The 237,323-nt window shown below is 39.7% G+C and overlaps 2 protein-coding genes across 5 annotated transcripts; both read left to right on the forward strand.

Moving 5' to 3' along the window:
- The first annotated feature begins 672 nt into the window (after positions 1-672).
- On the forward strand, positions 673-204,210 carry LOC308678210 (LIM zinc-binding domain-containing Nebulette). 4 transcript variants are annotated; one of them, XM_081345217.1, is made up of 9 exons: positions 673-943; positions 2,740-2,834; positions 84,785-84,869; positions 90,800-90,907; positions 175,973-176,144; positions 194,419-194,534; positions 194,991-195,102; positions 200,315-200,460; positions 202,807-204,210. In XM_081345217.1, the coding sequence occupies exons 1-9, from the start codon at positions 875-877 to the stop codon at positions 202,957-202,959; spliced, it is 1,056 nt and encodes a 351-aa protein (XP_081201343.1). In that variant the 5' UTR covers positions 673-874; the 3' UTR covers positions 202,960-204,210. The 4 variants fall into 4 exon arrangements, with proteins under 4 accessions (XP_081201343.1, XP_081201342.1, XP_081201344.1 ...); XM_081345216.1 differs by lacking the exon at positions 673-943 and adding an exon at positions 1,420-1,529; XM_081345218.1 differs by lacking the exons at positions 673-943; positions 200,315-200,460 and adding an exon at positions 1,420-1,529.
- On the forward strand, positions 115,862-174,215 carry LOC308677804 (uncharacterized protein; the record flags this gene model as incomplete). The annotated part of the gene is made up of 20 exons (XM_081344499.1): positions 115,862-115,933; positions 116,018-116,089; positions 120,793-120,897; positions 122,225-122,335; positions 131,607-131,717; positions 145,004-145,105; positions 146,337-146,438; positions 148,096-148,203; positions 148,532-148,639; positions 150,605-150,709; positions 154,682-154,789; positions 155,972-156,082; positions 157,149-157,259; positions 157,407-157,517; positions 168,012-168,122; positions 168,846-168,956; positions 169,216-169,326; positions 169,651-169,755; positions 173,023-173,115; positions 173,869-174,215. The coding sequence occupies 20 exons, from the start codon at positions 115,862-115,864 to the stop codon at positions 173,989-173,991; spliced, it is 2,091 nt and encodes a 696-aa protein (XP_081200625.1). The 3' UTR covers positions 173,992-174,215.
- Positions 204,211-237,323: the final 33,113 nt, after the last annotated feature.

Consider the following 237,323-nt stretch of genomic DNA (forward strand, 5'->3'; position numbering starts at 1 on the left):
ATTGCTCATTCTGATGCCTCTGTACTTTTGGCTAGATTTATATCCAACCTTTCAAATGCTCAAGACGGCATTTGTAGTCCTCCCATTTTTCTTCACACCACTGCTCTCTGAAGTGGGTTAAGCTGAGAGCGAACTTGCCCCAAATCATCATAGACTTCCATGCCTGAAGGAGCTCTTAAAGCTGATTTCTCTGGCCCAATCCAATCCCTTCACTGCTACATATTTGTTTTTTTACTCTCCTGTACTATACAATGCCTTATTTGGGACTTATGTCTATTGACTCATGATTATGTCCAATGTAAGCAGTTTATCCCAATACTTTTAATGCTTCTAGTATGAAGTGCGGACTGATGATTATATTTTTATAAAGAGTGAATGGCTTACTTTGCCTTTTGAGCCTTTCACAATATAATTGTTTGGCCCCCTCCCCCCCCAAGAACAAAACTTTATCTAAAAAAGCATATCCTTCTCTTGCTGGCACCTCGGAAAGGTGGACCTCCAGCGCCTTCTCCTCGCTTACCTGCCAGGTTAGGCCCCGTGACTCCTCACTTAGAGGCCTGGAGAAGGGAGGCGCCCGACTTGAGCGCCGACCCTTCAGTGCGGAACTCACTTTGCGGGGGAACCGAGCGCGCAGGCACGAGGCGGAGGTTGGCGCAGGCGGCTCCAGGCAGAAGTTCCCCTCCCACTCGCTTGCACATGCTGCCGAGCCGCCACCGCCGCCGCCAGCTGGAAGAGCCGCGCATTCTCGGCGCTGACCTTCCACTTAGTCTGCAGGCTGCCCCCGGCAAGTCACCTTCGCTTGCGGCGGGCAAGGCATGCCCCTGACCTCCTTGGCGGCCCCTTTCCGCCTGGACGCTTAGCGGGGAGGCTGACCATGAACCCTCAATGCGCCCGCTGTGGCAAAGTCGTCTACCCGACCGAGAAAGTCAACTGCCTGGATAAGGTGCGCGCGCGCCAGGTGGCCGAGCCAGCTGCTGCTTGGGGCGAGGGGCGGCCGGTAAAGGTAGAAGGGGACCAGCGAGCATGCGGGGGGGGGGAGGGATGGGCGAGGAACTGCTTCGCGATGGCTTCATTCCTTTCCGTCTGTCTCCGGCATCGTCTCAGATTTTACGTGTGCAGAAGTAGAAGGACTCCAAACTGGGACATTTTAGAGGCCCTCGTTTCCTTTTGCGGGGGAGCATTCGGGATTCTTTGCGGTGGGCGAGATTGAACTCAAAGGGAATGTCATTTGCTATTATGTGCGGAGGCTAGGAAGAGCCTTTCCTACCGGACACCTGTCACCTGTCTTGGATGGCAGCTCCCGCCTCTGCCATTTCATCTCTTCCCCTCCCTTCCCCCTCCCCCCTCTCCCGATTTTAGCCGTGCAATTTACGCGCGGGCAAAAGTATTGGTTTCGAGCTCCACAAGAAAACCGGAGAGTAGGGAAGGAAGAGATGGTTCAGTCTCGTGGTTGCACGGCGGTTCCGGGAAGGGCAGATGGAAAGAGAGAAAAGCCTGCGCGCCTTGCGGGCCAGGCATCTCGAGAGGAGGTCCGTGCTGAACAGCACCGCGCGGGCTTGTTTTTCCCCTCTGTTTTTGGGAACTGGGCTGCGGCGGGAGCGGGGATGAGCGGAAGCGCTGAAGGAGGCAAAGCAAGCCGACGAGCAAGTCGCCTGAGCAGCCCCTGCGCCTCCCCCCTTCCCCCCAGTATCGCAGTGGCGCTGGTTTCAGTAATGAACTTGTCACCCTGCATGCAGCTGACGCATTGCTCGCCCTGCCTGCGGGAGGAGGCGAAGGACTGTAGCGAGCTTCCAAAGGGTCTCCTTCAGGCCCCTCACCCCCCCCCCCCACAACCTGCTTGTCTGGATAGGCTTCAGAAGGAACGAAGAGACTAGGCCTCCTCCCTTTCTTCCATGTGAATGCTGAGGGACTGCTCCCTTTCGACCTCCCCAAATCCTAAAGGTGAGTCCCTCATCTGGGACTCGAACTGCCCTCTCGCCTCCAGCGCTGCAATGCAGAAGGGGGCTTCTTCGGCGGCGGCTGTTACGTAACGCCACCCCCCCCCCCCGCCGGCTTCTGTGGGCAAAGCTTCGCGAGGGGACAAGGAGTACCTTGCCGCCCGAGCCTGCCCTTCTCGGGGAAATGATTTCTTTCTAGCCCGCTGGGGATCACAAAAGTGCGATTGTATGAAAGAAACCGCAAATAGTGAGGCTGTGACAAAAATGCCTCTGCGCCCCCCCCCAAAAAAAAAAAGAAAAAAAAAGGAATAAACAAATTTTTGGTCGACATTAGGTGGTTGTGGGTGGTGTTGATGTTTTCTGTTTGGGGATCTGCCTTGACAAATTATTTATTTTAATCTCATGTCCTTCTGTTACTCAAATAACAGGAACCATTATCACAAGCTATTTCAATAGCAGCATGAATGAAAATGCTCCTGGAGAATGAGTGGCATTTGTAAATTGTAAATCAGCAGTTTTTGATTTAAGCAATGAAGTAAATTCTCTATAGCCAAGAATACTTTTAGGACCCTGTCCAAGCAGAATGAGCGGGTGACCCATTAAATGAAATAGGATGTTTGCCACATTTCGGTATCATATACATTTAAAGGCCGTACTTTGTAAGTCCATTAAATTTAGAGTCCAAAATAACTCATTTGTAGTCCTGAAAGCTAACAGATCTTAAAAGGACCATCTCCACTCATTGCATAAATACTTTATGTTGGCAATGATACCACTTGTAACCATACATATTTTTTTTCAGTACTGGCACAAGGGATGTTTTCATTGTGAGGTCTGCAAAATGGCTCTAAATATGAACAACTATAAAGGATATGAAAAGAAGCCTTACTGCAATGCGTAAGTGTTAAAATGTTAACTTAAAAAAATGTATTCATTTGTATTCATAAATGTATTCATTCATACATTAGCTCAGGTGGCAAAACCTAGGTATTTGGACGATCTTGGAAAAAAGAGAAGTAAGGTAAAGCCTGATTACTTCTTGGATGAGATGTAATCAGAAATCTCAGGACTACAGACTAGATGGGAAAGTAAAAAAAATATTCCAGAAAATGGGCATGGCAAACCACTTCCATATTGTTGCCAAGATCTCTGCGTGTATTAATGAAGTCATTAGCAGGCAAACTTGATTTGATGAAGATTTTACCTTACATGTACTGACAGGATGGATATTAGCTTCAACAGATATATTACCAAAAGGCAACTTCTCAAATTAGTACGTTCAATCTCTGTGAAGTTCTTTAGTGTGAAGTCTTTATAGTGTACAGAAAAGCCTATTTTTCATTTAAGCAGAAAGCTATCTTTTAGAATGATGACCTCCAAACTCAGAAGGATTGACTGTAGTTTGTATAAAATTTATAGGAGATCATTCTCAAGAGTTTTTATGGCCCTATTAGAATGAAATTGTATAAAATTTCTTAATCAGTGAAGAGTACCAATATAATTTCTACATATGGTTTTGGAGCCAACACCATGAAAGGATTAGTAGATACGTTTTATGAAATTTGCAGATGATACAACAGTAGTGGGCCTTATTCATGATGACAAGGTGGAAGCTTACCCCAAGGAGGTTGAGGGTTTGGTGAACTGGTATAAGGAAAACAGCCTAGTTTTAAATAGGAAAAACCAAAGATGATAGTCGATTTCAGAAAAGGGAGGCACAGCCACACTCCTCTGTGCATTAATGATTCACCTGTGGAGATGGTTACCAGCATCAAATTTCTGGGTGTGCAGCTAACGAGTAGGCCGGCTTGGTCGCTCAACAGTGAGAAACTGGTGAAGCGGGCACAGCAGCCCTGCATTTTCTGCATCGCATGAGAAAAGCTCATCTTCCTTCCCCTGTCCTGACCACTTTCTACAGGGGGACGATCGAGAGCATGCTGTCATACAGCATCACAGTCTGATTTGGAAGCATCACTGCTTCAGACAGGAAGGCGGTGCAGAGAGTGGTGAGGATGGCCGAAAAGATCATTGGCACTTCCCTCCCCTCCATACAGGACATAGCACAGAAGTGTTGCTTGAGCATGGTCCATAAAAATATCTGGGACATTACATATCCTCTTTACGACCTGTTTTCCTTGTTACCTTCTGGGAGGAGGCTTCGTGATATCCGCAGCAGAACATCCAGTTTCAGCCATAGTTTCATTCCATACAGCATTAACCATGTGAACTCTCAAGCTTCCTCCTTCTGTTATATATTCAAGATGGACAGTATTTAATATTTATTTGTTATGAATATGTAGGGGTGTGGGTCTATACCAGGGGTTGGCAACCTGAAACAGTGAAAGAGCCACTTGGAACCGGTTCCCTCACAAAAGGAAAAACTGGGAGCTGCAAAAAATGGGTGTGCATGCATGCGCATGCGCAAAACAAGAGGCTTGACAGAAGAGTGGAGCCTAAGGCGAGACATGCACCTGCCCTGCCCCCTCCGCTCTAATTCACTCGCCTTTGCTTGGAAAAGCTTCTCTCTCGCTCTCTCATTCACTCACATTTTGCTCTAAAAAGCATCTTTCATACTCTTATTCACTCACACTTTGCTCAAAAATGCTTCTCTCTCACTCTCATTCACTCACCAACTTGAAAGGCCAGCCACGGCGCCTCCATTGACTTCCATGGGGACGCTTGGCAATGAAGGGGCTGATTGAAACCACTCCCGGTAGTGCTGCTACTGCTAACTTTTCCTCTTGCTGCTTGGTTCCAATGAAACCAGAGAATCCCCGGATGCCACTGCTGGGGGTGGAAGAGGCTGCCCGGGTTTGGCCGTAGCGGAAGCCAACGACAGTAGTGGTGGAGGCGGCGGCGAGAGAAACGCTGGAGGTCTGCTGCATATCCGTCAGCCTCCACCTCCCCCACAGAAACAAATCCCTGTGCCGGCCCCCATGGCAGCAGCGAGCCACAAGGACCGGGCAATCGCTCCGCTAGCGGCTTCTGTTGTTGGGGTGGCCTAGTGCGCTTGCCAAAACGCTGGAGTGTCTTTGGCGGCTGTGGCGGCAGGAACAGCACTGCCTGCCTGCTGGGCGGAAAAAACAGGGCGGTGGCAGCAGCAGTTGCTGTTGCGGCAGCTTAGTGCCCTTGCAGAGACACTGGAGGTGCTCCAGGCCCGGCGTGGGAACCGCCGCGCTCCCCGTCTTTGGCGGCTGTGGTGGCAGGAGTAGCACTGCCTGCCTGCTGGGCGGAAGAAATAGGAAGGCAGTGGCGGCGGCTGTTGGGGCAGCCTAGTGCCTGGCATGCAGAACTCGGCAAGCAGGCATGGGCGATGCACCAGCAGCTCCTGCCCCTCCAAGTACCAGGCAGTGCTGCCCAGACACACCGCTGCTCCTGCCGCCACAGCCGCCAAAGACAGGGAGCACGGGGCCTGGAGCATCTCCAGTGTCTTGGCAAGGGCACTAAGCTGCCCCAACAGCAGCCACCGCTGCCTTTCTGTTTCTTCCTGCCGCCACAGCTGCCAAAGACAGGGAGTGTGGCAGCTCCCACACCGGGCCTGGAGCACCTCCAGTGTCTCAGCAAGGGCACTAAGCTGCAGCAACAGCAGCTGCCGCTGCTGCCGCTGCCTTTCTGTTTCTTCCGCCCAGCAGGCAGGGGGTGCTGCTCCTGCCGCCACAGCTGCCAAAGACGCTCCAGCGTCTCGGCGAGCGCACTAGGCCACCCCAACAGCAGCCGCCACCAGTGGAGTGATTGCCCGGTCCTTGGGGCTCGCTGCTGCCATGGGGGCCAGCATGGGAATTTGTTTCTGTGGGGGAGGCAGAGGCTGATGGAGATGCGGCAGACCTCCAGTGTCTGTCTCGCTGTCGCTTCCACCGCTACTGTCATTGGCTTCCGCTACGGCCGAACCCGGGCAGCCTCCTCCACTCCCAGCAGTGGCATCTGGGGATTCTCCAGTTTCATCAGAACCAAGCAGCAAGTGACAAAGTTAGCAGTAGCAGCACTACCGGGAGTGGTTTTAATCAGCCCCTTCATTGCCAAGCGTCCCCATGGAAGTCAGTGGATGCACCGCAGCTGGCCTTTCGAATTGGTGACTGAATGAGAGCAAGAGAGAAGCATGGGTTTGACTTGAAGACATCTAAGGTACTTTAAATCCTATGATTCTATATGACTGTGAATTGCAATAATTTTTAGGCACTGTATATACAATAAAATGTCCAATCATTAAGATAACTTAAACTCCACAAAAATTAATCATAATTGGATTCAATGCAATATATCTGTATTCAATGCAAAATATCTATTCTATGCAATCAAATTAGGAGCAATTCTAATATATTGCCCACATAGATTAAAAATAAGCACTCTCCAGGAATAAATTGTGGATTTTTCCAGTGAATGTTTTATTTCTTTCCGTATAACATAAATGCTTTCAGTTCAATAATAGACTCCTTAATTGGATGCTGGTTATTTTTTAAATCCACTTTTGAATACTAGTAATGGAACACTTTCATTTAAATCTATTCCTTGTGGTTCCCCAAAGCTCCTTTTGGAACACATGGAATATTAAAATGTTTGACTTGGGATGTGTGCCCAATATGTCTAATTTAGTATGCATAGTGTTTATTTCCCTTTCAGAAAATGGAATTCTCTTTTGATTCCTGAGAAGGGCAAGTTGCCTTTTTGCTGCTTATAATTTATTTACCTGCTTTTGTTTTTCATCTAGTTGGTCAAACAAAAGTAGGTTGCTTTCCATAGTTTTATTTTTTTTTAAAAAAATATTCCTTTTAATGTTAGCAGGATACTAGAACTCCTATTGAGGCAAAAGGCAGCTGAGTTATTAGGAATGAATGTTGAATAGCAGAATAACAGGAGAAACCTTGCTCAAGCAGGAAACCATGCACCATTTCAAACAAATGGTTGCCAATCTCTTCTTAAAAACCTTCAGTGTTCAGACCCACAACCGGCCTGCTCTTTGGTAAAATAATATTAATAAAAAATCTGCAAGAAATTTCATTTTCCTGCAAGCAAATGACCATAAAATAAAGAAAGCAAAGAATGAAAAGAACTAAATTGCTCTGGGACTTTAGAATTCAAACAAACAGGCACCTGCCACATAATACCCCAGACTTAACATAGAATCAAAATCACATGAAGTATTAGTACTGCTTTATAAATCCTTAGTAAGACCACATCTGGAATACTGCATCCACTTTTGGTCATCACATTACAAAAAAGATGTTGAGACTTTGGAAAAAGTGTAAAGAAGAGCAGCTAAGATTATTAAGGGCCTGAAGACAAAAACATATGAAGAACGGTTGCAAAAATTGGGTGTGGCCAGTCTAGAGAAAAGAAGGACTAGGGATGACATGATAGGAGTATTCTAGTATTTGAGGGGCTGCCACAAAGAGGAAGGGATCAACTTATTTTCCAAAGCACCAGAAGGCAAGACAAGAAACATTGGATGGTAACTAATAAAGGAGAGAAGCAATCTGGAATTAAAGAGAAACTTCCTAACAGTGAGGACAATTAACTAGTGGAAGAGTTTGCCTTCAGAAGTTGTAGGTGCTTCATCACTGGAGGTTTTTAAGAAAAGACTGGACAACCACCTATCTGAAATGATATAGGGTTTCCTGCTTGAGCAGGGGGTTGGACTAGAAGACCTCCAAGGTCCCTTCCAGCTCTGATTAAACATTAAAGACATCTGGCTGTGTGACAAATCAATCTGGCTGTGATTGACAAAATCATCATCAGTTGTAAAAGATAACTACTTGGAACAGCTTACATTCTGCGACAATACCTTTAATACCATCAAATATCAACATCTGTCTTGGAACAACATCAACATCTCAGATCCTTGGGAAGGACTCAGTAGGTCAGACATGTCAAACTTGCGACGTCATGTGATGTTGCGAGATGTATCGGGACTGTTTTGCTATTGCCGGCAATGGGGTGGGCGCGGCTTCCGTATGATGAAACCGGCCCGCGGGCTGGCAGTTTGACACCCCTGTAATAGGTGGATAAAAATGCCAAATCCAGTCTGAACATTTGGCTGACTGTATGATGAACTATAATAACAACAGACGCATCTTTAGACATTGAAATATTAACTACCGTAGTTTCCGGCGTATAAGACTACTTTTTAACCCATGAAAATCTTCTCAAAAGTCAGGTCTTATACACCGGGTGCTGAAAATTTAGGGACAGGGCTGGCTAGAAAACCTGGAGCGGATCTCCCATTTAGTCTGCGCAGGGAAAGCGGGACCAATTAGAGAAGAAGCTGCAGTCTGTGATTTTTTACAGGCTGGGGTCTGGGCATCTTTCCTTCTAAAGTTGAAGAGCAGCTGTAGTATATCCCAACTTGACAGGCAGGTGGGGAAGGCAGCAGCCAGAGCAGCGGCTTAGCTCTAAGGACACATTTGACTCAGGAACTGGGTGGGCTGGCTGGAAAACCTGGAGCGGATCTCCCATTTGGTCTTTTTTTAAAAAAATCCCATTTATATCCTGCCCTTCTCCGAAGACTCAGGGTGGCTTACAATTTAAAGCACAAATCAATGTGCTTAGCAATAGCCTTCATTCTGTGTATATGCCTGTTTATTAGGGCTTTCACCCCCCCCCCCCAAGCAGCATTATTACAAAGTCAGCTTATTGCCCCCAACAATCTGGGTCCTCATTTTACCTACCGTGGAAGGATGGAAAGCTGAGTCAACCTTGAGACTGGTGGGATGCGAACCTGCACTAATTGCAGGCAGCTGGTGTTATTTAAGGCTCTGCGCAGGGAAAGCTTTAGAGTCAATTAGGAAAAGTGAAAAAGTTAATTAGGAAAATAGGGAACGGTTGCTGGAATTTGGTATGTGTAGCTTAACGAAGAGAAGGGTGAGGGGTGACATGATAGCAGTGATCCAATATCTCAGGGGCTGCCACAAAGCAGAGGGAGCCAAGCTATTCTCCAAAGCACCTGAAAGCAGGACAAGAAGCAATAGATGGAAACTAGTCAAAGAGAGAAGCAACCTAGAACTAAGGAGAAACTTCCTGACAGTTAGAACAATTAACCAGTGGAACAACCTGCCTCCAGAAGTGGTGAATGCTCCAACACTGGAAGTTTTGAAGAAGAGACTGGACAGCCATTTGTCTGAAATGGTATAGGGTTTCCTGCCTTAGCAGGGGGTTGGACTAGATGACCTCCAAGGTCCCCTCCAACTACTTCTTCTTCTTCTTCTTCTTCTTCTTCTTCTTCTTCTTCTTCTTCTTCTTCTTCTTCTTCTTCTTCTTCTTCTTCTTCTTCTTCTTCTTCTTTTTCTTCTTCTTCTTCTTCTTCTTCTTCTTCTTCTTCTTATTATTATTATTATTATTATTATTATTATTATTATTATTATAGTTTAATCCACTTGCACTGTTTTATGTTTACATGTTTGATGACAAACAGCCTTATGTTTATAAGTGACAGTTTTCCTACTAAGCACCTGCATGTCATAAGCATTTGAATTAAAATTACCATATTAAAATCAAATCTGATGTTTTTTAATTTTTATTTGGTGTGCGTTGGAAGAGGGGTAGTCTTATACGGTGAGTATAGCCCAAACCCTATAATTTAACAGGAAATGTAGGGGGTCGTCTTATACGCCCAGTCATCTTATACGCCGGAAAATACGGTACTATTTGAGAAAGTTTTACAATTCTTTACCAAAGCAAAGGCTAAATGATTATTTTTTATCTAGCAACTTGAATTTCTTACTCTTAATTGGAGTTGATTTTAATATTCTTTATACTTTAAAATTTTAAGACTTTAATTATTGCAGAGAGCAAAAGATCCCTTTGCTTGAAGAGTGATTTTAATACATATGTTACTTACATATTTAATACTGAATGCTTTACTTATTCATATGGCTGATATGAGTCTCTTAGAAAATTGCTGTTTCAAATACAAGCATTTTCAGAAATGTGTCTATAGAATCTGAATTACCCAGGGGATGTTCGCTGTCCTGTTCCTGTGAGTAAATGAGACTGTAGAACTTGTATTGTTATTCACTGTTTGCTCTATTAAGGGTATCCTTAAGGCTCTTCTCCTGGTGAGTGTGTGTATGCACATTGATATTACCTATGTTAGAAAAAGGTGAATGGTATTTCTGAATGCTTAAATATCACCACCTTGAATAGCATGATCATCAAATAGGAAACTAAAATTCAGTCAATACCTCTTCTGAACATAATCCTCATTAAAAACTAGTCCTTATCCTGCACTGAGGTGTGATTCAGGAAGAGGAACAATATGGAAAAGAATGTTTTCACCATTTCATTTCATTTCATCCCATGGAGTGCAGCTTTTGTGAACTTCAACTTCTGCTAACTTTGTCAATACACCTTGTAAATACACCTTCATAAGTTTAATTGCATTTTTGGCACTTACTCTAGGCTATTGCAAATCAACAATAGAGTTGTATATTAAAATTTGAAATTGATCATAAACATAACAAATTTCTGCAAAGGGTTATGTAGAGAAGTCTCATTTAGTTCAAAAGTAAGTAATTTAATAGTTCATGTACTTAATCTACATGTACTTAATCTAAATTAAATCTTGTAGACATTATATAGATCTGATTCTAGTACATTACATTAGCTTTTAAACTAATATATTAACCAAAATGTACCAGATAACAAGAGAGAAACAATTTACTGATTAAGATTGAATGAGTGAAACCAGTCCCAAAACATCATCAGCATGGCATAACCTTTAAAATGAATTGTTATGGCAAAGCTGTTAACAGTGATATGTTAGCCCAGCAATCTATGTTTGCTGCACTTTAGCCAAAACTATTTTCATTTCCCCTTTTGAATTCAATTTATGTGATTTATTCATATCTTTATTATCCTTTATATGATTTTTAATACTTTTAAATCAATTTTTAATACCTGGTTCAGATCTGATTTCTAGGTGCAAAACTCCAGTTTTTTTTAAAAATCTCTCTATGTGCTGGTCACTTGGAATTTTGCAACCGGATATGGTGAGCCTAACTCAAGATTATTCTCCCATTTCTATTAATGTAATAGGATAAAATGCTGCAAAAAGATGTAAAAATACAAACACATTAACATCTAGATATGGCTTTAAATTAAATGGAACTTAAGGTTGGATAGATAAGGTTATAAACAAAGTCCTAAATTAATTTTGAAAACTTTAAAGCAGCAGAAGTAAAATGATTTAATGAAGCATGGGAATAAGGACAGCTTTTTAGACACATTAATTAGGAATGCAGCAAAATAGTATGAAGCGTCACAAAAATCCCAACCTGCTGTGGTATGGGGGAGATTTTTGTTGTGCTTGTTCTGTGAAGTAAAATAAGAAATTTGTTCATTTCAAAAAGCCCCACAAATGTGTTTCTCGGTGCTTAGAAAATTCCTGGGAGTTGAAGTCCACACATTTTAAAGTTGCCAATGCTGAGAAACACTGAGCTAAATAACACTACAACAAAAATACATAATTTCTTCCTATAAGTTATGTGATGAGATGTAATTTGTTTTTTTCTGTATATGTGAGGCCAGGGAAACATACTGGTGCACATGAAGGCTGCACTTACTGTAAAGAGGAGATACAATATAAAGAACATAGGCCCACTAATTTCATACTTGCATACTCTCATTGCCAGGACTGATGATCTTTAATTCTCGGACCCATGCCATTTAGGGCTTTATAGGTAATCACCAGCACCTTGAATCTCACCCTTCAGCTTCCCAGTCCTGTTTACAACTTGGCTGTTCGCTTACATCAGGGGTGTCAAACTGCCATCATCAGGAAACCGTGCCCTCCCATTGCTGGCAGTGGAGAAAAAGCTCCGATACATTGTGCGACGTCACATGACGTTGCGAGTTTGACATGTCTGCCTTACATGATCTCCCATCTAATTGTTAACCAAACCTTTCTTCCATATATACAACTAGGTACTATCAACTGCTGAGTCATATATAATGTAACAGTATAACAGCACTGTATTGCAATGCAGTGATATGGTTGTGATAGTGAATGTCACCCCCAGTTTCATTTGATTGCAGGAAGTTCCCCACTTAATGGCTCTCATTGGTACCAGCAATTCTGTTGCTAAGCAATATCATGTGAAATGTCATGTGACTGCTCTGCTTTGTGATGGCAGTTCTGGCAATCCAAGTCAGTGTTGTGCAAATCCCCCACTTTTATTATGTGAGGGCCCAGTTGGATCCAATTCATTCTTGGAAGAGGTAAGGGACTAAGTCACTTCAGTTCTCCCTATCTTCCTATTTCCCGCCATCTTTTTTCCCCCCCTGCCTACTTGCCATCACCAGCTGTGCCTCCTGGCTTGGCCCAGTCTCTCTCTTGCCCATTGTAGCATGCAGCACTGCTGGCCAAGATCTTCTTTCATACTGGCCTTCTTTTGCATATTGGCTGGGGCATCCTTTTGCTCTAATACAGCCAGTATCTTCTTTCTCATTGGCCTTCTTTCACCTGTCGGCCAGGTCTTTCTTTTGTGAAAGGAAGCTTCAGCTGGCGCATGAAACAATTCCCTGGCTGGTGCAAAAAAGAAGGACCTGGCTAAGAGTGGTGCACAGGGCAGTACACATCCGTCTATCTGTACCATTCATTTGTCAGCTCTGGGACATTTCCATGATACTTCCCTCACAAATGGTCAGGCTAGTGAATCCTGTGGAGAGTTGACAACAAAAATCAGTTGAGAGAGGCAGCATTGAGGTGTTTGTAAATGCTGATAGGCCAAGAGTTGTTCACATGATTGTGGGGGCACTTCAAGAGCTAGAACTTGTAAATTTCTTTATTCAATGCTATCTTAATTTTGAACAGTCCCTGAATGAATGGTTATTAAGTGAGGATTACCTGTATGTATTTAATAAATAATGAATAAATGAATAAATAAATATTTAATCCCACCTCCTCTTTCCAATATAGTTACTCCTTCTTTTTACTCCTTTTCTTCTTGTTTTTGGCTCTTTCTGAAAGGAGATACTAGGTGTATCTGTAAATACCTGTGGGTTTTTGTATGTACAGTATACAGGTGTTTATCTATGTTATACAAAGCTCTTTTGCATGACTTTCCCAACTTGTTCTGGCAAGCAAAGTCAGTGGGGGAAGTTTTGCTTAACAATCACATGGTAAAAAAGGTTATAAAATCAGGTTCAACGGACTTAGCAAATGCTTTGCTTAGCAACAGAAATTCTGATCCCAATTATGGTTGTAAGTTGAGGACTAACATAAAACATTTGTCAAAAGTTATGAAATGTTCAGGATTTCATTCTATAAAAGTGCTTTGGAGCATGCAGAATGCAAAGATAGCACTTGTTTGCAATTCTATAAAGAAGGCTCAGAAAGTAGGACAAGAAGAATTGATCTCTCTGCTGAAGTCAGTAACTTAGTAAATAGAATGCCTTGGGCTCCTGGAGCTCTGAAGGGACTGTTGTTCCTAGAAATACATTCTAACTGACAAGTATTATTACCTTGAAAAGAATCTACTGAATATTTCAAATACTGAAATGTAATAGAGTTCATTACTGCTACTGATGTACTTCTTTATTGAAGGCATGAAGCAAATGTTCCCTTTGCCCCGTTGGACATGGCCCGAGAGGCCTTGAGCATCAGGACTGTGAATTGAATCTGAGTCTCTTTGATTTAAGTTCATTTCTGTATTTCATGAAGCTTTATATTCTCTCTGTCTCAGTTGCTACTCTGCCCATCTTTCAATACCCTTTTGTTCTTCAAAAGCTTGCAGATTCATAATTGCTTTGCTATGCTTGGTTGCTATGCGCCGTAACATTAAGTATGGATGTTAGTAGCTGTGTGTTGAAAAACTAAGTCCTGGCTACTAGCCTGGAAATTTCTTAGTATTTTCAATCAAGTGCTGTTTTGTTTTATAATTCAGAGACAGGAGGAGGAACAGAGTCTAATTTGTTGGATGATTGGTACTGGATAAGCACAGTATCTTGACCAATAAAACATTAGTCTGTTAATTCTGACTCCATTGTGCTCCATTGCAATGAGTCTTAGGCTAGCATTTCAAAAGAATGGAAGAGGAGTGTTTAATTTTCTGTTCTTTTTCCAAATCCTTCAGAGAAGCAGTATCTGTGGGAGTGGTAATGCTGGTGGTGGTCTAATTGATAGGTCATTCCAATAACAATACTGTTGTATTATTGTGCCAATAGAACTTCCCATTTCTTATAAGCATTCTGACATTGCACATATTCCAAATAGAGTGGGCCTGTGGCATGATTTTTTTTGTCAGTTTGATAAAAAACAGCCAGAGGCTATAAATGACAATGCCTCAGACTAATAGAGAGTTCCACATTTTGGATTAGAAAGGAAGACATCAAATTGTCAAATAGAAACATATACAGTATTTCTATTCCCATGAAGTAAAAAAAAATAGAGTGCCAGAGACAGATTTCAAAGCGTTTCATGACAGCTTAAAACCTAACATATGTTTTATGACATAAACCTTCATGGATAATTTCATTCTCAACAATACGTTTATCTCTTAATATATTTGTTAGTGCACTGTTTTGTTCCAATAGGGTAACATATCCAACCTGTGGAAAAAAAATTAATTATCTATTCTTGAGAAATGTGTATGTTATGAGAAGGTAACTGTAATAAAGAATTAAGTCCATTTTTATTTTTAGTTGAATAATTGATAAAAGGCTATCGATAGACGTCTGAACATATTGCAGCCAGTGCTTTTTTTGTAAAAGAAAAAGGTGCCGGAACTCACACACGTCATACAACCCGCCTTGCCTACCCTACAAGGTTCCTTCCAAAAAAGGTGCCGGAACTCCGTTCTGAGCGTTCTATGAGAAAAAAAGCCCTGATTGCAGCAATAAAAATGAAAGTTTTACCAAAAAATAATTTTTTGTTTTGGATGATCCCAATTAAATTTTTGGATCAAGAATTAAAGGAAATACAGAGATTGCTGGAGGTGTATTGTAATGGAGGTAAGAGAACAAGAATAAGTAAAGCATTATGGTATGTGTTATATACTGGGTTTGTTGCTTGATTGACGAGACGAGGTGAGTGAGTTCAGCAAGAATCATTCTTTATTTGCTTACAGGAACTGAACTGAGAAACAGGGCTGCGAATGCAGCTATTTATACCCTGACCTCTAGGTGGCGGCCAATAGGTTTAAAGCAAGCTATTGCCGCCCTAGAAGCAGCCAATGGCGACGCTGGAGACGGGTTGTCTGAGGAGCTGGGAGCCGTTAGCCAGCTTCCCTGCTTAAACAACCTTCCAGCAATTAACCCCATGTGATAGTTTTTAGTAAGACAAAACCCAATACATTACACCCCTCCCCCCTAGAATGGACACACATTATAACAACAAAAGGAATGATTACAGCAATTAAAAGTTTTACAGAGATACAAAGAGAAGTATGCAAAAGTACACCTTTTTCCGTTTGCTAATACAGAGGCTGTCCTGGCTAGCAGCAATTCGATGACACATACAACATTATAGCTCAGTTATTTTGGAACAAAATCTTGTAAATACACAGGAGGCTTGTGAACCCTTGTGGAACGCCTGGGAGAGCCGGGCACTCCCCGGTCTACCAACTTGCCCGCTGGCCTGGGTAGACCAGGGTCCTTAGGTTCAAGTGAATCTGGTTGACTCGGAATTCTCTGGCTGGCCATTCCAGGTCGGCCCACCCCAGAGTCTAATCCTTCCACAGAGTTAGCACAGCGGCTGTAGTGTTCTGGTTGACTTTCTCCATCAGGGGCCCCATGTTGCACTCCTGGGCTTTGCCCCTCTATGACCACCTTCCCGTTGCTCTGACTGCTTGGGACCTCAGAGCATGTGGATTGTTTGGCCTGGCTGCCGGTTTGAGGTCCATGGATGGAACCTAGGATGAAGTCCTTGCTTTGTGGCCATTCTGGAAAACGCTTCCTAAGCTGATCGATATAGCAATGAACGACTCGCCCGCCCTCTAGGCCCACTTCGTATGAGAGAGGGCCCGACATTTTGGTGATTTTTCCTGGCACCCACAAGTTCCCATGCCCATAGTTCTGGGCCCACACCCCGTCACCCACTTGCAACCCCCGCGGGGGTCTTGGGCAAGAAGCCTCTGCTGTCACCCTGTCTGGGTGCAACCTGTCCAGTTTCGTGATTATTCACCTCCCCAAGCGCAGCTCTGCTGGGCTTTTGCCGGTTGCCATGCACGGTGTGGAATGTTGGCAGAGCAAAAAGTCGGCCAGTGATTTTTTCGTGGTGCACACCATTCATTTGACTTTCCCATTACTAGATGGGTGAAATGGAGCCGATGTCGCATGCCTAATGAGGTTTGCCCTCAGGAAAACCTGAAATTCTGCCACAGTGAATTGGGCTCCATTGTCGGACACTATGACGTCTGGTAGCCCATGCGTTGCAAAGAGTTTCCTAAGCACCTGGATGGTCTTAGCAGTATTTATTTATTTATTTATTTATTTATTCATTTTTATATACCGCCCTTCTCCCGAGGGACTCGGGGCGGTGTACAGAGTAAGGTAGGTATACAGATGAACAATAGTAAAAACAATAGTAAAAAACAACTGAGACCCCAAGAACTATCAGGCCAGGCCGGACTGCTGGAACAGGTAAGTTTTTAAGTCGCACCGGAAGGTGCGGAGGAGGGGGCCATCTGGATTTCGGTAGGCAAGCAGTTCCAGAGGGTTGGCGCGCCCACTGAGAATGCCCTCCCCCTGGGGGCCACCAGCCGACATTCCTTGAGCGGTGGCACCCTGAGGAGGCCCTCTCTGTGGGAGCGCACAGGACGGAGGGGTGTTGACGTTGGCAGAAGGTGTTCCCGTAGGTAGTCCGGACCCATGCCATGCAGGGCTTTGTATGTCATTGTTAGCACCTTGAATTTCACTCGGAAGGCAACCGGAAGCCAGTGCAGCTCACGGAGGAGAGGTGTGATATGGGAGTATCGGGAGGCCCCCAAAAGTGTCCGTGCAGCTGCACTTTGCACCAGTTGAAGCTTCCGAGTGGCTCTCAAGGGCAGCCCCATGTAGAGAGCGTTACAGTAGTCAAGGCGAGAGGTCACAAGTGCATGGGTGACTGTACGTAAGGCATCCAGGTCCAGATAAGGTCATAGTTGGCGCACCAGTCGAACCCGGGAGAAGGCCCCCTTGGTCACAGCTCCTATGTGATCTTCCAAGGATAGCTGTGAGTCTAGGAGGACACCCAGGTTGCGGGCCCTATCAACAGGGGGTAATAACTCGTCCCCGATGTTAAGGGATGGAATGTTCTGAGTATCCTGGCTTGCCGGTATGTACAGCCATTCAGTCTTGTCCGGGTTGAGTTGAAGCCTGTTCCTCCCCATCCATTCCCGGACCGCCTTCAGGCAACGGGACATCACGTCGAGGACATCACTGATGCTGTTTGGAGTTGAGATGAAAAGCTGGGTGTCATCAGCATACTGATGGTACCCTACTCCAAAACCACGAATGATCTCACCCAGCGGTTTCATGTAGATGTTGAACAGGAGAGGCGAGAGAACCGACCCTTGAGGGACTCCGCAAACAAGAGGCCTCGGAGTCGTATTTGCGACTGGTATAACTTCCAGTGGCTGTCAACCACTATGAGAAATAACTGTCCCTGAAAGGGCCCAGTGAAGTCTATATGAATCCTTGACCAGGGTGTGTGTGTCTCCTCCCATCTATGGACAGGAGCATGCGGCATTTCAGGCCTAGACTGCTGACACGTGTAACACCCGTGTACTTGAGCTTCAATGGCTTTATCTAATCCTGGCCACCATAAATAGCTTTGTGCCAAAGCTTTCATGTGAACAATACCTAGATGGCCTTCATGAAGCGATTGCAATACCCTGTCCCTTAATGAGGTGGGAACAATGACCCTGTTCCCCCATAGAATACAGCACTTCTGAGCTGAGAGCTTGTGTTTTCTTGTGATGTACCTCTGGAACTCAGGACCCGTGCTTTTCTCTAGCCACCCCATGTGGCTAGAGAAAAGATAGCACTCTGCTTAGAGTCTTGTCTGCCGCCGTTTCTGAGGCTCTGTCCCCTGCGTGGAGGGGAAACTCCGGAAAGTCCTGAATGGACAAAACGTGGGCTGCTGGGGCTGGATCTGGCTCGATTTGAGGCAGTGGAAGCCTGCTCAGGCCATCTGCATGGCCCATATCTTTGCCAGGTTTGTGAATTAGTTTAAAGCTGTATACTGATAAAAAATGGACCATCTTAACATTGTAGGCTAGGGGATAATATGTGGGGTGTCTGTCTGTCTGTAGTGAATAACACCAATAGCAGTTTATGGTCTGTGAAGACTCTGAAGTCCGTGCCATACAAGTAGTCATGGATTTTTTTTACTCCAGCTACAATGGCCAATGCCTCCTTATCAATTTGTGCATAATTACGTTCTGTGGAGGACAGTGTCCTGGAATAAAAAGCAATCGGGACTTGGTACCCATCGCTCTCCAAGTGACTTAGGACAGCCCCCACCCCATATGGGGATGCGTCACACGCAAGGCATACCGGCATTGATTCCTTAAAGTGAGTGATTGTGGAACTGACGGACAGTAGAGCCTTCAATTCCTGAAAGCTTCTTTTGTGAACACTAGTCCACTTCCACGCAGTATTTTTGTCCAAGAGCCAGTGTAACGGCTCTGCCACTGCGGCCTTGTTAGGAAGGAACGCATGGTAAAAAATTATCTCACTCAGCATCTATCTTGTGTTTAAGAGCAAATGGCACTCTACGAGGTTTAATCCTGACTGGCTCTATAGTAGGATCTAGTTTAAATGTTATTGGCAGGCCCGTGTACATCCCCAGACCTGAGTCAAACACATGTTTTACTTTAAACGCCCCCCTGTGGGTTACAATTGTCTGTGCCATGGCTGTGGCCTCATCAACAGGAAGCTGTTGGTAGGCCTGAGCCAAATCTAATTTTGCAAAACTTTTACCACCTTGCAAGGACGCCAGGATGTGGCTTACTACTTGTACCGGGTACGCATGCTGTTTGAGTGCACGATTAATTGTGCATTTGTAATTGGCACAGATTCTGACCTCCCCGTTGGCTTTTAGTGGTGTGACGATTGGGGTCTCCCATTCACCCCATCTATGGGCTGTTCTACGAGTTTATCTAACTCAGCATCTATCTTGTGTTTAAGAGCAAATGGCACTCTACGAGGTTTAATCCTGACTGGCTCTATAGTAGGATCTAGTTTAAATGTTATTGGCAGGCCCGTGTACATCCCCAGACCTGAGTAAAACACATCTGCGAATTCCTTGCATACTGTCACTAGACTCGTGACTTGCGTCCAGTTGATTCCAGTTACTTGGATGCCTAGTGCATCAAACCAATCGAGCCCAATCAGGCTTGTTCGCTGACCCCCTACTACAACAACATCCAGGTGTCCAGAAAACCCCTTAAATTTGATGGTCAGTGTGGCCTCCCCCTTGACTGCGACTGGCATTCTGGAAGTCGGTCAGTACAATGTCAGATGGCCTCAGCTTGGCCCATCTCTTGCTGCAATTGCAGACGAAGTTAAATGTCCCAAGTGATATAATGGATACGGCTGAACCCGTGTCCAGCTCCATCTTGCAAGGGACCTCTTGCAGCTCAGATGCATTCAGATGCTGTTTTACCTTGTTGCTGAACCCTCTGTTCGAATGTGTGGTGCCAAGTGATTACCGACAGCTTGGGCTGGAAATGGTCACCGCTGTGTTTTTTCAAGTCTGCGAACGTTACGGACTCCAATGGCATTGGCACGAACAAGTTCTCCGTGATGTTGAACATGGCTGGGCTGCACACAGGAGCGTAGCGGCCTTCAGGCCGTCCTTGGCAACTTGATTCGTGCATAGATAATTCTCAACCCTGGATAGATACGAAGACCATCTTTCCGGGTGAGCTATATCAAATTCTTCCAGCTTTCCGACCTTTGCCATTTCTGCTGGTCTTTGCAGCTGGGGCTCGTCGTCTTCTTATCCTGCTCCTCCGTATGCCCAGGGACTGGTCCTCTGGGCGCTTGGTCGCTAGCGTGGTTGTGCTAGGCCAACCATAGGGGGGGAAGAATTGCTTTTCCCACTAGGCATGTTCAACCTCTCCCCTAGTGACTCTCAGCTCTGTTGGAGAAGCAGGATCCCACCCTCGTCGCCAGTGTTATATACTGGGTTCGTTGCTTGATTGACAAGACGAGGTGAGTGAGTTCAGCAAGAATTGTATATTGTTAGTTGGTATACGAGAAGAAATATAGGTAATAAAAATGGTGTCCAGGGGAGTTGTTTTTTATTTAGATTTATATGTGTTATGTTTGTATTTGAATTTTTTTTAAAAAGATAGATGTCTGAACATTTTACTAATAGATTCATTTCATCATTCAGTCAACTGCAGTTTTTTCATGTGTTTAAATAAAAACACAAGAAAAAAAATTACCTTTTTTAAAATAATTGCCAAATTCTTATCAACTTTGCCTTAATGGAGATAATATCTAAGAACAGGATGTTATGCTTTTAAGCTTTCAGTGATTCCATTTTCCTCATAACTGTGCTGGTTTGATACCAGTTCTGCAGAGCAGTTTTAATACTTGTCTGGATTAAATTGTAAAGTTACAGCTATCTGTTGTTTGAAAATAGAAACATTAGTAGAAATAAAACTAATAAAACAAGAGTAAACTGGATGTGTATTGCCCTAGCGCTGACAATTATTGAAATATAAATAGAAACATTTGCAAGTAATATTTTCTGCCTCTTTTTGTAAGCAGAAAACACTGTCAAACATTTTCTCCTTCTCAAAATAAAATTTGGACAGTCCTTTATAAACTTGGAAATACAAGCTGCTACATGAATACTGGCCTTTATTACATTTAAAAGCAAGGTTAATAGAACAATTAAATGTCAGACCATGCCAAGGATATGTTTTAATGGAATTACTGCCAACAACATTTTGCAAGATACACAGATTTCTTTCATATCTGTATTCCTTATCTAATATTCATGTGAAGCTGAGTGGGAAATAAATTTTTGTGAAGAAATAGTGTTTTTTCTTCTAAAGATTTTTTCTTATTTTGTCCCTCTAAACATTTTCATACATAATTACTGTCAATTACTGAGAATTATTGCCTTAGAGCAGTGTTTCTCAGTATTAGCAACTTTGAGGTATATGAACTTTAATATATGGAGTTCAAATCCATACATCTTAAAGTTGCGAAGATTGAAAAACACTTGGTTAGGGTATAAAGATTTGGGTTAGGATGAAAAAATGGTTGCTGATAAAATTTGTACATTAGTCTCTAGAGATTGCCAACTTTTTTTTCTAATGGAAGACTTCCTTATGGCTATTCCTTGGAAGTTTGCTTTTTGAGAATATGCTCTGGCCTCTCTAAAGAAGATTAAACCCTTTGTAGATATTGCTGAGGGTAGAGATAATTCTGTTCCTTTTCAAATTGTAATTTGATAACTCTTATATTAGAAAGTCTGAAAAAATCTACTTGCCCAGTTTTTGGATTCCCACAAATGGTATTGCCAATTATCATTTACAATTCCTAAGGAAATATATAAAACAAGGACATGGTAAAATACATTCATAATATTTTTAATAACATTTAACTCTAAGAAAACTACCACAGATTTTGGGATTCAGGAATGCAGTATCTCTGTGCTGTTACATCAGCTATAAAAATATTATGCAGTGCATAGTTGGTTAATATTCCTCTAGGGATTATCTTATTGTGCTGCCATCATCTGGTCGTTTGAGAACTACAATATGATCTGTTCAGTCAATCCCTCCCATTTTGTGATGTATTTCCTCCTTCTTGTTAATCTTGAATATTATCACTTCCTGGACACCATTACATGTGGTCTGCTCTCACGGTAGGACCATTACTGTCTTTGACCTTGAAATACTGTCCATTTCATCATCTGCCACATCCTGTTGTCTGCTGTAAACCTCCTGCATGGAATAAAGATCTTCGTGGATGAGAAAAGGTATTTTGTGAGTTCAGCTATCTGATAAAGACTGTCAGCGGTGATTATATCTACTTATACAGGCCAGGCACAGGGGTCTCAGTAAGGGGATATATCACTATACAACAGTTGGAGTCAGAATAGTCAAAGACAGTAGAATTTCTACAGCCTGCAATCCATATGTTTTTGTCATATCTGTAATCAAGCTCAGTGCCATCCACCATCTTGTGAAAGCACATGGTCGCACAAGCTTATTGCACATCTCCTGTGTATGCTGAAAACTGTTTCTGTACATCGGACTGTGTTATAAACCCTGTCTAAGCTACAATTCATCTTCTTAAAGAGACAGTACCCATTTTTTACAAAACGTGAAAAATGTCTAGACAAAGCTCAACACTCTTATCGCTGAATCATCGCAGATACATCATGCTTCTGACCACACAGATGTACAGGGAGCTGATTCTGCTGAGCAGAGTGTAAAACCCAAACGCACAATAAGGCCAACACAGAAATTCAGAGAAAACTATGAGACAACTAGAGATGAATTCTCCAATAATCTGTCAGACCTATGGGACAGAACTACACACTGCATGTCAGTTTTGCCGCGCTTTAATGATAATCCTGCTGAATTAAGAGACTCTATAGATCGCCTATCTGCAGCCTATGAATGTTACTAGCAGCTGTCTGCAAAGTACACAGCTTTCTTAAAGGACTCTAATATAGATGACTCTTCAGCAGAACTAACCAAGACTGATGCACTAAACCACCAAAGAGATCTCATAGTGCAAGATGCAAAGGATAAGGCAGAACTCTGCATTGCTCAACTGCAGGAGACCAGATCTCATAAATCCACATCAACTAAACTCACAGCACATTCTTCCTCTCGCTGCAGGAGTTCAACATTAAGTGATAAGCTGATAGAGGCCCGTGCACATCTAGAAGCAAAGAAAGTGCAAGTTTCCTTTGCCAGAAAGGAAGCTGAAATAGAAGCTCGGAACAAAGCCCACCAAGCAGAGATGGCAGCCCGCCAAGCAGAGGTGGAAGCTCAGAACAAGGCCTGCCAAGCAGAGGCGGAATCCCAAATAAAGATTCTGCAAATAGAAAAGGAAGAAGCAGCTGCTCTAGCAAGGCTGAAGATCTTTGAACAAGCAAGAAGAAAAAGTACTAATTCAGATTGTTTTATCCCAACAGAAATGGAAGGTCCAGTTGAACGCACCAGTAAATATGTACTAAAGCATAACATTTGCAATAATACAGAGCCATCTTCTGTACCTCCTACGAACAACACTGTTCTGACTCTCAACACAGAGTTTAATCAACAGCCAGCACAGCCGAAAGCTCTTGCAACGTTATTCTATCCTGGTACACTTCACCTTTATTTACCAGAGAACTTTCACACCCAAGGGGTCCCACAAGTTTCTTTGGCACCAAAGAGTGAGAGATCAGACCTCTCTGACTTCGCCAGATACATGATTCACCTAGAGCTCATCAACATTAGCCTCTCAAGGTTTGATGACTGTCAGAACTACAGATCCTGGAGATCAACCTTCAAAGCTGCTATTGCTGATCTCAACCTTACCACCAAGGAGGAACTTGATTTACTCATAAAGTGGCTGGGGCCAGAATCTGCAGATCGTGTTAAAAGACTGAGAACAGTACATGTTGACTCTCCAGATGCAGGTCTTGCTGCTGCATGGGCAAGACTTGAGCAAACCTATGGTGGCTCTGAAGCAATAGAAAATGCTCTATTCAAGAGACTGCAAAACTTTCCAAAAATAGGTAACAAAGATCATCACAAGCTTCAAGAACTAAGTGATCTCCTCATGGAGATAGAATTGACAAAAACAGACCCATGTCTACCTAGTCTAAGCTACCTGGACACCTCCCCTGGTGTGAATCCAGTGGTGTTAAAACTGCCAGACAACCTGCAGGAGAAATGGACACAACAAAGCTCAAAATACAAAAGAGTCTATTCTCATATTTTTGCAGGTTCATCAGCGAACAAGCCTGGACAAGAAATGATCCCAGCTTCAGTGAATCCAGTGTGCCTGCTTCTTCTTCTTCATCATCATCATCAAGGTATGATAACACAGCAGCTAAACACAGAGACTTATGTAGAGCTGTGTCTACAAAAAAGACAGACATCTCACCTCCTGTACCATCTCCTGCTCAACGGAGTGGTTTGGGTGATAAAGATCCTAATCATCAGTGCCCTATTCACAAAAAACCTCACCCTCTTAAGAAATGTTGTGGGCTTAGGGCAAAGACTATACAAGAGCAGAAAGAGGTTCTCCAAAAACTTGGAATATGCTACAGGTGCTGTGCTTCTTATGATCATTTTGTTAAAGACTGTAAAGCCTTTGTCAACTGCACAGAATGCAGTAGTGACAAGCATGTTACAGCTATGCATCCTGCTCCACTTCCAGGCAATCCACAGCAACCACCAAATCATGGCAGGGAGCAACAAAGTCATGCTCCAGTCACAACAAATGTCTCATCTTCATGTACTGAAGTGTGTGGGAAAGGTTTCAGTCACAAATGCTGTGTCAAAGTAAGTCTAGTCAAGATATATCCAGAGGGTCAGCCTCAAAAAGCTACCAGAATGTATGCCATAATAGATGAACAGAGCAACAGATCTCTGATCAAACCGAAATTCTTTGATATCTTTGGCATTCAGGGACATGCAACACCATATACTCTCAACACCTGTTCTGGTCGTGTAGAGACCTCTGGCAGAAGACCTAATGGGTTCATGATCTCTCATATCAAAGCAAAGAAGGGCATACCATTGCCATCATTGGTTGAGTGCGACCAAATACCAGACAACAGGTAAACCTCCTGCATGCAATAAAGATCTTCGTGGATGAGAAAAGGTATTTTGTGAGTTCAGCTATCTGATAAAGACTGTCAGTGGTGATTATATCTACTTATACAGGGCAGGCACAGGGGTCTCAGCAAGGGGATATATCACTATACAACAGGTGGAGTCAGAATAATCTCTATTTTCGAAACTTTAACTGACAATGCTGGAAATTGGTGCTGGGAGGAAATATTATTCCTTTTTCTTACTTCCCCCCCCCCATGCCTGTTGGTTCTCAGTTGCTTCAAAAACAGTTTCCCTTATTTAAAAATGGGGAACAATGATTTCATTCATACTTATTAAAATTCAAAATGTGCCCTAATAATGCTGGCACAGGGGCCTCTTAGATCTTCATGTCTCTGCTTAGAAAGTGATGACCATGTCTCATGAGGTTTTTCCCCATCTAGAGACAACATACTAATTTCATTATACATTTGTGATGTCATTTATTTATTTATTTATTTATTTTTGGGACTTATATGCCGCCCTATCTCCCGAAGGACTCAGGGCAGCTAAAAACAATAAAAACAACAATACAAAAGTTAAAAGAGATTAAATAAACAGCCCCAAAATAAATTAATTAAACAATTTAAAAATTAAAACATTTAAAAAACCCGTCATCAATCCAGGTCAGCCTGATGAAAAAGGAAAGTTTTGAGGTCGCGGCGAAAGGACCGGAGATCCGGGGCCATCATTTAGGGTTATTATAACAAGGTAGTTATTATAATAATGGTTCAGTTATAATATTACAACTTAAATTTATATTTTGGGTAATATTGGTGTTTAAAGTTGAATGTGAATTGTAATGGAAATAAGTAAACTTTGTTTATTGAACTTTGAACTCTGTTGACACAGTTGTAGTAATGAGTTGCAAATATTATTTTAGGATCAGGAGCTATCTATACCTACAGTTAAGATAGAATAATGAATATTCTGTATCTAAAGATTTCCTGACATACAGTATACAGTATCTTCTCTTTTTAACTAACCTAATTGGATCAACAATGATCAGATATAATTTAGCTTTCATTAAAATCATTAAATCTAATGTTTGGATAATATTATTTTGGGGTTTTAATTTCAATTACAGGAGCTCTTGGAAACAGTTGCTTGGTAACTCATACACCTTTTTTTGAAGCAAGTTAATTTATGATGATAAAGTATGTCACCAAAGTGTTACTGTTAGAGCTCCGAGATAAGCAAATTTTGAAAGGTAAACTGTAAATGGAGTCCATCACTTTTCCTTTTAAGATGGAGCTGTTGTAATGTTCCATGCTATCTTGGTACAGGCATATTGTACATGTAGCCATCAGGATGAAATTTAATCAAGGCATCCATCTTTCTCCCTCTGCTTGATTTATATGCATATAGTGCTATATAACCAAGTACAGCCTTTTCTTTCTCCCAGGGGAATTTAATTGAACCTGTGAACATCAATATGAATATTTTGCAGTAAATCTAAGGGGTATAGATGCTTTAGCTATCCACTAGAACAAGTAAAGAAAAGGGGCTAGGGCTTTCATCACATAATTGTGGCCTTCATCTTGATTTTTATGACTCTTCTGCAGACACTCCTGTTATCTAACTCCTTCCTCCTCCTCCTCCTCCTCCTCCTCCTCCTTCTCCTCCTCCTCCTCCTAAATTGTTTCCTGCCTTTTATCTAAGAGTTTAAAGCAGTTTATATGGTAATGCTGCCAGGTAGATTAGATTAAAAGACAATGGCTGACCCAAGACCACTCAGTAAGCTTCTGTGGCTGTGAAGGGATTTCAACATGGATTTCCCCGCTGTTAATCTCTTAACCACCATATCGCATAGGCTCTTATTGCTTTCGTTGTTTCCTACTACTCACAATGGTTTTAACCTATGGTATTATATTGATATTTTGTTTTTTAGCTTGTTGTATCCTTCTTTGGGATTATCTACTAATAAAAAGCAATAGAGTAATGGATTTAGTAAAAGAAAAAAAAAGAATTAAAATATGGGAGTCCTGTTTATAGGTAGTCCATGACTTACAGCCATTCATTTAGTAGTCATTCAAAGTTACCACAACACTGAAAAAAGGTGACTTATGACCAGTCCTTGCACTTTAAAGTGTCGCAGCATTCCTAGGATCATATGGTCAGAATTGGCACTTGGAAACTGGCATGTATTTAAAATGGTTGCAGGATCCTGAGGTCATGTGGCTTTGCCAACTGGCTTCTGATGAGCAAAGTCAATGTGGGAGCCAGATATGCTTAATGATTGCGTTATTCATTTAACAACTGCAGTGATTCACTTAATAGTGACAAAGAAGGTTGTAAAATCAGGTGTGACTTACTTTAATAATCACCTTGTTTAGCAATGGAAATTCTAGTCCCAACTGTGCTAATATTGTAGACTTTCTAGTTCTAATTACAGCCAAGCATATTATGTATATACAGTACATTAAAGAGGGGGAAAAATCATCCAACCAAATGATCTCAGTAGGATTCCTGAAATGCAGTTACCGTGTGTGAATGATAAGAATTTATGATTACAGTTTGCATGGCTGTTTTTATTGTAATAAAGTATATTAAAATAGATTTTGTCCACTTATTTGAACACTTTTATTCAAAGGTTCAAGTAGACCCCCAACTGACTAAAAGGTTTGAGTACTGAAATTCTTTCAAAAACTTGCTGTGAAATTAAAATTTTAATAGCACTATTACCTGCATGTAATTTAAATAAAATTAAATGAGATTTAGATTATATCCTACCTTCTTGTTTTAAGGCTCACAGTCTCTAGCAAGTTGCTCAGACTCAATGCAGCATTTAGTTAATTTGTTGGTAAGCAACACATCCCACATGTAAGTTAGAAATTGAAGGAACAATGAAAGAAGATATTTGAATCTCTTTCTAAGGTTTAGAAAATTCCTAACTTTTAGGCTTGCAGTGAAAATAATTTCACTTTCTCTTAGTTATCATCATCAATTGCCCAGGGTATTTTTCAAAACATTTTATATCCAAGATTTAATGTTCTGAGAACTTCCTGAAAAGTACTGAAATACTCCTGAACAACTCAATCAGTGTTGCCAGGAGGAAGAGGACAATATTCTGGAATTTTCTGGGGACTTTTGGTTTTGCACGTATACATTCCTGAAGAGAGAGGTGGAAGAGCAAGCAATAACAATTTGTATTTATATATTTTTTATTTTGTTTGTAAGTTGTTTTGACAGGATTTTAATCCTGAAAGTGAGTTATACATAATTGCAATAAGTAAATAATAACTTGAAGAGTTTAAGAAAAAAAATCCAGTGATTCCTTCTATTCCACAGCTAGCTAGCTATCGTACTGAGGTATTTTTTAATAATTTTAATTTTATCCCATGGGTAGTTCAATTCCATCTTTCATTTTTGTTTAAATCCTGCTTTGTTCTTTTAAGCTTACTTTTGCTTTGAAGTGAAAGATTGAATGCACCATGGGAAGTTGGCACTTACACTTTTGGAAAAGCAAGAAACACAAACAGTTATTGTCTATTTAGAATTGCTCTTTGCTTGGGGCAACAATGAATAATAGCTTCAGAAAACTGGATAACTGCCATTTTTAGGTAGAATATGTTTGATGCATTTATTTCATGTTTGGGAAGTGAGGATCTTGAAGTTGCCTAAAGCAATGAAGGTTCCCTGTGGATTAGTCTCCCCCACCCCTTTTTTTTTTTTAAAAAAAAAAAAACCTCTCCTAGGAAATGAATAACTTAACAAGAGAAGGGCAGGAGATCTGTGCCTGTATTTTTGTTTCTGAGATTAGTGTTCAGTTAATTACTTGCCAAGCTCACCACTGGATTCAAAACATTAAAAGACTGTTTCTACTAGAAGTAGGTAGGAAATATAGGCGTTTCCAGGACTGCATGCTCTGTTGCTTCACTGCAGTTTTTTTAAAAAATAAAATTGTTATGTCAGTAGCTTTAGTGCAAAGAAGGTTCCTTTGAAGCGGGAAGCTGGGGTGCAATTATTGGCTAACGTTGTAACGGCGGGAAACCCGGGGTTTGGATTGGATACAGTTCAAACGGCTCGAGTATAAAAGCCGGAGTTATTTTGACAGTTGACAGTTGACCATTGTGTATTAATAAACCTTGTTGCTGTTAAACCTCACTGAGTCATTCGTCTGTCTGAACCTAACAAGTGGCGACGAAGGTGGGATTGACGGCGACTAGTGAAGGATCGGCGTCAACCAGCTGAGCGTAAGGCGGTAAATTTAAAATACACAGTCAATCGCAAGCGGCCGCGGCGGAATCAACAAACCTCCAAATGGCGCAACTTGGCTCTTTAAAAGAATTTGATCCAAACTACCCAGAGGACTGGGAAGAATATGTTGGACAGGTCGAAGCTTTTTTGCTCATGAACGGCGTAACTGACGACCGTAGGAAGGCGGCTGCCTTATTAACTATTAGCAGCACACCCGTGTACCGGGTTGCCGTGGGACTCTGTCAACCATTGCCAGTAGCAAGCGTTCCGTACGCTGACTTACTGGCCAAATTAAAAGTACATTTTACGCCGAAAAGATCAGAACTCTTTTGGCGGCGCATTTTTGAAAAACGCAATCAGAAACCGGGCGAGTCAATCCAAAAATTCGTTGCTGCGGTCAGAGAAGCAGAGTTACGATGTAAATATGACAATCTAGAAATAAGGATTCGCGATAGAGTGGTGCTGGGCTTGCGAGACGAACAGTTACAAAATCGTATCATCGCTAAGCCCACCGGCGATTTGCAAGAAGTCCTTGACGAACTTTTGACGTACGAATCCACTGGAAACCGCGACCCCCCCCGCAATAGCACGGCTACTTCATCCGAAATAAACTTAGAAAGCCGTGTGGACAGTGGGGAGGTGGATCAACAATGGGAAGCCGACATAGCCGAAGTCACCAGAAGGTTTGGAAAAATGGCGGCAAAACCATTCCGCAGTGAAGGACCAGAACCGAGTCGCCGATTCCAAACAACAGCACCGCAACGTCAACCGAGAGACATTCCAACAAGACCGCGCGACAGCGACATCAGATGTGGAAGCTGTGGGGGCAACCACCCCAGAGCAACATGCAGATTCCGTTCGGCTAAGTGCAGATTGTGCGGAAAGACCGGCCACATTCAAGCCATTTGCCGGGGTCGTTCACGCGACAATCGTCTACACGAAATCGACGTTTGGGCCGAAGGTAAGGTAACCCCTTATTATAGTGGCATTGAGAACCCTAAACCTTTGGCACAGGACCCCAACCGCGAGGAGGTGGCGCGAGTCAACCACATAGGAAAGCCTAAAATAAATCATATTCTAAGACCAAAATTAAAAATCTTAGTCCAATTGCAAGGAATTCCTTGCAAAATGGAAGTTGATTCTGGGGCCTCGGTATCAATAATTTCCTACGAGACCCTTAAAATTATCGAGCGTAAGAGTGGCCAAAGAATTCCAATTAGTCCAACAACAATTCAATTAGCTGACTTCCAAAACCCCCCAATAAATATTAAAGGGAAGGTCAGTTTAAAAGTTAAGTATAAAGGATTTAGTGGCTTCTTAGACTTATTAGTCACCGAAGGCCATAGAACCAGTTTAATCGGACTTAATTGGTTCCCAGCTCTGGGAATGTGGGTTGGAGGAATAAATACCATCAATACTAATAAAAAGACCCTCAAATCTGTCTGCGATGAATTCGCAGACGTATTTGATGGATCTTTGGGGAAATATAAGGGCCCCCCAATTAACTTTAACTTAGACCCGTCAGTAAAGCCCATCAGGCTTAAGGCCCGTAGGGTGCCTTTTGCCTTGAAGCAAAAAATCGAGGCCGAGCTCGATAAGCTTGTAGGCCAAGGCGTATTAGAACCGGTTGAGGGTGGCTTGTGGGAAACACCAATCGTCACACCCCTTAAACCTAATGGGGATGTGAGGATTTGTGCTGATTACAAAGCCACCCTGAACCTCGGAATGAAAAAGCATGCTTACCCGGTCCCGACGGTGAAACAGGTCCTCGCCACGATACAGGACGGCGCCATATTTGCCAAGCTCGACTTGGTGCAGGCGTATTATATTCAGAAATAAACTTTTCTAAAGAACAAACTCATTTTTATAGCTGATGAAAGCAGCACAGCCTACATTTTGTTTGATTTATAAATTTAGTATAAGGGGAGAAAAAAGATACAAAGTTCGAATTTCAGATTTTAAGTATATTTCTCATGTTGTGTGATTTTATATGCATTAGAAAAGAGATTAATCTCAGTAAGGAAGCATTTCCTATTTTTATGTCTTCATGCATTTCATTGTGTTCTGTTTACTAGAACTTGCTCAAGGCAAGCCTAATTAATTTCCTTCAAATTTTGGATGGGAACTCTCTGTAATGAATACTGTTTAGTATTTAGTATTTATTGAAAAATATTCAGATTAAAATTATTTTTAATATGTAAATATGGACTATCCTAGTTGTGACAGAAGTATTTCACTCTTGGGCTGGACTCCTTTATTGTATTTTTCAATAATAACATTTTTAAATAGAACTACTGACTTTCCAGGTACTTTTATATATATACTGTTTCTTAATATAATGCAATGTTTATTTTAGACCTGCACTGAAGCTTTTGTTTACTTATAACATCCCAAACATGTTCTCAGTATAAACATTCCTAAATTAATTTACATTAAATTTTGAACCAGAATAAAATCCCACCTTTTTCTCCACAACAGCTAAATCCTTATAAATGTTATGAAATTCATCTCTGAATTTGTTATGAATTGTTTAATAAGTACCAAAAACTCAGAACATCTAACACTGAGTAGCCCAATGTCCAAGCTACTCAACTTTGGTGAGTGATGACCCTCAGTGTGCAGTGTGAAAATGAGTCAAGAGTGTTTTTTGCTCTTTCTGTCTGTTCAGAAATGTAAATACTGAGAGCAAGTAGTGATATTTACTACTCTGCTGTGAGCTGCCACAGATCCCTCAATCACTAAAATTATCTTGCTTTCTCTACACAGAAGTGAATTGAAAGAAATATTTAAAGAATGAGTTGCATGAACTTAGTTTCCCTTTTCTTCAGCAGAATATAACAGAATGTTGCCAGTTTCAATCTTGGCTTACTTACGATTTCTGAAGAAGATTGATGAGGCTTGCTCTCTTTTCAATGGGAAAATGGCTTGCATCCAAACACCATAGGAACTTAACAATATGAACTGAAGGGTGCTTCCTGTTGCAAGGAGCTGTCTTGTCTGGAGGGGGGGATTCTTTTGATTGGGATGGAGGTTTGGGGCATAGAGAGAGTTAGCTGCTCCCAGAAGGTGGGGCTCAAACTTTCATCTCTGGAGTATTTGGCCAGGGGAGATATGGCAGGGAGTGCTAAGTAAGTCATCCCAGGGGGAAAAACCCCTCCAATTTGTTGGACATAGCCACTTCTGGATTGCTAAGCCTATTCTAGGAGTTCATGTTCTCCATGACCACTATAAGCTTGTCACAGTTACCTCAGATCCAGTGCAGGTGAATGGTTATATTTTGGGTGTTGTTTTGTCTCCGAGAAGTTGTTGAATATTCTTGAGATGGAGGACATTTCCATCATCCTGTTGTGATGGTCAGATCATCCCTGAACAGCCCTGAAAGAAGCTTTGGTGCATCTCTTGTGAAGAATCCATCTTTGAATCCAGTAGTGTTAGGCAAATATCAGGTGGTCTCCAGCCTTTCTCTTTTAGGGAAGTTGTTAAAATGCAGTGGTAGACTAACTTCACAGCAGCCTAGAAAAGTTGATTATTTGGTCCCTTTTCAGTCAGAATTCAGGCCTAGTTTGGGAATAGAGGGAACACTGGTTTTTCTCCTGGACAACTTGCATCATGGATAGGGAATCATGACCCTTTGCATTAATTAAATCTCTTGATATCTTTTGATACCATCAGCCTGTGTTCTTTTGGATTACTGGTGAAGATTGGGGGTTGGAAGTTTTATTTTGCAGTGGTTATACCTCTTTTTAGAGGATGGTTGTAATATGTGTTGATGAGAGAGGATATGGCATGGTGGTCACTGACCTGTGGGGTACTGCAGACGTCAGTTTTGCCTCTCATCTAAATGAAGCCACTGGGAGAGGTCATTAGATGGTTTGGGATGTGGTGTCATCAATATTTTACATTGCCAGGATGCTATCAACTCCCTTTCTTGATGCCTGGGGGCTTGCAGGGTCTGTCTGCTTGCAGGCTCCCGGGCGGGAAAGTGGACTCGAGGCGGCCAGAGAAACAGCCGCGGCTGGCTCCTGACCTCACGGTGCACGGAGCTGTGCAGCCTGTGCTCCCTGGGGAGACTGCACCGCAGACTCACCTTGGAGATGATGAGGGGCTCGACGTGCTCCAGCCTGCCCCACGTGGTGAAGCCCCAGGGCGCGCCGCCGGCCAGCTTCACGTGCAGGTACTGGAAGAAGACCAGCAGTTGGCCCGGCAGCTTGGCCTGTGGTGGCGGCTCAGGCTGGAGTTGACCCGGCGGCCACTCCATGGTACCATTCCCTATCCTGAGTGTGACCCGCGGCGGCGCTGGGCATAGACGGGACGCGGTGTAACGCTAAGCTCTGCCTGCTGGAGTGTGGACCGGCAGGAGCCCCTGGTAGGCGTGTCGTGGGTGAGCAGAGGCGCCTGGCTGGGCCGGGCCAGATCCTGCGACGCCCCGGCCGAGGTGTGCCCCCAGCAGCGGAGCCACTCCAGCTCCTCTGCCGGCTCCTCTGGTGCACAGGCTTCTGGGCCGGGTGCTGCCGAGGGCGAGAAAGTAGGTGAGCGGAGGTGCCCGGCCGGCCCGGCCCTGATCCTGTGACCCCCCGGCCGAGGCGCGCCCCCAGCAGTGGAGCCGCTCCGGCTCCTGTGCCAGGCTGCTCTGGTGCGCAGGCTCCTGGGCCGGGTGCTGCCGAGGGCGAGAAAGTGGGTGAGCAGAGGCGCCCGGCCGGCCCGGATCCTGCAAGAGGTAACTTGCATAGATTTGAAGAGTAGATCCCAGTATAGAGACTTCTGTGATGGTTGAACAACCCATGAGATAGTCCAAACGTGACCTACTTTTATGCATCTGGGTTTTTTTCTGTGTAAAACTGAAGTTATTTTGCCAATATAGGTAGTCTTTGACTTATGACCACAATTGAGCCCAAAATTTCTGTTGCTAAGTGAGACCATTGTTAAGTGAGTTTTGCCCCATTTTACAACCTTTTTCCCCACAATTGTTAAAGTGGTTAAATTAGTAACACAGTTGTTAAGTGAATCTGGCTTCCCCATTGAGTTTGCCTGTCAGAAGGTTGCAAAAGGTGATTATGTGACCCTGGGATGCTGCAACTCTCCTAAATATGAGCCGGTTGCCACCTATCTGAATTTTGATCATATGGGTATGGGGATACTCTGATGGTCATAAGCGTGAAAAACATTCATAAGTTTTTCAGTGCCATTGCAACTTTGAACGGTCACAAAATGAAATGGTGTATGTCGAGGACTATCTGCAATTGACAAAGTCACCACCTTAACTTAGAATTAAAGGCCCACTTTTAAGGTTTATTGTGGGACGCTAGAGGAAGGATCTGTATAATGAGTTTAGACATAATGATATTTCTTAGTCTTTAATCATTCGGATTTTTGAACCATGATTTATGAAGTAGCCTGATGGTCTACATGCAGCTAATTGCTCATTTGGTACTTCATGTTTTAAATAATCTATCACTTCCCAGAGTGTATGAATCCAGACAGTATTTTATTCATGAAAATTAAATTAAAAGCAAAACTTTGCTGGTATGATGCTACAAAACATTAAGTTAGCAAACATGGAAGCCAAGAGTCAGCTGCGCTGAGTGAGCAGCATTGAGCTGGCCATGCCTACCTGGCCACGCCCACCCGGCCCCCCAAGGGCAACCATAATGCTGATGTGGCCCTCAATGAAATTGAGTTTGACACCCCTGTGTTACGCAGAAGCCGCACCCACCCCTTTGCCAGCAATGGCAAAACAGTCCTGATACGTTGTGCGACATCATGTGACATCGCGAGTTTGACATCTCTGCTGTAGACTTATTGGAAGGTCACCATTATTGAACATTTCATTTTCTGGTGGAAAAAAATGATTTTTATTTTTGCTTTTGTTTTTAATGGTACATATTAAATTGCTCTGGGATGTGCATCAGGCTGTTTACTGTGTGTGTTCTGAGTCATAGTACAGTCAGTGGCATTTATAATAAAGCATAAGGGGATCAAATAAAATGTGTATCATGTTATAATCAGGCAAATGCCATCCATGCTTACTTGTAGCCTGACATCATCAGGGTATTTGCATGAGACAACAACAAATCTTTCAAAATGTTATGATTCTGAAGAGAGATATCAATGTGCTATAACAGTTGATCCTAAGGAGAGCAAGCTAATAGGGTTAAATTTGGTCTGGAGGAATCCAGTTTCCAGTTGATTCTTATCCATGGGATTTAATGACTTTGGGACTGCTGCTGTTTATCAGCCTGATCTATCTCACAAGTGCATTTGGGAAACATGAAAAAAGATTAGTATAAGTCAGAGGTAGGCAACCTTGGCTCTTTTATGACGCGTGGACTTCAACTCTCAGAATTCCTGAGCCAGCCAGCTCAGGAATTCTGGGAGTTGAAGTCGATGAGTCATAAAAGAGCCAAGTTTGCCTACCACTGGTATAGGTAGTACTTGACTTGTGACGCCAACCGAGTCCAAAATTTTCATTGTTAAGCAAGACAGTTGTGAATTTTACTCCATTTTACGATCTTTCTTGTTAAGTGAATCACTGCAGTTGTTAAGTTAGTAACATGGTTGTTAATCTGGCTTATCCATCAACTTTGCTTATCAGAAGATCACATGACCCCAGGACATTGCAGCTGTTATTAATACATGCCAGTTGCCAAGCATCTGAATTTTTGATCATATGACCAGGATGATATTGCAACAGTCATAAGTATAAAAAACAGAAGTCACTTATTTCGGTGCTGATATAACTTTGAACAGTCATTAAATGAATGTTTGTAAGTCGAACACTACCTATATGTACACTCCCTTGATCTCCTGGAGGAAGAGCAGAATATAAACCTTCCCAATCTATAATAAAATACTTAATCCCAGTCCCCCAGTTTACTTGTCACAGCAATCACATTCTGAACATTTACCAGATTTGAAGGGTTACATTTTTGGGGTTATTCATATTGTTTTAATGATTTCTGTCTTTGGACAATTTGGTTAACTATTGGTTAACTTGGATGATTGACTCTGAAACTATACAGGTTTGGGTCTAGTTTACACTTGAATGGAGTATCTCCAGGAAATCTAGAATGGGAGAAGCCTTCAAAAGTTATAAAAAACCCAAATCTATCCTGACGTCTAACATTTACCTCAAGAATTACTTCTGTACTACTGTACTACTGCCTCAAAAATTCCATGTTCATGAAATCTCCAAGGGTCTCCATGCTTGATTTTGTCTAGTACTGAAAGTATTTTTATATGCCTGTAACTAGGCACACTATAGCATAATAAAATGTAACATTAGGAAATTAATACAGTAGCACACTATAACTCAATTTAAGATTACTCAATAATTAAAATATAGAGCCTATAACCTGAATGGCCTATAACATTTATAACGGTAATTATTAGTTTTATTCTGGTGGTAGTTGGATCTATATTGTTAAATGGAAAAAAGCTCTCAGCTGTGTGATGGCTTCTTAAGGATAACAAGGTTCCATCAGCCTTGGCTAGACAATTGAGTCAAATACATAGACATGGACTACAAGCAGATTGTCCAAATATCCAGGTTTGTCCATGTGAGCTCAGTTCATTGAGCTTGCACAAGATATTTAGAGTGAAAAATGGGGCACTTCAATAAGAAATAAATACATAAAATCATAGCTGATACAGTCCACATCTTCCTTTCAGTATATATTATATATATATATATTTGTCGGGTTAGGGAGGGGGGCAGAAAAAAACTATGGTTGCTCGGGAAAGGCAGGCCTTCCAGCTACCATAACGCAGGCCAGGCCTACGACCATTCACGATGGTGAAAAACGAGGACCAGTCGCCGACAAAACCCAGTGGCGAACTGACGAACAGCCTATTCCCAGGATGGTGGGGAACGGCAGAAGGTGCACAAACAGAGGGCCGTATCGTCACCGGGAGTGTCATCTCCGCTCTGTGCAAGCGGTGAGACGCTCCGACCCTCTGTACTTCCCCGGAGGACCCGGGAGCGAAGGTGTGCAGCCTCCTATGCTAAGGCTGGTCTACCTGAATGCCAGGTCCATAGCTAACAAGGCTCACCTCGTGCGTGACCTAGTGGAGAGCGAGCACGCGGACCTGGCTTGTATCGCGGAAACCTGGCCCAGAGGGTGGTGTCCCTCTGGTTGACCTCTGCCCGCCAGGTTTCCAGGTGCTGCACCAGCCTCGGACCCATGGGAGGGGCGGGGGAGTGGCAGTTATCATCAGGGAGTCCCTTAGCCTGCGAGAGACCACCGTCCCTCAGATGGTCGGGTGTGAGTCTCTCCTTCTGAGATATGGCCCGAGGGCGCAGTTGGGCCTGCTGCTGGCGTACCTACCACCTAATCGTGCAGCGGCAGCCCTGCCCGAGCTACTCAATGTCCTCTCAGGGTTGGTGGTTGAATTCCCAAAACTCATGGTCTTGGGCGACTTTAACCTACCGTCCCTGGGAGGATCGTCCGAACTGGCTCGGGAGTTCATGGCTTCCATGGCGGCCATGGACCTGTCGCAAATAATTTCTGGACCGACTCATGAGGGAGGCCACACCCCAGACTTGGTATTCTTGTCTGGACGGTGGCGTGATGATATCGGTGGGGGTGCCACGACTGTTACGCCCCTGTCATGGACCGATCATCACCTCCTACGGCTAGACTTCCCCTTTGCCACCCCCCGCCGTGGATGCACGGTGCCAACCAGATGGTACCGCCCTAGGCGCCTAATGGACCCTGATAGGTTCCAGGCAGCGCTTGGGGACGCACATGCACTCCCTGCTCACAGCTCGGCGGATGCCTTAGTGGAAGCCTGGGAAAAGGCAGCCACGGAGGCTCTGGACCGAGTTGTACCCATGCGGCCCCTGACCCGGCGCAGATCCCAGCGAGCCCCATGGTTCACCGCGGAGCTCCGGGAGATGAAGCGTCGGAGACGGGGCCTAGAGAGCCGTTGGAGAACCAGTCGATCCGAATCCGACCGATTGCGATTAAGAATCCTCACCAGGTCTTATCTCGCTGTGATAAGGGTGGCAAAATCCAACTACTTTTCCACCCTCATCGCGTCCGCAGATAATCGCCCGGCTGCCTTGTTCAGGGTGACTCGCTCCCTACTGAACCAAGAGGTGAGGGAGGAACCCTTGCAGGGTCGAGCCGAGGAATTCGGTCAATATCTGCTGGATAAAATTGCTCGGATTCGAACCGGCCTGGACTCCAACTGGGCTGAGTTGGAAGAACAAGACATGGACAGTCTTGTCGACGTCATCTGGGAGGAATTTGATCCTGTGACTCCTAAGGAAGTGGACAGGATTATGAGGAGGTTGAGCTCCTCCACATGCTTACTGGACCCGTGCCCTTCCTGGCTGGCTTATGCGGCTCGAGAGGGGACACGAGGCTGGTTCCTGGCGGTCATCTCTGCTTCTCTGAGTGAAGGTCACTTCCCCACCGCCTTGAAGGAGGCGGTGGTGAGACCTCTCCTCAAGAAGCCCACCTTGGACCCATCCTCATTGAATAACTTTCGTCCAGTCTCCAATCTTCGCTTCCTTGCGAAGGTTGTTGAGAGCGTGGTGGCGCACCAACTTCCTCAGGTCCTGGATGAAGCGGTTTATCTAGACCCATGCCAATCGGGCTTCAGGCCGGGCTACAGCACGGAGACGGCATTGGTCGCTCTGATGAATGATCTCTGGAGAGCCCGGGACAGGGGCCATTCCTCTGTCCTAGTCTTATTAGACCTTTCGGCGGCTTTCGATACCATCGACCATGGTATCTTGCTGCGGCGCCTCAGGGCACTGGGAGTGGGAGGCACGGTTCTGCGTTGGTTCTCCTCCTTTCTCCAGGGTCGCTCGCAGTCGGTGCTGGCAGGGGGACAGAGGTCGACTCCGAGGCCTCTCGTTTGCGGAGTCCCTCAGGGGTCGGTCCTCTCGCCTCTCCTGTTCAACATCTACATGAAACCGCTGGGTGAGATCATTCGTAGCTTTGGAGTAGGGTACCATCAGTATGCTGATGACACCCAGCTTTTCATCTCAACTCCAAACAGCATCAGTGATGCCCTCGACGTAATGTCCCGCTGCCTGAAAGCGGTCCGGGAATGGATGGGGAGGAACAGGCTTCAACTGAACCCGGACAAGACTGAATGGCTGTACGTACCGGCAAGCCAGGTTACTCAAAGCATCCCATCCCTTAACATCGGGGATGAGTTACTACCCCCTGTTGATAGGGCCCGCAACCTGGGTGTCCTCCTAGACTCACAGCTCTCCCTGGAAGATCACATAGGAGCTGTGACCAAGGGGGCCTTCTCCCGGGTTCGACTAGTGCGCCAACTACGGCCTTATCTGGACCTGGATGCCTTACGTACAGTCACCCATGCCCTTGTGACCTCTCGCCTAGACTACTGTAACGCTCTCTACATGGGGCTGCCCTTGAGATCCACTCGGAAGCTTCAACTGGTGCAAAGTGCAGCGGCATGGACACTTTTGGGAGCCTCCCGATACTCCCATATCACACCTCTCCTCTGTGCGCTGCACTGGCTTCCAGTTGCCTTCTGGGTGAAGTTCAAGGTGCTAACAATGACATACAAAGCCCTACATGGCATGGGTCCGGACTACCTACGGGAACACCTTCTGCCAATGTCAACACCCCACCGCCCTGTGCGCTCCCACAGAGAGGGCCTCCTCAGGGTGCCACCGCTCAAGGAATGTTGGCTGGTGGCCCCCAGGGGGAGGGCATTCTCAGTGGGTGCGCCAGCCCTCTGGAACTGCTTACCAACTGAAATCCGGATGGCCCCCGACCTCCGCACCTTCCGGCGCGACTTGAAGACTTACCTATTCCAGCAGTCCGGCCTGGCCTGATAGCTCTAATTGGGGTCCCAGTTTGTTTTGTTTATTGTTTTTTCAGTACTGTTTCATTATGTTTGCCTACCTTACTCTGTACACCGCCCCGAGTCCCTCGGGAGAAGGGCGGTTTATAAAAACAAATAAACAAACAAATAAATAAATAAATAAATTAATGCTCAGATTCAGGATATCAACAAGATGAGCTTCAGATTTTTTGTTTAGAAGGGCAAAGATGATCTAGCATGCAGCTAATAGAGGTGACACTCAGTATTAAAACAGAAACTGAAGGATACCATTTATTCAAAAGAAGAGCAGTAGAAAGACAGGAGGAGTTGCATTGTATATAAATAATAAACATTTCTGCTTGAAAATCCAAATTAATGGACTTGGCGGTGCTGTGATGAGCAACTGGATTAAAATAAATAGAAGAGCTCTTAAAAGTAATACTGATATTGTTGTTTTTTATTACTTCTTCAATCAAGGAGAAATGAGGATCAGGCTTATTGAAACCAAGATACAGATCTATCAAATAAGCAAATAGCTAGAGTAATGGAATGTTTTAATTACATCACTGTTGGTAGACAAATAGACTCTGCCAAGAATAGTCCTTCTTGATTTGTCTTGCTGACAGTTTATCTTTTTCACAATTGCTAACGGAAGGGACACAAGAAAATTGGCTATCCTTGACTAAACAATAGCAGTGTCAACTAATGGAAGACTTAGTTGAGGAAGAGGTAGCATGAATTTTGAGGGAAAATGTATATATTAAGGAAAGCACTAAAGCCATGTGCAATTGAATGTACATTTTTGACTTGATTTTAATAGAGGAGGAATAGAGGGGATGGAAATTCCTAAGAAATAGATATTACAAAATATAATCAGTTTACATATAGTATATAGATCATTTATAGCCAATAATTCCTTCAATGTAGAATTAATTATCAAACTCCTGTAAAAATATAAGATACATTGGATGGCAGACTGGTCTATAAATCTATCATCCCAAAGGATATGCTGAGATCAACATTTAGATGGGATGATCTGATCTTGTAACTTTATAATGAGAAAAACATTGTGTGTAGCCATCTACACACACAATTTGTGAGGAGATTGATAGATTCACTGTTTGCTATAAAGAGATATCAAAGGATAAAGGCATTTCTCAGGGATGTTGATTGCATAGAATGCAGTAATTGATTGATGCGACTCAGTCAACTTATAGATAGTGGCTTTGTATGATCAAAAGATATAAAAGTAAATTCTTGTATGACAGTTCCCTCAGGCCAAGGAGGAATTTCCATGCTGGCTGTTGCACTTAAATATCCAGTCAAAGCTATAAGTGATGGTGGGTGGGGGCAGCACTACAAGTTGAATTTTATCTGTGGCTCTTTGTGAACTATCTAAGAAGCAAGCATGGTGTTATCCAGGGCAAAGTTTACACGGTATGATAAATGGAAGGCAGACAGGTTGTGCTGGTTTTTCTTTCAAAACTAAACAGAATAAATAGAAGCCCAAAAGAAATCCCTTGCTTCTCTTGTCAATAGAACTTTGCTGTGATGGCATAAGAAGGTTGGATGCTACTTAATTCAATATGTCAGGTTGTTGCGTCAGAGAAGACATGTTCTTTTTTTATGCATTAGATGCTAACTGCTTAGCAACTAATTCTGCCTGCTTTAATTATTGCCTTAACTCTGTGAAACTGATAAAGAGAACTGACTTTTGAAGATAATTTTTTGAAGTGGCATTTTCCTATAGTACTAAGAGTAAGAAACAGCACAAAGCTGTCTGGATTTGCTTCATAATAAGATAGCAGTGAAAACATTTCAAAATCTATGTTGGGCAATATCATTATTAAGCCATTCAAAATGAAAGAATAGTATGCATGATTTTGAATTTTTTAGAAACTTTTGTCCATATTTCATGTTTGTTTCTTTATTTCAGCATCATCTGGATAAGTGAAAGTAAAAGTTTAGTTTAGTTTAGTTTAGTTTAGTTTTATTTGATTTCTATACCGCCCTTCTCCCAAGGGACTCAGGGCGGTTCACAGGGCATATATAAATAGCAGTACAAAAAATTAAAAGAAAATTAAACCAATGCCCAATTAAAATACAACAATGATAGAATAATAAAACCAATTAAAAAACCCAAATACCCCCATCAGGCCAGACCAGCTAATTCAAATAAATGGGTCTTCAGCCCACGACGGAAGGATCGAAGGTCCGATGCCATCCGGAGCTCAACCGGCAGTTGGTTCCATAATGCCGGAGCACCCACAGAGAAGGCCCTCCCCCTGGGGGCCACCAGTCGACATTCCCTGACCGGAGGCACCCTGAGGAGGCCCTCTCTGTGGGCACGCACAGGGTGGAGGGGAGTTGACGCCGGCAGCAGGTGGTCCTCGAGGTATCCCGGACCCATGCCATGTAAGGACTTAAAGATCATAACCAAGACCTTGAACCTCACCCGGAAGACAACTGGTAACCAATGTAGCTCACGGAGCAAAGGTGTAACATGGGAGTACCGGGAAACTCCCAAGACAACTCTCGCGGCCGCATTCTGTACCAGTTGGAGCCTCCGAGTGGTCTTCAAGGGAAGCCCCATGTAGAGAGCATTACAATAGTCTAGGCGAGAGGTCACGAGCGCATGAGTGACCGTGCACAGGGCATCCCGGTCCAGATAGGGCCGCAACTGGCGCACCAGGCGAACCTGGGCGAAAGACCCCCTAGTCACGGCCACTATATGATCTTCCAGAGTAAGTCGTGAATCTAGGAGGACTCCCAAGTTGCGAGCCCTATCCACGGGGGGTAAAAGCTCACCCCCCATAGAAAGCGATGGAACATTTTGAATGTCCCGGGATGCCGGAATGTACAGCCACTCAGTCTTGTCAGGGTTGAGCTGAAGTCTGTTCCTCCCCATCCAGACCCGAACCGCCTCCAGGCAACGGGACATCACAGCGAGGGCATCACTGGGGTGGTTTGGGGTCGAAATGAAAAGTTGGGTATCATCGGCGTATTGATGATACCCAACTCCAAAACCATGAATGATCTCACCCAGCGGTTTCATGTAGATGTTGAACAGGAGAGGCGAGAGGACCGACCCCTGAGGAACTCCACAAACAAGAGACCTAGGGGCGGATCTCTGCCCTCCTGCCAACACCGACTGCGAGCGTCCCAGGAGATAGGAGGAGAACCACTAAAGAACTGTGCCTCCCACTCCCAATCCCCTGAGACACCGCAGCAAGATACCATGGTCGATGGTATCGAAAGCCGCCGAGAGGTCTAATAGGACTAGGACAGAGGAATATCCTCTATCCCGAGCCCTCCAGAGATCATTCACTGTTCTGAACCAGCCTGCTACCGGCCTTGCAATAAGGCAAACCCCTGTTCAAACAGTAGAGACTGGAGAGCGTCTAAGGCTGGAAAGCGTCTGCCAAGATTTATTACTCAAATAACAGAACAAGAAACAAAAACACTGGAACTTGAATCCTCAAACGGAAGGGTTGCTTTCAGCAACCAGCCCTTCCCCAAACACTCCTTTTATTTAGAGATCAGGGCGTGGCCTCCCTGTGCCTCCTCCCGAGGAGTCCCACAGCCTTTCTCTGTTTGGTCCTGCTCGACTGCCTCCTGCGTCGGGCGTCCTTGAACAGGGCCAGCTGTGGGTCATCATCCTCCGCACTATCGGGCTCACGCAGCTGAGAAGAGGGCCCCGGCTGGGGGCTCTGCGAAGCCTCCAAACCATCATCAGCCGGTTCGTCTTCCACACACTCCTCCTCCCCCTCATCTGAGTCATCCGACACATCTGAGCCGGCTGCCGGACCCACAGGCTGGCCCTGAGTCACAACATTCACCAGAGCGACCAATGCCGTCTCCGTGCTGTACCCGGGCCTGAAACCTGATTGGTAAGGGTCCAAATAATCCACTTCATCCAGGACCAGAGGGAGCTGATGCGCCACCACACTCTCAACAACCTTCGCAAGAAAGCGAAGGTTGGAGACTGGACGAAAGTTGTTCAATACAGCTGGGTCCAAGGCAGGCTTCTTGAGGAGAGGTCTCACCACCGCCTCCTTCAAGACGGTGGGGAAATAACCCTCACTCAAAGAAGCAGATATAACCGCCTGGAGCCAGCCTCGTGTCCTCTCCCTAGCTGCATAAACCAGCCAGGAAGGGCACGGATCCAATAAACGTGGTGGAGCTCAGCCTCCCCATAATCCTGTCCACTTCATCAGGGGTCACAGAATCAAACTCCTCCCAGATAACATTGACAAGACCGCCCGTGTCCTGATCGCCAGACTCTGCCCAGCTGGAATCCAAACCGGTCCGTATCCGAGCGATTTTATCCGACAGATGTTGACTAAATTCCTCGGCACGACCCTGCAAGGGATCCTCCCTCACCTCCTGATTAAGAAGGGAGCGAGTCACCCTAAACAGGGCGGCCGGGCGATTATCTGCGGACGCGATGAGGGTAGAGAAGTAATTACACCTCGCCGCCCTCATCGCTGCGAGATAAGACCTAATATAGGTTCTTAACCGCAACCGGTCGGATTCAGATCGGCTGGACCTCCAGCAGCTCTCTAGGCCCCGTTTCCGACGCTTCATCTCCCGGAGCTCCGCGGAGAACCATGGAGCTCGCTGGGATCTGCACCGGGTCAGGGGCCGCAAGGGTACAACCCGGTCAAGTGCCTCAGTGGCTGCCCTTTCCCAGGCTTCCACTAAGGCATCCGCCGAGTTGTGAGCAATGGAGGCAGGTGGGGGCCCCAGCGCCGCTTGGAATCTATCAGGATCCATTAAGCGTCTGGGGCGGTACCATCTAATTGGCTCCGTACCCCCACGGCGGGGGGTGGCAAAATGGAAGACCAGCCGCAGGAGGTGATGATCGGTCCATGACAGGGGCATAATAAATGGAGAGCCCCCACCAAGATCATCCAACCACCGTCCAGATAAGAAAATCAGGTCAAGGGTGTGGTTTCCCTCATGAGTTCGTTCAGAAATTACTTGCGTCAGGTCCATGGCCGTCATGGAAGCCATGAACTCCCGAGCTAGCTCAGATGAGCCTCCCAGGGATGGTAGATTGAAGTCTCCCAAAACTATAAGTTTGGGGAACTCAACCACCAACCCCGAGAGGATATCGAGCAGCCCGGGCAGGGCTGCCGCTGCGTGACTAGGCGAAATGTACACCAGCAGCAAGCCCAACTGCGCCCCAGAACCAAATCTCACAAAGAGAGACTCACACCCGACTATCTGAAGAACGGTGGTCTCCCGCGGACATAAGGTCTCCCTGATAGTCACCGCCACACCCCCACCCCTACCTTGAGCTCGTGGCCGGTGTAGCACCCGGAAACCTGGTGGGCAAAGGTCAACCAAAGGGACCCCACCCTCTGGGCCCAACCAAGTCTCTGTGATGCAAGCCAGGTCCGCGTGCTCACCCTCAACTAAATCCCTAATGAGGGGAGCTTTGTTAACCATGGACCTGGCATTCAGGTACACCAGCCGGAGCTCAGGAGGCTGCACATCCTCGCTCCCGGAACCTCGGGGAAGAAGCAGAGGGTCGGAGCGCCTCACCGCTTGCAAATAGCGGAGACGGCCCTCCCGGTAACGATACGGCCCTCTGTCTATCCACCTGCTGCCATTCCCCGTCGTGGGAATCGGTAGTCCCACGATCCGCTCATGAGCCCCGGAGACAACCATACCCTGTTCTCCCCCCGCGCGGTCAGACCCAAGTCTGGCCTGAGCCATGGTTGATTGGCCACCCCCCATAGCCAGACAACCCCCATCTCCCACCCCTCTCCCTAACCCCATAAAAAATTTCGATAAAAAAGTAATCAGGGGCCTCCTATTAAATTTGTGTTGACGGCCCCTGCTCCTGCCCAGCCATCTCTCAGCGTCCCAGGACTCGGGCCCTTCATTGAGGTTAAGAGTATTTAAAGAGGCGGGTCGCACCCAGGAGAGGGGGGCACCCCTGAGGGCGAGCAAATCCGTGCTGGTGTATTGTCGCATATAGGTCCAGGAAGTCCAGGATAGGCATCCCATAATTGGTTATATCCATGGGAGGATCGAAACATGGAAACAAATATCTGGATCCCCACCCAACTTCACTGCCACTCAGTTGGGTGCCCCCAGAGACAGGCCGCCCCCCGCCCTCTCACGACGGGTTGCAACTCTGTTCCTGGGAGTGGTCCAGATATACTCTGGGTAGGCATACCCCATAGAGCTCCCACCTCTATGGGGCTGCAGATGAAAAAGCCAAGCCACTCTCCCACCATGAAAAAGTGTTTATGACATGAAATTCTTATTTTATCTTGTACTCAGAAATACATTTTTCACATTTCTTGTTATCACAGCAAAACTTTAGCTGGGTAGGGTAACGGAGGTTGTTAAGATATGAGCATCCAATCCAAGTAATCTAGCCATACGTTGCATATTTGCAATTTAATCAGAATAGAGCTGGAAGAGACCTTGGAGGTCTTCTAGTGCAGCCCCCTGCTCAAGCCGGACAAGTGGCTGTCCAGTCTCTTCTTAAAAAACCCACAACTGAAGGCAAGCTGTTCCAGTAATTAACTGTCCTCGCTGTTAGGAAGTTTCTCTCCTTGATTAGTTTCCATCCATTCTTTCTTGTCTTGCCTTCTAGTACTTTGGAAAATAAGTTGACCTGCTCTTCTTTGTGGCAGCCCCTCAAATACTGGAATACTGCTATCATGTCACCCCTAGTCCTTCTTTTCTTTAGACTAGCCATACCCAATTCTTGCAACTGTTCTTCATATGTTTTTATCTCCAGGCCTTTAATCATCTTAGTTGCTCTTCTTTGCACTTTTTCCAAAGTCTCAACATCTTTTTTGTAATGTGATGACCAAAAGTGGATGCAGTATTCCAGGTGTGGTCTTACTAAGGATTTATAAGGCAGTACTAATACTTCAGGGACGCGGTGGCTCAGTGGGTTAGGACGCTGAGTTTGTCGGTCAGAAGGTCGGCAGTTTGGTGGGTCGAATCCCGAGTGCCGCATAACAGAGTGAGTGCCTGTTACTCGTCCCAGCTTCTGCCAACCTAGCAGTTCGAAAGCATGTAAAAATGCAAGTAGAAAAATAGGGACCACTACGGTGGGAAGGTAACAGCGTTCTGTGCGCCTTTGGCGTCTAGTCATGCCGGCCACATGACCACGGAGATGTCCTCGGACAAGCGCTGGCTCTTTGGCTTTGAAACGGAGATGAGCACCAGCCCCTGGAGTCGGAAACGACTAGCACGCATGTGCGGGGGAACCTTTACCTTTACTAATACTTAACATGATTTTGATTCTATACCTCTGTTTATACAACCAAGGATTGTATTAGCTTTTTTGGCTACTGTTGCACACTGCTGACTCATGTTTAAGTGATCGTCCACTAGGAATCCAAGGTCCCTCCCACAGTTACTGTTTTTGAGCTAGTTTTCGCCTAAAAACCTTTGGTTTTTCCTGCCCAGGTGTAAAACCTTGCTTTTCTCCACATTAAATATAATTTTGTTGAATAAGGCCCGTTGTTCAAGTCTGTCAAGATCTTTTTGGATTCTGAGCTTGAGCTTGTTTTCTGGGATGTTGGCTGTTCCTGCCAGCTTAGTGTCACTTGCAAATTTGAAGAGTTCCTCTTCTATTCCCTCAACTAAGTCATTTTTGAAGATATTGAAGAGTACTGGGCCTAAGACAGAGCCTTGTGGTACTCCACTGCTTACTTCCCTCTATATAGATGTAGTACCATTAAGGACTACTAATTGAGTACGGTTTGTCAGCCTGTTACAAATCCATCTAGTGGTGTTGCTGTCTCCCACATTTTTCTAGCTTACCAAGAAGTAGGTTGTGGTCTACTTTGTCAAATGCCTTGCTGAATTCTAAATACTATACTATGTCCACAGCATTTTTCTGGTCTACTAATTTAGTCACTTTGTCAAAGAATAAAATAAGATTGGTTGCATTTTTATCATGGACATAAGGTGGCTTCCTAATAACTCTCTTTCAATGACATAGGTCAGTAAGTAAATAGAGGTTTTACTGTATTTAAAAGAAGAACCAGAAAAAAGTGAATTGACCCAGTCAAATAATATGAAGTGCAACCCCAAACAGAGATAGCCATATACAGTGCTAAACTTACTTCATTCTGTCAGTCACCTCAAGGAAATGTGTAAGTAAATTTTGCTGTGGTCTATCTTCTGGCTTCCAGTGGCTTCTGGGGCAAACTTGAGAAATTTCAGTCTGGATTGCAATGGATTGGTCATGTGGTTGGGCTGGTGCTCAATCTGAACTATGGAACTCCAGGATTGGTTGTCTTCATGCTTCTTGCCCATCCCAAACGTGCAGGGAACACAAGATCACTCACTGGCTCTGATGTGTTTTGGTCTGCTTCCTTTTTAAGTCTTTTCCTTCATTCCTTTCTTTATTGGCCCAGAGGTTTGCATATGTAGGAGTTCTCACCTCCCTTTCCCACATTATTCTATATCCTTTGTAGTAATCCAGACCTTTTTGTTCTGACTTCCTAGTACGTCTTTAGAAACTTTATATAGGAAGACAGATAGTTAAGCTTCATTGAAGCAAAATAGAATATTCTTACACTGCAGCTCAAAGATGTTTAAAAAACACTTTTGTGAGCAGTGTGGGTGGGAAAGCAGTCTGGAAAGCCCATTGTTGCAAGGAGTCAGTTTGGTCTAGTGGTTAATGTGTGGGCTAAACCATGAGTTCTGTTCCCCCCCTCCCACTTAAGCACAGAAGCCAGATAGATAAATAATCTCTCTTTCTCCCTCCCTCCCTGTCTCTTTCTCTCTCTCTTTCTCTCTCTCTTTATATACTTAATATAATTCTATCCTGCTACAATCCAGAACAGATTCTTGCTATCCAAATCTAATTAACTTGTTTCCAAGTCCTCCAAGAAAAAGAGCTGTCAAGAAAGAATGGCTGAAAAAGTTGGCCTTCTCATTATAAAGCTCACTGTCAAGGCAGAACAGACCGCCCAAGCGGATGGACTCCAAGCCACCTTTCCTGCAGCCGTCCTGGCCAATAGGGAAATAGTGAAATAGTGAATTGTTTCCAGTAGTCTTCTAAGGGTTCATGGATTGTTAGACACTTTCTAGAAAAAGTGGGTAGGGAGTTTGTATTCTTGAAACCCTCATTTTTGTGGAAATAATGATCTCATTGATAAGGAGATTTAGTAGGATAGTACCTAAGTGTCATAAGCTTGGTACATAAGCATGGATTTCATGTATTAATATCAGAAACAATAACATCAAAATATTTAAAATGGTATTTTCAGTTCAGAATGATATAAATTTGAAATTTAGTATACTACTTAAAATTGATTATCTAAATAGTATTAGGCAGCTAACAATAGACTGGTAATTGGAGAACCAAATCTTGTAGAGGGAGTCCTCGACTTACAACAATTTGTTTAGTGACTGTTATAAGTTACAATATCATTGAAAAAGTGACTTATAACTGGTTCTTGCACTTACAACTACCAGCATTCCCAGTTACATGATTGAAATTCAGGTGCTTGGCAACTGACATGAATTTGCAGCATCCAGATTCACTTAACAATTGTACAATTCACTTAACTGCAATGATTTCTTAACAATTATGACAAAAATGATGAGTATTGATGTACCCCTATATAAGTTGCATATAAACACATTGCAGTAGTCATTTGATCAAGGTGAGTTTTATGTGAGCAGATCCAATCCAAGAATAAGGACAACGGGCACAGAACATGAAGTTGTGTAATACACAACCTCAAAAACAAGCTAAAGTAGCTTTGTTGCTAATCTGCCATCCAAATAACAGATAGCAATCAAACATTCCCAGTTTCTGCAATTTTGCATTTAGTACATGAATCATCTGTTAAACAATGTGTTTAAATCTTTATTTGAATTATAATAGGTGAGGGAGTCCAACAGTCTTTATTTGGGGAAGAATATGTTGCTCCTTTAAATAGAAATGGGAAGTCTTTGCAGGAAAACAAATACTTGTCAATACACTTCCCTTTTTGATTATCCGAGCTATAAAATGCAAGTTATGTATTATAAATTCATCATACCTCAAATTGTAGGAGTTTTCATTCAAGCATCAAAAAGATGTCGAGACTCTAGAAAGAGTAAGAGAAGAGCAACAAAGATGATTGGGGGACTGGAGGCTAAAACATATAGGGAACGGTTGCTGGAATTGGGTATGTGTAGTTTAATGAAGAGAAGGGTGAGGGGTGACATGATAGCAGTGTTCCAATATCTCAGGGGCTGCCACAAAGAAGAGGGAGCCAAGCTATTCTCCAAAGCACCTGAAAGCAGGACAAGAAGCAATGGATGGAAACTAGTCAAGGAGAGAAGCAACCTAGAACTAAGGAGAAACTTCCTGACAAGTTAGAACAACTAACCAGTGGAACAACCTGCCTCCAGAAGTGGTGAATGTTCCAACACTGGAAGTTTTTAAGAAGAGACTGGACAGCCATTTGTCTGAAATGGTATAGGGTTTCCTGCCTTAGCAGGGGGTTGGACTAGATGACCTCCAAGGTCCCTTCCAACTACTTCTTCTTCTTCTTCTTCTTCTTCTTCTTCTTCTTCTTCTTCTTCTTCTTCTTCTTCTTCTTCTTCTTCTTCTTATTATTATTATTATTATTATTATTATTATTATTATTATTATTATTATTATTATTATTATTATTATTATTATTATGCATTTTAATTTGTTTGGAAACAGACAAAATTATGTTCACCTATGACTAAGTAGTTGACTAGAGCTTGAAAATGCTTTCTTTAAAAGCCATTGTCTTAATTTTCAAATATCCTGATAATCCTATCTTCGCCAAGTTTTTCAAAATTATAAACTGACCATTATCATTAAGATTAAACACCACAATGCGCAGAGTTGGAGAACAAAATCAAATTAAATTGTTTCCTGTTAATTGAGGAAAAGGATATCAATAACTCTTGTGTTCAATTAACAGATTATATAATTTTTTTAACAACTGTACAATTCTGAATCATTACATGTAGTTGCTTCATATAATACTATATAAATACTAGGGTATTTATACATTTAGAAATGTACAAGCACTTCATGGATTTCCAAAATTTGGATGTCATATCTCAGAGGTGACAGTGAAGGATAGATAGTAGAAGAAAGGGAATGAGATATCTCAAATGGATTGGTTAGTTTTAGTTCAGATCACCTTTTAATCAGAGGGTGCCAGTTTCCCCCCCCCAAGGAATAATCATCTTCAGAGATGAAGAAGAATACACGGCCCCATTCACGTGCTTATTTTAACTGGCTTATGAGATCTGTTCCAAAATTTTCTTTCTTGAGCATGACTTTTTCAAATGAAACTGCTGGAATCTCTTTAATGCAGTAGTTGTCTCTTTTAAAATTATGTTTTCTGAAATGGCAGCGGCTCAGTGATATAAGGAAGGTATGTGTGAATCAGCATTGCACTCACAGCAAGAAATCCCATCTCAGGTCTGATAACAGGCTGTAAAGGGAGGGAGGAAAACCATCTGGTTCTCGTGAAACTCTGAAAATCCCTGAAAAAGGAAGGTATTCTGTTCATTTCCCCACACTCCCAGTCCACCCCTCCCCAATATCCACAGCAGTCTTTGGCGTTGCCAATTGACACTTGCAGAGAAACATAAGGCTTCATTTCCTAATCCAATGAGAAAATGGAGAAAATGACCTGGAGGTTAGGAAGAAAATGAGTCTCTTTAGTAGTTGCCCTTGCTGAAAACATGTCTTCTACTTAAAGAATTATAGCCCTAAAGAATTTTGAAGCAGGGAGTGCTGAAATTCTTAGTCTCCTTGCAATTCCTAGCAAGCCATTAAGTTAGTACATTTATAACAATGAAGGCTCAAAGCTGTCTTGCTTAAAAGAAAAGCAGTAGGAATGTAACTTTCATTCTCCTTAACTACAGGGAGGATCTTACAAAATAATGATTCAATTTTATTTTAGAAGTAATTACTTTTGGGAAGAACAAAAAAGGAAAACCTTGTTCTTAAAATAAATACATTGAGTTAAATGCTATTATTGCAGTCTGAAATCTAAATTGTTTTGCTGAGGAAGAAACACCTTTCCAGCAGGAAAGGTTACAGCTGCTTATCAAACTGCACTTGACCATCTCCTTACAAAATAAGGAATCAATACTTCTTTTCAAAAGGGCTTAAGTGGAGAAGAAACAATGTTTTTAGTATAGCATAGATTTTTTTGTATCCAGAATGTGGTAGTATTTTAATAATAAGTATGATGATGATGGTAACATTCAGGCATAAATTTAGATATTTATTTAAGAAGATAGATTTGTCACTATCTTCTGAAGTAAATATTAGAAGAAAACTTTCTAGTGTTAAATAGATTGTAGTTCACAATTTTTTATTGTGCAATAGGAAGGTCTTTGAGTATCCATCACTGGTTTAGACAATTTTGGAAAACAACTGAATAGTTTTGGAACTAAAAACATATTGTGTTTTCTATCTCAAAAATACTGCATCTGGGAGTGTAGCTAAAAACAATACATAGTTTATCAGGAAGCAAACTATTTAGGAAATTCTCTGCAATCATGGGATATTTTACCATCCAGTTTTTGCCTTTCTTTCCTAAGCAGGTGGACTCCCTTCTAAACAAAGCTTTGGTCTAGAACAGGGGTTGGCAACCCGAAACATTGAAAGAGCCACTCAGAACCAGTTCCCTCACAAAAGAAAAAATTGGGAGCCGCTAAAAGCGTGCACACATGTGCACGCGCATGCATGGAACAGGGGAATTGATGAATGGAGCCTAAGGCGAGACATGCACCGGCCCTGCCCCCCACTCTCATTCACTTGCCTTTGCTTGGAAAAGCTTCTCTCTCGCACTCATTCACTCATATTTTGTTCGAAAAAGCTTCCCTCTCCCACACTTTGCTCGAAAATGCTCTCTCTCACTCTCATTCACTCACAGACTCGAAAGGCCAGCCGTGGCGCCTCCATTGACTTCCATGGGGACGCTTGGCAATGAAGGGGCTGATTGAAACCGCTCCCGGTAGTAGTGCTACTACTAGCACTTTCCCATTTGCTGCCTGGTTCCGTTGAAACCGGAGAACCCCTGAATGACACTGCTGGGGGTGGAGGAGGCTGCCTGGGTTTGGCTGTAGTGGAAGCCGCTGACAGTAGCAGTGGAGGCAGTGGTGAGAGAGACACTGGAGGTCCACTGCATCTCTGCCAGCCTCCGCCTCCGCCGCAGAACCAAATTCCCATGCCGGCCCCCACGGCAGCAGTGGCCCCCAAGGGTTGGGCAATCGTTCTGGCGGCTGCGGCTCCTGGACAACAGCACTAGGCCGCCCCAACAGCAGCTGCCATTGCTGCCTTCCTGTTGCTAGTGCCCGGCAGGCAGGTGGTGCTGCCCGGACACACCGCTGCTCCTGCAGCCAAAGGTCCCAAAGACGGCAAGCCCTTGTTTTCCTTAATATCCCCTCCCCTTCCAACTTTTCCGACAAACAGCTCCCCACCACACTCTAAAAACAAGCTCCACGCCTAGGTTCTGGCGATTTGACGTTTCCGAACATCCCCCCTCTTCAGTCTCCAGATTCTTCCGTGACGTCACCTCCGCCTCCCATTTCTCCTCTCCGCTGCCTGGCCCGAAGGAAGAGGAGCTGCTGCCGCAGCTCCACTATCCTCCACCTCCCCCTTCTCTCCGCTGTCTGGACCGAAGGAAGAGGAGCTGCCACCACAGCTCTGCCAGCCTCCTCCTCCCCCTTCTCTCCAGTGCCTGGCCTAAAGGAAGAGGAGCCGCCGCAGCAGCTCCATCAGCCTCTGCCTCCCCCACAGAATCAAATTCGTATGCTGGCCCCCATGGTGGCAGCAGCCCCCAAGGGCCGGGTAATCGTTCTGGTGGCTGTGGCTCCCAGACAACAGCAACAGGAAGGTGGCGGCTGCTGTTGGGGCAGCCTAGTCCCCTCGCCGTGCCTAGCAGGCAGTACTCAACAAGCGGGTGGAGGCTGGCGGAGCTGCGGTGGTGGGTCCTCGTCCTTTGGGCCAGGAAGCAGAGAGAAAGGGGAGGTGGAGGCTGGCGTTGCGGTGGCAGCTCCTTTTTCTTCGGGCCAGGCAGTGGAGAGAAGGTGGAGGATGGTGGAACTGCTGCAGCAGCTCCTCTTCCTTCAGGCCAGGCAGTGGAGAGAAGGGCTGGCTACAGCCGCTTGGGAAGGGGTAAACGGTGCCCCCTCTGACCGGTCCAGGCCTGCTCGCATTTAGACGGGAGGGTGAGGTGAGTGAAGGGTGCATGGAGAGGAACCCCCGCCCCTGCTGCCGCCAAGCCCCAGGCAGGTGGATCACCATGCGGTGGCGGGGACGCTTCCAGTTCCCTGGAGAAAGAGCGACGGGGGGTGCCAATGCTGCCAGCAGGAGTACTGGCTACAGCCACTTGGGGAGGGGTAAACAGTGCCCCCTCTAAACCGGTCCAGGCCCGCTCACGTTTAGATGGGAGGATGAGGTGAGTGCAGGGTGCAACGAGAGGAACCGCTGCCTCTGCTGTTGCCGAGACCCGGGCAGGCGGATCCACATCCACATCCACTACCACCCCTCGGGCTAGCAGAGGCGGCGGCAGAGCAGGGCAAGGGGACACCTGCCGGGCAGGGAAGAGGCGGGCCTGGGGCACCCCGAGACTGGCTGCCCCCACCCATGCAGTAAGTAGAAAAAGGGCCCACTCACCTTTCCAGTCCTCCCATCTCTTCCTCCGCTGCTGCCACGTGCAGTCCAAAGAAGCAAAGAGGTTTGTGGGCAGTCCCACAAACGGCTTGTGGGCAGTTCCACAAATGAAAGAAGTTCAACCAATCAATTCAAACTTTGCGAGGATTTTTTTTTTGTGAGAAGTTTGAATTGATTGGTTGAACTTTTTTAGTCCAACTTTTTTTGGGGGGACTGCACATGGCGGTGAAAGACTGGGAGCTGCAGGAGATGGCTTAAAGAGCTGCATGTGGCTTCTGAGCCGTGGGTTGCCGACCGTGGTCTAGAACCATACTTGAAGAATTTTTCCAAAGTCTACACAGGTATCCTTGTAATTAAAGCTAGAGCTGGCACAGTGCTTTGTGTCATGCCAGTTTTTGTGTGTTTTTTAAAAAAATAAAAATTTTAAGTTAGATAAGGCAGAGGACCTCAGGTGTTCTACAGGTGCTACATTCCTTGTTCCTAGTTTATAACATTTGCCCTTTTAGTATTCCTATGTAGAAAACAGGAATAGTCAAAATCAAGGAGTGCTTATGAAATGCGTGGTGAAATGGTCACCATATGGATGGCTTTTATGGTTTTTTTTCCTATTCCTTAATATCATGTTTTTGTTTGTTAACTGGTCAATTGAAGAAGGCATGATAAAAACAAATAAAAAATCATGAGACAACAGATTAATATTAAATCTTGAAGAAAAATCTTAAAGATGGATCTACAGTACTCAGAATAATTTTAGCACTTTAATATTGGGATTACTTTGGAAGGAACAGAAAGAATTAACAGGTAGAAATGACTGATACTCTAGAAGAAGACTCAGCCTGTTTATTGGCTAATTATGGAGAATAATGGCCTGGATTTCCTATTTTTGGATTTACAGAGACCTTCCAACTGCCTGGAAGAAATTGATCAGATTTCTTCTTCACTGTTTAACAGAAGCATGAACTATTCTTAGATTTGTAAAAGGCTTTCATGCAAAGTATTTTCCCCCCAATATTTCTAGAACATTTAATTGCATAAATGCTATGTAGGCAGTAGGATCTTTTGGAACTCTACCTATTTGTCATAATCACTATCAAAGATTTTTACCTTACACTTATACTAAAATCATTGAAATGTAATTACTATGGAAACAAAATACTTATCAGAGCTGATGACATTTTTGAAGTGTATAGGTTGGAGTTTCTGTGGATGATTTCTTAGTCATTTCTGTAGGATTTTTAATAGGCCAGAGTAAAGTGAAAGGTATGGTATGTTTAGGTAATTGTAGCTTTGAAAATGATTGGCTCTCTAAAGCAAGGGTGTAAAACTGCCGGCCTGTGGGCCAGTTGCATTATGTGGAGGCTGCACCAAACCCCAGCTCCGGCAATGCGAAAAAAGTCATGATATGTTTTGACACATCATGTGATGCAGTGAGTTTGGCACCTGTGCTCTAAAGCATATTTTAGCATATAGATTTAAATTATCAGTTAAACAACAACAACAACAACAATAACAATAATAGAGTTGGAAGGGATCTTGGAGGTCTTCTAGTCCAACCCCATGTTCATACAGGAAACCCTATACCATTTCAAACAAATCGTTGTCCAGTCTCTCTTTATAATACATAGTAAAAATTGATTAGTTCTCAAAATAACTATGTTATGACTGCATAACTGGATGGGGAGAAACAGGCTTCGTCTCAATCCTGCCAAGACTGAGTGGCTGTGCATACCGGCATCTCAGGTCAACCAGACTATTCCATCTCTAACGATGGGGGGTGAGGTGTTACCCCCCGTTGATAGGGCTTGCAACTTGGGCGTCCTCCTGGATTCGCGGCTCACTTTTGAAGATCATATAGGAGCCCTGACCAGGGGGGCTTTTGCCCAGGTTCGCCTGGTGCGCCAGTTGCGACCCTACCTGGACCGAGATGCCCTACGCACAGTCATTCATGCGCTCGTGACCTCTCGTTTAGACTACTGCAACGCTCTCTACATGGGGCTGCCCTTGAGGACCACCCGGAGGCTTCAGCTGGTGCAGAATGCAGCCGCGCGAGTCGTGATGGGGGTCTCCTGATACTCCCATGTAACACCTCTACTCCGCGAGCTGCATTGGCTTCCGGTTGCCCTTCGGGTGAGATTCAAGGTGCTGGTGATGACCTATAAAGCCCTAAATGGCGAGGGTCCGGGATATTTGAGGGAACACCTGCTGCCAGCATCAAGCTCCCTTCGTCCAGTGCGCTCCCACAGGGAGGGTCTTCTCAGGGTGCCGTCGGTTAAAGATTGCCGGCGGGTAACACCCAGGTGTAGGGCCTACTCAGTGGGTGTGCCTGCCCTGTGGAACCAGCTGCCTGCGGAGCTTAGGACTGCTCCCGACCTCCGTTCATTCCGCCGGGACCTGAAGACCTGGCTCTTCGAGCTCTCTGGCCCAGGCTGAGAATTTTTTAATTTTTAATTTTAACTGTTTTTTTATTTTTTCTCAGGGTTTTATTTAATCTTTTTAAATTTGTTTTAACGTTTGTATTGATTTTGTTTTAAATACCCTGTAAACCGCCCTGAGTCCTTCGGGAAAGGGCGGTATATAAATCTAAATAAATAAATAAATAAATAAAAAATAAATAAATAAAAAATAATAAATAAATAAATAAATAAATAAATAAATAAATAAATAAATAAATAAATAAATAAATAAATAAATAAATAAATAAATAAATAAATAAATAAATAAATAAATAAATAAATGATTGTTTGCCAAAAAGTTTTACAAAATGGAATTATTCCAGGACAAATCTGATTACATTGGTTTCAATAACTAAACATAGAAGGATCCAACATTTCTCAAAAAAATTCTTCTCTGCCCTCTCATATATAAGGACCTCATTTTACAGAAAACCATATGTCTTTTTTAACCCTTATTCATTGAATAAATTACAATTAGCTAGGCTAGATACAATATATTTAGGCATGGACATTGGTTTACAAAGAGCATTGGGCTGATACAACATAGGAAGCCAAAGCTAAGCAAGTAGGTTATGAGTCAGCACAATGGATCATTGGAGTCTGTGGAAACAGATGCTATTGCTGAAAGCAAAATTCATAGATTAGATTTAGGTTTAGTACCCATATGTTGGACTACCTTGCATTTTCTTGCTTGCTTAGATAAATTCTATTTTAAAAGCTTAACAAATTTTATTGGCATTGTGAAAAGTTTTTGTCATTGCAAACTGGAATTTCCTATACTAAAACAGCTAACAGCATTTTTAATAGTAAAACCAATGGTCATCTGTTCTGCTACATTCCTTGTGTTTTTTAGGAAATTAAATATGATATTGTATTTTTTAAAAAGGATTTTATTGGATTTTATAGGATTAGGGATAAAATAGGATCGGGTTAGGGATTATGGTTTAGGGTGAGGTTAGGATCAGGATTAGGGTTGGGATTAGGACACAGTTAGGATCAACATTGGGGTTATCCCCCAATAAACACTTTCATTCTTTAGCAAACAGGCTATTGTCCAGGTACATATGTTCAATTAACAATAGTTAATATAGTAATAGATAACTGTAGAAAATGTAATAAACGATAATCAAAAACAGTATCAATTAATCAATACATATCATTCTTCCTAATATATATTCAAAATAACATATCACATTCATTTCTCACTAGTTCGCTTTCCTAACCATTGGTAAAAATTATCCCATGTTCTATAGTAAATTGAATCTTCTTTCTCTTTAATCTCTAACATCAGTCTATCCATTTCTGCACATTCTAAAATTTTCTTAATTAAAATCTCTTCAGTTGGTAAGTTTTCATTTTTCCAGTACTGGGCAAATGCTATTCTCGCTGCTGTTAGTACATGCAATATTAAATATTGATTCTCCTTCTCATAATTAGATCCTAATATTCCTAACAAGAACAATTCTGGCTTAAATTCTATCTGTCTTTTAGTCATCTTTTCCAACCATATACGTATCTTAATCCTAAACTTTTTTGCTTTAGGGCATGTCCACCAGATATGATAGTAAGTACCTGGCCTTTGCTTACATTTCCAGCAATTATTCAAAGTATTTTTAAACATTTTCGCTAATCTTACTGGTGTCATATGTCATCTATAAACATATTATACAAGTTTTCTTTACATGAGACTACTTTAGTCAATCTGATATTTCTATCCCATAGTTTCTTCCAGTCTTCCAAATCTATAGAATATCCAAAGTTTTTTGCCCATGTTATCATTGTTTCTACTTGTTCTTCTTCCATCTTCAAATTTAGCAGAAATCTATAGTTTCCTAATGAAATTTTCATCTGTTTTTAACAATGTCTGATCAAATTCTGTCTGTTCTTTATAGAATCCTGTTGTCTTTAGATCTTTTTCATATCTCGTTTAAATTTGCAAATATGGCTACCATGCTAAATCAATATCTTGTCATTGTAAAACTTGTCTATCTTTTCTTTCAATTTCCCTTCATTGTCCAAGATGTCTTTATAAGTCATGACTTTGTCATAGTTAATTAAATTTGGGTAAGCAAAAGCTTCCATTATTGAAAGCCATTCAGGTAGCTTAATATAAATTTTCTTCTTTATTCTTTCCCATTCTAGAAGAAGTACATTCCTTATAAAATGGCTTTGTAAATATCTGTGTGTTTTATTCTTCCCATACCATAGGAAGGCATGCCAATCAATTTGTAAGTCATGTCCCTCAAGGTACAATAGTCTTTTATTTCTCAGCATTATCCATTCTTTAAGCCAGGGCTTTTCAACCTTTTCACCCATTGTACCACTTTTAAGATATGGCAACATTTGAGTACCACCAGTCGCCTAGCAAGGTGTCAAAAACTTGATGACAAAAAAAGGAAAAAAGTGATGAAGTACAGGTAGTCCTCGACTTACAACAGTTCACTTAGTGACTGAAGATACAGTGGCACTGAGAAAAGTGCCCCCCAAGCCACAGCCAAGCAAGATACCTGCCTGCCCACCTAGCGGTGCTCTTCCTCCTGTCCAAGGTTTTCATTGTTGTGAGCATTTCTGTTGAGGATTGGCAGTGGGGGTGGGGTGGGGGGGTGTTTGGTTTTTATTTCCCCCCCCCATCTGCTGGGTGGTTGCAAAAGGTTTTGGTCAGTTCACATGACCCTGGGGCACTATGACTGTCATAAATATGAATCAGTTGCCAAGCATCTGAATGTAAATCACAAGACCCTTGAGATGATGCAACATTCCAGCTGATCGGTGCTTCTTCTGGGCTCAGAAGCGCCAGGATCAGCGCCGAACTCCAGCTGGAGCCTGGTGCTGATCCTGGCACTTCTGCTGAGCTCTGACAGCCCCGAAGAAGCGCTGATCCTGGTGCTTCCGCTCCAGTCATCTCTCGTTCAGGCTTTTGCGGTACTGCGGTTCAGCTCATTCCCCTCCCCCGCTACCACTTTTCTAGGAAGGTCGTGTACCATCTGCCAGGTGCCAATGTACCACAGGTGGTACCCGTACCACTGGTTGAAAAGCCCTGCTTTAAGCCATGGTAGAATAGCTGCTTGATAATACAGTCTCCAATCCGGGAGTCCAAATCCACCACTTGTAGCTTCTTGTAGCATTTTCACTTTAATTCGTGGTTTTTTCCCTTGCCAAATGTTTCTTAGTACTATTGTGTTTAGCTCATCAAAAAAGACCTTTCCCAATTTTGCAGGAATCGTTTGAGATAAGAAGAGTATTTTTGGTAAAATATTCATTTTCACTGTAGCTATTCTTCCTAACAATGACAGTTGAAGATTTTTCCACTTTTCCAAATTCCATTTTATTTGTTTTAGCAGTCTTTCATAGTTGTCTTCTTTTAATGTTACACATCTTGCTGTTAAGTAGATTCCTAGGTACTTAACTTTTTTAATTATTTGAAAATTTGTCTGTTTTGTTTGTCTGTTAAATTCTTTGTTAATACTTTGGTCTTTTCTCTATTTATTTTTAAGTCTGCCACTTCTCCAAACTTTTCTATTTTCTCCAACAATTTGGTAGTTGTTTCAAGTGGCTCCTCCAAGATAAAAACCAAATCATCCGCAAAAGTTTGTAATTTATATTCTTGATCTTTTATCTTCAATCCTTTGATTTCTATATCTTGTCTAATATTTCTAGTCAATACTTCCAATGTTAGTATAAATAACAGTGGGGATAATGGACATCCCTGTCTTGTGCCCTTTTTAATATTGAAGTTTTCTGTAAGATCTCCATTTAAAATTATTCTAGCCATTTGTTTATGGTAGATTGTTTGAATTGCATTTATAAAGTTTTTTCCAAGTCCTTTTCCACCAATTGCTGGAACATAAATTGCCAGTTTAGATTATCAAAGGCTTTTTGCGCATCAAGAAATATTAATGCCATCTGTTTCCCTGTGTGGTTTTCATAATACTCTAAAACATCCAAACTAATTCTTAAGTTATTTTTTATCTGTCTTTTAAGTAGAAAGCCATTTTGATCTGTGTGTATAAATTAAGTCAAAAATTTCTTAATTCTTTCTGCCATTATTGAAGCAAAGATTTTATAATCCACATTTAATAGTGATATTGATCTATAGTTTTGTATTTGTGTAAGGTTAGTATCTTCTTTAGATATTAAAGTAATATTAGCTTCCATCCACGACTTTGGTATTTTAGTCTCCAGCAGTATTTCATTACACAGTTCTTTCAAAGACGGCTTAATACATCTTGTAATGCTATATAAAATTCTGCGGGAAGTCCATCTGGGCCCGGAGTCTTATCTCTTTTTTTTTGTCTTTTTATAGCTTCTGTTGTCTCCATCATTGATATTTTTCCATTTAATATATTTTAGATATTCTCCGGGATTTTTGGCAAACCTGCTTTTTTAAAATACAACTGTATTTTTTCTTTAGGAACTTCCTCTGCCTTATCAAGTGTCTTGCAATAATCTCTGATAATTTTTTTCATTGCATCATTTTGGAAGTGTAATTCTCCTTTTAAATCTTGTAGCTTGTTTATCATTCTTTTTTCCTTTTCTTTCTTCAGTCTATATGCTAATCATCTCCCCAGCTTATTAGTGTTTTCAAAAAAGTTATGTTTAGTCCGTTTAATCTGTTGGGCCATTATTTCCATCTCAACCAAATTTAATTTATGCTTTATTATGTCCATTTGTTTCTTAAGGACTTTCTTTTGTGGATCTGTTTGTAGCTCTATTTCCAATTTTTAAAATTCTTCTCTCAGCTTTAACTGTAGTCGCTTCTTTTCTTTATTCTTCTTAGAAACATAACCCTCTGAAGTATGCTTTGGCCATGTCCCATACATTTTGAAGAGATGTTTCTTCTTTCTTGTTTATTTTAAAGAAGAATTCCATTTCCTTTGTCACTAGTTTCAAGAACTCTTTTTCTTTCAATATAGATTTATTCAGAGACCATCTTAGTTTTTTCTTAGTTCCTTTCCAGGTCATTTTTATTGGGTTGTGGTCTGCCCAAACATTAGTTTCTATCTCCACATCTTGTATTATCATTTTCAAGTCAAAAGATGTCCATATCATATCAGTTCTAGACCATGATTTATGTCTATTTGAATAAAATGTATATTGTAGTTTTTCTGGGTTTCTGTCTCTCCATATGTCTTGGATGCACAATTCTTCTGTCATTTTTAAGAACGCTTTAGGCAGTATATTTCCTCCTTTTCTCCCTTGCTTATGGCTTTTGTAATCCAGAGTCTCATCTGCTATTGCATTAAAATCTCTCATTGTAGAAAGATTGTGGTAATTTAAGTCCAGTATTTTCTTGTGTAGTTGTTGATAAAATTGCTTTTGCTTATCATTAGGTGCATATATTGCTACCATCAGTATCTGTTTTTGATCCACCATAATTTCCACTGTTAGTATTCTCCCCTTTTCATCTGTGTAAATTTGTTTGGGGTTCACCTTTTCTTTAGAGGGCTGTTCTTTTTTTCTTTGGAGATGCAAGTGTAAAATAAAGTTTGCCAATTTTCAGTTGTTCTAAAATTTTAAAATGTTGTCTCTGAATGTGTGTCTCTTGGAGGCAGATTATGTCCATGTTTAATTTTTGTAATATTGTAAAAAAATTGTCCTTTTTAAAGGAGAATTTAGTCCATTTATATTTATTGATAAAATCCCAGTCTCCTCCATCTTTTTCAATTATATCTAGGTCTCAATCTTCTAGTCGATCTTATCTGTCTCTGGTCTCTCGGTCTTGCTCCTTCTTCTAAGTCTGTATTTTTTACTTCTTCCTGCTCTGTCTGTTTACCATTTCTTCTTGTTTCTTAGGTTCAGGATCACCTTTTTCCAAAAATGCTTTATGGTTGTCAAAAAAAATCCAATGCTTTAAGCGGTGTGTCCAGTCTGTATCTTTTTGTATCCCAGTAAATTAAGATCCCTTCTGGAATCAACCATCTAAAGTTGACTCCTTTTTCAACCAATTTCCTGGTTAAAAACTCATAGTCTTTTCGGGCCTCTCTTATCATTCTAGGAATTTGTTTGAGAACAGAGGAGCCACTACTATTTCTTTTTCTTTATATTTTAACAGTTGATCTCTTAGTTTTGTCAGAATCTCATCTCGTATGGATCTTTTGAGAAATGGGCACTTTATTTCTTCTAGCGTAATTTGAGTTGACTCTATAAACCTGATCCAATTCTCCTTCCATCTGGATCTTCCCCATTCCTAGAACATCTACCAATATCTCAGTTGTTAAATCTAAGAGATCCTCTTCCTTGTCCTCTATTATATTTTGGAATCTTAGAAAATATGAGGCTTTTTCCATTTCTGTAACTGCCAATAAGTCTTCCAGTTCTCCATTTATTTGTGCCAGTTTCTCATTTTCATCTTTTAAGGCTTCTAATTTCTGGTCAACTTCAACTGATTTGTCTTCCATTTTTTGAATTCTTTGCTAATTATCTGTAAACGTCTGCTTAAAATTTTCAATTTGGGAGTCTATATTGATACCTTTTTGGTTCACTTTTTCAAGATCATTTTTCAAGTCTTCATAATTTTTCATCGAAGTTGCCGCCTGAGCTGCAATTGCTTGCAAGATTGCCCGAGTATCTTTTTGATGAACATCCATCTTTTCTTGCTGTAACATTGTCGTAATCAATCTCTGATATACTGGACTTGCAGAAGTCAAGGCAGGGGCAGAAGATCCTTTCCCCAAGTTTAGATAGATTTGGAGCGCTCATTGTTATTATACAGTAATACAGCAGGTGGCCAAATGACCAGCTTTTATAATCCAATAAGCTCCTATTAATTAGGAGGGGAAATCCATAAAAATAGTTCAAAATAAGAAGAAAAAGGCAAAATAAAAATAGCAACCGGGGAAAAAAGAAGGGAAAAAGAGGGGGGGGGGAAAAGAAAAAAAAATACTCCCAAAAATAGGAAGGAAAAAAAAAGAAAGGACAAAAAGAAAAAAGAAAAAATGTCAAAATTATAAAATCCACCAAAATTCTATTCTGGAAAGTTTCTTAATTTTCAATTCTTCTAGGACAGTTTATTGTAGTTCCAAAGTATACAGTGTTGATAATGAGGGAAGCAGGTGGCTCCAAGTACTATTTATTTATAAATATACCGTATATACTTGAGTATAAGCCGACTCGAGTATAAGCCGAGACCCCCAATTTCACCCCCCAAAACTGGAAAAAGTTATTGACTCGAGTATAAGCCGATCCGCCGTTCTGCAAGCCTGAATACACAGGAATACCCTGTGTGGCCGCGGCTCGTCGGCAGGTCTCCGTTCCTCCTGCCGACCTTTGGGGAGGTTTGGGCGCCTCCCCAAACCTCCCCAAACCTCGGCAGGTCTCCGTTCCTCCTGCCGACCTTTGGGGAGGTTTGGGCGCCTCCCCAAACCTCCCCAAACCTCGGCAGGTCTCCGTTCCTCCTGCCGACCTTTGGGGAGGTTTGGGCGCCTCCCCAAACCTCCCCAAACCTCGGCAAGTCTCCGTTCCTCCTGCTGACCTTTGGGGAGGTTTGGGCGCCTCCCCAAACCTCGGCAGGTCTCCGTTCCTCCGCGCAGACCTGCCGACCTTTGGGGAGGTTTGGGCGCCTCCCCAAACGTCCCCAAACCTCGGCAGGTCTCCGTTCCTGTTTGGGGAGGTTTGGGCGCCTCCCCAAACCTCCCCAAACCTCGGCAGGTCTCCGTTCCTCCGCGCAGACCTGCCGACCTTTGGGGAGGTTTGGGCGCCTCCCCAAACGTCCCCAAACCTCGGCAGGTCTCCGTTCCTGTTTGGGGAGGTTTGGGCGCCTCCCCAAACCTCCCCAAACCTCGGCAGGTCTCCGTTCCTCCGCGCAGACCTGCCGACCTTTGGGGAGGTTTGGGCGCCTCCCCAAACGTCCCCAAACCTCGGCAGGTCTCCGTTCCTGTTTGGGGAGGTTTGGGCGCCTCCCCAAACCTCCCCAAACCTCGGCAGGTCTCCGTTCCTCCGCGCAGACCTGCCGACCTTTGGGGAGGTTTGGGCGCCTCCCCAAACGTCCCCAAACCTCGGCAGGTCTCCGTTCCTGTTTGGGGAGGTTTGGGCGCCTCCCCAAACCTCCCCAAACCTCGGCAGGTCTCCGTTCCTCCGCGCAGACCTGCCGACCTTTGGGGAGGTTTGGGCGCCTCCCCAAACGTCCCCAAACCTCGGCAGGTCTCCGTTCCTGTTTGGGGAGGTTTGGGCGCCTCCCCAAACCTCCCCAAACCTCGGCAGGTCTCCGTTCCTCCGCGCAGACCTGCCGACCTTTGGGGAGGTTTGGGCGCCTCCCCAAACGTCCCCAAACCTCGGCAGGTCTCCGTTCCTGTTTGGGGAGGTTTGGGCGCCTCCCCAAACCTCCCCAAACCTCGGCAGGTCTCCGTTCCTCCGCGCAGACCTGCCGACCTTTGGGGAGGTTTGGGCGCCTCCCCAAACGTCCCCAAACCTCGGCAGGTCTCCGTTCCTGTTTGGGGAGGTTTGGGCGCCTCCCCAAACCTCCCCAAACCTCGGCAGGTCTCCGTTCCTCCGCGCAGACCTGCCGACGTTTGGGGAGGTTTGGGGAGGCGCCCAAACCTCCCCAAAGGTCGGCAGGAAGAACGGAGACCTGCCGAGGTTTGGGGAGGTTTGGGGAGGCGCCCAAACCTCCCCAAAGGTCGGCAGGTCTGCGCGGAGGAACGGAGACCTGCCGAGGTTTGGGGACGTTTGGGGAGGCGCCCAAACCTCCCCAAACAGGAACGGAGACCTGCCGAGGTTTGGGGACGTTTGGGGAGGCGCCCAAACCTCCCCAAAGGTCGGCAGGTCTGCGCGGAGGAACGGAGACCTGCCGAGGTTTGGGGAGGTTTGGGGAGGCGCCCAAACCTCCCCAAACAGGAACGGAGACCTGCCGAGGTTTGGGGACGTTTGGGGAGGCGCCCAAACCTCCCCAAAGGTCGGCAGGTCTGCGCGGAGGAACGGAGACCTGCCGAGGTTTGGGGAGGTTTGGGGAGGCGCCCAAACCTCCCCAAACAGGAACGGAGACCTGCCGAGGTTTGGGGAGGTTTGGGGAGGCGCCCAAACCTCCCCAAAGGTCGGCAGGTCTGCGCGGAGGAACGGAGACCTGCCGAGGTTTGGGGACGTTTGGGGAGGCGCCCAAACCTCCCCAAACAGGAACGGAGACCTGCCGAGGTTTGGGGACGTTTGGGGAGGCGCCCAAACCTCCCCAAAGGTCGGCAGGTCTGCGCGGAGGAACGGAGACCTGCCGAGGTTTGGGGAGGTTTGGGGAGGCGCCCAAACCTCCCCAAACAGGAACGGAGACCTGCCGAGGTTTGGGGACGTTTGGGGAGGCGCCCAAACCTCCCCAAAGGTCGGCAGGTCTGCGCGGAGGAACGGAGACCTGCCGAGGTTTGGGGAGGTTTGGGGAGGCGCCCAAACCTCCCCAAACAGGAACGGAGACCTGCCGAGGTTTGGGGAGGTTTGGGGAGGCGCCCAAACCTCCCCAAAGGTCGGCAGGTCTGCGCGGAGGAACGGAGACCTGCCGAGGTTTGGGGATGTTTGGGGAGGCGCCCAAACCTCCCCAAACAGGAACGGAGACCTGCCGAGGTTTGGGGACGTTTGGGGAGGCGCCCAAACCTCCCCAAAGGTCGGCAGGTCTGCGCGGAGGAACGGAGACCTGCCGAGGTTTGGGGAGGTTTGGGGAGGCGCCCAAACCTCCCCAAACAGGAACGGAGACCTGCCGAGGTTTGGGGAGGCGCCCAAACCTCCCCAAAGGTCGGCAGGAGGAACGGAGACCTGCCGAGGTTTGGGGAGGCGCCCAAACCTCCCCAAAGGTCGGCAGGAGGAACGGAGACCTGGGGAGGTTTGGGGAGGCGCCCAAACCTCCCCAAAGGTCGGCAGGAGGAACGGAGACCTGCCGAGGTTTGGGGAGGCGCCCAAACCTCCCCAAAGGTCGGCAGGAGGAACGGAGACCTGCCGAGGTTTGGGGAGGCGCCCAAACCTCCCCAAAGGTCGGCAGGAGGAACGGAGACCTGCCGAGGTTTGGGGAGGCGCCCAAACCTCCCCAAAGGTCGGCAGGAGGAACGGAGACCTGCCGAGGTTTGGGGAGGTTTGGGGAGGCGCCCAAACCTCCCCAAAGGTCGGCAGGAGGAACGGAGACCTGCCGAGGTTTGGGGAGGTTTGGGGAGGCGCCCAAACCTCCCCAAACGTCGGCAGGTCTGCGCGGAGGAACGGAGACCTGCCGAGGTTTGGGGAGGCGCCCAAACCTCCCCAAACGTCGGCAAGTCTCCGTTCCTCCGCGCCCTGCCTGCCTGCTTCTTTCCGCTGCGGAAAGAAGCAGGCAGGCAAGGCGCGGAGTTTGGGGAGGTGCGCGCGCACCTCCCCAAACCTCCCCAAACTTCGGCAGGTCTCGGACGGCGGTGGCTTGGGAGAGGTGCGGGCGATCCCGGAAGCACCAAAGCCTCGGCCGCGCACAAGTCCTCGGTAAGTTTTTTTTGTTGACTGGAGTATAAGCCGAAGTGGAATTTTTCAGCCCAAAAAGTGGGCTGAAAAATTCGGCTTATACTCAAGTATATACGGTAGTCTATCTTATAAAGCCAAGTAAACCAAAAAGAAGAGAAAAAAAATCTTGTCTTCAGCAAAGTTTAAAGGACTTTGAAGTAAGGAATGTCTGGGCATACAGCCAAAGTTCTAATCTGAGTAGGCTCCAGTCAAGGGAAAATAAACATAGTTCTCAATGTAGCCACAAGATGATGCTAAGTAGCTACAAAGTATCCACTCAGGACATTTAAAGAAAAGAAAGAAATGGTCAAAAGTAAATATAAAAATTTAAGTTTAAAAAATAAAGATTGCAGTAGTTTTTCAACAAGAAACAAAGTAAAAAAATCTCTGTAAAAGCAGGAGCTTCCCAAATTTATCTTGAGCCTCAGACAGCTTTAAAATATAGAAAGTATTTAATTTGCCAGACAGCTTAAACCATCGCTTGAATTCAGGAGGGGGGGAAGGGTAGGAAAGTTCCACCACCTCCCTAAAAGTAAAAGGCTTCTCTCTTAAGCTGTGGAAGAGCTATTTGCCAAACAAAGATCCACTTCTAGTGAGAAAAGAAAAAGTATTCTCACCCAGCTCAGCTGTTTGCTGTAACTCTAAGCTTTTTCTTTGTCTCCGACGATCAGCTGGTAATGGCGGATCGCATAAATGCAGTCCGCCTTTCTTCTGCCAATTCCAAGGCTCCTTTGTCTCCAGCGAGCCAGCTATGGCCAACCTGCGGTCCCCAAAGCTTCACTCCTTGGTAGCCTTGGTGGAGCAGTGGGCTAATGCCTCCTTAAGTAACACCAGCTGCCTGCAATTAGTGCAGGTTCGCATCCCACCAGGCTCAAGGTTGACTCAGCCTTCCATCTTTCCGAGGTAGGTAAAATGAGGACCCAGATTGTTGGGGGCAATTAAGCTGACTTTGTAATAATGCCGCTTGGGGGGTGTATGAAAGCCCTAATAAGCAGGCATATACATAGAATGAAGGCTACTGCTAAGCTTGTAAGCCGCCCTGAGTCTTCGGAGAAGGGCGGGATATAAATGGAATTAAAATAAAAATAAAAATAAATTTTAGTTTGAATGGACCCACCGGCAGGTGAAAATTGGACCCAGGGAGAGGAGAATCTTTCCCCCGGGTCTATCCTTCAGCTATGTCACTGGAAACCAAATATGATATTGTATTTTACATGATAAAATTGGAAATAAACTGTATGTCCACTTATTATTTATAATGCAGCTTTTGTTTTATAAATAGTAGCACATTCCATATAATGCAGGTTTCAATATAATTAAATTTTTAAAAAGATCTTCTCATTTAAATTACCAGTTTCTTTACTTTCTTTATAATCAATTAATGGTACATAGTTTAAATTTAGGAGAGTTAGCAAACAAATGTTATTGGTTTTCAGCAGGAAAGATAGCTAGTAATACAGGTAGTCCTTGAGTTACAACAGTTCATTTAGTGTCCATTCAAAGTTACAATGGCAGTGAAAAAAATTACTTATGACCATTTTTCATATTTAGAACTGTTGCAGCATCCTTATGGTCATATGATCAAAATTCATTTGCTTCGCAACTGATTCATATTTATGACTGTTGCACTATCCCAGGATCATGTGATAATCTTTTGCAATCATCTGACAAGCAAAGTCAATGGGAAAGGCAGATTCACTTAGCAACCATGTTGCCAACTTAACAACTGCAGTGATTCACTTAACAACTGTGGTAAAAAGGGTCATATTACATTCATACTATACGGTACATTGTACTGGACTTTGAAACACATAATCTATGGTTTCTATGATAATTATATTTTTGTTTTATTTTCCTTGAGGAATATTTTGCTGTCTTAATCAGAGTAAGAAATAGTACATCTTTACATAACTGAACATGGATATTATCCAAGTCTGGTCAAGATATTTTAGCAGTTGAAGCAAAAAATTGTACAAATTTGTTTTCTATGACAGAAAAATAAAGGAATTAACAGTTTACGGCTTGTTTACAACACAAAAACCATTTCTATGATTCATTTGTAGTTTTACTTTGCATCATGACAGAGCCAATTTTGCATTCATTCTGTTATAAGGAAAGTTGTAGGGAAATGTCTTTCAAATGAACTCCTGTAGATACTGACTAAATTTAGTCAGGGTTCCCATTCCTCCGCAATCTACAAATGACTACAAACTTCAGATCATCTGGATTACAACATCCTGAAGACTATATATTTATTATGTTTTGGAAAGCTGCTGATAGGTGTTGATATATTTGTGGCAGATTGATTTCTAACTGGTTTTTAAATAAATTTCAATTGAAACAGTAACAGATATGACAATGTAAGACTTATTAACTAAATAAAATTTGATTTGGGTTGTGTTGACTTTGTTATCTGACATGAATCTCTAATGTGGAGGAAAGGTGTGATAGAAATTAAAAATTAATTTGTGTGCTAGTTGCAAATAATAAAATTGTTTTGTGCAATGATGTTTGTTAACAGGAAACATAAAACAAGGTTACTGCTTCAAAAGCAAAGAGGGTAATGTGTAAAATTCACTAATTGTTCCAATTTCAATGAATGTTGCAAATCCCTAATAGAAAGATTTTGTCCATTAATTTTGAGGTGAAGTGGCAATTTCTAGATTGATTTTAACATATAGCAAGAATCTTTTAAATTTTATTTCTAATCACTGTGCACATTTATTAAGTGAAATTGCGACTGTGTTTTTGATCTTATTTCACCTTTTCTTTGCTCTACAGACCTGCAAAGATTGTAAATGTAAGTATTGGTTGTATAGTTATGTTTGCATCACTGTTGCAACTACAAATGGTCACTAATGAGACAATCACTAAATGAGGACTATATGTATCTGACTTGAACTTTAGTGGATTTGTCCAAGATGATGACCATATGAATTGTGACTAGTCATGTGCTGGAGCCAGCTTGTACCTGCTCACAGGAGCAGATTGTTACATTTCCTAGAATTTTGCAAGCCAATTGAGAGCAGAGCTGAACCATAATGCCTAGCATACCAGCCAGTTGTTTAACAGCTAACACTGTGATGTGGTGGAAGTAATGGACCCAGATAAACTGGTTGTTAAACATTTGGCAGCCTACCACTGGCTGTGATCCTTTAATTTTCATGGAAAAATTCAAGATGATTAAACCTGGCATCTATTTGATTTTACTTATGAGATAGATTTGGAGACATTTTACTGTAGTCATTCATGAAAGTTCTGATTAAGATCTAAAAGTTGATGATGGGGAGGACTAATTTTATTTTCTTTCCCTGGTAACCTATAATTTTGTATGGTTTAGCCTTGTTTACCCTTTGACTAGAGTACAGGTAGTCTTCCACTTACAACCATTCATTTAGTGACTGTCCAAAGTTACAATAGTGACCATTTTTCACACTTAGGACTGTTGCGGCATCCCAGTGATCACATGATCAAAATTCAGACTGTATATATTTATGATGTTTGCAGTGTCCTGAGGTCATGTGATCACCTTTTGCGATCATTTTCTGATAAGCAAAGTCAATGGGGAAGTCAGATTCACTTAACAGCTGTGTTACTAATTTGACAGCTGCTGAGATTGTGGCAAGAAAGGTTGTAAAATGGAGCAAAACTCACTTAATAACTGTCTTGATTAACAATGGAAATTTGGGCTCAATTGTAGTCATAAATTGCAGATTATCTGTAGTCACTGAAGCAAATCTATTTGGCTATAAGAATTATCCATATAAGTATATATTTCTGCATGTGTATCCATGTGGGAAGAGGAAATCTAGTTAGGTTTTTAAGCATTGGCCTGCAGGATTATCAATATTCTCTTGACCCCAGGTTCTGTCTCCTATTTTCATTGGAGTTTAAGTGGCAAAATGCAGTTATCAGCTGCAAAAGATTGTGTTAGAGAAAAAAAAGAATTCCTTCAAGCTTATTAGTGCTAGTATTTTTTATCAACTGCCAGTTATATTGTTTAAAGTGGTGTCCTCAACAGTTTGTTCGTTGAAGTCTCTTATGTGAGTTATAGTTGCAATGTTGTGACTTGCTGAAGTATGATATATCTAACTCTTTTCAATTCAAGTGAGAAGGTTTATAGATGTGTTTCTTTCATAAAGCACTATTCAAGAATTAGCTTCCTTTTTTTACCTCCTACTATCACATATCCATCAGTCATTGCCAAACTAGCACACTTTTGGTATTACATCTTACAGGTTTTCCACCTACCAGATTTTTTTTAAAGTGAAGGCTTTTTGTGCCTTATTTATGAAATTTTATGGAATTTTTAATGCCATTTCCATCTGCTTTTTCTGTCTTTTTTTACCATGGAAAATCTATCAATGGGGAAAGATGTTTGGTAGTCTAAGAAGCAATCATATTAAAAAAAAATCCTTGTTCCTAGGAGGTCTGTATCCTTCATGTACCGTACGTTCTTGGCCAAGCTAGACTGAGATCCTACTGACAGAAAGGCTATGCAGTAATGTGAATTTCTTTTGAATATAAAAAATGAGTTCTTTTGAATGTCTTACAGATAAATGATTCCAGCAAGATTCTTTCCACTTGCTTGCCAATTTAGAATTTTCTAATACTGCATTTGAGTACTAGTTATGCTATACCCTCTTTCCAAAAGATTCCCCTGCTGAATCTTCCCCAACAGTACTGTGATTTATAACTGAGCTAGAGGACCTAGATTGTAGTCCTTGAAACTTCTAAAATAGTTACAAAATAATAATTGTTAATAAGATGAGGGAAATCATTAGTTACTGATCAATCCATAATTAAACAGGCATGTCAGCAGGCAGATGATACTGTCGGGTTTTGTAAAAAACATCAGATGGCTGTTGAATTTTGATGGAAAACTGGGAGGATTGTGGTATTGCTAGAACCCTTTTGAAGTGCCTGATATGCACTGCTTCTCATTCATATACATGAGAGTATCAGGTTGTTAACATCTGCTTCAGAAATACTAGTGTACTAGTATATTCTTTCTTTTTAACGGTTTGCCTCTTAGAAGCCAGACTATTAGTTCATAACAACTGGAACATTTGTCTTGCTGTATCGTCAGAAAGAGAAATGCTAGAATGAAGTACCATTAAGAAGAAATGTCTGATAAAATTGAATTGTAACCTATGTAAAAAGCTTAAAAACATATGCAAGTCAAAAACTTAAATATCAAAACTGTAGCCTTAAATTGGTCTTCTTATGTTGCATAAATTGGTAAAAAGACTTATGTTTACTGTTGCCCATTCTGAAATGGGTGATTATATTATATTACATTATATTACATTATATTATATTTTATATATTATATTATTATATTATATTATATTATATTATATTATATTATATTATATTATATTATATTATATTATATTATATTATTATATTATATTATATTATATTATTATATTATATTATATTATATTATATTATATTAGATGTAATTAACTGGTTTTTAGGCATAGCATACCAAATAATGGTTTTGTGCAGAATAGAGGTTGATGCTTCATTGTGTAATAATTGACATTTAGAAGTAATTGCAACCTAACAAAATAATCTGTTCTTTTTTAAAAAATGTGTCAGGATACAGCATATCATTATATAATACCAGGTATTTAGATAAAGAAGATGCCATGCTGTTTTTTTTTCCATTGAATTAATGTTTTGCCCTTTGATTATTTTATTATTTATAGCAGTTACACATGACAAATTTATCTTGTTTAACCAATTTGGAATACTGATCTTATCTCCAAGCCTCTTCAATTCCTCCAAGTAGAATGAGATGCAGTGAAAATATAAAAACAGCCTACTTTAGAAAAGGAATGGAGTCAGAGAGAGCCATGAATAGCAAAATGAGTTATAAGACTGCCAAGTTTGACAAGGTCACACTTCTTCACATTCCATCATTGTCAGATTTCCAAGCTCATGGTGCTGAGAATAGCAACAAGCAAAACAGATATTTTTCTCTCCAGAGAACTACCCCAAACATCTAAATTAAGGAAACATGGTGGAAATTGGTGAAAACTGTGATCTACTTGATATTCTGTGTTGAAAGAAAAAGAGTTATCTTTTTTTTTTCCTAATAATCATGTATGTCTTGTTGATCCTAATTCTGGCAGTATATTAAGCAAAGCTTTTCTCTACCTAAGAATACAGCTCCAAAATAATCAGCCAAATAATTAGAGAAGATTTTAAATAGAAGTAGATTGTTTACTAAATCCCAAGCAGTAATAACTGCTTCAAGAGCTCATCAAATTGACCTCATATAATAAACATTCTTCTGTTTTTGGCTGCAACAGACTTGCTCTGCCATTTTAAACCAATGTTTTTGAAGTATCTTAATATTTGGAGCCCAGCAAGTGGCAACTATTTATCTGACTAATTTTGAGAAGCTAAACAGGGTGAGACCGTGTTAGTATTTAGATAGAAAACATCCTGGGAGAAGGCAGCAACAAGTCACTTACGAATTATGCCAAAAATATCTTCAAGGAGGTGTCTATGTAGTCATTACTGTTGAGCTTGACTCCAGGAGTCTTTATCTTAATATTTGGAATTTCAAGCTGGCTCTTCTTGATCTGCAAAGAGGCCTGTGAAGTTTCATGGTTAGGTGATTGATGGTCTGGGTGTTCCTGCCTCTCCCTTTCCTTTCATATTCCTTTTTTTCATTTCATTTCCCGTGTGGGTGACTTCCTTTGTAGAATAAATAAAAGCTTCACTTAGTGAAATGTGAAGCAGTCAAGTTACTAACTGGTACACCAGGATGTTCTTATTCTATACTGCAAATTCTGAACTTTTCCCCAGTATGTTTTCTGGGTTCTGTTCAGAACATTGTTTCTAACACAGAATGAGGCAACTATTTTGATCCATGAGACTATTTGGGCTTGAAAAGTCAAATAAAAAAATCAGCCATGGAGTTGGATGATCTCATGAATCAGCCTTTCATAAAGCACCTACTTACTGGAAGACAAGATAGTGAGGCTTGCTTTCAGCCTTGCCCATAAGCCTCAGGGATGTTTTCTTCAATTAATCTTTCTTTTATCTTTTTCTTTTAAGCTGATGAGTGTACTTTTAAACAAAGCTGTAGTCACTTGTTACTTTTTATTTTTTGAGAGCACTTCCACACAGCATCTTCATACCAGGTCAGAATCAGCTCTGAAATGGATAGATCTTGTAATGTCATTTACGTTTGAAACCTGACTTGCTGTTTTGCTACAGTGTGTTGAAGTCAAAACAATGCTGGTGTTCAAGTACACAGTTCTGCAGGTCTCATGAGTACCCCATTCTGTCATTGGTAGAAACTTATCTCTTTCCACTTCTTGGCTTATTTCTCTGCCATCTGCCCATGGAAGGTAAGCTGCCAGGGTTGGCAGTATTTTGAGGATGGTGAAAATAAAAACGACAGCAGATTTTTTTTCAAAAAAATGCCTTTTCCAGGAAGTGGAAATTGTGATGTGTAGAAATAGAATTCCTATGAATGCCTTTAGCATTGGTGGAGCAGTGGGCTAATGCCTCCTTAAGTAACACCAGCTGCCTGCAATTAGTGCAGGTTCACATCTCACCAGGCTCAAGGTTGACTCAGCCTTCCATCCTTCCGAGGTAGGTAAAATGAGGACCCAGATTGTTGGGGACAATTAAGCTGACTTTGTAATAATGCTGCTTGGGGTGTGTGTGAAAGCCCTAATAAGCAGGCATATACATAGAATGAAGGCTACTGCTAAGCTTGTAAGCCGCACTGAGTCTTCGGAGAAGGGCAGGATATAAATGGAATTAAAATAAAAAATAAAATAAATAGCTGAATTGGACCTAGAAGTACTCTTGAAAATAAAGATGATACTAGACATTTATTACCTTGCAGGATCCTATATTTCTAGGAAGGATCTCTGCAGATCTTAGGGAAATGATTACATCGCCTGCTATATTCTTCAAAGCTCTGCATGGTTGTTGTTTTGCTATAAGCATGTATTGATTCAACATCTGCAGGAAAAGTCATTCTCTCAGCTTGAGCATCTGCTTGAGAAAATATATGAAATGCCAGTAAAATGTAACCAATTGTCTATAACTGTGGTACTAACTGGATATTGGGATGGAGCACAATATCACATTGGTCTGGTGCATTTATAGTACTAAGCCATAAGTAGGTTTATTTATATTAGTTCAGCATTGTTGGTAAATCCATTCAATATGGTTTAGAGTTATGTCTGATCCAAATCTGTTATGACTTTTCAACCCCATGGTTTTTAAAAAATGTGATTTGGAAGAAAGGGAAATCAGGTGTCCATAAATCAGGAGCTGCATTGGAAAGTAGGAAATTCATTCTGTCTTTTTTGCCATTTCCCAGCACAACGCTTGGTTTACAGTTAGTGGTATGGAAAGTACAATAAATCATCTTTAATAAATTATCTTTTCAAATCACCAGCTAATAAATCCACTCTACTCTATTTTGTGGGCACCTACTTTGATATATATAACCAATAAATTAATTTTTCACATTTCTTTGTCTGTAAATACACTTTTTAATGATTGTAATAAAAACAAAGGAAAACAACCGTATAGCTTGCCACAAATCCATATGTTTCACAGTGCAATTTTTAATGTAATTCAATCTCTTATTTCTAAAAACATTTCATAACTTTATATTGTTACTCTTCTGGGAACTGAAGAGGTGCCATAGTGAGTGGGTGGGCTATTGTAAGCCATTCTGAGACCACATGATGAAGTGGAATATAGGTAAAATAAACATCATTGCTGGAATGTGTGAACTCTCCAAGAAACCACTATTGAAATTTAGAGGTTCTTAATATAAAAGAGTAACAGAGTGAGCGCCTGTCACTCGTCCCAGCTTCTGCCCACCTAGCAGTTCGAAAGCACGTAAAAATGCAAGTAGAAAAATAGCGACCACTACGGTGGGAAGGTAACAGCGTTCCGTGCGCCTTTGGCGTCTAGTCATGCCGGCCACATGACCACGGAGACGTCCTCGGACAAACGCTGGCTCTTCGGCTATGAAACGGAGATGAGCACCGGCCCCTAGAGTTGGAAACGACTAGCACGCATGTGCGGGGGAACCTTTACCTTTACCTTTAATATAAAAGAAAATCTATATTTTTCTGACAGCCATGTCTTGAAAGTAGGAAGCTGTAAGATGACCTTTTGAAAGGTCTTATGAGAATAGAATACTGTTTAATGGAATGTTGAGATTAATTCCATTCTGGGTTGTGAAGTTTCAAAAAGTTGATCCTTTCTTGAAAAGGCTATGGCTAGGCTAGAGTGTGAGTGTGCACCACTCTAATGTAACTGTGCTGCTATTTTTATAAACTCTTTCTGTGCCTGTGGGCAGGAAAACTGGTTCAGAACAACAGTGCTATTTTCAAAAACTAAGTCACAGTCTACAATAAATGTTGAGTGGAGGATGACTTTGTCTAAACTTTGAAATAATCTAATGGTTAACATGTGCTGCTTCTCTAAAGCTAGGGTTTCACTCTCTCTTTTCTATAAAGCCTTTGGCATAGCCCTTTAATTCTAACTCTTTCTTAAACCTTAGGCCTATGTTACATGTGATGTCAAGTTCTTTATTAGAAAGCACATCAGCATATTTGTTGTTTATAAAATTCTTTTTAAGGCTAATAGCAATGAGGGAAAAGCAGATTTCATGAAGCACATGACTGGAAAAAGAACAATTAAGCTAATATTCCTGGAAGGCAGGGGTCCCCAACTTCTGGGCTGTGGCCCACTAGTGGGCCATGAGCTGTTTGCAACTGGGCTGTAGAAATGGTGGACGCATGCACCTGTGTGAATGCACATGTGCATCCCCACTTGCACGAGCAGCAGCCTGGCTGGTTGGCTGGCTGGGCGCATGTGTGTATATATATGTGTGTGAGTGTGTGTATGTCTATGTACATATGTATGTCCTAAATCTGATACGTTCCTGATGTGTCAATTTATAACACCTGGAAATTCCTTTTGATCAACTCCACTTAATTTTTAACTCTTTGGGTTGTGGATTTCTGTGAAGTTTATGGGATAACATCATTCTATCATGGCTTTTAAAATCTTGTCTCCTTCAATTGACTGGTATAGACATTGTTGCATCAATATAGAATTAAGTTCTGCAATGTGTGTTCCGGTTCTCAGAATGCATAAAGCAGAAATTTTGGAAAAATTGTACCTAAGGTCACATGTTGCAGTCAGGCTTATTATGGGTTTATTTTGAGTTTGCCTTACAGTTTTTGTGTTAGAACAGTTATTAAATTTATGAATCATGATTTATGGCTTACAAAGACATATTGCAACGTACGAACTTAGACTATATATCAGAGCCAAATCTGCATTGTTCTGTTTTTATTCTGTAAACTATCATATTATTGCTCTTTATTGTTATTTGCAGGCTAATAAATTAGATAGAACAAAGTTAGGGATTTCCCCCTCCCACCATTTTTGGGAGAGTAATCTGTTAGTGACTGCCTGCTAGGCAGGGTTGAAACAAGCCATATTGGTTGGCAGAGGGAGGAAGCAGAACACACTTCTTTCCCCCCCCTCTTTTTAACACCCTTTTGTTTACTTTCCACCAGCAGCCAGTAGGAATAATTTTCTTCTTATACTGCTGAAGATTGCATGAAATTAGCTGCAAGTCCACAGACTTCCTTCCCCTTCATTAAAAGGAGATATTTTTTCTAGCATGCCATAAGAATATGGGAACAGTCTCCATTTTGTTGTGCAGCAAAATGAACAGGATTAGGTCGTGCTGTCCTCAAAAAGCTAATGCACATAAAAAAGCATTATTGGAAAGGAATGAAACATCTTTCATGAACCCTTACAAGTGCTGTTGATACCTTCCCTTCTGCATTTTTGCATTTTTGTTTGTGTGTATAGCAGCAATGATATGAAACACTGGTGCTTTTATACCTAAGGTAGAATCTAGTTTTTGCTGGAAAATTATCATTATGATTCTTAATTTGTGAATAAATCAATGATTCAAGATGTGCCTAAAATGAAGTAAAAGCGCTGCAAGGCATGGGGGAGGGGGAATGAAAAGATTTTTCCCAATCTCATCAATGGCAACTTTTCATATACATGGAACAGCAGCACAGATCACAATGTTTCAATGTTGGTTTATACTTGAAATAGAGTAGAAACTATCACTGAAATATTAGGATCTGTGCTGCTGTTCCATGTATATGAAAAGTTGCTATTGATGAGATTGGGAAAAATCTTTTAATCTCCCCTCCCCCCAATGTTCTTGCAACCCTCTTACTTCACTTTATATCAATTTTCCATGCATTTTTTTTGCTTTTCTCTTTTTTATGAAGCTTTAAGTAATTATTTTCTTCCTTAGCCAGATCTTTTTTTGTAGTGCAGCCAGTTCTTTCATCTTTTTCAGAATTGAGCTCACTCTTTTAATTAACTAAAGGGAAACTGCTATCCTAGTGCAGTGTTTGAATTTTCACTTTAGTTAAAAAGCCACACTTGCTTATTTAATTTTACAGAATTGTGCCTTCCTCATTGGTTTTCTAGGATCTGAATTAAATGTTTATTTTATGATCCATTGTTTTTACAACTTTAGCATTATGCACAAAGCATCATATATATTTTTGACCTGTTTCCAAACTAATTTTACAGATTTTCTGCTATCTGATATACTCTGATGATGAGCTTCAAAGTACAGGAGAAAGATAATCTCAAGCTGGAACTTCAAAGTGAAATTCTGACTTTAAAAACACTTTATGTCCAGTACCAGGCAATATCAATTTTCATCAAGCTTTTCTTTTTTTTAGATTTACATCTCATAAATGTTTAACATCCAGGTCAAAATTGTGTGATTCTCTCAAATGATCAGGAACCAAACCTCTGTGCTTCAGATTCTAAAAGCCATAGGGTTATATTAAGATTCTATTGAAAAAGATTTGGATTGCAAATGTTTGTTTTATTAAACCTACAGTACACATCAAATTCAACAATTATAAGATTTAGAGAAGAATTCTGAATTAACTCAAGTTGTGTAGAGTCAAAGTGCTACTTTGTCAATTATAAATCAGTCAAATGTTCAGCAGAAGATACTGAAACTCAGTGAACTACAAAGTGCTCTACAACAAGGTCAGTTCCAGTTTTTTGACCTTATAGAGCAATCAGTGCATGCAATACAGTCACATCATTTCTAGGTTTTGGTGGGGAAAACGCAGTTGCATATGATTTATTTAATAAATGTTAATTAGTCAAATCCAAGTTGGTTATTGTGTGAACATCATCAGAAAATTAATGAAGGCTACTGCTAAGCTTTTAAGCCACCCTGAGTCTTCAGAGAAGGGCGGGATATAAATGGAATTAAAATAAATAAAATAAAAATAAATAAAAATTATTTCTCATCCTCTTCTAACCTATTCAATTCATGCTGGGTTGACACATTATAATAATCAACTTCTCAGTAGATTGCACCAAACTTTTCCGCTTCCAAACTTCTCTTTTAATCATGAATCTGTTCTTATAGGAGTAGTTCATAGGTACTTTAATGGCCCTCTTTGGCGATATAGCGATACCTAGCCACTGCTTGCTTGATACCACAGAAGAATTGCTTATGCCATAGAGTTGCCTGTGAGTGAAAATCTTCCCCAACTACTTCTCTTCTTCCTGCCTACAGTATTTCTTCTCTTATTGCTACATCTTTCTCCTTGATACTTTCTGGCCACTATAAAAATTGTTATGCCCTCCAGATGGAAATTATAGCCACATGAATGCCCATGTTTATCCAAACTGTGAGGTGCTAATTGGTTTGGTTCATAATTTACATAATTTATCTAACTTAATCCCGAGAAAGTGGAAAGCGTGAAAAAGAAGCTCCAAATAACACCATCTCAATTTTGCTTGGCACAAGAGGGAGAAATTTCAAATTTCAGTTATTATATGTTAAGTTATTACATTTGGGTTATTATAATCTACATAAATAACATTGTACTCCTGAACTCTCTGCTCAGGCTACTATTTTATCTCACCTGATTTAAAGGGCTTACAGAGGCAGTCTGTTGCTGCTAGTTGAGAGGAAGCAAGATTTTGTGCTTTCCTAAATTGAGAACTAATCTTGGCATTGGCTGTTCTGAGTAGATGTATGGTGGTTATAAATGTAAATTAATCAACGCTTCAACCCAAATGCATTGTTTCACTATACAGGTAGTCCTCAATTTACAACCACAATTAAGTCCAAAATTTCTGTTCTTAAGTGAGACATTTATTAATTGAGTTTCCCCCCATTTTATGACCTTTCTTGCCTCAATTGGTAAATGAATCACTGCAGTTGATAAGTTAATAACCCAGTTGTTAAGTGAACCTGGCTTCCCCATTGACTTTGCTTGTCAGAAGGTTGCAAAAGGGGGTCACATGACCTTAGGACACAGCAACGGTCATAAATATGAACCAGATGCCAAGCCTCTGAATTTTGATGACATGATCATGGGGATGCTTTAAAGGTCATAACTGAAAAATGCTCATAAGTTGCTTTTTTAGGTGCCATTGTAACTTTACTTAATACTTGGAATACATTACAAAGAAGAAACCCTTTGGAATGTGGACTATTTATGTTGCTTAGATTTATTTTTGACGCACATAGAAAACTCTCAAATCATACTATTAGAGTTAAATACTATGATTTTTGTCACTAACGTATCAAAATAATTTCATTAAGTCTCTGTGATAATTAACAAAATTTTAAATCTTAAAAATACTTAATGTTGCCCAGAAGTGCCTGACCGCAGAAACAATGTCCAACCTTCTATTAAACAGAGTGATTTTTGTGGTAAATAATTCTATTATTAGTCTGTATAGAGGGTGCATTTCTCTTGTGTTAATATGGTATAGAATAGATGGAGTTATTTCCTTGCAAGAAATATGTGATGATTAATTGAGAAAGCTTGGAGACAAAAATGAAAAAAAGAGTTATCGTATACACGTCCCATAGAGTTACACCAGCAAATTGCAGTTGCTATAAGATATAATACCCTTAGAAGATTTATTAAATTTCCTTTAGTCTTCTCATCAGCAAACAGGCCTGACAACAGATAATGGTAATTCTGGATATTTTTAAGTAAAAACAAATCATAGTATTTTGATTTCTACACAGCATTGAATTATATAAAAGTGGAAGGAAACTTGTGTTCCATAAATTATATCTCAGCCTAAGGAACCTATATGAGGTTGCTTTTGAAAACTACTTGGAAGGTATGGTTAGTTCAAAATCCAGCAGCTTGCTTGTTGGCAGGTGAAAGCCACTTTCTCCAGATCATGTAACTCTAGTACTTTGGGCTTTCTATCTGTTCTTTAAAACCTTATGAAACTTGGGCCCTGGGATCCTTAAGGGCCATCTACTTCAATTAGATCCTACCTATCCAGTACACATGTGTCTGGTTTGCTGATGGTTCCTAGGGGAAACAAAATCATCCTGATCTTAGCATTGGCACCAATGCTATACCCTTATGGAATAGCTTTCCATCAGATATTTGGATAGTTGCATTTCATAAGTTGATGTGAAATGAGCTGGAATGTAAATAAAGGTAATCACTCTCCTCTGTTTGAAAAAAGAGAGGAAACTCATAAAAACGCATGCATAGCCCCACATATTTTGGGGCTATTGATTTAATTTTATTTTAATTTTTATATTGTATTGTTTTAATTTTGCCCTGTAAACCGCCCTGAGTCCTTCGGGAAATGGGCGGTATATAAATTGAATTAAAATAAATAAATAAAATTTCTCTGTCTCAATTTGAGTTATATCACTAGGAATATTAACCTGAGGATTTTTTAGGCATCTGGTATGAATATATTCATTAGGATTAATTTCCCATGTTTTTATCTCCTTTAAAATTAGGGAAATTGACTAAATGCACTTGAATAACTGCTCATTGTATGAATGTGTGTGTGTGTGCATGTGCGTGCATGTGTGTGTCTAATAGAATTGTTGAATATAAGTCCTAGGAAATAAGCAACAGTAAATGTCAGAATAAGTAGAAATAAGCAAACCACATTGTGGCTTAGCATTACAGTGGACTTATACTATTACCTAAATGGTAACTCTTTCTAAACATATTTTTAATATAGATATAGATACCTTATAAAATAAAATTTCCTGATTACAAGTTTTGTGAAAGTAAAGATCTGTGTGGCATCCCTTGGTTATTAAATTAAATGTAGTAATATTAAATAGTATTTGAGAGGAAATTAGTATTTCAGATTAATATTCTAAATGTGTGATTTCTTTTATTGTGCATTATTGTTAAGCACATTTTTATTGATGTAAGGGAAAGGTGCTAACCTTATTAACATTAAAAGGATGACCTTTGAAAAGGTGGAATATGAACCAACCCTTTGTGCACAGCTCATAAGGGGGCTGAGTTAGCATTTAAAAGAAGACAGCTATCAAGATAGTAAAAGGTAGAACTGTATACACTCAATCAGACACTGAAAATCACTTGATGGAGACTTTTTTCCAGGCTGTATTACATATTCTATTTAGCAGCAATACTGATTATTGAAGGCAAGTTGCTTCTTAGATTTTCATGTTTATGTACATATAATTCTCTCTCTCTCTGTCTCTCCCTACCTATCTACCTCCCCACCTTTTGGTTTGAGAACTAATTTGTTGAAATGGTTAAAGCATTAGGCTAGAAATCATGAGATCATGGATTCTAATCCTGCCTTAGGCACAAAGCCAGCTAAATAACCTTGGGAGAGTCACTTTTTCTAGGAAGGAAAATCACTTCTGAAAAAAAACCTTGCCAGGAAAACTGCAGGGACTTGTCCAGGCAGTCTCAAAGAACTGGAAACAATTGAATGGGAAAAAACCCACCTTGGTTTTGTTTCTCATTAATTTTGCTTTTGATTATTTATCTTCCATTTTAATGATGTTTTTGTTTTCTTCCTCTTTCTCTTATACTTTCAAGCTTAATGCATGTGTAATGTTTTGCTCATTACTATCTAAGAACATTGTGTGAGCCAATATTTTATTTACTTACTTTAATTCTTCTGCTTCTAAATGCCATAGGCTTGAAGTAGCTTACCGAATGTCACAGAAAAGATTGAAATAAAAATAAAATAAAAACAACCATAGACATAAACTTTCTACAAACTATGATTATACCATCCAGTGGGGATAAGCTAAACGTCTTCTGAAAGCATAAGTCTTTGCCTGGTAAGACACAGGATTGTGGTACTCTGTTGTTTAAAAAAGTCTAGAACAAGCACTGGGGGTCTACTGAACTGGTCTGTTTCAGTTTGAAGAATACAGGGACTTCAACCTAGGCTATGTTTGCAACACAGATCATGGCCACTATTTATGTTGCTCCCCAGGGACATATATATTTAGAAAAATGGGAGAATGGGTGTTAGAGTGGGGGCCAAAGTGTCAAACTAATCCCTGTCATTGGGACTGAGTTCCCTGCACTTACCTAAAAGTAAAAGCTTAATTTTAAAATAATAAAATAAAAGCCATAATATCACCTGTTTTTTTGATGCAACATATAGGTTAGCCATTAGCAAATGAACTCACAAGATAAAATAGTTTGAGTGCATACTACAGTGCAACAGTTATTTGATATTTTAAAGTGATTTAAATGAATAATATAATTGTTTTCAAAAATTGCTCATTTATAAAGCTGAGTGATGACGGTATCTTAAAAAGTTATAGTCTGCTTGTGGACTACCATGTGTAAGAGACTGAGAGTTCTTTGGATATTTGTTCCTAAAAATTGATTGTTAATTGATTAGTCAAGAGTTTTTAGATATAATGGTACCTCAGTACTCATCATTATTTGGCTTTGGGAAATGTGATGAGTACCAGAATTTTTTATCCTGTAAGGAATAATGTAGTGAGTCATAAGCCAGCTGACACGGACAACTTCTAGCTTGTGCTTCGAGTAACAAACAAAGGATGAGTACTGGAATGAAATTTTCACATTAAAATGTATTGAGTACCAAAATTGATGAGTTTCAAAGCAGTTATATACCAAGGTATCACTGTAATTGGTAAAAATGCTATATATGAAATTATTCCATCCACAAAAATCGTGCAAGATGCTTATATTTCAGGAAGCTCTTATGAACAGGTCAAACATATGTGTTTTGGAATAACTTTGAGAAGAAAAAGTACCTAAAAAGAATTTAAACAAAAATAGGGTGATAAGAGGAATTTAGAAATAAAGAAGAGAAAACTAATAGTATCACAAACTCTTTCTAACTCAGAAACATCTCTGCTTTCATTTTTTTTTATTTTTTGGTTTGAAAGAAGAATTTATTAAAGAAAAAGAATAATACAACTGTGAATAAATAAGGGTGTTTTGGTTGTGAAGATGCTAGGCTTTAGAATTTGAAAATAAGTACAATGACTAATCCCGTTAAATTATTGTAATGAGCCAGAACTAGGCTAGTAACAAATAAGTTACCAGTCAGTTATATTATTATTATTATTATTATTATTATTATTATTATTATTATTATTATTATTATTATTATTATTATTATTATTATTATTATTTTCAGACACTACCCAAAGCAGTCCTTTACTACAGTGGCAGATACACCTGAAAATATTCGACTAAAACAGCAAAGTGAATTGCAAAGTCAGGTAATCTTTACATTACTTTTTTGTACATCAAGGCTAATCAAGGATCATTTTTAAAATGATCCCTGATTACTTATTTAATTAATAATTAAATGATTACTGATTATTAATTGCCATTGGCATGAAGGGTTATTTGAAGATGATGGGTTTTTTTAAAAAAAATCTCAAATACAAGCTTTCTTTGTTCCTATTTTGTTATCTTAACATGTCCCCTAACAACTCGATGATACGATCACCTCTATATTTTGTTTGTTATATTTTGTTTATTATTTATTAATAAGAATACCTATTGAATTCCTGGTTCTCATTACTGACTGCAAATAGAACTCCCTTGACCAAGACTTAAGAATTTAAATCAGCTGACAGCTAATTCCAGGAAACATTAATCTTCCTCATCAGTAAGGCTGATAACATCTTGAATTGCTGAAATTACCATTTTTTTGTTTCCATATGTTAACTAAAGCTATTGGATCAAAGAAAAAAAGAAATCTTCAATAACTTATCTAAATATTTAATTTTCTTCTCAGATGTTCTAGCTAATTGTGGGGATACCACACTCATTCCAATCACTCATCAAACACAATTTTCATATGAAAGGTTTAGAATCTCAGAATTTATGGGAGACAATAACATATCCTTTAGATGTCCCAATCCCTTTCTTGGGGATTGCAAAATGTTGACCTTTTCTTATATTGTTTGAAAATAAATGGTTCAACAATTGTTAGCTATGTTGATGATTGCATAGTTTATATACGTAATGTATATTACATTTGAATAGGTGGCCAAGATAATAATTTGCCACAGCTTATTTACACAATCAATTTAATAGATTGCAACTGGTTAGTCTATTATTTACAAGCCATTTTCAAATTTATTGTTATCTTGGTATTAGTTATCCTACCAAATTTGTATGACGACCAGTTTTGATAATCATTTCCTTCTTCTCTCCATCCATGTAATGAATGAAATTACTAAAGAGAAAAGCAGAATTGCTTTTGGATTATTTTTTAAATTAATTTGAATATTATTTAAATTTTGTTCTTTTGTTATCTTATTTATTTAGTTCATGTAATTATTTTTGTTTACACTCCAAAACAATGGGATTCTTTAGAGGAGGAAGAATAGCTATATAATTTCCTCCCTACTTTATTCTATTAAGTTGTATGAATATATACAGGCATTCACATAGTATAGAATAAAGTAAGGTAAATGATTACGGTAAATGGTCAGCCTGGTTACATATATTCACTAAAGGCAACAAGAGAAGTTTGGATGAATATATGAGTCAAATTTGCTTTGTTCTTTTTCTTACTCATAATGTATCTTTTTTAAAAAAATAGCTTATACTAAATAATCTTTTACTCCTGTAAAAATACAAAGTATACATTTGTTTATTCAAAATCAAAACTGAATGATTTTTTTGGGTTTTTTTAAATCAATGTTTAATTTCCCCTTCTTTAGAAGGGATTTTTCTATATTTTGCAAAATTTCAGACAAACACTTAATAGCATAGAAAGGATACAGAAAGCTCCAACTCTTTGTTGCTGTATATTGATCATCTGGGTTTTTGCAGCCCAGATAGAGTAGTCATAGTGTATTATGAAATTGATGCTTTCATGCACTTCTGATTTAGCATTTAGATTTCAGGGTTGTAAATGATAAGTCACTTGTCCACTGAAAGTCAGATGATTAATGAAAAGACCACAGCATTTAATCTACACATTCACTGGTGTGAAAATATTCAGGTGTTATGTGAAATCCTGATATGAAAATAGAAATTTGAAAACAGTGAAGTGTGAATCAAGGTGGTGTTTTTGACATCAAAAACTCTAAAGAGGCAAAATATATAAAAGGGTACAAAAGATGATGTAATTGAACTGGAAAAATAAGAAAATTCACTATTAAAGAAATAAGGATTACTTCTTCTAAATATTATTTCCACATGTTCTATATATTTTATAGAACATATTCCTTTTTTAAATTTTGGTACCTGTGTATGATTATAATGACTTATGAGGTATAATGACCTTATGAGGTAATCACTTATATGGTTCAGTGACCATATGTGGTTTTCCATATTCAGAGCTGTATATGAGAACTCTATATTTTAAAAAAATTGATTGTAGAAATGTAGGCTAGAGTCTAGACTATATTTTAATTCTTATAGATGTACATCACGTGAAGTATTAATACCACTTTACAATGCCTTGGTAAGGCCACACCTGGAATACTGCATCCAGTTTTGGTCACCACGATGTAAGAAAGATGTCGAGACTCTAGAAAGAGTACAGAGAAGAGCAACAAAGATGATTGGGGGACTGGAGGCTAAAACATATAGGGAAAGGTTGCTGGAATTGAGTATGTGTAGTTTAAAGAAGAGAAGGGTGAGGGGTGACATGATAGCAGTGTTCCAATATCTCAGGGGCTGCCACAAAGAAGAAGGAGTCAAGCTATTCTCCAAAGCACCTGAAAGCAGGACAAGAAGCAACGGATGGAAACTAATCAAGGAGGGAAGCAACCTAGAACTAAGGAGAAATTTCGTAATAGAAAAATTAATCAGTGGAACAACCTGCCTCCAGAAGTTGCAAATGCGCCAACACTATAAGTTTTTAAGAAGAGACTGGCCAGCCATTTGTCTGAAATGGTATAGGGTTTCCTGCCTGAGCAGGGGGTTGGACTAGATGACCTCCAAGGTCCCTTCCAACTTCTTCTTCTTCTTCTTCTTCTTCTTCTTCTTCTTCTTCTTCTTCTTCTTCTTCTTCTTCTTCTTCTTCTTCTTCTTCTTCTTCTTCTTCTTATTATTATTATTATTATTATTATTATTATTATTATTTACATTTTTCAGGACCCTCTCCTGATTATGAACTGGTAGAGATAATACTTACATTTCTCATATTTTCTTCATTCCAAATGGTGTCCAATCTGTTTATGCATAACTTTTCACTGATAGTTGACATCTAGGTTTGAATATGGACAATATTATAATTATTACCATTTTGCCCAAGCTATTTCAGATAGCATTTGTTACAGTATAGTAGTACCTACTACATCCTGTAATTAAAAATCTAGTAATTTATTTTAAGTTAAACAGGAGAGAAAGTAATTTTCTATTTGGGTGTGTTATGAGGATATTTACAAATAATTATTATATTTTAACATTCTAATGTAATAAAAATTTGGATTTGGGTTTAGGGGACATCTACACATATTTGCACTACTGTCATACAACTAACTATCGTTAGTATTATTAGTAACTGTTATAAGCTATAGCTTCAGAAAGGCCATTAAGACCTAACATTTTCTCTGGATGTCAGGGAACGGATGTCAGGGGACTTGATGTCTGTGTGTGTTCTGTAAATTTGTTATGTGCTGTCTCAGTTTTCTTTTTTGGGTTTATTTTAACTATGTTTATGGAGATCTATCTATCTATCTATCTATCTATCTATCTATCTATCTATCTATCTATCTATTATCTATCTATCTATCTATCTATCTATCTATCTATCTATCTATCTATCTATCTATTAAATAGATTGCTAGATGCCTAGAATTATGTATTAATATTGGTGGCTACGTAAAATCTTTAAATAAATAAATTGGATGCTTCATATATGGGTGCATGATGTCACCATGGAAGTGTTATGATTAAGTTGTGTCAATTGTGTCAAATACATAAATCTTATCATTTCTTTTATTTTGGTATTACTATTTCTTTAAGAGAATGAATGTTTGATTTAAAATGGGTTATTTTTTTCTTTTTAGTTGCAAAAACCAAGCAAATTTCTTTATATCTAAAATTTAAATTTTATTAAATTATGAACTAAAGTTCTGTCATTTCAGTCTCATAAATATAAAAAACATCATTCCCTTTCCTTTTAATGTCTGTCAATCTCTGTCGTTTCATGTTTCTTTTCATCTTGATGATTGCATTTTCTTTTTGCCTTTTTAAAAACAAAATAATGGAGTTTTGGTGCCTTTTAGATTCAGTGCTCCTCACCAGGAGTTCACTGACACCAGATGGTTGATAAAAATCGATAGCACTTAGTGTAAATCTAACACCAAATGTGTTCTTCTAACTATCAGTCTGTGAGAAGAGAGGAAGAACTGATAAAAAGTCAATCTGTTTGTAAATAGTATCCAAATAATATTGGAATGCAGAAAAAAAGAACTTACATTAAATTTCTCCAAAATTTCCTTTCTGCTCTTACCATGGATTATTTCATTTACTAAACTTGTTTATTCTTGCTCAGACAAGCATTGATATTAATATGGATGCATATATGTATTATAGATCTCCCTTGATTTATTTCATTGACATCATTTTGCTCAACAACACAGTACTCTCAGACATTTATTTCTTTTTGCATTTAGCTGGATAAGGGTTGGCCTAATACAGTAATTGACAACCTTTTCTAGCCTGAGCACCATTGGGAAACAAGAGAGCAAGAGACTGTGCAAGTCCTATTTGGGGAGGGAAAAAAGGACAGAATCAGCCTAGAGGCAAAACAATTTTCTTCAGTTGGGATTATTATGAGAAAAATATAAGAAAGTTTTCTTCGTAAGCAGAAGGATTAAACTTTATTTTCCTTATTTCTAGAAATTCTCTAATTTCTATTTTTCTCTATCTTATATTATATTTTATCTAATTTATAATATTACTTTGTAGATCTCCATTCCATATACACACTTTTTACCCCTTTTTATACAATACTTTGCTTTAGTTAGTTTTTGTTTAACCTTGTCCTTCTCCAGATTTTCAGGCTAATGCCAACCCTCCTCCAACTCACCTTGCCTTACCATTGCTTGTCAGCCTAGGTCATCTGAGTTGCTCACTTGATGGAAGGCTTTTACTAATATGAGGTACTTTAGAGGTACTTTCCATAAAGCTCTATTAGCACCCATGTTTTGGACTATTTTTTTCTTTGGCACCTAAGCCTTTCCAATGTTAATGTCCAAGCCCTTTTGGAAAAGATTTAGCAGTGCTGCTGGACTTTTCTCAACTTTCCTGTCTTCTCTTGGTTGTTGATGACCAATTGTGCAAATTCCTGAGAAACACTTGGGATTCCCTTCTGCTGCCAGTGCCTGGGCCTCACTCAAGATGTTGGATGGTATTGGCTAAACTCAGTGGCGTAGCGTGGGTTGTCAGCACCCGGGGCAAGGCAAGTAATTTGCGCCCCCTAACCGCACCGCACGCCTGGCACCCCCCCTCCACAGTGGGCGGCAACCCGGTGGCTCGGATCGGATTCGCACAGCCAGCACTGCAGTGAGAGAGAGTGAGTGAGCCAGGCAGGGGCAGAGAGCTGCGAGTGCGAGCATGCCCCCCAGATGTTGCGCCCGGTGCGGCCGGCCCCCCCTGCACCCCCCACGCTACGCCACTGGCTAAACTGTTCTGGTCTGGCGGACATATCAGTTGCTCCCCTTGTCATACAAAGCCTTTGGTATTCAGGTTTTATACTTTAGATCTTTTGGGACTTCTTCATTTTCTATTTTCCTCTTCTCCATTACTGCCATTATGCTTCCTCTTCAGTCAGTTCTCCAAAATTGTGAATATGGGACATTTAAAAATAAATAAGAAGAGTGGAAAATACTGACAGGAGTTATTTCCACTTATTTTATGCAATATAATCTCTTTGGCAGATTTTTAAAAAAATTGATGTCAATTTTTAGCAATCTAATAGATCAATTTTCTTGAAGATGAAGAAATGTGATCTTTCAGGCCTTCCATTGGTGTACTCATTGCTACTGTAATTGAAACCATGCACCTTGCTGTTGGTTATAATTTTGAAATAACTAACTCTGCATGATGAAAATTGAAGGTGTTTGTGGATTAAAACTCTTCCAATTCTTTCACTGTATTCATACTTAAAATTACCTTCAAGCAAAGAAGTTAGTTTTATAATGTCTTGCCCTGTCTCTCTTTTTCTTATTTATAGGTCAAGTACAAGCGAGATTTTGAAGAAAGCAAAGGAAGAGGTTTCAGCATTGTTACTGACACACCCGAATTGCAAAGACTGAAAAGAACTCAGGAGCAAATCAGTAATGTATGTGACAAGGATCAGAGATAAAAAAAATGTTATGGCAGTGACAGTGAGTTGGGTGATTGTTTCTAGAACTGAGTTTGTATGGCTTCAGAAATTGGATTACTTGATACTTTGTGTGCTTGTGCTCTCAAAATTTTGTTTTACTTAATAGCACATTGGTGGTGTGTGTTTTCCTCTCCAAGTAAATTAAAGGTGGAATTACCAATCAAATTTATTTAAGAATGGCAAATTAGTTTATTTATGATAAGCTTCAGTGCAATGCAGTCAAACATTTTTCTCTTGTGAATTAGATAAGCTAAACATTACAGAACTACTTTCCAAATAACTCTAGCTTGCAGAATTACTTTATTTAATAGGAACACTGGCTTGGATGGAAAGGATTGCCACTGGGGGAAGAAAAAGTACTAAGAATTTGGCAGAGGAATTAATAGAAGACTTCTTACCATGGAATACCACAATGCATTGGGATTTATGACAGTATAAATACTTTTGCATAAAGAAAATGCTGTATCTCTTAAAGAAGTTGTGTAACAGAACACAGCTTTGATACTGCTGTCATGCAATGTTCTTTTGTTATAAATTGGAAAAAGTCTTACAGTGAGTGGGAATGCTTTTTGATAGCAATACTAGTTCTAGTCCATTGTAAATAATATTTTTTAAAGAAGTTCACTGTAAGATATAATCTGCAAAATAAAAATGATATAAAAGAAACATGAAAATCAAAAGGGTTATAGAAATTTGGTAGTTTGAAATATGAAAAATAGTATATTCAAATAGATGGTAGTTTCTTATTCACTCTGTTGGGGCTTATATCAGAACAACTTTTGACTAACCAAAGGCAGGAAGACATTTCGATTTACTTATTTAAGGATGTGATTGGAAGAGATAAATCTGTGCTGAAAGCTGGTACTGGATTATGAGGGACTGCTGAGATTCATAAAATGTTTAGAGTGATATTAAAAAAAGATATAGAAAGATTGTTGATAGCCTTTGGTAACACCAAGAAATAGGAAAGACAAAAAAGGAGTGTATTATACATTATAAACCTTAGAGCTGCTGTGTGATAATCCCAACTGTTATTCAGGAGATGTGGAGTGTTTTTCTGCTCTCTTTTCTGAGGTAATGGAGGTAAGTTTTCAGAATACTTTGAGAGGATATTAAAAAGATATGTGAGGAACAGTGATGCTATTAGCAACATTTAAACTACACTGTTGGATTTAAGAACAGCTTCAGTTTCAAAAGTCCAAACTCTTTGCTTGGTGCAGTGTACAGTGATTTACAGATACCATATTAACAATGTTTAATAATTGAATAATGTTAAATTTGCACTAATGTATTTTGCTATTAAAAATACTGAGGAAATTTAAGAAAAGGCTACAGAATAATGTATCAAGATGGAAATTTGTTATTAAATGATCAGCAAAATCTGAATATCAAATATGTAATTTTATAATGAGGCAAAGTAGTGGTTCTGGAATTCAGCAGGACAATGGTCATTTGAAGAAGAAATTCCTAGCAGCAGGATCAGAGTCTTGATAATGTTATCATAGTAAAAAAACTCAATGTCTTGTATAGATTGCTCAAGAGTATTAAATAAATTAACTGCTTTTACTAATGACCAGTTTTGGACATTTTCATGGTTGAATGAACATTTTAAATTGCCTATACATTTTCCAATTTGTGTAGTGTAGTTTGAAATGCTCATAAATTATTGTATTTTCAATATTTCAGGTCAAAATATTATTTTTTTCCTGGAGAAAGCTTTGGCTTTCAAGGAGTCTGCCTATGATGTTCATTCAGGAATACAGCAAATTATATTTATAATCAGAAACATTATTTTTTTCCTTGTTACTTATAATTTTGGCTATGCTGGATATATTCACCATAAAAATAATTCACTAGTTAGCTTTTTTTAGTGTTTCATAAAAAAGGTTATAATGAGCACCAAAAGGGAATAATAGTATGAGAAAATGAATATAATTATATTTTAAATACAGTATGAAATCAAATCCTGGGAAAGAATTCATTTTTGACCTCAGTAAGAGATTTTAAATTATATTTAAAAAACATGTGATTGGTATTTTCATATGTTTCCATGACTATAATTCTGTTGGTTTAATACCATGTAGTGCTATTAGCCAAGAATCTCTAAAGAAGCCAACGTTTTGCTTAAATTTTCCGATTGGAGGAAGTAGCTGAACTAAATGGAAAATATTGTCGTTCTGCACTTAGTGAGGTGAGTTTTCTCCTTGACAATTATAAAAGTTATCAAGAAATGCAATTCAGAAAGTTAATATACCTGCTTTCATTTTATGAATATTTTCAAGCCCAGTTGTTGGACGTTTCTTAGAATTAATGCTCAATAAATCGTGTGTTAGTGGATATTTTTTCTGGTCATTAATTATACCCAAATGTATTTGTATTAATGCTGTCCATTGCAGAAATGTATTTATTCAAGGCTTTACATTAACATAAGTTTATTATGAAATGCATACTGATAAGAAGATATATTGCTCTAAAAATAAGTTTGATAAATGATAAAATATTGAGATAGCCATGTTTATCTGTAATAATAAGAATAATACATTTTAATGTATAGCTAAGTCATGATTAATGGTATAGTATAGGAAGGAATTTAGCTTCATTCTGGGCTTGTAAACTTCTCCATAGTTTTGCTTCTGCCATGTGGCTAAGAACATTTTGGAAATGTTTGATTTCATTTTGAGTTTACCACAATTTATTTTTGGCACTAATTGAGAATTAGTTGGTAGCAGTCTATGGGGAAAGCAAGAGCCAAACAATACAGTAACTTTATTTCGACTAAGTTAGCACACACTGATATTTTTGCTATATGCCCTTTATTTGAACAACTGTAGGACAATTGTGGCAATCGGGTATTTTTTCCTTTAGCCTCTCACAGAGATTTCATCCCTCCCCCAATCTCTTTGGAGGTTTCTTTTTTTCCTAAGAAAAGTTTTAAAAGAATTTAAAAAATTCTCTGCATATAGAGCTCAGAAAAAAAATTGCAACACATTAAACTCCTCATTCCTATCATAATTGCTTGGATTGTAGGATTTTGTTTTCTAGGATGTAGCAAAAGGGGTGCAGCTAGTCAGCTGACATTCAGAAATTCTATCCTCTTGATCAGGTATTCCAGGACTTTGTTTTTAACACAGCCTGAAAATTTGAAACATCTGCCTTAGTAGATAATGAAGAACTATATATTAAAAACTGTAGAAAAATATTTTTTATGGATTGTGGTTTAATTTTTGGCCTGCAGATTTATTTTATGTATGCATAGTTTACCTACATATTTATTATATAATTATATATACGTTTTATTTAGTACGAATCAGACCATTTTTGTTCAAGTAAATACTTAAGGCAACTAGCGGTTATTAAAATATAAGACAAAAAAGGTTAACAAACCAAATCTATTTATTAATTAGATTTATTGTTAGCCACCCCTCCAAATGATTCAGCAGTTTATTTTAGGAAATAAAATTAATTTCTTAGATTTAAAAGTTTGGTGAAATAAATGTATTTCTGTAGCTTTTCTTGAGGCCAAGAGAGCACTGTTTCCCTCCATCTGCTCTTTTCTGCCAAGTGCAGGAATTCAATCCAGAACCCTCTTCCAAGCAGCAGTTAGTTGAATCTCTGACAGTGGGTGTTACTTTAGAAAGGCCTTACCTAAGGTAAACTAGGTATCTGAATAGAAAAGAAGTACACAGATAAGTTGAAAAGAGGACATGCAATTAAGAAAAATAAAAATTTGAAAATCTTATGTAGTCATGTTAAGAATTCTGTTAATATCTGGACAACAGTTCAGGAATAATTCAGAAAAGTTGCTTCATAGCATAAGTGGAAGCAAATATATTACTGTCTACAACTCTTTGAAATAGCTACATCTTTCTCCAGAGCTACATGGTTGCAGGCAAGTACTATACGTCTGCCTTCTGAATGCTCCAAGTCCCTGAATATTATCCTAATTTCATCAAATAAAAGTTCATGTCTGCTAGTTTTGCATTAGAACAAATTTTCATACTGGATGTGTAAAATTGAAAACATTTTTAACTTGGAACAAAATATAGCTTTCTGAAAGTTCTACTAAATTACCGGTATTTTAGTTTTTCTTCCCTCCTTGATTTCTGCTGCCACAGTGTATTATGTATGCCCCTCTTCTATACTGCAATGAAATCAGCACTAAGAAATAGATTTCTGGTGCAACATACCCTACTAATATCGTACCTCCCATCCCTAATATATCTTTCCAGCCTGTCATCCCTCAATTTTCTTAATGCCTTCCTAGTCGTGACTTCTTTCTTCCCCTCCCTCCCAATAAATCATTCCAGATCAGTCACATTTTAGCCCACCTGGTACAAGGTAGTCATGTTTCATTATGTGTATATGGATCAAAAGATCTGCAATATTTTGGGTTAGGCATGGACTAGTTCAGGACTCTATTTTTACGTTTCTCATTCAGTGTTTTAATTGGCAAATTAATGAAGTCTAACCTCTGTTTTTCCCTCTGATACAGTATTTCCCAACCTTTCCCAGTTGGCAGCCCAGTGCGGGGGAGAGGGAAAAAAAAGGGATGGTTTTGTGTGAGGGGCAGGTACATACACGTTTCACCACTCATACAAGTGAGGCTGTGAGCATTGGTGTATGTTGCCTGTGTAAGTGAGGTTGTGAGCTCTGGCACATGCTGGTCTGCCATTCACATCACCCAGTTGTGAAGAGGCCACGGCCTGGTAGTGAGCCGCAGTTCACAAATTGGGGACCTCTGCTCTAATAGAATGCTGTAAAAGATTAACTAAAAGATTTTTATTATTATAAAATTTAAGTGATAGGCTTGTTTACTGGGTTACATCTGTATGAATGTTTTCGGCCATTTTTAAATTAATAATTGTAGTATTCTTTAGCTAGCAGTGCTAACCAAATAACATTATACCGTCTACTTTGAAAGGAAAGGAAAATGTTTGCACCTGAACAAGGAATGAAATAGAAATGGATTGCTTTCTCTGCCACTTGTGAAGGTAGTCATAGTGAAAAAAGATTAGTGTGTATTGCCACTGCATTTTTTAGTTTTTTGTCAGTATTTATGTATGTATGTATGTATGTATGTATGTATGTATGTATTTATTTAATTTTTCTACCGCCCTTCTCCCGAAGGACTCAGGGCGGTGTACAGGGCAATAAAAATACAATAAAAATACAATATACAAAAGTTAAAAATAAGATTAAATAGAACTAGCCCATTACAATAAATAATTACAAATTACAAATTAAAATACCCCAAACCCATTAGACCAGGCCGGCTTGTTCAAATAGGTGAGTTTTCAGATCACGGCGGAAAGAGCGAAGGTCAGGAGCCATCCGGAGCTCAACCGGTAATTGATTCCAAAGGGCTGGCTCGCCCACAGAGAATGCTCTCCCCCTGGGGGCCGCCAGCCGGCACTCTTTGACCGGCGGCACCCTGAGGAGGCCCTCTCTGTGGGAGCGCACAGGACGAAGGGAAGTTGACGCCGGCAGCAGGTGCTCCCGTAAGTAATCCGGACCCATGCCATTTAGGGCTTTATAGGTAATCACCAGCACCTTGAATCTCACCCGGAGGGCAACTGGAAGCCAATGCAGCTTGCGGAGTAGAGGTGTTACATGGGAGTATCGGAAGACCCCCATCATAACTCACGCGGCCGCATTCTGCACCAGCTGAAGCCTCCGAGTGGTCCTCAAGGGCAGCCCCATGTACAGAGCATTGCAGTAGTCTAAACGAGAGGTCACGAGCGCATGAGTGACTGTACGCAGGGCATCCCGGTCCAGATAGGGTTGCAACTGGCGCACCAGGCGAACCTGGGCAAAGGCCCCCCTGGTCACAGCTCCTATATGATCTTCCAGACTGAGCTGTGAATCCAGGTGGACACCCAAGTTGTGAGCCCTATCTACGGGGGGGTGTTAACACCTCACCCCCCATGGTTAAAGATGGAATAACCTGAGTTTCCTGAGATGCCGGCACGTACAACCACTCAGTCTTGTCGGGATTGAGCCGAAGCCTGTTCCTTCCCATCCAGACCCGAACCGCCTCCAGGCAACGAGACATCACATCGAGGGCATCACTGGGGTGGTTTGGGGTGGAGATGAAGAGCTGGGTATCATCAGCATACAGATGATACCCGACCCCCAAACCACGAATGATCTCACCCAGTGGCTTCATATAGATGTTGAACAGGAGAGGTGAGAGGACCGACCCCTGAGGAATTCCACAAATGAGAGGCCTCGAGGCCGACCTCTGCCCTCCTGCCAGCACCGACTGCGAACGTCCCAGGAGGTAGGAGGAGAACCACTGAAGAACAGTGCCTCCCACTCCCAACCCCCTGAGATGCCGCAGTAAGATACCATGGTCGATGGTATTGAAAGCCGCTGAGAGGTCTAATAGAACTAGGACAGAGGAACAACCCCTGTCCCGAGCCTGCCAGAGATCATTCACCAGCACGACCAATGCCGTCTCCGTGCTGTACCCGGGCCTAAAGCCCGATTGGTATGGGTCCAGATAATCAGCTTCCTCCAGGAACAGAGGGAGCTGATGTGCCACCACGCTCTCAACAACCTTTGCAAGAAAGCGAAGGTTGGAGACCGGACGATAGTTGTTCAAAATAGCCGGGTCCAGGGCAGGCTTCTTGAGGAGGGGCCTCACCACCGCCTCCTTCAAGGCGGCGGGAAAGCTACCCTCGCTCAAAGAAGCAGTTATCACTGCCTGGAGCCAGCCTCGTGTCTCCTCCCGAGCCGCATAAACCAGTCAGGAGGGGCACAGGTCCAATAAACACGTGGTGGAGCTCAGCCTTCCCATGATCCTGTCTACATCTTCCGGAGTCACAGGGTCGAACTCTTCCCAGATAACATCACCAAGACCGCTCGTGTCACCTCCATCAGACTCTGCCCAGTCGGGGTCCAGACAGGTCCGAATCTGAGCGATTTTGTCCGACAGATGTTGGCTAAACTCCTCGGCACGACCCTGCAAGGGCTTCTCCCTCACCTGATTGAGGAGGGAGCGGGTCACCCTAAACAGGGCGGCCGGGCGGTTATCTGCGGATGCGATGAGGGTAGCAAAGCAGTTAGACCTTGCCGCCCTCATCGCCACGAGATAAGACCTCGTAGAGGACCTTTGTCATAATCGGTCGGATTCAGACCGGCTGGATCCCCAACAGCTCTCTAGGCCCCGTCTCCGACGCTTCATCTCCCGGAGCTCCACGGAAAACCATGGAGCCCATTGGGATCTGCGCCGAGTAAGGGGCCGCATGGGTACAACGCGGTCGAGTGTTTCTGTGGCTGCCTTTTCCCATGCTTCCACCAAGGCATCGGCTGTGAGCGAAGGCGGCAGGCGGGGACCCGAGCGCCATCTGAAACCACTCAGGGTCCATTAAGCGCCTGGGACGGAACCATTTTGTTGGTTCCGTAACCCTGCGACAGGGAGTGGCGAAATGGAAGGCCAGCTGCAGGAGATGATGATCGGTCCATGACAGGGGCATAATAATTGGAGAACCCCCACCCAGATCATCTAACCACCGTCCAGATAAAAAAACAAAATCAAGCGTGTGACCCCCCCATGAGTCGGGTCCTGAATTACTTGCATCAGGTCCATGGCCGTCATGGAAGCCATGAACTCCCGAGCCAACTCTGATGATCCCCCCAGGGATGGCAGATTGAAGTCCCCCAAAATCATAAGTTTGGGGAACTCAATCACCAACCCCGAGAAGATATTGAGAAGTTCAGGCAGGGCTGCTGCTACGCGACTAGGTGGAAGGTATACCAGCAGCAAGCCCAACTGAGCCCTAGGGCCACATCTCAGGAGGAGTGACTCACACCTGGATATCTGGACAACGGTGGCCTCCCGCGGACATAAGGTCTCCCTCACTACCACCGCCACACCCCTGCCCCTACCCTGAGCCCAAGGCTGGTGAAGCACCCGAAAACCTGGTGGGCAGAGTTCAGTCAGAGGGACACCACCCTCTGGGCCCAACCAGGTCTCCGTAATGCAAGCCAGGTCCGCACGTTCCTCCTCAACCAAATCACGGATGAGAGGAGCCTTATTAACTACGGACCTGGCGTTAAAATACACAAGCCTGAGCTCAGGTGGCTCCTCACCCTTGTTCCCGGAACCACGGGTCGAAACCAGAGAGTCGGAGCACATCACTGCTTGAAGACAGCGGGGACGCGCTACCGGATGTTGATACGGCCCTCTGTTCAATCGCCTGCTGCCATTCCCAAACAGCTCGTTGCAGTCTGTTTCTTTGCAAGTTGAATTGTTATTGTAACCATGGTGAGTGTCACATGTATTTTGTTTGGTTTTATATTTATTACTGTGTGCACATGTCCAAAACAAAACTTACTTTCTTTTTCCTTTCCTTTGTGCTCTCTGGTGAGATAGACATGTAGTCATGAGTCTTTCTGTGTTTTTACAAGTTTCTTTTTAATTAAAAAATTAATAGTAGAATATATACTTTGGGTTTTCTTTCTTTTACCTGTTGTTTATCATGCATCAAATGAACCACGGTTCATCGCTCTCTGATAGAGTTTTGTTTGATTTACCCTTCTGACCTGGTAGCAGAGGATGGTTTGGGGTTTTTTGATGCTGATAAGCGTTTAGTTAGTTAAGTTCAGTGACTGAGGAACGCTGTGCTCAATTTACTGAAAATGCCAAAGAAAGACAGAAAGGAGTCTGACGAACAGACTTTACTTGCTTCTGCCATGCGTCTTGGAGAAGATGATTTAAGGTCAGTTACACTGTCTTCTGATTTCACTAGCTTTCATGCAGCCGTCTCAGAAAGATTTCACATTGAAGGAGCTCATGATGAATATGAGTGGTTCGGTGCCAGACCAGTGCAACTTGGGCAGGATGTAATTTATTATTCTCCTCATACCCCTGAACAAACTTTGCCTGAGAAGGCTGTTTAAAGTTATTTTGAACAAATTCAGGTTTTTGAGCAGAGGCTGTAATAGGCAAAAGCATATGCCTTAATGATTAAGCAGCATGAGAGGGACTCTGCTGTTATTCAAAGCCCAGATTCGGCCATATTGCCTTCTTCTTCCAAGCCAAAGCCACTCCCACCAGTGGATGTTACGTTAGACCAAGGGGAACAGAAAGATCAAATGGCACACAAGGCTACAGTGATGCCTGAGTCTAATGTTATAACACCATCTGCTGATGAATCTGTTTTACAAGATAGAAATGAATTACTATATGGAATACAGGAGCAAATACAAAGAATGCAATCAGTGTTTACACATATGTCTATTCATCAATCATTGCTCCAAGCTGATGGTGCTAGAATTCCTATTAATACTGCTACTATTCAGGTTCCTGTCCCAGATAGAGCACAGCAACAGTCAGCCCAAGTGCAGTTACCACTGGGTTCTCAAATACAAAGGCCAGTGCCAACTGCAGGCCGACTTAATGTAGCAGCTCAAGCGCCAGTGCCTCCTCCTGGCCAGGGTGGAATTGCGGCTCAAGTGCACCCACAGCCAGCACCGGTGCCAGCGGCCGTCCCAATGCATCTGCCCCAATTCTTGGCACAGGTGCCACCGGTGCCTCCTGCAGGTCAAGTCCGGATTGCACAACCTGCACAGCTAGAACCTCAAATGTATGTTCCTCAACAGGCATCTTCTATTGTACCACTGGTTGGCGACTTGAAATTGAAGCGATCAGGACAAAATTACAGGGCATGGGTCAGTGAAGTTGGACTTTTGCTTCGCAGAGAAGGTACTCATTGCATGGTATTTAATCCTCCTAACCATCCATGAACTCCTGATATATGGGACTTGAATAATAAAGCATACACAACATTATTGATGTCAATGGACACTGAATTGCAGCTTACGTTTTCACAAGATGCAACTACTCAACAAATTTGGACTCAATTAGAAGCATGTTATCGGCCTACGTCAATTGAGTCTACATGTTTGCTTTTGTCCGAGTTCCATGGCTCTAGATTAAAACCTGGTGAACATATTGGAGAACACTTAACTAAAATGAAAGGAATAAGAAGAGAACTGGGTGAAAAAGGCTATCCTATTGATGACTTTCAAATGATCAGCATTATTATTAACTCATTGAACTATGAATGGAAAGATGCTATTGCCAAGATTAATCAAGTGCCCGTTGCTCAACGCACAGTGGATCATGTATGCAGAATTGTAACTGAAGAAGAGGCACTTATGCAAGCCGCACCACATTTGAGAGGACCACCTGCATCAAGAGCTCCAGCGAGGCGTCCTTTCCGTGAAAGAGCCTACGTTCCAAGGATGTCAAGATGTTACATCTGCAATCGTGTGGGACATGCCACCCGGGATTGTCCCCAACAATTTCCAGTGCCCACCACGTACCAGCCCAGAGGAACAGATTCCAGAGGAGGCAGAGGTAGAGGCGGACGACAAGGTCGTGGTCATGGTCCCAGGCGTGATCCGCAAGCTCCACTTGCCACATTGGCTTTAACCAACGATCCACAACCTCAACCAGAGTATGACAGACGACTTCTTTGGACTTTGGACAGTGGAGCAGCATTACATGTTACCTATAGAAAAGAGCTTTATACAGAGATGCACGAGCCTGAACCTGAACTTCGTGAGCTTTACTCTTTTTCAAATCATTCTGTTCAGGTCATGGGAAAAGGAACTCTTTATCTTGAAGAGTTTGATGCATTTATTCCTGATGTTTATTATGTACCATCAGCTAATAGTAATTTGCTTAGTCAGAGTTACTTGTCTAGCGTATCAAAATTCCAGGTTCATCATCTTGAAAAAGCAAGTTATGTAGTTAAAGACGGAGATATTGTTGCTGAAACCATATTGATTGGTGGTGTTTATTACTTAAAGCCAATGTCTAAGCAGCAAGAGCAGGCAAGTATACAAGATGCAAAAAGAGGGAGTGCAGGCCCAGTGAGAGATGTCCCAGTGAGAGATCCTGTTACTATTTCAAAGGCTCCTAAAGCTAACAGGAAGTCAAATAAGACACAGGTTGCTCATGGCAAGCCTGAGGTTCCTAATAAACATGCTAATGTTGAGAATTCACTAACTGGTAAACCTTTGCATTACAGGTGTATTCATAAGTGGCATAGAAGATTGGGTCACGCCAGTTTCCGTGTTCTGAAGAAGATGCCAGAGTTCGCAAGAGGTTTGGATCTAAAGGGGTGTAAGGTGTTCTTGGATTGTGCTGTCTGCAAAAAATCCAAATCCAATGCAGCAGCAATTCCAAAGCATGCTACACGCCTGTCAACACGCATTTTTGATTTGGTACACACTGACACCAACAATTGGTGGTAAAAGATATTTCTTGACAATTGTTGATAATTACTCTAGATATGGATATGTATTTCCTATGAGAGAAAAATCTGAGACCTTTCAGATCTTTAAAGACTTTGCTGCTCTTGTATATACCCAACACGAAGTCAGCATCGCCAGAATTCAGAGTGATCGCGGTGCTGAATTCATGTCTCAGCGTTTTCAGGACTGGATGAGTAAGAATGGCATACTACACCAGACCTCAGCTCCTTACACTCCGGCTGAGAATGGAGTGGCAGAATGCAGAAACGGGGTTCTGCAAACAATGATGCGTTGCCTACTTGAAGATGCTAACCTCAGTCTCCCATACTGGGGTGAGGCTATTAAATATGCTAATCATATCATCAACCATACTTGGAGTAGTGTAATAAATCAGACCTCTTATTTCATATTATATGGACACAAGCCTGATCTCACGCATCTCCATATTTTTGGTGAAAATATGGTGAATATTCCTTTAGCTCAAAGAAAGAAAGGAGGTCCTGCAGCAAAAAGAATGAGATTTATGGGTATTGATGATAATTCAAAATGGAGCAAATACATCGACTCTTCTCATCTAATAGTGATTTCACAATCCGCTACTTTTGAGGAAGATGCTGACTGGTCCAGGATTCATTCTAACGATCCTGGAGTTTATTTTCCTAGAGATGCTGCTGCTAATGCCATGCAGCCTGATGATCAAGATTCACAGGTGAATGTTCCTTCCATGAGTTCTCAACCTACTGTTCCATCTTTGCAAGCCGCCGATGCTGCTGCTGGCAATGATGATGAAGACGAGGACGAAACGGAAGAAGAATGGACGGTTGTTCCGAGATGTTCCAAGAAGACCACAAAGGGAATCCCTCCAAAACGGTATTCGTAGCAAGTAACGAAAACACCTTTACCTTTGATTTGTAATGTTACAATTCCTCCTGATAAGTTCACACAAATCAAACATCTTCCTGAATCAGAGCAAGATAAATGGTATGAGGCAATGCAGGCTGAAATAGACAGTCTAAAGAAACTTCAAGTGTTTACGCCTACAAGCCCTCCAGCAAACAAGAAAGTTATTGGCACTCGATGGGTGTACAGAATTAAAAAGAAGCCAAATGGTGAGTCCTTCTATAAGGCCAGACATGTAGCCCAGGGTTTCTTTCAACGTTATCCTGAGAACTATAGAAATACTTATTCACCCACAGTGTGGACTGAGAGTGTGAAAATCACCTTAGCCACTGCGACTATCCTTGGTTTAGAGGTTTTCCAGTTTGATGTTGAAACAGCTTATCTACACGCTAATCTAGATGAAGAAATCTATGTGAAAGGTCCTCCAGGTTTCCGGCAACAGGAAGGGGATACTTGGTTTCTACACAAAAGTCTTTATGGTCTGAAACAGTCGGTTTAATGTGGTACTTATGTCTTTCTGACAAACTAAATTCAATGGGCTTTATTAAGTCCGAAACAGACGAATGCGTGTTTACTAAAAGATCTGATAATAGGTATGAGATAGTTCTTGTTTATGTTGATGATATTGTTTATATTGGTCCAAATAAGCAGATGAGTGAGATTTTTGCTAAAGCTTTACAAACGTTTTTCACATTGAAGTCTTTAGGTTATATTAACACTTATTTGGGTGTTCAAGTTGTCAAAATTCAGAAGGGGTTCAGTCTCACACAAGAAGATAAAATTGAACAACTATTGCATCACTGCAACATGAAGGATGCTAAAACAGTGAGTATACCCATGCAAACCGATTTTCACAACTTGGCACATGAACCAAGTCCTGAGTTTGAAGATCAAACACTTTATTGCTCAGTCATTGGGTCGCTGCTGTATATTAGTAGTTGAACTAGACCCGACATTGCACTTAGTGTTAATCTCCTGACACATAGGCAAGGCAAAACAGTTTCATTGGACATGTGTTAAAAATTATTGAGATACTTAAAGCACACTAAAAACATGAAGTTATTATTAGAACCGACACATACTGACTATGCAGAGTTATGTTGTTATGCAGATTCCGATTGGGCGAGCAATAAGAAATCACGTAAAAGTACTTCAGGCTATATGCTGCTTTTAAATGGATGTCCTGTTTACTGGCATGTGTGTAAACAGAATTGTTTCTTGTTCATCTACTGAAGCTGAATATGCTTGTGTGTCAGATGCATGTAATTCTCTAATGTGGTTTGATGCTTTAGTCACAGAGATCTGGACACAGCCGATTCGTCTGATCACTGTGATGGAAGACAACAAATCTGTGGTTTATATATCTGAGACATGCTTTACAGGTTCTAGGTGTAGGCACATTGACATCCGTTATCAAAATATAAGACAAGTAGTCAAACAAGGTTTTGTTAAATTGCAGTATGTGCCTACACATGATCAGATTGCTGATATGCTGAACAAGCCACTTCCTGCAGCCCAGCACGAGTATCTGCATAAGAAAATGTGTCTTATCTGAGTTCTGCCTTACTGACAAAAGAAGGGGATGTCACTGCATTTTTTTTAGTTTTTTGTCAGTAAGCTCGTTGCAGTCTGTTTCTTTGCAAGTTGAATTGTTATCATTGTAACCATGGTGAGTGTCACATGTTCAGCCATGTATTTTGTTTGGTTTTATATTTATTACTGTGTGCACATGTCCAAAACAAAACTTACTTTCTTTTTCCTTTCCTTTGTGCTCTCTGGTGAGATAGACATGTAGTCATGAGTCTTTCTGTGTTTTTACAAGTTTCTTTGTAATTAAAAGGTTAATAGTAGAATATATGCTTCGGGTTTTCTTTCTTTTACCTGTTGTTTATCATGCATTAAATGAACCACGGTTCATCACCCTCTGATAGAGTTTTGTTTGATTTACTCTTCTGACATGTATTACCTGCTTAAAATTTCTGAGATCATTGATCTATCAGAATTCTTGCTGAAATCAATTTTAAAATGAAAAGAAAAGAGGTGGCGTTTGTAAAATATTGCTCTGCTTAAGAATTGTTCATTTGCAGACTGAATTGTCTCTGACCTACTTGTTAATTATCATTATCCCCCTATTTTCCTCTACAAGGTCAGAAAAGTTTATATATGAGGAACATACAGTAATGGATCAAAGGGAGATGAGGATAAAGAGGGTAAAATTATTTTTCATCAGCTACTGACTAGTTACATTTGCCTTGACCTTGGAGTTATTTATTTCATTTTTATGATTCATCATCTGCCTAGTGATTAGAAAAGTATATCTGTTTTGTTAAAACATTGAAATAGAGATGAGTAATATTTGATATCTTGTCATTTTACTTCAAATAGAAGTTGATTGTGCTGTTTTTGTTTGTTCATTTATTTATTCACCCAGTGCTACTCTTGATTCCTGACACATTTTTGAAGCAGGACTGAATTATTTTATCATCGTGACAGTAGTGAGATTTAAGGCTGGTGCAAGATGTAATATAATACAGTGCCATGTACATTAATCAATGAGAATGTAGTTAAAGAGAAAATAGTTTCTTTAAAGGAGAATTGCTCCTAATATATACCTATTACATCAAAATAAAATTGAGAGGTTCTGTTTTCTTGTGAAGAAATTGTATTTTTTGCAGTCTTGATATTCAAATATTAGTTTCAGAGATAAGTTGAATGAGGCATATCTATACTAACAACAAAGATGCAATCAATCTACTCTTACCCTATTTTCTTCTGTGAAACAGAGCTATCAAAAAGACCTCCTTAGTCTGTTATGCACTCTCTAGCCAGATTAGCACCCTCTTTTGTGGATTTTATGTACTCAGCTATATTCCTGTTGAAGCCTAAGATGAAGTGAAATCAAGAAAAATGATTATTTTCTTTTGAAAACCTCCCTCATTTCCTCCCTAAGTTCATTTGATAGTGTAGTAAGTTAATTTTTGACTTACATTCGAATTCAGTTCTATTTGTAGAGGCCCTGTCCTCCCCTTTTTTAAAGAGCTCTATATTTTTGTTAACTGGATTTCTTGAAAAATTGAGCCAGGTGCGTCAACAATTCTGTATTCTTAAGATTAGGGATTAACTGCAAATCCTATTCTTAATTTTTAAAATAAAAACCGATTAAAATACAAAGAGCTGCCTTAAATTGTCCTTACTCCTAATATAGCCCAGCTTCCTTCCTTTACTGCCTTCCACATTTGTTGACTGTACTTCCCTTCCAGCCAATATGAAATTCACTTTTTGAAGAAATTATGCTTAGGAAATGCTGATATAGACAGTATTCTGCTCAGCTAAAGCTTCTCATGGATTTGTGGCTCATATTTACCTCTTAGCCTTGTTAATATTGTTTAAGCTTAAGATCCAACTACTTGAATTTTGGATATAAAGTATGAATTCTGTCATGAAATCAAAAGTTACATTTTAAAAACATTTAGAAAAATAGAGAATTTAATAAACAAATGCTTTGTGTATTGAATCAGTCTTGACTCCTAGATGCCATATGAAAAATCCCTGTGGTTTTCTACCCAACATTTTTAGAATGTTGCCTTTGTTTTCTCCTTAGGACTAAGACTGGTCCAAAAATATCCAATGGCTTTGTGCATAAAGTAGTAATAGAACACTCTCCCAATTTCTACTTTAAAAAGCTTTTCCTATTATTGTTGGGTTTTTTCCCCTGAATTTTAATTTCTTATGGAACAACATGGCTGTGTAAACATTTAATCTGTATTTAAAAAACCTTTTTTTCACTTTCGAAAGTCTGCCTTATAGCTGAGACTTTATTTTGCATAAATGGATGATTTTCCATTGATGTATGTATTTGGATTTATATATTCATTAATTTTGCCAAAGTGGCTTAGAAATCTGTAGTCATTATACAAGGAACAACAATTTGCTGAATTAGCACAATATATGATTGCAATCTGAATGTCCTTGTAATGTAGACCAGGGCTTTTCAACTGGTGGTATGCGTACTACCGGTGGTAATTTGGCACTTGGCAGGTGGTATGTGACTGTCCTAGATAAGTGGTATCAGGGTAGAGAGGAATGAGCTGAAGCAGCGGCAGCACCACACAAGCCTAAGGAAGAGACAGCTGGAGCTGCAGGGCTATCGGGGCTCAGCAGACGCACCGGGATCAGCGCTGGGTTCTAGCTGATAGGCACTTCTGGAAGCTGGAGGTGCTCGGAAGAGAAAAGGAGGAGGTGGGGAGAGAGGAGAGGATATAAAAGGTTTTGGCAGGAAAGAGCCAGTGAGGGCCTGCCCCTTCCCCGCCCCCTGGGCGCATGAAGAGGAGGCAGTGAGCACCTGGCATCCCTGCTGACCGTCTCTGCTGACCACTGAGGAAGAAAAAAGGTAAGAGAAGCGCTTCCCCTTCCCCCAGGATGCCAGCGCACATGTGCTCGCCGCCTTCTCCATGCATCTCCAGGGAGTGGGGCAGAAATGGCAGGGGGGGGCTTGCTGGCTCCAGGGCTGCCCCATGGATCTAAGGCTAAGCGCGTTCTGGCTTTGATGGCCTCAACTGGTAGATCAGCACCACACCCGCTTGCTGACCTAGCCCCGCAGCCACCAGGCTTCCCTTTTACCGGGACTGCCCCTGCCTGTATGGGATAGCTATGGCCAGCGGCAGCATGGCCACTGGCAGCGCTGGCAATCTGTCCCCTCCCATCATCCTTCCTGATCATGGAGGAAGGAAAGAGAAGCAAGGAGGAAGGAATAAATGGAGGAAGGAAGGAAGGATCTGGGAAAGAGACTGCCTTCTGAGCGCTTCACAGGTTCATTTTTTAAAGCTGCCTGAAGCTCCGGGCAGAGGCTTCCCATTTTGAGCCCTCCCCTTTCCCCCTGTTGTTGTCTCTGTGCCTGAAGGGCCTTTGCGTGGCTCTCAGCTTGCCTCTCCCAGACCTGGGCATGTGTGTGTGTGTGTGTGTGTGTACGTGTGTGTGCACGCATGTGTGCGTGCATGGGGAGGTCTCACTCCTTGCAGCCTCACTCTGTAAAATGCTGTGACATTGGGGAGGAAAAGAACGAGAGAGAAGATAGAGCTTCTTGCAGCCTTCCACAGGGCTGGGAGTGGGAGCTGCGGGGTGGGGGGCAGGGCATGATGCGATTGGCAGCATGTTGAGAAAGAGAAACAAGGACTCCAAAAAAACAGCTTTCATTAGTTTGCAGCCTGCCATTGCAGAAGGTCTGTGTTGAGGGTGCGGGGCTGCAAGGGGTGAAACCCGCTCCTGTGTACGCACACACACACACATACATTATATTTATATATTTATTTAAGTATACATTATACACTTTTATAACAATTTTCCCTTATATTATAGCCTAGGTTAAATTTTATTTATTTTTTTCATAATTTTTCCCAATTTGAAAATTTATTTTTTATTTATTTATTTATTTTATTTTAATTCCATTTATATCCCGCCCTTCTCCGAAGACTCAGGGCGGCTTACAAGCTTAGCAGTAGCCTTCATTCTATGTATATGCCTGCTTATTAGGGCTTTCATAAACCCCCCCAAGCGGCATTATTACAAAGTCAGCTTAATTGCCCCCAACAATCTGGGTCCTCATTTTACCTACCTCGGAAGGATGGAAGGCTGAGTCAACCTTGAGCCTGGTGGGACGCGAACCTGCACTAATTGCAGGCAGCTGGTGTTACTTAAGGAGGCATTAGCCCACTGCTCCACCAAGGCATTAAGTTAAAAGCTTGACAAAAAGAAGTGAATAATTCCTGAATCCTAAATAAATCTGACTTTCCAGATTTTAATACAGCCATTATATATTTCACTTAATATATAACATATGATAAATATCAGTGATACAAATATGTTTTCTGATTGATCACATTTTTGTAACATTGTAAACAGTATATTATGCTGTACATTATTAGTGGAAATTTTTTCACATCCCTCCCATAAACTGTAACAAAACAAGAACTGCTGTTATGTGAGTCTAATTTTAGGATCATAAGGTGCTCCAAAGATATGGTAAAGATAGGAATTGGCAAAGAGCTGCAAAAAAATGGAAAGTAATTTGTTTTTAAGAAGAGTAGCTTCCTACTAAGGCAAATGACCTTCATTTAATCTAATGAGAACTATAATATATCTTCAACTCAAACACATTTCTCTGTTTCAAGATAGGCAGAGTCAAGAAGTGAGTGGAAAGGCTAGCATGAATCATCTAACAGTACCGAACCAGCCATTACCCTATTGTTACCCTGATGATATATTTCATGATATCATAATTGAGATTGTGTATTGCTTCAGCTAGGTTATGAAGCAAAGTTGTCTTCAATTTTGTGTACTTAAAGAAAGATCTCATAATTATGCCTTCCAGAAAATACAGGTTAGGGTCTGTAATTGGGGTCTTGTGGGTGTTATGAAAATAATACAGAATTACTCTACTTTGAAACTGTGCAGTGTGTTACATAAAGCTTTCATGTTCATAATCATTTTGAATTATTATAAGATCTTAATAAAACCTTTTACATGTAAGACATGATTTCTATGTGAGGTACAATCACTGATGTTTCTCATTAAAAAAGCAAGTAGTTGTCAATGGAAAGCCTATATCTGAGATTCATGGAGTCATTGCTAAAGCAGATAATATAATAACAAATGTATAAGGTAACTTCATATGCATAGCTGCCCTTGCATATGTAGTATGCCCCACATCTAACTACAGAAACTTCTTTGTTTCACAGTAGGACTTTTTTCAACACTGGCAATGGAATAGTTCTCTTCTACTATACTGAAGAAGTGGTACAGAATAGCTTAGAAACATAAAATCTTTTCTGCTGCTTATTATCCTCATGCATCTGTTTACCTGGCTAGTGGAAATCCAGCCCAGTTCTTTATGTATTACATAAATTTGATTTAGATTGTAAATTGGAACTTGGCTCTTTTCTTGTTTCCTCCTTCACTACCCCCAAATATTTTAATACAACTATATCATAAAATAAGTACATATCTAAAATGCTGGTTCTAAAGAATCATAATAAGTGCCACAAGATTATATTACTGATTATTGATTTTTAGCTTCTGCACACTCATTGGAACAGTGAATGGAGAATAGAATTTATTAAAACACAAGTTAATCCAAAATTCTAAAGAAGCTTATAAAAGTATTCTTGAGCAACATTTTGGGTATACATATTCATAACAATAACAAATATAATAATAATAATAATAATGACCATTTGTCTGAAATGATATAGGGTTTCCTGCCTGTACTGCCTAGGGTTTCCTTCCCTGTACTAGCTATTTCTATAGCAACAAACTATCTAATCAGCAAAATCCAAAGTCAAAGTGTCATTTTTTTTCAGCTCAAGCACAAAAACCAGCAATGGTTACCAAACAGAAACAAAATTCGAAAGCTCTTTTCTCTGATTAGAGCAGTGTCTTTCCATCTTTGTGCAGAAACCATTCTTGCTTCAATCAACATATATAACAGCAATGTTCCATATTTTTTTCAAGTTCTTTGTCCATTAACACTGAAATGAAAGTCTCTGGTTTGATTTTTATATTCACTTTAAGAATCTTCTGTATAAAAATATGAACTGAAGGTGGATAAAGCACCAGGCACGGATGGCTTGACTGCGGCCTATTATAAAAACTTACAATTAGAGATGATAAAACCGTTAAAGGAACTGTTCCAGACAATCCAGAGGGGGGGAAAGGTGCCCCCGTCTTGGAGAACAGCTTTTATCTCTTTGATTCCGAAGGAAGACCAGGATGCTACTTTAGTTAAAAATTACAGACCGATATCGCTTTTAAATACAGATTATAAGATATTTGCTAAGGTTTTGGCTAATAGACTGATGAGGGTTCTGCAACAGGTGATTCATGGGGACCAAACGGGGTTTATTAGTGGAAGACAAATGAAAACTAATGGGAGACATATAGTTGATGTGTTAGAGTTTTTGGAAAGGCACAACCAGATCTCTGCTGCGCTAATCTTTTTAGATGCTGAAAAGGCTTTTGATCAATTGAACTGGCAATTTTTGTTGAAAGTTTTAGACAAAATGGATTTTGGGGAAAAATTTTTACAACCGATTAGGGCATTATACCAAAAACAAACTGCCCGAATTATAGTTAACAATAGTTTGACAACAGTATGTAATATTGAGAAGGGCACAAGGCAAGGCTGTCCGCTATCGCCCTTGTTATTTATATTAACATTAGAGATATTATTGGTTAAGATTCGGAATTCGGAAAAAATTAAGGGGATACAAGTTGGAGATCAGGATTACAGATTGAGAGCATTTGCAGATGATCTGGTTGTTACAGTGACCCAGCCAGAGAACTCTGTTGTGGACCTGATGGAGATAATAACACAATATGGGAAGGTTTCTGGATTTAAAGTAAATATACAGAAAACTAAAATTTTGGCTAGAAATATGACAGTTTCGCAGAAGGCTCTCCTAGAAGGATTAACTGGATTTGAGATTGTTAAAAGGGTTAAATATTTGGGGGTGATTTTGTCGCCCTCTAATACAAAGCTATATAAAAATAATTATGAAAAGTTATGGGGGAAAATTCAAAAAGAACTGGAGAGTTGGGAAAAATTGCAATTGTCTTTGTTGGGACGGATTGCAGCAGTGAAAATGAATGTCCTGCCCAAATTTTTATTCTTATTTCAAATGATACCGATTCTTAAGAAAGACTCTAACTTGGAGGAATGGCAGCGTGGTATCAATAAATTTGTGTGGGCAGGGAAAAAGCCACGAGTTAAACTTAAGATTATGCAGGATACTCGTGAGAGAGGTGGCCTTAAAATGCCTAATTTTAAATTATATTATGAAGCTGCTGCACTAGTAGGAATAAGTGATTGGATTAATTTGACACAATCGAGGTTATTAAATCTTGAGGGCCATGATCTGTTGTTTGGCTGGCATGCATATTTGTTGTATGATAAGAAGGTAGATACTGTGTTTAGGATGCATATTTTAAGACAGGCATTGCTGAGAGTTTGGAAGAAGTATAGACATAAGTTAAGCAGCAAGATACCATTGTGGGCAATCCCAAAACACGCAATAGAAAATATACATGCTGGTTTCAAACATGATGAGACTACTTACAAGGAAATTTTAAGTTTGGAAAGGAATATTTGGTGCTTGAAATCATATAGTTTCTTGCGAGAAGAGAAGGTTGTTCAGACTTGGTTTCAATATATTCAGTTACAGGCCAGGTGGAAAGAAGACCAAAAAAATGGATTTGCAACGACTGATGAAAATTTGATAAAGCAAATTAGAAATCAAGGACCAGCACATATTAAACGGATATATCTTGCATTGATAGAGATCGATTCAGAAACAGAGCTTGTTAAGGATTGTATGATAAAATGGGCCCAAAACATTCAGGAAGTTATTACAATGGACACGTGGGAAAAGATCTGGGTGAGGAATGTAAAATTCACTCAAGCTCAAAGTTTAAGAGAGAACTTTTACAAAATGTTTTATAGATGGCATCTAGATCCTAAAAAGCTTGCAAGTATGTATCCGAATTATCAGCCTAAATGTTGGAGGTGTGGTGATGAAGAGGCAACATATTTTCACATATGGTGGACATGTAAAAAGGTCAAGGCTTTTTGGATAAAAGTCTGGTGGAATATGCAGAAGATTTTTAAACGGAGGATAAAGTTTTGTCCGCAATTTTTTTTGTTGGGAATAATTGTTGACGCTACAGTTGTGGACTCTAAGTTGATGTTGAATTTAGTTACGGCAGCAAGACTTTTGATAGGTCAATATTGGAAGAAAGAGGAACTGCCGACTATACAAGAGTGGATTTTAAAGGTTTCCGACTTGGCAGAGATGGCGAAGATTTCGGCCTATTTGAAAGATTACTCGCAAGAACATTATATTATGGAATGGAGAAAATGGATTGAGTTTATCCAGAATAAGTATAGGGTCAAGAAGTTTTATCTAGCATTTGAATAAGTCTTCTTTCGTTTTCTTTTTTCTTTTTTTATTTTGTCTTCTATATATATTTAATAATGCTAAGTTTTGTTTGATCCTATATAAGTTAGAGAGTGATGGATTTTAGAATTTATAGTTGTTAGTATATGGTTGTTTATGATTGCTTTTTTATATATATATACCTTGTATTTAGCTCTGGGAAGTCCGGGGGGGGGGGGAGGGGGGTTAGGGGGAGGTGGGGGGGGAGGAGGGAGGGGGAAGGGGGTTTTTTAAAGGAAAACTGTATTTTTAAAACTTTTCAATAAAAAAAAAATATGAATCTTACCCAATACTGTTTTATTACAACTCCACCAAAGATGATAAAAAAGTTCTTTCTTTACATTTACATTTCCAATATACATTTGAAATTTATGAAATTTATGTATCCTTGATAATTTATCAGGCGTTAAATACCAACAGTACATGATTTTCAGTTACAATTTAATATAAATTTTAAACCCTTTGTCCACAAGTTCATCGTTACCACACAGTATAATTTCAAGAGTCAAAGTAAACCCATACATTTTTAAATCTAATTTAAACCTTTCTTTCAGTTTTAATTATGTAAACCAGTGACAGCCATACTCTTGTGATTTTAACTCTTCTTTGGATTTCAGGGTGGGTGCCCACCATTTTGAACCCCTTGCCCCCTCATTGAAAATGCCTCTTCTACACATCCCTGCTATAAAGTTTCATGAGACATTGGAATAGAATTCTGAAAGGAAAATGGTTCATTAAAAAAGAGGGGTTAAATTCCCTTCAGCTTTAATCTTTTTAGGAATTTTGGAGCACCATTTTGAGAAAAAAAATCTGCTCAGTTAGAATACTTTTGGTGTTTATAATATCTTAAGCCAATGCCAAATATATTCCTGAACAGATGTTTGTCAGCTGTGAAATATAATGTTTCATGCACTTTGATTAACGACTTTCAAAACAAAACATGCTAAGTGGGAGATGAAAAACAAAAAGTTACACAAATAGTTTTTAGGCTGTACATTTAATACCTTAACTGTATGTTAGAGTTGCAGCAGTGTTTTTCTTTTGGAATGTCATATTGACATTATAAAATAGATATTTGATAAGGCATAGATAGGGTTATGTTTTTCAGGAGACTGAAGAAAAGAGCCATATTTATCATCTTGTCCCAGTTGTCAAGGTAACCATGTTTATTTATTGAAAATTATTCTTAGTAGGGAGCCTAAATTCTTGCCTAATTATTGCTAGCTATTACATTTTTCAGTTCATTGTATATCACATTACTTCAATAAGATCCAATGCTTCCATGAATTAATGAAACAACTAACTTATGAACATGCAAACTGTACTGAATTTATCATGAGGCGAGAGGAAGAATGTATAAGATGGATAGAAAAAAGTTACTGCACTGTTAACACTAATATATACTGAATCTTTTCTGGAATAATATCTTCATTCTGAAGGCCAGTCTCAAAGAAAAATAAATATAAGCAGACTTAAGCAGTTTCATCTGAATGAGAGAGAGCAGTGGAGCTGGTATTTTAATTATGATAACAATGCAGGATACTCTAGCATTTTTAACAGGTATCCCAGTTGCAGAACCAAAGTTATTCTGAAAAACTTGCATTCTATGAATTATTATAATATATTTAAGAAGAATTTAGGTTTCCTTTTGTAGAATCAGTTTGCTTGTTAAGATGATCAAATTGACTTAATTAAAAATGAATAAGTTATATTTTCACAGGAAAATAAAGTCATGATGTAAGTAAGCTTTTGCTACAATAATCTTTGATATTGAACAATTCAAGTACACTTATAGAAATATTTGTAAAGTAATGCTTGTTTATATGTTTGCAACTCTTCTCTGTAATGGAAAAAAAGTTGGCAGAGCATTAATAAACTTATCTAATGATTTAGCTCTGATTACAGGTAGTCCTTGACTTACAGCAGTTCATTTAGTGACAATTTGAAGTTACAACATCACTGAAAAAGTAACTGATGAACTTTTTTCACATTTACAAACATTGTAGTATCCCCATGGTCAGATGTTTGGCAACTGACTCATATTTATGATGGTTGCAGTGTCCCAGGGTTAGGTTATCACCTTTTATGACCTTCTGACAATCAAAGTCAATGGGGAACCCGTATTCACTTAACAACTGTGTTACAAACATAACAACTGCAGTGATTTACTTAACAACTGTGGCAAGAAAGGTTATAAAATGGGGCAAAATTCACTTAACTGTTTCGCTTAGCAACAGACATTTTGAGCTAAATATGTTCGTAACTTGAAGACCACCTGTACCAACTTTAGCAAATTGCCAATGATTTGTGAACCATCTTATTTGAATAATTCATTTTTATTCAAGTTTGATAATTTATGTAACTCATATCCTCATTAAACAGATCTTCAGTCATTTAAACTAATTGCAAAACAATATTTATTGTTTTAAAGAGGTCACTTCCTATGTCATGCCAAAAATGATCTTTGGCTCTACTTATTTGGAATTATAGGAAGTTCAAGAGTCAATAAATTTCAAGGGCATCAAGCTAGGGAAGGCTGTTTTTCAAGAATGTTTACCCGAAGGACATCTGATGCTTTTCACTTCATGCAACATTGTTCAGATAAGACTTTCAAGTATTGCCTAAATAAGGAAGAAACCTCAGTGAGATGAAGCTAGCCATGAGACCAGAGTGACACAAGGAATTCAAATGGAAAAGGGTATAAGCTGCTTCATTACTGAACCTTGCCATCTTTCTAAAAGAACAAAAAATGAGAATGATTTTTCAGGAATCTTCAAAGAATGAAGATGAGGAAGTGGTGGAGGATGAAGAAGAGGAGGATGCAACAGTAGGTGGATGTGATCTATTCATTAAAGTGTGAAAAGATTTATTTTCTGATTTGCACTTACTTTTGCAAATACTTTCCCCCTAGGTATTCTTTAAACCTGTCATTGAGGATAAAAACATGGAACTTGCAAGAAAATGCACAGAGATAATAAGTAATGTAAGTAAGTTTTTCAGTACTAGTTAAATTAATTAGATAACATTACTACCCTTTCTGAGATTTAGATATGTAAATATTGCTTCAGGTATATTTGTTGCTCTAACAAGAAATGAAAATTGATACTGAAAATGTTTTATGTATTTTATTTTATTTATTTGTCAATGAAAATTACAAATTCAGACAAGCAAAATGAATTTTTTTTAAAATGTGACAGGGACAATAGACAATAGACAACATGTTAGTGAACTTAAAAATGTCTATTTAGGAAACCCTTAAATATGGGGTAAGATATGTATACTTTGAATGTATTATTCAAAGCATATGTATTTTTCCATAATATTGTGGAATTGGGCTTATACCCTTTCCCTCTATCCTATCCTATCCTATCCTATCCTATCCTATCCTATCCTATCCTATCCTGGATTATTTAGAACACATTGGCATATTGGGATCTTTTTGGCTGAAGAGAAAGATATTTAAAATACTTCTAGGTGTTTTAAGAATTCTAACTTTCAGATCTTTGCAATATTATCTCCTTTTGGCCAGTTGTATTTCTAATTTAATTGTTTATTATGATTATACCATTAAAAAAATCTAAAATTTTAAATTTATATACTTAATTTAGACATAGTTAAGAAAACCATTGTTCATGTCAGTTTAAAAAGTTTTAGTAAACTACGGTATTTGGATTAGTTTTAAAATAATTCAAAATTCTTTCGTAATTTTCCTCAAATGAATATTGCAGAATCAAGAGATTCATGCATTCCTCCCATTTTTTGTCTAACCTATTTAATTTAAATTTAATTTTATTATGTTTTATTGAGTGGTTATTACTTGATTAATTGGGAATACTTTAGCAAACGGAAAATATGATTGTCAATTATCCTTGTTTGGTTTATGCAATGTTGCTTTGGGTTTTTGCTGTTTTGAGTTGTTTGTAATTTATCTTTGTTAGAAAGAGAATAGTTTTGTACCGACTCCAGCTTTGTGTAGCCAGAGTTTCACAAGTAATCCTTGATTTATGATCATTCATTTAATGTTGGTTTGAAATTATGACTGTTACACAATCCTTGTGGTTATGTGATTACAATTTGGGTGCTTAGCAACTGGCTCACATTACAGTGTTCTTGTGGTCATGTGAATCTGTGGCCTTCCTAACTGGCTTCCAATAAGCAAAGTCGATTGGGGAAACTGGATTCACTTAATAACCATGGTGATTCACTTAACAACCATGGTAAAAGTGGTCATAAAATTGGGTTTGGTCCATTATGATTGTACCAACATGGCAGAAATTTGAGTCCATTTGTGATCATCCATTGAAGACTACTTATAGGTGTATGCAAGAGGAGAGTGAGGGTGACAAGTGATAAAATATGCATACAATGTCATATCACAGCTATGAAAAGACAGAGCTTGCAAGTGTGACATTGTAACACATCAATGTGGCATCACTGTGGATAGGAAGGCATACCTTTGACCTTAGTCTGAATTGCAGAGCTGCTAATAGTTATAGAGGAACAATACTGCAAACCTTTCTTGATAAGCAACTTAATGGGGAAACGATGGGTTTGGCCGAGAACATTTGGGAAGAGTTTGATCCTGTGACTCCTGATGAAGTGGACAGGATCATGGGGAAATTAAGTGCCACCACGTGTTTGTTGGACCTGTGTCCCTCCTGGCTGGTTTATGCGGCTCGGGAGGTTACACGAGGCTGGCTCCTAGCAGTTATTAATGCTTCCTTGAGTGAGGGGTGCTTCCCTGCCGCCTTGAAAGAGGCGGTGGTAAGGCCCCTCCTCAAGAAACCTGCCTTGGATCCAGCTATTTTAAATAACTTTCGTCCTGTCTCCAACCTTCACTTTCTTGTGAAGGTTGTTAAGAGCGTGGTGGCACGGCAGCTCCCTTTGGTCCTGGAGGAAACTGAGTATCTGGATCCATACCAATCGGGTTTCAGGCCCAGGTACAGCATGGAGACGGCATTGTTTGCGCTGGTGGATGATCTCTGGCGGGCCTGAGATAGGGGTTATTCCTTTGTCCTGGTCCTATTAGATCTCTCAGTGGCTTTTGATACCATCGACCATGGTATCTTGCTGCGATGTCTTGAGGGGTTGGGAGTGGGAGGCACCGTTTTATGGTGGTTCTCCTCCTACCTCTTGGGCCGTTCGCAGACGGTGTTGGCAGGGGGGCAGAGGTCAACCCCTAGGCCCCTTAGTTGTGGGGTGCCTCGGGTCGGTACTCTCGCCCCTCCTGTTCAACATCTATATGAAGCCGCTGGGTGAGATCATCCGTGGTTTCGGGGTGAGGTATCATCAATATTCTGATGATACCCAGCTTTTCATCTCCACCCCGAACCAACCCAGCGATGTCCTCGACGTGATGTCCCGTTGCCTGGAAGCAGTACGGATTTGGATGGGGAAGAACAGGCTCTGGCTCAATCCGGCCAAGACTGAGTGGCTTTACGTACCGGCATCTCGTTTAGTCCAAGAGGTTCCATCTTTGGTTATGGGAGGAGAGGTGTTACCTCCTGTTGATAGGGCACGCAATTTAGGCATCCTCCTGGATTCACGACTCAGTTTTGAAGATCATATTGGAGTCGTGGCCAGGGGGGCATTTGCTCAGGTTCTCCTGGTGCACCAGTTGTCTGGACCGAGATGCCCTACGTATGGTCACTCATGCACTCGTTACCTCCCGTATAGATTACTGCAATGCTCTCTACATGGGGCTGCCCTTGAAGACCACCCGGAGGCTCCAGCTGGTGCAGAATGCGGCCGCGCGGGTAGTGATGGGAGCATCCCGATACTCCCATATTACACCCCTCCTGCATGAGCTGCATTGGTTACTGGTTGTCCTCCAGGTGAGATTTAAGGTGCTGGTACTTACCTTTAAAGCCCTACATGGCTTAGGCCCGGGATATTTGCAGGACCGTCTGCTGCCGGGAACGATCTCCCATCGCCCAGTACGCTCACACAGAGAGGGCCTCCTCAGGGTACCGTCGGCTAGACAATGTTGGCTGGCGACCCCCAGGGGGAGGGCCTTCTCTGTGGGAGCACCAGCCCTATGGAACTAACTTCCCCTTGAGCTCCGGATGGCCCCGGATCGCTGGTCCTTTCGCTGCGGCCTTAAAACACTTCTTTTCCTTCAGGCTGACCTGGACTGATGACAGGGATTTTAAAATGTTTTTTTAATTTTTAACTCCAATTTTAATTTATTCTATTGGGGCTGTTAATTTAATTCTTTTTAACTTTTGTATTGTTGTATTTCATTGTTAGCCACCCTGAGTCCTTCGGGAGATAGGGCGGCATATAAGTCCCAATAATAAATAAATAAGTCCCAATAATAAATAATACCTGTAGCATTTACTTTCTTCCTTCCCTTTTTTCATGTTCCATTAATTTCAATGGCAATTGCTTCACATAATTCTGTACTTTAGTGAGCCTGATAGGATAGTGATTGTTGTTCTTGCATTTATTGCTTATAAAGAATTGGAAGCTTGTCAGGACTAGTATGAATAATATGAAACAAATAATCACCGTTCATGAAGAGCTTTCTGCCCATAGGCCATTGATTTTTCCAAAGCTCTTTGCTCTGGCTTAATGGATCTTTGTTGGATTTCAGCCAGCACAATCTTAGTGGCGATCACAAAAATGTTAATATGTCCTTGCTTACCCTCTCTTTTTCTAGCATTGACTTTTGCATCTTATTCTCTGAAGGGGGTAGATTTCAGCTACAGGGCAAAATATGTTTCTTTAAAGTTCACCACTAATCTAGAGGTGAATTTAAAATATGCCTTGATTTTCTTCCCCCACCGTGGGAGCACTGCAATTAATATATTGTCACTGAATAGTAAAACTAATGCATTGTACCTCAAGGACAAATGTCACATTTGCAGCATTTTGCTACTTATGTCAAAATGATGAAATCAGTGTGGTAGCACAAGCTTTGCCTCTTTTGTATGTATAAACAACATGCTAATGAATATATTGAAAGGATGGGGCTTGAGTTGTGGTGTTGCAATATTGTCTTCCAGTTTGAACCCTCCTGTTATTTGTTACAGGCAGTGCTGCAGAGGAAACAGAAAGTTTGAGTGAGGATTTATTTTTTACATTGAAAAAAGAGAAATGCTCATCAGTCCATACCCAGTTACCATTGCAGTAGCAAGCATCTAATGGCTTTAAAGTCATGTCAGTTGCAGTGGAAGATTAATTCCTTCAATAATTATTCCATCTGTTAGTGCACCGCTTTATTTGATACAAATCATATTTTTATTCTAGATTTGTGACATTCAGTTTGCTAACAGAATGGTAAACAAAGAAAGAGAATCCCATGAAGTTAGGTTTCCTTCTTTCAAGGGACACATTATAGTAATTATATGCATGATTTAATATTAGGGTAATCCCCTTACAGCAATTCCACTCCAGCAAAATGCTTCAGTGACACAGATAAAATGGGCATAATTATGAATACTTCACGGCTTGTATCTATATGAGTTTTCCTGTCATTTAAAATCTGTTAGCTGTCCTAAACTTGGGTGGTCTTGTAGTTACGGAAAAATGTTAAAATTTAATTATATTAAAAATTCATCTCTTTCATTTTAATAAGGAATTATTAATCAAGGTTATATTCCTTTTTTCTTCTTTAGTCCTGTCATAATAAAATTCCTTTTATTCTCTATTCCCTCTTTTAACCCACTTTTTTATCCTCTTTAGGTCCATTATAAAGAAGAATATGAAAAATCAAAAGGCACGTGCACATTTGTGCCTGATACTCCACAGCTGACACATGTGAAAAATATATCTGCTATTATTTCTGATGTAAGGCAGAACGTTTGCAATCTTCGTTTGTTATGTTGATGGTTCTATGATTTACAGAGTAGCACTTATCACAAGAACAGAGTCACTTTTTCTCTTTTCTCGTATTTCTTTCATTATGCCTCCTCCTGATTAAGTCCCAGCTTGTCAGGGGTCACACAGTTCATGGAATTACATTATGATACTATTTAGTCAATTTACTTTTATGACATGATGCCATCATTGAGACCAAAGTTAATATGGAATTAAAAATTGTGTTCAGGGCATGACCTGATAAGGTTTGAAAGAATGACAGTATTAGAATATTTAGTCATCTGTGATTTCCCCCCCCTTATATTTAATTTAACTGTGGCATAGTGTTTTTTTTAATTTAAAGTATTTTCATTTCTATTTAACAACCCAAGTTCCCTAGCTGGATTGCATCATTGTTTAATACATTTAAAGAATAAAAAGAATAAGAATGTAATTCATTTACTCTGAATTTTTTTTGAAAAAGCTTTTCAAAGAAATGGGGCAGGTAATTAATATTATTTTGTTTTTAAGTGCATTAAAATTGTTAAGCTTAAAGATTTTATATCTGCTAATCTAAAAATTAGCTGTTGTGCAACACAATTATAGTACATTCAGCTGAAACTCAAACAACTTAAATGGACCTTATAGAGCTGAGGTTTTAATATACGGTATTGATTGATTAGATAGGCAACTGGATTTAAGAAAAGCTCATGTTATGAGGGCTGGTTGAAATAATTAAATTGTTCTCAAAGGTAGTTTTAGAAATTAGAAGACAAATTAGTTTCATTTTATTCATTATCATTGTGAAAATGGTAGCTTTTAAAAACAGAAACGGGCCCAATTTGGTCTATTTTTCTAAACCAGGTGTGTCAAACTGCCAGCCCGTGGGCTGGTTTCATCATACTGAAACTGGGCCCAACCCATTGCTGGCAATGCAAAAAGAGTCGCGATACGTCGCGACATATCACGTGACGTGGCGAGTTTGACACCAGTGTTCTAAACCATTGTTTTTTAGCCTTGGCAACTTTAAGATGTCTGAACTCAACTCCCAGAATTCCCCAGTCAGCATGGTTAGCTAGGCAACTCTTGTAATTGAAATCCGGAATCTTAACAAGGCTGAAAAATACTTATCTAAACAGATAACTCTAATAGTGGAATGGAAACTGCAGAATCAAAACTGCATTTAGTCTAGGTCCTAGCTAGGTAAACATCTACTTTTATATCTAATTTTTGAAAGATTTAATGTGAAACTTTCTTAATGAGTATCATCTTAATCTGTAAAAAATAATTGTTACTTTATTTTTCTCTTGCCCTCCAGGCAAAGTACAAAGCAAAGGCTAAGAAAGAACTTTCTAACTCATTCTATCAGCAAATGCCTGCTACAATTGATAGTGTGTTTGCAAAACAAATCATGAATCTTCAGAGCAAGGTAATTTCACAAACATGCACAATAATATATTTCTTGGTGAGATATGTTATCTTTTTAATCTTTTTCTAAAAAAAATACTAATCATAGCATTAACTGATGAGCCCCAAATGCATTTTAATAATGGAAGCTGCCTTGGTGATTTCCACAAAGAAAAATTGGGCAAATTACCATCTTGAATGCTTGGAGGAAAAGGAGAATATATCTCTAAAATAAATAAATGTGAAGGACCTAAAATAAAAATAAATGTATAGTGATTTTTGTTTCTGTGTTTGCAGCAATATTAGTACTAGGTAGAATTAACCAAGGGGATGTAGTGGCTCAGTGGGTTAGGACGCTGAGCTTGTTGATCAGGTTGGCAGTTTGGCGGGTCGAATCCCAAGTGCCGCGTAACAGAGTGAGCGCCTGTTACTTGTCCCAGCTTCTGCCAACCTAGCAGTTCGAAAGCACGTAAAAATGCAAGTAGAAAAATAGGTATCACTACAGTGGGAAGGCAACAGCGTTCCGTGTGCCTTTGGTGTCTAGTCATGCCGGCCACATGACCACGGAGATGTCCTCGGACCAACGCTGGCTCTTCGGCTTTGAAACGGAGATGAGCACCGGCCCCTAGAGTTGGAAACGACTAGCACGCATGTGCGGGGGAACCTTTACCTTTACCTTTTTAGAATTAATCAGGATTCTACTTAGAGTTTGCAAACATATTGCTTATAGTTCAGTGAGAGACCTATTTGAGCAATGCCCTGACATCTAAGGAACAATTAAGGAAGTCTATGAACAACCCTGAAATTGAATAGTTTAACACAGATATTAGTAAACCCATATAATTAGAATAATTAGTAAAATGATCCAACACCATCTATTGCCAGTACTTACCTTGTTTCTGGATTGAAGTTGAGTTACGTTTGACTCCATCATAAATCTCAGCATCTGTATAACATGCTAATCTAAATAATAACTTGGAATTGTTGGATAACTGAGAATATTGACAAGAGACTGAATCTGAGTGCTTTTAGACACAAGTCATGTGTTATGGCACTAAGCTTTAGAATACTGACCACTATACCTGGAATAAATAAGAAGGGCAAATGTGCTTAGTAACTTAATTCTCCTAGTGCATGGGTAGGGAACCTTGGCTCTTTTATGACTTGTGGAGTTCAACTCCAAGAATTCCTGAGCATTGCTGGTTCAGGAAATCTGGGTATTGAAATCCACAAGTCATAAAAGAGCAAGGTTCCCTATTCCTGTCCTAGAGCATATGATTTCCACAATGCTTTTCTGTAATATTTAAATTTTAAAAAACTGTTCTTCTAAATCCCAACCCAAACAGGAGCTCTTGAAGGTTTTGAAACTGAAAACTAAGAAACTAAGAAAGTTACATTTTTATTAAGTCTAAGGCAGGAAATACAAAAGATTCTATCCTATGCCTGTTTTCAGACGTCAAATAAATAATTAGCATTGTCAAAAAAAATCTCTATCTCTGATTTTATTTGGGCATTTTGCCCAGAGTTGAAAGATTTCGACAAAATAGGAGGAAAGAATATTATATATCTTCACTGCTTTTATTTATTTATAAAAATAATAAAGGTAGGATATAAGAACAAACAAACAAATTTAGATTTTTAGGTAGTCATATACTACGGTATGGATGAAGAATTTTATAAATAGCATTGCAAAAAAAGTTCAATTTATGACAGATTGTTTTAAATGATTAGCTTAGGAAGCAAATTGCTTAGTTAAGAGTTAAGGTCTTTATTGAGAAAATGTCACAATATTTTAAAAGAATTCTGTTAGGTAAATTTTACCTTGTATACTTTCTCTTCTGAGCCAGTGTCAACATTTTGAGACATGGCTTTAGTATGGTGTAGAAACTGAACTGGCCTTTCCTTTCCCATAGCCAATCAGTTATTCCTTGAGAGGATTTAAAACCTTGCCTGGAATATTCATAGAATACAGGTTTTTTTGCAGCTATTCTCTCCATCTATGGTACCACAGATATGGTAGCACAGGACAGAGCTGGCTGTGATATTCAGTTTTCAGACATTCTAATCTCCTATATATTTTGCTCTCTTTATAAAAGTATTAATGCAAAACTACTATTTAAGATTTACTCTGGAACACACATCTGCTTTAAGAGGACATACACAATATATTCTAAATGTAGCATAAAATGTAAAAAGTGCAGACACATTTATTTCCCATCTGTAGCATAAATCATGGCATTCTGTTTCAGATGTTAGGAAAGTGGAATAATTTCTACTCACTGAGTTTTCTAAACGTTATGCCTGTAAGGAAAATGAAAGAGGAGATGTTGGCTTTTATAACAGAGCTGGGACTTGCCCTTTCCCCAAAAAACTTGTCTAGACCTTTGTATTCCAAATGCACAACATTCACGTGCAGACAGATTTTGACATATGCTGGAGGGAGGAAAATGATAATATTTATATTCTACTCCCCATTGTTTTTTTAGCCTGTTCTTCAGTATTTATAGAGGTTCTAATGCCGTTTTTGATTTACGGTAAAGCCATGGAAAATGCAAATAAACTTGTAATTCTCAATGCTTAATTTGCTTTAGTAATTGTGGAAAATGAAGGTAATTTGTGACCAGTTGATTGTAATACTTATATTTATACTATATTGATATTGGGAGAAGAAACAAGCTGGTCAAAAGTATTTTACTAAAAAAAATGAATTAGAATCCACATTTTCTGCTGATTATGTTTGAAATTCTTAAAGAGTTTATGATTTATAAAGTCTTTTTGGTGAGTATCTTGCTATCCTATAGTGGACATATCGGGATGGCTGTTTATAGTGAGAGTGATTTTTTAATGAAATAATGAATGGCAGTGTTTCATATACTAAGCAGCTGTCTTGCATCCCTCTTCCTTAGTCTATGTTCTGCCTTCAGGAATAGATAAGGGTAATATGGTATTTGCAACACTGAAGCATTTAGTTTTCAACCCAAATGCTATTTGTAGACAGGAGCACCTCTTTTGTAAGAGTAGCATTTTGTGCTATTCTTAAGAAAATATTATTATCAGCCAACTCTGATGCTGAGGAATGGTCTAATATCTAGTCTAAAATTAATTACATAGCACATATTGGCACAAAGAAGATGATAGAGTCAATGGAAAACATGTCTTGGCAACAGAGAGATAAAAAATCATCCTATGCTAACATTTTGTGATCATCTGGAATTTTGCAATCCAGGTTTAGGAAAAGTTCATCATGAGAGGCAACCAGGAAAAATATTTAATGATAGAAAATCTTTCTATGGTTAATATTAGTTGAGCAAACCTAGCAAACACCTATGTTGGGCTATAAGAATATAGAAATGGAAGGTAGAGAGCTTTGAATATATGGATGGTGAGTCTGTGTTATGTATAGCAGAGGACAGAAAAGCGATTCTAGAGTTATAGAACAGAGAATCAACACTAATGGGAAATTTCTACCTCCAGAAATCAGCAACCAAGGAATGATACTATTAATTATGGAAGTAGAGGAGATTTAAATTTAAATTTAAATCCTGCCTCTTGAAAATTACAAGTTCTTAATGGCTGGTATTTACATTTAAATGCTCTTAGATTTTTTAAAATGTTAATTTCTAATGGATGTTTCAAGTTTTACTAACAAAAAAGTTACTAAAAGTGCATTCTGATTATGTGTTGCTTTTAACTATCATGTTTTGTATTGTCAACATTTTTTATTTTTCTTGAAAATTTAATTATCCAGAAAAAAATCTTGATAGATTGTCATAATCACTGCAATAAATCAATACAAATCAAGGATGCATGTTACATGTAAAAAATAATTATTTTGCATCTTTTCTGATTTGGAGCTAAAAGGAATATTATAGAAAGAGTGTGTGTATGTGTGTGTGTGTGTGTGTGTGTGTGTGTGTGTGTGTATAATAAACCCAAAAATAATTCTAGAAACAAAACATAATATCTTCCTGCAGAAACAATGGATGCATTATTATATTGGCAGAAATTAAACCAGCTGAAAGGCAGTTTTGTAGGCAGGAGAAAGTAATCTACTATCAAAGCAAAAAGAAAAATCAAGGAAACTGTAGAATTTCAAAATGAAGAAATTAATTTATGATCAGGATAACTGTGATTATTTATTCTAAATCACCAGACAACTAATAATTATTTTTGGAAATTATATGTAGGATAATTCTATGCCGTTTCATACAAGAAAATCTTATGATTTAGGATTGTTATGATGTTAAACAAAACAACCTTTCTTTAACTTACTTACTGATTGGAAGCAAAATCCTAAATGTTTTACACAATAATACCAGGATACAGTTTTTATCCTTATGGTGTTTTCAGGTTGTGGGAATTTTGGATACTGTAGGCTCGGTACAATTGGAGACAACAGGCTGCAGGAAGCAACAAACCATTGCCACAATCATCACCTTTTCTTTGCTTCATTTTGCTTCGCTTTCCTCCCTCCCCTTTCTCCCTCCCTTCCTTTTAATAATACTAATAAAGTTGGAAGGGACCTCGGAGGTCATCTAGTCCAACTCCCTGCTCAGGCAGGAAACCCTATACCATTTCAGACAAATGGCTGTCCAGTCTCTTCTTAAAAACTTCCAGTGTTGGAGCATTCAACACTTCTGGAGGCAGGTTGTTCCACTGGTTAGTTGTTCTAACTGTCAGGAAGTTTCTCCTTAGTTCTAGGTTGCTTCTCTCCTTGACTAGTTTCCATCCATTGCTTCTTGTCCTGCCTTCAAAGGCTTTGGAGAATAGCTTGACTCCCTCTTCTTTGTGGCAGCCCCTGAGATATTGGAACACTGCTATTATGTCACCCCTCACCCTTCTCTTCATTAAACTACACATACCCAATTCCAGCAACCGTTCCTTATATGTTTTAGCCTCCAGTCCCCTAATAATCTTTGTTGCTCTTCACTGTACTCTGTCTAGAGTCTCTACATCTTTTTTACATCTTGCTGACCAAAACTGGATGCAGTATTTCAAGTGTGGCCTTACCAAGGCATTGTAAAGTGGTATTAATACTTCACGTGATCTTGATTCTATCCCTCTGTTAATGCAGCCTAGCACTGTGTTGGCTTTTTTGGCAGCTGCAGCATACTGCTGGCTCATATTTAAGTGATTGTCCACTAGGACTCTGAGATCCCTCTCACAGTTACTACTATTGAGCAAGGTACCCCCTATATTATACCTGTACATTTGGTTTTTCTTGCCTAAATGTAGAACCTTACTTTTTTCACCATTGAATTTCATTTTGTTAGATAGCACCCGGTGTTCAAGTCTGTCCAGATCCTCCTGTATCTTAAGCCTATCTTCTGGAGTATTGGCTATTCCTGCCAACTTGGTGTCATCTGCAAATTTGATGAGTTCCCCATCTCTCCCCTCATCCAAATCATTGATGAAGATGTTGAAGAGCACTGGGCCCAGAACAGAGCCCTGGGGCACCCCACTACACACTTCCTTCCATGTAGATGCAGTTTCATTGAGGACCACGCACTGAGTACGGCCGGTCAGCCAGCTATGAATCCATCTGGTGGTGATGCTGTCTAACCCACATTTTTCTATCTTATCAAGTAGTAGGTTGTGATCTACCGTATTTTCCGGCGTATAAGACGACTTTTTAACCCATGAAAATCTTCTCAAAAGTCGGGGGTCGTCTTATACGCCGGGTGTTAGGGTTAGGGGCAGTTTTATTGTCCGATGTTACAGGAAAAACCAGAGGCAACACCCCTCCACACATACACACACGCGGGCAACCTCGGCAGCTCATTGATAAGGGGGGAGGCAGGGGAAGGGAATCACAAAATTGCTGTCCGTTGTCGAGCCCTGCGGGCCTGACACTACGCAGAGGGTCTCATTCCAAAAACAAGCCCTGCTTCACCTACTCACCCCCCCCACTGCACATGGCTCGCTCCATGACCCGGTGCTTCGACAAACAAGGGAGGAGGTCGCCCGTAATCAGTAAGCCTGACTATCAGCTGATCGTCGGTTCCTGGCTCTGCAAACCCGATGACCAGCTGCTTCACGGTGTTTGCACGCACCTGCATCGCAGGGCTTTGCTGAGGACCCCGCAGGCACTCAGGAGGACAGCCCAGTCTGCCTTGCCATACAGGGAGCCTGGGCACTACAAAACATGCTAGCTGTTCCCTTGCCTGCCGACGGACCTGTGCCGGGACTGCATGCTATAGCCTGCGCGCTGGAGGCAAGGGCTGGCTGTTTTCCGTTGGTGTCAGATGGACCGGAGCCGGGGACTGCTGGAGGGCAGCCCTGGGACGTGTGGACGAGCCCGCTGGAGCCAGATACGGATGAGGGGGGGCAGTTGGTTGGAGAGGGATAGGCACACACTGGGAGCACGTTAGCGTTTTCACCCGGGTTGGGGTAGAGGGGGTTTGGAGAAGAGTCACCCAGGATACTAACAGCAGCAAGGTTTACAACACTGAAGTTGTCGAGAGTCAGAAGCATGTGGAGGTTAAAGAAACACAGGCAGGCTCTGGATGCCGGAAGTGTACTTTGTACATTGCTAGGCACATTGATTTGTGCTTTATATTGTAAGCTGCCCTGAGTCTTCGGAGAAGGGCAGGATATAAATGGGATTTTTTTTAAAAAAATTGCGTACTACCGCTCAGATCGTCTTGGAGACAGGGAGGGCTGGGCAGGCAGGGAGGTAGAGCTGACCCACCCAATCCAAGCAGACTTTGTATGCAGTGGGGTAGTCTTATACGGCGAGTATAGCCCAAACCCTATAATTTAACAGGAAAAGTAGGGGGTCGTCTTATACGCCCAGTCGTCTTATACGCCGGAAAATACGGTACTTTATCAAATGCCTTACTGAAGTCCAAGTAAATTATATCCACAGCATTCCTCTGATCCACTAATTTTGTCACTTAGTCAAAGAAGCAATAAGATTTGTCTGGCATGATCTGTTTTGGACAAACCCATGTTGGCTTTTAGTAATGACTTTGTTTGCACCTTTGTTTGATTATCTTTTCCAGAATCTTCCCAAGCATTGAGGTCAGGCTGATAGGTCTGTAGTTTCCTGGATCTATTTTTCCCCTTTTTTGAAGATGGGAACTACATCAGTTCTTTTCCAGTCCTCTGATAGTTCCCCAGTGCTCCAGGATCTTTGAAAAATATAGTTCAGTGGTTCTGAGATCACATCTGCCAGTTCCTTGAGAACCTTGGGGTGTAATCCATCTGGTCCTGGTGATTTGAACTCATCTAGGCTGGATGCCTATCTTAACTTGTGTTTCTATTCTAGTTTTTATGGTACTGTTTTTGATAGGTTGGACTGATAGGTTGGACTGTAAAGACAGATGCAAAAAATGAGTTAAATAGTTCTGCTTTCTCCCTGTTGCTTGTCACCTTCTTGCCACTTTCACCCACTAATGGACCAATCATTTCCTTAACTTTTTTCTTGTTTTTTGAAAGAAGCCTTTTTTGTTATTTTTGACTTTGGTCGCAAGCCTTAGTTCATTTTGAGCCTTAGCTTTCCTCATTTCATCTCTGCAGGCATGGGCTATTTGCTGATATTCTGCCTTAGTTATGTGCCCCTCTTTCCACTTTTTATACTTGTCCTTTTTATCTTTCAGTTTATCAGAGAATTCTTTATGCAGCCATGCTGGTTTCTTTTGAGAGCTGTTATTTTTCTTCTTTGATGGCATTGTGCTAGACTGGGCTTTTATTATCTTAATTTTCAAAATTTCCCAAGCTTCTTGAGTTGTTTTCTCCTTTAGGATCCTCATCCATGGAATCCTTCCCAAGCTCTCTCTAACTTTATTGAAATTAGCTCTTTTAAAGTCCAAGATTCTAGTTTGACTGTGTTCTATTGCTTGTGCTTCCAGAATGTTGAATTCCAATATTGCATGATCACTTCCCCCCCCAGAGGTTCCTGTGACTTCAACACCTTCTATCATTTCATCTCTGTTTTGAGTATTAGATCCAATATGGCTAATCCCCTAGTTCCCTTCTCTACTTTTTGGGAGACAAAGTTGTCTGCTAGATTTGTCAGGAATCTGTTTGATCTTCCACTTGGTGCAGAGTCTGTCTCCCAGTTGATGTCAGGGTAATTAAAGTCTCCAATTACTATTGTGATGCGCTTCCTACATACCTTAGTTAGCTGACTAGCAAAAAGTTCATCTATTTCCTCTGTTTGGTTGGGCAGCCTATAGTATACACTTATGGCAATGTCATTCCCCCCCTTTTATATTGACCCAAATGCATTCAAGACAGTTTTCATCATAATAAGACAGTTTTCATAATAATAAACTATAAATAAAAAAATCCAAAACATGAGAAAAAGGAAAGGGAAAACCCCCAGAATATATTATCTTATAAAAAATGGCCCACTTTAAATAAAGCATTAAATATTTATTATACAAGTAATATTTTCCAGTTCTTCCATTATGTTGAAGATAACAGCTGGTAGGTAAGTCAGCTGAGTTGAAGGATGCAGGCTGGGAAGGTTTTCAGAAGACTTGAGTGGGTAGGAAGGTAGCTTTCTGGGAGATATACAATGAGAGAATACCTACTAAAATTCATGATGCTGGAAAGATTTATTGGGTTAGTAAACACTTTGTTGAATATATTGTGACACCTTCTCCTACGCAGATTCTGCCTCAGTCAGTTCTTCCCAATTGATAGAACAGTTTGAAAAAAAGATCCTTCAGTAGTCTTATGATGACTGTTATAGGACTGTCTTATAATTAGCCTCTGGAAAGGGACCGAACAATAGAAAGGATTTTTAGATTTAATGGAAATTTCTTTCATCCAAATGGTTCATTAAAATTCAGATTTTCTTATAATTCAATATCACATTGACATAATATCTTTATATTCCATTGCTTTTCCCAAAACCATGTTAATAAAGGTATATAGCTTAAACCAAAATGAGGTATTAGTGGCAAATCTCATATAATAGGTATAATAGATGTTCTCCCCTCATTTTAAATTTCTAACATAGCATGCTTACTTTAGTGTAGGCTACAGCAGAATTTGTTTCTAACAAGCATGCATAGCTCAGTTACATGGACCTCTCAGTTTTGATCATCATAGATTGTCAGGATTAAAGTTTAAAACTATTGTTTATATAAGTTTGTATAAAGTAATTTGTACTCTGAGTTTATGAAATTTATAAAGCAGCTTGGGGTTTGAAAGAAAAACCCTAGAGATTTATAAAATGAATGTATGAAAGTTTCCCCCCTTATCTCAATAATAAAGAGAAAATCTGGGCTGTAATCTACCTTGATTTCTGCATGCATATTAATAATATTTATCATTTTTAGGTTCTTTACAAGAAAAAATTTGATGCTGAGAAAGGAACATCGAATTATGTACAGATGAAGGAACTTCCAGATGTTAAGCATGCCATGGAAGTTAATAAACACCAGAGTAATGTGAGTATTTTCTCAGCTTAAATAATTAGGTTCTTGTGTGTATTTTAAATGAAATATTTTAGTATTTGACAGGTTGGTGAGTAAATAATTGTCTTTTGTGTGATTATTTACATTGTGATTTAGCAGTGTCTTTACATTGGAAAAACATGTGGATGACTTAAACACAAACTAATAATTAACAACTTGTACATAGATGTGGAAGACATGATAAGATACATTCAAGATAATGCATACTTTATCTGTTTGAAACATTTACAACCATTTATTTGGTGTGAGTTCTTGTACCAGCTTTACATATCGTAAAGTTACCAGATTTATAATTTGCTAAATTATGTGAGAAAGAAAGAAAGAAAGAAAGAAAGAAAGAAAGAAAGAAAGAAAGAAAGAAAGAAAGTGAAAGAAAGATCAGAAGATGCTTAGAAAGATGCTATAGAAATCCCTCTTTGTCAAACTTTTTTACTCATAGGATGGTTTTCCTACTATTGTGTCACAATTTGTTTTGTTGTAACTTAAGAGCAGCATGTTGTATCTTATGCTCTGGCATAGGATAGGTCTTCACTTCCTGTTCAATATCTGTTCAGGGGCTTGAAAATTGCTATCATATTTTTCTCTCAGTCATCTTTTCTCAACATACTTTGTTTCTGTAATTTCTCTTCAAATTTTCAGTCCCTTCATCATTCTTATTGCCCTTCTTTGCATCTATTCTAAACTTTCTCTGAATCTCTTTTTAACGTAACCAAGGATTAGACATATCACACTTAGGCTAAGTATGGCAAACATAGATAATATGATTTATTTATTTATTTTTATTTTAATTCCATTTATATCCCGCCCTTCTCCGAAGACTCAGGGCGGCTTACAAGCTTAGCAGTAGCCTTCATTCTATGTATATGCCTGCTTATTAGGGCTTTCACACACACCCCAAGCGGCATTACTACAAAGTCAGCTTAATTGCCCCCAACAATCTGGGTCCTCATTTTACCTACCTCGGAAGGATGGAAGGCTGAGTCAACCTTGAGCCTGGTGGGATGCGAACCTGAACTAATTGCAGGCAGCTGGTGTTACTTATTATTATTATTTCTATGATAATCTGAAACTATGTTTTGATAATCCAATATCAAATATGAGAAGGCAAAATTATGGTGTTGTTGGATATGTTGCAATTCTAGTCAACATTCCAAATTCAGAGCTATACAACACAGTAAAATTTAACAGATAGGAATTTTATTGTTTTTTTTAAATGGCCATATCTAAATCTGCATCATTTTTTTTGAAATTTCATGATGTCAGTCATTTTGTCATGTATCACAGAAATAGTTCAAAACTATTGTATATTGGAATGTAAGTAAGTTCTAGTGAGTCATGAGACTTTTTTTATTAATGTAGTTAATTATACTGCATATGTTTAGTCTGAAAGACTCCTGGAGTAATTTACAAATCATTAATAAAAAATAGCATTTATTCCCCAGGATCCCAATCTAAAAAATAGTATGCAAGATGAAAAATAATTGGTGGGAAAACAAAAAGAAAAACTTTCAGATATCAATTTTAATTGTATGTACATTGTAGAATGATAAAATAAAATTAAAATGCAATGCTATATAATACAATGAATTGAATCAGTCTACTGAAAACAAAAGGACAAGTTAAATACAGAAGAATCAATAAGTCATATTGATTCCAGTGGGCCTATTCTTTGAAGATTGGATTTAACACATTTAATAAAAATGCATTGGGTTGGGGAAGTAGGATAACTTTTTTGTCTTATTCATCAGTAGAACAGAATGGCTACATGATGTGAATCATAACATAATGTGAATCATTTAATATCCTGCTAAATCAATTCAGCATAAGTCAGTGCTGAACCTATGTGTAATGAGATTATTGAACTATTTCTTCATTATTAAAATAACTTATATTTTATAATCAAATATTTGGAGTTGAAAAATCCTTTCCCCCAAAGGATGTGTCATTTTATGAAAATATGTTTGTATTCCTACTTTTTATTTCTGAAGTACATCATGATTTATTGTCAGATTTATGAAGAATACCACATGGTATAAAAATTTGTTACAAATAAATAGTGTATAATGTCTAAGTGTTATAACTTAGTGATGAACTATAACAGAGATCTCAGATTAGTCAAATATAGTTTTGACTGCTAGGAGTAGAAGATTATTTTAATCAATATACTATATTCACTTGAAAAGCCATTTGTCACTATTAAATTAACATTCTCAAATCTATATTAGCAATAGCAATAGCACTTAGACTTATATTCTGCTTCATAGTGCTTTACAGCCCTCTCTAAGCAGTTTACAGAATCAGCATATTGTTTCCAACAATACGGGTCCTCATTTTACCGATCTCAGAAGGATGGACATCTGAGTCAACCTTGAGCCAGTGAGGAAAAAATTCCTGGCAGTGATCTGAATTAGCCTGCAATACTGCATTCTGACCACTGTGCTACCACGGCTCCTAAATTATACCATGTTTCCCCAAAAATAAGACCACCCTGAAAATAGCCTGATTTTGTGGAGTGATTTTGTCGGGTGGGCCTACCCCAAAAATAAGCCCAGGGGGGTTGGGCATGGCCAGCACAAGAGGCGGCGAATGTGCAGAGGCCGATGGTATCCAACAACAGCTGCATCCCACCAGCCTGTTGGCACAGTGAAGGTAAATCCGAGGGCAGAGGCAGAGGCAGAGGGAGGCAGGCAATCTGGACATGCTGCGTGGCTCTTGGCTTATGGGAGGGTTTTGGGGGGCTTGTGTGGTGGCACTGACAGCAGGCAGAGTCACGGGGAGGAGGCAGGCAATTTTGGTGCAGCCACAGGCAAGTCAAGAGGCAGTGGGACGGAATGGGTGGCATGTTGGAAACGCCTGCCTCCCCTTGTGCCTCTGCCTCTGTCTCCGCCTGCTGCTGATGCTGCCACGCAAGCCTCCCACGAGCCAGGTGGCCACACAACATGTCCAGATCGCCTGCTTCCCCATGTGCCTCTGACTCCGCAGCACACTTTTTGTTCAGAGGGAGACTGGAAGCTTCATCTGCTTGTAAATGGGGCAATTTGTTTGGGCACATATGGAGTGCTTGGAAACAGAGCCATTAGTTTCAAAGAGCCCATTTGCAAGCAGATGAAACTTCCAGTCTGCCTCTGGGCAAAAAGTGTTTGGGCGCCTGTGGGGCGCTTGGGAATGGAGGAAATCGCTCCGTTTCCAAGTGCCCCATAGGCTCCCAAACAGTTTTTGCGCAGACGGACAAATGACAGAGACTGGAAGCTTTGTCTGCTTGCAAATGAGGCTCTTTGAAACGGAGCTAATTGCTCCGTTTCAAAGTGTTCCCTTTGCAAGTAGACAAGGCTTCCATTCTCCATCATTTCTCCATCCAGGCGAAAAGTGCATCTGCCCTGGGAAGCCCTGTAAGGCGTTGCAGCCATGGGCAAGAAGATGGTGGGAGGGAGTGGGTGGGTGGACGCAAAATAAGACATTCCCGAAAATAAGACCTAATGGGTCTTTTGGTCCAAAGAAAAATATAATACCCAGTCTTATTTTCAGGAAATATGGTATATACTTTCCTGGGAGAAAGCTTCATGAAGTGAACTCAGTATTTCTCCTTCTGAATAGACCCATAGAATACTATGTTGCTCATATTGACACTCTAAAGAATTGCTTAGCTATTTTCAAGTTCCTGAAAAGCATTCTAATCATATATTTATTGAATGTGTGGAAAACCAGTATTGAGCAAGAGTTTTTAAACAGAGCAGTCTGAAGTTTGAAGAAATAAAACCAATGGCTGACAAAACTGTAGATACTTTTTAAGCAACATGACCAGCAATAGCCTCAAATATACGGATTATAGATTATACTCTAGGCTTGAGTTAAGAAATCTGCCACCCTCCAGATATCAGATTTCAAATCTCATCATATCCTATTTTGACAAATAGCCAAAAATGAAAAGGGTTGTAGTTCAGTGACATCTGAAGAGCAAGTCTTGCTTTAGCTAGTGTCTCTAAATAAGAGTTGTAGATGAAGAGTGGGAGATAAAACAAGGATGTGAGGATTTCAAAAGGCAGGAGAAAATAAAGGGAAAGAAAAGAGAAAAGAGAAAAGAAGGTAGTCAAGCATTATCTACGTCTGGAATATAGGAGATAATTAAAGAGACAGAGCTGGAAGGAGAAGTGGGGAGTAAGTTAAATCCCTACAGAGAATCGAAGTACTGTATATGAAGAAGTAGCACTAATACCCTAAAAAAGCTAGAATGAAAGCTGCCTGGCTTCAGAGGAACCATATCAAACAAAGCTTCCCTTAGTTTAGCTGCCGTCTTGTTGAAAGAACTCATATAAAGAAGTTTAAGACTTAAGAATTCAACACACCCTTCCTGTTTTCTTCACTGTGCAATTCTAATCAAGGGGATGAAAGAAGAAGCCTGGTCAGAAAAGCATTATATAGGAGCTTTCTTTACCTGCTTGAAATAGTGCCTTCAGAAGAAATTAGGGAGTGTCCAGGGAGAGTCTCTATTACCTATGTGAACAACTGATCATTGTCATTGTCTAGTGATTACATAGATTTTCTTCATGATGATCTGTCCCTAATCTGGTCTTCATGTCTTCCAAAGGTGCATCCATTGCCACTATAATTTAGTGCATTCCTCTTGCTGCTAGTCATCATTTTCTTCTCTTTCCTTTCAGTTTTCCCATCATTAAAGCCTTCTCCAGAGAGCTGGGTCCTCACTTAATGTGGCTAATATGAGAATGGTCATTCATGCCCTAAAAGAAAACTCTAAATTGATTTCTTTAATAATCCATTCTTGAGTGTCCATATTATTCTCAGAATCTTCTCCATCCTCAAATTTAAAAGCTCTCTTTTTGTCTTGCTTCAACATATTCCAAATTTCACTTCCATAGAGTGTCATTGGGAATATCATTGCCTGTTTTGTTCTGATCTTTGTAGGTATAGATACATTACAGCACCTGAGTACCTTTTCCAAGGTCTTGATGTGGCCATGAAGTGTTAGTCAGTAACATATTTATTGACTGTCTGTTGATGGCTAATCCTAAAAGGTAAAAGTTATCCATTTCGTCAATATCTTCAGTGTAAGTTCTAAGGCTGCTTATTGTACCTCTTCACTGTGCTCCTTTACTGTTTTACTAGATCTTGCAAATCCTTTGCATTTTCAGTTAGCAAGGTAAGGTTATTAATGTTTCTTCTCCAGATTTAAGTCTACACTCATTTTCTTCTAATCCAGTTTCCTTTAATATATACTCAGCATCTAGGTTGAATAAATGAGGGAAGAGTACGCAGCTTTGCCTCTCCGCTTTGCCAACTGGGAACCAGTCTGTTTCACCATGTTCTATCGGCGATGTGGCTTTCTTTATGTGGCTATATAGAGGTTTCTCTTGAGGACAATAAGATGTTCTGAGATCCCTATTTCTCTAAGCACGTTCCACAACCCAACATGATCTACATGATCAAAGGCCTTTCCATAACCATATAGTAGCTTCTCTTTGGCTTTTTCAGTTATCTAGTCTTTATCAGCAATAATGTCTTGTGTTCTTTGACATTTTCTAAAGCTATCTTGGACACGTGTTATCTTTTTTTCCATGTAGGGCTATAATCTATGTTGTATCATCCTAAATATTATTTTGTTAGCATGAGCTGTTAAGGCTATTGTATGATAGTCTGCACACCTATTTTGCACCTACAAGGTAATTCAGTAAAGTACCTGGCATGCCACCATAGACTTTTTAAAAAATATTTAAATGTGTGTTAAATTTCAATTAGAAATGAAAAAAATGACTATTCCATTAAGAAACCACTCATATCTCATAGACAGGCAGTGTAATATAGTAATCAACGTATTGGACTTAGATACAAATAGTTAGTGATTTATGGCCAGAATTGAGCCCAACATGTCTATTACTAAATGAGACAGTTGTTAAGTGAATTTTGCCCCATTTGACAAACTTTTTCCCCACAGTTAAGTGAATTACTGTAGTTAAGTTAGTAACATGGTTGTTAAGTAAATCTTTTTTTTTTAAATTCCATTTATATCCCGCCCTTCTCCGAAGACTCAGGGCGGCTTACAAGCTTAGCAGTAGCCTTCATTCTATGTATATGCCTGCTTATTAGGGCTTCTCCATTGACTTTGCTTGTCTGAAGGTCACAAAGGTGATCAGATGACCCCAGGCACAGTAACTGTCATAAATATGAATCAGTTGCTAAGCATCTGAATTTTGATCACCACCATGAGGGTGTTGCAATGGTTGTAAGTGTGTAAAAAGATCATAAGTCACTTTTTAGTGCCATTGTAACTTCAAATGGTCACTAAACGAACTGTTGTATGTCAAGGACTACTTGTAATTCATAGGTGATATTGAGCTAGTTATTCTTTCATCTGAGAGAATCTTGCAGGATTATTATAGAATAAACTTAGGGAAGACTTCTATGAAGATACCTTTTTAGAGAAAATCTGGGAAATTGATATAATAAAACATTTCATCCTTATTTGTTAGCTTTTGAAGTATTATTTACCTCTTCGTCTTTCAGTGATTCCAGAAGGAGCCAGAATTGCTGATGGTGATTCTGAAGCTGCATTACCTTCACACTGAATGGATGGATCAATGAATGTTTTTTAAAGCCTAGTTTTAGTCATGCCATGCACTGCAACTCATGGCAAGCAATAAAATGCACAGCATGATATTAACAAAGAATATGAGCTTGATTACTTAGCAAGAGATACATCTTTTAGATCTTGGCAGTTTCTTCTATACAATATGCTAACATTTTTGTACCATGTTTTAAGTGATCAAGAGGATGGCACTTTTCACAGTGGGCCAAAATATTTGATAACAGCATGTTGTTGTTCTGACCTAAACCTTGTGATATTTACTGAAGGACTGAAAAATCCATACTCTTTGTCAATCTTTATTTTGTTCCATGTTTTCCTTATTTTCTTTTTTTAAACAAGTTTTATTGATTTTTTAATATTTACATATACATGTATTTGTGAAACAATATGATGGTTGGGTAGTTAAAATAAGAAATAACCAGTTGTAAATAGTTCAGGTTACATCAACAGAGATGCCTTCTCTACTTCCCTTAGTTATTACATAGTCAAAATAGGCAAGTTAGTACATTTCTAGTGGTAACCTAGTCAATCAACACAACTTAAAATATATTTTCAGTAATACATATCAATATCCTGTTTTTAAATTTTATCTAATTGCAATAGAATATTCTAGAATGGCCTATAGTACATAGGAAAAAGCTTGATTTTTGGGTAACCCACAATTCCCTATTTCAATAAAGAATCATTCTTTTGACTACAAAACTTATATAGTTCATTACAAAGCATTCTTATGTTTTACCATTAAAGTCTAATTTTCATCTTAACAAATCACCAGTTATTAGAAGTATGTTTTTTGCCTTAACCATTCAACAATTATTAAAATACTCTTTTATATATAAAATTCTATACGATGGTTCAAAAGTAACCACTTAATATTCTATAAGTCATCTTAATTGTACATCAATTATTAAAATACTATCTTTTGATATGTCATTCCAGGTTCTAAAATATAGTTGGGAGTTATATTCTAAAAGCTTACATTTGTTTTCCTTTACAGATCTAAAAGCTAAATGTAAAATCAGTTATATTTTTTTAGTGATTCCCCTTAATCCATAAAAAAGATATTTTTATAGTCTATCTTTAGGAATTCCAAAAGCGAAACAAGTTCAGTTTTTTTTAAAAATCTAACTCTTGCCTTCCTTTTGTGCCAATCGTGCTTCCCTTTTGGCATCTTTAAAATCTCAAATGTATCTTCCTTTCTTCCTATACCCCTTATTTGAATCCAGGGAGTGTATCCAAATGTCAGTTTTGCAAGGAAGATGTTCCCTTTGTAACCATTGTATTTTTGCTTTGATAGTTCAGTTTTTGATGGTTGATATAATATAGTTGTCATTAAATCAGTCAGATCTTTTTGTTCTTCCAATTCTATCTGGGTTAGGTAGAAAGTAGTAGCTGGTATTATGATTGTCCTTTGATTAATTAAATTCTTAATATATTGCATTTGAAGGCCTTTAGTGTCTTCAGTCTTGGTGTTGTTTTCTTCAGGTGCTGCTGCTTTTTGGATTGTAAGTTTTGTAGTTGCCATTGAAGTTTGGACTTTAAGGTCTGCTGTAGGTTGCTTTTGTTGTTCTTTGAGATCTCCTATTTTAGTGTTAGTTTCCACTTCTTCTATTTGATTTTGGGTTAACTTTTCCTCATTTAAAGTCAAAATTTGATTTGGTGACTTTAAGTTGTCAGATTTTTCTTGCAATTTGTCTTTAATTTGCTCTGTCATTGCCAAAATTGTGTCCAGTATCAGTTTATAATCAAGTGGTTTTCCTTATTTTCAATGAGGTATAGCAATGTTCAAACTGTATGAAAGACATTTTTAAAAATACATGTCTTTCTCCAACATAAATATATCTTCACCCAAGGGCCAGAAGAGTAATAATTCACAGGTAGAAAATATTGAAATAGACTGTACATTAACTCTGATGAAATAACAACTGCATGACTTTTTTACCATCTCATCTCTATGAAATTAACCACACTACCTTATTTCAATTGTTGTTGTTAGTTGCGAAGTCGTGTCCAACCCATTGCGACCCCATGGACAACGTTCCTCCAGGCCTTCCTGTCCTCTACCATCTTTTGGAGTCCATTTAGGCTCATGCCTACTGCTTCAGTGCCTCCATCCAGCCACCTCATTCTCTGTCGTCCCCTTCTTCTATTGCCCTCAATCTTTCCCAGCATTAGGCTCCTCTCCAGTGAGTCCTTCCTTCTCATTAGGTGGCCAAAGTATTTGAGTTTCAACTTCAGGATCTGGCCTTCTAAAGAGCAGTCAGGGTTGATCTCTTCTAGGACTGACCGGTTTGATCGCCTTGCAGTCCAAGGGACTTGCAGGAGTCTTCTCCAGCATCATAGTTCAAAGGCCTCAATTCTTTGGCGTTCAGTCTTTCTTATGGTCCAGCTTTCACTGCCATGCATTGCAACTGGGAAGACTATAGCCTTGACTATACACACTTTTGTTGACAGGGTGATGTGTCTGCTTTTTAGTGTGCTGTCTAGATTTGCCATTGCTTTCCTCCCGAGGAGCAAGTGTCTTTTAATTTCTTGGCTACAGTCCCCATCTGCAGTGATCTTGGAGCCCAGGAAAATAAAATCTGTCACTACCTCCATTTCTTCCCCATCTATTTGCCAGGAATTGAGAGGGCCAGATGCCATGATCGGCTTTCTTAATGTTAAGTTTCAATTATTTCAATTACTTAATAGTAATTTATAATAAATAAATAGTAATCCTACAGTTTTATTTTATTTACATTACAGATAAATAATAATCTGTCATGGTAGTACCATAAGATAAATATTTGCTGTAGATTTCACTATAAGATTGGCATTTTTCTCTGGTTCTGCACCTGATTATTTCAGTCTTAATTGAAGTCCAGATATTGAGTTTTAATTTACAATTTATATGGAAGATGAGTACCTTTCAAGAACTCTGTTCCTGCTTCCCTTATAGCACTGATTTCATCTCATCAAATTTTATGCACTATTATTAATTTCTAGGGCCTTAGACCTACTTTTGGATTCATTCTAGGAAATTACTTCAGTAGTTTGTACTCCTGTAGTGAATGGGACACCATTTAATACATAATACTTGTTATTTTAATCTTATTTCATCTTAATTTTTTTAAATATTAGAAATTCATGAAGATGGCAATTGCTTCCACCACTTAAAGTCTACACTGGACACTGTAATGCTCTACTTTTCTTTGGAAAAAGCTTTATTTATGAGATTTTCTTAACAGAGATGATACATTATTGTTAATATTTAATTTTATACTGAGCTAGTTCATTAAAGTAGTCACATTTTTCCCCAGAACTTGTGCAGAAGTGGAATGAATAGCAAAAATTTTTTTGTCCTGGTGGTTTCATGAAATCTAAGTAATTTCCTCAAAATCATTTATTGAAATATGCACAGCCCTAATACAAATTAATATAGTTCAGAAACAAATATCCTTGTTGAAGCAGTTGCCTTTGCGTCTAATAACACAGTTGTTTCTATGTGTGAGAGCAGATTAAAGAAAACAGGAAAAAATAGAAAATGCATTCACCATGGTTATTAAATTAATTAAATAAAATAATATTAAATAAATAAATAAAACTGGTGACTCGCTCACTTCTTAATCAGGAGGTGAGGGAGGATCCCTTGCAGGGTCGTGCCGAGGAATTTAGTCAACATCTGTCGGATAAAATCGCTCGGATTCGGACCGGTTTGGACTCCAGCTGGGCAGAGTCTGGCGATCAGGACACGGGCGGTCTTGTCAATGTTATCTGGGAGGAGTTTGATTCTGTGACCCCTGATGAAGTGGACAGGATTATGGGGAGGCTGAGCTCCACCACATGTTTATTGGATCCGTGCCCTTCCTGGCTGGTTTATGCAGCTAGGGAGAGGACACGAGGCTGGCTCCAGGCGGTTATATCTGCTTCTTTGAGTGAGGGTTATTTCCCCACCGTCTTGAAGGAGGCGGTGGTGAGACCTCTCCTCAAGAAGCCTGCCCTGGACCCAGCTGTATTGAACAACTTTCGTCCGGTCTCCAACCTTCGCTTTCTTGCGAAGGTTGTTGAGAGTGTGGTGGCGCATCAGCTCCCTCTGGTCCTGGATGAAGCGGATTATTTGGACCCCTACCAATCGGGTTTCAGGCCCGGGTACAGCACGGAGACGGCATTGGTTGCTCTGGTGAATGATCTCTGGAGGGCTCGGGATAGGGGATATTCCTCTGTCCTAGTCCTATTAGACCTCTCGGCGGCTTTCGATACCATCGACCATGGTATCTTGCTGCGGCGTCTCAGGGGATTGGGAGTGGGAGGCACAGTTCTTCAGTGGTTCTCCTCCTATCTCCTGGGACGCTCGCAGTCGGTGTTGGCAGGGGGGAAGAGGTCGACCCCAAGGGCTCTTGCTTGTGGAGTTCCTCAGGGATCGGTCCTCTTGCCCCTCCTGTTTAACATCTACATGAAACCGCTGGGTGAGATCATTCGTGGTTTTGGAGTTGGGTATCATCAATATGCTGATGATACCCAACTTTTCATTTCGACCCCAAACCACCCCAGTGATGCCCTCGCTGTGATGTCCCGTTGCCTGGAGGTGGTACGGGTCTGGATGGGGAGGAACAGACTTCAACTCAACCCTGACAAGACTGAGTGGCTGTACATTCCGGCATCCCGGGACATTCAAAATGTTCCATCACTTTCTATGGGGGGTGAGCTCTTACCCCCCGTGGATAGGGCTCGCAACTTGGGAGTCCTCCTAGACTCATGACTTACCCTCGAAGACCATATAGTAGCCGTGACTAGGGGGGCTTTTGCCCAGGTTCGCCTGGTGCGCCAGTTGCGGCCCTATCTGGACCGGGATGCCCTGTGTACGGTCACTCATGCGCTCGTGACCTCTCGCCTAGACTATTGTAATGCTCTCTACATGGGCTTCCCTTGAAGACCACTCGGAGGCTCCAACTGGTACAGAATGCGGCCGCGAGAGTTGTCTTGGGAGTTTCCCGGTACTCCCATGTTACACCTTTGCTCCGCGAGCTGCATTGGTTACCAGTTGTCTTCCGGGTGAGGTTCAAGGTCTTGGTTATGATCTTTAAGTCCTTACATGGCATGGGTCCGGGATACCTCGAGGACCACCTGCTGCCGGCGTCAACTCCCCTCCGCCCTGTGCGTGCCCACAGAGAGGGCCTCCTCAGGGTGCCTCCAGTCAGGAAATGTCGACTGGTGGCCCCCAGGGGGAGGGCCTTCTCTGTGGGTGCCCCGGCACTATGGAACCAACTGCCGGTTGAGCTCCGGATGGCATCGGACCTCCGATCCTTCCGTCGCGGGTTGAAGACCCACTTGTTCGAGTTAGCTGGTCTGGCCTGAAGGGGAATATGGGTTTTTTAATTGGCTTTATTATCTTACTTTTGCTGTATTTTAATTGGGCATGGTTTAATTTTCTTTTAATTTTTGTATACCTATTTATATATGCCCTGTGAACTGCCCTGAGTCCCTAGGGAGAAGGGCGGTATAGAAATCCAATAAAATATAAAAATATATAAATATAAAACTAACAGAAATATAGACTAAATAAGAAAAGAGAGAATCTGTCTTTCCTGAAAATGTTGGGAAGCACCCAGCCTAGTAGAGAAGGAAGATGAAGCATGGAGTTAGTCTAGAGTTACTGTGTAACTGTAAGAGGGCCAGAACTGGTCCTCCCTGAATTCATTGGAGCCTTATTTAATTGTTACCAAGGGAGAGCTGGCAGACTGGGGAGATTCCTGTATTATAGATGGAACATAATAAAGTAGTTCCGCACTACTCCAGCCATAAGGGTCTAGTTGTTTGCACTTGACAGAAAAGTATCCATCCTTTTCTACTGCTGAAATGGCAGTGGTAATGAAGTGGCAGGTAATTCTAGAGTCTTGTTCTTACTAGGGCTTGTTTAATTTAATTTGTTTAATTACTAAGTTATTACAGAGTGAAGAGGTTTGAAACTGAATATTTTAAAACTTTTACATGCAACATACGCACAGTATTAAGATAACACTCTCACCTTGAAGTATGCCTAGAAATATTAAGCTAAGCCAATTTAGCTGTTTCAGAATTATCAAAAAATGATATTTGCTATCATCTCAAACAATGCATTTTAATATTTTTAATATACAACATTTTCATCTTGTTTTTAACATAGATCAGTGATGGCGAACCTTTTAGAGACCGAGTGCCCAAACTGCAACCCAAAACCCACTAATGTATCATCGGGTATGGGGTGGGCATGGCCTATTGGATGGGCATGGTTGCAGTGGTAACGGCAGACTGGATGGGACTAAAAAGTTCACTCAATCAATTTCAACTTTGTGAGAACTTTTTTTCCCCCACGAGAAGTTGAAATTGATTGATTGTTTTAACTTTTTTTTTGTACATGGCGTGGAGGCCTAAAGCAAAAAGGTTTTATAAAACCCAGCTGAAGGCCTAGGACTGGGGCAAAAGCACATGTGCCCACAGAGAGGGCTCTGGGTGCCACCTGTGGCACCCGTGCCATAGGTTTGCCACCACGGACATAGATGTATTATTTTATAATATGCATCCACATTTATTTGTCTTACCAGTGCATAATATAATGTTAATAAACAGCATTTTATGTTAGTATATTATTATGTTTCTAACAGAGCTGGTTATCATAAGGCATTCATAATATTTTATTTTACAGGTGTCATATAAAAAAGATCTCCAGGATCTTCACAAATATACTGAAGTTTCCAATAGACCAGATATAATGATGGCAACAAAGCTAACAAAGATAATAAGCAATGTATGACATTTCTTACAATTTTTTTTGAAAAAACACAGTTATCAGATTTACATTTTGGTACAGATTAACGATAGTTAAACTTAGTAAATGAAACTCTAGACTTGCATTCAGATTGATGATGATAATGTGAAAGTGGACTAATATCAGTAATGTATTCCATTTTAGATACTATTGTTCCAACATATCTTTCCTTCTTGCTAATACTTCTAAAATATTTGTATAATCTTTTGGACAGTTACATGTCTGGGAATAAAACATTTATTAATACAGAACATTGAATATTGCTTCCTAACTTCCTTTAATACATTTGTTTAATTGGCCCTTTTAAAAAAAAGTGTTTATAATTTATGAAATTTTCTTACAGTTTCATTCATTGACTCACCTAATCTTAGGTTTTAAAAATATATGTGTATATAAATATACAACTGATTAACATAGCATTAAACAGTCATTAATTCTGCTAGATCTTGTTTGTGTTTTTAATATTGTACTAGAATTTGTAATGCAATTTATTAGAAATGTTTTTTCTTCCACTAAAGATATTTCTTTTTGTATTACTTTATTCTTAAATTTGAGAATTGCTTTCTAATTTCAGTTGGTGGTATTACTTTATTCTTGAAAGTGTCATTGGGGTTGCTATTTTCTGTTACACATATTTCCTTCATAATAGAGTCTCCTTGACTAACTGCTGTTCTCATTCTGAAAAAGCTCCATAGAACAACTTTTACATTGCCTTCTGCTGGCTTGTTTTTGATATTACTTTCTCCAAAGAGTGAATAGTCTAGTGGAGAGGGAATTATATAGTTAAAAGATCATTCAGTGCTTAGATCTTTTCATAACTTTCCATGACAAAATAGAAGAATGTGGGATATTCTGCATGTGGATTGCACTGTTTCATTTACTCTGAAAGAAATTTCAAAAGCAAATTTTTATTTTTATCAGATTGAGTGAAAATTGATAAGAAATTGTTCAATAAACATTTTTTAGTAAGGCACTACATTTTTGCCAATATATAAATTATATGTAAAAAATAGAAGGTGACAAATGTGTGGTCAGCAGCCCACATTTGAGGAGAGATTTATTTTGTTGCTATGGTTAAACAAGATAAAAATCTTGTTTTTTCTTGTCTATCTTTACTATTCATATAGAATTCTATGTCAATCCTGTTTTGTCTTTTTCCCAGCAAGTTAAATGATGACTAGTATTAATATATCTACATTTTGTTTTGAAGGCTGAATATACAAAAGGAAAACAAGAAATGAGCAAAGAGCCAAATGTACTTGGAAGACTAGACTTTAACCATGCTCAGAAAGTATCCAAGTTGTTAAGTCAAGTAAGGTTTTGATGGATTTTTGTTCAGCAGAAATATATTTTTCCCAAGCATAAAATCAATGTTTTCTTTTTAAACTGTATCTTTTTTTTTAAAAAAGCATGAAAATAAGGCTTCAGTAACTTTAAAATTTTGTTGTGAAAAAAATGCATTTAACTGACACTATTGAGAAAACAATAGCAGCTCAGAAAGATAATAAATCTCAGTTTTGTTACAGAAGGTGATCGGATTATAATATTTCATGTGCTCCACATAGTATGTGGTATGCTGGGTTGTGTTTATGGTGCTGAATTTTGTTATTGCAAATATTTTTAAAAAATTGTATTGAAAACGTAATAATTTCAGTAGAGATGAAAGCTCAATATGGCCATTAACCTAAAAAGAATGACTTGACTTTATATCATGATATATGACACCAAATAATACTAATCCAATATGAAGAATTCTTCAAATCAGAAAATTGACATAGAATAATCTTTTATAATTAAACTCAAGACGGTTTTCTGGAAAGGCAAACTAAATTCATTAAGTCAAAACATCTCAGGGGTATCAGGTTGCTTGTAGCTGACATAATTCTCTAGATCTCTAGAATTTTTTTTTTCCTCAGAGAAAAAGCAGTGTGATGGAGGTGTTTTTTTTTTTGAAAATAATGTAATTAAAAGTGGTGACTATGGGACAGATATTAGATTGTTTAAATGTTATGCACAGTTACTATTTCTTACTGAATCTTGATCAGCCAGAAATCTTGGCCCAAATTTAGTAAAATGACAAACTGATTATATCCTATACTACAAGGATGTCAAACTGGCGGCCCGTGGGCCAAATGTGTTATGCGCAGGCCACGCCTACCAGCTCTGCAAAGGCAAAAAACGTTGTGATGCTTCATGATACATTGCATGATGTAATCGAGTTTGACACCCATGCTTTAGTAGAGAGATTATACTTAGGACAGTTAGCAAGAAGTTAGCTCAGTTCTCATCTTGTAAATTGACAATTAAACAAATTAAACAGATAGTTCTAATTTGAAACCTGCAGATAATTATTTGTTTTGAATTCAATAATAGGGGTATTAATACATTTAAGATGATTATTGCCAATCAAGTTTTAAGTAATCTGAATCACTGCAACAGCAACAATATATACAATTAAAAACATAATTTGATTTCATAATTCAGACCAGACACTTTAGCAGCTTCTGAATCTTGAAAATTATTTTCAGCACTGAAGTGTGTTTCTGATTCAACAACAGTTTCTTTCATGGACATCTTGGATAACATATAAAAGTGGTTCATTGTCAATGTCATACTGAAAATGAAAAATAATGGAGCTGACATTTAAATATCCACCTATGTTTTAGGAAGGATAATATGGCTTAAATATATTTATCATGAATGGGACATTTTAAAAATATTATTCTTTTATAGTGTCACCCCTGATATACAACGTGACCCCTTTCTTTGTACAGTAGAACAAGCTTTTTAGTGATATAATCAAAAGATTGATCAATATTATTCTATGTAATCAAACCTTAACACTACCCATTTTTCCTTTTGATAACCTTTTATTCCTTTCAGTATGCTAAAGTAATATAAATAAAATAATAATAAATATCTGAATTCTTCAGAAATATATTATTTATAGCGATATATTTATTTCTTAGGTTAAATATAAAGAACAGCTTCTTAAAGAAATGAAGAATAATTGCTTCAATCCTCTTGAAAGTGCTTTTTTCAAGCAAGCTCAACTGGCTTCTGTATTGGCAAGTGATGTAAGTGGATTTTTTGGGGGGAACATTTCACTACATTTTCTGTATTGAATGCTATAGGGAGTTCCTTGGTTTGCATTTAAAATTCCCTAGAATAATTTCCTTAAATTTTAATTGGAAATGTCTATCGATGTTAAATGTTTTATTTTGCTCCTAGATGGAATGTTTTCTGATTACGTTTTGGCACTCTACAGTAAATGAGTGCCACCTTATGGCCACTATTAATATGAAATAAATACATTCTGATTTTTTTTGCAAGAAAATTGGAAATGTCTTATTTCTGTTCTTTCTTTTGGTACTTTCACCAAAGAAACTTGTTTCCTTTTTAAAGGTAAAATACAAAAAAGAAAGTCTGGACAGTCTTCATGAACCAACATCTTCATTTCCAAACCTATTACAATTAGAGCATGCATTGAATGCCAGCAAGATCCATAGTAATGTAAGCTGAACTTTTTGTAGTTATTTTGATAAATGGCAGGATAGCTAAATTGGATTTTTATTTCTATAGCTTGATATCAGAATCAGCTGTTAGGAAGACCTTTTTTTGTGACCTCTGAGCAATACTTGGTTCTTTCAAACATTTTGTCAGCGTTGGAATATTGTAAACTAGCCTTCTTAATGCAGACATTTTCCAGAAGGGTCAGTCTTAGATGTAAGAATATTCAGTTAGCATGACATTTATAAGAATTCTGGGAGTTGAAATCCACATTTTGAGGGAGTACCAGTTTGGGGAAGGCTGTTGTAAGCACTGGTTGAGAAGCTACCTCTAATGAACATCTGGTAGCATTTCCACACCACTACAATTTCTACTTGATTTCTCCAGATTAAAAGCAAACTAAGGCAGCTTAAAGAAACTTGTCTGTTTTCTTCAGAGGTGTTGACGTTGACTTCAGAGATGCTGGTCTTGAAATGCTGATTGAATACAGTAAAGAGTAATCAATGTTCCTGCTAATTGAACAGTGTCTTGTCTTTAGATTTAACTAGTATTAAAAGAAGAACAACATAGATACCCTCATCCCATCAGGACAAAAGAAATAAATTACCAGGCCTGATTTTTCCCTACACAATGCATACATTTGTGTGGTGATCTGTAATAAATAAATGCAGGTCTCACCAGTGGAGAAGGTTCCTTGCCTCAAGGCCATCATTTCTTTTGCATTTCAAAGCATGTGGTAAATGCTTTTGCAATAGCTGTAACTGTGATTGCATTAACTAGGTGGCCAGAGTGAGGAAGAGACAGAGTTTGTCTAATCTTAGTGTAGCCCTCAGCCACTCAAAAATTACTTTTTGATTTCCTAAAACACAGTTCTTTATTATTTATTTATTTACTTATTTTTATATATATCCCACCTTTATTACTTTTGCAAATAACTCAATGTGGCAAACATATCCATATTCCCTCCTTTTTCCCCCACAAGAACAACTTTGTGAGCTTTGGTTGGGCTGAGAGAGTGACTCACTCAAATCACCCAGCTGGTTTTCATGGTTAAGGTGGGACTCTCCTGCTTTCTAGCCTGTTGCCTTAATCTCTAGACCAAACTAGCGTCTTGTATCATGCAAAATGTAATTCTTCAATTTAATAGAAATCTGTCAATGGAGATATTTGGGGTATATTTTGATTCTGTTTTGTTGAATGATATGGGCTTCAGAATGCTTAGCAAGTCTCAGCATCTGCTTTTCTTTTCTAGACTTGTTAAATTCATTATGAAGGTGCTAAATTTCTGACTGACAGAAGAGACAGATACTTCTAAAAGTTACTTTCTTTCCATCTTTCTCAATCATCATAGCAAAAGTACTTTTTTCACTTTTAAAACAGATAGAGATGAAATAATATTTAATTGATTCTAATAGGTCACTGAAGACAGATATTTGTTCCTACAGTTCAGAAAACATTAATATTTAAATACATAGAAGTTGCTACTGACATAGATTGAGTCTTGAAGGATTGCATGTGATCTTCCATATTGACGGGCTTTTCAGGCTTCTGCCTTGTCCAATAGTCAAAAGATATTTTGTAGCTCTGTTGTCTCAAATAGCTTCTATTACAAAACCCCTGGATCACACCTGATATTCAGTGTATTCAGTATCAATATCAGTATTCAATATCAGTATTCAGAATACTGATATTGAGTAATTGAAACACCAATTTTCAGTGGCACAATTCTCACGGAACTGCCTCAAAGATCCCTCCCCCTATAGTTTTCATATGCATTTAAGTAATCATTGTACAAACAACTGACAGTTGCAGACTCCTTTGTGAAAAAAGAGATCTCTCTCCTTTCTAGGGCATCATAACATGGTGAAATATATATGTATAAAGTCCCTACCCTAATGTACTGAAAGATATACTGGCTCTAAATTCAAAATATACTTTGAAATTTAAAGATATATTTACTTTTTTCAGTATGAATATAAGAAAGTATTTGAGAAAAGTAAGGGACTTTATCATTTTGAAGTGGATACTGCTGAACAGCTGCACCACAAAGAAAATGCAGTCCTGCAAAGTCAGGTATGCCCATGTACTCTATAAACTTGGAAATGCATACTTAATATATTAACACTTATATTGCTGGATTATATAAAATGAAAGGTGAAAGATATTGAACACACATAAAAGAAAGGAAATATATTTCCTCCTTTTCTCCCTTGTTTGGCGCGTTTGTAGTCCAAAGTTCCATCTGTTATTACATTAAAGTCTCCCATTATACAAAGATTTTGATAGTTTAATATTTTTTTATATAGTTTTTGGTAAAATTGTTCTTGTTTATAATTTGGTGCAACTTGGGGAAAATAAAGACAAAAAGAAAAGCAAGGCTGTAGTTCTCAGTTTTGCCACTAGATGTGATTAGATGTCCATTCCCACCATACTTTTAAAAAGTTTAAGAAGTTAAAAAAACAATGGTTTCCAAACAAGAAATAAACAAAAAAAGATTTATAAAACCAAAAGTTTTCCAAGTTATCCTTCTTTTATGCCCCAGTCATCTTCATAATATTGTTATAAGTCAGTTTTAATTTCCCCAAAGCTTAAACTACCACTTATAGTTCAGGAGGGAGGGGTAAAGAAAAAATCCTCCCCTTCCTGGAGCTTGGGGATTTCTTGCTTTTGAATGATGTTTCCCAGAACTGGTATTTCCACTTGTAGAGAGATAAGGAAAGTAGTCACAGTCAGATCAGCTGTTTTGCCTTCCACTTTAAAATTTATTGTCTCTGATGATCAGCTGCTTTGGAAAACCACATGGGTGTGGTCAGCCTTTCTTCCTGCGGTCCCGAATGCTCCTTTGGATCAAGCAGGCCAGCTACCGCTGGCCGTGCTCTGCAGAGTTTGACCCTTTGGCCAGTCACCTCTATGGGGGGACCTTCGGTCCTATTGGACTCCCCAGCTGGTGGAAATTGGGCTTGGGGAAGGGAGATTCATTCCCTAGTGCCCAGCTTGCAGTGACATCACCGGAAACTCTAAAGCATTTTTAAAAGTGACAGAAGAACTCTGTATCCAGATGGCTTTAATATTCCTTGATGCACAGAAAGTGTTTGACAATGTAAACTGGCAATTTATGTTTCAGCAATTTGCAGAAATGTACTTTATAAATGTATTACATTTATAAAGTTTTGGAAAAAACTTTATAAATGTGATCAAAACAATTTATTGTAAACAAACAGCTAAAATAATTGTAAATGGAGATTTTACAGAAAACTTCAATATTAAAAAGGGCACAAGACAGGGATGCCCACTATCTCTATTACTATTTATACTAACATTGGAAGTATTGAATAGAAACATTAGACAAGATATAGAAATTAAAGAACTGGAGATAAAAGATGAAAAATATAAACTACAAGCATTTGCAGATGATTTGGTTTTCATATTGGAAAATCCATTGGGAACAAGCACCAAACTTCTGGAGAAAATAGAAAAATTTGGAGAAGTGGCAGGGCTGACAATAAACAGAAAAGACTAAAGTGCTAACAAAGAATCTAACAGAAAAACAAAAAAAATCAACTAACAAAAAAAAATCTTGAAATAGTTAAAAAAGTTAAATATTTGGGAATTTATCTAACAGCAAGATGTGTAACAGTAAAAGAAGATAACTATGTAAGACTGCTAAAACAAATAAAATTGGATTTGGAAAAGTGGAAAAACCTTCAACTTTCAATGTTGGGGAGAATAGCAACAGTGAAAATGAATATCTTACCAAAAATACTCTTTTTATTTCAAACAATTCCTGTAAGGCTGCGAAAAGAAGAATAAAATAAATAGATACTTTCAAAACCATTTTATAAGGAATGCACTTCTTTCAGATTGGGAAAAAATAAAAGAAAAAATTTATATTAAGATATCTGAATGGCTTTCAACAATGGAAGCTTTTGCTTACCCAAATTTAATTAACTGTGATAAAGTTGTGACTTATAAAGATATTTTGGACAATGAAGGAAAATTGAAAGACAGACAAGATTTACAAGAACAAGGTATTGATCTAGCATGGTGGCCATATCTGCAAATTCAAACGAGATATGAAAAAGATGTCAAACAATGGGATTTTATAAAGAACAGACAGAATTTGATCAGATACTGCTAAAAACAGATAAAAAGTTGATTAAGAAACACTATAGATTTCTGTTAGACTTAAAGATGGAGGAAGAACAAGTAAAAGAAACAATGATAACATGGGCAAAGAACTTTGGATATAATATAGAATTAGAAGATTGGCAAAAGTTATGGGAAAGAAATATTAAATTAACTAGAGCAGTGGCATATAAAGAAAATAAAAATACTTCAAACAGCTGTTGGAAATGCAAACAAAGACCAGGTACTTATTATCATATCTGGTGGACATGCCCTAAAGCAAAAAGATTTTGGGTTAAAATACATTTATGGTTGGAGAAAATGACTAAAAAACAAACAGATTTTAAACCAGAATTATTTTTATTAGGAATAATAAGAGCTAATTATGAGAAAGATTGCAGATATTTAATACTACACGTACTAACGGCAGCAAGAATTGTATTTGCCCAAGATTGGAAAAAATGAAAATTTACCAGCTGAAGAAGTACTAATTAAGAAAATTCTAGAGTGTGCAGAAATGGATAGAGTGACTTTAAAGATAAAAGAGAAAGAAGACTCAGTGTATTTTAGAACATGGGATAATTTCTATTAATGGCTAGAAAAACGAGTTAGAGAGAAAGAAATGTGATATGTAGTTTTGAATATATATTAGCAAGAAGAAGGCTATTGAGTGATTAATTAATTAATTAAACCCGTAGATAGGGCTCGCAACTTGGGAGTTCTCCTAGATTCACAACTTTCTTTAGAAGATCATACAGTAACTGTGACTAGGGGGGCCTTCGCCCAGGTGCGCCTGGTGCGCCAGTTACGGCCCTATCTAGACCGTGATGCCTTGCGTACAGTCACTCATTCGCTCGTGACCTCTCGGTTAGACTACTGCAACGCCCTCTACATGGGGCTGCCCTTGAGGACCACTCGGAGGCTCCAACTGGTGCAGAATGCAGCCACGCGAGTTGTGTTGGGGGTCTCCCGATACTCCCATATTACACCTCTGCTCCGTGAACTGCATTGGCTTCCGGTTGCCTTCCGGGTGAGATTCAAGGTACTGGTTATGACCTACAAAGCCCTACATGGCATGGGTCCGGAGTACCTTAGGGAGCACCTGCGGCTGGCATCAACTTCCCTCTGCCCAGTGCGCTCCCACAGAGAGGGCCTTCTCAGGGTGCCGCCGTTCGGAGAATGCCATCTGGTGACCCCCAGGGGGAGGGCATTCTCTGTGGGTGCGCCTGACCTGTGGAACCGTTTACCGGTTGAGCTCCGGATGGCTCCCGAACTTCGCTCCTTCCGACGCGACCTAAAAACCTATTTGTTTGAACAATCTGGCCTGGTCTGATGGGTTTTGTTTTAATTACTGTTTTAATGTAATTTATTTTCTGCATTTGGGCACTAGGGTTTAATTTGTTTTTAATTTCTTTATTTTGGGTATTTATGGTATTTATGTCCCTGTTCACTGCCCTGAGTCCTTCGGGAGAAGGGCGGTATACAAATAAAATAAAATAAAATAAAATAAAATAAAATAAAATAAAATAAAATAAAATAAAATAAAATAAAATAATTAACATATTGTTTATGATAATTAACGATTATCTATTATTGTTTATTAAACACATGAACCCAGACATTCTGCTGTTTGCTAAATATTGAGAATGTTATTTGGAAAAAAACCAACCCCAACCCTAACCCTAATCCTAACCCTAACCCAAATCCCAACCCCAACCCCACCTTATTCCTAACCCTATAACACTAATAAAATCTTTACCAAAAAAAGAAAAGAAAGGAAATATGCATGAAATGATTCACTTTCGTAGGGATAAAAAGAGAATTACTTTTCATGTGGAAGCTTTGATTCTAATTGGTATGTAGATGAAATAAGGCGCTATTGATTTTTAATTTGATTATGATGTCTGATGTTTTTATTAGGTTAAGTATAAGGAGATGTATGAAAAATCAAAAGGCAAGTCTATGCTAGAATTTATGGACACACCAACATACAAAGTTTCAAAGGAAGCACAAAAGTTTCAAAGTGAGGTAAGTGAAATCTTTTTAGAAATTATTATTATAGGTAGTCCTTGACTTACAACCACAATTGAACCCAAAATTTCTGTGGCTAAGTGAGACATTTGTGAGTTTTGCTACATTTAACGACCTTTCTTGCCATAACAGTTAAATTAATCACTGTAGTTGTTAAGTTAGTAACGTGAATCTGGCTTCCTCATTCACTTTGCTTGTCAGAAGTTTGCAAAAGGTGATCACATGACCCTGGGACATTGCAACTGTCATAAATATGAATCAGTTGCCAAGTGTCTAAATTTTGATCACATTACCATGCAGATGTTGCAGTGGTCATAAATGTGAATCACTGTTATAAGTAATTTTTTTCAGTGCCATTGTAACTTTGAGTGATCACTAAATGAATGGTTGTAAGTCAAGGACTACCTGTATAGTGTAGTAACTAAAGTGTTGTGCTGAAGCAGCATCTAAATGAGAGGTTTGTATATCTGTGTGATTTATTGTGAAATAGAGTAACTGACAACAATCCAATATTTGAATCCAGTCCTTGGTTTAGGTTCACTCAGTAGAAGATTGGACTTGTTGAGCAGCAAATCAGCTTGATGTAGTATAAAATACTTTTTTTCAAATATCTTCACATTTTTGCAATACTGTGAGATACCTTTCAGGAAACAGAAATTCAAAGCATTTTTAGACACGTGGAATGAGTAAAGCAGACATGTTAAACACAAGGCCCGAGGGCCGGATCCGGCCCACGAAGTGGTTTCATGTGGCCCACGAAACCATCCTGGAAACAGTGAGGGAACGGCCCCCTCTGCCTTGGCCCTGGCCCAGAGACCCTCCTTCTGCCAGAGACCCTCAGATCTGTCCCACTCCTGCCCAGGCCCCCATAGGCACCCTTGATGCGAACAATGTAGAGCTGGCCATGCCCACCCAGTAGGCCATACGCACTCTAGCCACGCCTACCCAGTAGGCCACGCCCACCCTGGCCATACCCACCCGGCCCCCTGAGGGCAACCGCAATGCTGATGCGGCCCTCAATGAAATTGAGTTTGACACCCCTGGAGTAAAGCAATATTTTGGATCTTGTGCTTCCCCACATTACAGTAATTATTTTAGAGCCACACTTTGATATTTTGCAAATGTTTAATTATACTTTGTAAAGTATGTACTTGATAATCAACAATGTTTTGGACACAGAAAATGTATAGAAAAGAATTTGAAGAAAAAGTCAGAGGGAAAGCAGCCTTGGACTTAGACAAGACTTTAGAATTCTTGCATGTGAAACACGTAACAGATCTACTAAAAGAGGTAACATTTACAAACAGAAGATAAATAGTCTTTTTATATCATAATATTATTTAAATTCTATCATGTTTCTCTTCCTTTTCCTCTCAGTTTTTTTCTTTTGTTGTAGCAATATATAGCAGATAATTGAAAAATGAGGTTGCTGAATCATTACATAAAAATGATATTTGCAATTTTGGTCACATATTAAATATCAGTTCAAATATTTCCTCACATCACAATTTGTGTATGGTATACATTAGAGCCAAAGCATAGTTTGAATTTACAAACAAACAGTATGGAAACAAATGTTTAGGGCAACGTCAAATGTTATTGTTTATCTAGATTTAAATATATAAATTTACTCCAATTTCCATTGTGTTAACAGCTTTTATAGGGTTATGATTGTTTATTCAATTTATCTATACCTCTTTATCATAGTAAAATTCCATTAACTGTGATTTATGTGATTGACTGATTTCGGCTTAGAATTTGAAGATGCCCAATGATAAAACTGAAATGGTACCACTTGGTTTGACAATTAGAGAGAAAAGTATAAGTTGTCTATTTCCTCTTCTGGATAAAGTGTGACAAGACTGAAATAATTAAGACCTGCCTTTTCTGCCAAGTTTAGTATAATATCCATCTATGTGCTCATTTCAATCACAAGAGCTCATTGTGCTACGTAACTCTGATTTATGGATAAGTGCCTTTTGTGTTGCATTTAGTGATCCTTTGTGAATAATGATAGCATTAACAGAATTTGAGTGACAGGGTCATTTACTTGTCTATAATCTTGAAAGCCATCCAGAATAGAAGCTCTTACGATTTTATAAAATAACCATGTAACGGTACCACTGGTGTATAAGTAAAAGAATGTTTTCTTTTTTGAGGAACAAGTTAAAGATTTATCTTACAATATTTGTGCTTTTTTGATTTCTCAGTTCTGTTTTAACTATGATAAATATACACTCCCTAACACACATTTTATAGAACATTTCAGCTATGCTTTAAAATATTTACTGTAAACTATTTTTTTTCTTTTAAGCATCTTGCTCACTATTTAAAGCTGACTTTTTTATTACTTCAGAAAGAGTATAGAAAAGATTTGGAAGAAGGAATAAAAGGAAAAGGACTGGCAGTACTTGAAGATACTCCAGATTTGATCAGAGTGAAAAATGCAGCTCAGATATTAAATGAGGTAGGTACTGTTTGTAAAGCTTAGTAAATGCCATGGAAAGTTTGCCCACACAAAGTATGCAAATGAAATAAATTGTTAGTTTTGTAGTAAGTGGGAAATGTGTGTTACAGTATTTGAATATGCTTGTATCTTTTGTTTAAATAACAGAAAGAATACAGAAAAGATCTGGAACAGGAAATAAAGGGAAAAGGAGTGAAACTTATTTCAGAAACCCCTGACATCCAAAGAGCAAAGAGAGCATCTGAAATTGTTAGTGAGGTCAGTAAAAGAGGACGTCTCTTTTTAAATAATGGTAGAAATGAAATGCATGCAACTATTTTTCCCACATCCTAACAGTATGCTTCATTCAGTTCTATGCCACCATGAATCAATTTATTCTGTGAAGTGACTTAAGGTAAGTTGGGACTGACCCAAGGCTTGGTACAAAGTTCTGCATTTCTGAGCACTGCAGAAAGATACATATTTTATTCCTGCTCTGTTTCTCCATAAAAAGTCAGGATGAGAAGAAGGCAAGCAGAGGAACTGATCAAACCATTCAAATCGAATATTTATTACAGTCAAAAACCAGCTGGGTATATAATATAATCCTTGGGATTCTCTCCAGATCTTCCACTCAGCAAAGGATATGATGGGCCAAAACACCCATTAAACAATGTGTTGCAGACACAGAGCAACAATTAGACCTAGCCAGGCCTCCAAATGTTATTGCTAGTGACTCTTAACAGACATATTGCCTCTCCTATGGCATAACTAAGTAATCTTGAAGTACCTAACCATCAGCCTTTATTCTAGCATGATGTCATGCCCTCCTGTCAATCTGTCCTTTAAAGGTCAACACAGGAGGTTTCCCTACCTGGAGAAACAATGTCCTTGTGGCTCTGGATAGAGTGTATACTTTTCTGGGGCCTCTGCACAGGGCCTCATCTTACTGCATAAATACCCAAGGCTCACAGGATAATTCTATATTTCCCTGGTGCTTTCAGATATTAATGCTGCTATAATGTTTTATTTATTCATTCATTCATTCAATTTCTACAACTGCCCTTCTCAGTCAATGACTCTGGGCGGCTTACAATTCAAAAAATAAATATTATAATTGAAGATACCAAAAATATATTATAACAATAAAAACACCAAAACCATCCAGATTAAATACCCATATGAGCAAGATTTTATAATGCCAGGTTCAGCACAGTAGTGCTGAAAATCCTTTAAATGATGATCAGTGACATAATGAGACGCTCTTAATGAGCATCTAGATCATTATTATAGAGTACTGTGATAGATTTAGTCTGCCCAGCTATTGCATTTATGTTCCCTACACCCATCAAATGCTCCGACCCCTCCCTTTAAAATCCTTTTCCTGTTTTATATACCCAGCTGGTTTTTGACTGTAATAAATATTTGATTTGAATGGTTTGATCAAGTCAGCTCCTCTGCTTGCCTTCTTCTCATCCTGACTTTTTATGGAGAAACAGAGCAGAAATACAATATGTATCTATCTGCAGTGCTCAGAAGTGCAGAACTTTGCACCAAGCCTTGGGTCAGAAATTGAAGAAGAGTGGGACATTGATTGACACTTTTTTCAGTTCCAATGGCACTGGTGAGATGACCCTGGGTGTTGCACATTGAATGAGGTCCCTTCATGAAGCACATATATTAGAAGAAGTAAACATTACTGAATTGGACTTCCGGTTTTGTGCAGTAGCGACTGGTTACAGGCTTGCGGATTCTTCACATCCCTGTCGCTAATTTTGCTCTACCTGGGGACCCTAAATGGGTCTAAGTCACCCGGAGAGGTGACGAAGAAAGAAGAGTGCTCCAGTGATTCTGAAGCAGCGGCGGCTGTTCTGTTCGACTTGGGGAAAGCCTTCTAACCTGACAGGAGCAAGGCTGCCCATATTGCATTGACCAGCCCAAGCTACTAGCAACTGAAGTCCAAAAGCAATAACCAGCACAACTGTGAACAGTGTGTTTAAAACTGGGCGAGGAATTCAATCTTCTCTTTCCTATTCTACATTTAATTCCTGGAAAAGATCACCAAGAAGCAAAATACCTCCGAAAGGGAAGGAGGGGGATTTATGCCCCACCCTTATACTAACGAAAGTGACGAATTAATCTTTTAATGGAGGATCAAAATATATGGAAGTGAAAAACAAATAGTTGCTGACACCTAGTGGGGGATGAAAACTATGACAGCTATGACTTTAATATAAGACTTGGCAAAACCTGGGAAAAGCTAATCTGTGTTTATAACCTTCAAAGTTTTAACAACAAAGAACAGCTGTGACAAAAAAGACAATAATCTGGGTTGTAGACAAATAGAGAATTATAAATTTCAGAAAAAAAATCTTTTTTGAACTCTTTGGATTACAAATATCTATTTAATTAGGACTCTAAAGCTATTTGCAGACAAAAGAAAGGAAGAGAAAACTCAAATTTTTGGCCATCATGGATCAGAGACATGTAGAAAGAACATATCAAGAAAACATAAATATTTCACAGAAGGAGATATATAGTATACTGCAACTAATTCAAACAACAATGACTTTAAACCACAAAGAAATCCAAAAGAACTTTGAAAATATAAATCAATCTATTTCTAAGTTAACTCTACAACAAAAAAATTCCCAGAAAACAACAACAGAGAAGGAGCAGATAAAATAGATATAGATATAGAATTGAGAATAGAGACTTAAAGATGGAATTTAACAAAACAAGGAAACATGATTTAATCCTAGTGGAAAAAAGTTCACAAGAATTGGAAAAACAACTTATCTCTTAAGACTAAAAAATAAATCTGAGGACAAGAAAACAGATTGGATAATATGGACTGTAGAGATGTCAGGAACATCAGAGAGAAAGGAAATGATAAGCAAAGAGAAAGAAAAAGAAAAAGAATTCAACAAACCTGGAAAGGCAGAAGTCCCGTACAAAGACACTTCACCTGATTTACTTTTTATATCTACAGCAACATTTACAAACATACAGAAAAACTTTTTGATTCAGCAAAATACATTCATTAGGAAAGATACTGGGCAAAGGAAAAAGACTAACGTGGAAACCAAGAAAATAGATGATGGGACTTACCAGAGAGAATACTTTAAAAAGAAACATTTGTTTGAATATGGTTAAAGAAATAGAAAAGTTTTGGAATGTATATGTCATTCTAAGAGGGATGATAATATAGTATGCTTTTTTCCTTTTTTGTTATCTTTCTTGATAAGAGTAATATAAAAAAGTTGAAATGTCTTTTAGATACTTAAATGTGATTGAATTTAAGAAAATTATAATGGATAAAAATGTTTTGAATAAGAGTTAAAGGACTAGATGATTAGGTGTATTAAATGGAATGTTTAAAGATTAAACATATTTTTAATTATGGTTAAAAAGAATAAAAATTTAGGAAACATATTAGCTTAGGAGGGATATATATTTTAAGTAGTGTGTTATTTTTATGTTTCTTTACTCTTGCTCTCCTTTTTTTCATTGTTCTATCTATTCCTTAAGAAATGTAAAAGTGTGAGATGGTTCATATGGAAAAATAGTTAAATTTTTAAATGTAATTAATTTTTGAGAAAATCTTAACCAGTGAAAATACTTAGAACCTGATGGGAGAAACAAATTAAAATAAGGACTGTAACAGGATTTATGATAAGCGGTGCTTTTTTTCTTAAAAAAAAAAAGGTGCCGGAACTCTCATCTTGTTAATCTTTTATTTATATAATTTTATTTATATATTTATTTATATAATTAAAAATTATATATTTACTGATCATCTGGATTTTTGTCACTCAGCCTTAGCTGCACAATCACTGGGAAGCGGGATGTATTAAAATATGACACAAATTCCACCCCTTACAACACGACACCAGTACAAAAGGGGAAAGCTTGTACTGTGGTAGTTTTATTGTATTATTACTGTATTCTGGAACTGAATACTGTAGATTATTTTTGAAAATAGGCAAATCCTTGCCTGAAATAATGCTGGGGTTTTTTGCAGTTGCCATTAAGTAAACACCACAGTTGTTAAGTGAATGCTGTAGTTATTAAGTGAATGTCACGGTCATTAAGCAAATCAATATATTCCTAAACCAAGCGAAAAAGACAGAAATTAGCAAAATAATGTCATGAATCACAGTTACTTGACTGCAAAATGCTGCAAGTGGCTGTAAAGGTGAGCCAGTTGCCAAGTTGCTGAAATGTGATCATGTGACTGCAGGGGTGTGTGCAGCTGTTGGAACTGGGTTGTAAGTAGCTTGGGGGGGTCCATTGCAACATTGAATGGTCACTAAGTGACCAGTCATAAGTTGAAGAAAACCAGGTTTAATGTCCATTATTTGGTTTGTATTTTTCTTCAGTGTTTTTATCAGTCAATTTTAGTCCTAAATTGGATTGACAGCAGAAAGAGGTCAGACACAACGTAACTGCACACAATTTGCAAGTACAAGTACAAGTACAAGTTCATGATGTGATCATAGTGTTGGCTTAAATAGCTTCAAAAGGAATTGGATCAATAAACAAGAAAGGAGATATCTATTTGTGGCTGTTAGCAATGATGAATAATTGGAATTGAATAATTGGAACATCCTTGTTCAGAGTATGTCTGTCTGACAAATAATGGAGGGATAGTGCAATAAAAGGAACTTTGGATTAGCATATCTAATGAGTTTATGTAAGAAAGAGCATGTTATTACTCTCTCCTATTCTGTAAATTAATCCATGTTTGTGTCAATAGCCTGTTTTGTCAGATGTTAAGTTTGGTATGTTTTCAGCCAGCTGTAAATAAACACTTGATTGATAAACCTGAAACCACCACCACTTAATCTAACCGTGTCTACTTCTGCAAGAATATTGAGGTGGGACCTACACTTTACCATATTGAGGATCTTCATTGTTGGTTTAAATTTCCTCAGGACTATCTTAAATAGGAGATGATTATTCAGGATACTAAAGCTTGTAGTACTGATAAGATGATCAGACCTGTTCAAACCTGTTCAAAATGAGCAGAGGGCTACAGCAACTCTCTTAAAGGAAAAAAGTGTAATCATTGCGATGTTTCTAGTTTGGATCTTAGGTAAGGGGAGATAAAGATTAAATAATGCATGGCCTGGAATATGGGATTAATTAAGCATTTTTGCCTACATTTCATATTAAGATCATCCACTAAATTGAATGGTAGATTTGGGACTAACAGGATCTATTTCTTTGCACAAAATAGAATTAAACTGTAGAACCCTCTGCCATATTGCCAAAGGGTATCAATTTAAATGATTAGACTAGACAAATTAATCCAGCAGGGTGGTCTGTATGACAATTAGTTTTGATAGCTGCTTCTTGGCAAGCTGCATCCCTTGAATACCAACTGCCAGGGAGCAACAGTGGGAGAGGGCTGTTACATCTCCCTTTTAGGTGGCCCCAAATGCTGGAGGCCCAAGCCTGGTCAGACAGGACACTTTGTATGTTTAAGTGCCTAGGGACCCTTGAATTTAAAGTTTAGTTTAGCTGCAAAGCATGCTACAGGATTCAGGCCATTCACATTCCAACCTCGTGTGGAGGGGCAAATTCCTCAGTTAAGGGCCGAGGAACATAATTAAATTCACAATGGAAGATACAAGTTTCTAATTCTCATAAATGAGAAGGAGATTCTAGTATCAAAAGGAAACTGCAGTGGCCACATTCCCTTCCCCCAAGGAGCCCCATGCTTTTAAGCTGTTCCATTGATGCGAGTCCAAGTTAACCCTTCTTTCAAATTGCCCATTTTGGAAAGCGCCACCGTGCATTCTTCCCCCTCTGCTGGGAGAGAGGGTCCACACGAAAGAAAGGAGGGAGATTGAGCTTTGCAAAGATCAAAATGGGGTGCTGCAGAATCCCTCCGTTTGCAACACGGGCGGACCTTGGTGGCAGCAAAGAGAAACTGGTGGGCTGCTGGCCGGTAGTTTCCCATTGACTGGGAGTGAGTTGGCCGGGGCACGATGTCCGATCTGAGCTGCTAGAAAACTTTGGTGGGCACCCTCTTCCAGTGCTCCAAGGAGGTAGGGAGAGAAAAGAAAGAAGGGAAGTGCGCGCAACAATAGCGTTGGTATTCCCCCCCCCACAGCAAAACTTGCTTTCCATGTGCAATTACACATCGAGCAGGGCTGTCTTGGAGAGGGAAGTAGCCAGACTTTGAAGGACGGGTGTTGTGTGAAGCGGGGTGTTTGGTTTCGGGACTGGGGAGCAGCAAATTAAGCCAGGGTGGTTTGGGGGAAGGCTCTTTTGATCTGCGCCACTCTTTTGAGAGTTGCCAGGGCACCATGACTGCACCCACACCACTTTTCTGTTTCATGGAAGGATTGGTCAGGAGAGGAACTTCTCTATCTCCCCTCCCCCTCCCTCATCTTTTGTTGCTGCTGATGGGGATGTCCAGATTAGGACATGAGTTGCAGACCATATTCAGTGGCTGTGATGCACCTTCCACTCCTTTTCCTCTTACTTACCTAGTTAAGAGGGGTGCAAGGTTCCTTCACTGCAGACAACTTGCCTGCGTACGTTTGCCGGCTGGGTCTTTGGTGCACTCAGCAGCAATTCCTATTGGCGTTCAAAAGCCAATAGAGAGAATAGCACAGCTTGTGCAAAAGCTTTCTTTTTTGTGTGCAAAAAAAAGGTGCCGGAACGCTGTTCTGAGCGTTCTATGAGAAAAAAAGCCCTTATGATAAGGCAACCAGAATGATTGGATAGAAAAGAAATATTATATTGATGTGACTATTATTTTCAGGAATATTGGGGAAAAATTATGTATTTAATTGTTATCTATCAAAACAATAAGAATTGTATTAAATCAATATTTGCAAAAGAGGATATTTTGGGACAAGAGGAAATCAACTAAAACCATTATGTGGATTATGGATTATAGAAATCAGTTGTTAATGATAGTTTTACAAATGCAATCCAGACAACACACTATTCACCAATTATTGTGATTTATGTTTTTAAAAAATCAATAAAACATATCACAAAAAAGGAACATTACTGAATCTAGGAGGCCTCCAGTTTTTCCCATAATTTAACTTGGGATATGGAATAAAAGCTGCTGTGAAGTCTATGAAGGGATTTTATGTTGTGGGAAGAGTATCAATGGTGGCTCAGCCTTTCTTAAATCTGGCTTGTTCTTCTATAAGTATTTTTCTTGTACTGACCAGTCCTGAAATTTCCATTGTAGATGTTGCATAGAGTTTGCTAATTGTGCTGAAAAGGGTGATCAATCTATAATTAGTAGGGCCACAGCCATCCTTTTTCTCCTTTTGATATATAGGAATAATGATGTTGATACAGGTAAAAAGGGAAGCCAAAATGAAGCCCAGAAGCCTAAATTGTTTTTAAAAGATCTCTGGAGGGATTAGAATTTCCTGGTTTTAATTAAGCCACAAGATTCTTAATTATGTTATTGTCACAGGTGCCCTCATTGGCACATTTTCTATACTTTTGGTAAGGCATTCACTTCCAACAGACGTGTCTATGTAGAGTTCCTGAAAGTATATCTCCCAGGTCCCTGAGGGGATATAACAGTCTACCATGAGTGCGCTCTTGCTGTGAGAACGTGACGAGATGTATCAGAAAAAAGGGTGTTTTTCCTTTAGGTAAATGAATTATAATTTTGATCATATATCTTTGAACAGAAATGCATATTTAGGCTACCATATTACCTGGTTGTCAAAGTGGATTTGCTTTCATCATTGCCTGCATCAACTTCCAGCTTGCAGTTTGCCAAACAGTAACAAGAGGGTGGTGGTGGTAAATGCCTAGGGAGGAGGGAGGGATTAGGAATGAGGGGAGCCTTCTGCTGCTGGAGAGGAGATATCCACCAAGGCCTAGTACTTGGAGCTTCTAGCCAGTGCAGACTGTTTTCCCAAAACAAAAGTACTGAGTCTAATTGGCAGACAATGAACTGTGGGTGGCCCAGGGGTAAAAAGGGGTTTTACCTATGTGGGTTTTCGCGGGAAAACTTCAGAGCTGACTTTGCTTCTGCTGTGCATAAATGGATCTGTCAATAAAGTTTTACTCTTGGTAATTCATACATGCCAGTAGTTTCTTTTTTTTGGGGGGGATGTGCCAAATGGGACAGTTGACACTGGTGTGTGTTGTAACGAGGTACCTTGTTGTTGTTAGCTGCGAAGTTGTGTCCGACCCATCGCGACCCTATGGACAATGTTCCTCCAGGACTTCCTGTCCTCTACCATCTTCTGGAGTCCATTTAAGCTCACACCTACTGCTTCAGTGACTCCATCCAGCCACCTCATTCTCTGTCGTCCCTTTCTTCTCTTGCCCTCAATCTTTCCCAGCATTAGGCTCTTCTCCAGTGAGTCCTTCCTTCTTATTAGGTGGCCAAAGTATTTGAGTTTCAACTTCAGGATCTGGCCTTCTAAAGAGCAGTCAGGGTTGATCTCTTCTAGGACTGACCGGTTTGATTGCCTGCAGTCCAAGGGACGCGTAGAAGTCTTCTCCAGCACCATAGCTCAAAGGCCTCAATTCTTTGGCGCTCGGCCTTTCTTATGGTCCAACTTTCACTGCCATGCATTGCAACTGGGAAGACCATGGCCTTGACTATACGCACTTTTGTTGACAGGGTGATGTCTCTGCTTTTTAGTATGCTGTCTAGATTTGTCATGGCTTTCCTCCTGAGGAGCAAGCGTCTTTTAATTTCTTGGCTACAGTCCCTATCTGCAGTGATCTTGGAGCCCAGGAAAATAAAATCTGTCACTACCTCCATTTCTTCCCCATCTACTGTATTTGCCAGGAACTGAGAGGGCCGGATGCCATGATCTTAGTTTTCTTAATGTTTAGTTTCAACCCAACTTTTGCACTCTCCTTCTTCACCCGCAACAAGAGGCTCTTTAGTTCTTCTTCACTTTCTGCCATTAGAGTGGTATCATCTGCATATCTTAGGTTGTTGATATTTCTTCTGGCAATCTTAATTCCAACTTTTGATTCATCTAGCCCTGCCTTTCTCATGATGTGCTCTGCATATAAGTTAAATAGGCAGGGCGACAGTATACAGCCTTGCCGGACTCCTTTCCCAATTTTGAACCAGTCAGTGGTTCCGTGTCCAGTTCTCACTGTTGCTTCTTGACCTGCATATAGGTTTCTGAGGAGACAAATAGGATGGTCTGGTACGCCCATCTCTTTAAGAACTTGCCACAGTTTTTTATGATCACGGTCTGAGCCACCAGTCAGCTCCTGGTCTTGTTTTTGCTGACTGTATAGAGGTTCTCCATCTCTGGCTGCAGAGCACATAGTCAATCTGATTTCTGTGTTGACCGTCTGGTGATGTCCATGTGTAGAGCCATTTCTTGGGTTGTTGGAAAAGAGTGTTTGCTATGACCATTGTATTCTTTTGACAAAATTCTATCAACCTGTGCCCTGCTTCATTTTTTACTCCAAGGCCAAACTTGCCTGTTATTCCGGTTATCTTTTGGCTTCCTACTTTAGCATTCCAATCCCCCATGATGATAAGGACATCATTTTTTGGTGTTAGTTCTATAAGGTGCTGTAGTGTTTCATAGAACCGGTCAATTTTATCCTCTTCCACACTGGTGGTTGGGGCATAGACTTGGACTACTGTGATATGGAATGGTTTGCCTTGGATTCGAACTGAGTTCATTCTGTCATTTTGAGGATTGTATCCCAGTATTGCTTTTCCTACTCTTTTATTGACTATGAAGGCTACTCCATTTCTTCTGAGGGATTCTTGCCCGCAGTAGTATACCTGATGGTCATCTGAATTAAATTCACCCATTCCTGTCCATTTTAGTTCGCTGATACCTAAGATGTCGATGTTCAGTCTTGTCATCTCTTGTTTGACCACGTCCAGCTTTCCTTGATTCATGGATCTTACATTCCAGGTTCCTATGGAGAAAAAATCTTTACAGCATCGGACTTTCCTTTCACCACCAGACACATCCACAGCTGAGCGTCCTTTTGGCTTTGGCCCAGTCGCTTCATTCTTTCTGGCGCTACTAGTACTAGCCCTTTTCTCTTCCCCAGTAGCATATTGGACACCTTCCGACCTGAGGGGCTCATCTTCCAGCGTCATATCATTTTGCCTTTTGGTACTGTCCATAGGGTTTTCATGGCAAAGATACTGGAGTGGGTTGCCAATTCCTTCTCCAGTGGATCACGTTTTGTCAGAACTCTCTGCTATGACCTGTCCGTCTTGGGTGGCCCTGCACGGCATAGCTCATAGCTTCATTGAATTACGCAAGCCCCTTCGCCACGACAAGGCAGTAATCCATGAAGGGGAATGAGGTACCTACAGTAAGAATAGATATGTATATGAGAATATTATTACATGCATTCATCTTGTATTAATTATTTATACTTAAACAAGTAAATAATACTTGAGGTAATATAAAATCTCATTCAAAGTAATGAAGCATTCCTTATATGTTTAAAAATATTGGTAGACAAATATACCAAAATTGAGTATCTTATTAGAAATTAATAGTATATTATAGCCCAAAGTTACAAGTGTGTGTGTGTGTGTGTGTGAGAGAGAGAGAGAGAGAGACAGAGGGGAGGAAAATCACACAATGACTTTTTAAATAGGCAATTCTCATTTACAATTTTGAAACAGCCTATTTCAGAGAATAAACCCTTAATTCTGCTTATACAGGTCATAAGACTATCCATATATGTGTATTTTAAAATCTTCTCCCCCTCCCATCCCTAAACTTGATGCTTGTGAGTTTATAGTATATATTCTTATATTCACAGAGAGAATATAGAAAAGATCTGGAAACCAAAATTAAAGGAAAAGGAATGCAAGTTGGCACTGATACTCTTGAAATACAACGAGCAAAGAGAGCATCTGAAATTGCAAGCCAGGTTTGCTCAAGATATTTTCAAAGCATAATTCTATACATTAGTATATGATATTACTACATTATGTTGCTATTAGTTAACTGATTGGGGAGCCTTTCATACAGTCATTGAGGCCCTGGCCAACTCATAACTTGACTACATGGGGCTGTGCTTGAAGACTGCCCAGAAGGCTCAGCTGGTCCAGAATATAGCAATGCAGGAGGTTATGGGCCTGCTTCATTATGCCGTGTTATGACCATGTAACAACTCAGCTAGCAAGCTATACTGGTTGCTAGTTTGCTTTCGAATGCAATTCAGGGTGCTAGTTACCTGGCAAATTTAATAAATTATTGTTATTGTTATTATTATTTAATCATAACAATATGAAATCACAGCTGCTGGTTCTTTATCTAGTGTTCGCCTTCATATGCTTGAAGAACTAGGATGGCAAATCAAGTCCCAAGATGGAATAGGATACTGTAGACCTTTTATAATTACTATTTTTAGATAGTAACAGTAAAAAATGAACCCAGACATGTTGTTTACTAAGCACCTATGATTTGTAAAAATAGAAAATCAATAAAATTCTCTATATAAAAAAGAATGTTACAGTCCATTTGTTCTGAATGTATAAAATATTTTATCTTCTAGCGTATCACTTAATAAAAGCACCATAGATTAAAAAAAGTTCTGTATAAAAGCTGAAGCTGCTGTAGATCTGATTATTTCCTTTTCTGTTCTTTATAGACAGAATACAAAAAACATCTAGAAATGGAAATTAAAGGAAAGGGAATGCAAGTGGGCATGGATACTCCTGATATACAACGAGCAAAGAAAGCTTATGAACTTGCAAGCCAGGTTAGTTTGGAACAGAGGTTTCAGTGGCATCCGTAATAAAGTATAATGGTCCTTTAAAATGTGTTTTGGTAAAATTCTTTTTTTTTTTGAGAATAGAAAACATACAAAAATAATAAAATTAAATCCCATGGAAGTGCAGCCAGACATCAGAAATCTAGTTGGTGTAACAATAAAATCTTTGAAATTCCATACAAGTTTGGATACAAATGATTAAAGGTTGCACATATTTCAGAATTCTTTATTGTGCTATGACTTGCAGAAAGAATATATGAAAGACTTGGAGACTGAAATCAAAGGGAAAGGAATGCTAATAGGCCCAGATATTCCAGACATACAACGAGCAAGGAAGGCATCTGAAATAGCTAGTCAGGTGAGTAAAGAATGAGCAATAATTACGGTAAGAATCATTCATAGAACAGGGATATTTTCCAGTGTAGTCGTGCCTATTCTGATAGCAGTCTTATTTTTAAGAAGTACACATATAGTTTTTGGAACTTGGGGTAACTGAACAGTCTGGAATTAATTATCTAGATTTTAATGCCCAGTTTACAATGGCCCAATTTATTTAAACCTGACAGTGGGAATGAATTTTTTAATAGTAATCAAATTTATGTAAACAAATTTAACCCAATTTCAACTGCCAATTAATGTTGGTATATTAAGTGTGTATATAAATGGTGGGATATTTTTCCAGAAGAAGTATAAAGATGAAGCAATGAAGATGCTATGTACTTATTCTGCTGTGCCAAATACCCCTGAAATTGAGAGGATTAAAAATGCACAGAGAAATATCAGTGCTGTAAGTAGCAGTAATTATAATAGACATATTTTGCAATATGTAGTATTGAATTAACTCTTTCTCTCTCTCTCCCCCTCCCTCTCCCCCTCCCTCCCTCCCTCTCCTGCATCCCCTTCTCAGACCTGTTTTCTATTATTCAGCTGCATTTTTTGTATCTGGAAAGTCTGTATGTACCGATATACTTCTAAAAATATTCACTATAGTTGATTTTGAATATTTAAAGTAAAGTTGGTAGGATTTTGCCCAAGCAGACTAAGTGTATTAAGGTACGACAACTTTTTAATAGGAGATCTGCTTTAAAATCATTTACATCTGACCAGGCAGGCAAGAACTAAAGAATGCATGAATGTCATGTCATAGTATTTATTTATTTAAAAACTTAATAGGGAAGGAAATAGTATTTTTAGTTACTAATTAATACTTTTTAGTACTTTTAGTTACTAATAATTAAGTCCAGTACTCTTCAACATCTTCATCAATGATTTAGATGAGGGGATAGATGGGGAACTCATCAGATATGCAGACGACACCAAGGTGGCAGGAATAGCCAACACTCCAGAACAGGGGTCCCCAAGCTACGGAAATGGCTGGTGGGTGCATGCATGCGCACACACTGCCTGCCACTTGCGCTAATGCCTGCGGTCCCATTTGCACATGCATGTGGGTGCAAACGGGGCTGCTAGCGCTGGATGGGTGTGCACAGCCCATTTGCATATGTGCAAATGGGGCAGCTAGTGCCACATGAGTGCACATGGTGCCATTTTCATGCATCCGTGCATGCACACCAATTTGGAACCTGCTCTCCTTCCCTCCAGGCTATGAGCTCGGAAAGTTTGGAGACCTCTGCTCTAGAAGATAGGCTTAAGATACAGAAGGATCTTCAGACTTGAACATTGGCGCTATCTAACAAAATGAAATTCAGTGGTGAGGTGAAAAAAGTACATTTAGGCAAGACAAAACAAATGCACAGGTATAGTGTAGGTGGTACTTGGCTTAATAGGAGTAACTGTTAGAAGGACCTAGTTAATATCAGCCAGCAATGAACTGTCACTGCCAAAAAAACCAACACAGTTCCAGGCTACATTAACAGAGTTCACATGAAGTGTTAGTAACCCCTTGCCTTGGTAAGACCACACCTGGAATACTGCATCTAGTTTTGATTGCTACAGTGTAAAAAAGATGTTGGACTCTAGAAAGAGTGCAGAGTAGAGCAACAAAGATGATTAGGGACTGGAGGCTAAAACACATAAATAATGGTTGCTGGAATTGGGTATGATTAGTTTAATGAAAAGAAGGACTATGGGTGACATGATAGTAGTGTTTCAATATCTAAGGGGTTGCGACAAAGAAAAGGGAGTCAATTTATTTTCCAAAGCACTTGAAGGCAGGACAAGAAGCAATGGATGGAAATAAATCAAGCAGAGAAGCAACCAAGAACTAAGGAGAAATTTCTTGACAGTTAGAACAATTAATCAGTGGAACAACTTGCCTCCAGAAATTGTGGATGCTCCAACACTAGAAGTTTTTAAAGAGATTGGACAACCATTTGTCTGAAATGGTATAGGGTTTCCTACCTAAGCAGGAGGATGGATTATAAGACCTCTAAGCTCCCTTCCAACTCTGTAATTCTGTTGTTTTGATGTAAGGTTCTGTATCCAAATTTGCCAAGTAGCTTAAGTATTATAAGCTACTATAAACTCAAAAGTTTATAGTACCACTGAGTGAATGGAGTTAGTTACAGTTTCATGAATCAAATGAGGACTGTAAAAACCACTAGACTGAAATGATTCATAAGAGTTTTATGAGATTTTCAATTATTTATTTAATAAATTATTTAGTATTCCTCCCACTCAGTGGCGTAGCGTGGGGGGTGCAGGGGGGGCCGGCCGCACCGGGCGCAACATCTGGGGGGGCGCGACCGGCGGGCTAGGGCAAGGCTGCTCGCGAGCGAGGGGTATCTGTGCCTGCGCCGACACAGAAACGCTTCTCTCTCCGGGTGGGGGAAGGCTCGGCGGCTCTCTGGGTCTATATATGCCTCTGTATGCGCACGCCGCCGCGCGCTCCCGCGAACGAGAGAACGGCAGCGGCAGTGTCTGCGAGCCTCGCCAGCGGCAGCATTCCTCGGTGTGGGCGTGCCTGCGTCTTTGGGTGTGAGGCTTTCGGAGAGGCTGCCTTTGGCTCCTGGTACTTGCAGCCGGTGTAAAAGAACAAGTCTGTGAAAGCGGGCGAGAATTTCAGGGGGGTGGGGGGGACGGGAGATCGCGGGAGGCTCGATTCTTCTTACGCCAGGGGGGTGCCAGGCGTGCGGTGCGAGAGCGAGGGGGCGCAAATTACTTGCCTTGCCCCGGGTGCTGACAACCCACGCTACGCCACTGCTCCCACTGGTATTTTCTATAACCTAAAAGGTGAAACATTTTATCCAATAGGATATAATTACTACATGGTTGCTGATTAGGAGCCCCATATGCATTTTTTCCTCTCTGTGCCTTCTACCATATACTCCACACTATCACATTAGGTGTCCTTATGTTCACCATGATGGTATCACTCATCAGAGAGATTATACAATGATGGATATGTAATGTATTGGGCTTGTTAATACCATGTGGTAACTGCTGGAAGGCTGTTTAAGCTGGGAACTTGCTAACGGCTCCCAGCAACTCAGACAACCCGTCTCCAGCGCTGCTATTGGCTGCCCCTAGGCGGCAATGGGTTGCTTCAAACCTATTGGCTGCTGCCTAGGGGCCAGGGGTATAAATTACTGCATCTGCAGCCCAGTTCTCCAGTTCAGATCCTGCAAACAGTAAACCATGATCTTTGCTGAACTCACTTTCCTAGTCTTCATTCCTGCACAACGAACCCAGTACACAACACTGGCGACGAAGGTGGGATCCTGCTTCTCTGTCGGAGCTGAAAGTCACTAGGGGAGAGGCAGCATACGCCTGGCGGGAAAAAGATTGAGTTTCAATCTTCAGCTTTCCTGGCTCTGTTTTGAAATGAGTTGTATTGGACTCACACATACCCTATTAAGTAAGCATTTTAATTAGTGCTGTACCCTAAAGGAATGCTCTTTTAATGCAAGATTTTATCTACTATGAATTCCAGTGGATAAGAGTTGAAAAAATGAAGAGTTTCTCTGCTGGTGTAGTTATCTCATGGAAAACTAAAATATCTCCACATTTTCAAATAATAGAATAGTTCCTTCCCCACTTATCCAAAAGTTTCTTAGAAATGTTGTATTTATTTTATTTTGTTTGTTTAATGAAGGTACTATACAAGAAAAGGCTAGGTGCTGGCATAACAGTAGCAGAGACCCCTGTGACTGAACATGTGAAAAAAAATCAGAAAAATATTAGCACAGTAAGTTTAACTGGTCTTATATATTGTGCTTTATATAAATAGTAAAAATTGTAGTAGTGATGTTATTATTGTTATATGCTGTGAAATAAAATAGTGTAATAGAAACATATATCCCAAATACAAGTATTTTGGTATAACCATATTTGAAATCCTGTAATCTTGCAGAGAAATCTTTCTTCTCAGTACTGTTATTCTGAAACTACTTTTCTAAATTTTCTAAAATCTTTATAAGTATGAGCAGCACTACTTTCTTTTAACTGCTTTTATTATCTTTCTCCTGATTTCAAACATCTTTTGATCATTTTGCAACTTCTAATAATAATGTTCTGATTTTTACCTGTTAGCCTTTGTCATGAATGATGAAATTATCCATTCAATCATTATGCATTCACCATGTTCTAAATACTTTAGAAAGAAATTATTTTTGTATATATTTTTCTTCTAGGAACTTTTACTTTGAATAGTGTAAATCCCCACTGAGCTGGAGTTACTTGAAGTTTCATTACAATGCTTTCACCTTTAAGTAAATTAAATTTATGTTAGCAATATTTATGTATATTCATATTTTTATTCCCTCCCAAAGAGTGAACCAGAGAGAAAGCAATCTTTTTAGCCTCTAATATGCAGTATTAATAATCTTGAAACAAACTGGTAAAAGGGAATTTAACTATCAAATGTTGTTTAATGCAATGCACTACTTACCGTAATATGGTTCAATCACAGGTTATATGTGTTTTAATTATTAATTGTCAGGTTTGCTATAAAGAGCAGCTTGGTAAAGGTACTTCAGTGAGTGTCACTCCTGAAATGGAAAGAGTCAAGAAGAATCAAGAAAATATCAGCTCGGCAAGTCCTTTGTCTCTTTTTTTCTTTTAATTGTTTTGCATTAATAAATTTATGTTTTTGATCAAGAATGGATCTTCCTTTTTGAAATTTTAAAATGACTACAGAAAGGTATGCTCATCCATATGGCCTAATGACTGTCATTAATTAGGTGAAAATGTGTGCATTTTTTATATCATTTTTGTGTAATACTACCATTAGTTCTTTGAAGTTTAAATAATCTTTCTTTGTAACATCCATTAGCCATTCAAATATTATAAACGGTAAGTTATTGGGTCACTGATATTCATGTTTTGAATGACATATTATTGCAGTACTGCTGCTGATAATAATATTGTTAGTAGTTTCAAAGGTTAACTGTGGTCAAAATATTTCTATGTAATGATGATGATGTATTTTACAGGTCAAGTACAGCAGAGATCAGCAGCAAATGAAAGGTAGACCTAGCGTGATTCTAGACACACCCGAGTTAAGGCATGTCAAAGAAACACAAAACATCATCTCAATGGTAGGGTAGATTCTTCACATAAGCAGTATGTTCTAAGGAGCAATATTGTGTTGTACACTGAATTAACAGACAAGACTTTGCACACACAACTGAAGTGAGAATTGATTTCTTCTTACACCATGGTTGATGGAATGGAGTTGCTAACAATGTAATTTCCCCCCTACAATACTAATTAAACAATTTATCTAATAATTCACTGAGTGGCTTTTTAAACACATGTCATATGATGCTTTTCTTTCCACATTCCAAAACTTAATAGGAGAGGATGACACACACTGCCTTGTGCCTGTGCATGTTAGTGGTTCATGTGTGCAAGTGAGTTCTGAATGTGGTTGTTGAGATTATTTTGCAAAGTTATGTATATGGATTGTGCAAGATACATTATGATCTTTGAGAAGGGTTAAAAAAGTAGAGGTGGGTCTCCTTATCTGTGGGTTCTATTTCAGTATATAAAACCAGTAAATACAAAGTCATAAGAAATAAGGCCTTCACTCCACAGGAATTGGGGATTGGGTTTGGGAGACTATGTTCATTCTCTTTTCCTTTCACAAGCTTTATCACTTTTCCTCCCCTATTATTCTATGACAATGCACCTACTGTACATGTGCTCCTCTTTCTCCTCATTTGGTTGTGGCAAATCTTGTTGGTTCACTACTGTTGTAAACTTTCACACCGCGACTGGTCTGTGTTAGCGTCGTATAATATTGTGAGGGAGACAGATTTTGCTGGTGCAAAGAAGCCATATGAATACTTGTGACTATACTGCCTAAGTACCGTAGGATTCAGGACGAGCAAACAGGAATACTGAATAGATCATCTAACTCTTATAAATATTCTTTATGCATGCACAAAAACTCTTTTGTCATGTTTTTCCATCTGCAAAGTAATAAAAAATAAGGTCCAAATTGCAATAAGCTGAAACTTTTTACATGGTTATCAAAAACTGATCTCAATGGTTCAGTCATAGATATGCATAATTGCAGATATCAAAAGCTACCTGTATACAGACTGCAATATCTGGATTAGCTTTAGTAATTTGTGGATTAATATGAAGCACTATTTGAAATTAAGCCAGTTTAATATCAACACTTGCATAAGAATGTAATTGGTTGTGACTAATGATGCAATTACTTAAAATATTCTTAAAGTTCATCACGGAAACTGACGTATGCTATAGACATAAAGGCATATACTGGCAATGAAAAATTGCATGTTGATGATTAAGCACTTATGTAATATGCGCACAAAATGTGATATTATCATTTGCTGATGGAATAATATCTGCCAGGTGAATCAGTTATCCCTTACTTTTGTACTCTCTGTGGTCTCCATTAGTGACCTGCTGGAGCCAATTTGAAGAGAATTCAGGGAGGAAAAACATGAAGAACATCCTTCTGCACGATAGTAATTCTGTATATTGTTGAATACAAGCCAATGGCAATGCCCAATAATTTTTTACTGTTCTTAATACTTGAATCTCAGAAAAATATACATATTTTTCTCCAGGTCAAATATCATGAAGATTTTGAGAAGACAAAAGGCAGAGGATTCACTCCAGTAGTGGATGACCCTGTAACTGAACGGGTGAGAAGGAATACCCAAGTGGTTAGTGATGCTGCATACAAAGGCGTTCACCCACATATAGTTGAAATGGACAGGAGACCTGGAATAATTGTAGGTAAGTCAATTCTCTAAATTTACTGAATCAGAAACACTTGTGTGGCCATCCCTGATTATTCACATATACATATACATGTACATACCATATCTGATCGATCTATCTATCTATCTATCTATCTATCTATCTATCTATCTATCTATGCAAAAGATAGTGAAGTTTAGGTAGTTTGAGTGGGAGGAAAATTGCCAGAACAGCTCCTACTTAGGAGTTCTATGAGTCTATGTTTAATGGTGTAAGTAATTTGCTTTAGTTTGCAAAGGTTTCTATCTATGGGTGAGGAACAATAAAGGAAATTACTTAGAAGAATCTTTATGTCTGTTTTGATTTTTTGAGCCTGACATCAGATAATTATTAGTATAACTGAAACTCTAATGACATTTGAAGTTGTGTACTTTTGTGTCATATCAAATTTCTTTATCATATTAGAATGCTAGGTCATTTTGGATTATCAGACAATAATTGTTTCCCAGCAAAAATGTTAATTGCAATGCCCTCTAAAGTAATGAGAATATTAATTAACCCAATAATGAAAGAAATTTTAACCTATCATTAAATTACTTGACAATAGCTTATTTTTTTAAAGACAATACAAGTATTTAAATTGTTAATATGAAAGCCCAATATTAACACTTTTAACTATTTTAATAATAAAAGTAATCACAGAACAAATTGCTATTTGACATTTTTTATAGATCAGTACAAAAGGAATTAAGTTCTACCATTTCAATGTCATGTAAGACAAGTGTTTTATTGTTATAAAATATTATTTTACTTGGTAAGTATAATAGTTCATCTGTATACTAAGATGAAAATAAAATGTATTCATTCTTTTGCATGTCACTAGTTTAAAACTCTCCTCAGAATATTTGAACAGTGTCAGATTCTGTTTAGCTAACACTGAATTGGCAAGTAGTGAATGGCTAAAGATAATAGTCAGATCTTTCTATAGGATACTGGATTAAGAAAAACTGCTTTAGAGACTAGTGAATTAGATGCAAACTTTTTTCAATATATGTATATTGTCATATTCAATATCTATGCTTTTACTGTATGAATTTTTCATACACACATGTATGGTGGGGGGAAAATTATTTGATCCCTGCTGATTTTGTACTGACAAAGAAATGATCAGTCTATAATTTTAATAGTAGGCTTATTTTAACAATGAGAGATGGAATAACAACAAAAACGCATTTCAAAAAAGTTATAATTTGATTTACATTTTAATGAGTGAAATAAGAATTTGATCCCTAATCAATCAGCAAGATTTCTGGCTCCCAGGTGTCTTTTATACAGGTAACAAGCTGAGATTAGGAGCACTCTCTTAAAGTGCCCCAGGGGTCGGTCCTCTCTCCCCTCCTGTTCAACATCTATATGAAGCCACTGGCTGAGATCATCCGTGGTTTTGGGGTGAGGTATCATCAATATGCTGATGATACCCAGGTTTTCATCTCCACCCCAAACCAACCCAGTGATGCCCTCGACGTGATGTCCCGCTGCCTGGAAGCGGTATGAATCTGGATGGGGAGGAACAGGCTCCAGCTCAACCTGGCCAAGACTGAGTGGCTCTACGTACCGGCATCTCATTTAGTCCAAGAGGTTCCATCTTTGGTTATGGGAGGAGAGGTGTTACCTCCCGTTGATAGGGCGCGCAACTTAGGCGTCCTCCTGGATACACGACTCAGTTTTGAAGATCATATAGGAGTTGTGGACAGGGGGGCTTTTGCCCAGGTTCGCCTGGTGTGCCAGTTGTGCCCCTATCTGGACCGAGATGCTCTATGTACAGTCACTCATGCGCTCGTTACCTCCCGTATAGATTACTGCAATGCTCTCTACATAGGGCTGCCCTTGAAGACCACCCGGAGGCTCCAGCTGGTGCAGAATGCGGCCGTGCAGGTTTTGATGGGAGTATCCCGATACTCCCATATTACACCCCTCCTGCGTGAGCTGCATTGGTTACCGGTTGCCCTCTGGGTGAGATTTAAGGTGCTGGTTCTTACCTATAAAGCCCTACATGGCTTAGGCCTGGGAAATTTGCAGGACCGTCTGCTGCCAGGAACGACTTCCCATCGCCCGGTGCGCTGACACAGGGAGGGCCTCCTCAAGGTGCCATCGGCTAGACAATGTTGGCTGGTGACCCCCAGGGGGAGGGTCTTCCCTGTGGAATCAGCTTCCCCTTGAGCTCCGGATGGCCCTGGATCTCCGGTCCTTTCGTTGCGACCTCAAAACATTTCTTTTCCATCAGGCTGACCTGGACTGATGATACGGGTTTTTTAAAAGAAAATGTTTTTAATATTTTATCACTGGGGCTTGTTAGTTTAATCTTTTTAAACATTTGTATTATTGTGTTTTATTGTTGTTAGCCGCCCTGAGTCCTTCGGGAGATAGGGCGGCATATAAGTCCCAATAATTAATAATTAAATGAATGAATGAATGAATGAATGAATGAATGAATGAATGAATGAATGAATGGAGTGCTCCTAATCTCAGTTTGTTACCTGTATAAAAGACACCTGTACATAGAAGCAATCAATCAGATTCCAAACTGTCCACTATGGCCAAGACCAAAGAGCTATCCAAGGATGTCAGTGACAAGATTGTAGATCTACACAAGGCTGCAATAGGCTACAAGACCATCATCAAGCAGCTTGGTGAGAAGGTGACAACAGTTGGTGTGATTATTTGCAAATGGAAGAAACACAAAATAACTGTCCATCTCTCTTGGTCTGGGGCTCAATGCAAGATCTCACTTTGCGGAGTTTCAATGATCATGAGAACGGTGAGGATTCAGGCCAGAACTACATGGGAGGATTTGTGAATGATCTCAAGGAAGCTGGGACCATAGTCACCAAGAGAACAATTGGTAACACACTACACCGTGAAGGACTGAAATCCTGCAGTGCCCGCAAGGTCCCCCTACTCAAGAAAGCACATGTACAGGCCCATCTGAAGTTTGCCAATGAACATCTGAATGACTCAGAAGAGAACTGGGTGAAAATGTTGTGGTCAGATGAAAGCAAAGTCAAGCTCTTTGGCATCAATTCAACTCCCCTGTTTGGAGGAGGAGGAATGCTGCCTATGACCCCAAGAACACCATCACCACCATCAAACATGGAGGTGGAAACATTATGCTTTGGGGATGTTTTCTGCTAGGGGGACAGGACAATTTTACCGCATCAAAGGGACAATGGACAGGCCATGTACCGTCAGATCTTGGGTGAGAACCTCCTTCCCTCAGCCAGGGCATTGAAAATGGGTCATGGATGGGTATTCCAGGATGACAGTAACCCAAAACACATGGCCAAGGCAACAAAGGAGTGGCTCAGGAAGAAGCACATTAAGGTCCTGGAGTGGCCTAGCCAGTCTCCAGACCTTAATCCCATAGAAAATCTGTGGAGGGAGCTGAAGGTTCAAGCTGCCAAATGTCATCCTTGAAACCTTAATGTCTTGGAGAGGATCTGCAAAGAGGAGTGGAACAACCTGAGATGTATGCAAACCTGGTGGCCAACTACAAGAAACGTCTGACCTATGTGATTGCCAATAAGGATTTTGCCAACAAGTACTAAGACATGTTTTGCAAAGTGGTCAAATACCTATTTCACTTTCTAAAAGGCAAATCAATTTATAACTTTTTTGAAATGCGTTTTTCTGGATTTTTGTTGTTGTTATTCTGTCTCTCACTGTTAAAATCTACCATTAAAATTATAGACCGATCATTTCATTGTCAGTAGGCAAATGTACAAAATCAGCAGGGGATCAAATATTTTTTTCCCTTACTGTAAGCATCTTACAGGTTTTATTTTTGGGGCCTTGTCTCGTTTGCCAGTGAAAATCAGTGTGACATAGTGTTTTGTGAAACATTTAAAATCATTTGTAACAAACTCTTATAAAACAGCAAATTAAATTGATAAATTGCAATAAAACACTTCTTATAGATTAGAGGCTCCCAACCTTTTGGGCACCAGGGACCGGTTCTGTGGAGAAAGATTTTTCTGCGGACCAGAGGGGCATGGTTTCGTGTGCTACCTGCATCCAACAGATGGGGCTTGTTTGGCCCTGTGCTGATCCATGTTATAGATAAAATGTGAAATAGTGGTTTGCAACATGTCTTTTATGACTGGGGTACCATCATGGAGACAACACTATTCTCAGATACCCTTGTCAATTGGCATTTAGGAAAAAGGTAGTTTTGGGGCTTGCAAGTTATTAATGCTACTTGGCAGTCAACAGAGATGGCTTCATATTATCATACCACTCATTAGAATAATGCTTCACTGAGTACCATTGACAAAGTAAGAAAATGAAGACCTGGACGTACTTATGGCCAAGCATTGTTTTACATTGTAGTTTCTGAATATGAATTGCAGAACATAAACAAAGTTTTTTATAAGAATTTGGAAGTTTCATAATATTTTTTTTCCAGACAATATGAATTAATTCCCAAAAACAATAGAGGTGGAAATTTGTACACTTTACATATATTTGGTTATCATTTGCATACAGCATAATTTTTTTTAGATATAGGACAGGATATATATATAGATTGTAAGTTTAGATACACTTTTATGTTTTTAATGTTACAGAATTATACCAACATGGCTAAAGTTCTGAATATTATTTTAAAAAGATGGTTGCTTATGAAACAGCTTCTAGACTGTTCTAGAAAACTTGCTACTATTTTGACTACAAACAAAAATATGAATCTACTCCTATGGGTAGAGTAATGTAAATAAACCAGTGTTTCGTACAAAGAAGTAGATAAAATCAATATAAACAGGAAATTTGATACCATAGATTGTTTCCCAGCTCTATTTGAAAATAACTTCACAAATTCAGACTGTGTTGGCTGCTATAATAATGTCTTTTAGTAATTAGAAAGTATATGTTTCAGTTGCAGCAGGATAGCCTCTGTCTTGCTAATAATAGAGCAGCTGAATTTTCTCCTTGATTTTTTTCACCTACTGTCCTGTCGTTTCTTTTTGGGGGAAAGATCTCAAAGTTTGGCGCACAGATCCTGGCTCCATCTTCGACCTTGATCCTTTGGAAGATAATATTCAGTCTAAGAGTCTACATGTGCTTTTGGGTATTGTTTGATTATGGTTTTCTGCATTGGTTTGTTATGGTCCTGGAAGTAAAATGGACCTAGTAAATTGCACTTGTGTGAAAATAACAGCATACTATTATTTTGTTTACTAGTGCTGCATGAATACGTATATGGTTATTGTAAATGAAATTTCACTTAGTGATAACTATTTCACTTAAATTCACTTAGTGAGACTGATTGGAGATGATGTCAGATATAGAGCAACTCATTAGGTAGGCGCCAGATTGTACAAAAATGGCTTTTGGGGATTTTAATCAGCTGCCCAGCTTCTGTAGCAATATGAAACTACAGAATGTATGATTCCAGATCACTCTGCTTGATTCACAAAGGTTTATTGGGATTCACATGGATGTTTTCTGTTTACTATATGTTTTCTATTTTCACGTTTCCCATTGCTACTTTCATCTTTTTTATGGCCAGAGAAAAGCCATCTGAGAGAAAAAGAAGAGCTGTAGTATTTTTTGACTAATAGCACTAAGTGACAAAGTTTCACTTTAATGTTTAAGTATCTGTGTGTTTTGTTCCTAAGTGAATGGAAGCTAATAAACCTCTTGTTGCCGCAGAGTTAAACCCAACTTTCTGTAAGTTTGAAATCAATACTTATTTTTTACCAGCAGTTGTTTATAGTGTAAAAGTAAGTGAATATGGCATATTAAATACTGTAAAATTATTAATAAGGCCACAAAAGATAATTCCACAGGCGAACAAAAGGAACAGCGCTCCCATTTGTACAGCTCCAACCTTACTTGATTTAAATGAACTAGGATAGCATGTGGTTGGATGGCTTTAACTTAGAGGATTTTTTCTTTCTTTTTTAAAAAAAATTGCTCTTCCTGGTGACTGCTGTCCCTTATAATCAACTGCACAAGGCCATAATACCCGCTTTTCTACTTAATGCATTAGTGTGTCTGTGTGTTTGTGTGTGTGTGTGTGTGTGTGTGTGTGTGTGAGACAGACAGACAGACAGACAGAGGGAGAAAATATGGTTGCTTTATACAAAATGATGCTTGATTATGTTTATTTATATTTTAGTATTTTTAAAATAAAAAGTCCCCTTTAATTTTATTTAGAAATTTGCAATACTATTTATTGCAGTATCGTGTTTTCCTTATAGAAAAAGCAAGACGTGGCCAATACCATTTGCATTCTACCAGTACTTCTGGCGTTGGAGATGATAAATCAGATGATTCTATATTTTCTTACTCCAGTGAGGCAACAAGGCTATCTAATGAAGGAGGAGGTATACAGAAGTATCCACCATTAACTGTCACTGTGTGCTCATTCTTTGCACATCTTAAGAATTAACTCAGCAACCTTCACTTACCCAATGAACCAACAACTGCATTAGATGAAGCCTTTTTTGTTAATCTTAGACCTTGGTCATTAAGGATGATATCTATGTACTGTATTTACACATACTTCTTAAACCTTTATGGCTTTCAAGTATAGTTATAAATTGTTCACCACTGATTTGGATTCTCTACTTTATATTATTTAACTACCTATGTCAATCAGCAGAATTATCAATTGAATTTGAAATTGTTTACAGAATAATGGAGTTTGCCATGTGACATTTTTACCATTACCAAGTTTACCAAGTTAATTTACGATACAAACACACTTACTTGAACACATTTACTTAAATATTTCTGCATACTTTCAAGAAACCTTTGTAGCCATAGAATCTAGAAAGGAAACAGATAAGAACCCAAGTAAATTACCTTCTGCATGTACTACAATATTCTATGTTTGTATGTAACTTTGAGATAAAACGTTATCAAATTTCTACATATGCAGGAAGCTCTTGACTTATGACAGCCATTAAGACCAGAATTTCCATTGTTAAGCAAAATGGTTTTTAAGTGAATCATTCCTGATTTGATGACCTTTTTTGCCATGGTTGTTAAGGAAATCATTGTACTTGTTAAGAGAATCACATAATTGTTAAGTGAATTGTCAGAAGTTGATTGGAAGGCCACAGAGAGTGATCACAGAGTTACCCTATAGTAAGCTGGGCAGCCAATAAATTTTATAAATAATAAATAAATAAATAATATCTAGAGAAATTAAAGCTCAGCAAAATCAGCCCAAAGTGATAGAGATTTTGCTTTTTAAATGTGCTCCTCTGCATCAACAGGTTACAAGTGCATGCTGAGAAGGCATGCACAGAGCAAAATTCAACAAAGCTACAAAATAACCAAGTAGCCTGTACATTTAACTATTTTATCAATGTTTCTATAGAAAGCATAATATTGCATGCAAACACACCCTTCCTTTATTTGTAAGTTGGGCACACAGCCCAACCTACATGCAACATACACAAGAACTCTTAGTAACGAATTTTGTAAAAAGTAATAACTAAGTGGCTAATCTGGAAGCAGTCTTTGTATTTTATTGCTGATTTCTTCTCATCTCTCCTTTCCCATATCATCCTATCTACTCTAAACTAGCAGCAGTGAGTTCCTATACTGGCTAGGCTGGGGAAAGTAAAACAAAAACAAAAAAAAGCCAACAGACCACTAAAACCCAAACAAAAATGCTGTACTTGAAACAGTCAGAAACAACTGAAGTAACTATTCCAAGGTGCTACTTTATTCAGATCTCCAGGATAGGGGTACTTCAAGATCAGAACAATTTGAGATTAAAATACAGGTAGTCCTCGAGTTTCAAATGAAATGGAGCCTGCCAATTGCACTTGTAACCTGAGGATTCGAAGGAGTGAATCACGTAACTTGAACGAGATCACTCTCTGCTTTCGCCCACACATTCACTAATTGAATGTGTAGATCGTTAAGTGCACAAGGTATCTCAGGGAAGGGAAGGCCATGGTCGCTAATTCTTCTGATCATCCAAGGCATCTCCTGATCCACTGAGATATCTTATATTTTCCCATCTTCCCTATCCTGCTCGACTAGGTCACTTACCTTACATAGATCTCAATGATCAAGGGAGCTCTCCAGCCTCTCTGTCATGGTTTTGCTTTGAGAAAAGACTTACTAAGGCCTGTCATTATGAGAGATTGCGTCTCTATAGGTTCCGGTCATCTTTGCAAAAAGGCTTTGCCAAAGACTGGGAGGGGTGTGTGCATCCCTCTAGCCTACATTTACAGTGGCAAAGGCCTTGAGGAAAGGCTTTTGCCGAGTATGGAGCCCAGGAGGCCAAGAAAATGAAGACTCCTAGATCTTCACAAAGTGAAGGAAAAACCAAATGCACAGCTATAGGTGGTACCTTGCTCAATAGTAGTAACTGTGAGAGGGATCTCGGAGTCCTAGTGGTGGTTGTTGTTGTTAGTTGCGAAGTCATGTTCGACCCATCGCAACCCCATGGACAACATTCCTCCAGGCTTTCCTGTCCTCTACCATCTTCTGGAGTCCATTTAAGCTCACACCTACTGCTTCAGTTACTCCATCCAGCCACCTCATTCTCTGTCGTCCCCTTCTTCTATTGCCCTCGATCTTTCCCAGCATGAGGCTCGTCTCCAGTGAGTCCTTCCTTCTCATTAGGTGGCCAAAGTATTTGAGTTTCAACTTTGGGATCTAGCCTTCTAAAGAGCAGTCAGGGTTGATCTCCTCTAGGACTGACCAGTTTGATCACCTTGCAGTCCAAGGGACTCGCAGGAGTCTTCTCCAGCACCATAGTTCAAAGGCCTCAATTCTTTGGCGCTCAGCCTTTCTTATGGTCCAACTTTCACTGCCATACATTGCAACTGGGAAGACCATAGCCTTGACTATACGCACTTTTGTTGACAGGGTGATGTCTCTGCTTTTTAGTGTGCTGTCTAGATTTGCCATGGCTTTCCTCCCCAGGAGCAAGCGTCTTTTAATTTCTTGGCTACAGTCCCCATCTGCAGTGATCTTGGAGCCCAGGAAAATAAAATCTGTCACTACCTCCATTTCTTCCCCATCTATTTGCCAGGAATTGAGAGGGCCAGATGCCATGATCTTGGTTTTCTTAATGTTAAGTTTCAACCCAACTTTTGCACTCTCCTTCTTCACCCGCAACAAGAGGCTCTTTAGTTCTTCTTCACTTTCTGCCATTAGAGTGGTATCATCGGCGTATCTTAGGTTGTTGATATTTCTTCTGGCAATCTTAATTCCAACTTTTGATTCATCTAGCCCTGCCTTTCTCATGATGTGCTCTGCATATAAGTTAAATAGGCAGGGTGACAGTACACAGCCTTGCCAGACTCCTTTCCCAATTTTGAACCAATCAGTGGTTCCATGTCCAGTTCTCACTGTTGCTTCTTGACCCGCATATAGGTTTCTCAAGAGACAAATAAGATGGTCTGGTACTCCCATCTCTTTAAGAACTTGCCACAGTTTGTTATGATCCACACAATCAAAGGCTTTAGCATAGTCAATGAAGCAGAAATAGATGTTTTTCTGGAACTCCCTAGCTTTCTCCATGATCCAGCGTATGTTGGCAATTTGATCTCTAGTTCCTCTGCCTCTTCAAAATCCTGCCTGTACTTCTGGTAGTTCTCGATCCACATACTGCTGAAGTCTAGCTTGTAGGATTTTAAGCATGACTTTACTAGCATGAGAAATGAGTGCAATGGTGTGATAGTTTGAACATTCTTTGGCACTGCCTTTCTTTGGAATTGGAATGTAAACTGATCTTTTCCAATCCTGTGGCCACTGTTGAGTTTTCCAAATTTGCTGGCAAATTGAGTGTAGCACTTTTACTGCACTGTCTTTTAAGATTTTGAATAGCTCAGCTGGAATACTGTCACCTCCACTAGCTTTGTTGTTGTTCAGCTTTTCTAAAGCCCACTTCACTTCACATTCTAGGATGTGTGGCTCGAGGTCAGTGACCACCTCATTGTGATTATCAGGGACGTTAAGCTCATTCTTGTATAGTTCTTCTGTGTAATTTTGCCACCTCTTCTTAATCTCTTCTGCCTCTGTTAGGTCCCTGCCATTTTGGTCCTTTATCATGCCCATTTTTGCATTAAACGTTCCCTTCATCTCTCCAATTTTCTTGAAAAGATCTCTGGTCCTCCCTATTCTATTGTTTTCTTCTATTTCTTTGCACTGTTCATTTAAGAAGGCATTATTATCTCTTCTAGCTATTCTCTGGAATTCTGCATTCAATTGGGCATATCTATGTTTTTCTCCCTTGCCTTTCGCTTCCCTCCTTTCCTCAGCTATTTGCAAAGCTTCCTCAGACAGCTATTTTGCTTTCTTGCATTTCTTTTTCTTTGGGATGGTTTTGGTTGCTACCTGTTGTACAATGTCGCGAACCTCTGTCCATAGTTCTTCAGGCACTCTGTCTATCAGATCTAATTCCTTAAATCTATTTGTCACCTCTACTGTATATTCAACAGGGATATGATTTAATTTATACCTGAGTGGCCTAGTGCTTTTCCCTACTTTCTTCATTTTAAGCCTAAACTTTGCAAGGAGAAGCTCATGGTCTGAGCCACAGTCAGCTCCTGGTCTTGTTTTTACTGACTGTATAGAGCTTCTCCATCTTTGGCTGCAGAGCATATAGTCAATCTGACTTCTGTGTTGACCGTCTGGTGATGTCCATGTGTAGAGCCGTCTCTTGGGTTGTTGGAAAAGAGTGTTTGCTATGACCATCGTATTCTCTTGACAAAATTCTATCAGCCTGTGCCCTGCTTCATTTTGTGCTCCAAGGCCAAAGTTGCCTGTTATTCCAGTTATCTTTTGGCTTCCTACTTTAGCATTCCAATCCCCCATGATGATAAGGACATCATTTTTTGGTGTTAGTTCTATAAGGTGCTGTAGGGCTTCATAGAACCGGTCAATTTCATCCTCTTCAGCACTGGTGGTTGGGGCATAGATTTGGACTACTGTGATATTGAATGGTTTGCCTTGGATTTGAACTGAGATCATTCTGTCATTTTGAGGATTGTATCCCAGTATTGCTTTTCCTACTCTTTTATTGACTATGAAGGCTACTCCATTTCTTCTGAGGGATTCTTGCCCGCAGTAGTATACCTGATGGTCATCTGAATTAAATTCACCCATTCCTGTCCATTTTAGTTCGCTGATACCTAAGATGTCGATGTTCAGTCTTGTCATCTCTTGTTTGACCACGTCCAGCTTTCCTTGATTCATGGATCTTACATTCCAGGTTCCTATGGAGAAAAAATCTTTACAGCATCGGACTTTCCTTTCACCACCAGACACATCCACAGCTGAGCGTCCTTTCGGCTTTGGCCCAGTCGCTTCATTCTTTCTGGCGCTATTAGTACTAGCCCTCTGCTCTTCCCCAGTAGCATATTGGACGCCTTCCGACCTGAGGGGCTCGTCTTCCAGCGTCATATCATTTTGCCTTTTGGTACTGTCCATAGGGTTTTCATGGCAAAGATACTGGAGTGGGTTGCCATTTCCTTCTCCAGTGGATCACGTTTTGTCAGCTACCATACCTGTTAGCAATTTGAAAGTTGTTGGTAAGCAAGTAATTGGCCTGTAGTTGCCTGGTGTTGCCCCTTTTTCTGGATTTTTCATTATTAGGTAGTTTTTCCCAGTTGTTAGCCACTTTTCAATTTCTCCTCCTTGTGGTATATTGTTGAACTGCTTGGCAATGAGTGGGTATATAACAGTTAGATGTTTCAATCTAAACCTGTGCAGTTCATTTTCACCTGGTGCTGATCAATTTTTGATCTTCCTTGCTCTTTTTTCTACAATTTTTGTTGTTATTACTAGTTCTTTCATTTCAACTTCTGTTTTATTTGCATCCACCTCTTTTAACCAAGCCGCATCCTTGTTGTGTTTCTTTGGGTCATCCCATATCTGCTTCCAGAACTGCACTGTTTCTTCCTTGTCAGGTACTGACTGATTCATTGCAGTTTCTCCATTGATAGATTGGTAGAAACATTTCTGATTGGATTGAAATTGGAGGTTCTGCCTATAATTTGCAACTTGAGCTTCATATCTACTGATTTTCCTGGCTATAGCTGTTATTTGCTGCTTTATTATTTCCAGTGCTTCCTTGATCTTCCTTGTTTCTAAGTAGTATTTCTTGATTAAGTATTCTTTGGTCTTCTTGTTCTTTAGCTTCTTTTCTTTCATCTGTTCTAGCTTGCTTGCATGTGATCTTAACTTTCTGATCTTATTTTTAGTCTAACCGTCCATTTTGTGGTGCACTGTTTGTTTGTTTTTCTTGTTTGTTGATTTTGCATCCCAGGTATTCAGTTATAACTGCAGCTGTACTGTACATTAGTTGGTTTGTTTCTTGCAGTGAATTGGTGCTTATACTTGATATTGCAGTATTTGCATCTTTTAATGCTTGTGCTAGCTGTTTCTTTGGAACAAGCTTCAATGCAGACAGCCTTATTCTGTTGTTTTTGTGCTGTTCTAGATGCTCAGTTATTCTTTGTTTCAATTATTTTATTTCTTTAGTTAGAGGGCTTTGTTCTTCCTGAGGAAGAGGTGCCTGGTTTCCAAATGAGAACAGTTGTATATCTCTGCTGGATTCTTTCACTGCCAACTCCCCCCGGCTTGCCTCTACATTCTGAATTACTTCTGGCAAGGCTTTGATTTCCTTGTCCTGGGTAAACCTTTGCAGTTCATCCAGTTCTGTTTCTGTGAATACTTTATTTCGTATTATAAATCGGCATTGATCTGCCAGTCTGTGTTCTATTTTTTCTGATTCTGAATGTTGTTCTTTCCAGAACTGGTGTATTCATTTTAGATATCCTCTTCTTGTTGGACTTGATCTGTAATAACAGATCATTATTTCTTTGTTTTCAATCACTGTGTATTTGCAACGGGTAAACACCTTTTCTTCCAGTATTTCTGCAGCTGCTGGCCCTGGTTGCTCAGCCAACAGTCCTGAGTCCTGTAACCCAGTTTTCACCAGATATGCAGGAACTCTAACATTTAGCACAGACCTAGTTAACCCGGGCGACATCCGAGCCGGTATGGCATTCTGAAATGTACGTCTCACCATATTTTTTATGGGAGAGATACTCTTTGTCTGACTCCTCTGATGAGACCTGTCCAGTATGGTTGAACCTCTGGCATAGCTCTCATCTTCCTCAGAGTACACAAGCCCCACAACCACGTCAAGGTAGTGCCTCACTGTGGGTTGTTATTATTATTGTTGTTGTTGTCTTAGAATGATAGAGCTCTTGGATTTTTATTTTTACATTTCTGTGTCACTGAAGAACCATTATTCTCAATGCTCCCCCCATCAGACTTTTGAATACTCTTCCATAGGCAAAGCTGCTGCCTCAGGCTCTCTTTAATTCTTTGTATAGCCTTAAGCACAGAAGTATTGTAAAGTGTCTGTTTTGAAAGAAGCCTATTGCAAAAGTGAAGCATGTTTTTCAGACACGAAGCTGTTGTTTGAAGTCAAAATAGGACATGTCAAATTCTAAATTCCTCCCCTTGAAACCTGAGATATTATTTAATTATATTTATCTCCTGTCTTTCCCTCAAGAGGTAATGGTATTAGCCATAATGCTTCCTCTTTTTTCCTCCCTGAATAACTCTATAAAGTAGAGAAGGTGACTGACCCATGGTCACCCAATGAAATTCTCTGATTGAGGGAGGATCAAAAGCCGTTTTCCTTGATGTATGGCATTTTAACCAATACATCACACTATATCTCTTAAGTCTGGCCCACATACATCACATGGTTCCTCCTAAGATAGGTAGTCCTCAGTTTATAACTATAACAGACCCTGCGCATCATGGTCATAAGTCCTGATGTTCATAAAATGGTCATGTGAATGCCACCTTTTTGTGGCAGTCATTAAGTAAATCTGTGGTCATTAAATAAACCACACGCACAGTTGTTAAGTGAACCAATGGTTTGCTATGGACAGCATTTTGCTGAAAATCTGGGATGGACTCACTGGCTAAAGGACAGGAATGGGTGAAAGGCATTCCATAATGGAGTCGATCTGTGAGAGGAAATTAGAAATTGGACTCTGGTTGCATTTATCTGATCAACTGCTTTATGATGGTCCTATGACCATGGGACAGTGCAAATGACCTTAAATGCATTTGTATTGCTGAATCCTTGAAATTTGTTCATGTGATTATGTGGTGGGGAACTTGACTGCCAGAACTTTGAATCCAGGTCGTAAATAGCCCCAAAGTAGGTAGGTTGTAATTTCACTAAGCGACCAGTCATAACTCAAGGATTACCCGTATGCTTGTCTATGCTGTTAACTACAGGTCTAGTCCTCCCAGTTCTGCCCTGAAGAGGCAACTGAGACATTTCAACCCATTAACCAAGATAATAAAAATAAAAGATTGATAATAGTAAAATCAACTTCAAGTTGACTTGTCTTGACATCAAAGTGGCTTGTTCTTGCTTTCTTCTGCTATGTTCTTTTGGAGTTTACTGAGATTTTTCTGGTCTTCCATCCAGGTAGTAACTAGATCTGGCCCTGCTTCTTTTCCTAGATGCTGCTACCTGTTTGCCAGCTGATTATTACCCCAAACTTAGATTGAAAAGTGGAATAAAAATTCTCAGATAGATCTTATGAGACTATATATTTACATATTCTGTACTTATAGTTTGTCTTTTCTGTTAATGTGTTTTTGGGATTAGTGATATGTATGAACAGAAAAGTGAGAAGCCAGCTCAGTGAATCAAGCCCTCCAGTGTTCAAAATGAAGCTATATTTCCATAAATGAATATACATGGAACACTAATAAGTATGCATATTGTTGTTTGTCTGAGCTTTAAAGTGGGTTTTGCATTATCTTTAAATATGTCTATGAAATATTCATTACAATGTTCTGTTCTGCTTGATTGTATTTCCAGATCATTTAAACGATGCTTTGCCATCTCCATTTTCAGATTTAGAATGGAATAACTTTAATGCCCCTATTAGTAGCAGACAGCTGTGGTTTTTTATGTGTAATGTATTTTTTTTAAATGTTTGGGTTTGTGAGTTTTTTCCTACAGTATTTTTCTTTGTAAAAAAACTGAAGTGTTAAAATAAATGTGTTAGGCTGAAAAGAACTTTTCTTGCTTAGTAAATTTCCTTTTATACTGCAGTTGGCAAGAATAGTCAAATCGCAGCAGTTCCAAAGTATTAAATCAGATGTTAGATTAATTTACCATATTTCCTAACATAGATTTCCACAATTTTTCCAATGTACAGTCCAAGCTTACACATTATTTCCATTCAGAATTGCTTTTTATAAAGCACTCAGTTATCTACACTGTAAATACAAAGCACATGGAAGGCAAGGTTTTTGAGAAGCATCTCTTACTACAAACAAATACAAAAAAGCTGAATTATTATATGAGAAGAGCTGAATTGGGAGAAAGAAAAACTGTGTTTATCTAAAATATTTTATCCCATGTTTTGGCTACCTAGCAGGTAGTGTGGTTAACAGTAAAACAGTATTCATCTCAAAGATACGGTCTGTATCTATCAATCGATCGATCGATTGATCGATCAATCAATCCTCAATAAAAACAAATTAAAACTTGTATGAAACAAAATCTAGTAACAAGGATGGCAAGAGTCAGTCTGAGAACTGAAAGTAATATGAATCTCTGATTGCACAAGGTGGGAGTAGCTCAGAGGTTTGCTTCTGAGTGGACACTAACTGGATTTCAAAGAGTGGAGCAGTGGTGAATTTGAATGGGTGGGGGGTTATAACTTTTCTTATTGTTCATCTTGATTCAGGCAGAGTCAGGCTGTGCCAAATTATTTTGGGCTTTACAGTCCATAATTGCATTTGGAAGTAAACTGATAATTTGAGAATTTACCAATTATTATGTGGGGCAAAAGTAAGTTTTTAGCTCTCTGCCTAATAGAAGGGGTCATAGATGTATTAATCAGTGAATTGATCCAAAAATGCTTTTAAATTGTCTTTGTATTACATAAATATTTAAACATTAAACTGTTATGTCTGAAGAGATCCTCTCAATGATTAAGGAAAGGTTACACTATAATACCTTTCAGTCTGTAGCAATATATATTATATGCCATCAAATCAATGTTGAATCTTAGTGACCGCATAATTTTCTCCATGACAATTTGTCCTAAACTATTTTTTCAGGTCTTCCAATGGTGGACCCATTGCTACTATAACTTTGCTGCTGGTTGTCCTTTTCATCTCTTTCCTTCTGCCTTTCTCAGGATTAGAGTCTGCTATAGGAAGCCAGGTCTTTGCATAATGTGCCTGGTCATTTGTGCTTTGTGTGAGAACTCTAGGTTGATTTTTTCATTGTTCCATTTGTTTGTTTTCTTGGCTATCCATGATATGTGCAGGAATCTTCTCCAACAGCAAAACATCAAAAATATCAATACTTTTCCTATCTGCTTGTTCAAAGTCCAACTGCCATAACTTGTATGATTCTGATCTTTATGGGTTTAAATACTGTACATAATGACATTTAAATATCTTTTCCAAGACTTTCATAGTTGCTCTACCATTTTTTAATTTTTATTTATTTATTTATATATAGTACATATAACAAGATCAATTCTATACACATTACCACACTGATATGTGTAGGTATGTGATAAACAGTGATACCAAAAATTGAGTAAGAAGGACACAAAATAATTTTTTAATCTGCTTCTAGCTTTACATTAAAAAAATGAGCACTGGTCTCATAGGAAGGAAACAAGGAAATTCTTGTTTCTATATATATATATTATTCTAACTTCAGAAAAAAGTAAATTTTATTTCTTTTCCACTGCAGGAAATATTTCACTGCCAAGCAAATGTGTTTCATGATTTAAAATATTAATTATTGTTTATATGCTATCATGAACACTTAGCGACCCCATTGACAGAATTTCTCCAGAATTAGCAGCTTCGTATCTTCCAACGGTGCACCCCTCACTGCTATGAGTCAATCCATTTTGCTGCTTCTTTCTTTCTTTTCCAGTAATGTGGATTTATTAAGGGAGCTACATCTTTATTTTTGAATAATGTGTGAGAATTTTAGTTTCTTATATCATACTTCTTTCTCTGGGTCTGAAGTACCATGACATAGCAGTACATACAAACCAGTGCCTGGATGACAATCTATATGTAGCTCCTTAATTACCATAATAGAAGACTGGTGGGATGCTAATGAAATAAATAATTTAAAATGTTATTTTCTTTCTTGCTTTCCATGCTTTAAAAAGATAAACTCAGACACTACTTTCATTTCAAGATAAATCAGGGCATCTGGAAGGAAGAAAATGACATAGGCTTTCTTAATTTACCTAATTTGCAACCTGGCACTGTTTAAAATTAATGAATTAGACCAGTGTTTCTCAACTCTGACAACTTTAAGATCTGTTCACTTCCAACTTCAGAATTCCCCAGCCAGATGCTTGAGGAATTCTGGGAATTGAAGAGTTGTCAATGTTGAGAAGCAATGGATTAGACAGTATACAGGCTATGGATGTGGGACTAAAAGTAGCAGTGGGTTCACAGCTTTATACAAGCAACATGTATTATATGACAGAGCAGTTAAATTTATTGCTGGGATATATAATCTAATCCCAGTAAAGCACTGTTTATGGTAATCTTACAGTCTCCATTATGCATCAACCATTCTTTAAAAAAAGCATTTGAGCGATTCTCTTTTTTGTTTTAGATATTTTTTTTGTCTCTCAGGCTTCTAATCAATAACTGGGTTATTTATTTTAAATTTTTTGTTGGAAGTATGACATATACATTTTAATTTTATTAGTGCCCCAAAGTGAGGAGGAGTAATATGTTCCCACTGAGTGGGAAGTGAACAATGCTGAAATAACCTACTTGTGTATGAATAATGAGTAATAAATGTAACTGAGCTCAGAATTACAATCATAACTTGTGGTGGTTGTTAAGTGGATCACCATGTGATTGCCTCCAATTATGAGATCTTTTTTGTAATTTCTGAATATTACTTTAAACATGTGCCATTGTATGCTATTTCCTTTGTCAGCTGTAAAATCAGAGTATAGGGATATAATCCTGAAAATTTGTTCTGCATTTGCACTGTTCTTTGAATCTAGATTTGTGCCTGGTTGTTTATGCATGCAAGCATGGATAATACTGCTTCTAAAGCATCTGTTTTTATTGTTTAAGACAAATATTTATAACACAAAAGTTTAAGCAACTTATTTCAGTTCCTACTAACAAGGCAGTTCCTGTGATATTCTAATCAGGAGAACTAATTGTCATACAATTATCTTGGTATGAAGTGGTAATATAGTTTTATTTATTTCCCATTCAGCCCCTGTGCTTCCTGGGGCCTATCAACAAAATCAGCCCCAAGGATATGGTTACATGCACCAGACTAGTATGTCATCTATGAGATCAATGCATTCACAGCCACATTCAGCTAACTTGGTGAGTATTAAGCTGAAAGATATTTAAAGATAATTTTGCTATATTTAATACTTTAAAAAATTGCCAAGATGCAAATTTCAAATTATGAAGAGATTCTATAAACGAATGTATTTTCTTTTTACATGAGTGTCTGTAGAAATAAAATAAAATCAAGATGGGCAAATGCAACCCTGTGATTGGAGCCCTGCCATTTGATCACATGATTGTTCCTACCATCTTAACATTTTTTACTACAATTATGGACATCCCTGAATGACTACAGATTTCTTCTTTGAAAAGTGTTTTACACAAAAGGAAGTCTTGCAGAGTCATTCAGCCAGCAATTTTAGTCACATAAAAGTTTTATGGATGGTGTGTAGATAGATGGATATATGCTTATAGAAATTGTTGTATTGGTCAGTAGCTGCCTTTCAATGGAATATGTTTAATGGACTTTCCTCTATTTTCTGTTAACAGAGAACTTATAGAGCTATGTATGACTATAGTGCCCAAGATGAAGATGAAGTTTCCTTCAGAGATGGTGACTACATCATCAATGTACAGCCGATCGATGATGGTTGGATGTATGGTACAGTTCAGAGAACTGGGAAAACTGGAATGCTTCCAGCAAATTACATTGAGTTTGTTAATTAGTTCAGCATTAATTCTTATGAGCATTTTGATTTACCTATAATCTTTTTAAACAAAATATTTTTAAAACCACCACTTTATGATTTCCCTGTTAGTGTAACAATCTGTGATCATATGCTAAAGTCAACATATAGTCCAATAGAGAATCTAGGAATACTGAGCTCTGGAAGCATGATATTTAAAGTGATTTATAAAAACATACTGATGGTGGAAACTGGATTAATTTCATTTAGCTTCCAAATAGAATCCTGCCTTTACAGTAGGTTGTGTTTCTTGTTTGAATTATAAGTATAAAACAACTGATATTTTTTTTTATTGTGTGACTTTGAAATTGTAAGAGGTATAGCTTGCTGTTGAGGTTTGAGTTATTAAAAATTCAAGTGCATTGAATCAATGTTTTTGTTGTAACAAATGACATGATCAAAAGTTGCTTACTATTGCTTTGCATACCATGTTCTTAATGATGAAAGGTTCCTACTACCTTTAGTTGTCTAATCTATTGTCTTTACTCTAAAGTTCTCATTTGTTCTTTTTCTGCTTATATTAGACTTCCCAAAGCACTAGTTGACATAACTGCTGGATCATTAAATGTATGAGTCTTTTGAGTCAGTTCGTGATAAATCCACAATGCTCTTGTTAAATTCTGTGTTTTCTGTTGTGTTAATACCAATTTTTTATTTGCCACTGTATTAACAGTCTTTATATAGAAGTCATTATCATTTAAAACATCTTTCAAATTATACCAATCTCTAACATTTCCTTTTATCACGATGGGAGTTTTCAGTGAAAGTGACTACAGGTAGTCTTCTACTTACGACTTTATTTAATGATAGTTCATAGTTAATGATGGCCTCAGATAAAGTGACTTACAATTCCTCCTTGAAATTATGACCACTGTACACTCAGTCACATGATGGCAAATTAGATGGTTGGCAATTGGCAATGACTCATTTATGACAGTTGCAGTATCTTACAGTCATGTGATTGCAATTTATGACCTTTCCAGCTGGCTTCTGATTAGCAAAGTCAATTGGGGGAAGCTGGATTGATCCAGGTCACATAATGACTCACTTAATCTCCATATTGTTAGTAACAAAAATTCTGGTCCCAATTGTGGTCATAAGTTGAGGACAACCTGTATATTTTATTTGCAACAGTATAATGGATTGGTGATGGATTTTAGTTATAACATGAATGTAAGCTTAGATTTGAATTTAGTGAATTAGCAGGATTCTTTCCACCAATTTAATTTCTAAAATGGTAGATATTCACTAGACTTCCATTCTTCCTTGTCAATATAACTTATCAATATCTTCAATAACTGAATTATGATATCAGAAATTTTCCTTTGCGGAAAGCTTTTCAAATTTTAAAATACTACTTTCAAAAAACTTTTAAGGATTTAGAGATTGACATCTGCTTAAATATACTGGTTAATATAAACATAATACTTCGTAGATATATCTAAAAGTTGTTTGGAGTTCATGAGATCCATTGGAGGTAGCTAGTAAGAAACTGGCAGACTGAGGACAAGGAAAGAACATATGAAGCCCTATAAGATCATAAACAATGAAGGCAAAGTGTATTGTATAAGACAGCATTTTAAGTTCCCCACAATGTCTGCAGATTTCATACTGCTTTTTTAGGCCTGTGCTAACTTGCTTAAACTTAAGCGAACTAAATTTTTCTTGGTTTCACTTTGACTGTTGGAGTTGATGTGATCATCAAAAATGAAGTATTAGAGGTACATGCATAACTGAAGAGCTATAGTTAAGGTTGTAGCAAAGAGCACAGCCCTATTCTTTTATTTTTCCTTTCATTAATCTCAAAGGAATTAAAATGTGATGTATCCATTTCTGGCTGGTATAGGTGGATGCTTGTTAAAAATGAATGAAGTTTTATCTGGTTGGAGGTTTCTCTGAGCAAAGTCTGGGAGCACATGGCATATAATGTGAAAAAAAACCCATTTTTTGAGTAACGAATTAAACATTTTAAAACTCAAATCATATTTCTTCCACAAATTCAATCTGAGACAATCCATTCTTACTCACCCTCTGCATAGCAACAACCTATGTTCTAAGGTTAAAGCAAAGTATAAGTGAGGCTCTTTATATAGCACTTTATAGGATAGATAAGTGCCTGGCAGCATTCAGTATCCTATTTGTAGCTTCCAAAAAGAGAATAGATGGGATGAATTTTAAAAAGCAACATAAGTATTTAAACTCTGCAGAGACATAAGCCACCCATAATACTACTTAAAAAGAACGTGAGACTTCTCAATTTGGCCCAATTTTTCCAGGTGGGAGGGTTAGGAGCCAAATTTTGAGAAACTCCAAAATGTAATGAGGTTTTTTTTTTTAATGTCCTGTTCTGATGAAGTTCCAAAAATTATGGGCATGCCTCCTACAGATTTGAAGCAGAACAGAAACTAAACATGTTTTTTTAAAGCATGCTGTGGCTGCTGAGTATTACTGGATTGGATTGAATCATAGCTTTCTTTCTTCCCCTTTGAAGAGCAATCTTTGTAAAAGATGAAGGAAAACTTGGGATCCATCCTATTATTATTACTATTCCAAATGTTATAGTCGGGGAAAAATAAATATGGCCCCAAACATGGGAAGAAATGCTACTTTTATTTATTGGAATGTTTTCCCCAATTGTTGCTTCTCACCAATCTGCTAGTGTAGTCCTGAAGGAAATATTTAGATACATTCTTGCAAAATATATCACTATGAATTCTCTTACTTCTATTGTATTTTTATAACATTCAAAGTATTATATAAAAGAGAGATTTGGAAAGATTCTATTTTTCTATTTCCTTGGCTTAGCTATTAGATGGCATGGATGTTAGATTAAATAATTATGCAAGTCCTATTTTTTCTGGTCTGAATGAAATGTACATTATTATTATTATTTTTAATCTAGGTGAGGTTGGGGAAGACAAAATTCCAGGGGAGACTCTTTTATTACTTTTATAGCTATTTGTATCTAAAGGATAAAATATATTTTGCTAAAGTTATAAATCATAGAAATGAAAGGTGGAGACATGGCTCCACTGTGTTTATTTTACTTTTGCATTGTCTAAAGAAGCAGATTTAAATTGCCCTTAACAAGATGTCATAACATTGTTGCCAAAAAGTAAAAGATCACTGTTCTTTCAGCTATTAGCCAGGAAACTTTGAAGATATAAAATCATTATTTAAAAGAGGTTATTTTTTTTAATAAGAGGGAGAGAGAAATAAAAAGAGAGATAAAAACAAAGGTCCAGAAGATGAATAAATGTTATGTCTTTAGGAACTTTTTCTGTGAAATTGATATCAAACCTTTCTCAAAGTGTGTGAACACAATCCCAGAACAATTGATAATACAGTGTTATCCCTCTCAAGGGCAACAAAATGAATCAGACTATTATTGGTTTTAAAAGTGCTACAATTTGATGGAAAGTACGGTGCAGTTTGCTATGCAAGGCATGGAAAGGAAATCTTGTTTTAATAAAAGAATATAATTTTTGATTTACATATTTATAACATTGTGATAGGGATAACACTATACTTATCTCAGGGATACCAATATTTCTCTGTGTGGAGTTCTTTGTTTTGAAGGTGGCTCTCAACCTCAAATCTACCATAGATAGAATCAAAATGTAAAGTGGAAGAGGACTTTAGTCATTAGTGTCAGTAAAAACTATTATTTGTGCATTTGCAAGTGCAGAAATGTAGGATCTCATCTGTGTGCACATTTTTGTTAAGTAAATAGTATTAAGGAATATAGGATAGAGAAGTTAAAAGTTTAATTTGTGATCTCCGTAAAAAAAAACCATCTTATCTCCTTACTAAGGGATTACCTTTGATTGATCTTAGTGGCCACCATCATTTTTTAAAACCAACAAGATTTTCTTTCTATCTTTCAATCTTAAGATTCAGAAAAATATTCTTGAAGAATAAAATAATGATGACAAAATTCAGGAATTTTTGAAATGATTAGTTTTAGACTAATCTACTAGCGGGTTTTACTCTGCAGTGAAAAGTAGAGCTGACAAATCACATTTGTGCAAAGAAAACAGTAGACAAAAGTAACATTGCTTTCTTTTCCCACATCCTATATTGCAGTAGATGAATTTCCAAAAGCTATAAAAGATTTTTCCCCCCAACCTGGAACTTGGAAACCTGCTGTCTATGTTCTGTATGCAGGATACAAAGAAAACTAAGGATGAAAATAGAGGACTTTCCTTAATTTTAACACCCAGACTAAGCTTATTGTCATGAAATATATTACTATGCCTTAATTTTTTTTAGAAATATAAGTACCTTAAATTTTCATGGCATAACTGTATCTGCATTTTAAGAAAAGAATCATGTAATATTTTGATGCAATAACGCTGTTCAGTCATTCGTTCTCATTATCTGATGGGCTTTTATTTTGCCAAGATTGTTTGCTGATATCCTTTTCCTGAAGTTATTGTAAATTCATGTGTCTCATCCACACTATCTAGCTGCTTGTCTTCTGCTAGCCTAGTTTTCTATTGCCTACATTTTTCCAATCTCCATAATGCATAAACTTTAGCTCCCTTATGAGTGCTTCCAGTGAGCAATCTGGTTTTATTTCATTGTGTTGTATAATTTGTTATCTTGTAATCCAAGGTATTCTCAACAATTTCTCCCATCCTTTCAATTCAAGGCAGCAATTTTTCTTTGTTGGGTCTTTCTGATAGTATCATTCCCTCTTAAAATTAGGAAAACCATGATCTTAACAATACGTACATTTTTTTTCAGTGTGTTATGTTAATGGTCTTTGGCTCATTTGGGAGATTGTATCTGAGCTCTCATTTTTCACCTTTTTTCTTAACAATGGTGACTATTATATTTCTTCTGTGATTTCCTTGTCAATACTAGATGATTTTATGATTCTCTGACACGAAGCTCAGTCAGTTTTAGTTGATTCCTAATTTTTACTCTAAAAATACCAGATTTGTTTTGGTTCATAATTCTTACATGTGTGAGGATATCTTTGCAGCATCGAACTTTCCTTTTGCTTCCAGTTATAATAGCAGCTGGACATCACTTCAGTTTTAATCTAGCCACATCATAAACACCAGTGCTACTCATAACATTGTCCTGATTGTGGATGTTCATTTGGGGTTTTTTTGACAGAGTACTGGAGTGGATTGCTGTTTCTTCTGGGCCACATTGAGACTAACCTTGTCTATGATCTGTTGATCATGAGTGACCCTTATGGGAGTCCGCCCTGCTATAGGATAGCTCATAGCATTACTGGACTTTGCAAGTCCCATTACAAGGTAACCGTACATGAAGAGTAATATGTTGTATGTTTAAAAAGCAGGGTGATAACCAATCCATCAAGTATTTTTAAAGCATATGTTACTTTAAGTACTGATTTCCCAGATCTGAAGTTTACTTTTTGCTGCTAATGGAGAAGCAGGGCAAACTATATTTAGTCTTTTCACTCTCCCACCTTCAAATATTATCCATTGCTATTAAAATTGGTGATTTTTTGCCATTACTGAAGTAGTTTATAAATGAATGAAAGGAACAATTTTCAGAGTTCTGATTTGTCCATGTGCAATGCAGCAATATTATTAAATAGGATACTGAATTGCAAGGGGAAAATGCCAACAATGGCCACCAGATCCCTGATCTCTGCAGCCACAAGATGCCCAGCATGTCACTTTGATTGTCCTCAATTTGGGAATTCTGTGGCAAGAAAAAAATATGAATGGATGAATGGAAGTTGTATTGCTGTTGTTGTTGCTTCCTACCCATCTAAGAAGTTGGGGCATGAGAGCATTGTCTGCAATGAGAAAGCATGAGAGCATTGTCTGCAATGAGAAAGAGAAATGGAGAAAGAGATGAAGGGGGATGGCTAAAAGCATCTTAAGCTTTTAAGATCATTCAATACCTCTATATCAGTTTAAAATGAATTGTACTTATCCAAGAATATTGACCAATTATGAACATATTTAAATAAATGTTAGCAAAGCACTTTTCATATTAAGTGCTACCTGTACATAACGTTGCTTCATGCGCATGCAGGCAATGTAGTTGCTACCAAAAATTTCATTTTTACCTATTAGACTTCTATGCCCACAATGCTAACAAAACCATGCAAGGGTATTTTTCTGTCCATGGTTTGTTGATAAAGCCAAAGCTGGTTGGATTTGCACATATTAAGTCAAAACCTGTAATTTATAAATCACAAGTGGCTGAGTTTGCACAATTTGCTTTACAAGCAAACTATAAGCAAACTATAACATAGTTTAGTGTGATGCATGGGATATGAGCTCCACCTCTTTTGATCAGTCATTATACAGAAATCTAGTCATCCCCTTGCAGTGCTTGCTTTCAGTGCTGCAATACTCATCTAGAGCATTGCCATGCCAAAATTGCTTTCAGTGATAATTGTATCATTTTGTAATGTCTGAAATAGCCTTTAGAGTCCCACTGTGAATATTTATAAGTCTGGATAACTGGAAAAACATTTTTGACACCTTCTTGAGAATCAAAGGCATATAGGCAGTCTCCAGATTACACAAAGGTTTCATTATAGGAATCCATGTATAAGATGATAATAGTAATTATTTTTCAATGCACAAATATATTGCCTGCCATTTTTCAGATTTGCAAAATGGGGCTGTCACTCTTTAGTCCCTTTCCAGTCAGAGTTTATTTGACTGGATCAAAATATCTTGATCTTTATTTTCCATGAAAGAATAACAGCAATATACTCTTCATTTTAAAAATTTTTCCAGGAATAAGTAGTGATAACCCTACAGGGAAACAATAATTTGACTATATATTATGTGTTTTGAATAATATGTAATTTTAAACTACTGGATAAATGTTAGCTAGTGTTTAACTAATTAGTTTAGCATTTAGTGTATTGAAACCAGTTGGTGATACGGAACTATTCAAAACTTCTAGACACATCCTGCTAGCAAACATAGACTTGTATACGTTACAAATCACAAAGAAATTAATCTTTTATCAACATTTCTGAATGCCGTGGCTTTATTTATTAATTTTTTTGTCACACTTGGATTTTATTTCTACTTTTCCCTGAAAGAAAAAAGCACATTTATTAAAAATATCTTTTTATTCCATAAAAATCTCTTATGCTGTCAACAGTTTTTGATGATGCATGATTCCTAAGGATCCATATCTAGTCCTTGGGCTTGTGGTTAAAAGGATCTAGAATACACCCTGGCTTTGTACCATCATCAAGGGCAATGCTTGTAATAACAATTCACTTTTCTGATTCATCCCAAATATCCTTGAATTAAGAATGTGACAGAGAGAGGGGTATCCAAGGTAAACTTATTTCCATCAACCCCTTATTTAACTCCTCTGAAGATCTTTGTAGCTTGATCCAAAGGCCTTCACAGATGTTGGAGACATATTTACCTGAGCTTGTTTTAACGCTCTCTCAGTTTTAATCCAGACAAAGCAATGTTTCACATGGACTGAACTGGAGGCATTTACAGTACCTGTCCCCTGAAATTTGATAAATAATGTGCAAAGATCTGCAGAGATAATCAGAGGTGCCCACTCTTGCTTCTACTGTTCTTTTTACCTTTACATGGGGATGTTATCTCATTGTAATAGAGTACACTTTTATATTCTGCCAGGTTGCTTCCTACTGCAGGCTTTGTTCTTATTGGATAGTTGGCCGAGGGAAGAGAAAATATTTAATATCTACCCATCTACAAAGAATCGAACATAAAAGAAAGAAGCAAGTTGGAGCAGAGTGCATCATGATTAATATTGCATCAATAGAGTGACTGTGATAATTCGCTTTCATTAACAAAAATGACTTAATTCTCAGGTTTTCTGCTCTGCCTTCCTACAACTCTTTAAAATTCTGGCTGAAATCTGCTTCAAACTTTCTTTCTGTCTGTTTCCCAATTTTTTTCTGATAAAATTCCAATTTTTGGTTTGTCATTAAAAAAATCTAGTCCTCCCCCCCTTTGTTGCTATAAAAGCAAAACAGAAGAAATCCCCTCTCCGGTGCTCTACTGGAGGTTATATTTAATTGTGCATCTTACAGACCAGCCACCTGTTTAGACGGTATTGCCAATCCACAGGATTGGGTTCCTAGGTTTTTCTGAAAAGCAGTGCTTTTTCTCTTTTAATGTCAAGAGTTGGTGTTCCTGTTTCAACAGGTTTTCCTAAACCATTGAATACTTTTTCAATTAAGTTTCTGGTCTCCCTTTACTTAACTAAAAGTATCATAAAAGATTACATCATTTAGATACAACCAAGGTGATCAAATTCTGACATAATTTTAAAAAGGAAAATAAAAAGAAGCAAAACTCTGTTTCTGAGTCTCAAAATACGCATTTCTCCTCTGAAGTGAAACATCAGTCATTGTCAAATTTGCATTTTTCTCGTTAAATATTTGGAGCTGATTTTTCATTCTGCCTGCACAATTAGTGGACATTCAGAGGAACTTTATATGCATTTTTCTTACCCAGCATATAGAAAATACAAAATATTGTATCTATCATGCAATCACATTGAAACTGAAAACATGTCATTTTGAAACAATCATTGTATACTGTACCATTGGAAATATGTGTACTTAAACATTGCAAAGTATGAATTGATTAAAACAACAGAAATAATTTTATTGATTGTATTTGATTAGCATGATATGAAGCTCAGTCTACTATTTTTGAACTTTATAAACAGCAAAAAACAAATTACTGTTGTAGTATAATGTACTGTTCCTTCAAATGTAAATTCTTTGTTATTTTTCACAATGGTATGTTATTTGGTTGTAAGAAATTATGAAAAACCATTGATGCTTAATGGAATGAGGATCAGATGATATATTTATAGATTTGGCTTTTGTTATGCAAAAGGATAACATCAATAATTAAAATATATTTTACTTGAATTGCTTTAAATTCTATTTTCCCTAGTTCACTGTGAATAAAGCAACATTTTGTTACCTGAAGTTTGAGCCTATGCAACCTAATATCTATTTGGTTCTGGTCAAATAATTGTAATTAACATACAATGGCACTGAAATAAAGTACACTATTGAAGCTTCTACTATGTATGCATTATGTCAATTAAAAACATTTCAAAAACAATTGGATTCTGTGACATGGAACAGGGTTGGGCAAAACTTACATCCTTCTTGATACACCTGCTTTCCAGCTTTTAGAGCCATCTAAACGTACTTACGCAATTGCTGAAATAGTGTTTGGTGACGACATTTCCCAGTGTACTGTGGCAATAAGATGTATATCCTATTTACACAGATACAGTTAAGTTTTAATTAAATACTATTTAGAATGGTATTTTTCACAATTTTTGTTCTTGCCCCCACTCAGTTTTTGAGGGTAGTCAACAGCAAACTATGCAAATATGGTGACCTTTGGTCCCCAAATGGTTATGCAGACCTGATATAGATATTTACATTATAGTTGTGACATATGGGATATGTATCATTTTGGGATGAGTGTCTGAAACTTTATCTCATGCTAGGATATGGTAAATGATGTCTTATTATCGTTCTTGGTTATTTGGAAGCAGTGAAAACAGAAATTACAGGGATGAAGAGTCATAGTTGAATGATTCAGCACATTGTTCTACAGGGGAAGTAATGATTAAAATGTTGAACTATGACTGGGAGATCAGTATTCAAGTCCATCTCTGCCATTGAAGTTCTCATGGTTACTTGGGTCATAATTATCACTTTATATTACACAATAGTTATAACAACAATTGGAGAATATATGTATGTTGCCTGAGCTTCTGAAGGAGTGGCAGGATGAAAATCTATCAACTAAATATACATTTGGTGGTACTGTTTTGAGTTAAAATAATTGAAGTGAATAAGATGAGATATAATTTGGCATAAGACACTTTATTCCACTGCACTTTGCTTTTCTTATTCTTCATGTGATCCCAATACAATATTGCTGCTTGTATGAGAAGGACTGATGAAGTAGCAGCAACTCTTTAGCTGGGGTCCTTCTTCTGACCTAGGAAATTATTATAGTAGATGAGTGCATGGCCAGTATTGCATTACAAGTTATACTTATAATTTTTAATGTGGTAGAACAAGAACTCCCATTTATTTATTTATTATGCCAAGACTGCAGGACCCACCAGATTCATAATACAAGTGTTAGAAAGGCAACTCTAATTTCAATGTCCGTGGTTTGTGGCTGAAAGTCACATTATGTGATTCCAAGTTTCTGGAACTGGCAATATGAACTAATATCCCCACAATCTCAAATTTGGGGAGATTAGTAGTCCTCAAATTAGCTTCTTTTACTGCAGAAAACTCAAACATCCATCATATTTCTATAAATTAATTAATTTCTGTAATTTCAGATTATAATAATTCTATAGAAGGATTTTTGTGGTCCCCCCCCCACTAGAAAAAAGATAAACCATTGTTTTCATCTGACATGGAAGTATATAATTATTTCCCTGTTCTTTCTAAAATGATTTTAAAACCATCTGAACCATTAGTTGTCATTTTTCCCCAATACTTTCTTTTCATTTTTTTTTCTTCTGGCCATCACATCTGTTAAAACAAATTATCAGCATAGTAAGATATCATGTAATACCCAATGTTTTTACAAGAAGGCTGTTTGTTTATTGTATTAAATTAGATGCTACTAGTAATAAGAGTAATTTCTGTTATACAGCAGAAAGAATTTTATCTACTTATTCTGAATAACATTGAGGTGTTGGGTTTTTTTATAATTAATTGTAAAAAGAAAGATCTAAACATGCCCAGAAACCACTATAGTGGGAAACACAGCTTACATTTGTCATGGATATTACTAGCCTGGAATTGTTTGGCCCTTCCACTATGAAACAAATATCTCCAGCTTTATTTTAGATGATATTTTGAGAGATATATTGGTGCCAGGAGTTTGTATAATATGCTCTGTAATTCTCCTCTTTGGCATTTCTAAAGCTTTAGAATGTTTGCAGTAAATGTTCATGATGGTAAAAATATCCTCAAAAGTTGCCTTCTTGTGAAAAAGGTTTTAGTTTCATTTGTCTGATTAAAAATGGGCTCTTTTTGTTAATCACAAGAGATCATTGAATTTCATTTGTAATTTTTGCTTCCTAAATATATTATTGTGCACTCACACATCTTGACTGCAAAAGTTGATTTTGTTCATGATTGAGATATTACAGATCGTTTACACTGATAGCATTTGTCTGTCTCTGTGCGTGCACGTTTGTATGCATGTATGTATTCCAGAGGTTTTACACACTTATATTAAAATGTTTTTTCTGTGCACAGGAACAATATATTCAATAGCCTAGAAAGCTACTAAAAGCTGTTTGTAATGCAGATAAATATGAATGATGATGATGAAGAAGAAGAAAAAAGAAGAAAAAGATTACACAGAGGCTGTGGGAGGGAAGAAAGATAGCAAAGTGCTTGCAACCTTTGAAACAAGTTCTATTAAAATCTTCTCGTACTACCTTTCATTTTATTTTAGTGCCTTTCATAGAGGTTATGTTCATACATAATGTAACTTGATTAAATTTTTTTTACATCTGATTATTAAACAGTCATAGCAAGTCTATTTCACACCTAATGTGAACAGATTGATTTTCATGTTAGGCTAAATCATAAACAAACTATATCAAGGATTAGCATAACATATGAGCCAAACTCAAAACTTGTCACAGAAAAACTTATTTCCTGATACTTAAAATTTTTAAGGTATCATTTTTGTCAACAATATTCAGAATAAAATATAGATCACTTCTTTTTATATGGTAAACATGTAGTATCACTTTAAAAACAAGTTATGTTAGGAGCACAAATGTTATTGGTTATCTGTTTATGACATTGGAATTGGGAAGAACATTAAAAATTACGAAACCAAAATAATTAATTATAAGTACTTTGCAATATTTCCCCTTTTAATGGCTCACTGAAGGGTCAAAATGCTCAGTTCTTTAATACCTCTCTCCCATCTATGTTATTTATGGTCAGTATCTGTTGAAAATTTCTTTTTTCCACACGAGAGAATAAGTATCAAAATAAGGGAAATAATATAATAAGATTAATTAAAAAGTTTCCATCTTTCTTGTTCAGCTGTAACTATTTCAAAATATCTTTTGGCATAATTTCATTTATTTGACTTAAAACTAGTGTTTCTGTTCAAATTTACATGCAAGTACAAAGGAAACAACAACAACAAAAAAACCCCACTGAACATTATTCAAACATTTTAACATTTAAAAGCCCAAATTCGAATGCTAATCTTGTTCATGACTCTTAATAGCCAAGGATTCAAAATTAATTCCACAGGGAACTGAAATGTCAGTTGTAGAAAGGGAGAAAAAAAAACACCTCTGATGGTTTAAATTGAGTCTGGCTTTTTAATATGACACAGACAAGGAAGAAAATGGTTGTATTATCTGGCTTCTAGAAAAAACATTATTCCTCCACACAAAGGATTCAGAAGAATGCTGCAAAATGGAAGAAAAATCAGAGGCCACATCCAAATGAAACAGAACATATTATTGGTGGGAGGGGGGGGAATTGGCCATTAAAAAAATCATTAAAGTCAAGCCAAGGAGAATTTTAGACACAATTGTAAATGCATGTGATAGAACTGCTGATTGTGAAAATTTTCATCATTTCTGTGCATGGATATAAATGTACTATGGATGAAACAAATATGCACCTTTTGAATAAAAAATTGTTTAGATTTCTATATTGTGTGCTAGCTATAGTTTAAGAAAATCAACTGTACATGCATGTCTCCAATTTTCCATAGTAATAAAAAAATTTTCAATAGAAATTCCTCCATTTCTCTAGCACCAGATTGAAGTAACCTTTTCAAATAAATGACTGTTATAGTCATGCAAGGATAGACAATGGTTAATTATATATTTACTGTTAAGAGAACATAGGGTAATATCATAAAAGTTGCGCACTTCTGCATCAAATTGACCTGAATCATGATGGAAGCCTTAACTAAAAGACAATAAATCTGGATTTATCTGGAAACTAGAATGATCAATTCTAAATTAATTATATGGAATTTTCCTGCTCAATTTGGGAAGAATTGTGTGTTGCAGACTGCAGATAGCTATAACCCAGGTGAGAATCTTGTTAGAAGGAGAGCACAATGCGATATCTCACTTTTGGAAGGGTCTCAATTCAAAATATAATTCTATATTTAAAATAATTAACATCAATATTTTTCCTTTGTGTCAGTGATGGTAATGTTAAAATATATGCATAAAATTTACTTCAGTTATTACTGAGTTTATTTTCTTGGGCCATTGACTTGAAACATTTTTAAAAAGATTTTGGGGGAAAAGTTACGTAAAGTGTTATGAGAAGGAAGCAGTGGAAGAAGACCTTAAATAAAAATTTTACTTTAAGTTCTTTTGTACTCAAAGCTTCTCAATAAATGTTTGATAAATTCAAATCTAATTACCGTATATACTTGAGTATAAGCCGACTCGAGTATAAGCCGAGACCCCCATTTTCACCCCCAAAAACTGGAAAAAGTTCGTGACTCGAGTATAAGCCGATCCGCCGTTCTGCAAGCCTCCGCCGCCAGCAGAGGCTCGATCCGCCATTTTGCAAGCCTGAATACACAGGAATACCCTGTGTGGCCGCGGCTCTCGGGGAAGCCCTGGCTGTCCGCTTCCTCGTTCCACGCTGCCATTCGGGGCCCGCGCGTTCCCTGGGCAAATCGCGGCGCCCAGCAGGCGAGGAAACACGCCCGCTCCAGTCGCCCCCCCTTCCCTCAGGAGACGCGAAGCAAGTGACCGCCCGGAACTTACCGAGGACTTGCGCGTGGCCGAGGCTTCGGTGCTTCCAGGATCGCGCGCACCTCTCCCAAGCCGCCGCCGTCCGGAGACCTGCCGAAGTTTGGGGAGATTTGGGGAGGTGCGCGCGCACCTCCCCAAACCTCCCCAAACGTCAGCAGGTCTCCGGATCTCCGTGCCTTGCCTGCCTGCTTCTTTCGCTCACCCGTGCTTTCTCTCCCCATCGCTCACCCGTGCTTTCCCCCCCCATCGCTCACCCGTGCTTTCCCCCCCCATCGCTCACCCGTGCTTTCCCCCCCCATCGCTCACCCGTGCTTTCTCTCCCCATCGCTCACCCGTGCTTTCCCCCCCCATCGCTCACCCGTGCTTTCCCCCCCCATCGCTCACCCGTGCTTTCTCTCCCCATCGCTCACCCGTGCTTCCCCCCCCATCGCTCACCCGTGCTTTCCCCCCCCATCGCTCACCCGTGCTTTCTCTCCCCATCGCTCACCCGTGCTTTCCCCCCCCATCGCTCACCCGTGCTTTCCCCCCCATCGCTCACCCGTGCTTTCCCCCCCCATCGCTCACCCGTGCTTTCTCTCCCCATCGCTCACCCGTGCTTTCCCCCCCCATCGCTCACCCGTGCTTTCCCCCCCCATCGCTCACCCGTGCTTTCTCTCCCCATCGCTCACCCGTGCTTTCCCCCCCCCATCGCTCACCCGTGCTTTCTCTCCCCATCGCTCACCCGTGCTTCCCCCCCCATCGCTCACCCGTGCTTTCTCTCCCCATCGCTCACCCGTGCTTTCCCCCCCCATCGCTCACCCGTGCTTTCTCTCCCCATCGCTCACCCGTGCCGCCCCGAAAATGCCGCTGCCGCTCGCCCGCTTGCTCGCTTCCTCGCCCGGGGACCAGCACCAGCCAGCCAGCCCGCCGGCGAGAAGCCCGGCCCGGAGGTGAGGGGAGGGAGCGGAGTCGCTCACCCGTGCTTTCCCCCCCCCATCGCTCACCCGTGCTTTCTCTCCCCATCGCTCACCCGTGCTTTCCCCCCCCATCGCTCACCCGTGCTTTCTCTCCCCATCGCTCACCCGTGCTTCCCCCCCCATCGCTCACCCGTGCTTTCTCTCCCCATCGCTCACCCGTGCTTTCCCCCCCCATCGCTCACCCGTGCTTTCCCCCCCCATCGCTCACCCGTGCTTTCTCTCCCCATCGCTCACCCGTGCTTCCCCCCCATCGCTCACCCGTGCTTTCTCTCCCCATCGCTCACCCGTGCTTTCCCCCCCCATCGCTCACCCGTGCTTTCTCTCCCCATCGCTCACCCGTGCCGCCCCGAAAATGCCGCTGCCGCTCGCCCGCTTGCTCGCTTCCTCGCCCGGGGACCAGCACCAGCCAGCCAGCCCGCCGGCGAGAAGCCCGGCCCGGAGGTGAGGGGAGGGAGCGGAGTCGCTCACCCGTGCTTTCCCCCCCCCATCGCTCACCCGTGCTTTCTCTCCCCATCAAAGATCCTTGGAAGTAATGGTTGGAAAAGTTTGCAAGTCTTTGGGAAAGTTCAAGAAGTGAAAGGAATACCCTCCTCTTGAAAGACCAGATAAGGCAGACAGGGAGATGAAGAGTTCAACCGAGTTTCCTCTTTTGTTCAGGCATCTGCACCCGCTGCTTTTAAACTCGCCTGGCGCTGCAACGGCACCCGTTTTCCCCGGCGAGTTTTCCCTACCTGGCCCCTGCAGAATCGCGGCGGCGCCCCCGGAGAAGCCTACCCCGAGGCTGCGGCCGATTTTTCCTTCTCCTAGACTCTGCCGCCCAGAGCGTTGTTTCTCCCCCTCGTGCGTGCATGGGATGAGGCGAGAAACCAACAGCCTGCGTCCGTCTCTCTTTATGTATATTTCTGTATATATCTTATCTCGGGATCTAGACCTTTCGAAGGAGAAGGGGCGGCTGGAGTTCGTGAGTTGCTGTGGGACCCAAGGGTTGGGGGAAGAGAGATGGGAGGGAAAAGGGGAGAAACCTGCCGCTGGCTAGTTCTTTGTCTGATCGGGGAGCCTGAACAAAAGAGGAAACTCGGTTGAACTCTTCATCTCCCTGTCTGCCTTATCTGGCTTTTTGAAACGCACCACCGGCTGCTCCGTCCAGAAGCCCAGATTCGGGAGGGCTGCTTGGCTTCCACTTGAGCCCATCTATGTCCGCGGGCCCCCCCCCACTACCCCTAGACCTCCGCCGCCGGCGGAGGCTGGATCCGCGCTCCGCAGCGGCAGGGCGCGGATCCAGCAGAAAGAAGCAGGCAGGCAAGGCACGGAGATCCGGAGACCTGCTGATGATTGGGGAGGTTTGGGCACCTCCCCAAACCTCGGCAGGTCTTCGGATCTCCGTGCCTTGCCTGCCTGCTTCTTTCTGCTGGATCCGCGCCCTGCCGCCGGCAGAGGCTTGCGGAGCGCGGATCCAGTGTGGGGGGGGAAAGCCCTTTAGCAGGATTTGCCTGCATGCCGGCGGAGGCTGGATCCGTGCTCCACAAGCCTCTGCCGGCGGCAGGGCGCGGATCCAGCAGAAAGAAGCAGGCAGGCAAGGCACGGAGATCCGAAGACCTGCTGAGGTTTGGGGAGGTGCCCAAACCTCCCCAATCATCAGCAGGTCTCCGGATCTCCGTGCCTTGCCTGCCTGCTTCTTTCTGCTGGATCCGCGCCCTGCCGCTGCGGAGCGCGGATCCAGCCTCCGCCGGCGGCGGAGGTCTAGGGGTAGTGGGGGGGGGCCCGCGGACATAGATGGGCTCAAGTGGAAGCCAAGCAGCCCTCCCGAATCTGGGCTTCTGGACGGAGCAGCCGGTGGTGCGTTTCAAAAAGCCAGATAAGGCAGACAGGGAGATGAAGAGTTCAACCGAGTTTCCTCTTTTGTTCAGGCTCCCCGATCAGACAAAGAACTAGCCAGCGGCAGGTTTCTCCCCTTTTCCCTCCCATCTCTCTTCCCCCAACCCTTGGGTCCCACAGCAACTCACGAACTCCAGCCGCCCCTTCTCCTTCGAAAGGTCTAGATCCCGAGATAAGATATATACAGAAATATACATAAAGAGAGACGGACGCAGGCTGTTGGTTTCTCGCCTCATCCCATGCACGCACGAGGGGGAGAAACAACGCTCTGGGCGGCAGAGTCTAGGAGAAGGAAAAATCGGCCGCAGCCTCGGGGTAGGCTTCTCCGGGGGCGCCGCCGCGATTCTGCAGGGGCCAGGTAGGGAAAACTCGCCGGGGAAAACGGGTGCCGTTGCAGCACCAGGCGAGTTTAAAAGCAGCGGGTGCAGATGCCTGAACAAAAGAGGAAACTCGGTTGAACTCTTCATCTCCCTGTCTGCCTTATCTGGTCTTTCAAGAGGAGGGTATTCCTTTCACTTCTTGAACTTTCCCAAAGACTTGCAAACTTTTCCAACCATTACTTCCAAGGATCTTTGATGGGGAGAGAAAGCACGGGTGAGCGATGGGGGGGGGAAAGCACGGGTGAGCGACTCCGCTCCCTCCCCTCACCTCCGGGCCGGGCTTCTCGCCGGCGGGCTGGCTGGCTGGTGCTGGTCCCCGGGCGAGGAAGCGAGCAAGCGGGCGAGCGGCAGCGGCATTTTCGGGGCGGCACGGGTGAGCGATGGGGAGAGAAAGCACGGGTGAGCGATGGGGGGGGAAAGCACGGGTGAGCGATGGGGAGAGAAAGCACGGGTGAGCGATGGGGAGAGAAAGCACGGGTGAGCGATGGGGGGGGAAAGCACGGGTGAGCGATGGGGGGGGAAAGCACGGGTGAGCGATGGGGAGGGAAAGCACGGGTGAGCGATGGGGGGGGAAAGCACGGGTGAGCGATGGGGAGGGAAAGCACGGGTGAGCGATGGGGGGGGAAAGCACGGGTGAGCGATGGGGGGGGAAAGCACGGGTGAGCGATGGGGGGGAAAGCACGGGTGAGCGATGGGGGGAAAGCACGGGTGAGCGATGGGGGGGAAAGCGGCAGCGGCATTTTCGGGGGCAGCGGGTGAGCGATGGGGGGGAAAGCGGCAGCTGCATTTTCGGGGGCAGCGGGTGAGCGATGGGGGGGGGAAAGCGGCAGCGGCGGTTGTTGGGGGCGCAGCAGGCGAGGCAGCTTCTCTCAGCAGCCTGTTCCGAACGAACGGACAGTTCTTTTTTTTTGTTGACTGGAGTATAAGCCGAAGTGGAGTTTTTCAGCCCAAAAAGTGGGCTGAAAAATTCGGCTTATACTCAAGTATATACGGTATAATAGAAGGAAAGAAGGAAGGAAACACCTAGTTAATTAAGAAATTAAAAAGAACACATTAGGATTAGATTTCTCAAAATCTTTTTCCCCCTAGGTTGACTCTACTGTTGGAGAAAAGTTGAATTGTTCCCATGCTATTCTTCAGCAAAGATCTATTCATCCTGCTTTATGGATGAACAGCATATGCTAAAAGACCTGTTTTCTGCTTATATGAAAGGTAGGACATTGCTTTAAATTAAAAAAGAAGGGATCCAGGCTATATATTAAGAAGTATTTCCCAGTAATGGGAGAAAGTCTATTTAGAGAAGGGATAGGGTTTCTTGGATGAGAACTGAAGAAGCTTCTTGGATGAGAAGAGAAACATCTTCATGGAAAAATAAAGTCCAGTTGCCTTTTGAAAAAGCACTTGGGACAACCATGACCTGGATTACTGAGAATCTCCATGGACAAGTCTAAGATGTAAAGGGTATCTTAATGGAAGATAGGAATGGGCTGTCCTCAATGACTTTTAAGGTACTTTCTTGCTCACCATTTTTCTTTGGACTTGAAGAACTGAATTTACTAACCACAAAAAACTACTACTCACCCACCTGTGTAATATTCTTTACATATTACATAAATCTGCATGTGTGCTTACATTTGTCCCACAGTAAAATGCTTAAAAGAATGGAAACATTCAGTTGTTGCATTCTGTTCACCTAGTGGGCTAAACAGGAGTCGAACACAATAACACAGTCAAGTTATTCAGGAATTGTTTCCAAAACTAGAAATCATACATAGCCAACATAAACAGCATTCACTGATAATCTTGTTGTTCATGATGTTAGCTAATGCAGCTACTCTCAAAAAGCTATGCAGGGTTAGATATGGTTAGAACTTGGGAGGTGGCGAGACATTCCAGTGCACAGGCTAGATTGGGAAATTTGAAAACATCCCAGGAGAATGCCATTCCTGAAAACTGCCTGAAAGTTCAGTGTAACTTTATGTTTTATTAAAAAAACATTACTATTAACAAAACACTTTAAAACTATCATCAAAACTAAAATTTGATTGTCAGGGACCACACCTGAAGTTGAGGGAGACAAACATTACAAAGGGCAAGTCAACAATGCAAATAAGATGGGAGCAGGATATGCATGTAGAATGTTTTTTATTTTTTATTTTTATTTTAATCCCATTTATATCCCGCTCTTCTTCGAAGACTGAGGGCGGCTTACAATTTAAGCACAAACCAATGTGCTTAGCAATAGCCTTCATCCTATGTATATGCCTGCTTATTAGGGCTTTCGCCCCCCCAAGGGGCAGAAATCTGCCCCGAGGCCTCTCGTTTGTGGAGTTCCTCAGGGGTCGGTTCTCTCGCCCCTCCTGTTCAACATCTATATGAAGCCGCTGGGTGAGATCATTCGTGGTTTTGGGGTGGGGTATCATCAGTATGCTGATGATACCCAACTTTTTCTTTCCACCCCGAACCAACCCAGCGATGCCCTCACCGTGATGTCCCATTGCCTGGAGGCAGTCCAGGTCTGGATGGGGAGAAACAGGCTTCGTCTCAATCCCGCCAAGACTGAGTGGCTGTGCATATCGGCATCTCGGGCTAACCAGACTATTCCACCTCTAACGATGGGGGGGTGAGGTGTTACCCCCCATTGATAGGGTTCACAACTTGGGCATCCTCCTGGATTCACGACTCAATTTTGAAGACCATATAGGAGCTGTGACCAGGGGGGCTTTTGCCCAGGTTCGCCTGGTGTGCCAGTTGTGACCCTATCTGGACCGAGATGCCCTATGCACAGTCACTCATGCGCTCGTGACCTCCCGTTTAGACTACTGCAACACTCTCTACATGGGGCTGCCCTTGAGGACCACTCGGAGGCTTCAGCTGGTGCAGAATGCGGCCGCGCGAGTTGTGATGGGGGTTTCCCGATACTCCCATGTAACACCTCTACTCTGCGAGCTGCATTGGCTTCCGGTTGCCCTCCGGGTGAGATTCAAGGTGCTGATGATGACCTATAAAGCCCTAAATGGCTTGGGTCTGGGTTATCTGAGGGAACACCTGCTGCCGGCATCAAGCTCCCTTCGTCCAGTGCGCTCCCACAGGGAGGGTCTTCTCAGGGTACCGCCGGTAAGAGATTGCCGGCGGACAACCCCCAGGGATAGGGCCTTCTCAGTGGGTGCGCCTGCCCTTTGGAACCAGCTGCCAGTGGAGCTTAGGACTGCCCCCGACCTCTGTTCATTCCGCCAGGACCTGAAGACCTGGCTCTTCGAGCTCTCTGGCCCAGGCTGAGAATTTTAATTTTAATTTTAACGGGTTTTATTTGTTCAGGGACGGATATAATTTTTTAACTGTTTTTAACTTTTGTATTTTTTGTTTTAATCACCCTGTAAACCGCCCTGAGTCCTTCGGGAAAGGGCGGTATATAAATAAAATAAAATAAAATAAAATAAATTATTACAAAGTCAGCTTATTGCCCCCAACAATCTGGGTCCTCATTTTACCTACCTCGGAAGGATGGAAGGCTGAGTCAACCTTGAGCCTGGTGGGATGCGAACCTGCACTAATTGCAGGCAGCTGGTGTTACTTAAGGAGGCATTAGCCCACTGCTCCACCAAGGCTCTGTAATATCCATCCTTCCTTCCTTCCTTCCTTCCTTCCTTCCTTCCTTCCTTCCTTCCTTCCTTCCTTCCTAGTATTGTTCTCAACCTTAGTAATTTGAAGATGTATGGACAGCATGCTGGTAGAGAAATTCTGAAAGATGAATTCCGCACATCTTAAAGTTGTCAAATTGAAAAATACTGATCTGGATTAACTTTGGGGATCTGAATGGGACACCAGCAGAAAATTCTAAGGCTATAAGCTAATTTGGAAAGGAAATACCAGTACTAACACAGGAGAATGCAAGAACAACAAACTTACTTTTGCCACTTGGAAAACTACAGTACAGATTATAGTCCACGGAATTACAGAGATTAAGCATGATTTAAGGACATTTAATAAAATTTCATCTTTTATAAAGTTGTCAAATTGAGGGCAATCATAGCATCCTCCTTTTCCATGGGCAAAAGATTGGCATGTAAAATTCAGATTTGGTTCTGTCATCGTAATTAAATGTGACCTGCCCTTTGAAGGTGGTGCTACAGCAATATATGTGGAAAACAGAGTTATGAGATTATACATTGACTGGGCTCTTAATCTTAAATCTAAAAATTAAGCAATGACATGGTTGCCTTTTTCTGCTTAGCATGTTGCAAATCACCTATTTTGATTTGTAAACTGGAAAGTATGGCTTTGCACATTGCACAAATTCAACAAATTGTATTTTATTACGTTGAAAACCAACTCATTTTTCATTATGAATTAAGGCTAACTCATATTTTTATATTAACTTTGGCATTTTATATGCCTTTATATGTTGGATTGTATCTGTAGAGTTATTTCTCCCACCAAAATCCTGTGACAGGAATTACATAACATATGTTGACAGAGAATGTAAGAGTTTTAGGGAGGAAAAGATATGTTTTTCTTTTTTCTCTCTTGCATTATGAAAATGTCCTTGTTTATTTATTTATTTATTAATTAAATTTATATAGGTGCCCATCTCACATGTGTGATTTTATACAGTTCACCATAATTAAATAGAAATATGGATGTTAAAAATATAAACACCACAGCATAAAAGTACCCTAGAACCATGATTAAAAATTATCCAAACATAGATGTAATTGCATAAAGGTGACACAAGGGGGCAGATGCATACTATTTAATAAGATCTATGAAAGAGTGGGAAGATGAAACTTTATATAAGTAGTAAATTGTTGATTCATTCAGGCAGCAAAATAGCCTGAATGGATAACATCTTTAGCAAGGATATAGTTAACTATTATTAATTAGCATGCTATTGCATACATAATTTTATTATTCACATTTTAAAAATAAAGCATTAGCAATTCCAAAGGTGCTTTTCCAAAAAATGATTGGACTTTTTGTTTTTCCTTGAAGATGTTTCACTTCTCATCCAAGAAGCTTCTTCAGTTCTGACTTTAGTCCTGGATGACCTGGATGATTGAGAATCTTTATAGACAATATTACCATTTTTTTTCAGATATATTGAAAAAAGTTTCCAGGTTTCCCTGAATGATAAAATTGAAATTAAATTGTTTTAAGAGGATTATTTCACAAACTCATTGCTGAAAGATGAACCAACAGAAATTAGTATTGCATAATTTATTTTGTCTATTACAGATGGTTTCAAATATATAATCTTATTCAATGGTTGGTCTGGAATCTTAAGGCTTAGAAATAATAATAATAATAATAATAATAATAATAATAATAATAACAACAACAACAACAACAACAACAACAACAACAACAACAACAACTGATTACAAAGCTTGACATGACCGAGTTGCTAAACTAATCCACTGGGCATTGTGTAAAAAATATGACTTGCCTGTGTCTGAAAAGCCGTGGGAACATAGGGTGGAAAAAGTTGTCAAGAATGAGAGGGTGAAGATCTTGTGGGACTTCCGAATACAGACAGATCGCCATTTGGAACACAACACGCCAGATATCGCAGTCATAGAGAACCGAAGTGTACAGTTGATTGATATCGCTATACCAGGAGATGCCAGAGTCGAAGAAAAAGAACTGGAAAAAATTATGAAAAAATTATTGTTGCTGACCACCTGCTGCCATTGTCGACCTCCCATCGTCCGGTTCGCTCCCACAGAGTCGGCCTCCTCAGGGTGCCATCGGCCAGGCAATGCTGGCTGGTGACCCCCAGGGGGAGAGCCTTCTCTGTGGGCGCACCGACCCTCTGGAATAAACTACCCCCGGAGCTGCGGACGGACCCTGATCTTCGGTCCTTCCGCCATGACCAGAAGACCTGGTTGTTCCAACAAGCAGGCCTGGACTGACTATGGTTTTTAATTAGGCTTTTTACTGGGTTAAATTGTCTTGTAATTATTACATCTATTGTTTAATTCTTTTTTAAATTTTTTACTTTATGTTTTTTAATTTTTATGGTTGTGAGCCGCCTTGAGTCCTCAGGGAGAAGGGTGGCATATAAATTTAATAAAATCAAATCAAAATCAAACAGCCATTCCTTATTTGTTTTAGCTTCCAGTCTCCTGATCATCTTTGCTGCTAAGATAGATAACCTTTATTGTCATCTTCTACTGTGGGCACATTGGCACGCATTAAAAATGAAATTTTGTTGCTTGCTCTCAAAAGTGTACACATACATAACACACATTTAAACATGCTATGTACAACATATGTATAAACCTATACCCTTACATATAAGTAACATACATCTTGAATACATAATGGAAGGAGGAAGCTTTAGCGGTCACAAGGTTAATAGTGTAATCTTCTTCTTCTTCTTCTTCTTCTTCTTCTTCTTCTTCTTCTTCTTATTATTATTATTATTATTATTATTATTATTATTATTATTATTATTATTATTATCAACAACAACAACAAGAACAATAAAGTTGGAAGGGACCTTGGAGGTCATCTAGTCCAACCCACTGCTCAGGCAGGAAACACTATAGTATACCATTTCAGACAAATGGCTGTCCAGTCTCTTCTTAAAAACTTCCAGTGTTGGAGCATTCACTGCTTCTGGAAGTAGATTGTTCCACTGGTTAATTGTTCTAACTGCCAGGAAGTTTCTCCTTAGTTCCAGGTTGCTTCTCTCCTTGATTAGTTTCCATCCATTGCTTCTTGTCCTGCCTTCAGGAGCTTTGGAGAATAGCTTGACTCCCTCTTCTTTGTGGCAGTCCCTGAGATATTGGAACACCGCTATCATGTTACCCCTCACCCTTCTCTTCATTAAACTAGACATACACAATTACAGCAACCGTTCCGTATATGTTTTAGCCTCCAGTCCCCTAATCATTTGGCAGCTGCAGTACATTGCTGGCTCATATTTAAGTGAATGTCCACTAGGACTCCGAGATCCTTCTCACAGTTACTACTATTGAGCAAGGTACAACCTATACTATACCTGTGCATTTGGTTTTTCTTGCCTAAGTGTAAAACCTTATCTTTTTCACCATTGAATTTCATTTTGTTAGATAGCACCCAGTGTTCAAGTCTGTCCAGATCCTCCTGTATGTTAAGCCTGTCTTCTGGAGTGTTGGCTATTCCTGCCAGGTTGGTGTCATCTGCAAATTTGATGAGTTCCCCATCTATCCCCTTGTCCAAATCATTGGTGAAGATGTTGAAGAGCACTGGGCCCAGAACAGAGCCCTGGGGCACCCCACTACACACTTCCCTCCAAGTAGATGCAGTTCCATTGAGGACCACACGCTGAGTATGGCCGGTCAGCCAGCTATGGATCCGTCAGATGGTGATGCTGTCTAACCCACATTTTTCTATCTTATTAAGTAGTAGGTTGTGATCTACTTTATCAAATACCTTACTGAAGTCCAAGTAAATTATATCCACAGCATTCTTCTGGTCCACTAATTTTGTCACTTGCTCAAAGAATCCAATAAGTTTTGTCTGACATGATCTGTTTTTGACAAACCCGTGTTGGCTTTTAGTAATGACTTTGTTTGCCTCTAAGTGTTCACTGATTCGTTGTTTGATTATCTTTGTTCCAGCTCACACATATTGAGACCTGTCAGTGAGAAAATCAAGAAGCCAGTTGCACAAACAGGTGTTTAAGCCTAAAAGGCCCAGTTTGTTTAGTAGATGCCGGGGAATGATTGTTTTAAATGCCAAACTGAAGTCAACAAACAGCATATGCACATGAGTATTTCTTTCCTCTAAGTGCTCCAGGCTTAGATGGAGAACAGAAGAAATAGCATCCTCTGTAGAGCGATTTGGTTGGTAAGCAAACTGAAGCAAGTCAAATGGTGGCGGGAGGCTATAATGTCCTTTATCATCCTCTCAAAGCATTTCATAATGATGGATGTCAGTGCAATCGGACTATAATCATTGAGACCTGTAATTGTGGAGCATTGGCATATGACATATTAATTTCCCCCTTCAAAGCAGAAAGATTTCTAATCTTAGAGAAATCCAACATGAGATCCAAGCTCCAATAATTCTCAATAATCTTCAAGGCCAGTTGCTCCTAACTTCTGAAGTTCTGACTCTGGGAAAATTTGAAGGGGAGAACATTTTCTGTCTCTCCAATAAGTTGGTGATCAGGCTATTAACTGTAACATTTAGTTCTAATATAGCCTGCAGATTAAGACAGTGCAAAGAGAGAATCTCATAAGAACAGATGGATGAGGTCATGGATTGTCATGATACAACACATCTTGATTGGTCAGTCAAATGATTATTCAAACAGAAGTAGGTGACAAAGTTCTCTGTTAGGTATCAAGACTGGCTCCCTTGTGTTGATATTGTTCATCTAAGCAGCATCTTTTTTTTACATTTTTATCATAACATTTTAGAGATGTTTATCAATGGCTACAGATTTTCAACTTACTTTTTGTTTACTTTAAGTGTCTGTCTCTGTAACAAAATGTGCTTATTTCCCAAGTACAGTATAGTGTCTGTAATCAGAAAAGCAAGAAAAAAAATATTCTGCATATAATGCAAACCACTAGATGGTAGCAAAGAACTAACCTTATATTCAGAGGCTTATATGTCATTTGCTAACTTTTACAAGAATGTGCTTTAGCCCAAGGGCAGTGGTGGGATTCAGCCGGTTCACACCACTTCAGCAGAACCGGTAGCTAATTTTTTGTTGCCCAGGCCCAGAATGGACCTCCGGAAGTGGCATCCACAGAGAACTGGTTGTTCACATATTTGAATCCCATCACTGGCCCAGGGGTCCCCAACCCCCAGTCCATGGACCAGTACCGGGCCATGGCATGCCAGCAACCAGTGCACGCAAACAAGTGAAGCCCCATTTGCAGGATGCAAACAGCACACAAAACCATGCACTCTCCAGTCCGTGGAAACACCTTTCTCCACAGAACCAGTCCCTGGTGCCCCAAAGGTTGGGGACCTCTGATTTAGGCTGTTCCCTCACAACATGAATGCCAGAATGCTATTTAAGCTCTCTGTCTTTCTGTTCTCTGAGGTGCAAAGGAATGAGGAGGATTGGAGTTGCCTGGTTTGAAATTGTATTTTGTAGCAGGATCTGAAGTTTTGATGAAATAGTTTTTTATGATACAATAAAGTTAAGATTAATGCAGATTTTGTAAATCACATAGTAGAATATGAAGAATGAAACCAAAAGACCTAATGGCTGCAAAGGAATTTAGTTTCCAATGGTTTTCATATGCATAGTTAAGGAAAAGATTTAAAATAGACAATTGAACATTTGTAATTGAGCAGCAGAAGTCAGAAGTTAAATTATGTAAAAATGATACACATTTAACTGCTAAAATTCTTGTTAGAATTTGAAATGGAGGAAGAACAAACAAAATAGTGCGTTATAAAATGGGCTAAGAACTTTGGTTATAATACATTGTTGGAATAGCAGGAGAGCATGGTTGAAAGGATTGAAATTCACACATTGTTATAATTTAAAAAATGTTTTATAAAATAATGTACCATTGGTATATAACCTCAGAAAAATTATCTAAAATGTATAAAGGTACTTCATATTTATATTGGAAATGTGGAAATATGAAGAGATATTTTATCATGCTTAGTAAATTTGTAAAAAAGGCAGAAAATCCTTCCAACCTTGGAAGGATAGAAGGCCAAGTCAATCTTGAGTCAATCAGGATCAAACTCCTGGCAGTAGGCATAGCCAGCATGCAATACTGCATTCTAACCACTGCGCCACCAGAAGCTTTTTTTCCTGGGACAAATGGGGCAGACAATTAGAAAACAGACACAGAAAATTATTTGATATATATGATCATCGCCATGAAACTCCCATAGGTGCAAAAATGGAGATTCTCTGAAGTATCCAAAACAATGGTTGGTGAAGATGCCTTAACTAGCAGAAATGGCAAAATTAATGTTTGCTGAGAGAAAGATCAATGATTACGGACTTCTTGCTGACAAAAGAAAATAGTCAGTTGGTGATTTATGGTTTTGATTAAAAAGGATAGATTATGGAAAGTAGGAAATTTTGATGTAGCCTTAGAGAGAAGGTGAAATATAAATGTTCTTATAACTTAAAAACATTGGAAGTAGCTTCTTTGTTTCTTGCTTATTTTTATTTTCTAGTTTTTTTGCTTTATTTTTTCTCTTTCTTACTACTTTTTTGTTCTTATTTATTTCCTTTTCAGTTCAAATTGTGTTGTGCTTAATGAAAATTACAAAGCAACTTCAATAATTTTTTTAATTTTTCACCAATCTCCCTCAATGAAGCTTACCTATGTTTTAAAAAATCTTTGTTAACAAACTTTTGTTAAATGATGATGCAAATATATCAACAGTGATTCTAATACATATATTATAGACTGTATTACCTTTGATTATCCAGCCTCCAATTTTATAAAAGGTGACCAAGCATCTAACAATATTAGCTTATTAATTGATATTTTGCATGTATAACAAATAGACATCAGTGTTGGATGGTTTTTGGATGAAGAAAAGGCTGTTTATATGGTGCAATGGAAAATTTGAAACATGTTTTGCCTAAATATGGGTTTCCTCCATTTTTAAAAATTAATCTGATTAGTATGTTATTATTTATATAAGCATACAAATATTACCTGTTGAATTATTACTATAGTTCTCAAATTGCTCTGTAAAATTTATCAAAGATACATTGTTTTTAGTTTAAGATTGGAATTTGTTTTATTAGATAAGCAGACATTGTTTTGGGTATAATAGTGCCTGGAATTGAATTCAATATGTCAATGATGTATAATGTCTTTTATTTTTCTATATAAAATTAATTGAAATTGTAGAATAGTTTAATAGTTTAATAATTTATTCAGTTAATTGGAATATATCTGGCATATATTTATGCACTTTCTACTGACACCAGGACTGGAAGAAAATTATTTTATGGTTTTGCTTGGAGATGGATTAAGGGATTAAGAGATAACTTTGTAATCTTAGAGGCTTGTTGTGATGAAAGTTGGAAGTTGCTTTATGTATTTCTTTTCTCTTTATTATATTCTTAGTTTTCTTTCTCTCTTCTCTCTCTTTTTCTTGCATTATCATTCCTTTTTTGTTCTTTTCTTTCTTTACATTTAAAAATGTACTTTGTATTAGATTTTAATATATATCTCCCTTTTGTGAATATATATTTTTTAAAAAGTGGATAAAAACCTACATAAACACATTCTTACTGTGTTTATGGAAAAAACATGAATTATAAAAATGAGTATACCTCCTAATTTCATGTTTTGGTCCAGATGTATTACTCTGCAACTAGTAACTCTTCTGGATTCTTATTAATAATGGAATATGTTTTTAATTATTTTAATTCTACAATTTAAAAAAAACAGCTGTAGCACTGCTAAGGTATATATCAATTATTTGCAAAACTGAAATGTTACATAAGGATTACATAATATGAAAATCTTAATATTAAAATTACTCTTATAATCTTAAGTTAAAACTAATAAAACAACTTCTTACCTGCCTCCTTTTTCCCCTTTGGACTGGGATGGACCTGGGCACAAGCCTCAGTGGGAGAGTGGCTTGCTTTACATCGGCAGTCCCATAGAGGTGAGAGCTCTATGGGACATGCCCCACCCAGGGTGTATATTTTGGACCACCCTCGGGAGCGGACTTGCGATCCGTCGTGAGAGGACGGATTGTGGTCTGCTCCTGGGAGTAGCCAACCGAGTGGCAGTAAGTTGGTGGATGGTCCAAATGTTCACTCCCTACCCTTCGATCCTCCTACTGGATTTTTCAATTGCGGGACTGCCTTCCCTGGACTCTTTCGGACTTCATGCAGTGTTATTCTGGCACAGATTTGCTCGCCCTCAGGGGTGCCCCCCTCTCCTGGGTGCGTCCCGCCTTCTTTGCCAACCCCAGTCTCGATGAAGGGCCCAATTGTTGGGACCCTGAGAGATTGCCGGGTAAGGGCAGGGGCCTTCAATATCAATATAAATTTAATAGGAGGCCCCTGATTAACTTTTTAGCGAAATTTTTTAGGCGGTTAGGGAGAGGGGCGGGAGTGGGTGGTGGCTGTGTGACTATGGGGGGTGGTCATACAATCGTGGTTCAGGCCAGGCTGGGGTCTGATCGCGTAGGGGGAGAGTGGGGTGCGGTTACATCCGGGACTCGGGAGCGGGTCGTGGGACTATCGATTCCCACGACATTGGGGAATGGCAGCAGGCGTATGGACAGAGGGCCGTATCGTCACCGGGAGGGCCGTCTCCGCTATTTACAAGCGGTGAGGCGCTCCGACCCTCTGCTTCTTCCCCGAGGTTCCGGGAGTGAGGATGTGCAGCCTCCTGAGCTCCGGCTGGTGTATCTGAATGCCAGGTCCGTGATTAACAAAGCTCCCCTCGTGCGGGATTTGATGGAGGGTGAGCATGCGGACCTGGCTTGCATCACGGAGACCTGGTTGGGTCCAGAGGGTGGGGTCCCTTTGGTTGATCTCTGCCCACCAGGTTTCCGGGTGCTGCACCGGCCTCGGGCTCACGGTAGGGGCGGGGGAGTGGCGGTAGCTATTAGGGAGACCTTATGTCCGCGGGAGACCACCATTCCTCAGATAGTCGGGTGTGAGTCTCTCTTTATGAGATTTGGTCCGGGGGCGCAGTTGGGCTTGCTGCTGGTGTACGTTTCGCCTAGTCACACAGCAGCAGCCCTGCCTGAGCTACTCGATGTCCTCTCTGGGTTGGTGATTGAGTTCCCCAAACTTATAGTTTTGGGTGACTTCAATCTACCATCCCTGGGAGGGTCATCTGAGTTGGCTCGGGAGTTCATGGCTTCCATGACGGCCATGGACCTGACGCAGGTAATTGCCGAACCAACTCATGAGGGAGGCCACACCCTTGACCTAGTTTTTTTATCTGGATGGTGGTTTGATGATCTTGGTGGGGGCTCTCCATTTATTATGCCCCTGTCATGGACCGATCATCATCACCTGCGGCTGGTCTTCCGTTTTGCCACCCCCCGCCGTGGGGACATGGAACCTACTAGATGGTACCGCCCCAGACGCTTAATGGACCCTGATGGGTTCCAGGCAGCGCTGGGGTCCCCACCTGCCTCCGTTGCTCACAACTCGGCGGAGGCCTTAGTGGAAGCCTGGGAAAGGGCAGCCACTGAGGCACTTGACCGAGTTGTACCCTTGCGGCCCCTGACCCAGTGCAGATCCCACCGATCTCCATGGTTCTCCGTGGAGCTCCGGGAGATGAAGCATCGGAAACGGGGGCTAGAGAGCTGCTGGAGGTCCAGCCGATCCGAATCTGACCGGTTGCAACTAATTTAATTTAATTTAATTTTAATTCCATTTATATCCCGCCCTTCTCCGAAGACTCAGGGCAGCTTACAAGCTTAGCAGCAGCCTTCATTCTATGTATATGCCTGCTTATTAGGGCTTTCACACACCCCCCCAAGCGGCATTATTACAAAGTCAGCTTAACTGCCCCCAACAATCTGGGTCCTCATTTTACCTACCTCGGAAGGACGGAAGGCTGAGTCAACCTTGAGCCTGGATGCGAACCTGCACTAATTGCAGGCAGCTGGTGTTACTTAAGGAGGCATTAGCCCACTGCTCTATTAGGTCTTATCTCGCAGCGATGAGGGCAGCGAGGCGTAATCACTTCTCTGCCCTCATCGCATCCGCAGATAATCGCCCGGCCGCCCTGTTTAGGGTGACCCGCTCCCTCCTTAATCAGGAGGTGAGGGAGGATCCCTTACAGGGTCGTGCCAAGGAGTTTGGTCAACATCTGTCAGATAAAATCGCTCAGATTCGGACCGGTCTGGACTCCAGCTGGGCAGAGTCCGACGATCAGGACACGGGTGGTCTTGTCAATGTTATCTGGGAGGAGTTTGATTCTGTGACCCCTGAGGAAGTGGACAGGATTATGGGGAGGTTGAGCTCCTCCACATGTTTATTGGACCCGTGCCCTTCCTGGCTGGCTTATGCAGCTAGGGAGAGGACACGAGGCTGGTTCCAGGCAGTTATATCTGCTTCTTTGAGTGAGGGTAATTTCCCCACTGTCTTGAAGGAGGCGGTGGTGAGACCTCTCCTCAAGAAGCCTGCCTTGGACCCAGCTGTGTTAAACAACTTTCGTCCAGTCTCCAACCTTCGCTTTCTTGTGAAGGTTGTTGAGAGTGTGGTGGCGCATCAAATTCCTCTGGTTCTGGATGAAGCGGATTATCTCGACCTGTCCCAATCGGGCTTCAGGCCCGGGTACAGCACAGAGTCAGCATTGGTCGCGCTGGTGAATGATCTCTGGAGGGCCCGGGACAGAGGACATTCCTCTGTCCTAGTCCTATTAGACCTCTCGGCGGCTTTCGATACCATCGACCATGGTATCGTGCTGCGGCGTCTCAGGGGATTGGGAGTGGGAGGCACAGTTTTTCAGTGGTTCTCCTCCTATCTCCTGGGACGCTCGCAGTCGGTGTTGGCAGGGGGGCAGAGGTCGACCCCAAGGGCTCTTGCTTGTGGTGTTCCTCAGGGATCGGTCCTCTTGCCCCTCCTGTTTAACATCTACATGAAACCGCTGGGTGAGATCAGTCGTGGTTTTGGAGTTGGGTATCATCAATATGCTGATGATACCCAACTTTTCATTTCTACCCCAAACCACCCCAGTGATGCCCTCGCTGTGATGTCCCATTGCCTGGAGGCGGTTCGGGTCTGGATGGGGAGGAACAGACTTCAGCTCAATCCCGACAAGACTGAGTGGCTGTGCATTCCGGCATCCCGGGACATTCAAAATGTTCCATCTCTTTCTATGGGGGGTGAGTTCTTACCCCCCGTGGATAGGGCTTGCAACTTGGGAGTCCTCCTAGACTCACGGCTTAATCTAGAAGATCATATAGTAGCCGTGACTAGGGGGGCTTTCGCCCAGGTTTGCCTGGTGCGTCAGTTGCGGCCCTATCTGGACCGGGATGCCCTGTGCACGGTCACTCATGCGCTCGTGACCTCTCGTCTGGACTACTGCAATGCTCTCTACATGGGGCTTCCCTTGAAGACCACTCGGAGGCTCCAACTGGTACAGAATGCGGCCGCGAGAGTTGTCTTGGGAGTTTCCCGGTACTCCCATGTTACACCTTTGCTCCGCGAGCTGCATTGGCTACCAGTTGTCTTCCGGGTGAGGTTCAAGGTTTTGGTGATGGTTTTTAAGTCCTTACATGGCATGGGTCCGGAATACCTCGGGGACCACCTGCTGCCGGCGTCGACTCCCTTCCGCCCTGTGCGTTCCCACAGAGAGGGCCTCCTCAGGGTGCCTCCGGTCAGAGAATGTCGGCTGGCGGCCCCCAGGGGGAGGGCCTTCTCTGTGGGCGCCCCGGCTTTATGGAACCAACTGCCGGTGGAGCTCCGGATGGCACCGGATCTCCGCTCCTTCCGGCGCGGGTTAAAGACCCATTTATTCGAACAAGCTGGCCTGGCCTGATGGGGGAACGTCTGGGTTTTTATGGGTTTTTATATTTGACTGTTTTAATTGGGCAATTTATTTAATCTTTTTTTTAACTTTTGTATGTCTATTTATATGCCCTGTTCACCGCCCTGAGTCCTTCGGGAGAAGGGCGGTATAAAAATCCAATAAATAATAATAATAATAATAATAATAATAATTACATAAAAGAATCTGTCATATTTATTGAATATTCCAGAAAATCTTCTAAAAGAGCTTGGTGGCATAGTGGTTAGAATGCAGTATTGCAGGCTACTTCTGCTGATTGCCAGCAGTTCGATTCTCAATTGCTCAAGGCTGGCTCAGCTTTCCATCATTCCAAGATCAGTAAAATGAGGACCCAGATTGTTGGGGGCAATATGTTGACTCTGTAAACTGCTTAGAGAGGGCTGTAAAGCACTGTGAAGTAGTATACAAGTCTAAGTGCTTTTGCTATTGCTGTCAACCTAATTACAATAAAAGCATAAAATTGGTGAGGAATATTTATTGATACATGTGTTTGTCCACCATTGCTTTACTTTGCTTTAGTATCCATTGGTTTGTGAATATGATGTTACAATGTTCAATATTTTGTAGAGATAAGAATGTATTCAAAAACTTGGAAGTTATTACTCTATGAAAAATTCTAAACATTTTCTCACCTTATAAGGTAGCTTAAATTTATATAAGCTTAATGCAGAATGTCATACTGGGTTTTTTAATTAGCATTGACAAAAAAAGTTTTGTACATCATGAGAGCACCAGTTTGGTGTGACAGTTAAGGTATCTGGCTAGAAACAAGGAGACTGGGAGCTCTAGTCCCACTTGAGGCACAAAACTGGGTGACTTTGGAATGGTCCTTTTCTCTTAGCCCTGGGAAAAAAGCATTTCAAACCACTTCAGAAAATCTTGCCTAGAAAATTTCAGGGATTGTTCAAAATGTCAGGAATAAAGAAAATAAATAAAGAAAGAAAAGGCTGAAAAAATTGCTTGCTAACAATGAATACAGATATTTATTTATGTGAAACATTTATACTGTATAGTATCCATTATAAACCAAAGTCTGGTTTATAAGGAAGCTTACAACTTAGCTATCTAAATCCCTCTCCCCCATAAGGCTGTTTAAAATTATCTTTAGAATGGTACTGGAATCCCCACCAAATTTAAACATAGTCAATCAACAACTCCTTAGTATACATTATAGATAGGAAAAAAGAGATGGACTGATTTTCCACAAAACCAAACAAAACCTATCAACTCCCAGCACATGAACCTGCAAAAGATGCTGCTATGAAATTCAAAAATGGTAACAGTTCCACCAGTAGTGTGAAATGCTATACTGTAGGGAAAGCTTCAGTACTGCACAACTACTTTGATCTTGCATTATGATCTTTAATAACTTTGCTAAAATTTAGCAGGCTAATCTTTTCAGGAATCCACCAACTTGGGGAAATATATGGTTACACATATTGTTATCTTTGAAATAGAACTCTTACTTTTATTTGGTTGCCACATTTGCTAAAGCCATTCAGATATACAGTAAGCATAGCAATAAGCATTACCATCCTGATAAGTTCCTAGTTAGTTTAATGTTTCCCACTTGTCCAGTTTGAGATAATCCGGGAATTTTAATTAGTACAACATTTTGCGGTGGGCATTTAGTGGGCAAGAGCTATTTTTCCAATGTTAAGGGTGAGATTTAAGGTGCTGGTACTTACCTTTAAAGCCCTACATGGCTTAGGCCCAGGATACTTGCAGGACCATCTGCTTCCGGGAACGAATTCCCATCACCCAGTACGCTCACACAGAGAAGGCCTCCTCAGGGTACCGTCGGCTAGACAATGTCGGCTGGCGACCCCCAGGGGGAGGGCCTTCTCTGTGGGAGCGCCAGTCCTGTGGAACCAGGTCCCCCATGAGCTTCGGATGGCCCCAGATCTTCAGTCCTTTCGCCGCGGCCTCAAAACACTCCTTTTCCACCTGGCTGACCTGGACTGACAGGGATTTTAATTATGTTTCTAATTTTTAACTCTAATTTTTAATTTATTTTAATTTTAATTTATTTTACAGAGGCCTTTAATTTTAATTTTACCTTAACTTCTGTATTTATTGTATGTTATTGTTGTTAGCCGCCCTGAGTCCTTCGGGAGATAGGGCGGCATATAAGTCCCAATAATAAATAAATAAAATAATAAATATAATTTAACCCATAAAGCTATGTCTTGCTTCACTCCTAGATACCCTAAGGCAGTGTTTCTCAATTTGGGCAACTTTAAGATGTGTGGACTTCAACTCCTAGAAGTTGAATTCTGGGAATTGAAGTACACACATCTTAAAGTTTCCAATTTCTCAAGCTACCCAATGGTATTCCTCACATCTTAAGGCTAACCATATCTAACCCTACCTAGTCCTGAAACCAGGAAAATTCCTGATAGGCAGATATTTATGAAGGGAGTATCATGGTTGTTTATGATATGATGATGATGGTGGTGGTTCATTCTCCGAGCTCGTTGGTTGGTTTCTGAATGTTTCATTACCAGGTAGGATGTTTCATTAATACTGTAGGTAAGATGTTATCCTATAACTGAGCTACAGATCTCCTTCTTCTTCTTTCTTCTTCTTCTTCTTCTTCTTCTTCTTCTTCTTCTTCTTCTTCTTCTTCTTCTTCTTCTTCTTCTTCTTCTTCTTCTTCTTCTTCTTCTTCTTCTTCTTCTTCTTCTTCTTCTTCTTCTTCTCTTTTATTATTATTCCAGATAAAATTCTGGAAGAAGTCAGAAACATTGTTTTTTCATTTCTCAGAAATAATAATGTCTGTTAACTCTATTACTTTCCCTCTTTGTTTCTGGAATGAGATTATTTCAGTCCATGGATTGATTGGGTTGCTTTTGAAGTTGCTAAATGCAGTGAATTTTTGGAAAGAAATACCTGGTGCCACAGATATCAATATTGTGGGACATCAGAACTGACAGTCTAAAAAAGCAGATGAATGGCTGCTAACAACAAAATAACTATTTTTATTTTGGAATAATTTGTTAAGGTTCATGCCATCCGGAGAATGAGATGGATATAAGCATGGATAAGGCCAAAACCAAAGTGGAATTGGACTATCCATTCCATTTGTTAATTATGGCACATTTTTCTTGTTTTATTTCTCTTTCTCTGTTTTTACTCTCTGCTCCTCTCTTCCTCTTTTTTCTTTTCCCCCTCACATCTAGCTTAAAGCCGACAACCAACAGATTGATTTTCCTAAAGCATTGTATTGATTGCTTACTGAGAGCTTTTGAAATTATGCCAAGTGTTGTATAATGTATCCATCACATTCTGGCTCCTTCTTTTGGAGAGTTGAAAGGTAGATGCTTGTCAGATCTACTGTCGTGTATTCCACTCTCCATTTGCAGCTGCTAGCTTATTGAATATTTTTTAACTATCAGGCTTGCTGTTTCCTCTAGCATATCAAGTAGAGGATGGGTGGGCTGATGAAAAATGTCACAGATGAAGGAATGAACATCTGAAAACAAAACACTAAAAACTGTCAATCTGGACAACAGTCTACTCTTTAATGCCACACTCTGCCTGAAACCTACCCTATTGCTAATGAAAGAGAGAAATCAACAAGCAGCAAACAACAGCAACAACATAGAAAACCATGTATTGGTACCATATTTAGTCTTTAAATCATTTGTTGAAAGTGCAAATATTCATATATTTCTATTTATTCATGAACATATATTGTGCAAATCTTTAATTCTCAGTCAAAACATTGCAGATTAAGAATAATTCAAAACATATCTCAATACTGATGTCATGGTTCCAATAAATAAGACAAATCAAACAAATTGCAGGCATATTATTTATCTAAAAAGTCTTAGTAATGAAGCGAAACATCGACACTCATGGAGGGATGCCAGAATCTGAAATCTCCTCCACCCAAATCCATCGTAACACACACACAATCCCCACCCTTATCTACATGTCATAAATCACATTATCCAATTAGTTTCACATATGAGGTCTCTCCTCCCATTCTTATCTTCTCAAAATAGTCATTAGAAAAGTTCTGTCCCTCCAAGATTCTCAGTGAAGCAGTTTAAACAAAAGGCTGTCTCTTACATTGTGAGTGCAAAAACATGTCAAAAACATGTCCTAGTAATCTAGGAGTTTTAGATGCTGCTGATGCATCTGGAAGAAACAGAAGTTTTAACTGAATATCTTACCATTTTGCAATTTTAAGCAATCCAATTTTTTTGGATGTCAAATAGTTTAAAAACCTGACTGGCAAACTGATTTATATTATTAATATTGCTACTTGAGTCCCTCCTTCAAGTTAATCTACAAACTAAACTAAAATTATTCCAGGATTATGTTTATAATGTAAAGAAACCTGTTTTAAATTTCCAAAGGAAGAAGATTGCCCATATGTTTGAGAATGCTTAATGTCCAAAAATTATGACATCTGGGCTAAATAAAGACTTTACTTTGTTGTAGCACATTAATTTGCTTTGCAGTAAAGAATAAAGGTAAAGGTAAAGGTAAAGGTTCCCCCGCACATGCGTGCTAGTCGTTTCCGACTCTAGGGGCCGGTGCTCATCTCCGTTTCATAGCCGAAGAGCCAGCATTTGTCCGAGGTCGTCTCCGTGGTCATGTGGCCGGCATGACTAGACGCCAAAGGCGCACGGAACGCTGTTACCTTCCCACCGTAGTGGTCCCTATTTTTCTACTTGCATTTTTACGTGCTTTCGAACTGCTAGGTGGGCAGAAGCTGGGACGAGTAACAGGCGCTCACTCTGTTACGCGGCACTCGGGATTCGACCCGCCAAACTGCCGACCTTCTGATCGACAAGCTCAGCGTCCTAACCCACTGAGCCACCGCGTCCCTTGCGCAGTAAAGAATAATTTCATACAAATTATTTTACCTTCTTAGCTAATAGACATGCATATGTTCAAAGGATTTGCTTCCTATAAAGGGATATACATTCCTATCAAGTTATTATAGAGAGAAAGGAAAATGACTTTGATAGAGATATACAACCTCAGTTGTCAAGTTGATAAAGAGTAGAACAAATTTTGGCTTTCCAGATAACATTTAGAAACGGATCAGACATTATAAATGGGAGAATGAGGGATAGCATAAATTTACAAGACTAATGTAAACATCATTAGGTAGATCAGATCAAGAACTGAACTCCACAAGAAAAACTAAAAATAGTTTTATTGTGATTGTCTCTTATAACAGAATCCTGCAAGTTGTAAAAGAAAAGTGTCATATATGAAAATGTCCATTTTGTGATAAGCTTCAAGTTTAATTTTTAAAGATTAAGAACCATGGTCTAGAGGTCCTGAAATTATTCCCATTGGTGTGATTTTGGAAGTAGATTTAGTGATTAGCCACACTGCTACCAGATGATAATATTCTAATAAGATATCTGTTGATATAATAGACCGTAATTCCTCAAAATTGCATAATAAGCAATTCATTAATATTAAGTGTTACAAGACATTGTCATTTTTACTTGAATGGTTCTTCTCTTGCGGGTACAAATAAACATCTAAAATAATTTATGCAGATTCTGTGCAAATCTGTTCTGTTTTCTATTTTTGACTAATGCTTTGCCCTAGCATAAACATGTACATACAAGCAAAAATACCCTTGAAATATTCCTTATTGCATTCTTTCTCCTCTTGTGAGCAAACCTCCATGTCTGAATTTTTCTCAGCTTGACAACATTTCTAGATACTGTGGCTAGTTCAACATAGTAGCTTAGTCCAAATTAGATTTTTGTATTGTCATATTTGGAATCTTGGAAGCAATTACTCTATTAATAGCTATACTGAAATTATCTATATTGTTATATTTTTAAACTATCCATTTCCTGTTTGGCATCCTCCAGTTGTATTGGGATTGTAGCTTCCATATTTTTTGCCAGCATGACCAGGAGAGGAAATTTTGGATAATGCAGTCTAACACATCTCAGTTGTAGCAAGTAAATTATGGAATATTCATTAGATATTTAACTGTAGCATTGCACATATAGTTATCCACATGTTTTTATATATGTGTTTCAATAGCTTTGCAATATTGGAAATGCTTACTACTGCCTCTTCCTGTTGACAATACACTCTACCAAACTTTGTTGACCCTTTTGATTTTTGGTACTATGATCAGTTACAACAATTGTATGGAAGGAAGTCCAAGAAATCAGCTTCAAATGTTTATATCCTTAGGGAAATTGTCATATTTCCCTCCACTCCAACAAAATAGATGCCATGGGCTCATGAATGATGGATTTTTCTCTTCCAGTGAAGCAGAGACAACCAACATCTATAAAATGCATACATTTAAATGCATTAGAGAAAATAAAAAGTTATTAGCATAACATATGTCATGTCCTTCTCTTCTAAAATTCAACAGAGACAGAATATAGAAGATATAAGAATATAGTATAGATAGTATAGAATATAGTATAGTATAGAATATAGCATCTTTAACACAATTTATCTATTATTGGACATTTTTAGAAATCACCCAGGCCCTCATCAGAGAGCAAGAAGTGGGATATTAATGCAAACTTAATTAGAAATCCAACTTGCAAACTATTCTAAAAATAATTATTTGATGCAAATTCTTCAATAGCACACAAGAAAAAGCAAGACTACACAAATAGTAGAAATTATTTTCAGCCCCTGCCTTGTGAATTGTTTTTGCATGTTTAAACACATTAAAATTAGTGAAATTAAATAATATTACAGAACAGCATGTTAACCTTGATATAAAAGAGCAGATAGTACCTTGAATGGCTGCTCCAGGATATCTCTCTTTCCCTCTCTCTCTCTCTCTATATATATATATTTGTTGTTGTTGTTAGTTGCGAAGTCGTGTCCGACCCATCGCGACCCTATGGACAATGTTCCTCCAGGCCTTCCTGTCCTCTACCATCTTCTGGAGTCCATCTAGGCTCACACCTACTGCTTCAGTGACTCCATCCAGCCACCTCATTCTCTGTCGTCCCCTTCTTCTATTGCCCTCAATCTTTCCCAGCATTAGGCTCTTCTCCAGTGAGTCCTTCCTTCTCATTAGGTGGCCAAAGTATTTGAGTTTTAGCTTCAGGATCTGGCCTTCTAAAGAGCAGTCAGGGTTGATCTCCTCTAGGACTGACCGGTTTGATCGCCTTGCAGTCCAAGGGACTCGCAGGAGTCTTCTCCAGCACCATAGTTCAAAGGCCTCAATTCTTTGGCGCTCAGCCTTTCTGATGGTCCAACTTTCACTGCCATACATTGCAACTGGGAAGACCATAGCCTTGACTATACGCACTTTTGTTGGCAGGGTGATGTCTCTGCTTTTTAGTGTGCTGTCTAGATTTGCCATGGCTTTCCTCCCGAGGAGCAAGCGTCTTTTAATTTCTTGGCTACAGTCCCCATATGCAGTGATCTTGGAGCCCAGGAAAATAAAATCTGTCACTACCTCCATTTCTTCCCCATCTATTTGCCAGGAGTTGAGAGGGCCGGATGCCATGATCTTGGTTTTCTTAATGTTTAGTTTCAACCCAAGTTTTGCACTCTCCTTCTTCACCTGCAACAAGAGGCTCTTTAGTTCTTCTTCACTTTCTGCCATTAGAGTGGTATCATCTGCATATCTTAGGTTGTTGATGTTTCTTCCGGCAATCTTAATTCCAACTTTTGATTCATCTAGCCCTGCCTTTCTCATGATGTGCTCTGCATATAAGTTAAATAGGCAAGGCGACAGTATACAGCCTTGCCGGACTCCTTTCCCAATTTTGAACCAATCAGTGGTTCCGTGTCCAGTTCTCACTGTTGCTTCTTGGCCCGCATATAGATTTCTCAAGAGACAAATAAGATGGTCTGGTATGCCCATCTCTTTAAGGACTTGCCAGAGTTTGTTATGATCCACACAATCAAAGGCTTTAGCATAGTCAATGAAGCAGAAGTAGATGTTTTTCTGGAACTCTCTAGCTTTCTCCATGATCCAGCGTATGTTAGCAATTTGATCTCTAGTTCCTCTGCCTCTTCGAAATCCTGCCTGTACTTCTGGTAGTTCTCGATCCACATACTGCTGGAGTCTAGCTTGTAGAATTTTAAGCATAACTTTACTAGCATGAGAAATGAGTGCAATGGTGCGATAGTTTGAACATTCTTTGGCACTGCGTTTCTTTGGAATTGGAATGTAAACTGATCTTTTCCAATCCTGTGGCCACTGTTGAGTTTTCCAAATTTGCTGGCAAATTGAGTGTAGCACTTTTACTGCATCGTCTTTTAAGATTTTGAATAGCTCAGCTGGAATACTGTCACCTCCACTAGCTTTGTTGTTGCTCAGCTTTTCTAAGGCCCACTTCACTTCACATTCTAGGATGTCTGGCTCGAGGTCAGTGACCACCTCATTGTGATTATCAGGGACGTTAAGCTCATTCTTGTATAGTTCTTCTGTGTAATTTTGCCACCTCTTCTTAATCTCTTCTGCCTCTGTTAGGTCCCTGCCATTTTGGTCCTTTATCATGCCCATTTTTGCATGAAACGTTCCTTTCATCTCTCCAATTTTCTTGAAAAGATCTCTGGTCCTCCCTATTCTATTGTTTTCTTCTATTTCTTTGCATTGTTCATTTAAGAAGGCATTCTTATCTCTTCTAGCTATTCTTTGGAATTCTGCATTTAATTGGGCGTATCTTTCTTTTTCTCCCTTGCCTTTCGCTTCCCTCCTTTCCTCAGCTATTTGCAAAGCTTCCTCAGACAGCCATTTTGCTTTCTTGCATTTCTTTTTCTTTGGGATGGTTTTGGTTGCTACCTGTTGTACAATGTTGCGAACCTCTGTCCATAGTTCCTCAGGCACTCTGTTTATCAGATCTAATTCCTTAAATCTATTTGTCACCTCTACTGTATATTCAACAGGGATATGATTTAATTCATACCTGACTGGCCTAGCACTTTTCCCTACTTTCTTTAATTTAAGCCTAAACTTTGCAACAAGAAGCTCATGGTCTGAGCCACAGTCAGCTCCTGGTCTTGTTTTTACTGACTGTATAGAGCTTCTCCATCTTTGGCTGCAGAGCATATAGTCAATCTGATTTCTGTGTTGACCGTCTGGTGATGTCCATGTGTAAAGCCGTCTCTTGGGTTGTTGGAAAAGAGTGTTTGCTATGACCATCGTATTCTCTTGACAAAATTCTATCAACCTGTGCCCTGCTTCATTTTGTACTCCAAGGCCAAACTTGCCTGTTATTCCCGTTATCTTTTGGCTTCCTACTTTAGCATTCCAATCCCCCATGATGATAAGGACATCATTTTTGGGTGTTAGTTCTATAAGGTGCTGTAGGGCTTCATAGAACCGGTCAATTTCATCCTCTTCAGCACTGGTGGTTGGGGCATAGACTTGGACTACTGTGATATTGAATGGTTTGCCTTGGATTCGAACTGAGATCATTCTGTCATTTTGAGGATTGTATCCCAGTACTGCTTTTCCTATTTTTTTATTGACTATGAAGGCTACTCCATTTCTTCTGAGGGATTCTTGCCTGCAGTAGTATACCTGATGGTCATCTGAATTAAATTCACCCATTCCTGTCCATTTTAGTTCGCTGATACCTAAGATGTCGATGTTTAGTCTTGTCATCTCTTGTTTGACCACGTCCAGCTTTCCTTGATTCATGGATCTTACATTCCAGGTTCCTATGGAGAAAAAATCTTTACA

The sequence above is a fragment of the Vipera berus genome, assembly GCF_964194415.1.
Source record: "Vipera berus genome assembly, chromosome: Z".
In the NCBI taxonomy this organism is placed as follows: Eukaryota; Metazoa; Chordata; class Lepidosauria; order Squamata; family Viperidae; genus Vipera; species Vipera berus.

Bases quoted from the DNA above. Each gene is read 5' to 3' on its own strand.
- LOC308678210 (XM_081345216.1), top strand. From the start codon at position 1,434: ATGGTTCAGTCTCGTGGTTGCACGGCGGTTCCGGGAAGGGCAGATGGA. The intron at 84,870-90,799 runs GTAATCTTTACA...TCTTATTTATAG, and splicing joins AAAGTGAATTGCAAAGTCAG to GTCAAGTACAAGCGAGATTT. The intron at 194,535-194,990 runs GTGAGTATTAAG...TTCTGTTAACAG, and splicing joins AGCCACATTCAGCTAACTTG to AGAACTTATAGAGCTATGTA.